We start from the raw sequence: 278,069 nt of genomic DNA, 5'->3' as shown, positions 1-278,069 counted from the left end.
TCATGTCCTTTAACAAGCAACTATAATATAGAAATCACTTCTAAATAGTGTGGAAATAGAAGAAGAAAAAACTGATAACTGAGGAGTCTAATTTGGCTCGTCTTCCCAAACAAGACAAAAGTATTTCTTCAAGCTCCACAGATCCCAAACTCTGCCTGTGCTGGAAGGACCAGAAGGAGAAGTGATGCAGTGATGCAGAGCGGGATGGAGCTGAGCTCACCAGGCAGCCTGCACATAAACAAAAGCCTGGACGTGACCTCCATCTACCCGGTGTGACCCAAACGCCAACACGCATTAACACACTCGCAGTGTACAGATGAAGCTGCACACCGCCTGAATCACCGAAGTCTTATCTGACCTTTACACACGCTGCAAAAAACAATCATCGGCCAGAACCCATAGCCCAAAAAAAATAAAAAATTAAAAAAAATAAAATTAAATAAAAACCATGAATTTCATGCTGCAAAAGAGACGAGGAAGATTTAATAATATCATCAGGGCTGTAGTCAGGAGCTGCTTACTGGCAGAGGCAGGTCCAAAACATGTCTATTTTTTGTCAAAATTATCAGAAACATTGTTGGGAAAGTCTTATACCATTTACACACCTGACCCTATTTTCCCCTTTCAAATCAACATTCTGCTTCTTTTCTCTTTCAGCCAAAAGCCAAAATTGCATGAAATCTAATTTCAGAAGGATCCATAATAAATCCAGTAATCTAATAATAATGATATACTTGTCTACAGTTAGCTCAAGTCAAACAGACATGGACAAATTTGATTTCATATTAATCAACATAAACATTAAATCTCATGACGGTGGGGCTTACAGTTAATATGTTCGGGACACGTGTACATCGCTCCAGATGATGACTGGTTGTTGTTCTTTTTTGTGTTATTGAAAAGAAGGAAATTTGATCGAATGTATTATTCGTTTTTCAATATCCATACACCCATCTATCTATCCATCTATCTATCTATCCGTATACATACATACCTACCTGTTTTGTGTTCGTATATATGTATGTATGTATGTATATATAATCCGAGACAGACAGACAGACAGACAGACAGACAGACAGACAGACAGACAGACAGACAGACAAAGAATGATTTTAATTAAATCCTCTGAAAATAATGTCTGAGGTTGTCGATATTTGCATATAAATAAAGTCAATTATAAGACCTTTTTATTTCATCTGCAATAGAAGTGATGGTGATCCCAGTGATGCCACTGCAAAGTCGATATGCGCTTGAACATAACGTAACACTACATTAGCAGTAAAAAGTTTGCTAGATTGTCATATATGGCGATGATGACGTCTGTTTAATCAGTGAAGTCTTTATGTAAGTCGGTCACGCCGCCTGATAACAACATATCCCGTTTATCCGGATAATCAAGTTTAACCTCTTATAAACCAGTGGACGCACCACAAAAAAGTCATTATGCTCATTTAATAAATAAAAAATAAATAAATAAATAAAAATTAAAAAAATTGTAGTAATCAGTTATATTTGTTCTGGTCTATACTAAATACATTAGCGTGCTTTTCACTGGTGCAGGCAGGAAAATCGCATGTTTCAACAGCACTATATTAGTAGCATGAAATGAAAGGCCGTGGCTCTATCGCACAAAGAAAGCTGGCAGCCCTGGAGCGTTTCTTTCAGCGTAAAGCACGTGTATTTCCAGCTCTAGAGGATCACAAAAGCAGTGAAATCCAAAAGAGCCTTGGAGCTCTGTGATTGCTGGAAAACGTGTCAGTCATCTGTGAGCGTACCCAGCTTAGCGAGGCTCTCTGTTGCCTCGCAGTGATTAAAATGCAGCGGTGCGTGCGACAACACAGGCGATCATTGTGCGACAAGCCGAAGGCCGCGCTGATCTCATCTGTATGCACGATGACACCGTGTCCTCGACATAGTTATAAATAAAAAGCTTCGGCCCGCAGAGATCTGCTCGCTTCATGTCATGGGAGACGTGTTCAAGAAATAAGAGCCATAAACGCATCTGTGATAAAGATCAAGATAAGATGGCTTTGGTCGTGATTCTCATTATTGTATTGATATTTTTAAATAATAATTTTGTTTTGGTCTTGTTTTTAACATGAATGATAATCTTGAAAGGCCAAAGACCTGTATCACAGAGTGACCAGAAGGGGGCAGTGCTGATATCTAAATTGCCTCCCAAAAGCTCTCAGATGAGCAGAAGAAACATTTACGCAGGTCTTATACAACATTGTGTATTCAGGTGGAAATAATTCGCTACATGAACAAAACTTTGCGCACACCTGAAGGAACATCCATTTTACATTACCTCCAAAATAATCTCCATTCCTCTGGGAAAATGTTCCACTACAATTTGGTGTGAGCTTGTGGACATTCGTGCTCATTAGTAAAGTCAAGTACTGGTGTAGGTGAGGAGACCTGGGTTGCAGTCAGCGTTTTAGTTGACTGCACCCAACAGAGGTTCAATAGGGTTTAGGTCAGAGCTCTATAGTAGGCCAGTCAAGATCTTCCACTTTAACCTATGTGCACCATGTCTTCATGGAGCTCGCATTGTGCACACGAGCATTGTCTTTCAGGAACAGGTCTAAATCTCCTAGAGAAAATGTAATGCTACCATATTCAAAAACATACTATATATTTATGTGCCTCCAACTTAATATCAACAGTTTGGGAAAGAACCACGCATGGCTGGAAAAGTCAGGTGTCCCAATACTTTTGTCCATATTGTACATATCAATATCAAGATAGATTTATTTTATTAGATTTATTTATTTAACACCTATGCCACAATATCATGAATATCCTTAATATTGGTTTATTTTATTCATATATTTTTTTTATTTGTTACTGTTAGGACGAAGCCGAGTTGATGTTTAATCAATTAACATCATATATTATAATATACTATACATTTTGTATTATTGTTGTTCATTTTTAGATTTTTTTATAATACTGTTATATTATACACACACACACACACACACACACACACACACACACACACACACACGTTTTAAAAAACTTTTTTTATATGTAGACATTGAATAAAGCATCAAATATATCATTTGTTTTAAATTCAGAGCCACTGTATTGGAAACTGGATCGTTAACCTACAGTGGATATGGTACTTATACTGTATTCATCAAATGTTAATTCCCACACACACCTCAGCTTTATTTAGTATATTATATGCAAGAATATAATAAGTAATTTAATATCCATTGTGACACTAAGGCTTAGTAGGTTAAAAAAAATAAATACACAGGTAAGGTAAATAGATCAACAGAGCAAGACAGGTAGTGGTAGTAAATCAAAGATTGATAGACATTAGTTAGGGATGACAGATTAATAGATCAGTCAATAGGAAAAGTAGATAGATTGATGGATTATTAATGATAAAGGAAGCTAGACAGACAGACAGACAGACAGACAGACAGACAGACAGACAGACAGACAGACAGACAGACAGACAGACAGACAGACATCTCAATAAATTAGAATGTCCTGGAAAAGTTTGTTTATTTCAGTAATTTAACTCAAATTGTGAAACTTGTGTATTAAATAAATTCAATGCACACAGACTGAAGTAGTTTAAGTCTTCTTTTAATTTTATGATTTGGACTTACATTTACCAAAAACCCACCAATTCACTCTCTTAACAAATCTCTTCACAAGACTAATAAAAATAAAAAAAATTGTGAATTGTTGGCCTTCTGGAAAGTATGTTAATATTCTGTATATGTACTCAATACTTGATAGGGGCTCCTTTTGCTTTTATTACTGCCTCAAGCTGGCGTGGCATGGAGGTGAATTCTTGAATCGATTTTGCTCGACAAGCCTCTTAAAGCATGTTTTTCTTCCACACTTTTTCCTTCCAATCAACTTTCTGTTAACATGCGTGAATACAGCACTCTGAACAGCAGCTTCTTTGGCAATGAATGTTTGTGGCTTCACCTCCTTGTCAAGGGTGTCAATGGTCGTCTTCTGGACAGCTGTCAGATCAGCAGTCTTCCCCATGATTGTGTAGCCTAGTGAACCAAACTGAGAGACCATTTTCAAGGCTCAGAAAAACTTTGCAGGTGTTTTGAGTTGAGTAGCTGATTGGCATGTCACCATATTCAAATATTTTTGAGATTTGGTGGATTTTTGTTAAATGTGAGCCAGTCATCGCAATTAAAAAACAGACATAAACTACTTCAGCCTGTGTGCATTTTATTTGAGTTTCACAATTTGAGTTGAATTACTAAAATAAATCAAATTCACCACGAAATTCTAATTTATTGAGACGCACCTGTATGACAGACAGACAGACAGACAGACAGACAGACAGACAGACAGACAGACAGACAGACAGACAATCTGACACTTTTGTGATCTTTTTGTGCACAATACTGAATTAGATTTATCACATCTTAATGCAGTGTAACAACTATAATTCAGATTGTATTTAAGTGTTGGCCAAATTAAATGCATCTGTTATACAACAAATCACTGACCACGTATGAACGGGCAAAAACAGTCCACAAAACAGGCGAGATCATATAGTTCTTAAAAATCACATTTAAAACCCTGGTTCATGTCTGAGTAAATACACTATATTGGACTTTACACCTACATCTACAAATGGTTTAGTTTCCATTTGGACATCAGCTGCTCTGGGTGTTCATTGTGAGTTAATCAAACGAGAGGCAGCCAAAATAGTCAAGGAGAAGCTGGAACACACCCTCAGCATCATTATTAATTCAATAAAGTCACCAGTTTCCGTCAGCCTTCATTACAGCTTCTCTTATTATGAAGAAGCCAAACCTCACAGCTCCACCAAGACTGGCACTTACACTCTGGCTTATATCCCAATGTCGTATTTGTGCAAGTAGAAAGAAACCTCAGTAGCATGTGAGATTATGAACATAAAACTCATACAATCAACAGCACCTTAGATCCTTGTTGGGGAACAGGACTGCAGGCTGATCAGGGCTTTGAGGTTGAAACAGCGCGCGCGCACGCACACACACACACACACACACACACACACACACACACACACACAGAGAGAGCAGCTCAGTGAAAAAGCAGAAACGCGTCATCATTACAACACACTGATGCTGTGTGCTTGGGCTGTGGCTCGTCGGCTCAGTATCAGGTTGCTCTCCTAAGTGACTTGGCAGAAACTGAACAAAACACAGAACGAATGTGTAAACGTGCACACACGCGGCCTGGCTGATCTAACAATTTCATTATTTCAAAACAAATTCGTACAGCCATGTTTTCCGGTGATGCCTACTCCAGCTTACTCGCACCGCAATTTAACGTCAGAGCAACCAGCAAGAGTCGTCGTTCATAAACATGGCAAATAAGGAAACTGAAGCTTATACAAGTGACATGTGAATCTGATATGATTTGTGCAGTTGTTCTAAACCCTTTAATGTTTACTGACACCATCTAAATAGAGTAATTGTTTGATGCATCATGATAAAAATCATGTGGTCCTTAGCAGGTCTTAATATTTTGAGAAATACAACCTCAGATGAACACCACCACATGAGAAATTACAAGTCATTATTTATTTTTACAAAAATAAAAAAAAACGTGTAGAAAACTATGTTCACTCTTAGAGTTTCCAAAGAAGTAAAAGGCTGCCTATCAATCTGGGAAGGGTTATAAGGCCATTTTTAAACTATGTAAAGCAGTGGTCCCCAACCTTTTTTGCACCACGGATCGGATTAATGTCAGACAATATTTTCACGGACCGGCCTTTAAAATGTGACAGATAAATACAACACAATGAAATGATACGACCATAAAAACTGGTATTTTGTAAATATAATAATAAATGTGAATCCACTGTGTTGTTTTTTGTTCATTTTGCTCGCTTGGGGGTTTGAATTTAGAGGTAATGTATTATGTGTTAGCGGCCGGAGCAGCCCCTTTAAGAAGGTAGCGGATGCAGGTAAGACATGTGACCGAGGCATCATGACATGCATCAAGAGTGAGTGATAGACAGATGTGGCGGAGAGAATCCGGTCATTTTCCAAAATAAAACATCGTTCAGAATCAGATAAATAAAACTGAAATAATTTAAGTTATGTATTCTTTCTGTGCGGCCAGGTATCAATTGACCCAGGGGTTGGGGAACACTGACGTAAAGCACATCATTCTACAGTGAGGAAGATTATTTACAAGTAGAACTCTACAAGCCTCAGTTAGCATGTTAAATATTAAAGTTTGTGACAGAACAATTAGGAGGAGTATAGTTTGTTTAGAAGGATGGCCATGAGAAAACTATTCTCACTAAAAAGAACATGGCAGGACAAAGTTGCATATTAATAAAAAACAAAAGACCACTGGAACAATGTATTTTAGATAAATGAGACCAAAGTTCAGATGTTTGGCAATAATGCACAGCACCATGTTTGGCAGAAACCCAACACAGCAGATCAGCAAAAACACCTCATACCCACTGTCAAGCACAATAGTGGGGAGGGGATTATTTGCGCTTGTTTTGCAGCTACAGAACCTCAGAGAAGTCAACTATGAACTCCTCTGTATACCAGTATTTTAGAGTCAAGTGTGAGGCCATCTGTATGACAGCTATGGCAGGCTGAAATTTTCCAGCTATGTGTAGTTTTTCCCCAAGCTGTTACCACAAAGATAGATGCACATTTTATAGGATGTCTTTGGATGTGGTATCTAAAGCAATAAAATATAACTTTAGTTGAACTACTAGAAAGCTGTTCCAGCATGACAAAGTTAGCTCTGTGAACATATGGTTTTCTTGGACTGTGGAAGATCTTGAGTGGCCTGCTATAGAGCTCTGACCCAAAAACACTTTTATGTTAAGTATACATTGCATTTCATGAATGACACTGCCAGCAAGCAGCTCCTGACCTCATGACTAGCAACATTATGATTTTTATTATTTTTTATTAATTTTTTTGTTCTGTATGATTAAATCATTTACGATGATTTATTTTCAAATCAGTAAATCAGCAGCAATAAAAATTAAAATTAAATTCCCATGAAAACATGTATGCATGTAATAATGAAGAAAAAAAATCTGAGGAAACCTAAATCAGCTTCACATTTATTAGCACCCTTGGTACAGGTGGGGGGAATAAACAACATAAAAAAATATGACTTTGGGAATAATTAGTTTAATCTCACATTGAAAATATGAGAGAATGTTTTTGCACAACCTATTGTATTCCTATTTAAATAAACTAAAGAGATAATTTCCCTTTCACCATCAATGTAGTGTTGTACAGTTCACACTGTGTTGTAATTCAAGCAAAATTCCAAACATGATCTCTGGAACTCAGTCAGGGTGATAATCGGTTCTTGGTCACCTTCTCCCCTGTTTGCTCAGTTTGGTTGGGTGACCAAGGTCCGGGCTCTTCCACATTTCTTCCATTTAAGAATTATGGAGGCCACTGTGCTCTAGGAAATCTAAAGTGCTGCAGCAGTTTTTTTGTAGCCTGCCCCAGATCTGTTCCTTGCATCAATCCTGTCTCTGAGCTCTGCAGACAATTCCTTTGACCTCATGGCTTGGTTTTTGCTCTAATATGCATTGTCAGATATGAGGCCATCTACAAAGAGGGGTGTGCTTTTCCAAATCATGTCCAATCAATAAACTTTCTAACAGGTGGAAAATGTAATCAAGGTATAGAAACATCTCAGCAACAAACAAGAGAAATAGGAGCTTGTTTTCAAATGCTGTTACAAAGGGTCTAAATACTAATGCACATGCAATATTTTTTTTGTTTCTTTGATTGTTTTTTAATGTACAGACATTTCTAGAATTCTGTTTTCACTTTGTCATTATGGGGTACTGAGTGTAGATTAATAAGGAAAATAAATCAATATAAACATTTGTAATATCAGGCACAATGCAACTGATCATATGTCCCATACAAAAATATCAAAACACAAACACAAATATTTTGTATACACACAGAACACACTGAAATTCATGTACAAGATTTATTTATACCCTTGGAGCAAGTTCCATTTTAATTACAATACAGTGAGAATTAAAGTCAATATAAGCATCTGTCAAGTTTATTGCTCTAATATGTGGCTCAGATTGGTATTGTATTGAGTCCAATACTCCTGTTCTGTGCTAATTCAGGAAGTGGTCCGATCTCTTCATGAGTTCAAATACCAGCACCACCAAGCCACCACTACTGGGCCCTTGAGCAGGGACTTTAACTTCAATTACTTAGTTGTACAAATAAGAGCTTCTGCAAAATGCCATGAGCGGAAAAAAATAACTTGGACACCCATGACACATGGGTGCCCATAAAACAAAAGCAGAAAGTTTCTTGAATAATTATTTAAAAAAAAAAAAATCACCCATTTCTTTTTGTTGGTGCTTTATTTCATATTATTTCCCTCATCACTGCTGACCCTTACTGTATTAATGTGACATTAAATATGATCTGTTTTCATTCCTGTCTCATTCAACAATAGTTCTAAAATTATCTATCTGACCTATTGTGCTATCCGAAAAATATTGGAACATCTAAACCAATTCTGTCTTTTTAACACACACTAAATACATTTGTGTCAAAGGAATATAATTGAACTATTTATGTTTTTAATTGGTCGAATTGACGTGTGCTTCATGTTGCCCAAGGGTGTCTGTTTAGAAGGATTTTTCAAATAATTAGTAGATATAAAGTAGAAGTTGACGATTATTCGGCACTGATAGTTGATTGCTGGAACTATCGGCAAAGATCCCTGGCAAATGGTTTTCCGGGTTCCGGTCCGCTATCACTATGAGGGCAGCCTCTAGAGGTGAATCACTGGTACCACATGCTGTTTGTTTTTACACCTGAGATAGCACAGTGCACGGAGAGCGCAATATTGTATTTATTATTTATAATTTATTAATTATATAATTATTAATCAATATATTCATATTCATTTCACTTAGCACATTTGCATGATTCAGTACAGTTTTTTTGGTTTTTTTTTTATAAAATTCAGTACTATTTTATATGGAGTGTTTGTTTTTATCCAGTATCCATTTTAAAATGCGTGAGAGTGCAGTTCGATTCAACCTAGCTATCAGTATCGGTAAAATTTAAAATTAGTATCGGTCAGTCTTTACTATGAATTTCTACTCTGGGTTTTACCTGTGAACGCTGCATTGCTTGATAAACCAACATGAAGACCAGAGAGCTGTATATAGGAGAAAAGCAAGCAATTTTAAAACTGACAAAAAAAAGGGGAATTAAGCACACGCATTGTGTTATAAGAGGAATAGCACACTTCAGAATTTGAAGTTACAGGAAAATACTTTATCTTGTGGTAGTAACTGATTAGCTTTGTGTCAGGCTGCATCATTTCACCCCGCTGTTGTTCACATATATACATAGCGGTTACATACTACAAGCTCAAAACATCAGGGGCTTCTCTGTGCAGCTTGAGAAGAATTGAGGGTCTGTGTGTGCACATTCCCACCACTAACCCACTTTCCCCAAGAGGGCACCGAGCCAGCTGCAATTTTGAGCATAATTCAATTGAATGCAGTATTTTAGGCCACAAAAGTGCATTTGTGTGCTTTTAGCTCCATCCTCTCACCAGCACTCAAATCTCAAGATGGCTCTTAACAAGCAACAGTGTTTTTTTTTTTTTTTAAATACCTCTTCATCCCTCCCTTTTATTCCTCCTCTCTGTCTGACTTCAACACCCAAGTAGCCTCTTCCTCTCCTCTGTTCAAAGCAAGGCCGTGATGTGAACGGGGCTGACAGGGTTCCGTTTCATAGAAAGAGAACGAGAGACAAAGCCGGACGGAGAAAGAGGAAGAGCTATATGCCAGACCACAGCCTAGCCCTTATTCTTCTCTCTCACACACACACACACACACACACACACACACACACACACACAAAGCCAGCTGTGAGTCTATTCAGTTCCCTAACAACAAAGCTCAGGGGAACAAACAAAGACCTTCAAAAATCCAAACGATCTTTCTGTAATATAGTTTGGAGAAAAGAAAAAAAAAAACAAAAAAAAAAAAACACTTTTTTCAAATTGAACAAACTGAAAGAGTGACTAACACAGTCTTTAAATTTAAATGGTTCAGCAGGAGTGAAGAGTGAAACATGGGATAAATAGACAAGAACAAATAAAGTGGGACTCTTTCTATGTGGGGCAATAAAATCTGAGATGTGAGGGAGATCTATGAAATGTGCTTGATTCTGCATTCTTCAAATCCAGGAAATCATACTGTCATTTACTGCGTGTTATTTGTGAAGCAGCTTTCGCACTTGTCTGCATGTCTAGTGCATTGCTACAGTAAGAAAGATGAAGGCGAAGGAAAGTGCTTTGACTGACAAGTGAGATTGTGGGCTAAATATGATAGCGGCACTGATTAGATGTACCAGTGAGAGCGTGAGATGTGCTCACCATAAACGACTGATGCACCACGCATATTTTCACACAACTGGATGACTAAGAGCGGAACAGAAACATGATGTCATCCTGCGTCTCTGGGCTAGACGACCCCTTCTGCTGCAAAAGTGAGTCACAAGCATTCTGGACAGATTCACAGAAAATCAGAGACATCAGCCAGCTGGCTACATGCTTCTCTAGAGTTTGAGATGACTGTCCAAAAGTGACAGAAGTCCTTGAGTAACTGTTGGGATTTGGCTGGTTTCGAGTTTGATGAGGTTCAAGTTTCTCACTGCATGCTTGTACTTGCTTTTCAGATAATGGGATTTTGCCCTGCATCTTCCCTACTTTAGGTGCTTTCGCAGGATATAGCACTAGAGACGTGGTTTTGCCAGACTTGAACAGGTATTGTTAAAACCGCACTACATCACACGCTGTACCTGGATAAAGTCTCTTAAAAATTTATCATCATGAAAATCATGATGATCTGAATTCCTCAATTTTTGATGTGACTGTTCTTTATTTTTTATCCTTTTCGCTTCCCTGTCAGTGATTAGGGTTGCAAGAAACGTTGGGTATTCTTCAACTGAAGATTAATTATTATGTCTTTTAAAAGTGACTCTAAAAACAAAATGATCTGGTTACATGTCAGTTTTACAAAAGTTTTTCCAGTACAAGCTAAAACTATTAAACTCTATTGTAAATGTTCTTACATGTGAATCTTCTCCTCACTGTTTTCTGCCCGTTCCTCTATTTTTTTCATTCTGCAGCGTCTCCGATGTTTACCTGTCCAGAACGCTCCAGAGTTTGGAGGGTGGTGCGTCAGAAATAATGGTCCGTGTGGAAACAATGCTCTGTGTGTGGTTAAATAGACTATATTAAACTACACCCGGACAAATAATAAAAAAAAGTAGATTAAAAAAGACAAATAATTTGCCTCATTGATTTTTTTTGAGATTTGAATTACTCGAGGAATCATTTCAGCCCTACTCATTTGTTTTACTTTCTTGCTCCAATAACTGGATGCTGGCTCCTGTCTGTCAGCCAGTGAAATGACCTCTTTTGTGGATAAAGTTATATAATATCTTTAACACTCCAATGACTGTGAAAGGCAACCATAGAATTGTCATGGTGACTCATAGCAGGTCATATTATAGAGCATTCTTTTGTCCCTTTTAATGCTCTTTAAATGCTTCTGCCACTAGAAGATGGAAACTTTCCGGTTGTTCGTCTTTCCAACTGTCCTTTCGGGCAAGATTATCGTTCGCTCGTTATCTTAAAATAAAGTGCTTGAATGTTTGTAGGATTTATATGGAAGATGAAGTGATTAGATTCTAGATTCGATGCAAGGTCACACCAAGGTCAAATGTTTTTCTTCAACTTGCTTCCTGTTTGTATTTTGAGGGAATGCAAATTGCAAACAAGAAGAACTAGACCTTGTCTCTTGTCCCTGTCATCTAAGAGTTCTACTTGTTTTCCTCATTTCCTTTAAACTGTAGCTTTAAACGACTCCATCACGGTTCGCCGAGTTTTTTCCTTTCAACTGCATTGTGTGTTGTCAGAAAAACATATATGATATGATCATTTCGCTTCGTCACACCCATACAAGCTATGAACACAAACTGGATAGCAGATAAATGATTTATTAGTGCAAATACCAAATTTTTTCACTGTATGTTTAATCTGTTTGCTGAGAGGTGATTAGAGTATCTTTGTATACACTAACACATCCATTTCACTTAGGGATGGTTTGTTTGTGAGCTTCATGTTACCTTAAAGCCACAAAAGATGATTAAATATATATAAACACATGTATAAGAATGGATATGGAGTCAGGCCCAGTTCCCAAGCAGTAGAAAAGACCCAGAATCACTGTGGCCACCACAAGCAACATCTATGGGGGGTTAATTAGGTTAATGCCAGCAACCTAGCACCACTGCCATAGTAACCATAGCCCACCTGAGCACCTGTTCTCCAGTGTGTGGCTCTGTGCATGTGCCTGTGTGTGCTTGTGTGCATCATCATTTCTTTGGCATCCTATCCACAGTAAATCACTTAAATAGTAGTTTCAGGGCAAGACATCTACAGCTGTCAAAACAATGGTGCTGAATTGTCTCATCTGCGCATTTCTCTTCTAGAAGAAAGCGGCATAGTTTAATAAAAAAAAAGACAAGAGGCAGATGCTTTAAAGTTCCCCTTTACAGATTCTAAAAATAAATATATTATTTAATACAATAACATCGATTATTTAAATAAATAAATAAATAAATAAAACATGCGCCCTGTTTGCAAGCAACAGTGATGGGTTTATTATTACACATACAACCGGCAGCTGTGTCCTGATGCGGATCCGGGCGAGTATTACAATGGACTGAACCAAGTAATTAAGGCGAGGCTTTAATTTAGTAACTCAGCATACTGGAGCAAAGCTTAATGCATGTGGGTAAATTATTTATGCAAATATAAACTGGCCCTACTAAGAAATTCTTATTGGTTTATAAACACAATGTTTTCCTCATTGAGAGGCATGAACTAAGCATTAACATGTAAGTCACTGGTCGGCCGTCTCGGCTCCTTATCTGGACTTTTAGAAGAAAGGAATTTTAAACCTTCACAAATGTTAATCAAATGCTTCTGTTGTATACAAAACAAGCTTAGGGTTGTTTTTTTAAACAAGTGTTCGGCAGGAGACTGCAAACATTCCCAAGCATAAAAAAAAAAAAAAAAAAGCAAACAGAAAAATAGTGAGGCGTATCAGATGATTAATCCAGCTGTTCTCAGTGGCTGCGCATGTTCTGTACCTTCAGCAGACATATAAGGTGCTATAGCCTACATTAATTACAGCGTTAACACGAGGAGTGGGGGGCAGGAGCCGACAGATGGTGACCCGTCACAAGGAAAGTGCCATTGATTTTTTCCCCCTCTTAAACACTGGCAGATGGGAAGAGTGCCTCCTATTGATGCAGCACATTCACTCTCGATAGCAATGCAGTCTCTCTCTCTCTCACTCTCTCACACACACACACACACACACACACACACACACACACACACACACACACACACACACACACACACACACACACACACACACACACACACACACACACACACACACACACACTATTGTGAGCTAAAGCCATACTACAAATGAACCCGAAACGTGTGGAGAGAAGCACAGTCTCGCGCCAACTCATTATATATGAAGCTTGTCGTCCAGTTTCCGGTTCTGAAATTGATCGGCGTCTATTTAATATTCATGACATGAGCAGAGCCTTTGGAGGTCACAATCTATTCTAATCACAATTGCAAAAACCAGTTGGTTTATTAGCACTTCCAGAGTAAGATTCTTTGCAGGTATCAGGCTTGCAGATCCTGTTGTAGCGCAGTTTTATTCAGAGTGGTTAATGTGGCTAAATTGAACTTCCCCATACAGCTTTTAAAGGAAATCATGACTGCATTTGACTTAATACTACATTAAGCAGGGGTTTTGATTCAGTCAAGCTGAACAAGATATGTCATAATAATGACCGTGAACTTTACAGCAGGGTTTTATGGTTGAGACATTATGGTATTGTGCAATCCGAGGCCACAAATAGATCCGCTCCGTATATCTTTTCTCCCATCGAATTTGGTTCCAAAATGTAAAACGTGTATTTCCTTTGTTTCGATCGTGAAACATGCTGAAGGGAAATTCCAGTTTAAAAAAAAAAGCAGGGGTGGGGGGCAGCTGACCAGTAGTCAGATCTGTTCCTCTAGTCTACCTCATAGGTGTGGTTGCTCAGTCAATGAGAATTCAGGCTGTGAGTAACTTTCATTTATCATTACCTCCAATCTAAAAAATAAACAATTGGGTGAGATTATCCAATAAATAAAATACAAATCCATCTTTCTGTCTGATTAGTTATGCCTCATGAGCAATATAATCTTGTTGCAGCATAATTAGATCTACTGATAGACACGTCCCTCCTCCCACCTCACAAACCCCCTTCCTGTCTGGAAACTTCCATAAACGCTTTTGACAAGCAACATATTGATCATGAGTGATGGTGCAACAGACGCATCAGAGTGTCTGCAGCCCCCCAGACAGCTCCTTACAAACCAGTAACATCTGGAACACTGCAGCTAGTGATCAATGCACAGGAAGTGACATCAGGTACCTGGGTCCTTAGGGACACTGTGGGGGATGCATCATAGCCCACAGCAGGAAGACGGCTGTACACAGGCTATTCTTGTCTCCATGCGAGTCCTGAATCAGTGCTCGGCTATTGTCTGACTCCTGTTTGTCCTGCTTACAGTATAGTAACAGGAATGCCTGCCGCAGCTGCATGCCAAAGCTGGTGCGCTACAGCGTTTCCTTAAGTTTTTTTAAACACGGCTACATTTCTCAAACCTCCACCGACCCCAGGAGGAGTCACCTTCATCCTCCTGCAATGCTGTAAATTAGTGTCACAGGGGAGGGCCGGGGCTGTAGTGGTGTCAGTCAGGAGATACTCCAGCTCTGTGAATCCTCTCCCAACAAAACACGTGAGGTAAGAGTACAGCCGTTTAACAACATCCTACCGAAAAAGGAAGCAAGCATAAAAAAGAAAGAACAACGGGCATACACGCATGTTCCTCATAATGCATCATAAACAAAACACAGTCGTATCTATCAAGAGGATTCGCTGCCGTGACACGCAGCAGGAGTCAGAAAAGCATCACGGCGAGCCAAGGGCACAACAAAGGACTGTGCTGAGAGCCATGACATCACCACATCCCCGGATCATAACTGCTATTTCCTCAGGGATTGCCAGCAGGAAAGTAAACCACAGGTCACACATCATCAAATGCTCTACATCTTAAGAAGGTATACTGACCTATAAAAAATTTAGCTCACCCATATCCAGAGTGACTAACAGAACAAAAACATACACACAAGAAAGTTTAATGGGTCAGTATCTAAGAATATGCTCAGGTGGAGAGAAAAAAAAAAAAAAAAGCAAGGGTTAGTACAGCAGAAAAAGCTAATTAAATAAATAATATTTGTATTAAATAAAATACAATAGACTTCGCTACCATTACGCAAAGCAATAACGTAGCAAATAACCAATTACATAAATTAACAAACAAATAAACTAACAACCTAGCACCGAATGGCAGAAACAGATTCACAGGCTTCGTGAACGCAACATGAACTATGGCTCTTCCCACCTGTCAAGATCCAAGCTGTATATACCCCTGGGGCTGAAAGTGACAAGTGGAATCCACCCCCAATTCTTCCCAGCATGGAGGCTTCAATAATGCCACTTGCCACCGCTCTTCAAATCAGGCACGTTTTCATGCCTTACACCTAAGAGGGGTGTTAAATAGCTGCTAGGAAGGAGGTCACACAAGCTGAGCGTTTCTCAGGTCCATCTTTAAACTCCATTTGGCTGGGGAAACACTTACAGAGCACACGGCACTGCATTGTGGCCAGATAAAAGCTCACAGTTAAAACTGTTCCGTAATCTTAAATACTGCTTAGGAATAAACAAGATCTGATGCTGAAATGAAGCCTTAAACTACCATGAAAACATATATCTAGGGTTCTAAATTCTGTAGATTATTAGCAGAGGGTTAAGCCGATCGCAAATAGCTCAAAAGAAAAGAATTTACCCTGTTAAAAAGAGCTGGATAGGCGGATATATGCTATAACCATACCTGCCTATATAAAACAGCCATGTGCCCCTGGTAGGAGATGACAAACACACTCTTTCCTGTCAATCAGAGCCATACTAACCATCAAGTGCACATATAAAAGCTCATGCATGAGGATTTTCCCTAAATTCTTCCCAAATTTGGTTTCCACCTTATTTCCTCCCACCCACCAGTTAAGTCTCCAAGCTAACAACCAGGAAGGATAAAAGGTTAACATGTGCTTCATCTGAGACAGACAACCACGCAGGGTGACGTAACAAACTCTCAGAGGTCCAAGAGTCCTAACACTTTCCTCAGAGCGCATGCATTTCTCCACTCCACTCCAGAGCCCACAGATAGTGTCTTCTTCGCATTGTGTGCTCCTTTGTGAAGTAGCATGAGCAGCAGTTTGAAAAAGTTGTACAGCTTGGCTTCACAGCTGATTCAGAAAACTAGCCAGTGAATAGAATCTTGCAGTGGATTAAATTAGAAGAAAATTGGGGGTTTTCAGATTACACGCTTCACCTGTCAATTGAGATGATCTTGAATAAAGATCAATTGAGTAAAAGAGTCCAGATAAAATACAAAATGTCTGTCTTTTCATCCCCCCCCCTCCCCCTTCACTGGGAAAGAACAAATCTCTATTCAGCTCAGCCTGAGAACTCACAGTCTCTCACCACCCACACTCAAAACATCCAGCACACACAGGGGACAAGTGATGAGGGCAGAAACAAACCCAGAGCCGTAATTTTCAGCAACCGTTCAGTCTTTCCTTTTCAATTAATCCTTAAAGAGTGCACACAACAAACCGAGCACTATATTTATATTCCTCACTTATTTACAACCTCTGTATACAAGATATATACACTATATAACCATACTCTCACCATCCACCTGCACACTTGTGCAAATATCCAATCAGACAATCACGTGAAAATTTAAATGTCAGAAGCTTAAGTTAATGTTCATTAACATTAGTATTAATTATCGAAATGGGAGGAAATGTGATCTCACAGACTTTGATCATGCTGTGATTGTTGATGACAAAACAGGCCGATTTTCATATCTCTACAATTTACACTTCTTGTTGATCAGAGGTCAGAGGTAAATCACCAAAACTGGTTTGAGCTGACAGGATGCCTACAGTAACAACTGTAGTGAGCAGAAAAGAATCTCAGAATGCACAAGTCAAACACTGAGGCAGATGGCAGACAACGGCAGAACAGGAATGCGATGCGACCATGGTCACAGGCTCACCGAAAATGGAGAAGTTACAGTCGCTGCTGAGTGTGTGTATGTTTTATATATATATATATATATATATATATATATATATATATATATATATATATATATATATATATATATATATTTATATTTACACACACACACACACACACACACACACACACACACACACACACACACACACACACACACACACACAGTACAGACCAAAAGTTTGGACACACCTTCTTATTCAAAGAGTTTTCTTTATTTTCATGACTATGAAAATTGTATTCACACTGAAGGCATCAAAACTATAAATTAACACATGTGGAATTATATATGAAATTATATACAGTGAGGAAAATAAATATTTGAACACCCTGCTATTTTGCAAGTTCTCCCACTTAGAAATCATGGAGGGGTCTGAAATTGTCATCGTAGGTGCATGTCCACTGTGAGAGAGATAATCTAAAAAAAAAAAATCCAGAAATCACAATGTATGATTTTTAAACTATTTATTTGTATGACACAGCTGCAAATAAGTATTTGAACACCTGAGAAAGTCAATGTTAATATTGGGTACAGTAGCCTTTGTTTGCAATTATGGAGGTCAAACGTTTCCTGTAGTTTTTCACCAGGTTTGCACACACTGCAGGAGGGATTTTGGCCCACTCCTCCACACAGATCTTCTCTAGATCAGTCAGGTTTCTGGCCTGTCGCTGAGAAACACGGAGTTTGAGCTCCCTCCAAAGATTCTCTATTGGGTTTAGGTCTGGAGACTGGCTAGGCCACGCCAGAACCTTGATATGCTTCTTACAGAGCCACTCCTTGGTTATCCTGGCTGTGTGCTTCGGGTCATTGTCATGTTGGAAGACCCAGCCTCGACCCATCTTCAATGCTCTAACTCAGGGAAGGAGGTTGTTCCCCAAAATCTTGCAATACATGGCCCCGTTCATCCTCTCCTTAATACAGTGCAGTCGCCCTGTCCCATGTGCAGAAAAACACCCCCAAAGCATGATTCTACCACCCCCATGCTTCACAGTAGGGATGGTGTTCTTGGGATGGTACTCATCCTTCTTCTTCCTCCAAACACGTTTAGTGGAATTATGACCCAAAAGTTCTATTTTGGTCTCATCTGACCACATGACTTTCTCCCATGACTCCTCTGGATCATCCAAATGGTCATTGGCAAACTTAAGACGTGCCTGGACATGTGCTGGTTTAAGCAGGGGAACCTTCCGTGCCATGCATGATTTCAAACCATGACGTCTTAGTGTATTACCAAAAGTAACCTTGGAAACGGTGGTCCCAGCTCTTTTCAGGTTATTGACCAGCTCCTCCCGTGTAGTTCTGGGCTGATTTCTCAACTTCCTTAGGATCATTGAGACCCCCACGAGGTGAGATCTTGCATGGAGCCCCAGTCCGAAGGAGATTGACAGTCATGTTTAGCTTCTTCCATTTTCTAATGATTGCTCCAACAGTGGATCTTTTTTCACCAAGCTGCTTGGCAATTTCCCCGTAGCCCTTTCCAGCCTTGTGGAGGTGTACAATTTTGTCTCTAGTGTCTTTGGACAGCTCTTTGGTCTTGGCCATGTTAGTAGTTGGATTCTTACTGATTGTATGGGGTGGACAGGTGTCTTTATGCAGCTAACGACCTCAAACAGGTGCATCTAATTTAGGATAATAAATGTAGTGGAGGTGGACATTTTAAAGGCAGACTAACAGGTCTTTGAGGGTCAGAATTCTAGCTGATAGACAGGTGTTTAAATACTTATTTGCAGCTGTATCATACAAATAAATAGTTTAAAAATCATATATTGTGATTTCTGGATTTTTTTTTAATAGATTATGTCTCTCACAGTGGACATGCACCTACGATGACAATTTCAGACCCCTCCATGATTTCTAAGTGGGAGAACTTGCAAAATAGCAGGGTGTTCAAATACTTATTTTCCTCACTGTACATAACAAAAAAGTGTGAAACAACTGAAAATATGTCATATTGTAGGTTCTTTAAAGTAGCCACCTTTTGCTTAGATTACTGCTTTGCACACTCTTGGCATTCTCTTAATGCCTACTTTGAAGAACCTACAATATGACATTTTCAGTTCACTTTTTTGTTATGTATATAATTCCACATGTGTTAATTCATAGTTTTGATGCCTTCAGTGTGACTCTACAATTTTCATAGTCATGAAAATAAAGAAAACTCTTTGAATGAGCAGGTGTGTCCAAACTTTTGGTCTGTACTGTATATATAATATATATAAACTTTTGGTCTGTACTGTACTGTATATTTTATATATATATATATATATATATATATATATATATATATATATATATATATATATATATATATATATATATATAAAGAATGTAGTCAACTATTTTAGATACTAAAATATATATACTATATAATTCAGCAAAAAATTTTATGTTTTCATCTTCAGTAAACGTTCCATGTAGTAAACAAATGTGCATCATGAAGTTAATTATAGTCCTTTAACAGCAACCAGTGTTTCAGTTCTCATAAGCTACAGCAATCTACAAATTACATTTTTTATATTAATAATTTCATTTTTAGCCATTAAATATAATGCAACCATTTACTATAGAAACAATGGCATAATAAAGCAAGCAACACTGTGACTCTAATCAGAATCAGGATATTATATTATATATATTACACCACTGTAATATAAACACTGACATACTGTTTAAAAAATGATAATCCTAAACTGATGATGCAAAGAACCAGTTAGTTAATCATCTAAAATATTGCTTGTTGTGTTCATACTTACCCAAAAAACGTTAAATGTTACTGTGTTAGGCTTGGTGCAGTCAATTAATTCACCTCTGACCCCAGACATGACATAGCTGGTTCACAGACATATGGGGCCCCCAGTAATAGTACCCCCTTCACACCAGTGGCCTCTGTGAACCATCCTGAGGGATTTCTAATTAAATCTAAACAGATATATGGCATCTCTGCTGCAGCCCTGCTAGTGAGCTCTGTCCTGCTGAACACAAAACCAGCACCAAAACACATAAAAACTCACCCTGCAGTTTGAACAAGGATGAACGATTAAGAGCTTAATGGTGAAAAATAACAACAAACTGAGGATTGACGAGCAGTATGCAGGCAGTAAAGGACAGGGAGGTTTGACGGTGCACATTAGCTTATCGCTATAGGGTGGGTGGGGGTACGCTCTTCTGTCCTGATGCTTGTAACGAACTACACAGAACAGTTGCTGCCTGCTGCTCATTAATGGTCCCCTCCAGGCAAGCAGGATGGGAAGGGCAGGAGTTTACACCTGAATCACCATCTGCAGGACGCCCGGGCAGATCTGGGGATCCCAGGCTCTGTTGCCATGCCAAAGTGACCCTGATGCTGTGACGTTCGGCATATAAAGGACACGAATATGAAGATCTGCTGCAAGCACTCAGGTCTCTTTTATTCCAAGTCTAATTGTCTATGGTCAATGTGAAATGGTAGTTTTGTACGTGCAGGCAGTGCAGTGGAGCAGGTGGTGCTAAAATTATCGTGCAAATATGAACCCTTTCTCTCTGGGCTCACTGAGAGATGAAGGGCAAAAAAATTTACCACGTTGGACCACGTGGTACACTCTGGGACACAGGCAGTACTGATCTACTGGTCTCTATAATTACGAACAAGCTCCAGCTAACCCAGTGAGCAGATTTATATTGCTTTGGGGACTTTGAACTCTGATCACAGGGACCCTGAATATGGAGCGAAGTCACTAAGACGATAGCTGTGCCAGATTTGCTGCAGCAGGATGCTAAGATGCTTTGCCCTTTACAAAAGCCAGGGTGGTAGTGACATGCTCACACAGATGTGCTCTGTGAGTGAGATGTATGTAAAAAAAACGACTCGTTGTGGTGAGGGTTGCCTCAGCAACACTTTGAACAAAGATGACCACAAAGAGGGAGCAATTCAGAAAAGGAACAATGCGTGCACTGCGCAATTGTCCGATCTCTCTGGGACTGGGACACACACACCCCACTAATATCAGCGTCCCAAGACCGTGGCATGGTATGCGGTTGCGTAACCACTACATGCAGCCTCTCTGATACCACAGTGCAACAATCAGACGGTTACATAATCATTCTTCTACTGTCCTATTTGCTTTCCCTCTTATTTCTAATTCAACCTCGATTTCCAGTCACAGCTTTCCCCTTTCCCTTCTGTGCTTGAAACTCTCGATTTCTTTCATCCTCCCAAAAACTAGCATACACTGAATTTTTCAACAGTCATTCTTTATCTACTTCTTGCTCTCGCTCACAGTCTGCGTTCTGCATGCACTTGCATGATTCTCTCTCCGTCCAGCTTCCGTTCCAAATCTATCCATTAGGCATCCTACAGTTCTCATATGTGAAAGATCAAGAGGCGTGTCCTGTATCAGTTTTCAGTCTGGGTCTACCATCTGTCAAGAGGCTGTACAATAAAAAGTACTGTTCAGTATTGATCTAAACTGAAATCTAAAGCAGAATGTAATAGGGGAAAAAAGCTACAATGTAAGACAAAAAAAAGTAAAAGTCAACCAAACAAAACGGCCCTTTTCCACAGAAGACCTTTGTTACTTTCACTTGAATACACTGACCAAGCAAACTGGATTTAAAATGACACACGTTCTGACTTAACCCTTTTAAGGAAAATGTCAGAAGCTAACCTAGCACAGGTCTGTTTGTATGAGGATTGTCAGACGGATTCTTCTACATGCCTTAGCAGGTTTCATTCATCCATTCCTCAACTCCTTACCCAGTCAAACTAAATCTAAAAGGTCTGACAATGTACACCTCCCCAATAAGCACTGGTGTATTGGTTGATACACATTATAAATTGTGATATTTATACATATTAGCAATTATAATATATATATTATTTAAGTGTGTTGATGCCATGAACAAAGCTGGTTAAAGACACTACACAAACCCTTTTCACACAACCCCTCCATGTCATCGTTCATAAATGTCATCTTCGCAAAGAATCAGTGTAAATGTCAAGGAACAGTGCCGTACTCATCAGCGCAGTCCATTACTGAGTACATATTTGAAACACTTCTGGGACAAACACCGAGCAATGAATCGGAAAAGTACATTGGATGGGGAGAAAAAGGTTTCTGCGGTTACTAATGATACATCCCCTTTAATCCGGATAAACATTAAAAAGCCCAATTTTTAATGTTTTTTTGTTTTTGTTTTTTTTTTTTAAACGTGCACCCACGTGGATAAAAACAAAATGCAGGTTTGCAGTTGCATGCAGAAGTATGAACTGGAAAACAGACATTCAAAACTGATAACGTGTTATGTTTTTGTTCTACGCTTTGTTTAAAAAGATTTGCCACTAGTGGAGTAAATGTATTATTGGATATATTTTTGGGAATTGCATGCATGTAAGATTATCCTCTAATCTTTCCACCTATAAAATAACCCCAAACATTATTAAAAAAATGTATAAATAAAGAGCATATACTGTACATATGCCAGGTAAATGTATGTTCCATTTGATCCTGCAGTAATGTGTTTTTTCATAAACATAAATGCTGCTTTTGCCTAAAGTTAACGTCTTTAAAAATGTAGAAGTTTTAAAAGAGTTTTTAGGTGTGGGAGCATATATACGGCCTACACACAGGTTCCGGTCATGTCATCCAAAATGCCAAAGTATTAAGCTTTCAACAAATAAACAGAAATATAAACAAGCAATTAAGCAAACAGATAAAGTAACTCAGTATATGAAAGCTTCTCTTTTTGATTCCTTGACGTGCTTTAGCCAGACTGCTTTTTATAGAAGCAAGCGTCAACTCTGTTCCAGTCAACAATGTTGAGCTTCAAACAGTTGATAAGGAGTCTGTGTAATCCAGAAACACGCTCTAATTTACGATGACCATTTCAAGCATTATAATGATTTTTGCATTATATAAAAATAGGACTATATAAGTGAATTTTCCTGTTTTAAGCTTCATCCCCAAACACATCACTGCAACACAACTACATGAGTGATTAATTCTCGCTCAATTCCTGACCAATGATCTGCTGTTAAGCCCATTAAACACTTTTTGCCATTTTTCTATCAAGGACTGTACAGAGTAGACAAGTGCGGTGAAATATTTTTGGAAGAGTTACGCATAAATTGCTATCTCTGTGAAATATTGAAAGATCCCATGCAAACTGGACAATAATCAGCCATCTTCTGTCAACATTAATTAACAAACATTTGATGTTTGCCCAGAAATCTTATACCATTCGAAGACCACTCTGTGACTGGAGACAATCTGATGATGCAATGCTCATGCACTTTATAAGCATGGCTTATATGGGATACAATGACACACCAGTTATGCAGTAAAGTACAAACAAATAAAAGTGTGTTTAAAAAAAAGGTGTGAAACTGAAGTGTACACAGCACTCATAATATGTCCTAAACAGTTCCGGGACACCAGATGTGTCCTTCAGGCTAGCATGATGCCTGAGATGCAGAAGGAAACCAGACAACCTGAGTAAGACTGAAGTGGAATGGGATTTCAGATCAGGTCAATGAGAAATCAATAGAAATGCTATTAAGAGTCTCAGCTCCAGCCAGCCTTACCTTCGATGGCAATGACATGCTCCCTGATCTGGTTCTGCAGCAGAGGCTCGTCCACCCTCTCCAACAGCTCGTAGATGGAGTAGATGTTCGGATGGACGGACTCAAATCGCTGGATCTCGGCTCTGATGGCCGCCGAGTTGGCGAGATGCTGCTGGTAGTTCATGCTGCCGATGAAACGCCGATTCAACACGACAAAACGGCTCTCTTTAGAGAATTCAGCCTGCGACTTACACCATCATCACCAGCAGCAACGTGAACCGACCACCAATACTGTCTTCGTTCGGCTTTATATGTTATATATATATATATATATATATATTACATTTACTTAAACACGCGGTGATTTAAATCACTTAATGTCCTTCTGCATAGGCTTCCTGACAAGTTCAACACCACCCAAAATCCAAAGCGACTAGCTGGCAGTAGATCCGAAATGCGGCGTTGTGATGAGAATATTTCCAAACTGCAGATCCCAGTGCAGAAGCTCGAAAGCCGGACAAAAGCTGAGAGTTCTCCCGGGGTGAAATCCTGACTGGAGACGGTCAGCTCGGCACAGCTTCCCCATATCCTCCCTCCGCCTCGGGAGTAGAGAAAGACCGAAAGGTGTGTGTGTGTGTATGTATATCTATGTATATCTATCACTCAAACAAAACTCAACCTGCATGAAATCAGTGTGTGTTCGGTTTAAAGGCTATGTAGCTAGCCAGGTTGAAGAAAGACAAGTACAAGGCCCCTAAAAAGCGGTTCGTTCTTGCAGAATAAAGTGGACAAAACCAGGCCCGTACCCTGTCATCGTTTTTAGACCGCTGTCTGCATCATTTAAACGCCAAAAAGCAAACAGTCAGCCGAAAAAACGCTCCCGGGAAGCTTGTGGAGCGAAGCGGAGTGCCGGAATGGAGTGGAGTGCTGTGTGAAGTGCTCCGCTAGCGCGCTAGCCCGCTGGAGTGGATCGGCTCTGCGCGCTCCCGCTCTTCTCCCGCTCTTGGTTTCACTTTAAAAAAGATTAAATAAAAACAGCGGCTAAACTATTTTTCTCCACGAACACGCCGAGCTTTCCGAGTTTCACGCACAAAAACTACGACTCGTCTCCCTGTATTGTTCGCCGTTTCGCCTGCAAAGACGTGAGCGCTCCCCGTCTTCCTCCTGCGCCGCTCGCCGTCCCGTCCGTATCCCCCCTTCACACGCCATTGCGCGTGCTCGCTCTTTGGGACGTTTTCCTACTGGAAAGCCGCGGTCGGAGCGTTAGTCACGATCGTGACTGCAACCATCCTGCGCAGTGTTTTGGCCCCGTTTCGTCTCTGGCTGCGCAAACCTTGTGCAGCACATGTGATAGATAGATAGATAGATAGATAGATAGATAGATAGATAGATAGATAGATAGATAGATAGATAGATAGATAGATAGATAGATAGATAGATAGATAGATAGATAGATAGATAGATAGATAGATAGATAGATAGATAGATAGATAGATAGATAGATAGATGCAAACTGACAAGTGCAGATATATATGTAAATATGTGTACAGAAAAAGCAGGGGCTATAGCGGTGAAATATTTGTTACCATCAATTTTAACCTCATAAGAATGACCCTGGGTTTTCCTACAGTTTTTTATTACAGTTTTCCTTTGGATTTGAAATTAAGGTGACCTGTAGGTTTTTGTGCAAATTATACAGAAAAGAACATGCAAAAGTATAAATGGTACATGAAAAAGCTTAACAACTGTTTTTAACTGTTTAACAAATGTATTTATTTTTTTCTGACTTTTCCTCAAGGTGTCTACATTTTCTTGAAAAGTCAGTTCTTGTAAATGTCCTTTAAAATATTCCCTCCTTGGATCTTCCCACTTCGTCCAGGCCTGCCTCTGGATAGTGTTGTCTTCGATTGTAGGCCACTCTGTGCAGCTGGGAACGGTTTCTTATCAACGCCTTGGGTGGTTCCATGAAATTCCAAAATAGGAACGGGAGCTTCGAGGATGGATTTGGACTGTCGTTAATGTCAACAGTCTGCTACACTGACTCAGGACTACAGTTTGCTTCTGATTACCATCACTGTACCCCGCAACATTGTATATCTGTAATAAATGTACATTCAATGTAACCCAGATGAGGATAGGTTCCCTCTTGAGTCTGGTTCCTCTCAAGGTTTCTTCCTTATGCCATTTTGGGAAGTTTTTCCTTACCACAGTCGCCACTGGCTTGCTCATCAGAGACAAACTTTTACATTTATACAAACATTTATAAAGAACATCTTATTTATTTTTTATCACCACATTATCTGTGTAAAGCTGTTTTGAGACAAGGTTTATTGTTAAAAGCGCTATACAAATAAAAATGAATTGAATTGAATTAAATATATCTGCAAACCAAAACAATTTCTTCTCCTTTGTCAGACATTGTGAAAAAACAGCTCATAAATCCACACGCATGTATTTGAGCTTGTGCAGTTTGCTACAGATGCTGTTTGTGAACTCTGACTAGTGCACTCTTTGACCATCCAATCAAAGGAATTAAAAATGCTGATGTGATCGGACACCTCGAAGTGGCCAAATTAAGTTAAAGTAACAGCTTCACCCTAGAGAAATGCTATAAAACAAAGAGAATAGACTATTTGAAATAATTTGGATGAACAAAAATATATTAAAATGTAAATCAGTGAATTTGATAGAGTTGTTGGCCAAGAACACTACAAAGCTGATTAAAGATTGTTAAAATTACAAAACATTTTTATCTGTTTAAATGTACCTTAAATGAATACTTTTCATGATTTTAATACTCTTATCAACATGGGCATGGACACATATGAATGCTTTATGTGCAAATGTATGTTTATTACTAGTGAAACCATACTCAACATAGAGCATGAAGACAAAATATCATTGTAAATGTTTTAAAGTAATTATGGTGTTTTAAATGACGTGAATCATCAGGACACCAAACAGAACTTTTGCTATATTTCCACACGAACGGTTTTAATTGCCGGATGTGTGCATCATGGCAGTTTTTGGATCAGTAAAACAAATGTTTAGTGATTAAAAAAAAATTACAAATTCAGTGGAGTTTATTTTTTATATCCGAGTAAATAAAGGACATCATGAGATAACGTGTCTTGCGTTGAAAGTTTTCGGCTCTGATTTATTTATTTATTTATTATTTATTTATTTATTTATTTATTTTTCGTAAAAATGGTCAAACAGAAATGCTCACTGCATTAATCGCCCGTTAATAAAATTTGTGCCATTAAAATGATTTTGCGTTAATTCTTTATTAAATAAATAATATATATTCCTTGGTCTTTTTGATGAGGTCAGTTGCAGAATGTAAACTGTTTTTTCCATAGAATATATTTAAATGTAAAAATGTCCTATGGAAGTTTTTTTTCACAGACCATGCTGTAAAATGTGCACTTTATGTCATGCAACAGTTGTGTAGTTCTGTGTCTTGTGTTACTTTTTCTTCATTTATGTTATCTTATGTACAGGAATGTCAAATGTACACCCATCATTCACTCAAGTAGAAGTACAAATACACATGTTTTGAAAGACTGGTAAAAGTAAAAGTACCGACCACTTTTTCACTCAAGTTAAAGTAAAGAGGTTTGGGCTCTGACTTGTACTTAAGTATAAAGTAGCCATTAATACTACCTGTTTAATATTAATATAATAATACAAAGGAATGTCAAATTTTGTTATCTAATGAATGTATCCAGACTGATCAACCACCACATAGAACACAACAAGAGAAAAGATAATGATGATTAGGTGATCAGGAACGTCTCTGTTCTCGGTCATATTTACATCGTTGACTCCATTTGTCTCATCTACATTTACCCCAAACTTCTTGTTGCCTTCCCCCTTGCTCGTTGTTATCTTCGTAGGCTATCCTACATCTGTGGAGCGCAATAGCTAGAAAATGATAAACAAGTGGCAGGTTGAACAAGCCACGCAATGACAAGAAATAGGTTGATGGGTTGTAAACAACACGCAGTGAGAAGAAAAAATATTGATCGTCACCAAATAGAATAAATAGTGAAGTTCTAATACTAGAAAAATGTTAGTATTTGTACTTAATTCCCATATGTGCTTATGTAGTACCTTGGTTCATGGAAATGTTGGTTTGTGGTTTGTTTCACTGTGTACTCTACCGTATATGGTTGGATTGACAATATCGAAATTGTTATGTAATTATCCATAAAATGTCTTTTAAATTATATCAGAGTGCAAAATATAACCACATAGGGTGTAACAATCTTGGTTTTAATAGTTCCTCCATTCATGGCATGGCATAAAAAATGCCTAACTCTGAACACATATGAATATGATATGTTTCATTAAACGAACTGCATAGGAGAACAAAAAAACTCTTGGACACAAGATTTGAGCTCAGAACTGGGGTGACAGGCTTATTTTAAGAGTGCCAGCTGCTATCCATGTGGTCACACCCCAACACATAAGTCACATAGCAACAAAGGGGGTGTACTTATCACTCGACCCAGTTTTTAATCTGAGCACAACATTGTGTGCAACTGCATATGCGTGCACACAGATAAGACGTAAAATGATATAGGCCATAATTAGTCGATGCCACATTAGTTTTAGTAATTTATTTCAATTTATTTTGTGCATTAAAAGGCATTCTTGCAGTAAGAATAGAAGAAAACATCTAATCTGCAACATAATTGATAAAATATATATCTCAATTCTACAAAGGTGTTTATAGAAATAGTAGATAACCAGAAAAAAACAATGCCATTTTCAATTCATTAAAATGACTTAAATCGCTGATCATATTTATTTCATTTATTGTTCTATAGTGGAGTTTTTCCCAAGTCAAACCATATAGCACACGTACTACAGGTCATTTAGTTAATCACGTTTTAAAAACAATACATTCAGAAGTGCCAGAGTACAAGGAAGTAACCGCTTGTTCCTTTGCCACCTGATCCTCAAGTACTCAAAAATGAAACAAGTCCTTCTTCGCTATCACATGACCTTTGTCCCATTCACAAGCAGAGTGTGCATTACTCCATTTCTTTTCTTCCCACTGCCAGTGGCTTTTATGCAACACTCATGTTTCCCTACTGCAAAGTGCGTCTCAGTGCCATCATCTGTAAACTCCCCCTGTGCATAAATACAAACAGAAATACACAAATTTTCGGCAAGGTCAGAGTTGCTAATGCATTAGATATAAAGCACAGCACCTATAAATATCCTTTCAAATGGATGCTTACTTGAATGTATCTCATTCTAAATGTCTGCAGCAGCATATTCTTAAAACGTGGCAAGTTTTAATTATATTGACGCATGAGCTCTTTCCATACAATGAGTCACCCAAAGCATGATTCATGATTTAGAGAAGTTCAAAACGTAACTTACCGTGGTTTCCACCTTTTGACCATTGCACCATACATCCATGGTGTCTTTCTCTAAAACGTTAGAGAAACCAGAGAAATTCAAACAACACACATTAGAAAATGGAGCACATGAGGACATGCAGGAGTATTGCAACATCTGGCAAAGGAGGATGCCTGTGACTGTAATCCTGTAATTACACATGCTACAGACATCTAGAACTCTTTGCATGCTTGTCTGAAAAAGACTGCAGAAAACTGCACATGAAGGTTTAAATAAGATTCCCTTGAAGACAATGAGCTTCTTGAAGATAATAAGTCACACAGACAATCTTTCTTACCGAGAACAATTCTACAGTCAGCACCATCAAGTTTCAGCAGCCAAGTCTTGGATATTTTGGCCCAGTTGTCTTGAAAAGTCTGGAGGCTCTTTCCATTAATTTCCAGAGTGTACTCATAAGTAAAGCCGGTAAGTGCTTCAATATTTATAGTAGCTTTTGCTCCTGTATGTCCAACAGGAAATGTTTCCTTACCAACCAGTTTGAACATCCAGTCCCGCCTGAGGGTCTCCTTCAAAAACAAAACCATTGTTGAATATACAGCATGATGACACTAAGAATAATATGCATTATTTTGCATCAGCACCAAACCAAATCATAGGATAATAAACTTTTCAGCTCACTTTTCCATTGATATAAATTACCCGCTTCCCTGTAGTGGTTCCATGCTCAAATTCAATCTGGTAAATCCCGTCACTGAGAGGTACCTCCCACATACCCACCATGTCAGCCATTTGAGTCTACTGACCTTACTGCAGGTTATGTATTTTCCCTTTATTCCACCCTAACACACAGTCCAAACCCAAACCGGAACATATTAACAATCTTCATAGTTCTAAACTGCTGATGAATTTCCTGAAGCCATTTTATTCCTGACCAGTGCTCACTCAGCAACACATGCATTAGTGTTAAGAGGATTAAATTACCAGGCCCTGTGTGTGTGTGTGTGTGTGTGTGTGTGTGTGTGTGTGTGTGTGTGTGTGTGTGTGTGTGTGTGTGTGTGTGTGTGTGTTCTAAAACTGAAGTAAATAGCAATTTAGGTTTTTTCTGCAGTCATTTATCTAAAAACTACATTAAAGAAAAATACATTGCCTTGCCAATATATCCCAGTCCAATAAAACCATTTAAATGTCATCTAATCTATTTGTGTACTGTATCCTCCCTAAGTAGTGCCACAATGGCCAAATGCAAATTACTGGCTGTATGGAGTTTCACTAGATCTCTTTGTAAATTGTCTTTTAGAAGATGACTAAATTCTGAGTAAGAGAACTACCAGTAGATGGCAACCTCTCTTATACTCATTCTTTCCCTTTTGTTCTGTTTCCCCTCCCCATTTTCTCACCCCTTCCCTCCAGACACTTACTAGTCTTTAGCCCTGTGTTTTCTGTTCTCTGACTGTTGTTGTATGTAGCAACAGGGTTCAGGAGGAACGTTGTTTAATTTCACTGTGTAATGCATCAGCTATATATGGTTAAAATGACAATAAAAGCTTCTTTACTCTTGACTTATTACCATTTACGCTTGCCTGATTTTGTGTGAAAGTCAGGGAGCAAACTTGGGGTGACTGAGATCTTAGGGACTTTTCAGTTTGCTGCCATTTTTCTTCCACTTTGGGTAAATATTTATTTGAAGCATAGAAGCCAGCTTTAGGCAGAGTGATTCCTTATTAATTAATTAAGTACAAGTAATTATAGGAAGCAGGGTGGTTGAACAAGTAATGGCACCTCACTCCAGTGGGGTCCACGGTTTGATAGTGAGCTCAGATTACTGTCTGTTTCTCATTTTTCTTTCTGTGTCCCTGTGAGGTTCTAACAGGTACTCTGGTTTCCTTCCTCCTATCCAATCATGCCTGTAGGTGTACTGCTGTCTCCCAGTGGTTAACGCGTGTGTGTGTGGGTGTGTTTGTTTGTGTGTGTGTGTGTGTGTGTGTGTGTGTGTGTGTGTGTGTGTGTGTGTGTGTGTGTGTGTGTGTGTGTGTGTTCGTGCGTGTGTGTGTGTGTTAGAGATGGCAAAAGTACACGCATCATTCACTCAAGTAGAAGTACAGATACACATGTTTTAAAAGACTCTGGTAAAAGTTGGTTGAAGTAGTGACTACACTTATTCACTCAAGTTTAAAGTAGTTAAAGAAGTTTGGGCTCTGATATGTACTTAAGTAAAATGTAGCCATTACAACTACCTGTTTTTGTGTCATGCTGGTCAGAGGTGGGAAGTAACGAAGTACAAATACTTAAGTAGATTTTTCTGGTATCAGTACTTTACTTCTTTTTACTTTCACATTTTTACACAAATATCTGTACTTTCTACTTCTTCAATTTTCCAAACAGGCTTGTTAATTTTGTTTTTATCTATTTGGTGAATATTTTTTGTTCTCTTTGCGTGCTGTTTTCAGCCCATCAAATTTTTTTACCTCTCATTTCGCGGCTTTTTTAATCCACTGGTGTATAATTTCCTGACTCTCACACACCACACCAAGCTAACAACAAGCACGGCAGAAGACCACAAGAAGTTTGGGGTTAATGTGGATGAGACAGAGGGAGTCAACGATGTAAACATGACTGAGAACAGAGACATTCCTGATCACCTGATAATCATCATCTTTTCTCTGCTTGTGTTCTATATGGTGGATGTTCAGCCTGGATACATTCATTAGGTAACAACATTAAATTTAATAAGTGTTGTATTAATATATCAATTAGGGCTGTCAAAATGCAAATTCATTTTAATGGTACTGGTTTTAATAACTCATATTAAGCATAACAAGACAACCTAATTACATTTATAGCATTCATTAAAACTTGCAATGTTTTAAACTGGGCTCAATGCTGGCAGGATTCACAGACTTATTAGAAATTTAAGCAATTAATTATGTTGTAATGCACTAACTCTATAAAACATCTAGCAGAATGACTCAGAGAATATTACTCCCCAGATGAAGGGGGAAAAAATTAAGAAAAGCTTAATTGAATTTAGGTAATATGACTTTCTTTGCACATCACAGCACATTACCCTCTAATCGTTCTCATCATTCTGAAATTCATACTTTAAAGCCTTGGTATTTGTAACTGTCAGTTTCATTAGATGTTTTTGTGCATGCTCTTGGTTCACTGGTTTACTCCCACTTTCCAAACACATCTCATTACACTATATTGCCTGAGGTGTAAATGTGTGGCAAGGAAAAACTCTCTGAGATGGTATGAAGAAGAAACCTTGAGAGGAACTAGAATCAAAAGGAAGCCCATCCTCATCTAGGTGACATTGAATGTCATTTCATCATAGGGACTTAATTGTTGAGGATATCAACTGTTCACAACATTTGTATCAGTAAACCATAGTAACAGACTATATTAATCACAGTCCAAAATCATCTTCATTATCTCGAGTCTAATCCTCCACAGTAAACTCATGGATATTTAGGCTGTTTATGCGGAACATTCTTGGATCTGCACAGTGACCTACTGTAGAAAAGGTAGGGTGTCAGTATCACTGGTTCCTACGGAGCATGTGTAGCTCAACTGGAAGCTAAAGCGGCCAGCCAAGCCACCTTCAAAAACTTCAAAATTGAAAACATAATATTGGGGTGGGGATTGCATCCAGACATCCCAGTTCACCAAAACCATGCAGTCATGATACCTCTAGAGCTGCTCCTTTACCTAAAAATTTTAAAGGCTATAAATATTAGTTCAGGATTTAGACACAAACTAGATTTAAACACTAAGATTTACTGAGTAATAGAAAAACTGTTCCATAACTGTGGGGCGATGTGAGAGAAAGCTCCGCCTCCTACTGTAGTCTACACTATTCAAGGAACCAACAAATAGCCTGTACTTTTGGGTTAAAGTAGGTATAGAGGATCGTAACAGACCAATAGTTTGCTCAGGTAGTGCTTTTTATGTCAGTAGAAGCATTCTGAATTCGATGCAAAATGCAGGATTCCTGCTGCTGCATTCTGGATTAATTGAAGCTTGTTTATGCACTTACTAAACCCTCCAGACAGTAAGGCATTACAAACATCCAACCTATAGTAAATAGATGTAAAATAAACATGAACTAGCTGCATTTTTGCATAATGTAGCATCATATTTCTTTTCTTTGCATTATTTCAGAGCTGAAAGAAGGTTATCCGAGTAATATAATATACATAATCTTCAAAGGAAAGACTGGAGTCAATAATCACAGCTATGTTTTTACTGCTGCACATAATGAGACCAAAGGACCATTCAGAGATATTATGTCATTAAAAATCCTACTTCCAGCTGCATGTGGAAATTTTGAACAAAGAGCTTCAGTTAATATATGACATTTCAGAAATTATTTTCAGGTCTTACTTAACTTTGAGTGATTGTTGGTGATAGATACACTGTTATATTGTCTAACTGGTTGTGAGTATTACATAAACTAACATTTTCACACAGTGTAAGCAAAATGGTTTAAAAAAAAACAAAAAAAAACCATCCAATGAATGTCAAATCTGTTTGCAGAAAAGCTTTGTTAAATAGAGAGTTCAGACTACTTTAAGCTGACAGGAATATTATGCTAATTCAAATAAGAAATATAAAAGAAAAAGAAAAAAAAACATCTCACATTAAATCTTGAGTCAGATAGACTAAAATTGTAGAAGACAGCATCAGAGTTAAAATCTAGATGAAATCTAAAGAAATCTAAATGAATCTAAAACTACAGCTTGGGTTATTGTCTATGTGAAGTTTTCTGTGTTTGTATTCACCGTGTTGACGTGGGTTTCCTCCAGATACACCGGTTTCCTTCTATTGTCTTAAAACATGCAGCTAGGCTAATTGTCTTTTCTATATTGTCCATAAAGTGTGTGAGCATGTAGAAGTAATGCCCTGTTATTCAGTGGCATCACATCTCGGATAAATTATCACAGCTTTCGCCCAGTGTTTGTGGGACTGGATTCACCACCCTGATAAACACTGCTTATAGCTGAACTAAAAAAAAAATAACTTAATATTTCTTAAATAACTATATAATTATGATAACATACACACACTACTGTTTTTTATTTTACACCATCTCTTTTTTAAATGATAAATATGTGCTATTAGAATACATCTTTATTACCCTTATCAAAATTACATATCCTGTTTACCTCTCTATAACATCTCTATTTTTTATCTTTTTTCTATTTAATCATATACAGACAATATTATCTATTCAGAATTCTGGTGCTCTGTTGCATATGGTGTCCTAAGCTTTGTGGTCCTCTTCCAAGTTCACCAGTGAGCAAGCTGATAAAAATTGTGCAAAGGTGGGGCAAGCTAGAAAACCATCTGAGTCAGCTATTTTCTTGCTTAAAACCAATTAATATTTTTTGAGATTTTTTGTTATGGCTGTAAGCAAGTAATTAACAACAAAGCAGTGTGATATGAAATTATGTTTCTGTTCATTAATTCACAGTGTTTTATTTCTCTTATACCACAGCAATTTGCCAACAATTTTCAGTCATTAATGAACACCATCTTTTTTAAATATTTAAAATTTTGGGAACAGCTAGAAAGCACCAACCTTCGTTTGCTAATATGTGATGTTTTATATAGCAACTTGGTCGTTGTTTTCATTTCACTGTATACTGTACTGTATATGGCTGAAATTATCAAACCAATTGACTTTGAAAAAAAAAAGCTAATATCGTTCGGCATGTTACCAAGAATCTGGGAAAAGGGTGACTTTATACTAATTGTTATAAATGTTATTGAAGACTCCTTCCATTAATATTCAGTAAAAGTCTCCTTGTAGAAAACTTCACCATCTCATTATTATATATTGGATTATACAATTCTGTAGTAATTACAATTAATAGTAGTTATATGTAAAGTAATAGTTCTTTATATTAGGTTTGGAATTAACATTTACTTTGGTAATTTAGTTCACTATAGAAACAATTATGTATTATAACAAGTGTATTGATATAATCTTAGGATACAGTATTTCTTTCAAACAAGTGTAATGAAAATTGATGAGGTTTTTTTGTCGCACTTTTTTTTTTTATTTAATTTTAGATTGCTTTCAAATGTGTTAACTGTAGTGTCTAACATATACTTCCCTTTACTATAGAAACAATAATGTATTATAACATGTGTATTGATATAATCGTAGAATACTGAAATTTGTCCAGCCAAGGGTTTTGAGAGTGGTTTGGACTATTTGAGTCAGATTTTATATATTTTTCATGTCTTTTGTTGTATTTAGATGATATGGATTCCTGAAATGCTGCTTTGGGACAGTGTCTACTGTTAATTGTGCGATAAAAAAGAAAGAATAGAACTGAGTAGGTATACATGATTCCTCGACATTAAGGATGGGCAGACCGATCCTAAAGTATTGATACTTTTTATACTGGTGTTGTATCTGCAGGATTTATTCTCTCATCAAATTTTTTAATCCTTCCTACCTTTTTTTTTTTTTATTGAGTATTTCCATTAAATACTTCCTTCTCTTTTTGTCAATTCGTCATATATCTTGGGATCAATCTAACTATTTTACAAAATGTTTTTCAATAGAAAGTTGATCAGATCAGAAAAGAGGAAACAGTGCTCAAAGGGGAAAATTCAACCTCCTCTTGTTCCTTCACACAACCCCTATGAAGGGAAAGGAGCATAAAAACATAATGTGGCAGTTTAAATATGGCTTGTTTCATTATGTCAATGCTGGTATTGTTATAGTTATCGAGATCGATGATACTAGACTTGAAAGTACTTGATATCGCCCATCCCTAATATAAAGACTGCAGGCCGGCAGGCAGGCAGTCAGGCAGTCAGGCAGGCAGGCAGGCGGTGGGCGGGGCTACGCAGCTGGGAACAGAGCAGCAGCTGCATGATCTTACTCCAGTGTACGCGATCTGTCTGCGTGGACCTTGGAGGGCGATAAGAACCGATGGAGGAGATGGTCCCGCTGCTTGCGCTCGAATAAGAAGAGCATTGTGCTGTAAGAAAAAAGCCCGATGACACCGATACTCCGTTAGTTAAGGATATGAAGGCGAACAGGACATCGGCGTTGTGATTGCTGGGTGAGTTAAGCCTTAATTTTCATGGAGATCAACTGGTGGAGAAGCGCATTTGCGGTTTTCTCACACTTTCACGCTCAAACACTACAGCGGTGACAGCACTAAATAGCAAATTGCTCTCAGTCTTTATGTTGTCAAGGATCAATTCAATAGAAACGCATTCCCCAGGTCATATGTTGGCCCAAAACCGTTATCTGGACCCCCCAATTCACATGCTTGTTTGCCTGTTTGTTTGTTTGTTTCAATCTTTTCTAGACTATTTTTCTCCCTTGTGAGTTGTTTTTTCCTCCCTAAAAAAGAGGACCATATTAACTCAGGGCGATGCTGTCCTTGCTATTGGCCAACAGACTTTCTCGCAGTGACTCCACCACAATGAGGCTCCTTGAAACACATGTGGTTTTGTGTGTTCTGGTATGGACAGCACAAGCATCAGATTTCAAGTCTTCTGTAGGCACGCATTTCACACGAGCACAGACTCGTGGAATGAAAAGACATATGGAATGGCAATCAAACACTTTTGCGGCCACCTCAGAGAACACGGCATTTCTTCAGGCAGATCAGGCTACGAATTCCTCAAGATCCCCGGTGAGGAGAGTCTTGAAAGGACGCAGACCTTTACCTCAATCGCAAAGTTCAAACACGCAGCCAGTTGAGAAACACAACGTGCCCCATGTTCTCACAGTCACTGGAGCACCTCGACAGGCCTCTCAGGGCTCCCACATTCGTACCTCCAATCGCACCGGCTCCATAAATACCCTTGCAAGTTTTGCTGGAAAGAACCGTGTGCTGGTCATTTCAGCGCCGCATGAATCAGACGGGTACTACAGGCTAATGATGAGCTTGCTCAAGCCAGATGTGTATTGCCAAATGGCAGACCGCCATATGCTGCAGATCACCATGTTCCATGAAAAGGAAGAAATGGGTGGGAAAGTAAGACGTGTGAACAATGATGGCTCAATTGTTGAGGAACAATTAGATCCAGCCTTAGTGCCCAGGCTGATGAGCTTTCTAAAACTGGAGAAGGGCAAGTTTGGCATGGTGCTGCTGAGAAAAACCTTGCAGGTGGAAGAAAGGTATCCGTATCCAGTGCAGCTTGAGGCCATGTACGAGATAATAGACCAGACGCCCATGCGCAGACTTGAGAAAGTTAGACAGAAAGGTTTTGTGGAAAGGTGCAGGGCAACTGGAATGCAGGGAATAGTAGTGCAGTCGATTGGAACAGGTTTGGCAAATCCTAAAACTGATGTGCAAAAAGGCTCTGAAGATATTGAGAAGGTAAAAGGTGCCAGACATCCTCCCAAGCCCACTCAGAGTACTACCAGACAATCTACACCCACCCCTACCACCAAAGTCACTAGGAGGAGAATACCTATACATCGAGCTACTATAAAACCTACAACTACAACAGTTACAGCCACAACCCAGCTTCCTACTACCACAACTACTACTATTGCTACAACTACTACAACAACAACTACAGCTACTACAACTACTGCAACCACTACCCTTCCCACAACTCTGCCCTCAAGTACTGTCAATCCTATGACTCTGACTACAGTGGCGCATAGACACCCACACACACCATTGCACAGACACAAACCCCAAATAAGCACCTCAAAACCCATTAACCGCAACCGCCAAAAGGAACACGGTTCAACTGACCTATCCTCTACTTCTGAAAAAAAGGCCCAACAAAAAGACAAAAACAAAGACCAGACAGATAAGATTTCGCCTGGAGCACATAAGAAAAAGCCCACCAAGGATAAACCGCACAGGGGAAAAAACGTAGAGAAGCCAGAAGCCGGAATTCCTACAGCCAGTGAACCAGTGGAGAACCTTCTGAATACCAAAACGGCGAAGGCCGGCCGCGAGAAAGCTGAAAAGAAGAGAAAGACAGAGAGAACCGAAAAGCCTGTGAAAAAGAACAACACTGAGAAAAAAGTGGCAAAACCCTCCAAGGATGCCAAGGTTAATCTTCACAACAGAAATGTGCCACAAAAAGCAGGCAGCCTTGAGGGTAAAGATGCTGTTGGCAAGCCTACTGAAAAGCCTGTTGATACCAAGAAGGCACTAGAAACGTTTCTTAGCTATTTTGAGAAAAGAAGACGTCTTCTTGTGAGTATGTTAGAATAAATAAATTACACTACGAAACACTTGTAATTTTATGTATGTGTTAAATATACATGCTATATAAATGCCATTCTTCTGGGATTTTATGTCTGTTTGGTGGAAGTATTGAGAAAAGATCTCAGTGTAAAAATCTCTATTTATAGGTTATTACAACTCCAAGTGAAGATAATAAAATGTACAGTCAGCAGAAGGATGAGTATCTGGAACAAGTGTGTGACATGGCTCTGCGCAAAATCTCTATCATCACCATTTTTGGTCCTCTAGCCAATGCCACCATGAAGATAGATCATTATCAGATGGGTGAGTTCAGCGCTGGACCTTCGGCCTATTTTACGCAGGATAATTGTTCTTTTTAGATGAACCTTTGTCTCTTGTGCTTTTGTTCTGTGGCTTACAGAGCAGGACAAGCCGGTGCGCAGCCTGCCAGTCAGTGAGCTCATCAACCAGGAACTCATCACAGCCTTCCGGAAGGAGCTTGGCATGGTTTATAATGACTTCTTCATGGCGCTGACCGACTTTGACATTAAAGTGAAGGTTTGTTTGCTTTATCGCATAAGTCGGCCTTCGGAGGAGGCACGAGAGGGAGTTTCACAATCCTTAAGCATTTCGTGATTTCATTTGTTGTGCTTGTGTTTCGCAGCAACAGTACGAAGTACCCATTATCATGAAGGCGGTGTTTGATTACATCGACACGTTCTCATCACGCCTCAAAGAGATGGAGCTTCAGAGAAAGCTCGGAATTGCTTGCAAGAAAGAAGACAAGTCCCGGACTCTAGAGAATTTCCTTTCGAGGTTTCCAGTGGATTTTTTTTATACTAATACGTATATAATATTCAGTCGTTTATAAGTCGTTTTATTATTTGTACATTACACTCAAGCGCAAACGACTGGAAAGTCAAAATCATTTTGCAGTTCTGTTATGAATATGATATGAAGATTTTTTTACAATGTTTCGACCCACACTTGTGTCTCAACTGGCTGTGGAAAGCAAAAGATTTTCTTCTAGACTGTTGTTTTGAATTTTCAGCATCTATTTCTCTTTTGAAAAAGGATTCATGTTGACTGTAGTCAGTATAGACAGTATAATGTAGACAGTATAATGTATAATAATTCAAATGAATTATCCTTTATATCTGTTATCATTCATCTCATTGTTAACCAAGGTTCCGCTGGAGACGGAGGCTGCTCGTTATCTCCACCCCTGATGATGAGGAGTGGGCTTATCAGCAGCAGCTCCATGCTCTGACCAGTCAGGCCTGCAACCTGGGTGAGATATCTTTGTCATTAGATAAAAACAAGGACGTATTCCCTACGTTCACACCGATAACATACACACGTGACACTGATGCAACTCAAATGACAGTGATGGAGTGTTGAAGTAACAGGCAAATTCTCTATGCTATTTGATTTACAGCAAATTCAGATAAACAGTTGGCTTCAGTGATTGGCTCTGCTAAGTGAACAGAATGTTATGTACCCTGCTTGGGTGGACATAAAGTGAAAGATCTAATCCAATGTGAACCTTTCTACCCTTCAACCTGGCAGAAATCAAGGCCATTTCATGCTCATATCATTAAGCTTTTTCAGTCGATATCATGGTCCAGAGACGGTGAACTTTTGCATTCTGTTGTGTGTTGAGACCATGTACAGTATTGTTTTTCAGTCCTGGTGTTAGGCGTATACATGCTTGCACATTCTGCACAAACATTTAAACTCGATTTCTCAATTTGGCAACTGGCAAGTATCTGATAAATGGAGAAAACACTACAATGTGCAGGACTGCAGTAGAAATGGGAAACACTCTTGCTAAAACATTTCATAACTCACTGGGTATCAGATGCTTTTTTTTTTTAAATACTATGAAATCTGCAAATATTCTCTAAGGGAATTTTCTCTCCGTCTGCCAATCACTGAACATGTGTACTATTGCTATTTTATTTCACAATGCTTGTCAGGGATTTTAACCAAACAGCCTTGTTAAGGAGAAACGGTCTTGGCTGCTTTTTAAGGCTTTACTGTTTTTTTGTGTGTTGTTAAGTAGCCCTAATTTGAACATTCACCCATTTGATGTCCATTAATAGGTCAGTTTCTGTTCATTTTGAGACCAAAAAAAATGAAGAACAAAACTCTATAGATGTCTTTAATTCTAATTAGCTGCCTGCCTTTGATTGAAAGAGCATCTAATGGAAAGTGTTCTTGTAATCTGTTTTTCTGTCATTTGCTAACCAGAACGGTTTGTAAGCTCTGTGTGTGTGTGTGTGTGTGTGTGTGTGTGTGTGTGTGTGTGTGTGTGTGTGTGTGTGTGTGTGTGTGTGTGTGTGTGTGAATTAACCAACGCATCTTCTCTCGTGTTCCAGGGCTGCGTCACATGTCTGTTTTAAAGCTGACCGGGAGGGTGATGGAGGACATGGGTGGAGTCTTGGAGCTCTATCCAATCAATGGTAAAATGGGTGGCTTGTAAATTTCATCCTTACAAACAAGAGTGGGTATTTATTAAGCTTCTTTTAACTTGGAAAACTTGGTCTTCAGATTGATGGTTGGTCTCCAGGTTGATGGTTGGTCACTGCTTTGATGATCTGCGCAGTTGTTAGATCTCACGCCAAAGAAGCATGTTTAGGATGAAGTGAAAAGGGCTGTCTTTCTGCATGAATAATACTAATTATTAAAGTACCTGGTGAGTGTACTTTGTAAGCGTTTCTGTCGTATCACGCCGGTCTGTTGTCTACATCGTTTCATTTCCACTCCTTTCCCTTTCGACATCGCAGGGAGCGCAACGGTGGAGCGCGAGGACCTTTCCGGCCCGCTAGTGCACGATATCAGGAACTACTTCCAGGTCAGTGCGGATTACTTCTCCATGTTGCTGGTGGGCAAAGACGGCAACGTGAAGTCATGGTACCCGTCACCAATGTGGTCCATGTCCCTCATCTACGAGCTGATCGACTCCATGCAGCTGCGCAGGCAGGAGATGGCCATCCAGATGTCCCTGGGCATGCACTGCCCCGAACAGGAATATGGTCACCATGAAGACTATCATGAAGGATATCATCGTGGTTACAGTTACTAGAGCAGTGGTTAAAAAAAGGAAAGATTTTTGTTTGATCTCATAGTTTAATGATTTGGGGGGTTTTTTCAAGCTAGTGGTCCAAAAAGCAGCTAGACATTGGCAAATTTTATAACTTGAATAATCACTAAGATAGGACCATGGTTTTATTCTGTATTCTTAGTGGTGAGATCTTTGTTTTATTGATTCCTATTATGAGTGTTATAAGTATTACCATGTAGTGTAATTTTATAAAGTGACATTATGACGCCACCTCACAGCTCCAGGATCCCCGGTTCGATCTTGAGCTCAGGTGATGGTGTGTTTGGAGTTTCATGTTGCATGTAAATATCCTTCTCATGTCTGTCTGGGTTTCCTCAAAGATTTCTGTTTTTCCCAAAAACATGCTGGGTACAGTACTCCGCACCGAGGTGTGTACTCTGTAATGAACTGATGTCCCAGTTCAGAGTGTGTTCCTGCCATGTGGTCAACAGGATTGGATCCAGATCCACCAAAGCTCAGACCACATACTAGAGATAAATCAATGAATGGTGTACTTTTTCATGTGTTCTGTTTTATACGGGTCTTTTTTTTACATCATTGGCGCAGAATTAAATAATTGTTATTTTTGGGTCTATATCAGGACAATAAATCTAAAAGTCTGAGATTCATACTACACATTAAAATGTCACTGTGGTTTATAAATGTTGTTTAAATTTTGCAGTGAAAGAAAAATGTAATCCAAGAAGATGGACAATGTATTTTGCTGCCCCCTATCAGGTGTAATGGTGAAGCACAGGGGAAAAATCTCCTGTCCTTGCTGTGTAATTTGACATTTTGTGTGCCATCCTGTGCCATCTCAATAATGGTTCAATTATTAGCTAATGAGTGTGAGAAAGGTGAAATTTGTAAGCATTACCATGGCAAGATGGGTTTAATAGGTGTGCATGGTGCCCTGCAATGAACTGGTGTCCCACCCAGGGTTTATTTCTGCCTCACGCCAAGTCTCTAGATCCATTTTGATCCAAATGATAAAGCAGTTACAGGAAAATTGTAGAGGTGTCTTAAAGGTATATTTGTTCATGTATTCCAGAAGCTGTGCTAAAGTTCTTACATTCATACAAACTGTTTGGGCAAGAGGTAGCTCTTTGTTTAAAATGTTGCTCTTCTGATTGAAAAGCTTCTAGTGTAGGGTGTCTGGAAAATGTTAAAGAAAAACTATTTTCAGGGCCCAGAGGAGCTTTGAAGGTTAAAAAAACAAACAAACAGTGATTCTGCATTTTGAAGTATTTTCTTATTTCACCCAAACACTCATTTAAAAAAAAATTATTAAATAATAATAAGTACTAATTGGTAGTTCCCAATGCTCAGCCCTCGAAGAAGACCCTTAATCCTCAAAAATCAGATGCTCGCAAGTCGTTCTGAATAAGGGTGTCTGTCAAATGTGGTGGATGTAATCAGGTTTAAACCCATGAATAAACGGACAACATTTTTTTAAAGAACACACTTTATTAATAAAAAAATAGGATTTAAGAGGAAGCTTTTAACAATTCTTTTTAAAATGAAAAAAAAAAAAAAAAACACTAACACACTTAACGTAAACAAAACTGTAGTTGTAATTGTTAAGCATACTAGTGATGAATCAGGTCTGTCTGGTGTATTGAAATCAACTTTAAAAATAAATAAATGTAACTTTCTCTTTTAACAGTGCCATTAATAACCAGAAAATATCCTAAACAAAAATAACAAAATTTGGGTTCCAAATAATAATCAAGACCATTAGAACAGTACTAAAAATTACAAAAAAATTAGTTTGTACATTCCTAAAAAAAATAAATAAATACAATAAAATTAAATACAATCACAAGGCAATATGGCTTCCTAGGGCTGCTGGTATGATGATTATCATAAAATCATATAGAGTGTGTAGGCATCCTACACTAAAATTACACCAGCTTTCTACTGGTAGCGGCAATGATTGTACACCGTTCATCGATTGTGACATGATTTACATTGTAATCACTAGTACAAAGCCACATTAGAATACGTTCCGTCAAACAAACGATTTAAACTCGTATGACGGTGCAATCGTTCCATCACGTTTTTACTATAAAGCATCTGCCTACAATGCACAGGCACATTATTAGTGCAAGTCAGACTTAGTAACCAGAGGTGGATTTACATGTGAAAGGTTTGAAGCCTGTACCACAGGATAAAACAGTTCTATAAGCTCAATGGGATTCTATTTCATTATTATTAACATTATTATATAATATACTATATATAAAATCTATACTGGGATTGTACTATAAGAGGCATGTATTCTAATCCTAGGACCATCCTGCACTGCTGAAGCTGATACATATTACATCAGTCTAAATGGAAATATTATTAAAAGGTACTATGAGAAAATAACCAGAACTTGTGTTTAATCTCAGACTGTTACTGTTGTGATTGTATAATATAATAGCGATGCTGCTATACAGCCGAGAGCAAGTATTTCTGTACTACAAATGCATCAAGTCAGTAAGAAAATATGTTGAATGATGAAAGAAAGCATTTTACAGAGTGAATAAGTGTCTGAAAAAGACATCTGTACCTACTGAAAGGAAGCAAAGACATGTTAAAGTACACAGAAGCTCATTATTTGGCAACCCGCAGCAGTAACTCTTACAGCAGATTAATGCAATCAGTACCCTGCCTGTGGTTTATTAGATCCAGGATAACTAAAATAGATGGCAAGAATAAAAATATGCTCTCTGGAATGCTCCTATAAAAACTTCAGTCATACTATAATATAATACAGGATACAAACAACAAAAAACAGGAACAAACAACAAAAAAATAAAAGCCCAGAATACGTTTTGCACACTGTGCAAAAGCCTTACACAATTTCTTTTGTAACAATTTTATACTGAGCCAAATATAAACCACTTCATATTTCCAAACATTAATTCCACAACAACAAAAAAACAGTAAACTTTTCATGTCTCAAAGAACATTTCACAAAAAGAAGCACTACGTGATGAGTCAGACATAGAAAAAAGTAGGACAAAGTCTCCAGCAGGACTGGAGCACATTCCTTTAGAGGCTCAGGAGAAGCTGAGGACACAAGTACATAAAAACACTTTGCAGAATCTGCTAAATATTTGAAAAAAGGAAAATAGGTAGAAAGAAATTCATTGTTTTTAATTTTGCACGTGGCAGAAATCTACAGTGTCCACAAAACACAATTACTCAATTTTCATTAATGAACCAGTTCAAATGCATAAATACACAGTTACAGTTGGACTGCTGAGAGTTTCTTTTAAAGAAATACTCCAGGAACGGCACATCGGGTTTTACGGCATATCCTGCATATTCAAGTCCTTTCCAATAGCAGCTACATGATTCTGAGATCTATCATTTCACACCCAGATGAGAAACTTGTAAGCTGCTAATATATTTACATTTGCGGCATTTAGCAGACGCCCTTATCCAGAGCGACGTACAAAAGTGCTTCGAGTCTCTAGCAATGAATAAATCTACACTGGTACACCAGATTACACACTTAATATAAATATAACTCTTGAATTCTACAAAGCATTACAAAAGGTGCCACATTCATTGACTCACGTGATACAACGTGATACATTAAGGAGGGTGTGAATGTTTGAACAATGTTAATTATCTAGTAATCATTTATAAACTTTGAAATAAAAAGAAACTTTTTGAAACCAAATCATAATTATATAATAATAATAATAGCAGTGAGGAAAAAAAAAAGCTATTTTTATTATTCTACTATATATATATTTATTTCTTAAGTTGCAGATTGCATATGTACAACTTATGACCTCAGTATTTAAAACGGCAAGTTAAAACCGCACAAGCGAACAGCCAAAGTATCAGTGTTTGTTTGGTCTAAGAATAGAACCAATTACATTACAGTATACTGCTCTTAATGGCAGTTTTGTACAATACCCAAGACTTTTGGACAGTCCTGTATGTCAAGATCCAGTTCCATATAATTCCTTACTTACAAGGTCAGGATAAGAAAAGTAACATGATGATATGTTTACAACAAATACTTTTTGATGCTTGATCTTTAGTTCCTTTATGACAACACAAAGGGTGATTCAGCTGTTACTGGCAACATTTTCTTGAACGGTTTTCGAGTGTTAGTGTTGTATAATCAGAAAAGCGTTCTTGCGGTGTTTCACAATACAGCTGCTGCGGCCACTTTTGACTTGCGCCACAAGACTCTGGAGACGGTTGAGCTCTAGTTGGTCTTGTTAAAAATTTCAGCACTGGTTTGTTTTTTGTTTTGTTTTTTTGGCACTTAACAGTCCGGAGAAGTAAAACAGGAAGAAAACGGAGACTGAATCTGCTCACCGGTTTTGGGGGGGGGGTTTGGGTATGTTTTTCTTCCAGTGAAAGCTGGGCTACAGTTTTGACAGGATTTTTGCAGGGCCTAGCTGTCTGGTGTGACCTTGTCTATGCAGCATTAATGGACTTGCAGTGTTACGCATAGATACAATCAGTACAACACTTTTCTTGTATTCATTTCATGTATATTCACACAGTTTTTGGTCCCATTTCCTCGCGATATTGCTCTTTCAGCTACTACTTTCGTGCAGAAACACTGCAAAAGTGTGTAACGGAATTTGCCGGGCCTGCACGCAGCAGACAATAAGTGCCTTTACAATACCTTATCACTTTAATAAATATCCTCGTTTAAATCAAAAGTGCTTAGACTCTTATCCACGTATTAAATGATGCTGCTCTCTTTGCAGATGAGAGTCTCGCCACCAGAGGAGTGGTTTTCGGTTTCAGTCTGTGCTCCGGCAGCATCAGCCTGTGCTCCGGCAGCATCAGCCTGTGCTCCGGCAGCATCAGCCTGTGCTCCGGCAGCATCAGCCTGTGCTCCGGCAGCATCAGCCTGTGCTCCGGCAGCATCAGCCTGTGCTCCGGCAGCATCAGCCTGTGCTCCGGCAGCATCAGCCCTACCTCGTGTAGCCACTTTGTATAAGCCGGCGATAAGGAAGATCACTGCGATTGCAGCGAAGTAACTACCGTAGATCAGGAACTGTAGAATGAACAAGGAACTTGTTAGCATTGTTCAAGGTTAAGTTATTACAAAATCACTTCATATGACACTAATGTAGTTATGTAGCTACTCTTTTTAGTCTGGTTTCATATAATTACAAATGCAAAATACTTCTTTCTGAAATATTTTGAGGTCATGGGCCATTCCACATAATGTGTGTAAAGGAGTTTGTGGTGGATATTGAGGTATGACGAATTCACTAGAGAAGTCAATCTTGTTTCAGCTTTGGTTCCTTGACTGACCGACTAAAATTTGCATAAAAGCCTTTACACTTGAAGAATTTACTAATATTTACTGGAATTCATTTCCCTCTTTATCTGTGCAAGGTTTCCTTCACCACTGGTTGCCACACAACTTAAAAACATAATAGATCCACCCCCATGATTACCATCTGTAAAATCAAGTTCTGTTCACCAAATAATTGACAAATATGGACAAAGAAATACATTTTACTTTACCAAACCAGAGCACACTTGCTCCTAATGCCTCTGGATTATCTTGATATTTAAAGAGCAGACGTTTACTACTTTTGACACTTCAGTACAAATCATGTTTGTGCAAGCAACCCTGCACAGTAGAACAGTGACACCACTCTTGTGTCAACTAATCCTTCCTGCTGGTCTTTACTGTCTTTCAGAGATGTTGCTTTGCCTTTCCGACTATTCTAATGACGTTATTCAGGCCACAAAAAAATAAATCGCTAAGGCATAAATTTTAGTTTATCAAACTATTTTAAGACCTATGGGTTTGTAAAGCGATGTTTAACGATCATGTGATAAGTGAATGTATGTATATACAAGACAATTTATACAAAATGTTCGATTTCATACATGGTTTTTACCTGAGGAAAAATATCAAGGCCCAAACCGGCAGAGTCGACCACAATCACAGTAAGAAGAGTTTGCAGCAGCAATGCCACAAATGTGTTCACACCAAACACTAGGGCATATCTCTTCATACTTAGATTTGCTGCAATCTGGAACCTGCAAAAAAATAAATAAATTGTAACAATCATTTGGTTTTGCAGCATAACTCAACTGACTGAAGTAAATAAAAAAAATTACCATTCGTTTAAAAGCCCACCCATTTTTAAACCTCAGTGATCTACTTCTAAAATAGAGGCTTGACTTAAGTGAATTAATTCTTACGTTGCTATGGTGATGAGCAACATGTAGGAAGCTCGGAAGATAATGTATGAAGTGTAGCACACCCAGATGTTCCTGACTTTGTCCATGACATACACAGCCACAGCAATGAGCATTGAGAATATGCAGAGTGCAAGTTCACCCCACACTGCCCAGGACACCTTAACATACCCTACACTGAAAGCAGCAAGGGCACCTGTTAAAGAAAAAATAAAAAGACTTACAAACAAAAAAATTTTAATAAAAATCTCAAAAGCTGTCAATTAGAGCAAAAGAGCTTCGGCATACCAAGCAAAGTAGATATCGTCTCCACATAACCATTGTAGATCACAAAATCTTTTGAAGACATAACCCTCTCCCACAGGGGCTGGGCATAATTGATGACTTGGAAGTAACCACAGGTAGACAGAGCCCACCACACTGACCAGGCCAGGAGAGTGCGGCACGAATAACACGTCACAAAATCTGCTCCAAGTGCCTTCAAGACTTCCACCAGGCCTCCAGTGTAACCACGTTTCTCCTTAAAAATCAGGGAAACAAATGCAATTATCTCATCGGATTCTCGATTTTAAAAAAAGTCTATTGTGGGTTTACACTATGAAACAAGTAAAAATGATTTCATGATGTACATATACAGTATCTCACAAAAGTGAGTACACCTCTCACATTTCAGCAACTCTTAGTATCTTCTCAAGGGACAATACTAAAGAAATTCAACTTGGAGATACTTTAGAGTAGTCAGTGTACAGCTTGTATAGTAGTACAGAGTTACTGTCCTCTAAAATTAACTCAACATAGACATTATTGTCTAAATAACTGGCAACAAAAATGAGTGGACAGTTTTGACATTTTGACTTAGGGTGAAGTGTCAATATTTGCATGAGCACCCTTGTTAGCATTGGTAGCACTGCCTTAATCCTCCTGGGCATGGAGTTCACCAGAGCGGCACAGGTTGTTTTGGATTGTTATTATATTAAAAAACTGCAGTTATGTTCTGCTTCAGACTGTCACAGTACATGATTGAATTTATGTTTCCCCTTAATTAACCACAGCTCCCCAGTAGCAGCACTCGTGCAACCCCAGACCATGATGCTACCACCACCATGCTTGATTGTAGGCAAGACACACTTTTCTTGGTACTTCTCACCAGGGCATCGCCACACATACTGGACACCATCTGAGTCAAACCAGTTTGTTTTAGTCTCATCAGACGACAGGACATGGTTCTAATTCATGCTCTTGGCCAGGCTGTTCTTCAGCAAACTGTTTGGGGGCTTTCTGGTGAGCCAGCTTCAGAAGAGGCTTTCTTCTGAAAATGATGCCCATTCAAACTCACTTGTTGCAGTGTGCGGCACATGGTCTGAGCACTGACCAGCGGACCATCCGCTTCTGCAACCTCTAAAGCAATGCTGGCAGCACTCATGTGTCTGTTTTTTAAAGCAGCTTCTTCACAACACGAGAACTCAACGTCTTTGATCAAACCGTGTAAGGCCTGTCCAGAGTGGAACCAGTCTGAGAAAACCTGTGTATTACCCTGGCCACAACACTGTAACTCAGTTTTAGGGTGTTACTGATCGTATAGCCTGGGCATCTTTATGGACAGCAACAATTCTAATTCTTTAAATCCTCAGAGTCTCTTTACCATGAGGTACCATGTTGAACATCCAGTGGTCAGTATGAGGGAATTGTACTTAAAGCACCAAATACAACCTGCTCTTATACAAAGATACACAAATTTGTCCTTTCAAGCAGACAAAAACATGAACATGACAAATAGGACATACCGCTTTGCATGGGTACACGACATACAGCTGGTGTCACTTAGGGTGTACTCACTTTTGTTGGCAGTTATTTGGACACTAATGGCTGTATGTTGATTTTTTTTTTTTTTTTTTAGAGGACAGTAAATCTGTACTGCTATACAAGCTGTACATTGTATAGAGCGCAGACCTCAACCCTGGACTTCAATAACGTCCTTGTGGCTGAATGAGCATAAAAGCCCAACATGCTCAAATTAAGTGGAACATCTTATTAGTTATTTCATAATTTATGATTATATAATCTCATACTTCAGTGCTCTAATCTGATTGGTCATTATTTGTATTATTATTAAATATTATTGTTAATTTTCCAAAGCAGCACTATTAATTTCATTGCTGTGGTATAAGAGAAACAACAGGGAATGCTGTTAAAAAAATTACACTTTTAAAAAGGTCATTCTTGTACATTGAATCACTCCACTGTGTTATAATTCTTGTTCTTCAACACAGTTTTATTCATTACATATTTTTTAACTTGTAGGTCCTAATAAAAAACAAAACAATACCAACGTTTGTGCCTACCTTCACATCAAGTGGCACTGTGCACTCAATGTCCTCGGACTTGTCAGCAGGGCCCTTTGCTGTTTTGTCCTGAGGCATGCTCTCTCCATGGTGAAAGAACAGGCTCTTACTGGGCATGGGCAAAAACCATGGTGCCAAGAATGCTAAGCAGGATGATGACAACGTGATAATTGAAAGGGTAAGCAATGAAACTTGTCCCACCGACACCAGGATCTGTCCAATCATTGATCCTACAGCTGAACCCAGCAGAGTGACACTACGGCAGAAACCAGTCACCTTTTGGTAATTGGCCGTCTCAACCACGCTGTAGATATAGGAATAGTAGGCGATCTCAGTGGCTGTAGCCATACCAAAGAAGAACTCCAGAAGCTGCATGGCCAGCACACCCTGGGCCTTCACCAGCATCGCGTAAGTAATTATGTAGCTGGCAGCCTGAATAAGGAGCACAGGCTTGTAACGGAGGTAATCCGTAGCCAGGAAAACAGGAAACAGTAAAACCAGGTAGGAATACGTCCATACAGGATAGATCTCGTTCACAACCTAGGAAGAAAAACGAATTATTTCTATTAAACGCCATTCTTCAAACATCCATGCCAACAAGTTGTAACTGATTTACAGTTCCTCCTCCTGTTTCCCCAAACTAGCTCCAGATTTTCCCTTACAACACATACATTTCAAAATTCTCCCAACTTGCTTCCTCATAAATCTGCCTGATCTTTCCAAACCTCATTAACGCAATAGTGACCTTTTCTTCAACAGCTTGTCACAATCCTCTGTATTTTTAGTAGACACAGAAACTGTACCTTGGCTTCTTCGAAATTCCTTTGAACTTTCCCAAAAACTGTTGGATAACTTCGTTTTTTCTACTGCATGTTCATGTGTCTGAACAAGGCAGTCAGTGGCCCTGTGAGGGGTTTAAGTGTTTAAGTCTATAATACCCTGCTTAATTAAATCCATGCTTATTCTGAAAACCAAATATGCTCTAACTGCATATTTTAATTCAATATTTTTTAATAATTTCAAAATAATATTTTTTTCTTCTTTCTTGTGTTGTTTATACTTTGATTGGACAATATCTGCTTAATCCATCATGTCTGGGTTTAAAAATTCCAGGAAAAAGGACAATAGAGTAATAAGTCCTTAAAGTTCACTTTCATTATACCTGCATTATACCCGTTTTTCCACATAGATTTTAGGGAGTGTAATTATCAATAACATCAGTCACTGATGCTGGCTGCATGAACCCACAATCTAAAAATAAAAGCAGACAACCTACATCTCAATCCTTTATACCGTTCCACTGGTGATAGTGTTGTACTTTGTTCCACACAAATCCAACATAATTCCCTTTAAGACAATTCTTACCAGCAAACAAATCTGATCCATGTGGAAAAATTACCTCGTACTGATTTATTTTTGGGGGACCTTAGCAATGCGAGCCCATTTAAGCTTCTTCTTTCGGCTTCTTCCATTAGGGGTCGCCACAGCGGATCATCCGTCTCCATACCACCCAGTCCTCTACATCTGCCTCTTTCACCTCAACCACCTCCATATCTTCTCTCACCACATCCATAAACCTGCTCTTTGGCCTTCCTCTTTTCCTCCTTCCTGGTGGCTCCATCCTCAGCATTCTACTACTGATATATCCCATGTCTCTCCTCTGCTTATGTCCAAACCATCTCAATCTCGCCTCCCTCACCTTGTCTACAAAACGTCCTACATGCGCTGTCCCTCTAATAAACCCATTTCTAATATTGTCCATCATAGTCATTCCCAACGAAAACCTCAACATCTTCAGCTCTGCTACCTCCAGCTCCATGTCCTGTCTTTTACTCAATGCCACTGTCTCTAATCCATACAACATCGCAGGTCTCACCACAGTCCTATAAACTTTCCCTTTCACTCTTCCAGATACCCTTCTATCACAAATCACTCCTGCCACTCTTCTCCACCCACTCCACCCTGCCTGCACTCTTTTCTTTACTTCTCTAACACACATATTCTTATAATTAAAATCATAGAAAACTTGACAAAGTACTTTGTTAGTGTACTCACACATCTGTACTTTTCTTTTGCCTGATAGACGCATGCATAATAAAACCCCTCCTTTCTGCAAGCCATAATTTTAAACGTTTCAAGCCATTGGGGAGACAAAGAATGAAAGCTGAAATAATGCAGTAGCTCTCATAATGCAGTATTTTGGCAGCTAGATAATTACATTTTACTTTTAGAGCTATAATGTTTGATAACATGTCAGATGTTATGTGCAACAGGGCTCCAATTTAAACTCAAACCAATAACTGAAATGAACGCAGGATTTTTATCTTGTGAATTTTTGTTCTTTAACTAAATTTAAGAGTTTACACTTTTTTTTAGTTTCATTAACAATAAGAGAAATTTAAGAGTATTTTCATTTTGGTGAAACTTTGACTTTGCTGCATTTTAATATGTACATAATCTCTTATTTTTGACTTTCAGAATTGGATGGACGGATGTTAAATGGTATTGCATAATACAGGAATACATCATCAAAATGCAGTTTCGCATCTACCAGAAGTGCAAATAGCAGCATTATGCAAAGTGAGACGTAAAGATAAATATTTAAATATGTACAACCAATAAATAGAAAGGTTATTTAGTAAGTATATAAATAAAAATATTTAATATTGTGTTACACACAAAAACACACATGCATATAATTTATAGTTAAAATAAATATAGTTCTTATAAGTCAGGGCAATTTGGATTTTTATTCAAGTACAGGAATAGAGTAGCTCATCCGCCAGTGGTTAAACGAAATAATATATTTTACTTCTTTAGGAAAAATGTCCTTTATAAAAGTAATTTAAACTGCCAATACAGGACTGGGGGTAATGACTAACTTTCCAACTTTATCAGTTCCTTTCAGCTTTAACGAGCACTGAAAGAAGACGCGAATTAAATTAAATGCAGAAATGAACGGATTAAAGGTATAAAACAGTGAAGCAATCAGACTTGAGAATCGAAAAAAAAGATCTTTGAATTTGTAGAGCTGTACATGTTTAACCCTCATGGCGGACTCACCTCTCTCTCAGTCAAGTTCTTGTCAGGTCCCATGAGAAAGGCGGTGAGAAAAGGTTCTGACGGCCTGAGACTGGAGAAAAATCCGTAAATACATAACAAGACCGTGGGATAAATCCATGTTTTAGACATTGCAACACAAACGATGTCGCGCGACCTTCCTCCACTATGCGCTGTCAAACTCACGTTACTGGTACTGTACGGGTAGAATTTATGGCGGCGCAGGAAAGTGACGTCGCCAATAAACGCAGCCAATCGGAAAGCTTGATTCCTCAACGTAAAAGCCACCGCCTTTTTTTTTTTTTTTTAACCAGTTTAAAGAGTGACTAGGTCAGGCCTAATACATTGATCACGATATACCGGTCGATCTACCGGTGTGTGTAGATCGCATAACATAAAAAAATAGATAGGTAGATCATTTTGACATGGTCATTTTATAAGCTGAAAAAGTGTTTGCAATCTGATCTATATTGTCTGGAGTAGGAGTTCTTAATGTAGAAGTATAATAATAAGGTGTATTAAAAGTCTGTCTGATGGCACAACAACCACCAAACTTGACTGTGTGAACAAAACACACCGATCAGCCAAAACAATTATAAAACCACTTGTCTAAAATTGTGAAGATCCCCAATTCAGCTGACTTTTCGAAGCATGGACTACACAAGACTCCTGAAGGTGTGCTGTGAGTTCTAGCACTCAGATGACAGCAGCAGAAGTCCTGTAAGTTGTGAGGGGTCTGCATGGATCAGATTTGTTCATCCAGCACGTCCCACAGATGCTCATTCATGTTGAGATATGGGGAACATACGGAACACTGAGCCATGAAGGGGTGTAACTTGGTCATTTCGATAGTTAAAATACTGTATATTCATTCCTCTTTTTATATTTGCATTCAGATGTGAATTTATAAAATCTTCTGCTGGACATGACATTTTCTGTCTATTCTTAATATCAAACATTTTCAACAAGCCACATGTTCAACAGAAACTTGCACCATCCGAATTTTATTGAAGATCATAGGATCCCATTTCCTCAACCACCTGCCTAATATTATGAGGATCCCTCCTATGCTTCCAATCCAGCGGACTCATCGAAGTACGGACTCCACAAAACCTCTGAAGTGCTGCTGAAACAGGCACTAAAACGATAACAGCAGATGCTTTAAATCCTGTAAGTAGTGAGGAGGTGTCTGCATGGATCAGTTTTGTTCTTTTAGCAGATCTCACAGATAATCAATCATGTCACTGTGTCATGTTCCTCAAACCATTCCTAAACTTTCTTTTGCACTGTTGGAGGGAGCATTGTCCTGCTGAAAGAGGGTACTGAGGAACGGTGAAAACTGTTGCCACGAAGGGGTGTAACTTGGTCAATTTTATAGTTCAAATATTAAATATTCATTTGAATTCAGGTGTGAATTTATCATTAATTAATATAATAAGATATAATTAATATATCTTGGACACAATTTTCTGTGAATTCTTAATTATAGGTTTTGAAATGTGTCATTTTCCAGAAATCACACATTCAACAGAAACTTGCACCAAATCTAGATTTGGGGAGGACTGTAGGAAGAAAAACCCCCAAAACCAAACAAAACAAAAGCATTCTCTAACTTTTCTCATTCATATTTTTGCAGTGTTGGATGGAGGATTATCCTGCCGAAAGAAGCCACTAGAGAACTTGGGGAACACTGTTGCCATAAAGGGGTGTATCTTGGCCTACGGCGGATGTTTAGCTAGGTGCTACAGGTCATAGTAATGCCGCATGACTGTTTAAGAGTACTCTAAAATGTTAGAACTAGTGTTCTGCATGGAAGAGTATGAGAAAATTCAATAAACTAATAGAAATTCTCCTATCTGGCTACAAATAGCATTTGCAAGCTGTCATATTGGCCACAGGGTCTAGAAACATTTGCTATATTAAACATTTTTTATTTAACATTTATATGCTTTAAGGGAAAAAAAGAGATTGCTGCAAAGGTTTTTTGTTCACCTCTCACATGAAACCTCAACAAAATATAATTTGGTGTGGGGTGCACAAAGTTTTGCATACAATTGTATGAATGTGAAGGTAGAACACAACATGAGAAAATTGTAGTTCACCATAGTGAAACATCATCCTAAAAAGTTAAAATACTGTACATGCTTAAAATTTGCATTCACATTAAATACATTTATAACATTGTATGCCAGACACACCATTTTCTGTAATGCTTTATTGTAGGTCATGAAATATACTTTTGAAAAAATATTTTCAACAGGTACTTCCTCATCTGAATTGAAAAATGTCCATTCACTCGTTTATCCCCCTTTTATTTCAGTTGATATTCTGATTCTTGAGCGGTCATTAGGACAGATACCAGTTAACCACAGTTATTAGCTAATTCTATGCTTCTATGCTCCTTTTAGAAAAACACTGAAAGCAGTGTCAACAGAAAAACATGGGGGGGAAAAAAGAGAGATGCAGTGCTAAAGAGGGTTTTTTAGAAATCTTGGGTTCTTTCTTGAAATGTTGAAAAGACGGTCACGTAATTTTGTAATAATCTTAAAATTATAATAACCACACCACATGCCTTCTTTCTGATGAGTTATTTTGACAATAATGTTTTTTTAAGGGCTTGTTTTTTTTTTTTAGAACATAATATTATGACCAAGTTGCAATATTTTGAAAACAAAGTCACAATACTATGGTAAACTGATCTTCTTCTTCTTCTTCTTTCGGCTGCTCCCATTAGGGGTCGCCACAGCGGATCATCCGTCTCCATACCACCCTGTCCTCTACATCTGCCTCTTTCACACCAACTACTTGCATGTCTTCCCTCACCACATCCATGAACCTCCTCCTTGGCCTTCCTCTTTTCCTCCTACCTGGTGGCTCCATCTTCAGCATTTTTCTACCAATATAATTCGTGTCCCTTCTCTGCACATGTCCAAACCATCTCAATCTCGCCTCCCTCACCTTGTCACCAAAACATCCTACATGTGCTGTCCCTCTAATAAACTCATTTCTAATCTTGTCCATCCTCGTCACTCCCAACGAAAACCTTAACATCTTCAGCTCTGCTACCTCCAGCTCCATCTCCTGTCTTTTACTCAATACCACTGTCTCTAATCCATACAACATCGCAGGTCTCACCACAGTCCTATAAACTTTCCCTTTTATTCTTGCAGATACCCTACTATCACAAATCACTCCTGTCACTCTTCTCCACCCACTCCACCCTGCCTGCACTCTTTTCTTTACTTCTCTAACACACTCTCCATTACTATGCACTGTTGACCCCAGGTACCTGAACTCCTCCACCTTCTCCACCTCTTCTCCCTGCAACCGCATCACTCCACTGCCCTTCCTCTCATTCACACACATGTACTCTGTCTTACTCCTACTGACTTTCATTCCCCTTCTCTCCAGCGCATATCTCCACCTCTCCAGGCTCTTCTCAACCTGCTCTCTACTCTCACCACAAATCACAATATCATCTGCAAACATCATAGTCCAGGGAGACTCCTGTCTGACCTCGTCCGTCAACCTGTCCATCACCACTGCAAACAGGAAAGGGCTCAGGGCCGATCCTTGATGCAGTCCAACCTTCACCCTGAACCAGTCTGTCGTACCTACTGCACACTTCACTGCCGTCACACTGTCCTCATACATGTCCTGCACCACCCTCACATACTTCTCTGACACACCTGACTTCCTCATACAATACCACAACTCCTCTCTCGGCACCCTGTCGTACGCTTTCTCTAACTCCACAAATACACAATGCAGCTCCTTCTGTCCTTCTCTATACTTCTCCATCAACATCCTCAAAGCAAATAAGGCATCTGTGGTGCTCTTCCTCGGCATGAAACCATACTGTTGCTCACAGATGGTCACCTCTTCTCTTAGCCTGGCTTCCACTACTCTTTCCCATAACTTCATGGTGTGACTGATCAACTTAATTCCCCTGTAGTTACTGCAGGTCTGCACATCTCCCTTATGTTTAAAGATCGGTACCAGCACACTCCTTCTCCATTCCTCAGGCATCCTCTCCCCTTCCAGAATCCTGTTAAACAATCTGGTTAAAAACTCCACTGCCATCTCTCCTAAACATCTCCACGCTTCTACCGGTATGTCATCTGGTCCAACCGACTTTCCATTCTTCATCCTCTTAATCGCTGCTCTCACTTCCTCCTTACTAATCCTATCTACATCCTGCTTCACCAACTCCACATCCTCCAACCTTCTCTCTCTCTGATTTTCCTCATTCATCAGCTGCTCAAAATACTCCCTCCATCTTCTCAACACACTCTCCTCATTAGTCAACACATTTCCCTCTCCATCTTTTATTGCTCTAACTTGCAGTACATCCTTCCCAGCTCGGTCCCTCTGCTTGGCCAATCGGTACAAATCCTTTTCTCCTTCCTTAGTGTCCAACCTCTCATACAGCTCCTCATATGCCTTTTCCTTGGCTTTCGCCACATCCCTTTTAACCTGCTGCCGCATCTCCTTGTACTCCTGCCTACTTTTCTCATCACTCTGTCGATCCCACTTCTGTTTTGCCAACCTCTTTCCCCTAAATGCTCTCCTGCACTTCCTCATTCCACCACCACGTCTCCTTGTCTTGCTTTCTATTTCCAGATGTCACACCAAGTACTTTTCTAGCTGCCTCCCTCATCGCTCCTGCAGTAGTTGCCCAATCATCCGGCACCTCTTCACCACCACCAAGCCCCTGTCTGACCTCTTCCCTGAACCTCACACTACACTCTTCCTCCTTCAGTTTCCACCATCTTATTCTTCTTTCAATCCTTACTTTCCTCCTCCTCTTCTTCGCCTCCGAAACCATCCTACAGACCACCATCCGATGCTGTCTAGCTACACTGTCCCCCGCCAACACCTTACAGTCTCCAATCTCCTTCAGGTTGCATCTCCTACACAGAACATAATCCACCTGTGTGCACCTTCCTCCACTCTTATACGTCACACTATGATCCTCCTTCTTCTTAAAATACGTGTTCACCACTGCCATTTCCATCCTTTTAGCAAAATCTACCACCATCTGCCCTTCCACATTCCTCTCCTTGAAACCATACCTACCCATCACCTCCTCATCACCTCTGTTCCCTTCACCTACATGCCCATTAAAGTCTGCCCCAATCACCAATCGTTCTTTCCTAGGTACACCATCTACCACTTCATCTAATTCACTCAGAATCTTTCCTTCTCCTCCATCTCACAGCCAACTTGTGGAGCATAGGCACTGATGACATTTATCATCATCCCTTCAACCTCCACCTTCACGATCATCACCCTATCAGAAACTCTCTTCACCTCCACTACACTCTTACTGTACTCTTCCTTCAGAATCACCCCTACACCATTTCTCTTTCCATCCACACCATGATAAAACAGTTTAAACCCACCCTCAATGTTCCTGGCCTTACTCCCTTTCCACTTGGACTCCTGAACACACAGCATATCTACCATTCTCCTCTCCATCATATCAGCTACCTCTCTCCCTTTACCAGTCATAGTACCAACATTTAAAGTACCAACCCGAACCTCTACTCTCCTACACTGCTCCTTTTCCCGCCGTCTCTGTAGACGTCTTCCTCCTCTCCTTCTCCTCCTTCGGCCAACAGTAGCCCAATTTCCACCGGTACCCTGTCGGCTAACGATACCTGTGGCGGTCGTTGTTAACCCGGGCCTCGACCGATCCGGTATGAAATTCTCATTTGTGATCCGCATATTTGATTTGGCACATGTTTTACGCTGGATGCCCTTCCTAACGCAACCCTCCCCATTTACCCGGGCTTGGGACCGGCACTAAGAGTACACTGGCTTGTGCCCCCCTAATGGCTGGGTTAATACTATGGTAAACTGATACCTGTGTAAAAATTAGCGATGAAATTGTTTATGAAAGAGAATTTGCCTTCAATGCCATCAGTGCTTACGTGTGCTGTTTCATAAGGGATGTGCAGATAAATGCCAAATGTTGAGTCTGTATGCTGCAACAGTCTCATTTACTACACTTATTCGCTGTTATGCTGCTCACGTCTTTAGATCATTTCCAGCCTAATTACTCAGTGACGTTTTACAGTTGTACCTATAAATATTCCTGTTAAATTCTTTTTCACCACCTCTACCATGCATGGAAAGAGGACAAAACCACAAAGTTAAATGTTAGACCAGTTTATTGACGAGTACATCTGAAAGAAGAAATTGATCCAAATTTTTTTTTCTACATACAAAAAAAAAAAAAGAAAAAGGGTGGTGGGGAGAGAAAAGCAGTGGCGTTGTTTCTAGTCCATTCTGGCCTTCAGGGTCCGTGTAGTTATCTTATCCTTCTCACTGTGAATCAGAAAAATATAACAAATGCAAAGCATAAATAATAAACACTCTATACACCGACATTTGACACGATAACTTTAAAAAATATTATTTTAATGAACAGACAATATAATAGATGCATTCAATCTTTCCACTGTAAATCAAATAATAAAAACTATAGTATTGCATGGGAAAGTTTATCAGTATAAAACAACTTGCATTACTTTTTATATTCTTCCCTGCATTAATGACTTAATTAATAAGAAATGATTTAACCCATCATTAGTTAAAGCAAAAAAACACTAAACCCTGCAATTTGGAGAGTCTGGAGTTTTAGCACAATGCTTAACTACAGGTACAGTCAAGACCTTTCACACTGGACAGTAAACTAGTGAAGAAAAGCTTTGACACTTGACCTTGACTCGGTTTGGATCAACTCCAAAATCTGTCCATGTGCTGTTTTTACTGTGCTCATTTCTTAGAAATGCTACATACATTCGAGCACTCAATCTTTAAATATGTGCGAATTTGAGTAGCTGCGTCCCATTTCGGCTGGTCTCCATCATCAAAACCTCTCAGGCACCGATGTGTAGATTCCTGTTGAGAATTGTGATATGGGTGCTTGTATTGTATACTTACATGACATGCACTATAACTCCCATACCAGAAACAGCATCTCTATCGACTGCATTTAGCATCGCCTGTGAAATAGTCTCAAAGAGATCTTCTGGCTCCTGCAATGATAATGAATAGCAGAGTTTATGCCAGCTCTTGCATGTTCACCAGACTTCTTGTGTGTCTAAACCTAGGGCAGGAGAACATTCAACATACAGCTTGAATACGATGAAGCACAAAGGCAATATTTTGTGAGTTTTTCCAGAATGGCTTTCGTCAGCACTGGAACTTAATATTTTAGTGTGTTTATTCTAATTTATAAAAAAAAAGACATTTCACTACATCTTTAATGATTAGCAGAACACGACCTTCTGCACACTTACCATGTCAGGCACCCACAATGACTCGCACATGCCGTACATCTGCTCTGCACAAGTGCCGCTGACCACAAAATCTTCTGTTATCATGGGGCAGCCAATCAGGTCCAAAGAACAGATGAACGGCTCAGAGGTTTTTGGGTCCAGACCAGCAATCACAGGCTCGATGTAGTACGGGCCAAACCTAGGAAAGCAGATCCAAGAGGCTTTGTGTCCAGTTCATGTTAAACACATTTGAGCACTACTAAGGTTAATTTACGGAGTGCAGACTAAATATTTCCACAGCTAAATGTCTTTGTCTGGTTTAAAGGAAAGAAAATAATTTGAATCCTTTTGTTTACTTATTTGGCAAAACCCCTCGAGTTTAGTACATAATGTTACTTTTCTAGAAATCTCCTTTCAATCTGCAAGTCCAACAGGCAACAACACAAAATACTCTACATAAAATATTGCACACTTTTTGTGCACCGTTAAAATTTTTTTATATTTTATAAATAGGTATTTTCCAAGGGAGGTTAATTTCTATAGTCTGAAGATCCCATAATGTTGATCATATTGCTTAGTAGACAAAAATAGGATTACAATTACAACATGTTTGCTATTTATTATTACTCATTATTAATCTGTTGTAATGGTCATTACCAATTAGTTGGTTAGTAAATCATGCTTTGCATTCAGGGATTTTTTTAACTGGTAAAATCTTAAAAGATTGTAGATAGAAACAGTATAATTGAATATGTTGCATTGGTCTGCAGAAGAGAGACCTGATCTGCAATCACTTGTAGAGAAAATGAAGTGATGAAACTCAATGATCACTCACCATTTGACTATTTGCAGTTATTGCTGTTTTTCCAGGCAATGAAAATAATAATAAATACCGTATTTTCCGGACTATAAGCCGCTACTTTTTCCCCACGCTTTGAACCCCACGGTTTAAACAACGAAGCGGCTAATTTATGGATTTTTCCGGGGTTTTTCCCGGTTTCACAAGTTTCAAGCTGCCAAAAAACTGATCCCCATAACATTAGACCGATGAACTTGCCGAACGGGTTCAGGTTAACCAATGAAATTCTTTATATTAAATCAGATGCGCTCCCACTGAATCGGGCCGCACCACATCATAAATATGGATGATGTTCCTCTGATGTTTGACCTGCCGCTCACTCGCACTGGCAACAGGAAATACGAATCATTCGTCACGCTGAAAACAACCGGCCATGAAAAAACACACTTAACCTGTGTTCTGAGCTGCACGGCATCGGGAGAAAAGCTTTAGATTTTAGAGTTTAAAGTTTAGATTTTTAAACGCACAACGATGCCAAAAGATTAACTCTCGAGAGAAATTGTTGTGAAAGGAAGGAGGAAGACACAATGGAGTGAACAATGACTTTCTTGGTAGGCTACTGTTTAGATACAAGCCATGTAACAGACACTGTCTTTCGTTAAAGCTTGAGTAAAGTTCATTAGTTTTAATGTAGACTGCGGCTTATAGACAGGTGCGGCTTATTTATGTTCAAAATAAAAATCTTTGTAAAATTCAGTGGGTGCGGCTTATATTTGGGTGCGCTTAATTGTCCGGAAATTACTGTAAATAACACTACCATCAGCTTTATTAAAGGACATTGAAATTAAAATCTACATTGTAAAAGTTAGATTCTTGAAGGACAACCCATCAAAGTTCTGAACTTTACTGAACTTACATTTAAGGGCCTTCCTCAAGGGCCCAACTGTAGCAGCTTGGTTTTGCTGAGATTTGAACACGTAACTTTGGGTTTAGAAGTCCAAAATTTTAACCACTTATCTACCATTTCCACTGTTTTTATTTTATATATATATAAAATATTAGTCCCTCTCAGTTAGCATTATTTGTAATACATTGTTCACTGTTCATTACTCAATGAAAAAACAACAACAAATCAGTGTTTTACAGAATTGGTGCCTCTTACTGGACTTGTTTTTCAAAACTTGTGCATTTTTCAAACATTGACAACAAATAAAAGGCTACAGATATACGTTTACAACAATTATACATATTCTGATTTGTGTTTTAGTTCAAAGAAAACCTAGGGATGTCAGGATGTGTCTTTATATTTATTTTGTTTTGCATAAAAGTGAACAAGTGCACAAACCTCCTCTCATACAGCATGTTGGAGACCATGCTCATGAAGGTCTTGGGCTTGATCTGACGCCCTTCTTTGAGCTCGTACAGGTTGAGACGGAATTTGAGCCGTTGAGATCTGGCAAGATGAATGGAAGAAAGTATTTTAATACGTCGTAAAAACTAACGATCTTATGTAATGTTAATTGATATACATCATTTTCAGTTAATTTGATATGAACACAGTGAGAAAAGTCAAAAATTACTTTTTGAAAATTACGCATAAATGCCTAATTGTAATTGATCATTAGGTTGATGTGGCTTTTCTATTACACACTACTGAAAATTCAGATTCTTCGAATCAGCTGAGACCAGTGATAATACTGTTACCTGCTATAATGGTTAAAAAAAAAAAAAAAAACTTTTGTAAAGTGGTGCACTTACACTGTCTGCACATCTGTGGCCAGTCCTGCCAAGCCAATGTAGAGTTTGTCACCCATGGGGAAGATTTTCTGAAAGTCTGTGGTGACCATCTGGGCTTGGATACCAAACCGCCGATCAGCTGCAATTGCAACACAATTCTTTCCACGCATGGCCATGACGGCCCCTCCGTTATATGACATTATAGACTGTAACAACAAGGCAAGGTTTACGGTGGATTAGAAGGAACACTAAAGACTTCATATTGTTATTTTTCCATTTCAAATAAATAAGAGAACACACTGCAACATGCCTAGGGTTTTTTTTTAAGTGCACTAAATTTTACATTTCTATTATTTTTTCTCACATACATTATATAGAAAAGGTTTTGAAACATCTGCTTTTTACAGCCATGTGTATTACACCCCAGGCCTCTTTACCTCACCTACATCAGTAGCTGACTTTAACAACACACTTGTAGCTGAAGGAGCCCAAATCTCCACAAACACACTACAACATCTAGTGGAACATCTTCCTGGAACAATGGCTATTATTATAACAGCAAATAAGGACTGCATGTAGAATTTACTTTTTAAAAAGCACAGACGAATCCTATGGTCAGGTGTGCACAAATGTTTGTCCATATTGTATATTACAAAATACGGTAATATTTCCACTTTCCAAGAATCAGCATCAGCATCATCAAATTTCAACATGCACACATTAAAGAGAAAATTCCACACTGAGTGAAGAAAAAAAAACATAAGCAAGCAAAAAACTATTGGTAAAAGCAATCCATTGCCCTCAAGAGCAATATATAATACACTTTTTTTGTTGTAAAAAACGGAGACTAAAACCCTTAAGAAATTAAAAGCAATAGAATGAAGGCCAAAAGTATTGGCACCCTTAAAGTGTTGTGGCACACATCACAATCATTTTAACCAATTCATTTTGAAAGATTTTTGCAACTTTGCTTTGCAAAAAATATATATTTTTCATATGTTTCAACAAATAATATAGTAAACTAAAAAATTACATAGGAAAGAGTGCACAGCTCTAAACTGACCTCAAGTACTGAAAATGCTTATTATAAAAAAACTAAACTGAATTCTAACGGCATTGTCGTGATATACAGCTGTTTTTTATTTATTATATTTGGGGGGATTTATTTCCATAACAAATGTCTAAAAATAATTGCTGAGAAACAAGTAGCTAGCTATTCTATACTTTTATTTTCTCTTTAGTTAGCTAGCTCTTGTGTTGGCTTAGCGGCATGAATAACAGATAGTTCTATAAATACAAAATGAGTTATATAAATCTACATTAACAAAATAATAGCACATTAAGCCACGGAAATACATTTTCCAAAACTATATGGACAGAAACATTCTGAAGTGTCTCCAGGTTCAGGTAGAAAATGTGAGCATGAGACGGCGAGCTTAGCCTCATGTTAGCTTTGAGCATTTTTAAAGCCTGGCGAGGCAAAATATTAATGTTTAATATAAAATAATATGTTTTACAGAGCGTCTTACCATGATGCCGGTAATGAAGAAAGCAACCCAAATGAGAGATAATATTATTTATTAAAAAGCTTGGTTTGGGACCGGTCACACACAGTGACTATACAGTTTCGCTCAGCAGCCACTTCCGCTTCAGACTTCTTCTTCTACTGCATTATTTTCTTTAACCCGCCACGTGATGCAGCTGGCGCCACCACCTGGGCTGGAGTATGAAGCACAGCGGCATCATTCCAACCTGAACGCTTACACACTAAATTTTACCTGGACCCCATTTTTGCTTTTATTAGGGCATATATTCATCGTGGCGTCGTTTCGATAAACTTGTGCAATCTCACAAAATTTATTTCCGTCCAGAGTTGCATTCATTTCTCGTCAAGCTCTGTGTAGTCTTCTACAGCACATCCCAATGATTCTGAATAGGGTTAAACCCTGAAATGATCAAGCCATGTGATCCAAATGATCTCTCATGATCCATTAAACACTCTTTTACAATCTATAACTCAATTAATCAATGTTTTTTATTTTGGAATATGCCTGTGATATAAGAGAAGAAAAAATAGAATTTACAGCAAAAAATGGCACAATATTCTGTAGTCAGATGACCATTTTTTGGGCACATAATGTTGCACAAACTCATCAGATGACAGCTGGGTGGTTTTCTTTACTCAGATCCTAAGTCCCTTTTTTATTTACAGCAGTCTCTTAAGTTGTTTTCTTCCCATGACGCAGGCCAATCATTTTATTTTCCTGAGTAAAATATTTTCACAGCCACAGGATCAGTCTTCTGACATGGGTGTTTAAGAAATGAGAAGCTACTCACTGCATTAAATGGGTTTTATTGCTATGATACAATAGGCTACTTAATACTACCTTTAATGCTAATAACTTACAAGAATAAACTAGTGCTGGTTGTGCTTGGTCTACTAACTAATGGACAATTGGTATACCTTGTATATTAACACCTTCAGTGTCTCTTCAATCCACTGGTGCTGCTGGTGACCTAAATATTATTACTGTCTCATCACTACAGAATGTTGTATTTTATTGCTGCCTGGTCTCATGGTTAGTATTCTTACTGACACCCCTTGTCATTACCATTCTCCTTTCTTCTTGTCATTAAAATTACCATGAGCAATATTTTGTTTATTCTGATGTGAACAAATATTTAATCTCTTCCACCACTTTATCTCTTCTATTTTTTTTACATTATTGTCTCTTTTTCCCATCTTATTTAAAAAAGGATTACATTTATTATTTTCCTCTCCAAACAATACCCCAAAAATGACAAAGAGGTTAGTTTGAAATCTTTGCAAATGTATTAAAAATAGAAAACGAAAAAAAAAAACATGTAAAAAGATCACAAGTACAACAAGTATTGAATACTCGAAACAGGATGTTATACTAATTCTGCACACTTTCACATTTTTAAGACTATACACTATGTTCCCTATGCAGGTAGTTGCTCTTTAGCTGACAGAAAAGCCCTTCAGAGGATTATCAACAAAACATTATCGGCTGCATATCCACGCTTCAGATCCATCACATCACGCACAAACAGACTCAGGAACATTTTTTTTTTTTTTACCCCAGAGCCATTAGAGAGCTAAACACCAAGAAACACCATCAGTGACTCTGTTTGCACTACAATCACTTGCATGTATACACTTCACAGACTTCTAAATCCCAACCACAATCTGTATAAAGATTTTTAATGTGCAATACCTAAATATTTAAATGTGCAATACCTAAATATTTAAATGTGCAATACCTAAATATTTAAATGTGCAATACCTTACTTTTTTAACTGATCACTAATGTTCAAATTTGCAATACTTTATTTCATTTTATTTTTTATTTTTATGCACCTTAAGGACTAAAAGTTAATTTTGTGGTACCCTGTGCAATACCAATAAAGAATTCAGAAAGAGACATCCACAGGTGAGCTGTTAGGAATAGGGCATAATAATCATATGTTACCTTGACTGTCCACACTTGATGCATGACCACACCCACACCCACACCCACACCCACACCCACACCCACGACAGAATTCCAGTATTGGATTTTTCACCACTTAATAAAAAAAAATTAGACTTTTGTTTATTTTTTAACATTCTGGGAATTCAAACAATAATAACATATTGAATAGTATATGCAAAGAAAGAAAATAATAATAAAATAAATTGTTTGCCATTATAGTACTTAAATGCTACACTTATCACCTATAACATGAAACTACCTGCGTAATATTGTGTAGCTCACCATTGTGCCACCAAAAAAGCAGTGAAGCATTTGTGAAGTGAGGTCTCCATGGACCAGACTTGCTTCCCAGCACATCAGTTAAATTGGATTGAGATCTTTGGAATTTTTAGAATTTGGAAGCCAAGCCAGGATAGAAGTGATACACACACCCAGCTGTCCACATGATGTAAAAGAAAACCATCAGACCAGACCACCTTCTTCTGTTGCTCCAGATTTAGTTCTGATGCTCACTTACTAGAAGGCTGCTAATGGATGCCTCTCGTAAAAAAAAAAAAAAAAAAAAGCTTTATTTAAACTATCATTTCACATTTCATTAATTTTTTTTATTGGAAAATAACAACTGAGGTACTGTCTCATCAAGTCAAGGTGACAGAGGACAAGCTAAGAGAGGTACGATTGAGACGGTTTGGACATGTGCGGAGGAGGGACATGAGGGATATCGGAGGAAGAATGCTGTGGATGGAAGCGAAAGGCAGAACAAAAAGAGGAAATCCAAAGAAGGGGTTTATGGATGTGGTGAGGAAAGACATGCAGGTGGGTGGTATAAAGAGGCAGATGTAGAGGACAGAGTAGAAACCTCACGCGTAGTAAATACCAGAGCACACCAAGGCAACATTTCTATTTTTTATTTATTAATTTTTTTTATGGAACATATTGAACAGAATATACATACACAATGGCACTAATAATTGCAGATAAAGATGCACATATATACATAATAATATCTCATTATTGACTTAGTATCTCATAATTATGACTTAATAACTCGTAAATATGACTTACTAACTCGTAATTATGACTTACTAACTCATAATTATGACTTACTAACTCATAATTATGTTTTAGTATCTCATAATTATGACTAAGTATCTCATAATTGACTTAGTATCTCAATTATGACTTATTAACTCATGATTATGACTTACTAACTCTTAATTATGACTTACTAACTCATAATTATGACTTAGTATCTCATAATTGACTTAGTATCTCATATTTATCACTAAGTATCTCATAATTATAACTTACTAACTCGTAATTATGACTTAGTATCTCATAATTATGACTTAGTATCTCATAATTCTGACTTAGTATCTCATAATTGACTGACTAACTCATGATTATGACTTACTAACTGTTAATTATGACTTACTAACATAATTCTGACTTAGTATCTCATAACTGACTTAATATCTCATAATTATGACTAATTATCTCATAATTATAACTTACTAACTCGTAATTATGACTTAGTATCTCATAATTGACTTAGTATTTTATAATTATGAGATCAGGATCTAATTATGCGATATTAGGTAATAATTATGAGATATTACGTAATAGTTACGAGATATTTTCTGTGATTTTTTTTTCTTTGTGAATGCAATGCGCTTCCGTACAAAAGGGAAGTAAGAAACTAAAAAACAAAAGCAAAATAAAAGAAGCAGTCAGCGTCTGCAGTCAAAATAAAACTACTTTAATGTAATGGCTGATCCGTGTGGCGTCTTTTACACTACACCGCATTTCCTGAAGGGGGCAGCAGTGCACCCGGACTTCCTTCTGAGTAAAGAGGGAACGCGAAGAAAACGGCAACAAAACAACAATAAAATGGAGAATGGAGTAGGCCTAACGTTAGAGGTCGGATCTATTACAACCTTTAAATGTAAGTTTGTTCTCCTCATATTAAAGTGTAGACCAGGAATGTAAGGATTTGGTGTCTGCTGCAGTTCTGATAATCTCTAATTGTTTTACTGAAATCATTTACTGGGTAAAGAAATACCGAACTGCGCCATGTTTGCACGCCAGGTTTTACGGTTCGATATCACTGATGCAGATCCAGTGCACGACGAAGAGTTCATGCTTTAATGTAGGACGATGTGGGGGTCAGTAAAAGTGTGTGTTATATGTGTGCGGTGTGTTTTCAGGGACTGATGCGAACACAGCAGAGCTGATCGTGTGGCGCGTCAGTAATAACAGCTTGTTCACGGGGAAGAAGAACACCGCCCTGAGAGCTTTCGAGTAAGTGACACACTCACTACACTCTTTCTACACTCTTAATGCACTGTTTCTGCACCCTTAATGCTTCATGGGTGCTGCTGTAACATTTTTCATGAGACATCTGTTCCCCCGCAGACTCTTTGTGAAGGAGAAGCGGCTGGAAGGGAAAGTGACACCAGCATGGGTGAAGAAGAAGTGGGAGAACTTAAGACAGAAATATAAGGTAATAACTAATATAAGGTAATAACAACATGGCTCCTAAATACCATGCTGTTGGCATTAAACATGATTTTTTATTATTTGAGGATATCTAAATGCATCCTCAGACCTGCCAACCTGTTCTGATGTGGCTTTCACATGCTATAAGTCCTAAAGATTTCAGGCTCCATTCACCCAACATGGTTCCCTTCAGGGTTTTCTGTGTATCAAGCTCTGTTTTTTCTTGAGGTTTTTCCGTGGTGGATGGTCAAATATTTTGGAGGGGAAAAAAACTTGCATTGACAACTATGATTTAAACTCCTGGCTGTCACAACTCCCCCAACTCAATCCACTTCTTCAGGCTGTTTTGTCTTATTAAGCATTACTTTTGCTTTTTTGATTGAGATTCCTTTTTGTGTTCTCATAGATGAAGACCTAAACTCTCCAAAACGTCTATAGACTTTGCACTGACTGATTCCAAATCTAACAGTTGAATCTCACACACAAGGCGCCCTTTCTCTCCTGCTCTATTGGTAACTTTACCTGTAACACAGAAGTGCCCACATTTTCTTCTTTCCTATTAATGGCCAAAAATGTAACTTGGCCATAGGCTGATAAAGAAAAAAACACACACACATATATATATATATATATATATATATATATATATATATATTATAAAAATGAAAGTTGCCATGAAAGGTAAATACATGCTACAGAATGAAAAATGGAGGAACAGGAAGAAAAAAACGAGGTACGAGGAGACAGTTTATATGGAATCCTGATTCCGCCAAATAAAAAAAAGTTTACGACTTTATTTCTTACAATTCGTTTTTTTGTTTTTTTGCCAATCAGGCAGCATCACCCCTCTGTAGTAGCAGACCGCTTTACACATTGAAAATTGTAACGTCAGAATTACGAGAAATAAACTCGGAATCGCAAGAAAAAAAAAAATCTAAATTAGGCAACTTAGGAGTAATCTGAAATGTATTTTTATTTGATTTATTTATATATTTGTATTTTCATTTTGATGTAATATGGGAATTAAATGCACTAAATGGGTTTTTTCACAGATATTTTTGTATGAAATTTCAGCAATAAAGATTTTAAATTCCTCCAAAAAGGAAACCAATTACTTGTTCATTTTGAGAGCCATTTTCTTATGAGAGAATTTTATATTACACTTTGATAAAGAAACATTTGATTCTTACAATACAACCAATAACGATAACATAATGATATTGTTAAAGAAGTGTTTAAATCTTTGCAAATGTATTAAAAATTAAAAAAGAAAAAAAAAAAAAATCAGAAGTATTCATAGCCTTTGCCATGACATTTAAAATTGAGCTTAGGTGCTTCCTGTTTCCACTGATCATCCTTGAGATGTTTGTACAACTTGATAGAAGTCCACCTGTGGTAAAATCTGTTAATTGGACATGATTTGGAAAGGCACACAACTATCTATAGAAGGTCCCATAGTTAACAGTGCATGCCAGAACACAAACCAAGCCATGAAGTCCAAGGAACTGTCTGTAGACCTCTGAGACAGGATTGTATCAAGGCACAGATCTGGAGAAGGGTACAGAAAAGTGTCTGTAGCATTGAAGGTCCCAATGAGCACAGTGGCCTCCATCATCTTTAAATGGAAGAAGATTGGAACCACTAGGACTCCTAGAGCGTAGCCGCCTGGTCAAACTAAGTGATTGGGGGAGAAGGGCCTTAGTCAGGAAGGTAACTTGGTCACTCTGAAAGAGCTTCAGCATTTACAGAAGAACAACCATCTCTGCAGCACTCTACCAACCAGGCATTTATGGTAGGGTGGCCAGATAGAAGCCACTCCTCAGTAAAAGGCACTTGACAGCCCACCTGGAGTTTGCCTCTCCAACCATGAGAAACAAAGATTGAACTCTTTGGCCTGAATGCCAAGTGTCATGTCTGGAGAAAACCATGCACAGCTCATCACCTGCTCAATACCATGTTTTTTTCAGCGGCAGGAACTGGGAGACTAGTCAGGATCGAGGGAAAGATTAATGAAGCAATGTAGAGACATCCTTGATTTAAAAAACCTGCTTCAGAGAGCTCTTGACCTGGGGCGACTGTTCATCGACGACAGCCAAGATAACAAACGAGTGGCTACGGGACGACTTTGTGAACGTGTTGAGTGGCTCAGCTCAGCACTGATGCTCTCCATTTAAGCTGATTGAGCTTGAGAGGCTTTGCAAAGTAGAAAAGGAAAAACTACCCAAAAATGGCAAACTTGTAGCATGAGCAAAGGCTGTGAATACTTATGTACATAATGATTTTTGTTTCCCCCAAAAAAATTTGCAAAGATTTCAAACACACTTCTTTTGTAATAATAATAATCGATCGAATCCATTTTGGAAAATGTGGGAAAAAAAGTGAGGCGCTGTGAATACTTTCCGGATGCATTTTATAGGAAAACCTTTCAATTTCAACTATGGACTGAAAGGATACATTTAAAATGAAGGCTATGCTTCTGTACTTAAGCATATACCCTTAATTCCATGCTTGCTGTTCTGCAGGATATCAAGAGCCTCAGTATGATGGGAGGTGACCCGCTAGTGGCTCCGTGGAAGTGGTACGTCGTGATGGATCAGGCTCTGAGTGGAGAGCTTACCATGGCTCACTCGCTTCTGTCTAATCTCTCCAACTTGTCCAATTTGTCCAACCTGTCCAACCTATCCAAATTATCCAGCACATCCAGCCCTTTCCCTGTCCCTGTGTCCTCATCTGGCCTAGATCCTCCCCCTGCCAAGAAGAGGAAGGAGCAGTACTGGCTAGCTGCCCTACAGGAGCTCGAGAGGAGGCAGGAGGAGCGTGAGAGGCGTGCCGCGGAGAGGGAAGAGGAGAGGGAGAGGCGGGCTGCCGACAGAGAAGAAGAGAGGGAGAGGCGGGCAGCCGAGCGAGAGGAAGAGAGAGAGAGGCAGGCTCTGGAGCGAGAGAAGAGGAGGGAGCAGGATCTGCTTTCTAGACAGGAGCGTTGGGAGAGGGAGCTGCAAGCCAGAGAGGAGAAGCGAGAGAAGGAGTACAGAGAAAGAGAGGACCGAAGGGACCAAGAAGCTGCGGCGCGGGAAGACCGACTGTTCAAGCTCCTCGAGGCGTTCATGTCGAAACAGTACAGCACGCAATGAGCCATGTTGGTGTCTCGGAAATGCCTGCTTTCTACTAATAAATCGTATCCGGTTTTGAATCTCTCATTGTTGTTTGCGTCACTTAGCTGGAGTATTCGGTATGGAAAAATAATTCGGTGAGTAGCTAACAATTCAACCAGTCCACAGGCCCCTTGATGTGTCTTAACATCTGTAATAAGCTCCCTGGCTGAAAAGTTCCAGCCACCAATATTCCTGTATATTGTTAGTTACCAGTGTAACAGGACATGTGTAAATTTAATATTGAGTAACTTGCTTGTGACTCTCATTTCCAATCAGAGCACACACTGGAAATTGTGGTTGTGGAGCATAATCAGGCAGGACAGGCCTGAAAAAGAAGAAAGAAATTCTTGGAAAAAGAAATGTAACTTAGAAATAACCGATTACAATTTTTTGTTAAATGTCCAGCGAATAATCAGTGATCAATTTTTTTATTTAATTAAAATTTTTCTTTTTGCCAATTTACACTATATAGAAAGTTTTTGGACACCTGAGCATAAGATTTGTATTTTTTTGGACATCTTTTTCCACATTTAGTTCCCATTTGCTCTTCTATTAACCTTTTTTTTTTTCTTTTTCTAAAAAGATGTTTCACTAGATTTTAGTGTTAGATTTGTGCTCATTCAGCCACAAGGATGGTAAAAAAAAAGTCAGGTAATGATGTAGTGCTGTAAGTTCATACCAAAGGTGTTCAGAGCTCTATAGCAGGCCACGCAAGATCTTCCACTTCAACCCACTAAACTGTATGTTCCTGCAGCTGGCTTTGTGCACAGGGGTATTGATAAGCTGGAACATGTTCAAATCTCCTAGTTCAAGGAAAGGGAAAATTGAATGCTTCCTCACCCTAAGACATTCTGTGTGTTTCCAACTTTGTGGTATTAGTTTGGGGAAGAACCACATATGGCTGGAAAAGTCAGTTGTCCTAATACTTTTGTCCATATAGGGTATATGTTAATATAGGTCCAAGACCTGCTGATGCCTTGCTGGTGCCTCAGATGGTGGATTGGTGTGGCAGTGTAACTTATTTTGTCTGGGGAACTTATTTTCTTATTTACTACCGTTAAAGATTCTGGCGTCTCCGTTTCTGAAAGAAAAGCTGTAGTTTCGCTTTAAAGGTAGGATTTGTATATTTTTATTATTATTGCACAAGCTCAACATTTAGCAGCAGTTTTACTGACAGGAAAAATAAAAACAAAAACAGTAGACACAAAACACTGTGTATATGCACTCGCAGACATTTTGACAAATGGTGACAATCTCTTTTCTCACAGGCACCTTGTTAGCTCAAGCTTCTGCAGTTTTTTTTTATTGATTCTAGAACTGATTATATAACTGTGTATCTACATCACAATTGATTATTTTTTCCCTTTTCCCCTTGGGCTTGTACACAACCTGCTGGTAGGATAAGACCAGATTCTGTCAGAAAACAAAATGTGAAATAAACTTCCATGTGATTTAATAGAAAGACTGATATACCTGTTGATTGTGGAGTAACATGAATTCTTCTGCTTAACCTGGGATAGACGTGGTCTTGCGTTGAAGTTTTCTTCTTTTTTTTTAATAGGATGTAATGTGTGTGTGAGGTCTGGAAAACCTACCTGATTAGTTTATTGCAAATATCTTTGATTAACAATCAAATAATTTAGAATGCTAATCTACATCACATACATAGTACTGTGCACATGGAAATAAAATAATTTTGGATACAAATTATAATGAATAATTATGTGTGAGCTACATGTTTATAGATATATATCTGTATATATATTTTTTTGTGGTAATCTCAAATGTTGACTCACAGTGCTGTATTAATATTTCAACTCCTTTACATCTACATTTGACATGTGGCACACTCCTTTTACAAAACCTATCCAAATTACAGTTATCTCATTTATATATCTGAGCAGTTAAGGGCCTTGGGTGAGGGCCCAGGAGTGGGAGCTGATTGGGGCTGGGATTTAAACTCATGACGTTCTGAGCAGAAGGCCAATATCTTTAGCACCAATTCCCTGCTACAGCAACTTTGTCATGTGAAGAAAAATGGGGTTTATGTACAGGATGTGTTCCGTTAGATCTATGACGTTCATATATGACCATGGGAGCACTGCAGAACCTCATTTCACTTCTCTGTAGGTCCTCTTAAATACAAAGCAGATTCCAAAACGCCAGTACAAAATGAAACATCTGTTTTGTGTCATTAATGCGTCTGCATAAAATGGTAACTGCTTTCATTTACTCATTAGCTGCTCATCAAAACCTTTTTTACTTTCCCTAGTATATAATTTTTTAAATCGATCACAGTTTAAATTTCCCCAGAGCAACTAACCTTTACAGAAACCTTTGTGACAAGCAAACAAAAGGTCAAAATGCACAGTTGTAAAGTGGTTAAAGGTTGGTTATGCACTAACTAATATGCACAATGAAAGGACCATGTCAATCTGGCAACCTGGTTTCATCTCAATCTTCATCTGAGGTTTTCTCTCCTAATCTTTGGTCACTACAATACAGCTACCACTGAATTAAGGTGTATTCTAATGTCCAGATGCTGAATTTTGCACACCGACACGTGCCCTGACTGTTCAAAGCTTTAGAGCCGTTCAGACATGAGACTCGTCCAAATCCAGATCTACAGGAGACAGGGGCAGATGGGACAGAGAATGAGGTATGAGCAGAGAGGTAAGGAGAGGGTTCTCGGTGCCTTGCTCCTCAGTCAGGTGGAGCGTGGTGTCTGTGTTTTCCAAAAGCCCAGACGTCTCCTCATCTTCCGGACTCTCACGGATCTGAGCCGGGTTCAGCCGAACAGGGGTGCTCAGCGTGGGGAAAGAGGAAGGGAGGGGGGAGCATGACCTGGAGGCAGGAGTGGAGGATGGTGTAGGAGAGAGACTACTTCTTGTACTGCTCTTGTCTTGCTTTTCTTTCTCAGCAACAGGTGAGGCCTAGAACAGAAGAGTGGATGGTTAAGGACGGGTGGCCAACTGGTGGACTCCGGTCCAAATCCGGGCTGCAAGATGCGTCCAGCCGGACAGCGAAGCCTTTTCACATAATGAAATAAACATATGCAAAATGCAATTTTCTAATAGAATCAGATTTATATCAGGCACATCAAGGTCTGCTCAGTAGAGCCGTTTGGTTGCTACTAGGGTTACTACAGTTACAATGCTCACTGTTGCTACAATCAGACGTGCAGTTTTAAAGGCAGCAGATGCACAAACAGATAAAACTATCGGTGAGTGAAAAACAATGGCATTATCAAAATTAAGGAAAGTTGATGCTGAAAACCCAAGTTTTTCGAGATGCTTTCATCTTTAATGACAATAAGTGCAAAGTTAAAACGTGATATGAGATTTCCGTGTAAGACTAAACTTGTGGGCCGGCACTTAATGTAATGTATCTGTAAGTGAACTCAGATTTTAACAATGTTCCTCACGTAAAAAGGATCGCATTTGGTACACATGTGCACTGAACCAAAATCCCTGTACCGAAAATCTTCGCTACAAATATGTGTACCTTTACACCCCTAACCATTGATGCTAACTATATAATATACATTTATATATAGCTTTAATGCTAGCTACAGTAAAAAAAAAAAAAAAAAAAAACACACAAGGTTTTACAAACTCAAAACCTTCTCAATTAACTTTGACAGCAAATAAGGACACTTTTGAAATGAACACATCGGCCCAAATGTTATCAATGTGGGAAAGGGGGCAAAGACAGGAGGGTAACACCTACACATCTGTCACTTGTTCGATTCCTATGTTGATTGGCCTCTTTCGAAAGAGATTTTCTAAAGGTCCTTCCCAAAATTTAGGTGTTCATATGAACTGTGTAGCTACTGCTGAATACCTTCAATGATCTTATATCAGTTCCTTGGAAAAAAAAAAACTCCTTCAGCAAATTAAAAAATCTTTGTATTTGTGGCACACTTTCAATCATTGTTAAATAGAAAAAAATGAAAGTCCACCTGTGGGTGTGCTGGGAGGTGCTGCTCAGCTCTGATGGAGGGTGATGGAGTCTCAGAGGCAAGAGAAGGTGTAGGTGAGTGGCTGGGTCTTCTGGCTCCAGTTGCTCCCAGTAGAGCAGAGCTGGCTGTGGGTGTAGTAGAAGGAGACTTTCCAGAAGCTTCTTGGGATTCTGTGAAGGTGACTGACCTCTTCTGGTCATTATGTGCTGAAGGAGGAAATATCAGAGCAGCATAAGCATTTGATTAGACATTAGGTTGCCCAGATTGGTTTTGTGTTTGTGGCTCACAGCTAATAGCTAATCAGTGAAGTATCTCTGTTAAACTCTTTAGCAAAATTAAACCTCCTCCAAGCTTCCCATCTGTGTTAGGATTTTCCAAACAACCTGCCGTCTTCAGCTTGCTCAAACTAACGTTTAAAATAGATGGGCTTCTTGCAAAAGAAATACAGCTGAATGTCTAATTAGTTTTTAATAGTAATTAAGAGTGAGTGAGTGAGTAAGTGAGTGAGACACCTGACTTTTCCAGCCATATGTGATATTTCCTCAAACTGTTACAAAGCTGGAGACCCAAACCTGTTCCAGCATGACAATGCCCCTGTGCACAAAACCAGCTCCATGAAGATATGGTGTACATGGGTCAGTGTGAAAGATAACTTTGGGGTGATTTGGGACTCTGACTGCACCCTAGGCCTCCTCAACCTACACCAGCACCCAACTTTACTAACACCATTGTTCCTGAATACGCACAAATCTCCACACACTCCAAAACCTAGTAGAATATCTTCCAAGAAGAATGGAGATTATAACCGCAAATGGTGACTAAATTTGAAATAGGATTCTCAAAAAGCACATATGAATCCTATGGCCAGGTGTCCACAAACTTTTGTACATACTCACCTCTATCTGCTGCTTTGTTTTTAGGCTGAATGCTTCTGCGAGTGGTTGAGAGTCTGGCTCCCTGCCGCCCACGACATTCATCTTGCATCCGTGGGATGGTCAGTAAAGGTCGACGAAGCTTTAAAAACAAAAACAAAAACCTCCCCCCCATCAAATCCACTCTCTCGTTTAGTCTTGGAGAAAGTGCAACAACGATATGCCTGTCCAGCTGAGCTAAAAAAAAAAGCTATTCAGTATTTCTTTATGTTGTTTCAATTTACTTATTTGGGACCTTTTCATTCCTGGCAACATTAATAAACATTGGGACTATAAAGCTGCCAGATTGCATTAAATTGCTAGGATCCTTTTACCTGCCTCAGACCTCTTTTTCGACCAAGTGGTGGTTGAAGTAAGAGATTGTGATGGCCCGGCTCACTCTGGACACTCGCAACCCTGTAGAAAAATCCGTAGTGCAATGTGTGAGCGAAAGGGGTTAAAAAGGGCTGAACACGATCCCTATCAAATCCTCCATAAACACCGGAGAATTAAGAGGAATTGTGTCCATTCTACAAACACAAACACACACACACACACACACACACACACACACACACACACACACACACACACACACACACACACACACACACACAGTCCAGGGTCCATCGTTAATCAAACACGGTGACAAAGACAAAATCGTGACACATGAATTGCAGATTAGAAACCTGCAATGTCATTCACAACACCATTAGGGGATTTAGAGGAGCTGGTGTTGGCATCGTTTCGAGGATTTAAATTTTTGTAAACATTTTGTAAATCTCTCTCACACTCTCTAAATGTTTATTTTTATATATATATATATATATATATATATATATATATATATATATATATATATATATATATATATATATATATATATATATATATAAAATTCTTTATATATGATAATATTTTCTACTAAACTATAATATACCAGCAAATTGTATTATTTTTTGATTTGCACATGCCAGACCAGACTCTTCAGCCCCAGAGATTGGCACTCCAGAAAGGAACTCCAATTTGAGCAGTGGAAAGAAGCCTGAAACATGAATGGACACCATGGCACCATGAGGCTCACTGGAAATGACATGAGTACCACAGAGTGACAATAAAGTAGTGACATTTAGTATTAGTGTCCATACCAGAGAGAAAGAACAAAACCAATTAGAGGACAGTGAGACAAAGGGAAAAAAATACAAAAGGAGAGGGAAAGCTGTCCAATAGAGTCAGTGAATGTAATGAGTAGGGAGAGGCAGGCCCAGCCCCGGCACACACACAGTGAGACACTGCACAGACAGGGCTGTGACACTGTACCGTGACAGGGTACCCTCCTCCAGCAGCCCCCCGGACTCATCTAGCACATTGGGTTCACTGCAGAATGGGAAGGAAACAAGGTTAGGGGAAAGACTGGAGACGCATTCAAGTCACAGCTGATGTTCAGCCTTCTCTTTAAAAGGAAAGATATGGTTAAATCATGTACATCATTTAAAGGTAAAATGTGGTGACCTCCAGCAAAAAGTGGGGCATCTATGAAGGAAATAGTTTTTTTTTTTTTTTTTTTGCTACACAGTTTGTGTTATTGTTGGCAGCAGAAATCAGTAGGGAAGTTTACCTGTGACTGGGCAGCATAGTGCTTAGTCCTGGCTCTGGCTGTCCAGAGGCGGAGCCTGTGGCATGGCTGGAGAAACGGCGTTGTGTAATTAAGCTGGGTAAGAAAGCTTCATGCTCACTTACCACACTGGGAATGCTTATGGAGTCATCTGGAAAGAAACAGGAGGAGGAAGCAAAATGCATAACCAGATACACAAACTCCACAAGTGCCCTACAAGTTTAATTGCTAAATAAGCACATAAATTAAATTCAACTCAAACGAAACATGTGTTTCTTCATTAATATTGTATTGCATCTCAAAGCAGCTCCTTTGGTTATAAAAAATTATCAGGAAGAAAAAAAAAATTGTGGGATTTTGTATTAGTGAGCAGTTTAAAAAATGTTCAATGATCAAATATTACTTCTCTGTAAAATGTAAACTGGAGATGGAAGAGGGTTGGCTTTACTTTCCTCCTCGTCCTCGTCAGTGCGACTGAGTGTGTCCTGTGAGGGCTGGCGAGACGGCTGGCTGTCCTGTTCCCACACTGTCCCTGTGCCTGTGTTTGAGCGGGACATGGTGGCCAGGCTCAGCCGGTAGGCCGATGTGGAGGTGCCAACTGTGCTGATGGACGTCTTTCCTTGGTATGCTGAAACAAGGATAAAGCAATGTGTAATTACTTTTTTTGCATTTTCTATTCTCTGAAAATGATGATTTTGATGAATCAGCAGATTTTCTGTTGCAGCACGGCTCAGTCAGCGATTCTCACTGCAATTAGAATCACAAGATTATACTGTATTATATTATATATTATATATATTATTTATTGGCAAACTGCTGTGGTATAATGGGAGAAACAACAATTCATTACATACAGTTATTGGTTACAGTTAATAAAATAATAATAATGTGGTATTTCTGGTAATTCTGATATTTCCGTGTAATTTACAACAAATTCCTACTGCTGAACTCTTTCTAGAACAGTATTTAATATATTTATATTAATATTTATATAATTATAAGTTAATATCTAGGTAAATACTAAGGACATAATAACATCCAGTTAGCCTGCAAATCTAATGCTTCTCTGGTTACTACAGTTTTTTCTCAAGTGCAATTATTTGACTTCAACTTGAATGAGAGCGCTAACAGCAAAGGCATGCTCACCCGAGCCACTGTGCACGGCCTCCTTCAGGATCTTGAGCTCGTTGTTGAACTCGGCGAACAGCGAGCTCTTGCAGAGTGAGCGTGGGATGAAGCGCCTCTCCAGCTGGTCGGCGATGTGATGCCGGGCTGTAATCTCCTCCTGAGACTCTGCCGGCTGAGTTAGCAGCTGATGAACATGAGAGGAAAATCGAACTTCAGCATTACGACACTCACAATGTTTCCTTGGGGTCAGAAACTGGATTTTCTCACAATGGCTATAATGAGCAACTACACATGTTGTGAACATGACTAAGCATGGTTACATTACTACCCCTTTTATCTTCCTGGACTTCTTTTTTCTTAATAAGATGAGGATTACATTGGCAGCTGTGTATTTTGGAAGAAGTAATAAAGAAGTCAGTTTTTAGATTTCGATTACCTTGCACTGAATAAAGGGCCGCAGGAGCACGAAGATGGGGATTCGAGTGCGTACTATGAAGTCGATGAAATCCCAGAAAGCAAGACCGCCCACTTTGCGCAGAGCCATCTCCTTCACCTGCAGACTCAGTCTGTACCACTGATTACCCAGCTGCCTCTCGAAGCACACCAGCACCACCTTCAGAGCTGTGTGTAGAGCATGTCCAACATCCAGTTACATTTATTTTCTATATAACTGGTGTGTGTGTATATGACAGTGTGTACGTGTGTAAATGTTCATGCCTTGTGTGAGTGTGCATACATGTATGCATTTATCTATAAAAAAAATGTTTCAGTATATTTAAGTATTTACAAATAGTATTAGGGATTTGAATGTGTACCTAGATAAGCGGCTTGGCTGGTAGACTCGGCCAGTCCCTCACGGCGGAGGTCCTTGCCTGCGTCTCCGGGGGTGGAGCAGTGTGCCGGAGATGCGTCTAAAACAAAGTTTTTACTGCGAGATGTGCTGATGATGCGCGGAGGCAGCAGGATGTTGATGACCGTCTGCAGGAGCAGGAAAACCTCCGCCTGCTCAATCTGAGGACTGTCTGTAGCACAAACACACAAAAATGTAACCCTCAGTAAGCCTTAGACAGATCTTTTTTTTCAAAAGGATAATACATTATTTGCTTAATTGTCTTTATTTATAGTCATTCAGACGCAGAATTTGAACAAATGTAAGGTGGATTTCTAAGAAGCATTCTCATTAACAGAAACAAAAATATATCCATATAGAAAACTATTAAAAAGTTAATGTCCACCTAAAACACATAAAAAATAAATAGAATTTTGAAGAATAAAACGTCGATTTTAAATGGTTATTTCTGTTAAACTGGTTATATTGCAAAAGTGTTTTTTTTTAATTGTTAAATTTAATATAGTGTATATAAATACAATTTAATAGTATTTTGAGCTGACAGATATTGCAAAAACACACTTTTTAGGCAACACTGAGTGATTTTTGTACCATGAGATTTGAGATTATCTTGTCTACCGACCTTTATTTTACTTTGTTAATATTAATGTTTAAAACATATACAGTGGAACCCGGTTATCTCGCCCTCGGTTACCTCGACAACCCTATTAAGTTGACGTTTTTTAAGTGGAACCGCCAAATTCTCGCTTTTTCTAAGCATTTTTTATCGGTTATGTCGACTTTTTTTATGTCGCCGAACCCTGATATTTTGAGCACAAGGGGGGAAAAATTTGCCATTTAACGTCGGTTATCTCGGTGCAGCCGCAGAAGAACTCGCGGAAGTGGCGGAAAAATCAAACCTTACAGCTGCTACAGGTGTTGTATTGTATACTGGTGAATCTCTGCTGTTAGTTAGTGCACATATGCATTGTGTTGTTAAATGTTATGCGATGAACGGGAGGCGAAAGTAGAAGCGCGGAGCTGAACAGCACACAGGAGACCGTGGGATGAGCAGCAAAAGCAGAGAATGAACACCGGTTCAAAGTGCGCTTTGGGAAGAAAAGAGCAGCCGGTGAGAGAGTGCCGGTGGGAAGACACGTACCGGGATACGCATGAGCGATAACAACGACTGCCGTGAACCAACATATACCACCAATAACGGACAGTGAGAGTGTGGAAGTTTAAATAGGAGCTGGTGATGATGATAAACGAGCACCATATGTGCGCGATTGAAGCCGGGAGCTTCAGAGAAAGCGGCCGAGAAAGCACCTGACACGCTGAAGGGGGCCGAAGGGGGCGTGGCAGGTGGATTCCTGACAGTTAACGAACATGTACTGTATGTATTTTTATAACATGACTTCATCAAACAAATCGCAGCAACGCTGTTGTGTAAAAACCCCTCCAAAAACACATGCATGCACATTCTCATTTATTAACGCACATCATGTACATAAAGAAATTTCAAGCACGTTAATATACTGTCGCCATTTTGATTTTCGTTTATCTCGATCATCGGTTATCTCGATGCTTTTTGGCGACCCCCTAAGACATCGACATAACCGGGTTCCACTGTTGTAGATGTTATAAACTTAATGATTCTAAAAATGAAAACTAAAAGTAGGATTAAATCTAAACTGTTTTTGCACTGTTAAAACTGACTGGGGAAAAAAAAAAAACAATTTGAAAATTTAAAGAATTATAATAATTTCAAAATAAAATAAAAATGCAAAAAAGAAAAAAACATAATAAGCCTGATCTACTGTAATTGTTACTTTTCCCACAATCTTGGATATTTGCAATTCATTATATGTTTACATGAATTGTCATGAGATCCTAATAATGTGATTAAAATATGTAATGGCAAGGTGAGAGAAAAATCACTTCATATCAGCTAAAAAAAAAAAGGAAGGAAATTAATACTGTAAAAAAAAGGCTTTAAAATATCCTTAAATTTTTTTATTTATTTACAGATATTATATTTGGGAAATGATAGTTACAAATAATAAAAGAGTATCCCTGTGTATAAGAAGTGATTTTGATGTATATATTTCAATGGTTAATTAAGATTAACACATTATTTTAAAAAAATATAGAACCGCTATTTTGTTAGAGATGGTCTATTTTCAACACTGACCTTTGCTTCCTGAGCCAACAGTCAGCACAAATGGAATTAGAAGATTAAGCAGCATGCCCTCTCGTCTCTCCTGATTGGTAAAGGGTGAGATCACCTGACTGAGTGGGAAGTCATCTTTCAAAGCCTGTGAATAAGAGAAAAAAAACAACTGAAATTGAATACAGGCTCTTCTCTAAATGATTTGTGTGCAGAGCTAAAAGCACATAAAATCCATTACTTGTATCTGCATGGCCACTAAGCGAACCACGGCTGTGCTGAATGGTAGAGGAGGCGAGAGGTAAGGGCTTAGGTGCAACAATGGCAGTCCATCTGCTACACTTGAAGGTCCAACCACACCCATCACCTAAACACATAAACACAAAACTTAAAGTATTCAGGGGTCATCATGCATTTAGTTTTTCCTAAGCACACTCACTGAATGTGAGAAGCCAAAGGTTTATCCAGTTTAACCTAATAATACATCTGATATATATTTATTTTGTACTTCACACCATTACCAGGTGTCCAGTCTTCCAAAATACAGTGTGTCCAAGCTCAGTGATGCTTACCAGGTTGACGCAGACGTTAATGAGAGAGCGCAGGTGGGGGAGAAATGAAATTATCGGCTGGCGATGAAGAGTCAGACAAATCCCTTCGATCAGACTGCTGGCTGCTTCCCATTCCACCTGTCGTCTAGGAAAAACCCCACAAACAACAGTGTTTCAGTAGAACACATATGAAAGACAAATATTAGACCACAAAATCTATAATAATCAGATTTTACTCTGACAGTTCATGTACCTTTGGTTCTTGTTTGGTAATTGACTGCATAATGTTATTGTCGAAAAAATTTTCTGTATACTTAATCATTTATTAAATGACTCATTAAACAAAAAAGTTTTATTTTTAGTTCAGCTGTGAAAATTGACATGTCCGTGTACTTTTGCATTCATTCAATTAAAATTATTTTTTATTTTTTTACATCTGAAGTCACATTTATGGAAAAGTTTTTTTTTTAACCATAAAAACAAAGTATGTGATATGATTTTATCATTTTAAATGACAGGTTATTTATGATAGCATGTTTACTGAAGCACACAAGACTGTGAGGATTTTATTTTGTGAGATTATTAAGAAAAACATTACATTATAAGAAAAAATGGTTTTTTAAAACATCTAAAAACAGTAGCATACTAACATTATATTATTGTGACCAGTGGCACAATGTCATTTATAAGTATTATGGCAATTCTGCAGTAATATATTTTAAATCACTAAAGTGGCCACAATGGTTTACAGATTTCTGAGTCGGCTTCTCAGGAAAAGGATTCTATCTTGACAAATATAGTGCTAGATAACTACACTATATTGTAGTATTGGGTCACCTGCTCATAAGTACGGTATTTGATTTTTGAGCAATGCATTCAACATTTAGTCCCAATTTGCTCTTATAAATCCCTTTACTCTTCTGGAAAGTTTTTCCACTGGATTTTGGAGTGTGTTTATGGATTTTTAGGTTAATCAGCCGCAAGGGTATTATGCAGGTGGTGATGTAGGTGAGGAGACCTGGGGTGCAGTCAGTGTTCCAATTCATTCCAAAGGTGTTGAGGTATAAGATCAGAGCTCTATAGCAGATCACTCATGGCCACTTTCTCTAAAGCATGTAAACCAAATCTTCAAGGAGCTCACTTTATGCCATGCTGGAACAGGTTTGGGTTTCCAAGTTCAAGTGAATGCAAAATTTTATTAAAGTGCATCTAAAGACGTCCTGTACAATTGAGTGCCTCCAGCTTTGTGGTAACAGTTTGGAAAAGAACCACGTATAGCAAGAAAGGTCAAGAGAAACAATACTTTTGGCAATATAGTGTATGTTTCTGAACCTAAAATGAAAACTTTTAAAAAACATAGTCAAACACAATAACCCGTGTGCAGGATCGAAGCTTGGGAGCTCAGAACTATAAAACAGCAGGTATTTTCAGGTAAACCACTGTCTGAATTCAGTAATAAGAATGCCCTTATCTACAATAAACATTCATTGTTCATTAGTTAAACATCATGACAAAAAGTGATCTTGATCTTGTATCTTTCTTGTGATAATTAACTTATCTTCAGAGAAACCAGAATATGGTTCAAGGGAAAATATGTTTTTGCAAAAACTAAAATCTCCACATGTTTACAGGCCTAAATTACTGACATGTATCTTCATTTAAAATGAGTATAATCAATATTTTTTATTATTTTAATATATTGCGATATTTTGGATAATTTTATGATTTCAGCACATTCATTTAACAAACATAGACAAAAGACATACTATTAAATTTCCATATTACATATTTTGAAAAAGGAACAATTAACATAGTGATTACATATTTGTTTTTATTATATATATATATATATATATATATATATATATATATATATATATATATATATATATATATATATATTATATTTTTTTACAAATAATAAAAGCACATATTTAACTATTTGGCTTAAAAATGGAATAATAAAAAAATGCAAAAGTACACAGACCTTGACCACATGGCAAAAGGTAATAGGATAGAAAAAAGGAATGTGTTTTTGTAGAAGACCTAAAAGAAAGAAAGTGATAGCTTGTTCTTCAGAAGCTCTTTTGATGTTGCCATGAATCAGTAGGTCTGCTATGACTTTTTTTCTATATTTTTTGGATATTAAATTAGCAAAAATCAGTCACGCTGACTTACCTCATACACACCTATGCACAAAGTACACACACTCAAACACACCAAGACCTTACAGAGAAAGCTGTGGGCACAGACGAAGCGCACAGCACCAAAACACGATGACAACGCTGAGCGTCACATCTCAAAGAGATGCGATGGAGGAAGGGAGGGAGGCAGAAACAGACAGAAACGGCGACTAAGGAGAAGTGGACAGACCTGGAGTACAGAGCCTGTGGGCGGGCGCACCTGAGCGTGGGCATCTTGTGGATCTTGTTGAACATGCGGTCCAGGCGCTTGAGAATGAGGATCAGAGCCGGCCGCACTGCTTCTGATGACCAGTCGGTGATGGGCAGCATTTCCGTGACGTATCGGCGCAAGCCGCGACTTTCCATGGTCAGAGTGTCATATGGGGCCAGCTTCAGGAGCGAATGGGCAATCTCTGCCAGCCTAAATATCAGATCATAACCTATCACATTAACTTGATTCTAATTGGGCATTTGTATTTCTAATTCTGCTCTCGAGGGCTGGAAAAAAGCACATTACATGCATTCTAATTACAGTAGTTGTAGCTGAGAACACAGTTCTCTGTAACATCTCTTTTTTTTTTTAGTTTTCTTTTTAACATTGACATTTAACAATTTCTTGTGTTTCTCTTTTTTGAAATAAACTTCAATACAGACTTTAAGTCAATTATGAGACAAGTGTATGCAAATGTATCTAAACTTATCTGTTGTCTTGTGTATTTATTAATTTTTTTTCGCTCCTCACACTGTCACTTGTAACCACTTTACACTGTACTGTTGTGTTGCCCCATGGTCCTGAGGGAACGACATTTCAATCAAATGTATATAAGCTGCTGTGTGTGTGTGTGTGTGTGTGTGTGTGTGTGTGTGTGTGTGTGTGTGTGTGTGTGTGTGTTAAAATATATATATATATATATGTGTGTGTATTGTATTGACTTATTTATTTAATTTTTTCTTAAATTTATGTGGCAAACGCTGAGTCAGCAGCACCAATACCTGAAACAGATGTGCTGGCTAATTATATTTTCAGCTTTAAATGATTCAGCATCGCATGCAAACAGCATGACAAAGCTCCGAAAAGTAACATGAGTCAAAACCCATGACTATAAAGGCATTTCATAGCATGTTATCCAACCTGCAGAAGAGAGATAAGCCACTAGCTATCTGAGTGAGCTACTGTAGTTAGTTAGACCTTTGCAATTTTACAATATGAAATCTCCACTTAAACAATGTTTGGTAAAAAAACCAAAAAATTTAGCAATCAAATATATCTAAGTACACAAGATGGACTAAATCTATATAGCAAAATGTTATAAAAGCTTGTTTAAATCAGGAACAAAAAGGTTTTTAAATGTATAGAACATGGAGAAGACACTTTCATTCTTGCTCTCTTGCTGTAATTCTTCACTCTTGCTCATACCTCATATGAGACTTTATATCCAGAAGCTCTAGAGCAGTGACTCTCGGTTCTCCAGCCACATTCTGCAGGATCTTCAGTCGTGGGCCACAGTGTTTGTAGAACTCAGTGCAAATGTTGAGTAGCGACTCACGAGGCCGGCGGAACTCCTCGCGGGCTATACGCTCATCCAGCTCCTCCCGGGGCATGCCCTGTCCTTCCTCCAGCAGGTGAAGGTTATCTCTGTGTGTAGGTTGTTCATATTTTTTTTTTACAACTTCAACCTATTAACCTAAACTTTATTTGGTTAAGTAGGTATAATGTATCAAAGTGTGTAATAATACAGTCGGCCCTCCACATTCGCCCATTTAACATCGCCTCCCTTATAAACATTATGAAACATCCTGTTGCTGTACAGTGTATTGCTTTCCTTTTTTGTGTATTGATTATGGGGCCCTGAGATACTTGTGACTTTTTCACATCCACAGTGGCTATAACGCTCACAATCATGGAGGGCTGACCGTACTGCACTCTGAGAACAGCCCTCACCTGGTATTTGCTCCTCCAGACATTGTGTGGTTGGCAGTAGTTCCTCCTTTATGGCCCTGATCGCAGCGACTCATCTGAGGTGCAGTCATAGGTCTGGGAAACCATCAAAATGAATACCACTGCTACAATCACTACTCAAGCCATTAAACAACAAATAAAGCATTGCAAAAAGTATTTTTTTTAAATACAATGGCATCTACAATTGATGGAGGTTTTTATGATGTCTCTCATATGCTTTTTTAAAATATAATGATTATAGATAATGATAATGCATAAAAAAAATTAGGCAAGCTAAGGTCAAAACTGGAAACAAATATCAACATGACTAAGATGTAGAAAAAAATAGGTCAGGCTGAAAAAAAACCAGGGTCTTAGTTTTCTCCAGTTTCTCCGGACACAGAAACTATGATTAGAAACTTTCAAAGGATCACAAAGAGGACAGACACACACAAGTTAACAGGACATCATGAAGCCATGACTGTGAAGTGCAGAGGAAGGATGTGTCATGTGTGAAGCTGTGTAGAAAAAGGGAAAGAGGAACAAACCGTGTCAGCGTTTCTACACTATAGAGCAACGCCTGCAGAGATGTAGCCAGAGCGGCTATGGCTGCAATCTCATCTCTGGCTACAGATGCTGACTCCAGGGCCTGACTGTTACTTTTCAGCTTCTGTAAATAACAAGGAACCAGTGCCTCTAAAACCATCAGCATCTGTAGACTGAAAGTAGAGGCATGATGTTATCATACAGACATTGTATGTGGTACAATTAGAAAATATGGATGGTTGTATTTGTTTTTATGTTGCGTACCTTCGGAATGATTCAGGAGCATAGGCCACCACGGTTACACACAGCTTAATGGATTCACTGATGGAGAAGGCGAGGTCCTCATTGCCATAGCAAAAATCTGAATCAAAGGAAATGTATAAGAGGTAGGTTTTAAAGTGTTTCAGTGAAGAGGTGGTCTAACATGACCCCTTACCCAGAGAGCGTAATGGTTTTTCAGCTTTGACCAGCTCCAAAGCGTCCAGGCTGTCCGCTGTTTCTCCTTCCAGAGACACCAAAAGGTCAAACAGGCACTGCGCAGACACACCTTTAGACAGTCCAGTACTGGTGCATGTCTGAGGAAAGAAATCAACCAGTGCTAGAATGTGCAACCATGGTGATACCTAAAGCTGCTCTTGAAAACTTGTAAAATGTAGCAAGGACTCGAGAATGATGGTTAATGCTCTTACAGTGAACTCCAGCAGTGGGGCCACACTGGCAAACAGCTGCAGGATGAAAGGTTTGCGATGGAGGATGTAAAACTGCCTGCAGCAAAACTCGATGCCTCGACGCAGCAATGGATTGCTTTCATAATCAGCGTATGTCTGGTGTGAAGAAGAATGCATTTAATAATAACAACACAGAATAATCGGTAAATCAATGTACACAGCTCCTACTTCAACATGCACCCATGTTCATCCAACAATTCATTTTCTGTTTGGACAATGTGATTAAACAATTAGGAAAGCATAAAAAGAAAAAAAGTGGAATAATTAAATGCATTTTTTGCATTTTTGTTTTCAGAACAAATCTATGAATAAAAAAATTGTTTTCCAATTTCTTCATGGATGCACAGAAAAGAAAATCAAAGGGAAACTAAAACAGAAAAATTTTAGATTTTTTGTCTAATTGCAGATGCAGAAGCAATACGTCACAGTGGTTTCAGATAAAAAGGGGGTGAACCTTATACAGTCTATATAGCAGCGTTCAGCACAAAATCTTACATTTCTTTCTGAAAACCTCACTATTTCCCTATATTAACAAACCAAGTACTCTGATTTTGAATAAGAAGACATCACTCATCACTCCACTTTTTTTCATTTTCCTATGGGATCAATGAAGCATTCTGATTCTAACATCATATGAAGGTGGAGTTCCATTCTGACCAACCTGTTTGATCTTCCAGCTACAGTATCTAGCCCCTCATTTTGGAGCGTTCCCATGGCTGCATAAAAAGTCAACTTCCTGTGTCATAAATTAAAATCTTAATTTTTCTGTTTTAGTTTCCTTTCGATTTTCCTTTTCGTGCATCCATGAAGAAACAGGAAAATTACTTGTTTGTTCATATTTCGGTTAGAGAGTATTAAATTTTTTTTTAATATTTACTGTTTAAAATGCTGTTTTTAAATTTACTGACCAGAGGAACATGGACCTACCAATAATATGGTTTGGTAACTATTTCCTACAAGTACACCAGCAAAAAAGGCACAACCCCTCCCAAAAAACAACAAATTATTGATCAGAAAATGAGCAAGAATGGTTGCAACACTGGGAGCAAATTATTTCAATCAACACACTTTAGATGCTCAAGTAACAAAAGATGTGTCTGTGTTCCACACCTGAAGCATTGTGGGAAGAATCCACTGGTAGCCGCTCAGGGAGAACAGATGGTTGAAGTGCACAGCGGTGTTGATGGCTGTGGCGGTATACTGCCTGAGGAGGGAAGTGTCTTCCGGGTGGAGTAAAAGGGCTCCGTTGAACACATTCAGAAAGAGCATGATTTCATCACCCCACGGGTACTCGCTAGGCATGCCCAGAAACATCTCTTCCAACAGCTTGATCCACAAAACCTTGTGCAAAGTGTCCATGCCAAATAGTTCTTTACCTGAAATTTTACAACAATAAAAAAAACAATCATACAAGCAGCAGTTACATCAAAAGTTAATACATTTTGGCCAAAGGTGTATTTATATATTCATATACCAGCTATATGGTCAAACCAATATAAAGATATGAAGGTGGTCTATATGGCCAAGGGTTTGTTGATACCTGACTCATATGTGCTTTTTGAATATGCTATTTCAGATGCATGGTATATTAACATCCATGCTTCTGGGAGTGTTTTCTATTAGATATTGGCCAATTGACTACATGAGCATTAGTAAAGTCAAGCACTATATATATATATATATATATATAATATGAAAGAATTTCAGAGCTACCCAGAGGCTCATTGAAGAGAGTGAACTCTGCATCTATGGCCGTGCGAGGAAAAGAGGGCAGACGCAGCAGGTCTTCCTGAAGCAAAGAGACGTGGGACTGTTTGTGCATTGCTGGCATGCGCTGGGTAAGAGAAATGAGGAAGAGAACACGGCCCACTTCCTCCAGCTTCCTAGAGAACACCTGGCAAAGGGAAAAGTTGCTTATTTAAGTAAAATATTTACTCTACCCTGTTACTTAATCAAGCAATTTATTTCCTGCAAACTTTCTTATATATATATATATATATATATATATATATATATATATATATATATATATATATATATATATATAAAATGTAAAAAAAGAATAAACTAGTGCTTAAGTTATTATGGAGTCAACATCTCAAAAAGATGATGCACCTGTTTCTGAATGAGCTCCTGGCCCTTATCTGGTTCCATGTAGACCAAGTTGAGCTGAGGAGACACTGATCTCCTGAAAGGGTAGATGTCTCTTACATATGTCTGCAAAATAACAAATAATACAGTAAAACTGTAATGCCATACTAGAAAAGCTAAGAAATTTATTCTCATATGAAAAAGCACACCTTGGCATAGTGGATTAGATTCCAGCGCTTGTCCATAAGGAAATAGTTGGCTGAACGGGCCTCTGGTATATTAAAGAACTCAAGACACTCCTGATAAAAATAGTTGGAGGTTGAGGCGAAATGGTAATGCAAAAAAAAAAAAAAAAAAAAAAAAGCAAATGATAAATGGAGGATATTATCTGGTAACTCTTTGCAACAATTGTGCCAGTTGTGTAAACTATATGTCACATCAGTGTTTTTGGCCACAAAATCTCTGAAATTAACTACAGTTTGTATCAGCTGCACAATTCATTTGGCAATCCTCAGCAAAACTTTTATATGTACTGTAAAATGAAATGCATATATTGTACATAGACACCATAATAAATCTTGCTCCTCTATCTGAGCTTAAATGCAGTGCATAACCAAACCCATAACCAAGCGATTTTGCAATTTGTCCATTTGTCCATGTTTTCCCTTCAAAACAAGTAATCAATACAAATTATTTCTGACTGATCGAATAAATTATAAAAACCAATGTTACTTTGTTCCCTGAAGATAAAGATTCTGATTAGTTTCTGATTGATAATTCTGTTGCTGAATTGTTCTGCACATTTATTTATATTGTTTTTGTACCTGACACTTGCATGTTTATTAAATATGATTCAGACTCTTGATTTGGATTTGTCTGCATTGTTATTAAAGTCTAGTTAAGTGCACTTGTATCCACCTGTTCCTGTATTACATGACCATTTAAAGGTGATCTAAAACTCCAACAGTTACCTTGAGCAAGGCTTCAAACTGTGTATCCTCATGTACTGGTAACTGTGTAGGAATATCACACTCATTCTGCCCGTGAACCACCAGAGTCTTTGTTCCTATGAACACACAAAAAACACATCATATTCACCTAATTAAAATAAATGGGATAAAAAAAAAGGTTAGTTATTACAGATACTAAAAAATTATACCTGGCATAGAAGCAGTGACCAGCAGTTTCACCTCACATTGCTCTTTTTTCATGGTCTGTTTCAGGTCTTTAAAAAAAAGACCCTCTACATAGCCTACCACCTCCCACAGGAAGGTAAGTGTAGCCGAGATAGCATCCATTCCCCACTCGCACGGCGTCCGGACAAAATACATGATTAAACCCACCTGTGTGAAAAGCACAAAAAGGGTTCACATATCTAAAACATCATGCGTCTGTGATCATGATTAACCTATCTACAGTGGTTAAAAACAAACCAGGTAGTTGAAGAGGATATGTGAAGTTTGTGCAGGGAGATCCCCGATATTGAGAAGCAGCTTCCTTAGCATATACATCAACTCATCCTGAAAAGAGATCATGAACCTTTTACACACTGTAACAGAAACACCATCAGCATGATGTTGCTGTATGTGCAGCTGTAGGATTAATGTAGGATTTATATTCATGTCTTACCTGTCTGTTGCTAACCGTCAGTTTCTCTAGAAAGTGCCGAAGAACAAGAGCTGGGTCTTCAATCAGACAATTCCACAGCACCTGCTGAGCCACGGCACTTACTACGTACACAGAAATGAAAATAATGATGTAAGCATTAGAAAATAAAGATTTTTTTTTTACAATTATTAGTAGCTTTATTTTTGAGAGACGCATGTATATAAGCAATTTATAGAATATAATGAATGATATAATTAACAATATAGACAACTGAATGATATAATGAACGATATAAAGTCAGGTAGTAATTACTAAAATAGGGTTAGGAGGCAGTCAGTGTTCCAATTCATCCCAAAAAAGTTCAGTAGGTTTGAGATTAGAGCTCTACGGCAGGACACTCATGATCTTCCACCCCAATCCTTGTAAACCATATCTTCATTGAGCTCGCTTTGTGAGCCAGCAGCAGTTTTCATTTTCACCAGTTATGCAAGAACTCAAATGGAAGTCAATTCTTAAGCTCATGAGACAGAGGAAGGCCATAATGATAAATATGGGAGAATATTGCATTTTTAAAAATTTGTTCTTCCCCAATATATTCGTTACTCTGGTTACATTTAGTTTAAGCTGTAAATTTGTAATAAACATGACTAAATACATTTATTTTAAATTAAGGTATGTGGCATAAATATCTGTGGGATTGGTCACAGTATTTTCACAGGATTAAAAAAAAAAAATCTTCAATCTGGGCAAAATCAGATTTTCGGCACTATACCTGCAACACCGTCCTCACGAATGTCCCCATCCTCCATTAGGTGTACTATGGGCAACACTGCAGCACAGATGCAGGCTGGGAACACAGCCTGAGGCGGCTGCAACATGTGATGTGTGGGCGTGTGTTCTGTAGTGTTTTCGTCATCTGAAAGAACAAATGTATTAAAATAAAATAATGCAAATTACGTTCTCAACATCACAAAAGTAAATGCATCACCCCATGTTTATTAAAAATAGAGGCTCTGCACTACTCTTTCTATACACCTTATTCCATCATATATATATATTTATTTATTTTCTTCATTGTATATTGACAATAAATCACTAACCTTCAGCACTGACTGCTGAGCGCACTGACCACATCGAGCCGCGGCGGAATGAGTAATTCCTGTGCGAGTTGCTGGAGGCACAAGAGGGGCTCACAGAGAGACGACGAGACGCTAGATTCAACACGTCTTCTGTTGGCACAGCAGACATCATTACAGATTTCAAAGGACAGATAAAAGATTGGGGTCCTGAAGACTCACCACATTTTTTATTCGATAAGTAATATTTATTGTAAAATATTGCAATAGATTTCTCCTGTAATTGTAAAGCCCTTTTAAGACACTGTATGTTTATTTATTTTATACCTTATTTAGAAAAAAATAAATATTATATTAATAATAGCCAAATTGTATTTATTACTATTTTAAACACGACATATGGAAAAAATACACAAAACCCCCCTCTGCTAATGGTAGATCTTAATACAAACTTGAGAAAGGTCATGTGACAAGACTATTAGTTATAATTAGAAAAAGGTAAAAAAAAAAAAAATCCAGGACAATTTTAGCCCATTATTAACATGTCATTCACGAGTAATGAAAAAAAAAAAAATAACCCTCTTCCTCTTGTTCAGGTGGAGGGCTGCAGGTGGGCTCGTAGCAGGCCTCCTGAGCAATTGGGATGGCTGTGATGATGCTGGCCTCGCGGCCCAGTCTCCTCTTTTCGTCCTCCTGCTGCATGTTCTTCAGGATGTGCTCAGCACGCTGGTGAGAGCGCGACACAGCACGAGCTGAGAATGATTTCTGGAAGTGAACCACAGAGGCATATTAAAGCAATCAACCATGACGACATACGTGGCAGTGATTTTATCACAGATACGTGCATTCTGAAAACCCCAAAACCAACGATAAAATCAGTATACCACAGCCTCTCTCACGGCTTATTGATTTTATAAAATAGCAACAAAGATAATGTGACAAAATTCAGCATTCAATAAATAACACAATTTCCGAAGAATATTTCAGCAATACTTTTACCATACAATGTAGTCTATTTACAGTAACTGTGTCAGTAACAAAGCAATATAATGGTCAAAGATTAAGGCATTCTATAGACTCAACTAAGGTTGTCATGTAATACTTTAATTTAAAACCGGCTGCATTCATGAATAAAACAATTATATGGGCTCACAGATGTGTGTGTGTGTATTAAGTCAGACAGATTTAACTGAAACGGAACTTTTTTTTTTTCATTTTATTTCTTTTTTGGAAATGACGCATTTTTTTGGCATAATTGAAGTACCAACATAGTGAACTTACAGACTGATCTTCGCTGATTGCATCTGTAACAGTTCCAGTGTTCACAGGCACCCATGGCGGATCAAACATGGGCACACAAGGCATCCCCAGAATAGGGGACGGCAGAGTGAAATTAATGCTGGGGGGAGGAATCTTTAAAAAAAAAACAAGGAAAGAAAGAAAGTTTGAAGAGGACACAATTGTAAAACAAATCTTTTGAAAGGACATGAAAGGAAAAATAAAAGGAAAAATGTACCAGGACATATTAGACCAGAACCTAATCTCATCAGTAAAGAAACTAAATCTGGAGAGAAGATGGACGTTTCAACAAGACAATAACCCCAAACATTCAGCCAATGTAATTTAGGAAGTCCATACTTCCAAGCCAAGGTCCAATCATGAATCTGATTTGAAGTCCAATCATGAATCCCAATGACTATTTATTAAGAAATTTGAAATTGCGAGCTCATTGGTCGTAGCTTGTAACATTGGGAAATTGAAGACGATTCGCCAAGGAAACTAAATTTTTTACCACATTCTCCTCAATGCTGTGATTACCAACAACAGCTGTGTAAAGAAGAGTATTAATGATCCAAAAACTTTTTTCTTTTTTTACACATCTCTGTTTATTCTTATGAGAGTTGTAACAAAAGTTTCAGATGTTTTATCACTCACTGTAAATGAGACTTATATACGTACTATCGCTCAGTACCTTAAAGATCTGTTGTGCTCCCTCCTCCATGCGAGGCCACACCTGGTAGCGAAACCTCCAGACAGTATAGAACTTGAGCACTGAGTTAATCCTCTGACTTGCTTCCTGATGGTGAAACTCAGCCATCATCATTTCAGTGACAGCATCAGGAACCTTTACTGCACACAGTAGAAACATTGCCGCTGCAAGGGAGTGCATGAGAAGGACAGAGAAAGAGAGTGTGAGAGAGAGAGAGAGAGAGAGAGAGAGAGAGAGAGAGAGAGAGAGAGAGAGAGAGAGAGAGAGAGAGAGAGAGAGGATTACAGTTTAAGTAAGGATTACATATTAAATTCCTAATTCCTAAATTCTCAAAAGTGCAAAACAACTTTCAAATATTAATTTCACAGTACATTGAAGCACACGATTAGTTTTCTGTGTGTGGGAGAGCCCTCTGAGTTGCTTAGACAATATTCGAGATTAAATGAAAAACATTTTTACCATTGGACCAATATGGCTTAGTATTTACCTTCTAACTTAATTACACATGAATTGTAGCTTTCATACTTGACATGTTTCATGCTTGACCAGGAGACTCATAGCCCTGATATACTGTCCCAAACATTATATATCCCTATTAACGTAAATTCATGGACAAAATATTATTATTTACATAATCAGGACATACACTTTATGGAAAAAATGTTTTTTCAGCCAAATGTACCACAAAGTTTAAGGCAAACAACCCTATAGCACATCTTTGGATGTGGCAGCAATCAATTTTCCCTTCACTTGAACTAGAAGACCCAAAACTACTCCTGCATGAGAAAAAACACCTGTGCACAAAACAAGCTACATTAAGGTATGACTTAGATGAGTTGGAGTGAAAGATCTTGAGTGACCTGCTATAAATCTCTGACCTCAAACCTATTAAACACCCTTGCGTTGTCTATAAACTTTTTTCCATATAGTGTATAAATCAAAGAAATAATATTGCCATTAAACTAGTTTGCTGAGAAACCACACATTTGTAAGTAGAATAATTAATTAATTAATTAATATTCAATAACATACTCTTCTTAATCCAGATTGACTGTATGGGCATATATTTTAAACTCAACTACTGTGAATAATTGTGAAAAAAATGTGAAAAGAATTTGTTTTTGTATATATTTTTATAAAGAATATGTATAGACATTTATATTCATGCCTGAGCATTTTTTTTATTTTAATCCTTGTACTAAAACTAGTTGGTTAAAGCTGTTATTAATGTTAGTGTTTGTAGTTGTAATATTGTACAATAATCAGAAACAGACCCGCAGCAGCAGCCATGTGCTCATCAACACTGAGCAGCAGCTCCCACGCTGCTGGCTGAATGTCTCCATACATATCCTCTGTTAAGATAGGAGCTGCTTTTATAAGCAGGGAAAGAGGTGCTGGAGAGAGACTCATTACCTGCAAATGCAAAACATGAGACATTTTTGTGCACATGTAAAATAATCTGTTGCTCTATGAATAATCTAAGATAATGGATCTTCTAGAGTATTCACATAAATTGTGAATCTGAATTGTAAATAAATCTAAACAGTGACGTATGTTTTATAAATTTCTGTTTGCCACTATTGAGTCACTGATACACATGAGTGTTAATGTGGAATTTCAATGCCAGATAAAGAGAGAGGACTGTTAACTCAAAAACACGATCGAAGCCTTAAGGCAGCACCTGCGTGCGAATGTACTTCAGCATCCCTGTGTCTTTCTTCCCCTCCGCGTTACTGTCAGTAGGACGTCTCTTCATAGACGGAGTCCGCAGACATGACTTATCCGAACACTGAAAGAGAGTTGTTAAATTTAGGCTATTTTTGCTCATGAAGACAACTTTTAATTTATAAGCTGGTAAACAACAAATGTGGGTAAAACTCTAATTGTTGGATAAAAAACATTTGCATTGATTGTATAATAATAAACAGGGGTTTGGGGATTTTTGGGGGCTTAGTATTGTGGTTTTACTGCTGTCCTGTGACTATTATTAATGGGGTTCAAAGTGAATACGGCAACAAGCTGTAGACATGTATTCAGTTGTGTTCACTTTACTCAACCAGCCCATTTAGATTATACATTTTGTCTGTGTTTAGACAATAAAATATAGCTATAAGCTCAGTTTGTTTCTATGGTTCTGGTAAATAGTGGTACAAATTCACATCAGTGTGTGTAGTACTAAATACAATTTATACCTCTTTGCTCTTCTTGGCACGATTGCTAAAGGTAGTGCTGGAGCTGTTCTCTTTTAGACTATCGACAGTCTCTCCATAAAGAAGTTTGATGGCACGGACAAGGCGAGTGCAGGAGCGGCTGTGGCGTTGGTAGCAGCGAGGGTGACAAAAGTCCACATGGGTGCAGATAAAACTCTGCTGGTTGCACAGTAGGATCATGATCTGGAAAGCAAGAACATGTTTATAACCACTCGGACACACTCAAATACACGTGTATTAGGGTGTGTGAACTTACATGTAGCCATGACATGTTGCGGTGGTAATCGTCCACGCCACTAGTGCTTCCAGGACCTTCGGGTTCAATGCTGGGTTCACTAGCACTCCAGGGGCTCCCTGAAAATACAGATACAGGTTTATGACTGCTGCAAATCAAGATATGTAATGCTTGTTAAAGTGTTTTTACCTCATTAATCAAACAAACAAATTAATACATCTCAAGGAGTCTTTTGCCTTCATAATTAGAAATCAAAGAATCTTCACTAAAGACTACAAAACAAGCCCAAACAACAGTTGAATTGAAAAGCATGACAAATATACTTATTCAAAATTTCTAATTTCAGCTAATATCTTTCAAACTTTTTTTAAGTGTTGAAGTAAAATCACAATAGAGAAGTAATAAACATTTCAAGGGAATTTAAAATGCACAGAACTGTAAAGACTAACATGCTGAATAGGGGCTCTATACTAATGGGTGAGCTGACATTGTTAGCTGATATAACACCCTCTAGATCATATTTCTTTACACATTTATTTTACATTTGAAATTATCTGAAGCATAAATGATTCTAAAAAATTTGTATTAAGTATTAACTGAAAACATGACAATGGCAACTATGCGATTCCGTATCTAGACAGACATATCAAGGAACATTTCTCACCAATATCAGTGACCGTGTCTCTGCTCTGAGACAACAAACGATCAGACTCAGCGTCGTTCTCGGACTCCGAATCCTGCCTAGACATCTTGGTGCTCTTCAAACTGCCAGCTCTACGAATGGAAGACAGAGAGCCACCTTTCTTCACCTTAAAACTCCGCGCCCCTTTTATTTGCAGTAGCCGAGAACCTCCAATGCGGATCTTCCTGATAGGAGCTGATGAGTACAGCTGAGAATCAAATGTATGCCAATGAACAAGCATGTCAGAGTCATCTACAGAAAAACAAATCATACCCAGTGGTTCCTGAAATGATTTCTTCTCATCGCATGTGGTGTCTGACTTCAGAGTGTGGCTACTGCTGTTCAGGGAATCATGCCCGTCCTCATCGTCTAATATTCCGGCAAAGCTGATCTTCCTTTCGTAGCGATGGCGGCCCAATTCTGGGTCCAGACGCATTCGGCAACTATCTAAATCCTGTAATATTAGGACAGTTTGTGAACATTTGTGAACATATGATGCTACCCTATGGTCTATAGCTGAAAGTATGTGGACGGCTGACCAATCACTTCTATATTTGCAGTATATAAACCTACTTCGATATTATAAAAACCTCCACTCTTCTGTGAAGGGTTTCCACTATTTTTTGGCTGTATGGATTTTCCCATTTCACCACAAGAGCATAAATGTGGTCAGGTACTGATTATGGTAAAGAATACCTTGATGATGTTGCAATCATACCAATTCATCCCAAAGGTGTTCATTGGGGTTGAGTTTAGAGCTCTGGGCCAGTCACTCAAGTTCTTCCACTTCTTTTACTGTTTTCTTAGACCTTTTCATAATGTGGGCCTCTTAGTTCCACTGAAGAGAAATCCCAATGCTAGAGCATTTAAAGAAAATTGTGCATATTCTAGCCAATTTTGTACTTTAGAGAAGGCCCACATATGGGTATGATGGTCAGATTTCCACAAACCTTTTGCTAATATACGGTTTTTCAACAAAGACTCACAAGTCCAACCCCATTCTGAGGTAGGTGAAAATACCAGCAAACTCTATAGTTACAGTATATCTTTATATCAGTATATCAGTTACAACTAAAGAAAAATGCAGATTCTGACCACTAGGGGCTCTGTGCGTGGACGTGGAAGGCAGGGAAAAGTCTCTCTCAGGAAGGTCGTGATCTCTAAAAGCAGCTGACAAGCAGACATCTTAAGGGCAAAGGGACAACTGCATTTCGTAGGGTTTACAGTACCTGTGAAAATTAGAAATACACAATTCAGTCTCTATTAAACCGAGAGAAATACCAGACAAGATCGGTAACGTGATCATTCTATGGAATGAGCTAGAGCTTTATTTCTATTGTCTCTCCTACTGTCATCCAGGAAATCTTCCTCTTCATCTTCTTTCCTTGCCCTTCTTTTGCTCTCCTCATCATAAATAAAGCCCAGGATGTTAGCAGGACTTTCGCTATCCGAGTGACACAGCTCGCTCAGACGGGTGCCAATTGCCTTTTGGAGTAAACAGGACATAAGAAACATTAAATATTCAAAAATAATCTGATCTACTAACATATTTTATGTCATTAACTTTTTTTTACTGCCCTTATACAGGTTTTGGTAATTATTGTTTGGTCAATTATTTAAAAGTACACTGCAAACACGCGTAAATGAATATAATATAAAAAACAATTATATTAAAGAGGTCAAAATAAAATCTTAAATGCAACACACACGTATACACCACATCGTTTCTTAAATCAAATATAAAAAAGAAAACTTTTAAACACTAATCATTTGTTTTAATGATACGCGAAGTCTCAAATCAAGCACCAAAATCCGCCATAATGCACACATTCAGCAATTAAAAACGTCCGTGTGGAAACAAAAGACTGCAAAGATAAAGAAGTAATGGGAACCTGTGGATTTTCTATGTTCTTTTTTCCATGTGTTTAATAGACACAAACGAGTTCTTTGAAAAACATGTCTACCGACTTTGAAACGTCTATGTTCTTTATGCTTTAGAGTGGTTTCAGTAATAATAAATGTACGGTAGATTTTCAGAAGAATTGAGCTCCCCTGCCGTGTGAAAATGTAAACAGCTTGTGTAAGTAAAAAGCTTAGTGCAAAGATAGAGAAGTAATGGGAACCTGGTATTTTTTTTTTAATATATAAAAAAAAATATGAAGTCCTTCTAAACATTTATGAACTTTTAACATATCTAGTCTTAATAAATAATTCCCCATGAGTTACAATGTACACAGACTCACATCACCCCACTGGTAAAAATACTTTGCTGCGTTCCACTGCAGCTTGTTGTTTCTCTTATTCCCAGCGATAGGTGAGCGTCCTCGTGAAAGCCCTCGCTTGGTGATGTTGACGTGGTGACCTTTCATCCATTCTGGCCAGTTGCCACGATTACAGCGGTGCACAAAGCGAGCACACTCCAAAAACAAGGAGGCCCTCGCCACCACTGGAGCTTCCTAATGGGAACAAAGGAACAAAATAAATAAACAGATTGCTTCTGCCATGCTGAAACCAGACAAATTCAATTAAACAGTAATTTAATAATTTAGGAAGATAACTTAGTTACAGTATGTTTGAGAACACAGATGCTCCAGATCAAATAATTGATTATGGAAGAACTGTTTATGAAAAAAGGAAATGGCAGTATGCAGTACTGTGCAAAAGTTTAAGGCACTTGTGAAAATGCTTTAAAAATAGAAGTTTATTTTGATCAAGTAACAAAATGGAAATAAACTTAAATCAAGTTTACAATGGTTTAGTTGTTGGGTTATTACTAGCACAACCTGGGTTCTATTCCTATCCAGATTAAACATTTTTTTTTTAAATTTTTTAAAGGGGATTTTATAATCAATAAATGAATATACAGATTATAGAACTTATATTTTGTTGCTAAGATGTATTAAATTTTAATTAATAACATTAGTTGATACATCAAAAAGTAACATTAACGTTAAAAATTAACATTATAGTGATCTTGCATGGTAATGATTAAAGATGATCTGGAAGAATTATTGGAACAGACCAGGTCCAGGGCAGCAGCCAGGATAGAAGCATCTGGTATGGTGCCTGGCTCACAGCAATTCAGGAGGAACTGGAACCTCTTCATGCCCTGTCTGATGGCGCCAAGATTCACTATGTTTTTATTCTTCATTGCCTCCTGGTTTGAAGCCAAACGTTCTGGGAATCCATGGCATCCTGGTGGTGATAAATCCACAACTCAGGTACTATAACAATATGTACCATATACAAAATTAGTCTGTTGGTAATTTGTGTTTATTTTCTATATTTTATGTTATTATTATAATTCATTTCAATTAAAAAAGATTAATTTAAACAATGTGATGTTATCATGTCCACATCCAGTACTTCACATTGAGGCACCTCTTAGGGAGAGCTGGTAGTTCTGGGAGTCAATATTAGGCCATGGAGAGCCAGGACAAAAAAGACAAGACTCACTGTCTTTGGGTAACCAAACAGCTTCCCACCGAGATGCACAAACAAAAACAAACACGCACACAGAGTTGACATGGAAGATGGTAGAGAACAGTGAGTGCACCAGAAGCACATGACAGGACACAGACTGGCACAAACACAGAGAGAGTGGTGGACGTATAAAGGGGCGTGAGGGGGGAAAACCCCAGGGTTCTACCATCTTTCTCCTCTGTGTGGTGAAGCTTGGATGGGTTCCGTCGACCAGACCGCCATTTACCGAGCCTCTTGAAGAAGTTTTCCTCCTCCTCCCGGCCATACTCTGTAGCACTTCCTTCTGACAGCTTGACGGCGCTGGTGAATTTCACCTGGCAAGACAATGTGGTAAGGCTCAAGGTTAATGTTTTGTTTTCAGAGAATACGACCTCTTATTGTAATAGCATATACAGAGAATCAGAAACTGATGGACAACATACTAAATATTCTGCCAAACAGAAAAAGGAGAAGTACAGAAATAAAATGCTAATTACAAATCAAATAATATTATTATACCCTTTGATGCACACCATATAGTGATCTTTGACCTCATGTGCCCATAGCACAGCAATCGTGTGGATTGTGAGATATATAATTTACTGTACCTGGGAAAGTGATGGCACCAGGATGCCCAATGAGAAGGAAGCAAACTGGTGGATGCACTGTGATGCTTTAAACATTGTTTACCTTGAGTCCTGCCATTCATGTGGATATTACTTTTGACTTGTTAATTAAGTAGCACCTAGCAGGATAATTCTCCCATTGGAAAAAAGCTGTTCAGGAATGACCATATGTACCAAGATTTGCCTTGGCCTTCCAAGTTTCCCAGGTGTCAATCCAATCAACTATCTGTGTGAGGACTAAAGGATCTCCTGCTAACATCCTGGTACCAGATACCACAGAACTAAAATATTTGAGGCTTTCATGCCATGGCAAGTCAGCGCTCTTGTGCTGGCACAAGTTTCTGGTTAAGCAGCTGAAAAAAGTACTTAGATTTCCTCTAGCAAAAATGTTTTTTTTTTTTTTTTTTAGAGGAATACGAAACGCAGTCCAATGTGAAAATATTCAACAAGGCCAATCCTTTTGTTTTCCTAAACAATGAAGACTTGTTTGTCACATTAATTGTGTCAGTAAATGAAATATATTAAATACAGTGACCTAATGCTGTTATTCTCTCTAAGGAAGGTTTGCTTTAAAAAAAAGAAAAATATATATTAAATGCACATAACAGCTCATCAAAATGTCTGACCTTGGAGCTCTGCCTGATGAAGGAAAGTCTATCCACAGAGCTGATGTCCAGGAGGTCCTCTACACCATCAGCTAGGCCAGACAAGGACGAACGCTTCAGCCAGTTTCCTGCACACATGGTCACATGTTGTGAACAACAGAAAACAATGGCTGTCCTAACTAAAACAGACCACCTGACTTCTTAAACATAGTTATTGTAAACATTTTATCATAATCTATCTTCTATATGTTTGCTAAAGTACTACCTATGAAAGCAGTCTGGGCAGTGTTTTGGGTAGAAGATAATTACTTCAGTGGAAGCAAAAGCACTTTCATACCTGAGTAATGAGCAAATGAGCAATATGGAAATGGCAACTGGGTTGATGTGCAGGAAGGATACCACAGAAACACACGTACACAAATGGCGTTGACAAAAAAAACTATAAAGCATGTTTTACACACATAAAGCTTAATGCATACACAGGGCTTACAAACATTCAAAGTACATCACAAAGATTGGATATAATCTTTATTTATAGGTCTGTAAAGATCACCAAATATACACACACATACACACATACGTAGGACGGAGAGAGTGAATGGAAGGCGTACTGTCCTACGGCATGCTGGCGACAAAGAAGAACACAAAAAAGACAGATGAGGATGGTTTTGAACCTCCAGTAAACCAAAGGAGCATAAGACATGTGCTTATAATTCATTATTATTTTAGAATAACATTTTAAACAAGCAAGAAAAAGTTAAAAAGAGGTTACAAGCCTGGATTGCCATATGTAGTCTCAAAAATGTGCACATGGCTTAATTTAGATTATGTAATGAAACATGATATGGCACCATCACATCACACAGATATAAACAATACCATTAAAATGTTCACCTAGAAGGCTAGAAGGCAAAATGTCATGAGGGAATTATGATGTCGGCTTGACAGAGCCCACAAAACACACTGAATGGATTAGCAGTGTTTTGTTTGTCATCGGTTTAAAAAATGGGAACAAAATTTGAATGTGTAAAGGTTCAAAGGCTAATATATAAAATGTAAAATTATTTAAATACATCCAAAATATTTTTACGATAACCAGTTGAATGCTAGGACATGGGTATGTGGTTGCTAACCTAGGTGATTGCTAGGATGTTACTTGGTGGTTGCTAGCATATTCAAGAATAGTGTTGCTGGTTTGTAGCCATGCTACCCAGTTGGTTTCTAAGGTGCTGCTTAGGGGTTACTATTCTGTGCAAAATAGTTGGTATTTTTTTTTTCTATTTTTCCTGTTGGTTGTTGCTTGTTTATTGTTAAACTGAACATTTTTGCTAGGGGTTTGCCATGATGTGGGGTGTGGCTGTCTCAGAAGTTTGCTATATTTACATTTACATTTAAATGCGGATTTAGCAGACTAGTCACTGCAGTGGCTTTTATGGAGTTCATACGGTTGCTATAGTGTTTCTAGGATATAATGTGATCTGCCATTTGGTTGGGTTGTAGCTCATTGGTTGGTTAGGAAACTCAGCTGATTGCGACACCTAATTTTTACCTAATATTATGTTCATAAGAGTTTTTTTTTAAATCCCTCACTGTTGCTAGGTTCTTTCTTTCTAAGGTTCTTTCTTTCTCCATCTCTTGCGGTTTGGTTTACATGCCATCGCAAATAAAAAGAAAAATCGTCTATGATAAGGTGGCAACTGTAATTCTCATATATTTCCCAAAAACAAAAGAGCCCCATTCCCATATGAGATCTATACCGCTGTCAAATTTCATGGTCCTTCATCAAAAATGGTACACATTTTCCAACAGAAGAAAAAGAAAAGGAAGATGAAGATAAATAGAATGCTGGATCTTTCAAGCCAACATAATTATAGATAAGCAAGACCCAACCCAAGTCCAGAAAATGTACAATGAAATATCATTGTATATTACACACAAGTCACAGACAGTCAGTGAGTTCTAAGGTCATTAATGAGGGGAACTGAATGTCACACACACACACACACACACACACACACACACACACACACACACACACACCTATGGGAAGTTTAAGCTTCTTGCGCAGCGAGATGCGTCGGGAGCGAGAGCGTGAGCGGCGGTCTGTAGTGGTGCCTGAGTGGGCAGTCGTGCACTCCGATGTGTCCTGTTCTGACTGGCTGCTGGTGTCACTGGCAGCACTCTGAGACTTGAACATTTTCCTCCAGAAGTCCTTCCTTCCTAACAGAGCTCCAGGAATCTGCTCCTCACTGACAAACATGCACATTACAACAGATGTTAGTCAGGTTAAGCAAAATGGCTCTTTAAGGGTACTTGGGTAGAGACGAATAATAAAATAAAAACAATTAATAAGCAAAATAGTAACTATTTTTCCTTATTTAAAAAAACCCCAGAAAAACAAAGTACAGACAAAATCTTCAAGCAAAGAAATGGTTGTCAAGCACATTTGTGTTACAACAATTGTAAAAGGTGCTGTGCTACATGTTAAAAAAAAATTTATGCCTATTCCTCTCTTACTTTTTGTAATTTGTCTGAACCTGATGTTATATTGCTGTGTGTTAAATGACTTTCAGTGTCTCTTTTGCTACATTTGTGTAATGTAGTAACCTTTTTTGTACAGTTGCCCTGGTCTCCTCTTTGTCCTCGGTTTTCTTCGTAGCATTGAGTTTTTCTGCACTGTCCAATAGGGCGCTTAGTGCCACGCGACGGAAAACGTTGCCATGCGATTCTTTAATAAACTGAACCAGCTGTCGAATGTCACAGTACAGACCCTGTTGTTTTGTTTTTTTGTTAGTTGTGTACATGAGAAAGTGAGATAGGGAAAAAAGACTCATAAACATACATGATAGTGTACAGAGCATTTACACAATATATACTACTTAAGAATTTATCATCTAAAATTCATAATTGTTCACCAGATTTTCTGGACTGTGCAGCTCGTGGGTAGTGGATGCACATCTGGTTATGAGGGATTTGAACATGCAGCCCACGACCACGGCCTCCATGTTCTGAGCGAGAGATTTATCCCCTCCAGTAGCAAAATTGTTTCCAAAGCCAGCCTTGTCTGAAAGCATACAGAAGTGATTTTAGATGCTGCACACAATGCTGAAAGACAAGATGGAGCAACTGAATTGAGGCTCAGGCATGAGGGTGAGAACAAGGGCAAGCAAGAAGCCATCAGCACATACAAGATGTAGAAAAAAATTATAAAGCACATATGCAAGGCAAAGGGACCGAAGGATTCTACACATGCAAATGTCTGTGGCCTGATAACAGTCTTTGACCTAACAATCAGGTTATGCTCCCATAATCAGAGCATTACCTTTTTTTTTGTTGTTTGTTCTGATTCCGTAAAAAAAAGTTATTCAAGACATGAGAAAGATCTCATTTATTTAGTGGTTGCTACTCTGATGTATTCACTATCTGGATGGCAAGAATGTCACCTTAGACACAGGGAGGGGTGCAGGAATGGGAGTAATGCCTAGTTTGTTTAGGTTTTTTTGGCAGCAAATTTACATATTGTGTATCTACCGAAGTTTCGCTTATTCGCCCTCCTGGACCTCTCACCTGCACTGCCGTATTCTGCAAGAGAAGAGATGTGGGGCAACATTGGTGTCAGGCCAGCACAGACATGTAGTTTTCAGGAAAAAACTAACCCACCCAAAAGATGGGATTCAATCGCTCGCTCGCTCTCTCTCTCTCTCCCTCTCTCTCTCTCTCTCTCTCTCTCTCTCTCTCTCTCTCTCTCTCTCCCTCTCTCACACACACACACACACACACACACACACACACACACACACACACACACCCAAACCTCATACTCCTAGGGACCTTTAGGGTTTCATTATCATTTCACTCATATGTTCACTAACTTGCCAACTTTTTCATAGTACTGTAATTTAATTAGAATTTAGTTCACATAATTAAATAAAAATGCACCATCTATCATTTAATAATCGAATATTGGCAAGTCTGCTGAAAGGATGAGTGACTGAGTAATGGAGGAAAAAATATTTACACATACTGGGGTTTTATGGGAAGAGGGTACATCTGAGGGCAGAAAAGGAGAACACAATTCACACTACAACCTAAACTGCCCTTAGAGTCCCTACCATTCCCTAAAACACAGTTTGAAGGGAGGCGAAAGACAGAGGAGAGATGGAAATGTGGAGAAAAATGAATGGAAAAAGACAAACAGACATGATCAATTAATTCTAAAGCAATATTATTGCTCCCTACATAGTATTTTTGAAAAATGGAACATTTATTTCGAATTCATTTTGCACATGTCCGTGTATAGGCAATGTACGAAAATATCTTTACAAAAAGTCGACCACTTTTATATATATATATATATATATATATATATATATATATATATATATATATATATATATATATATATATATATACAGTGAGGAAAATAAGTATTTGAACACCCTGCTATTTTGCAAGTTCTCCCACTTAGAAATCATGGAGGGGTCTGAAATTGTCATCGTAGGTGCATGTCCACTGTGAGAGACATAATCTAAAAAAGAAAATCCAGAAATCACAATGTATGATTTTTTAACTATTTATTTGTATGATACAGCTGCAAATAAGTATTTGAACACCTGTCTATCAGCTAAAATTCTGACCCTCAAAGACCTGTTAGTCTGCCTTTAAAATGTCCACCTCCACTACATTTATTATCCTAAATTAAATGGACCTGTTTGAGGTCGTTAGCTGCATAAAGACACCTGTCCACCCCATACAATCAGTAAGAATACAACTACTAACATGGCCAAGACCAAAGAGCTGTCCAAAGACACTAGAGACAAAATTGTACACCTCCACAAGGCTGGAAAGGGCTACGGGGAAATTGCCAAGCAGCTTGGTGAAAAAAGGTCCACTGTTGGAGCAATCATTAGAAAATGGAAGAAGCTAAACATGACTGTCAATCTCCCTCGGACTGGGGCTCCATGCAATGATCCTAAGGAAGGTGAGAAATTAGCCCAGAACTACACGGGAGGAGCTGGTCAATGACCTGAAAAGAGCTTGGACCACCGTTTTCAAGGTTACTGTTGGTAATACACTAAGACGTCATGGTTTGAAATCATGCATGGCACGGAAGGTTCCCCTGCTTAAACCAGCACATGTCCAGGCACGTCTTAAGTTTGCCAATGACCATTTGGATGATCCAGAGGAGTCATGGGAGAAAGTCATGTGGTCAGATGAGACCAAAATAGAACTTTTGGGTCATAATTCCACTAAACGTGTTTGGAGGAAGAAGAATGATGAGTACCATCCCAAGAACACCATCCCTACTGTGAAGCATGGGGGTGGTAGCATCATGCTTTGGGGGTGTTTTTCTGCACATGGGACAGGGCGACTGCACTGTATTAAGGAGAGGATGACCGGGGCCATGTATTGCGAGATTTTGGGGAACAACCTCCTTCCCTCAGTTAGAGCATTGAAGATGGGTCGAGGCTGGGTCTTCCAACATGACAATGACCCGAAGCACACAGCCAGGATAACCAAGGAGTGGCTCTGTAAGAAGCATATCAAGGTTCAGGCGTGGCCTAGCCAGTCTCCAGACCTAAACCCAATAGAGAATCTTTGGAGGGAGCTCAAACTCCGTGTTTCTCAGCGACAGGCCAGAAACCTGACTGATCTAGAGAAGATCTGTGTGGAGGACTGGGCCAAAATCCTTCCTGCAGTGTGTGCAAACCTGGTGAAAAACTACAGGAAACGTTTGACCTCTGTAATTGCAAACAAAGGCTACTGTACCAAATATTAACATTGACTTTCTCAGGGGTTCAAATACTTATTTGCAGCTGTATCATACAAATAAATAGTTAAAAAATCATACATTGTGTTTTCTGGATTTTTTTTTTTTAGATTATGTCTCTCACAGTGGACATGCACTTCCGATGACAATTTCAGACCCCTCCATGATTTCTAAGTGGGAGAACTTGCAAAATAGCAGGGTGTTGAAATACTTATTTTCCTCAGTATATATATATATATATATATATATATATATATATATATATATATATATATATATATATATATATATAAAAGTGGTCGACTTTTTGTAAAGATATTTTCAAAAATGTTATAAATATATATTAATATATGAGTTTTTGAATATCCTAAATTGCCCAACATCACAGATTGTGATTTACTATTTGGTTTGATTTGGATTTGGATTTTTGTACACCCTTTCTTTACTCTAATTGTGTAAACTGTGTGTCACAATACAGTGCCTTGCAAAAATGTGGGAAAGGGTTTCGTGGTTAGACAAGCAATAAACTTTTTTTTGTTGTGCTTTTTTGCACAACATTCAGAACAGTACATGTGGCACAAACCTAACACTATCCATTCATCAAACAGTGAAATATGGTGTTTGCAGCATCATGTGTGTGTTGTGGGGGATGCTTTTGTTAAAATTAAAGGATGTAGGAGGGATACTGCAAGTGAACCTGCTTCACTTTACCAAGAAACTGAAGCTTTGGAGAAATCTCACCTTTCAGCAAGGAAAAAAAATCCCAAGCATGAGTGGCTAGAGAAACAAAAAGCTGACTGCTCTACAGTAACCAGATCACAAAGCCCAGGTTTCAATCAAGTTAAGAACCTGTGGCACTGTTTGAAAATTGAGGTTAATAACTGTCATAAAACAAACCTGAAAAACCTTGAGCAAATCTGCCACAAAGAATAGAAGATCACTCCCAAACAACATGCAAAGCTAGTTAAAGCGTACCCCGACAGACTCAAAGCTGCTATTCAGCAAAAAGTGGTTCTTACAAGTAATAGTCTGAGGGGGTTACTGCTGACTAATAAAAATTATTTAACATTTGCTTTAAGAGCATACAGTGTTGTCAAAAGTTTAAAAACACCTAATTTTCTTTTTAGCATTTTTGAGAACTTGCATGTTCAAACTACGTAAAAGGCAAAAACACACAAAGATTGGACAGTGAATGACTGGAAAAGAATTCTGTGGACAGTCCAAATTTGACATTTTTGGCCCTAAGAGAAGAACTTTTCGAAGACGAAGAACAGGAGAGAAGATTTTATTAGACTTTCTCACACCCACAGTCAAACATGGTGGAGGAAGCGCAATGGTTTGGGGTTGTTTTAAAGAAGGGAATGTTGGTGACTTATTCTAGGTGAAAAGAATAGTGAATCAACGTTGCTTTCATTCCATAAATGCGATTCTGCCTGGACTGTGGCTAATTCGGATAAACTTCACCATACAACAAGACAATGACCTGAAACATATGTCCAACCTCTGTCGTATCATGGACTGGCCTGAACAATAATATCCAAATAATTTTTAAGGAGGGTTGAATACTTTTGGAAGGCACTGTGTTTGTGAAAAAAAAAAAGGTCTAGCATAAATGTACAGTCAACCCCAGATAATTTGCGGTTCGAAACTCGCGGCTCGAAAAATTTGCAGGTTCTCATTTGGAACTTCATTTGTTGTGGATTATCTGAATAAATTCCCAGAAATTCGCAGCGGGACTGAATATTCAGGAACGTTACAAATTTCATCATTTTTCTAAACACATTATTGTATTAAAGTGACTAGATAATGTCTAGATGAATTCACTAAGGTACCATTGGGGCAAAATTCACGGATTTTCGGAACTCGCGGGGGGTCTTAACCGTACAGGAACACTTTATTATAACTGAAGAGGGCATACTATTAAAGAGAGGACATTGTAATGTGTGTATTAGATTATAAGCACATACATTAAAAGTGTATTACAGTTTCAGATTGTAACACTACAGATTGGGGAAATGAGAGGATATTTATCCAGAGTGCTGTATACTTCCTAAACCCTTAGACTAATAATATTAATTTCTATCTTTTTCTTTTTTTTTTTTTTTAAGCTACAATGTTTAGAGATCATGTCAAACTACAAAACATTGTATGCTGAATAAACAGACCGAAACACACTAGCAAAAACACAGAAAGCCTGGAGAGACACAGAAATGCAGTAAAGTAGGGACAGATTCCATGTGTCATGATCATGCCTGATCATATGTGGCATTATGGTGGTGTCTTTATTTGGGAAATATATCTGAGTATATCATATGCCACATAAATATTGAAATGCTTATAGAATGGAGGATATTATGATTTTCTCTAACTGGGTCTAAAAGCTACAGTAATAATTAATATTAACATACATTTTTTTTCAATATCAGCTTTTTATATGTTACTGAGTAAAAACTTACAGCTGGTTATGAGCTAGTGTGAAATACATTGACTGTAGACATTTCCTCTTACTGTCAGTGATGGGCTCCATACAGAAGCCAAGAAGGGCATGCAGAAAGTCCACTATGTTGTTGAGAGAATCCTTGTTGACGTACTCTTTCATGGTCTGCCGGAACTGCACTTTATCTAGTTTGTACAGACTGGTCATGCAGTTCTGAGCCTACACAGGGGAAGTCAGACAGTGTGAACAATCATCTTACTACTACACATGATCTTAAGGTTCTAGATACTAAAGTAAAATATCACAAGTTCTGGATACACCAGTCGTTTTTTATTCATGCTTCATGGCTGTAAGTAAAAACATCCTGTCAAATTGTGTGTTCCTCTGTATGTGTATTCCGACACTTCTATAAATACAAAAGGTACAAAAAGCATATCGTATAGATCAAATGCTAAACCTATATAAATTTCATTTTATTTACATCCTGATAAGTGGTTTTATTTTTATTTGCCAATTCCCAGCCACCTCTACCTTTTACAGATCACGTGACAAATACCTACTGAGGAGACTCTGAGGAAAGCACTAAGCACCCTATTCCAAATACAATGAGATCAGAGGTGGCCAGGATTGATGAGTGTCTATGTGATTGACAAGGAAGAAAGAAATTTCATACATCCCACACAAAGAGCACTTCCAAATGCTATCTTGGACTCCCTGCCATGGCTGGCTGTGGCATTGCAAGGGTTTTAACTGTAGGTGTTCATGTATATATAATTTTAGCAGTCTTTTAGAATAAATAGATTTGTATAAATGCTGTTTGTTGTGCAAAGCTAGACATTTAAACCTAAAATACAATACGCAATGGGTTCAACAATCATTTATAAAATGTTTAAGTCTATAATTTATTAATTATTTGAACTGCTGAAGATTTTTTGGCAATGTTTCCAATAATATGTTGAGAGTAAACAGAAGTACTACAGTTGACTGAAATTTATGCTGCTTGAAATTTGCAAAGTGTACAGTTTTTTTTTAAAACTAGCCTCTACAAGACCATGGATTATAATTACAAAGACACTGACCTGCATACGCAGACGATCTCCAGAAAGCCCGCGATGGCCTTCACCACAACCATAGGCACACCCAAGAGACTTCACAATTTTAATAAGCATAGTCAAAGCTAATTTGTGGGTGCTAATGGAGTCCTCGTCCTGAAAATATGATATGATATACAGTATGATGGTACGGTACATGTTCTATACTATCACATTATACAGTCCTAGTTCATTTTTATTTAACTTCAGCAGAGAAATGCTATGAAATTGCTTTGTAAATGTACAGAATAATTTAATGGGCATAATAATCATACCTAAACATAAAATCATAAAAAAAACAAAAATACTACAAAAAAATACATTTCAGCCACATACCTTATTGCCTTTGTTGATTTTAATATCATTTTTACTTCCACTTCCACTCTCTCCTCCTCCACCTTCTCCTCCTCCTCCTCCACCATCACCTCCTCCATCACCATCTCCACTCCCTCCACTGGGAACAGCCCCTGTGCCTCCAGCCACACCCCCATGAGCACCACCTACACTTTGACTGGCTCCTTCCTTAGAAAGATCTGCCTCCTTTACCTTGTCCTCTTGTTTGGCAACTTTCTTGGACATACTCGGCACAACACCCAGTTGAAGAAGGCACTCGATAATGTTGAGGGCCACATCGCATATCCGTGAGCTAATGTCATGAGTGAGAACTGCATACACAGCCCTGAGCACAGCCTAAAAGTTATAATAAGATTAAAAAAAGGAAACAATGGTTATAAACTTCTGAAACATTGCATATACATACTTACATTTGTCCAATTTTGGCTAAAGCTTACAGTCATGGGGAAAGAAATTAAACGTCCGTCATGTATATGTTTTGAATGATCAGGGCCTAAATAACAATTATGTGATACTAACCGACTTCTATAAAAGAACAAAATTGCAGGTGTGTCAAATAATTCCACAATCATAATTATCAAGCAGGTCCTACTAATAAAATGCACAGGATTGGTAAATCATCAAGAAGTTTGACTACCTCTATGAAAACAGAACCTTTGGCATTTGGGTGTTCTAGTGCCGTCAGGTGAGTATCCACATTACGCCAAAAAGAAATGAAATCAGCCAAACCCCAGAAAAGCAATTGCTGCTGATTATCAATCTGAAGAGGGTTATAAGGCCATCTCCAAACAATATAAAATTCACTATTCTACAGTGAAGGGTGTTTTTTTGTTTTACAAATAGATTGCAGTTTCTAGTAGAGTGTGTCCCAGCATATTCAGTTCAAGGTCACACTGATTAAAGCTCAGAGATATAAAGAGAACTACATCATGTGATTTACAGGTCTCAGTAAACACACTATTTTTTAGACTGAATAGGCCAAGGTTGAAATGTGTAGATGTTTGGTTATCGTATACATTGTGTCACAGTGCAAACCAGTTAAAGCATATCACTATAAACACCTTATACCACTGTCAAGCCTGGTGGTAGAGGGGTGATGATTTGGGTTTATTTTGCAGCCAGAAGGCCTGGAAAACTTTAAGACTTGAGACATTGACAAAGACCACATTATATCAGAATATTATTAGACAAATGTGAAGTCACCTATCCAGGTTATATTAAATTAAAACATAAAAAAAGGCAATATTGTAAAGAAGAGTGTATCTAAATTTCTCCTAAAAATTATAAACATTATGAGTGATAAACTTCTTTCAAAATACTGTAGATTTACAGAAAATGACTAAGGAGTTAATGAGGACCAGATCTTAGATAAGTATTTTCTTTTCCCATGATTGTTCATCCAAATCAACATCCAATATATATATATATATATATATATATATATATATATATATATATATATATATATATATATATATATATATATATATAAATATATATAATTATTTTTTTTTTTTAACAATTGAAAAAATAGAAACCGAGCTTATGAATCTTGCTCAAGGATTCAAAAGTGGCAGCTTGGTGGTGCTGGGGTTTGAACTCACAACCTTGCCCAATGCCATTACACCACTGTGCCAACAATATACATTTTCAACTAAAATAATATGTTCTTTTATATGTAATTTAAAAATATGTAATTTTTTCCCTTACAGAAAGATCCAGCATGCCATTCTTCAGGATAAAATTGTTGGTTCCCTCAATGCTGTCTCGTTCTTCCAGACATGAGTAGTTGATACAAGAGTCAGTGAGGCTGCGTGGAAGGTTGGAGCAAGCCAATGGCTCACAGGGTATCTCGGGGATCGGGTTGGGATTACAGAGCTTCTTAATGTGCTCCGTGAAGAAATCGGTGTAGCCCACATTAAACGAGGCGACTGTCGTGTTAAAAGTAGCCATGGTGATAGTAGAGATCTGAGAACGAACTGGGAGATGAGAGAGGCAGAACAGTAAGGATTCAAAGGGTGAGTTTTATAACGGTGCATGCTGTTATAGGAAATACTTATTGACGAAGTGGTACCATGGTCTTACACCCCCATAAAGTTGAGTATTTTTCAAATAACAGAACATTACACTGTGTTTTATTCTTTTTAATAAAATAAAATAAAAACATGTTTTTTTTAGCTGTTTATAGTTTTGATGTTGTAGAATGTCCATAAAACAAGGCAATTCCTGTTACTACAGCTGCTATAAACTGTTTCCTTAATCAGGGCTCTTTTTTTTCTCTCGATTGTAGTTAATGTTCCAAAATATTACATTCACGTTGTCATGTCAATGCAGAGACATTCCAAGTTACAACTTTACCACCAATTGAGATTAATTTAAAAATGCTAAATAATTTATACGTTGGTATAAAATAACAAAAATGCAAAACTCCATATAAACTGCTGTATGTCAAGTATTGCCTACATGTTATGGCTCTCAGTTCTTCAGCATTTTCTTCCATGTTGTCAAGTGTTTGTTTGCATCTCCATGTGCATTTTGCTTCGGTTCATATCGCGTCATCAGTTTGCTCCCCATTGTGTCATGATTACTTTTACCTGTTTTCAGTTTGCCCCTTGATTAGTCTTTTTTATTTAAGCTCTCATGTTTCTTTCTTTGCTCTGCGTCACATATCTGTCAATACCAAGCCTTATGTTTTCTATTTATTACATTTATAGTTCTACTACGCTTATGGATCCTGGTTTATGTCTTGTCTATTGCCCAAGCAACTCTGTTTGCAATCTTCTGGCTTCTGAACTTCTCCTAATTCTGATTTTGATGCAAGTTATGGATATACTTTCTTGTGTCTTGGATCTTAACCTGCAACATTCTCCGTCTCTGCCACCTGACACTGTGTAATGGGAGGATAGATGCCTTACCACCCTCTTTGATGGTGTTTTCACTGTGGCTGTTGGAATGGTCAGGCAGGTTGTGGTGGGAATGAGAGTGTTTTACTCCGAGACTGTCCACGTCCCCTGTCATATCGGTGCTGCCACGACGAGTCAGCTTTCCTGCCAGATGACAAATCAGTGTACACATTTACCATAGTCCATTGTGTAATATTATATAATAGTAGATTATATTACAGGTCATTATTATAATTAAGAGTAGAAATATCACAGAATGGCACTGGGGCTTACTTTTATGGCTGTAAAGCCAAAGCAAGAATAATAAAAGTAGGTTTTTAATCTTCATTTCTGTTGAAACAATGGACACCCTATATGCTGGCATGTTCATGGTCTTAAAAAAAGTCAGGCATTAGAACTGGATTACCATTTGCCGCAAACTACCAGCATTGACCAAAAAGAAAATGTATAATCCTTGATTTTATAATTCAGACAGTATTAACAATAATTTGTGCATTACATCAGTAACTCAAATGACAGCAACGTAATGTTAAATTCTTTAGAAATTTATATTAATAGTTTATTAATTTTCAATTGTCTAAGTGGGTCAAAAGATATCCCAATATATCAGTAGAATACGTAAAATATGATATGCACTATATTGCCAAAAGTATTGGGTCACCTGATCATAAGTAGAGTATATTATTTTTGAGCATTGCATTCCACATTTAGTCTTAATTTGCTCTTATTTTAGTTTTACCCATGATACTGGTGGGCCAGCCACCTCGCTCCAAGGGGCGCCGCTCATCACCCAATCCAGAGAAGCTCCCGAATGAGAAGGTGCTACGTGTAGGTGACACGTCCAGGTGGTCCTCGTGCATGAGGAAAGGCACCCCCATACGTCGTTGTCTCTTCTTTCCTGTATGATGGAATGGAATAGAGCCCTTTCTCTCCCTGTCCTCCCTGCGGTTTTTAAACTAAAAATAAAAAAAGCCTTTACATGCTGGTAAGGTACAATGGCTTCTTCAGCATTTGCGGTCTCAACTTATAAATGTCTAATAAGGTCCAGAAAGCAACCAACCTTTTTGAAAATGTTCATGCTTATGTCTGTAGAAAGGTCCGGGATGGCTGGTCTTCTGAGGTTGGTAATAGATATTTTGGAGAAGGTCTCTGAGCTCAGTGACCTCCCCTCCTCATTACACTTCAAGGTCATGTCCTTAAAGCAGAGAGAGTAGAACCATAACATGTATCAATTTCTACATTAGCTAATTGTTGCAAGAAAACATCTGTGGTGCTTTTGTTAAAAGAGCAAATTCATTTCTTTCCTAAAATGAGGCCTGGTTTTCATTCAAGTTCAACTAAGAGATGAAACAAATAACACAGAATTTATTTTACACATCGATAAAGCATTTAAAGTGCCGACTACAATCACAATGGACACCATTTATCAAATAATTTCTGCTGATAAGACACAACAGAGAGAAGGATTTTCACCATTTCCACCTTAAAACTATTTAATTTCATCAGATCTTTCAAATTTTTTTTGCTAATAAACATCCAGCTTCAGGTTGTATGAAATTCATTAAGGTGTGGACTAGTTTGGACTCTCTATCTATGTGAAAAGATATGTGCAGTGCTAAAATACCTGCTGGAAGTCAGAGAAGACTATTTGTAATATTTTAAAGGTTGTTATTTTTTTTTTATATATATATAAATAATTAATGCTTTGAAAATTTGTTATATTTCATAGCATGCATGCAAATGTATAGTTTATATTTAATGGCTTACATGTAAAATATATGTAAGATATAAGACTTACCTGTGTTTTATGTGTGTTGACCAGTGAAGGAGTTGCAGCCACCATGGAGCTGCTCCGTGGTCGAGGCAGGGGTGCTGTGGGGGGTTCTGGTGGACGCTCAGGCTTCTCTTGCAAAATCTGTCTGAGACGCTGTAGATAGAAGATAAGTGCCCAGTGCATGCCCTCCTCTGTCCAGTGAGGCTGAAGCAAGCAACGTAGCACAGCCACATCAAAGTAGGTAGCATAGCGTGCTCGCTGGCACACAGAGATAGCATCGGGTGCTGACAACCTATTAGGAAAAGCATTTATCGAAGGTCATATATAGTCATTAGTCTGTGAAAAGTTTTTTTTCCCCCAAGTATACTGATTTCCTGATCCCCATGGAGTCGCTCTAGCGAGATCCTATGAGAACTTTGTATGAACAAATGCTCTAAAACAGTACAGTTTGGTCAGTACTGTACTTCTGTATAATAACAGTAAACTGGCTAGCAGAAGTTAGGAGAAAGAGCATCACAGCTTGAGCCAGCTAGCCAAATACATTGTGAATGAAATTGTGCTAGCATACATTTAGCATATTTGATTTACTGGCTGGTTATCTACTGTATAAACACCTTTTGGTATTTGCTAGTTAAACTTTAATAACATAGATAAATATACAGTATATTAACCCAAGTAATATTAAAATCGAAATTGTAAGAAATGATCTGTGTTATGTTATTGAGGAATATAAGTGTGCTGTGTGCATTTGACTGATGAATGTGCAGGGTAGAAACAGAACTCATCTGGTTAGTTTCACCAAGATTTATCCTGCAGGGTTTTTTTTTTCAACCACATTCCCATTAATTCCCATGGGAAGTGTCCAGTCTTGAAATTTCCCTAAATTCTCCAACCTTACTTCTGACTCAATCTGTATGTTTCTATCTACACACGTAAAAAATCTCACTTCTTCTGGGTGATGCCTCGATCACACTGCTGCTGTGAGGTGCCTCCTTTCTCCACCGAGTTGCCACGGCGACAGCTCTGGGCCTTCACAGAAGTGGAGGAGGAGTCAGATTGTGCAGATTCACCCACCACCTGGAGAGCAGTGGAAATCAGATCACATGACTCAGGCAGTAAGAAATCACATTACTGCAGGAAAAAAGCTCTCTGGGGATAGTAAGGCCTAGAGGGATATACGAACACTCAATAAACACAACTATCAGATCAATCATTTTTCAACGATATCTACTTCCTCCTTACTTGAATGAATATGTGCTTCTTACTATTTAAAGAAAGTGATTATCCATGTATGAAAAGTAACTGTTTCCTCATTTGCTCATATATAAATAAAATATATATTACAGCTTTTTATTGCATGTTGAGATGCTTACCGTGGGGTAAGGATTGCCCGGAGCACAGAGATTGCACTGGTTATTTACAGTAGAGTTTCTCTTTGCTGTGAAGAAAACGAAAAAAAAAAAAAAAGAAAATTGCACCAGTTTTTATATAATATTCACCAGCAGGTGCCATGCTTGAAATTTAATTTCAAGGCAAATATGATTGGTAAAATACAGAAATAAGTGCATTCAAAAAACTGGTATGTTTTGCATCGCTTAACAATATTTCGGTGTAAATATCAGGAAATAAAAATTCATATTCATCTTTTCGTCACTATTCCAAATGTCCAAACAAAAATATGTTTATCTTTGCAACAATAAATTATTTCGTAAAACCCAAATCTTACCAGTAACAATGTTGCGTGTGGCCTTAATGAGAGAAGAAAAGGCAGGGACATCAGGCTGACGATGCTCCCACATTGGCTGCCAAATAACAAGGCCACTAGCCAGTCGAAATGTAAGATCAGACTCCTGCCCAATACATAGTTTTAGGTGTGTTGCTTTTTGGGATATTTTTACTTAAATACATATATACAGTATACAGACATACACAGTTTTAGAGGGGTACACCTCTCACATTTCAGCTACCATTTTAGTAGATCTTCTCAAGGGACAATACTATAGAAATTAAAATTGGATATATTTTAGAGTACTCAATGTGCAGCTTGTAGTAGTACAGATTTCCTGTCCTGTGGAAATAACTCAACATACAGCCATTATTGTCAAAATAACTGCCAACAGCAGTGAGTACCCACTAAGAGAACATGCCAAAACTGTGTCCAACGTGTCAATATATTGCGTGAGCACCATTGTTATCTTGCGCCGCCTTAATCCCCCTGGGCATGGAATTAACCAGATCTGCATGGAGCTTCTCCTTTTTCCGCTTGTGGATGCCCCACAGGTGTTTAAAAAGGTTCATGTGAGGAGACATACTTGGCAACTCCATCACCTTCAGTTTCCTCAGCAAGGCAGTTGACATCTTGGCAGTGTGTTTGGGGTCATTATTATGTTGGAAAACTGCCGTTCTGCCCAGTTTCTTAAGGGGGGGCATCATGTTCGGCTTCAGAGTGTTACAGTACATGTTGGAATAAATTTTTCCCTCAATGAACCGCAGTTCCACATTACCAGCAGCACTCATGCAGCCCCAGCCCATGATCGACCCTTGTGAGGCCTGTTCCGAGTGGAACCCATCTTGGAAACCCTCTGTATGATCCTGGCCACTGTACTGTAACTCAGTTAGGGTGTTACTGATCTTCTTATAGCCTTGGCCATCTTTGTGGAGAGCAACAAATCTAATCATAAAATCTTTAAAGACTCTTTGCCATGAGGTACCATGTTCAACATCTAGTGGTCAGTATGAGAGAATTGTATTCAAAGCAATTTTACAAGATGCTAATACAAGATACAAATTTGTATGGTCCTGTGAAGCAGACAAAAACATGAACATGATGAATAGGACATGTAGCTTTACACTTAGGGTGTACTCACTTTTGTGCCAGCTATTCAGACAATAATGGCTGTATGTTATTTTCAAAGAACAGTAAATCTGTACTTCTACACAAGCTGCACACTGACTACTCTAAAATATATTAAGTTTTATTGCTATAGTATTGTCCTTTAAAAAGATCTATCTATCTATCTATCTATCTATCTATCTATCTATCTATCTATCTATCTATCTATCTATCTATCTATCTATCTATCTATCTATCTATCTATCTATCTATCTATCTATCTATTTTAATGAATGCTATGTAAAAGCAAGATTTTAATGAAGACTTTCATAGTCTACTGAATTAATACGCACTCTGTATTAATATAAGAAATGACACAGCAAAACAGAACAGACCTTAATGCGGTTGACAAGAGGAGCAAAAAGAAAAACAAACAGCTCTACAGTGGCCATGTTCTTGTGGTAAAGTTTGGCTCGAGCGTACTCGTTCTCCTCTGGAGTACTGCCATTGCGTTCCAGGTGGATTTGATTACTTAAAGGCTGAAAGAACGCACTGCTGCTGCCACTGCTGCCTCCCCCTGACCATCCATGTCCTAGGTCTTGGTGGCACTCCTGAGCTGCCTCCAGCAGCATCCAATGAAGAGTGTGGAGAAGCTTGGTCTCGGCTACACCGAGTTTATCCTGGTGCCCTGGTTGATACAGTGCTAAAGGTTCAAATGCAGTTTAAAGCAATGGCCTGCAATCATTGGAGTAATAAAAATATTATGGAAGCCCAAACTAAAGCATTGTACAAATAGTATCTAGGTTTAACACTGAAGCTTTTAAACCATGAATACCCAAAATAATGTAACACAATACATGGCCCTTTTCCCTTTTTAAGACACAATCGCAGTATTGGATATAATAATAATAAGAAAAAACATTTCCAGAAACTGTTGCCGACTGATCGAGTGGAATTCAAGAAATCTATGCATTTTAAGCTTTTGATAAATGACAACCGTAATAAAACTGATTTAAAAAGAACTGGACTAAACGTGTATAAGGCGGTAGATAAAAATACAGTAGAAAAATATATATATATATATATATATATATATATATATATATATATATATATATATATATTGTCAAGCTTAAAATTCTACGTTAAACACATCAGCATCAGGTGTGTGTGTCATAGTTTTTGGTTTTGGTTTCTTACCTAGCTTGTTGCGATTGGAAAGGAGAATTGCAGTGCAGTGGAGGACATGAGGCAGTGCTGCCTGAACCAGCTCCCAACGCATGATGCTCTGGATGGCCTCGGTGAGAGCTGGTGAAAGCCCATGGAGCTTATTCTCCACCAGCACTCGCTCAAAAGACTACAGTAGAAACACACATATCAAGCTCACATATAATGTTCCGTTACAAATTGGCAATATATCTCCCTGTGACACACGGCATGAGAATTGATTGTACTTATCTTAGTGCATCCTGTGTGCTTGTTGAGCTGGACAGGGTCAGGTTTTATTGTCCACTACTGTCCACTAGTTATTATTATTATTATTGATTAAAATGACCATTTATTTCTTACAACTAAAGCACATTATGTGTGTTTGCTGATGTCACTTTGTTGACTCTCACTGCAAAGTACACATTCTGGCCTAGAAATGCAAAGGCTAAAAAATCCATCATAAGATTAGTGCAGCCTTGCCTTCCTTTTTGGGTCCATCTCTGACTACTGCCACACTTGATGCACAATGTTGTTAGACAGCATCGACATCATAGCGTGACCCAGACAGAGTGGACAGCTGGGTAGCTCTAAATATTTTTTTTTGCCATAAAATCTGCAGAGCTTCCTTTGAAAGAGAATAGAAGAAAACTTCCTAGCATGATATAATATGAGCACAAATCCAAGTCAACAGGATAGGACCAGTTTCATATGAAGCAAATCAACGTTCTGCTATGTCTATGTAAGAGTCTATATCATGAAACAGACTGTGCACAATAGATGCAAATGATAATGAAATGATTGATAGAGCTGGAGCATTTTTATTGTGAGGGAGAGTGAAATAAAAACTATCAAATCAAGATATGCTAAAATGGTCAAATCTGGTAGACATTGGTGCTGAATACAAGCAAAAGAGGCTTTAAAGAGATATTATTTAAGAGGTTAGAACACTTAAACTACCATTTTCTTTTTCCTTACTCTTCAAAGTTTTTAATTTGCATCTTATATGAATTCTATTGATTGCTCTTGTACATTTAATGTGAAAAAAGATCAGACATAATTTCTCTTGGTTACATTTTTCTTTACTGTAACATAACCATAATCATAACAGGGGTTGTGTACACTCCTGATATCCAATGTATATGGTGAACCCACTATTTCTAGATACATCCTGTTCAGTATATAAAGGGTCCGTTGTATTTATAGCCACTGGAAACTGTTAAACATTTTTTTTAAAGAAAAGGCCTGTTTAAGAAGTAGCTCATTGAACAATACCTCAACTTTTACTATATGTCAACTATCCATGTGAATTTGAATTGAGAACTCCCAAATCCCAAATCCCAAATTCCAATCTAACTAGACACAACATTCAGCTGAGGTGCAAAATGGATCTAAAAAACTGAAACCAGAATGCCAAAAAAAGGGATAATTTAGTAGGTCAGTATTGAAAACTTTAAGCATTACTTTACAAGGAGCAAGTTAAAAAAGCAAAAGCAAAGCAAAGCAAAAGCAAAAGCAAAAGCAAAAGGCGAAAACAAAAGGAAAAGCAAAAGCAAAAAGCAAAAGCAAAACCCAGAGAATTAGTATATAGTATGTGGTGATGGCTTTTCAGCATCTCTACTTCCTGAGAAGGCTGAGGAAAGCTTATCTCCCTCTCCCCATCCTGACCATGTTCTACAGGGGGACCATCGAGAGCATCCTGAGCAGCTGCATCACTGCCTAGTTTGGGAACTGCATGATCTCGGATTGCAAGACCCTACAGAGGATAGTGAGGACAGCTAAAAAAAAATCATCAGAGTCTCTCTCTCCTCTATCATGAACATTTACACCACACGCCCCATCCGCAAAGCTAACAGCATTGTGGACGACCCCACACACCCATCACACACACACTCTTCACCATCCTGCCATCAGGGAAGTGGTTCTGAAGCATTCCGGCCATCACATTCAGACTGTGTAACAGTTTCTTCCCTCAAGCTATCAGGCTTCTCAACACTGAACTAAACTGAACTGAACTTACACACACAACTGTGTAACTGATCTGTACAAACCAGACTCAACACACACTCTTACTCAATTCACACATCCATCTCTTCAGTACCACTCACATTACATCACTTCATTACCCTAAACTGTTTACATGCTGTTTTTGCACATCTTTTCTGGATTGCTGCTATTAATCTTTTGCACAACATTTTGTTTACATTTGTTACTGTTCACTTTACGTCTCTTACACACCACAGTGTCCAATGTACAACAGGTTTACTGGCGGCGCTATTTTGTATTTTGTGTTTTGTGTATTTGTCTTACACTGTTGTGTTGTCTTGCATTGTCCTGTATTGTCTTGCGCTGTCTTGTGTTGTCTTTGCACTGTTTGCACCAGGTTGCACACGATGTACTTATGTGGCGAAGACACTTACTAATCCTTAGCCCTGTGTTTTCTGTTTTCTGTAATTGTTGTTTTATGTAGCACCAGGGTTCAGGAGGAACGTTGTTTCATTTCACTGTGTAATGCGTCAGCTATATGTGGTTGAAATGAAAATAAAAGCTTCTTGACTTGACTTATAGGTGTGTGGTTAGTAATAAGGGGATTGTAAACATGACAGAATATGTTGCTGGAGAGTGTAGTCTCTGGGGATAAAATATGTGTGCTGTGGTCTGTTATGCTACACAGAGTTCTCTCTTTTTTTAATCAATCTCTCCGTCCGTCCGACTCGGAAATGCTTTTCGGAGTTTAGGTGGCAGACAGTTCAACATGCATTATTTAGAGGAGACTGTGTGACTCAGGCCTTCATGGTCAAATTCAAATTACTTTGAAGGAACAACAAGCAGAAAAATCTTGGGTTGGCCAAGAAACAAGGAAAGGAATGGACATTAGATCAGTGAAAAACTGTCCTTTAGTCTGATGAGTCCAAGTTTAAGATTTTTAGTTCTAACAGCTCCTGAACATGTGGTTCCTTTAAAATTTCATATATGTCATAATTTCAGTGTCCATTATTAATGTAAAATGTTAAGTTATGGTGTCAATTTTTTTTTATTAGAGTGCATATATCTGTGTGTATATGTGTATGTTTGTGTATATACATACTGTATATGTATGAACATATATGTACAGTATCTCGCAAACATGGGTACACTCCTTATTTCAGCAAACATTTTAGTAGATCTCCTCAAGGGACAATACTAGAGAGATAAAACTTGTATAGCTTGTATAGCAGTACAGATTTACTGTCCTTTAAAAATAACTAAATAATACAGCCATTATTGTCTAAATAACTGGTCCCAAAAGTGAATAACCCCTAAGTAATAAGAGCTATGTGTTGCTTAAAAATGCAAATCCACATGTCCTATTAAATGTTCATGTTTTCATCTGCTTGACAGGACCATACACATTTGTGAATCTTGTATTAGAGAAGTTCAAATTTGGTGGTTTGAGTAAAATTCTCACATCCACTGGATGTTCAACATGGTACCTCATGGCAAAGAAGTTTGAGGATTTTCAGGTAGAATTGTCGCTTTCCACAAAGATGACCCAGGCTATAAGAAGATCAGTAACAGCCTTAAACTGAGTTACAGTACAGTGGCCAGGTCCCTACAGAGGTTTTCCAAGACGGGTTTCATTCGGAACAGGCCTCACAAGGGTCGATCAAAGAAGTTGAGTCCTCGTGCTGTGTGTCAGGTGCAGAAGCTGCTTCAAAAACAGACGCATGAGTGCTGCCAGCATTGCTTTAGAGGCTGCAGAAACTGGTGGTCCGCTTGTCAGTGTTTAGACCATACGCTACACATTGCAAAAAGGCAGTTTGCAAAGCCGTCGTTCCAGAAGGAAGCCTCTTCTGAAGCTGGCTCACAAAAAAGCCTGCAAACAGTTTGCTGAAGAACAACCTGTCCAAGAGCATGAATTACTGGAACCATGAGACTAAGATGAACTTGTTTGGCTCAGATGTTGTCCAGCATGTGTGGCGATGCCCTGGTAAAGAGTACCAAGAAAATTGTGTCTTGCCTACAGTAAAGCATGGTGGTTTCGCATCATAGTCTGGGGCTACTCGAGTGCTGCAGGTTCTGTGGAGCTACGGTTCATTGAAGGAAACATGGATTCCAACATGTATTGTGACATTCTGAAGCAGAACACGAGGGCCATCGAGTGGCCAAGTATGCCTCCAGACCTGAACCTTATTGAGCACCTGTTGTGCATCCTCAAGCGAAATGAGGAAGTACAGTAAGAAGTGTCTAATGACCAGCAGGTCTGTGATGTCATGGAGGAGTGGAAGAGGGTCCCAGCAACAACCTGTGCAGCTCTGGTGAACTCCATGCCCAGGAGGATTAAGGCAGTGCTACATAACAGTGGTGCTCACACAAAAAATAGACAATTTGGATACAGTTTTGACATGTTCACTTAGGGTGTACTCACTTTTTTTGCCAGTTATTTTGACAATTATGGCTGTATGTTGAGTTATTTTTTAGTAAATCTATCTGCCCTCTGTGAAAATCATGTGTACACAAATCCCAGTCTGCTGCTCATATAATAAGGCACCGTGACCAGTCACGTGACAGCGGCAGGCACCTCAGGTGTAATAGTGATTGAAGAGGATGGGTGAGGGGGAGGCAACATCCCAGGAAAACACTAAGTACTCACCACACAAGATGCTTCATACTGCTTCCCTAACTTCGGTCTCAAAAACGCGCTGAAAAAAATGAAATGCAAATAATGAAATTAGTCTCGTCAGATTACGAGGAACTGGTTTTAGTTAATATAATGTGTTCATTGTAAGCGCGCGAGCTGTTTGACGCAAAACAACGCGACAGCCAATGAGCATGACGTGTGTATGTGCGTGTGTGCATGTATATATATATATATATATATATATATATATATATATATATATATATATATATATATATATATATATATATATATACATACACACACACAAATATATATATATATATATATATATATATATATATATATATATATATATATATATATATATATATATACACACACACATTCCAATTTATTATAATAAATCTATTATTACATATGCATGTATATGATAATAGATTTATTATAATAAATTAGAAACATATAGATGACCTGCATAAGAACAGCAGTCAAATAACTAGGAGAAAGAACTGGAAAAATCTCGGCAGTAATAAACCGCAGCAAAAAATAGTTTATCCTTTAATCGAATCCGAAAATTCTATGATTTCTTGTCAAAAATCACGGACCTGGTTTGTCTCCACAGGAAGGTCTGGATGGGAAATGGTATTCCGCCGCAACTCTCCTGGTCGCCGTCATCCAGGCTTTTCCTCTTCACCATTTTCACCGACACTATCGGACACAGACCTTTAGCTCACACGTATTCTGCACAGGGACATGAAGATGATGATGATGATGATGGCCGTGTATCGAAAAAATGGTCGGAGTTAGAGATGTCTATTGAGTTGTGAACACCGGACAGCGACATCCAGGCAGAAACCGAGCTGCTGCTTAAAGACGCAGCACCACATAATCAACGGAAAGCAGCAGCCCACATCCGGCCTACAGAAACCTACCGGTGTAAAGCAACTTGAGCTGACCACATCACATGGATTTACTTGGTCTATAATGGAGAAAAAAAAAAATCAATTACAAGATTCTCCGTATAATGAACTGACAGATAAATCAAATACCATTGATGATCTTATTACAATAGCACTTGTCAAGAGGTGGGATATATTGGGCAGCAAGTCAGTTCACGAAGTTGACATGTTGAAAGCAGGAAAAATGGGCAAGTTGGCTAGATGACAGGGTTCAAATCATCCCTAAAACAGCAGATCTTATGCAATGGTTATTGCCTACCAAAACTGGTCCAAGAAAGGACAGGGGCACCCAAAACTCATACGTGTGGGACCATGCAACAAAATATTACTCTATTCAGAGGTAATATTGTTAATATAGACTTCCCCAAACCAAACCCCTAGTGAGGCGATATTATCCAGTGTTCTAGGGTAGTTTTAAGAATAGCAAGTATTATGGTTTCACCTCAGATGCGAAAATACTATGAAGGGGTGATAAAGATTTTCAAGAACAGCAAACACCTGTACGGTACCAGAATATATGCAAATATATGCTAACGTATAGTAATGCAGTTATCCAATCAGCCATCATGTGGCAGATTTGACACAAAGCTTTTTATTACAAATCTGATCAGCAACAACTTCAGGGAAAAGAAAAACGTTTCTACTAATCAATACACAAGGTTTATGAAATGGGTCAAAACTAACCCATACATAGCATATAGGCATATGTACAATACAATTCAATTCAATTCTTTTTTAGTTGTATAGCGCTTTTAACAATGAACATTGTCTTAAAGCAGCTTTACACAGAAAATTAAAAGTGAATATGTTCTTTATAAGGAAGTTTGTCCCTGATGAGTGAGCCGGTGGCGACCGTGGCAAGGAAAAACTCTGCAAGATGGCATAAGGAAGAAACCTTGAGAGGAACCAGACTCAAGAGGGAACCCATCCTCATCTTTGTTGCACCGAATGTTCATTTATAGCAGATATACAATGTTGCGGGGTACCGTGATGATGATCAGAAGCGAAAAGAAGTCCTGAGTCAGTGTAGCAGACTGTTGACATTAGCTACAGTCCAATCCATCCTCAAAGCGCCCGTTCTTACTCTGGAATTTCATGAAACCACCCAAGACATTGATGAGAAACCATCCAATACATCCTATCCCAGATTTTTCCCATTACTGTTATAATTACCTTCACGTCTGTAGTCAGGCTTTCTACAAGATTTTAGAACATAGATGTTGGGATATCCATTCAGCCACTAGAGCATTATCATTGGTGAAGAAAGTCTGAGGGTGCTGAGGATCTTTCACATAGTCGTCTGTATTAACCAGGTTAACCTCTTATTCAGGTCATGATGTAATGAATGTGTTTTTGTTTTGTTGCCAAAAGTCAAATGAAGCATTTTATTTTCAGTGTCAAAGCCACATTCCACACAACAGTTACACAACAGCCAGTTTTTTTGTTTTCTGTTATTTTATAGCTGCAAATTCTCATGATATGGGCTGTAATCTGAAGCCTCACAATACCTTCAATACATTACAGAAAAGTCAAGTTGAAGCATGTGATGGATATCTGAAAGATATTTGTTTTTCACACATTTTGCTTCACACCAAATGAAACACTCAAAAATCTGTCATTTAATGCATGTTTTTTGTCATGGAAAAAAAAAAAAAGTGATCAATACTCAAATTTTAAAAACCAATGATCAGAATGTAAAAAAAAAAAAAAAAAAAAGGGAAAAAATGTAGACAATCTAATTCTATGAATTTATCATGTTAATAAATAATCCATTCATACAATCTTTATCATCATAATTATTACTTATTAATTTGCAGTCTTCTGCCTTGATATGTTGTTAGTATCTACAACATAGAAACACACAGGTATCATTTCATAGCCACCATTCACAGAAGGCCCATATACACAAAAATTCTCTGCACCTCAGTCACATATACCAGGAATCAGACAGTCAGGAATGCACATCAAATGTCCCTCAATATTTTGATAAGGACACTAAAGAGGCAGTCCATGCATAAAGAAAAATAAAAGATGAATGTTAAAGGTCCGAGTCCTGTTGGCCTTCACAGGGCTGCTGCTGTTTTGTTTCATAGACATCAGAGATATTAAAATTGTAATATGCTTTGGCCAAAAATAATGAGTGGTGGGCATGGCCTTGGTGTCTCATGTACGCCGTTGCTTGGGTCGTTTGGATGGGCGCTTGGCATCCTCCAGAGCCTGTCCTTCATTGCTGGTCTGTGACAGGTTTCGGACGCCCTGAACGCGGCTGAGCAGCTGCAGGAAGATCGGAATCGCCTGCAGATCACAAGGTGTGCATTATTACACCATCAAACATGATTTGGACATTTTTATTTAAATAACTGTTGCAGCAATAAAAAAAAAGTTTTCTCTGCTTCATGTTTCACTTCATATAAGACAACAGGATTGTTAGTGTAGCTTGTTATAACCCAACAGCCAAACATTACAAAAAACTGTTAAGCAGTAGCTTTGCTATAGTCCTCAATGCTACAGCTGATGGTTTCATAAATTCTGTTATAAAAAGGTTGATAAAATAACCTCAAAAGAAATTCGCGAATAAAGAAAAAAACGTTGCTGATTTCATAGATCTTAAATAAATATTATATTTATTATATATTAATATTATTATAAATATTAACTACATTAGTGACTGACGTTTCCCCCCCCTGTTTAATAGGCTCAAATGAACTTCAGATCTAGGGGTGTGTCACCTATTGAAATCACCTGACACAACTGCCACTGATAAATCTACATACATTTGCATAGATCCATTACATGGGCTCAGTAATTAGCCAAAACCTTACTCCATTTGAATTTGTCCGTTTTCTCCCACAATCGGTGGTGCTGTTGCTCTCAGTTTTCCAAAACAAGCAAATTAGTCCTCTGTATAACATAGTTGTCTGCAAAAATCTGCATTGTGGGTGCCAAAACCCTATACCGCTTACTGATTCTTTAATCTCTGCACAACAGGGTATGGCTTGTTCCTGCTAGCTCTGTGATACGAGCAGCCACAGGTCAATTATCAGCTCAGACTTGGTTGAGAAATGATTTTGAGGAAATGTACCCCTTGCGAAAACGCTGAAGAAAAAAAAAAAAACCACAAAATGTGCACGGGGTTGTTATTGCTACATTTTGTTGGGCTCTTAAAATGTGAGGCAAGCTGCTAGCAGAATTGAACCACTCATCACACTCAGCAAAGAGGTCACTGTGGTCCTTAAAAACACGGTACATAAAGACAATGCAATTGAATCTAATTTAATGTGATTCAATGTGACCCAGTATGAGGATATTTGCAGTTCACTTCTGCTGCATGACTGCAATGTTTAATGGCCAGGTAGTGGGGAGTTAAATATTATAATATATAAATATTATGCTACATTTGTATAACGAGGACTGCATGTTTTCTACTCACAGATTTTATCAGCTTTTGCATGTACAACTGAACACACCAATCCATTACATCTAATTAAATTAGTATACTAGTAACTTAGTATAACACATATTTTGACAAAATCTACTACAACTATTTTTCACTAAAATTTGGGCACAAAAAGTAATTTTCTATATTCTACAAGAACAAAAAAAAAAAAAAAAAAAAGAATATTTACCCTTTCATGATTATAAACCACCAGTAGGAGCAGCAAAGTAAGAGGCAGTGCTATGTATGATCCCTGAGCGACCTCCTGATCCGGAAGCTTTCGCTGTGGAGTAAACAGAACCATTATTTACAAATCTGCCCAAGTCTAGCTTTCTATTCAAAGACCATTCTGTTTGTGTGTACATACAGTAGGGTTGAACGTGAGCGTCACATGTTTATGGTATCCAGAGGCTTTAAAGGAGACCTGGGGAAGCTTAAAGTCATACTGCGAGCGAGGAAGAGTGGTGTCCAACATTAAAACATAACTCTGCAATGAGAGAATAAATTTGATTGATATGAAATAATGACTGTTAAGCATAAAAGATTAAGTCACAAATCTGGGGGAAAAAAATACCTCTTCATTACATGGGAGAGGGGAAAAGTGGAAGAAAAGCGATTGGCCCAGTGGCACGCTCTGGAAAGGACTGTCGAGGTTGTCACTCTTGTAGAGCTTCACCTGGAAATGAAAAGAAGTGCTTTATTAAATTATTTTCCAAAACAGGCATAAGGATTTCTATAGTCATACTAGGAATATTCTTACCAAGAGAGTTGGAAGATGCTCTGACAAAGTTATAATATTGCCACTCAGGTCAAACTGATTAATTTGTCTGAAGGCGATGATGTTGATGCCGTCTATGTCACTGCTACCCACCTATAACATAAATAAAACCATTTATATATGTAAGAAATGTAAAAGTATAAATATATAAATAATAGTTACGTATGTTTTTACCTCTATAGTTTTGTACTGAGGAAGTGCTCTCTCGATGTGGTCGTTGCCTTCTTTTTTAAGCCGAATAACATAAGCGCACCCAGGCTGTGGTGGGGGAAACAAATAGGAAAAACAATACAAAATTAATTTATATTTTTTAGAATTACTTCTAGTGCTTATAGAAGATGCTGGCATGCTGGTAAATAGATCTTATCCAATCTTATCCAATTTTATCTAAAAATCTTATCCAAATGAATAATAAGAGGATAAGTAGAATCTCTGAATTACATATATTTAGACTATTCTTATATTAGAATATGTAACTTGGAAGTGCCACCAGGACCAAATACAGGTACAGGTACATGTGGGTGTGATAGTCAGGTAGACAAATCTTTGGCTGTACAGTGCACATTTATAACTTAACAATATTTTTTATTCTTTTTAACAATGTTTTTTTTTTTTTTGTGTTGTTGCAGTGCAAAAACAAAAACGATAAGCATGTGAATACCACAACATTTGCAATTGGAACAATGTTCTAAATTAAGGTTTGCATTTACTGACAGAATTGCAAGGGTGCTGATATTTTTGGCCATGACATGTCCAACCCAATAAGTACTCAGCAAATACTAAGCAAATCCATATGTTTTTTTGAAAAGAAAGTAATATGGTTAACAGTTATAAATGCACACTGTACAATCAAAGATTTGTGTCTACCTGACCATCACACCCACATGTACATCCAATTCCAAATGTTTCCCTTTTATAATGACCTCCACTCTTCTTGCAAGGCTTTCTACTAGATTTCAAAATGTGCCTTTGTGAATTTGTGAGGATCCTGCTAGAAGGCCTGGAGCCCAATCGACATTTTAAGGTGTTCTGTCTGTGTGCAGACCACTCAAGTTCTTCCACACAAAGACTTTATAAACCTTATATTATTACCTCGCATCATTATGCTAAAACAGGTTTAAACTCTTTCAGATTCAGTAAAGGAAATTATACATTATATATTACAGCACACATACACCCAAAGCACAGTGGACACACACACACACACAATCTGAGAAACAAAGAATAACCATCTAAATGACAACACTATTGTTAGGTTCGAGCAAAAATGCTTAACAACATGTTGTTCAGTGGAGCCTCATCATTCCTAATAAACCGGGATTAGCAGCAGTGGATGCGTGTGTGGCATTCGTTATTACAATAAATATGTAAGTAGTCAATTTTTTGTATATATGTTGTCGTTGTGTACTGCTTACACACATTCAGCAAATACATTCGTTATACGTTTTCCATTGAAAAGCAGTGATCTGAAATCGCTGTTTGAGGCTTAGACCTTTAGAATGATGTATAGTTATTCATGTTTACTTTTCTCCCTTTTTATTCAAGCTATTGCTAAAGAGTAGCACCTGAGAACAATGGGATATCAGTCGCGCTGGTGCGGCACTGACGACTAAGAGGTTAAACTCTTTCAATTTTCGTAAAGGAAATTATAATATTACATTTTGGGGAATATGGTCACATTAATGGCATTATAAACAGATATAAATTATAATAGTCATATATTGTTTAAGCAACAATCAGAACAAGAAGCAGCTGCACTTTACACTGATGCATGTTGGAAGTACAGAGGCACTATAACAGGCAGAAAAAAGAGTTATATCATGAGGGTTCATTTGCACCATTTTTTTTTTTGTTGCAACTACAGTCTCCTCCCATTAGACAGCTAAGAACGTGGCACCTTTGTTGGCAGAGCCCCCAATTTTCAGTTAAGCACAAGTACTGGAACGGATAATCATAAACCCAAATGTCTTTAAAATATAGCAAAATCATAAGAATTAGTTTTGCCTTTTCAATACTTCTGGAGGTATATACAGTATACTTAATCTATCTTTTCTGTGTGCATAGTTTCATTTAAAATAATTTATACACACATTTCCATCAAGAGAATGAGATTAAATATGTGCTTTTACCTATAACTATTCCTGACTATGCACATGCAGAAACCCCTCCTGGATAAAAAGGTGTAACTGAGGGTATGCTGTTCTCAGGCCAAGTTCATTAGAAGCTCATGTCCCACTTAATGTCAATCACATTAGCATAACTGACAAAGTCTTACCAGCAGTCCTCGAAGTCTGAATCGGCCTGCTTCATCAGTCACTGTGTCCTCGGTGTATATGTTGCACTCACCCTGACCGACTGCCTCTACAGCAACCCCCTGCTCAGCATCACCACCCAGAGATTGCACTGTGCCGTAGCAGCTAAACATCACAATATAAACAATAACAATATACAATATCAAAAGTGGTGCCATGGTCAATTTTTCTCTCTATAATTCTCCAAAATGAAATTATTTACAAATTTAAAAAGCACACCTTTCACTATTCTATAAAAACTATAATTATTTGTAGTTTAGTGAGTTATAGAATGTCTAAATGTCAAGTGAAAATGCTTCAATTTTAAATTCTTTTTGAAATATAACTGTGATACAAATGATATACTATACAGACAAAAGTGCAACATGATGTCAGACTTATGGACCCCACTGTACACCTCCACACTCTCACAATGTACCTGTATGCAGTTTTGAAGCCAGTGATAGGGATACGGAGGCTCTGGCCTTCTTCAACAGTAATCATTTGAGCAGAGGGCTCAAAGCGAAACTCCTTCATCATGGGTTTGAAGTAGTACTGACCAGGACTCTGGTGGGAGGTTTTAAAAAGAATATCAGAAAATAACAGTTTGATTCGATTAGCAAGATTTATTGATTAATAATGAATAACAGTAACTACGAACTTGTTCTTTATACCTTTACAATGATAAGATTATGAACAGAATATCAGCACTGCAGTTCAGACATTATGATAAAGTTCAGTTGAGCTGTACATAATACTAAACAATCGAGTATAATGGGCCTACAAAACATGGATTTTCTCATATCTCCAGCTGAACCGCCGATATGGGTTGGCTCTGTATTGCGATTTATTTTTATTTTTTATGTTGGTGATTGTTTACCAGGTTGTTGAAGGTCAGGAGTCCTGTGTCTTGTGTGAGCAGATTGGAACGGAAGTTCCCACCACTGAGAGAGAGAAGCACGCCAGAGAGAGGTAGGCCATCCTCTGCCTTAATCTGTTAAGAGAGAACAGACTAATGTAGAGTAACAACAAACATTCTAAATGAATGCTTTGATTAATGTGGTAGCGATATCCTGCTAAAAGTGCCCTTTGCTTTAATTTCTTTAGTGGTTACACACACATTGCACCAAAAAAGGTTTATTTATATTTTTATAGTTGCCAAATTTCTGACCAATAAATGAGTTTTATGTCTACATGTTCATTCCTACATGCGCCTCAGCTAATGTGTTTTTTTTTTTTTTTTTATTAAACGTGTAGTATCTTTTCAATCAAGGTTCTCCTTAAGAATATAAATGTTTATATGTACGTATGCTTATTTACATCGGTCAATCCATGTGAAATCACATAGGTGCCTCAGACAATTCCTTGCTTTAGTTTCTAGAAATAATGCCACAATTCCCAATAAATCATGTGCAAAAGTTCTCATTTGTATCTGCATTCATTTTGAGAGACATTGATGCATTAAAAACAGGCATGGACCTAATATTTCAGTGCTGCAGAACATCTTAAAAAAGTCATACATACATTCTACAGATTCAATGCATGTAATATTGGAAGTAGAGGTTGATGTCTAACATTGCTGATAGCTACACTATAACACTAGACCTGTTACATTCTTATTTGAAGGCTTCGTTAAGGCTTTATGACTGCATGGTTTTGTCCCAAAAATAAAACACTATTACAATGCAAAGTAATTGAATAAAATTAATGTAAATGTATTTCTTTATTCTTTGAATCTTAACACTACACAATCAAACAAACTTAGATTAAGAAGTTAAACATGAAAAGTTCACATGCAAACCTGAAAAGGTCAGCTGAAAACATTTGTAAAAATCTGGTGATATTTAGTTTAGACATTTATTCACATGCAACATTACCTCAAATGTGACTCCTGCCAGGGCAAAGGCTTTAAAGTCTTCTGATTTTCCCTCCACTGGAGTCAATACAAAGCCCTCTTTACTCGCACTAATGTTATATTTTAAGCCACTGTCCAGAGGTCCGACCCTGGGGGAAAAAAATAGCATTAAAAGTAAATTCCATGTTTTAGTTAAAGTTGGGTAACAGAAATGTTTAATATTAGTCCTGAAAAAGGGGCGATTTGTGTTAAGTACTAATAATTTATAGTAGCTAAAGTACTTATAAAGGCCTATTTATACCTGTATCATTTATTAAAGCAACAGGGATACTCATTCATCAATAATATAGTCTGTGTGTAAACGTAAAAAAAAACTAAACATTACAGCTGGAAGGTTTGAAAAATGCAGATTTTCTTTGCATCATCCGGAAGTTACCAGGTGCATCTACTGTACAGTTGATTTCATTTAGTGTGGCCCACAAAACACCATAAACATTTGGTTGCTCTTAGTGCAGAAAGTGCAAAATGACCACTAAACCCAAACAAAAAAAAATTCTCAGACAAAATGACTTATGATTCATCAACAAAATATAAAATATATTATTAAGCCAAACTAGGCTATTTATTAGGAATGTGCTCTGGTGTACTGCAGGAAGATAACTTGCAGTACACTATGAGCGTACCCTCCCAGTGTAACTTGAGATTTAGAAATTCAAACAGACAGAAAAATTAATAAGCACACAAATAGCACAGGCCCTTATATTTTGGGCAAATTAATGCCCAAAATATAAATTAATGCCCTCCTAAATTAATGCCCTCCTCTCCACCTCTACCAGGTGGAGAGGAGAGGAACATTACACCAGTTTCAGCAAGCAGCAGGCCAACTCTTTCTATTAGATAATATAACCAATAACGTAATGATCCAGCTACCATAAACCCCAAATCCGTCATTTGATACTCGAATGGTATAATCCCTCTTTAATTGAGACTAAACTTATTCATAAAATGGATTTGGGTTGTTTGCCTTTTTATATTTTCATCTTTTTTTTATTTTTATCCATTTATATGAATCAACAGGTTTCCTATTAGTGTGTGCATGTAGGCTAATTAAATATAAATGATTTTACAGTATAATCCATATATTAAAATGAAATAACAATTATCATTAATTTTCATAAATACTAGATTTCTGGGTCCAAATAATTCAAAAAGGAAAAAAAAAACCCCCTAAAAATAAGGTTTAGTGTGTGGGTTTAGGTTTTATGTCATAAAAGCTTCTTTAAGGAACATGCAAGCAACATGAATGAATTCACACCAAAACAGAATTTAAATACCACTTCAGATGAAGTGTGCAAATCTGAGTTGCGAGTATGAACCATGTCAAAAACAAAGCAGACGTTACTACATTTTCAACAGTACCTGTAGCTCCCACTTCTGTCAGTGAAAACAGTAATTAGAAGTTCCGTATCATTAGAGTCCTTGATGGTAATCTCCACTCCCTCCAGCTCGGGAGTCACCTGTCCCTGCAAGAAGAGACCTGCTCGCCCACTGATCTCAACCATCTGACCTGGACAGCTCTCTGGCATCAAAAACAAAATCAAAGGAGCCTTCAATATTTACAAGCAATTATGGCTTTTGGCAGACACCCTTTTCCAGAGCAACCTTCATTTATCTCATTTATTCAACTAAATAGTTAAGGGTTAAGGGCCTTGCTAAAAGAAACCAGCAAGGACCTTAGAATTTGACCTCACAACCTTCTGATATGATCTAACTGAGCCAATGCAAAATGCAATACAGCGTTTCATTACAACTGCAATGTTTTTTTTTTTTTTGTTTGTTTTTTTTTTAAATACATAAACCTTTTCAATTATTTGTGATATAATGGATACAGTCAACACAGTAATTATTGAACTCTTACTACTGGGAATACAAATCTAAAATTAGTTTTAGATTTAACAGGCAATATTCTACTGAAACCTTCTGATAATTGTAATTTACTTTATCATTTCCAGTTCACAATCACCCGTAATAAATCAAGCTGATCTGTAAATACCAAATCAGGCAAGTTCATTTCAGTCCAACTGTAAAAGCAAATCATGATAAACCTAGTGCTTGGACACAAACCTCCTGTGATTGTAGCTTCCACTTCAGGTGGGTAGAAAAGCAGTTCTTTGGATGATGGTGTAACTGTGATCTTTTCTCCAGCACTATAAATAAATAAATAAATAAATAAATACATTTACATAATACACAAATATGCAAATCTCTCACTTTTTGCAACAGTATAAATTACACTTGACTGTATATGTACAGTATAAGCTTTAGATTCATTCAACATACAAATACATTTACAAAAGCATACAAATAGCATTCTTCCACAGCTTCCTCCATTCTTCCACATCTTCTGTGTGAAAGTGACATACATCGAACTGATGAACCGAAGCACTTGAACAAGTTAAATGAAGCGTTGTATTTTCAACAAATGGCACTTTTCAAATCTGTTCCAATTCCACATCTCTGATGTGATTTATAGACCTGTTTATTTGTATTTATTTTTTAATGTCTGCATTAATCATTGAAGCACTGCCTGTCTGGTTGAATTTATGGTTTGAGTGTGCAGTGGAAGGCTGGTGTTTATGTAGAAAGCTGCTTTTCTGTTGTATTTGCTAATCAGCTTATATTTTGTCTCAAACATTCTCTCAAATAACACTAGTATTCTTATTTATCTCAACTTTATTTTATTCTTCTCTATTCTATATGAATACATTTTGTACTTTGCTTTCAATCATTATAGATAGCCTTAGCATTATACACACCAGGCCCTGGTTCCACAATCATACCCCCCACTATGAATAAAGATCTCACCGTGCCCAGTAGGAGAACTCATAATGGAATGCCTCATTTGGTTTATCTGGTTTCTCCTTCACAGGTGGTTCCATGTCCTCTCCTTCTCGCTCTTCCTGCACTTTCTTGCGAGCTGCGATCTCCAGTAGCTGCTGCTCATGCCGTTGTTCCTCTGTAGAGCGCAGAGGTCCCAGCACCAGAGCAGGCTCACTCTCGATGGATGACCTAAAATTGAGATATTTTTAGTCCTAAAGTACTTCTATACCTTTTAAATGAGACACCACTTCCCCCTTTACTCACTTTATAGTCACTGTGACATCCAGCATTTTGTCTGTGGTGATAAGACCAGCCATGTGATGCCTGACAGCAGTCAGTGTTAACATACTGGGGGCTGATCTGGGGAAAAAAAATTTTCAGAGACAGATTCAAACTGATGATAGATAATTTATTGCACACAAATTGTGGGTCCAAAACTTTTTAATAGAAGTAAACATTCTCCTCCCTACTTAGCCCTAGGTTGCTTCCAATACACACATTACACGTGCCTGCTGCCATTTACTATTTATTTTAATTATGTTACATATTCATTAGTAATTTTACTGCAATCTGAAGCACAACTATTAGTAAATGATGTCTTCTCTTTTTACTGTTCCCTACAACTGTATGTAATGTATGTTCATGGAATGAAGTAGGGCTTAGTTTGTGACATCCCTAAATACAAGCCGGTAATGTTTACTAGGTGTTGCCATTTTGTCAAATCAAATTGGTCAGAATGATGCTATAGCTTCCCCTTAGCCAAAAATCCAGCATAATATATTACATCAGTAGTTTTTCCACATTTACCTATTCATCCAGTGTGAAATGGCTACATTTCATTTCATTACATACATGCGCTGTCCCTCTAAAAAACTCATTTTTAATCCTGTCCATCGTTGTCACTCCCAATGAAAATCTCAACATCTTCAGCTCTGCTACCTCCAGCTTCACCTTCTGTCTTTTACTCAACACCACTGTCTCTAAACCATACAACATCACAGGTCTCACCACAGTCCTATAAACTTTCCCTTTCACTCTTGCAGATACCCTACTATCACAAATTACTCCTGCCACCATTTCATTGAGTACGAGTCCAGAGGGAAATTACATTTAGCTAGCAAACCCTGGCATGTCTAAAGACTGAGACGATACCATGGCTGCTGGTCTTGTGTAAAGGTCTTTGGCTGCCATGTTGTTTTACCAAACATCAACCACTTTCATGTTCATTGTAAATGTTCTGCTCAATGCATATATTTAGCTGGTGCCATAATGGCAGACTCATGAAAAATGAATCACGTCAAGCTGACAAATTTACTTTTCCCTGCTGTTACAGAACACTAAGTAAGTTGAATATCGAATTTTCCGGACTATAAGCCGCTACTTTTTTCCCACACTTTGAACCCCGCGGCTTAAACAATGAAGCGGCTAATTTATGGATTTTTCCTTTGTTTTTCCCGGAAACAGAGCCCCATAACATTAGACCAATGAAATTGCCGAAAGGGTTCAGGTGAACCAATAAAACTCTTTATATTAAATCAGATGCGCTCCCACTGAATCGGGCCGCACCACATCATAAATATGGATGAGGTTCCTCTGAAGTTTGACCTGCCGCTCACTCGCACTGTGAACAGGAAAGGCCAATCATCATGCTGAAAACAACCGGCCATGAAAAAACGCACTTCACCTGTGTTCTGAGCTGCACGGCATCGGGAGAAAATCTTCACCGATGGTGATTTTTAAACGCACGACAATGCCAAAAGAAAAAGAAAGAAATTGTTGTGAAAGGAAGGAGGAAGACACAATGGAGTGAACAATGACTTTCTTGGTAGGCTACTGTTTAGATACAAGCCATGTAACAGACACTGTTTTTTGTTAAAGCCTGTGTAAGTTCATTAGTTTCAATGTAGACACCTGCGGCGTATTTATTTATTTTATCAAAATAAAAATCTTTGTAAAATTCAGTGAGTGGGCTTAATAGTCCGGTATTCGTTTCATAGATTCTTATGATTCTACACAGCATGGAGTTGTCCAGATCATGTTGTGCAGGTCATTTCACATGTAAAGTGGTAAATTAAGCAGCACACAAGTCACTTCCAGATCAGTCTTACAGAACAGTAGTAAAAAAAATAAAAATAAATACAAATAATAAAAAGATTAATAGAAAAGGATTAGAACATTTTATCTGTAGAATTGTAATACGACCAGATGTGCTATATACATACGTGCTGTAGGTGTAATAATCCTGTTCAAACTGATGGCAGGAACGTGGAGTCACTTTGTACACACCTGCAAAGAGCAATATATGAATAGCAGCAGTTATCTAAAACCACAAGGCCATTTTTACACAGCGGAATAAAAAAAATAAATCATCACAGAAACCTGGTTTAGACAGGCAGAAACGATTGAGTCCTTCCGAGAGATTGTAGACACCAACGTTCTCAGGGGTGCTGCCATCTTGGAAGAATTCCTTGAGGCATAAACAAGGGCACAGATAACATACATACAGTACCTTTTGCATTAGGAAGGTAAATGAATGCTAACACACTGTCATCATTAGCAACTTTTAATAATGGTTTCTCACCAGTGTGATGGCATGGGACAGGGAGCAGCGCAGCATGTAGCCAGTCTGTCTGAACTCTACCCCCTCCATGTCGGAGTCCAGCACCTCCACTTCCACGGACTTGTGTTTCCAGCACCACTCATCATGGGCAATAGACACTGATAGACACACCATTTTAAATATTAAACCTGCACCAGCATTTACACTAAGAGTTTTTCCTGCTTCTGGAAAAGGGAGTGAGAGAAGACACTGCACATAGACATGGGTGAGCTATCTAGCTAGAGCATGAGTAACAAATAACCGGGGGTAATGCAGGAGGAAGCCACTAATTATTGCTGAATCACAAATAATTTTTTGGAAAAAATTTTTTTTTTATAAAATAAAATAAATAAAAATTAGACATGGGTGAAAACATCAAAGTTCTATTAAACTGAAGTTCATGTAAATGTATAATAGTCCACCTGATATCAAAAGGAAAACGTATGGAACTGCAAATCTATTTAAAAAAAAGACGACTGTAAAGAACTTCATAAATTGTGATTTTAATTGCAAAATGTAAAAGTTTTGTTTGTTATGATGCATAAATCTTTTTCAAAAATGTAAAAATAAAGGAAAATACAGACAATGACTCATGTACAACAATAATAGTTCTAATTGTCTTCTTGTTGTCTATGACACTTCTAGTTTCAGGGGTCCTGCCCCATGTCTCTATCACCTATGGGGTCCTTGACCTGAAAAATGTTGACGTGGAATAACGTTCTTATTGAGCACGTGCATTTTACAACCCAGTATTCGTCTGTTTAGGTAAGAACATGCGGATTCTACTGATTTCTGGTTTTAAATGTCCGTAACGAACCCGATTTAATTTGTTACTAAACTATTGTTGCGAAACAATATTACTGCTACGTTTGTAATATTTCCGACAAGTTTAAGAGTTTGTTTAAGAGTTCTAAGAAAATATCCAGCAAACAGATTACATTTCATTTAAAGGGTTCAGTACATCTAGATGGCGGTTTGCCATCAACCAGTCATAGTATACAAACATATACGCCACTTTTTGTGCATATAAATATTCTTTAAAGAAATATTCTATATAATTATGTTTGGCTTTACAAACTCCTGCATGCGATGCATTCCCTGTTAATGTTTACACCAAAACATTAGAGCAGCAGAAACAATAAATAAATAAATAAAAAAAAAAAAATTAAATAAAAAAAAACAGTAATTCTGCTAACACATTTTAATTGCTGACAATAATGATCATTAAAATTTTCTGTGGCCTTCATCTTACCTTTGTATTTTCCAGGCAGGACTTTGGTGAAGGAAAAGCCGAGTACTTCGCTGTTGCTGGTGAGCTGAAGGTTCTGCCTCTCACCCAGTCTGCTTATGGGCTGAAGCGTTACTACAAGATCTCCACATGCAGCTGAGGCAGGCATCCATCCATCCATCCAAAAAATAATAACAATTTATTAAATTTGCACATTGCGCTAATTTTGAATGACCATGATCACTGCTCCTACTCTGCACACTTACTTCAGCTAATTTTACACTTTATTAAACATCATTGGCGATCTGCTCTAATTTGATTGCAATTATTTCTTACATACAGTCATTTCATTTGCATTTTTCCTTACTATCTGTATAGATGCATCCATAAAATAAATGAAAAACAATATTTTGTAACACTATTATAATTATTTACTCTAAAGTCATGTTTACCATTTATTGAATATTCTATTTGCAAAAATGTTTTGTATATATTATTATGTGCCCAAATAGATGCAAACCTTCCTTTTAAAACTTTTATAGTCATAGTTCTAGATCCAAAATTAAAAGAAGAGTCAATTCATACCACTATTTGGCTGCAAATCGATGTAACAATAAAAATAAGCAAAAAAGTAATAATAATTAACAAAAAAGAAATAAATCAGGACTTACCCAGACATGAGACAGTGCCAGACACAGTTGCTATGAACTGGGTGAAAAGCAGGTCATTGATTGGGCGGTCAATTAGGGAAATACTAAGAGACTGAGGCTGCAATGCGAGTCCAGCCTTGACTTCCGTCTCTGGTAAAGTCACCTACAAAGGAAACAGAAAGAAATAAAGAAGAGTATAATTAAATCTGAAATTCAATTTTAGCCCCATGTTCGGACACAGAAGTGTTGAAAGGCTTATAGAGATGCTTTCAGGTGAAAGCTGGAATACCTGTACACTGTAGTCTCCAGGTTTGGCTTGGAAGCAGAACACTCCCAGGTGGTTGCTCTCGATCGCTCGGATCACAGCCTGGTCACGTCCTTGGCCTGAAAGCATGACTTTATAGCGCCCTAGGTGTTTAATACCTTCTGGTAGATGGGCAATGGAGATTTGACCACACATGCTGAATCTGAAAATTATAAAGAAGTAGAACATTTATTCTACCACCCCCCCTATATTATTATCCAAATGGTTAAAATCAGCTATAGCATTATGCACTTTTTTTTTTTTGGCTAGAACTTGAGATCTTCTGAATATTTTATTTCTATTTCATTTATTCAAGTTAAACATGTATACATTTCTGCTTCTGTCCCCTGCTGTTTGTTATAATAATTTCACAAACGTAGGACTGCTCAATATAAACCTGTACTGCATGTGTCTGGGAGTTGATACCTTTGATACCCCAAACCCCTTTTAATGCATATTCCATGAAAATCAACCCATCCTGTTCTCACCCTGCTGTGATGATGTCGGGCAGCTGAGGAGTGCTGGGTGCAATCTTCACTGTGATCGGCTCAAAAAACATGAGCTCCTTATGCGTGCTGATGGTGTAGGTGCCAGTGGTCATGTTCTCTAACCGGAACGAACCATCCTCTTTAGTTTGAACTGTGGACAACGACAAGGAGTGAGGATTTTGTTTTCAAAGAACATATAATAATGCCAAGACAAGCAAGATTCATGAATTGGTCACAGTCATTTTGTATAATCACATGTTCAACTTTGACTTGCAGTTCAGAATGCATTTCTATCTATTACCATCTACCAACTGTTGTTTCTTTGGCTAAATATTTAAAGTTTGTTACTTTAGTATTTCCCGCCATTACAGGTATGCTTTCAACTCTGCATGCAGTCACTAAAAATATGTTAGTGTTTCAGAAGGGTCAAATTATTTGTCTTCATCAAGCAAAGCAAACAACTAAGGATATTCTAAGACTACTAAATTTGCGTTAGGAACTGTCCAGTGCATATTAAAATCTTGAAGGATAGTGGTGAACCATCATCCAGGAAGATGAAATTGGTTGGAAGAAAATGTTTAATGATCGTGATCAGAGATCACTTACATTCACTTAGTAAGAGAAATCACTTAGTTTGGTGAAATCAATTTTGAGTGCGTATGTAAAAATGTATGTATGTGTGTGTATATATATATATATATATATATATATATATATATATATATATATATATATATATATATATACATATACACACACACACACACACACACACACACACACACACACACACACACTTTGATTTCCCCAAACTATATATTTTATATAAATAAACTGTGAAGCCAATAAGGTATAGAGACCAACATTGATAAAGACTAAACAGATTAAAAGCTTTAAAAAAACAATTTATTAAATAATAAAGATTTCAGTTTGATAAGGAGGATAATGATTGGCATCTGGAACAAAGGAAAAAGATATACCCGGTTCCAGACATATGGGAACATCAGGCTAAGAAAGGCAAATGAGGTAATGCAGCCATCGTGCCTTATTTCTACCGGACATGCCTGAGGGGGGCAGTTTGACGATCTGGGGTCGCTTTACTTGTTCAGGCCTAGGTTCAGCAAAGCTATATGTGCCCAAACATTTGGTCAGCTAAGTACCTGAATATACTGAATGACCAGATTTTTCCAGCAATGGATTTTTTCTTTCCTGATGGCATGCCCATAAAGCAAGATGAGAATGATTGAATGCTTGGATTTATTGGGCTTTAAATTGTAAGATTGGTTAAAAGATCAGAAAACATCTATTAAATCACATCGCTTGGCCTCCACAGGATCCAGACCTTAACCCTATTGAAAATCTTTGGAATGTCCTGGAAAATACTTTACTCCAAACATAAATAAATGTTGTGATATTGCACAAGGTGATCGAAACAATGCCATGGCAAATGCATGCTATAATCAAAGCTAAATAGAAACTTTTTTTGGCCAGGCAGCATATGAATAAGCTAAAACATTAGCCAAAGTACATATAAGGGAAAAAACATGAAAGATTTAAATGACAACTAGAATTACCTTTAATCTGGTTGTTGAGGGTGACAACCGCAGCTGCCACTCCCTCACCATTTGGGCTGTTCAAAACTCTTCCCATTACTGAGAAGCCCATGACTCGGAAAATTGGCTACAAAAGCAAAAAAAAAATAAATAAAAAAATGGGAGGAAAATGAAAAGAAAAGCAATACGAATGATCAACAGCATTCCCAACAAAAAGTAACATTCACTGACAGATTCACTTGTCGCTAATGAAATTGCCGAATGCTGCTTTGACCTTTTATCATACACATTTCATATACATTCTGTTGATGCTATTGATAGGCCCAGGGTTATTCTGAGTGCTATGCTTCCTAAAAAGTACAACCTTAATTGATTAATTGATAGACTTAATTGATAGACTTTAATAAAAGATTATATGAGAGCTGTTCTTAAAAGAAGTAATCATTCGCCGTACCTCTAACTTCAAGGAGTTGTGCTCGACCTTGAAATCCAGGCGGGACGGAGCAACGTCAAAAGTTATCCGTTCACCTCTGTAATATGGCACCTGGGAGTTTAGACAGATTCTGTTATGCCATTAGGCAATTCGGACAGTTATTTTCTGACTTTGGCAAAAATTCAAGGAAAATGGATGATCGTACCACTGTGTATTTCCCACTAGGCAAGGAGGGAAAGGAGAAGGTGCCGTCCTCGCGTGACTGTGCGCTACACAGGTACGCAAGTGATGAATCATCGGAGAAGGCACCATCTATGGGGGTAGAGCTACAGCCACTGATCTGCAGAAAACACATGTTTTGATCATAATGGAGCTGGCTGAAGAAAAAAAACCTTTAACATGCACATTTTAATAAAATTTATTTTGGTATTCATTTTTCTTGATAGGTTGTGCGTGTGTCCTTCTATCTATCCTTCCTATTTACCCATGATTCTCTTTTACTGCAGTATCTTTATTAAAAAAAAAAAATTTAAATTAAAATAAAAATAAAAATTGAAAGTTTGCATGATTTATGAGAAATGAACCACTACCAGGGTTGAGTATTTAATGGTATTGTGGTTCACGCCTTACATCCAAAACACATGCAAAGCAGAACTGGAAAACAAAAGTTTGATAAAGTGTCATGACCAGTGAGAACACTCACCCCTTGCACCATAGTGGCAGAGTAGAGAAGAAATGTAACCTCCTTCATGGGTTCACCATCACTTTGCACCTCACCAGAGACATCATAGCCTTTAACAACCAGTGGATCTGCAGCCTGGGCATTGGTGTTTGATACAACTACAGATGTTGAAGTCTGTAGGAGCAAATAAAACCAAGGAGTTCCCTGTTAGACTGATATTTGTGAGAGATCTGGAACCCTCTAGATTATATATGAAACAGGATTATATATGTTTTTAGCATGTGGCCTGTAAACAGACAGTTCGACTCAAAACGAACCCAGGTTCATCACTTAACAAAAAAACATAAAGCTACATCTACATTTATAAAGTAAGCTCCCACAATATCTGGCTTTGATGCATGCTAAGCAGCACATTTTATTAGGCAAGATATGCGAATACATTACTGAAAAGGGACATTTACCCGTTCCAGGGTCCATGAGGCATGAGATGCTGTAATTTCATAAATTCCAGGAAGAACTTTCGAAAAAGTGTAGCTGCAGAACAAAATATAAATCAGTGAATTGTGTCATGTGACTTGCATGTTAAATCATGGAGATGATATTGTTAAGTACACTAATCTACTGAGTATAAGTTACTTTTAGAATATTTCAAATAATCTAAATTTCCCTATAAATACAAATGGGAAATACATACACATTATAAACACAATAGTATTGGAACACCTGACTTTTCTAGCCATATGCAGTTCTTGCCAAACAGTTTTTTACAAAGTTGGAAAGGCATTATTGTATATGATGTTAATCAATGCAGTAGTATTACATTTTCAAACCTTTTCCAGCATGACAATTGACCTATGCACAAAGCTAGCTCCATGCTTTTTTTTTTTTAAGGTTTACATGGGTTCGAGTAAACAATCTGGAGTGGCCTGCTATAAGGCTCTGACCTCAACCCAGTTGAATACCTTTGGGCTGAATCATATGGTGACTGCAAGCCAGGTCTCCTCACCTACATCAGTACATGACATAACTAAAATCCTTGTGGCTGACTGAGCACAAATCTCCACAAGCACACTCCCAAATTTCATTGAACATCTTTCTGGCTATGCACATTACAAAAAGACCATCAACTCACTCTCCTTCAGCCTGAGTATAAACCATCTGAAGTACTTCATCCTTTCCAGCATTCTTCAGGTTGACCTCCACTCCTGCTGGGCCTTGCAGATGACCTTTACTCAAAACCTGGAGAAAATGCAAAACTATTAATTTAAATGAAAGAAAACTTATCAAAAAAGAAAAAAGTTGCAGGGACAAATGTTTTGTCTTACTTTTCCTAAAACAGAGAAACCGGTAAAGAAGAAATTAATGTCTTGCTCCTTGGTGCATCTGTCGGTGAGACCATCCACATGGAGTTCAACAGTGGTCGGCTCTGAAATCAAACACAAAGAAACGCGTCAACAAATTGTAATTCCAAAAAATGTTAAAACGTCAGAAAGTGAGTCTGTGTGTGTGTGTGTGTGTGTGTGTGTGCGTGCGTGGGGAGGGGGTTGGGGGGGGGGGGGGGTCCTGGGCGACGGACTCTTACCAAAGCTCCATCCCAGAGGTGGTTCAATTTTGAGGTGAAAATCACCCTGTAAGAGGAAACAGCCATTATTAGAACATTATCCATTATATTTATTGTGCAGATATTACCTACTCATCTGTAATATTTTATTTACATTTCCTAACCCTTATAGTAGTTATTATAATACATCACAGACCAGAATTCAGGACTGATTCAGTATAGTAATTACAGTTGTATGGTATACATTGTACAGGCAAACGTTTGTAGACATCTGACCGTCCCACACATGATCATCCTATTCCAGATTTCATCTTTTCTTTACTGTTATAATAACCTCCTTTAGGAAGGCTTTCTATAGATTTTAAAACATGGCTGTTGGGATTAATGCTCATTAAACCACAATAGAATTAGTGTTGGTTGACACAGATGTCAGGTTGAAAGACTTCGGCGTACTGTCAGCAATCCAGTTTATCCAAAACATGCGCAGTGGAGTCGTAATTTCTCTGGCAATCTTAATTACAGATGACCCCGATGCGTTTTCTATGTGCACAGGCACATTGTCATGTTGGAACACATTTGGGTCCATTAGTTCCAATGAATGGATGCGGTAATGCTACAACGTTTGAAATGTCCTATACAAGTTTGTCTAGGACGGTCAGATGTACGTATGTGTACATCACATTTTATAATTCTGTGCTAAATAATCCTATCTGGTAAAACAGACCAGCAATCATTTTACATACAAGTTAGTTACTTGCTCAGGATACACTTTACACTATACACAGTCTACAAAATTAGGTGTTAGTAAAGCCATACCTTGTCATAAAGGGGGATCATAAAATAGCCATTGATGGGTGCGCAGTCCGTCTGATATTTTAGGGAGCCTTGCTTAGTGTACAGCCTTATCTGGGGGAAATAAAGCACAATTATTATACTTTTGATTAATGTGGAGGGTTAAGCTCAAGAACCATGCCTATAATTGATATAAACAGTTTGCTACAATGGCTTAGGGCTGCCAGCATTGCTTTAGCGGCTGTGGTGGAAGTGGAAGGTCCGCTTGTCGGTGCTCAGACCATACAAGCACACTCCAACAAATAGGTTTGCATAGTCGTCTTCTCAGAAGGAAGCCTCTTCTGAAGCTGGCTCACAAGAAAGCCCGCAAACACTTTGCTGAAGAATAACCAGTCCAAGAGCATGAATTAGAACCATGTCCTGTTGTCTGATGAGACGAAGATAAACCTGTTTGGCTCAGTACCAAGATAAGTACCAAGAAGATTGTGTCTTGCCTACTGTCAAGCATGGTGGTGGAAGCATCATGGTCTGGTGAGTTCTGCTGCTACTACATGGGTTCCAACATGTATTGTGATATTTTGAAGCTGAACATCATGCCCTCCCTTTATAAATTGGGCTAAACGGCAGTTTTCCACATACTGCCAAAATAAAAAATGCCTTGCTGAGGAAGATGAAGGTGTTGTTGATTGTGTGGCCAAGTATGTCTCCAGACCTAAACCCTATTGAGGAACCCGTGGTGCATCCTCAAACAAAAGGTGGAGAAGCGCCATGTGTCTAACATCCAGCAGCTGCGTGATGTCATTATGGAGGAGTGGAAGAGGATCCCAGCAACAACCTGTGCAGCTCCGGTGAATTCCAGTGCCAGGAGGATTAAGGCAGTGAAACATAATGGTGCTTACGCAAAATATTCACACTTTAGATAGTTTTAACATGTTCACTTAGGGTTTACTCACTTTTGTTGTCAGTTTTGTAGACAATAATGGCTGTTTGCTGAGTTAATTTCAGAGGACAGTAAATCTGTACTGCTGTACACTGACTCAAATATCTCCAAGTTTTATTTCTATGGTATTGTCCCTTGAGGAAATATGCTAAAAAGTTTGCTGAAATGTGAGGAGTGTACATATATACACAAATATAAATGTATTTATTCAAATAAATATCAAAATATCTCTTTGTTCAGCCTTGGTCTTCCGTATGCACCAGTACATAAGAACAGATTATTAGGCGTTAATACACTATTAATCCCAGATGATTGCGTAACTCTGACACGGTTTTGTGTTGTGCTAAAATATAAATAAGTAGTTGTTTGAAAACATGCATTTAAAACAAACAAATGCAACTAACTAAAGCCCGTGATATCCGATCGCCTACACACATGTCAAAGGCCAGAAGAGCCCGAGCAGAAATCCGATCACCCGAGCACCTGTGTCCGGAAGTGAATTTGGCTGGAGAGAAGCGCTAACCGGGATGCTAATCTACTCTGCGTATCGCTCTATAAATAAAGATAAAAGAAAAACAGTCTCACCTCGACCAGGGAATAATCGATTTCCACATCAGACTTGACAAACCCTCCACAGCCGACTAAAATATCTTCGGCGGAATTCACAGGCGCTACATACAGCGAGTAAATGACAAATACTAAAACCTTTAACACCCGCAGCGCCGCCATCCTTGTGTCCCTGTGTGGAGTAGAGACAGCGGGGGCACATGGCGCATGGAAATCGAACCAATCAGAACCCGAACACCTCGATTTTCCACCAATTATATTCCAGATCCGAACAGCGGGTCCGCTCTCATTCGTTTCATTGGCTAATACAGAAGCGGAAACGGAAAACTATCAGTGAAAAGGGGCGGGATTTGGATGGTAAAGTACACCCAGTACACTCACTGTGAGCTCATGACCGCCCCTAGCGTTCAAGATGTATAACATCAAATCGGCCATGTTCATAAAATTCCATTCGAAATCTTCTTCTGCTTTTTCTTCTTCTTCTTTCGGCTTCTCCCATTAGAGTTCACCACAGTGGATCATCCGTCTCCATAACCCCCTGTCCTCTACATCTGCCTCTTTCAAACCAACTATCTGCTTCCCTTACCACATCCATAAACCTCCTCCTTGGCCTTCCTCAGCATTCACCCACCGATATACCCTATGTCCCTCCTCTGCACATATCATAGAATAGAAAATTGCACCCAGAGTTACTGAGATGTGCTGTCGATCTACTAATGCTGAAACCGATGAACTCTTTATTTAAAAAAAAAATATTTTTACATGCTCTGTCCATCTCAGAAAAGTGTATATATTTCTTTGCTGTCACTGTTGCAAGAGGAACCATCTCACTCAAATAAAAGACATTTTAAAGACAAGAATAAAACCAAACTAGCTGAAGCATTGTTTTAATAAACCCCATGCACGACAGGTCTGTTTGCTCTTTTTTAATCTCTTTAAATTTGATTTGTACTGATTTTCTGTATTATTAGTTTTCCATTTCAAATTATAATGAAAACCCAAAAGTGCATGTGCTCAACCACATATGGCATTATTTAATTTAAACAGGAGGTGATGGGAACTGGGATATAAAGAGAAGCACTGAATAATAGAGAATATTTTAAAACATCTATTAAAGGATTGAGAAGATTGAGTTTAGTCAGAAAGATGACCTTGTATATAGTCGATAATTCTTGCTCAAAATTTCAGTGTAATGTTCATAACAAATTATAGTATTGACGGTAACATTGGTGCAAAGTAAAATCTTTAACAAATTTACATACATTTCTTATTTACATATGACACCATTTTCCAGAGCAAATTACATTTATCATATTCATGCAGCTGAGCAGCTATAGGGTTGAGGGCCTTGCTCAGGGGCCAAGGTGGTAGCTTGGTGTGGTTGGGATTTGAACTCACAACATTAGGATACAAAGGCCAATACCTTAACCACTAATTCCCTAAGATACCACCTCTGATATACTTTTCTAGTATTAGTTGTGTGTGTGTGTGTGTGTGTGTGTGTGTATAAACCTCCTCCTTGGCCTTTCTCTTTTCCTCCTTTCTGGTGGCCCCATCCTCAGCATTCTTCTACCGATATACCCCATGTCCCTCCTCTGCACATGTCCAAACCGTCTCAATCTTGCCTCCCTCACTTTGTCTCCAAAACGTCCTACATGCGCTGTCCCTCTAATAAACTCATTTCTAATCCTGTCCATCCTCGTCACTCCCAACGAGAACCTCAACATCTTTAGTCACCTCCATCTCAATAAATATGACATATAATTTAATATATAATAAACAAATAATAAAATATGATAAAATAAATAAAAGTTCACAATAACACCAAAACATGTCTACATATTTTAGGCAGTAAGTACATTCATTACTATCCACATTAAATCTCGTTCTGAGAAACTCATGACATGGATAAATGTCACTGATTGTTTTGTAATGCTAACTGTAGATAAGAGTTTTTTTTCCCCCATCTTTAACTGTTTACACTCCGCTGCATTAAGCGGCAGAAATGCACTATTTAATAAAAGCCACGAATCAGTTAAAGAAGAAGAAGCAGTCACGTGAATAGGTCACGTGATTCTTCGTTTCGGACGCACGTGCGCACACGCTTAATACAGGAACGTTACTAACGAATTTCGGTTCTGGTCTAAAGGGTTGTACGCACGTGTGGTTTTAACATTTTTTTAAATAATATATATTTTTTGTCGCTTTATCAGTTAAATCTGGATACAATTTTATTTTTATTTAATTGTCGACATGGTCACTAGTACTTTTCAGACGAACTGAGAGCTCTTGTAGACAATTTGGACGTGTGCAACCTTAAGATTAATTGGGCTCAACAAATGACAAGTCAGGAGATTGGGGTAAGTCTCACACACACACACACACACACACACACACACACACACACACACACACACACACACACACACACACACACACACACACACATCGATCGATCTATAGCTGAATTTTGTTTTATATCCCATTAATGTTTCCTGAATGCAGTGTTAGTTGGCATGTTGATTAGAATGACAACTAAAGCCTTCTTGAATTTTTTTATCTTTTATTGCATTCATTAACAGAAAGCAATAAAAGATAAAACGTCAAGAAGGCTTTTGTTGTCATTCTAATCATATAGGTTAGGGTTAGGGTTCCCCTTAAGACCAAGGTGCAACATAAGATATCACAAAACACAGAACTACACAAATCTAACCGGGACACAATATAAGGTACGACACTTTGTGCAAAAAAACAGAACAACAACTTTAAAACAGTAAGATAGTGTGACAGTAACACCGAACAGTACACCTGATGTGTTCTTGCAAATGAATTTGAACAAAACTGTGAAAATTAACACTTAAATCCCTCAAAAGACTCAAAGCTTTGGGGGAATTGGTGGGGGTTTGTTTTACAGAATTAGACTGCGCTATAATTTCAGAAATGCAACAAAAACAAGCCAGATCAGCATTCATTTAAGTCTACCGTATACTTAAAAGCATCTGTTTAGATGATCTTAAGGCTCTAAAGATAGACTGAGCACATGGAGATCTAGATACTGTGTAGTTCTTAGTATAAGTCAGTGTAGGGATATACAAACAAACATAATCCTGTTGTTGTTGTTTTAAATTGGCTCGGCATTGCAAAAGGTTAAGAAACCCAAATTCTTCCCTAATTAGCAGATAGCTTTTTAGTTTGTGTGTGTGTGTATTATATATACATACACACACACACACACACACACACACAATCATACACACAAACATACAGTATACAGGGAGTCTTAAGTAACCTTAAACACTTGAAATGAAACATGACATACAAAACATCCCTTACATTATTGCTGTTTCTTCGTAAACCCATGCAAAGCCGACTCTCCTTCTCATGATGAACTCGTGTTACATGTCAATTGCAACCTTGCGACAGCTTCCTGGTCCAGGCATTAAAACAATTTTAGTTCATCCTTTTTTTCCGCTGACATTTGCAAAAGTTATCTGAAAAATATTCTTATAAAATCAAAAGTTGGAAAATGGTTGGGGAAAAAAGTGTTTCCCTTATTGTATAAAGACTTTGTGTGACACTGTATTTTTATGAAGCTGCCTTTGGATAATCAGTAAATATTACAAAGCAATGACTTTAGATTTCTGTTCTCTCGTTATGTTAAGTTAATTTATGGTTACGTTCTGAAAAACTGCTTTGTGTTTTATTATGTTTTGCAGAAACACGGAAACCTGGGAGCCTTTATCAAACCTTGTATAACTTGGAGACTGGACAAAGGTTAACTCAACAGTCACTTATTTGCCCATGGAATGATCGCGTGCTCCTCAGTTCCTCTTGACATTATAAGTAGAATCTTACTGGGGAAAAAGTGGCATTGATTCTAATGTATGACTGACCTGCTTTTGAGCCATGTCTGTGCAGGAGAAATTGGTTAAGAAGAATGATTGTTCCTTTATCAGAGACTTTTGATTTTAGTACTTGAAATCCTTTAGATCGACTCAGATTAAGATAAAACAACTGCCTAAACTCACAGCATGATTAGTTTATTATAAAATATGGCCAATTCTGCTGTGAACGTAAATGGAAACAGGCAATGTGAGGAGGAATTGATGGCGAACGGTATTGAAACTAAAAAAGAGCCACATGAGAATGAGCCCAACACCAAGATTGAGCTAAATTCTGAGCTGCCAACACCTCAGACATGGAAATGGTCAGTTCTGTTCCTTTGTTTTTATGGCTTCGTGGTTCAGCTGAAGCCTGGCGAGTCTTTCATTACTCCTAACTTGCTTAGCAGAGAGAAGAACTTCACCAGAGAGCAGGTTGGTCTCAGACTTCACTAAGATATAAGTTCTCCTGTTATATACATCTGCCTCTGAAATGATCGGAACAGTAAGGCCAATTGTTTTTTTTTTTTTTTTTTTTATTTATATGCATAAAAGCATAAAAGGCATTGGTTCGAGATCAAATAATGAAATGACCGCACACAATTTCAGCGTTTATTCTCTGATATTTACATCTAGAGGTGTTAAATGAATTTGTGCACCCATTAACAAAAGTATAGCAGCAGATAGTCTGTAATTATTTGTTATCAAAAATATTTGGTTTGAGATATCTATTGTTTGCAATAACTGTTTTCAGCCAATCAACCTATTTCTTGACATTGCTCGGCTTTTTCAATCCATTGGTGTCTCATTTCCTTAATTTTAACGTCATTAATTTTATTAATGTGCGCATTTCTGTTTGCTTATATTTATATAACCCCCCCCCCAACCTTTAATTATTAATTTAATTAAATTAAAACCTCCAGCGTGACACGCGTTTATTTAAAACATCCTTTCTTTATTCAGATATACAAAAATTAACAAATAAACCACAGAAAATTTTAGTAAACATTTGTTTTACTGATGCACCAACTCTCAAATCTCAGCACCAAAATTCGACATGATGCAAACATTTAAGCCTCTGGGGTCGACAAACGCGCCGGTGCGTTTGTGGAATTTTTTCCCCATAACACTGGAACGAACATAAATGACTCTTTTTTTTTTTTTTTTTTTAATCATACAGATAAAAGCAAAACATCATTAGAATCTGTTAAGGGTCTACTTTTATTTCTATACACTCATAATAACAAAACTCTTTTGTGAAATAAAGAAAACAGACAGGGTGCGCTTTCTGGCATCTCTCTTCACAGACATAAATCCCTAATCTCAGTAAATCCTTGCCTTACAGACATAAATATATTCATAGAAAGCAAATCATCTCTGATTATGTAATCCATATAAAAGTTAGTCTGGTACCAACTCATTAACCATCCGTGTGGAAACATAGCAAAGGTTCCATTTGGTGTCCTGGTGATTTACATAATTTAAAACACCATAAATACTTAAAAAAATATTCTGGTAAAAGTTTTAATGTTCTATATTGAGTATGGTCTAACTAATAATAAACATACATTTGCATAAAGCATTCATGTTTGTCCATGCCCATGTTGATTAGAGTATTAAAAACATAAGTATTAATTTAAGGTACATTTAGAACAGATAAATGTTTGATTAAGTTGTGTTTAATGTTGAGTTAACTCATAACAACCACATCGATTGACAGCCTTAATAATAATGACATGACGTCCAGTTAGGGTCCAGACACTAAAACAGGTAGTAGTAATGGCTACATTTTACTTAATTATGTCAATGCCCAAACAGCTTTACTTTAACTTGCGTAAAAAAGTATAGTCAGTACTTTAACTTTTACCAGAGTCTTTTAAAACATAAGTATCTGTACTTCTATTTAAGTTAAGGGTGTGTGTACTTTTGCCTCCTCTGATTCTGACAGATAAGGTACAGTACTCTCAATCCAATCTTTCCTATTTTTATGATCGTAGATGTCCATCTAGGATTTGGTTACTGAAAAGACCATATAATTTTTCATCATAATCTGTACACTCAGTTCATTACAGCAGTTCATTAACTGTTTATTAATTGCCATTGTGCTGTGGTCATTCTGGAATAAAGATTCCCACTAAGATATAACTCTTTTTAAAACTGGATTAATGTAAACAGTTAGAAGCAAGAATACTTAAACCATGCTGACAAAAATGCATAACAGACACTTTTCAATAATCTATTAAATGATAAATAAATAATTTATATTTTTAATAATCTCATAGCATAACAGAGACACTTTATATATATATATATATATATATATATATATATATATATATATATATATATATATATATATATATATATATAATTTTTATTTATTTTTTTTGTCACCAATGTATGTACACTTATGTAATGTGTAAAGTAAGTGAGGATTGAATTGTAACATATGAGCTAATATTTATTTATCAGTTATTAAAGAAATATTTTATCAAAGGTTGAGTGTTAGCCAAATTGCTGAATGATCAGCTACTAATAGTTATTTTAAATATATCGAATTTTTTAATGTCTTTGTTACTCGCTTTCATATTTTCGATCTAATTCTGTTTCTGTGTTGTTTTTTTGTTCCTGTGCTGTGGCCTATTTTTTGGATTAGTTGTCCCCATCATCGCAGTGCCTCTTGCAGCTGAAACAGTATAAACACGTACTTGCGACGGACTCGGTCAAAGTTTACATTCCTGCTAAGTGGGTCACTTGCTGTCAACTGCCAAATCCTGTAGGGCTTGAAGCCTTATGCATGCTGATCTTGTTTTGTGTTAATTAGGTTGTACTGAATTTGTCCTATAACAATGCATACTTAATCCTTCAGTTTGTGATTTATGGCAAATTAGAATTACAGTTGAATATAATCAGTAACATGGGTCAGTGATATTTATTTATTAATTTTTACTAATTGTCTTATGCGGGTTTGGGTCGCATTGGAGCTTGAGCCTAGTCTGAAAACACTGGGTATGAGGTGAGAAAGCACCCTGAATGAAACACAAGTTAATTACACAAGTTCATTGCAGTTCACGCCTAGGGTAGAAATTTATTGCAGCCAGCCCACCTACTGGTAAGACTTTGGGAAGTGGGAGGAAACCGGAAGAAACCCAAAAGAACAAAGGGAGAATATGCATGGAAACCCAGTATCCTGAGCTAAGAAGTGAACCGTAGCCCATGGAGCAACCGAGGCAGACTAATAAATAATCTCTTTGGAGCAGTTGTTTCTACAATTTGTTGGCTGTTCAAAACCTGTTGCCGAAGCAAAACTTTCAAAATGTTCTTACTTGCTCTCTATTTTTATTTTGTCTGCAGGTCACAAATGAGATTAACCCAGTGCTGTCGTATTCGTACATGGCTGTACTTGTGCCTGTATTTCTGCTAACTGACTATCTCCGGTATAAGCCTGTTTTGGTCCTGCAGAGCATGAGCCATGTTTCCATTTGGCTCATAATACTTCTGGGTACCTCCTTGTTGGAGATGCAGTTCATGGAGTTTTTTTACGGCATCACCATGGCAGCACGTGTAGCTTACTCCTCATACATCTTCTCACTAGTGCCAGCGGATGTGTATCAGCGTGTGGCCAGTTACTCTCGCTCCTCTGTTCTGCTGGGTGTGTTTTTCAGTTCAGTGACTGGCCAGTTATTTATATCTCTGGCTGGCATCACATACTACACACTTAGTGCCATCTCACTGGGCTTTGTTTCTTTTGGCCTGCTGCTCTCCACCTGCTTGCCCTGGCCAAAACGAAGTCTGTTTTTTAACCAGAGCAGCAAGCGTGAGGAGAGAACTGCTACTCTGTCAGAACTGGACAAAATGAAACCAGATGAAGTGACTACACAAGGTGAAAAAGCCTCAGCAGGTGGCTGTTGCAGTAAGAAAAGCTTCTTCAGCACGAACTCTCTGTTCATTGAGATGTTAAAGGAGATGCGCAATGTTGTGAAAATCCCTAGACTGAGACTGTGGAGCCTGTGGTGGGTGTTCAATTCCACTGGCTATTACCTGGTGCTGTTTTACGTACATATCCTGTGGAACATGCTGTATCCAGCCACGGATCAGAGAAATGTCTATAATGGAGGGGTGGAAGCTGCCTCAACTTTGCTTGGTGAGTTACACAAAATGTACACCCATTAAGAGGGAAAGACTGCAAGGCTTGGGTCAGTGATTGATATACACCGATCAGGCATAACATTATGACCACCTGCCTATTATTTTGTTAGTCTCTTTTTGCTGCCAAAACAGTCCTGAATTCTCGAGCATCAACAGCATGAACCTCTTTAGTAATTTGAGCTACAGTTGCTCGTCTGTTGGATCAGACCACATGGACCAGCCTTCGCTCCCAATGTGAATCAGTGAGCCTTGGCCACCCATAACCCTGTCTCCAGTTCACCACTGTTCCTTCCTTGGACTACTTTTGATAGATACTGACCACTGCATACTGGGAACAGAACACAATTGCTGCAGTTTTGGAGATGCTCTGACCCACTCGTCTAGCCATCACAATTTAGCCCTTGTCAAACTCGCTCAAATCCTTACGCTCGCCCATTTTTCCTGCTTCTAACACGTCAACTTTGAGGACAAATCATGATTAAGAAATAATCAGTGTTATTCACTTCACTGCTCATAATGTTATAATGTCATAATTTTATGCCTGATCTGTGTATGTTGAAACTACTATTGTATTGTGCCTCCGTATGGGATGTGGTATATCGCATATGAACTTCAGTGTTAACATTCCACCTACATTCGCCGCACAGCATAAACAACTGCACGTTATTGTGCAGTTTACATTATACACTACATGGACAAAAGTACTGGGGCACCTGGCTTTTTCATTCTTCACACATGTGGTTCTTTTTCAAGCTGTTCCCATAAAGTGGGAGGCACAAAATTGTATAGAATGTATTTGGATGTCTTGAACTAGAGGACCCAAACCTGTTCCAGCATGACAATTCCCCTGTGCACAAAGCCAGCTCTATGAAGATATGGCTTACATGGGTTGGAGTGGAAGATATCGATTGATCTGCTAAAGAGCTTTGACCTCAACCCTACCAAAAACCTTTGAGATGAATTGTAACGCTGACTGCACCTCAGGCCTTCTTACCCTACATCAGTACCTAATTTTATTTATGCCCTTGTGGCTGAATGAGCACAAATCTCCAAAAGCACACTCCAAAATCTAAGGTGTCCACAAACCTTTGTCCATATGATGTAGCTGTAATAGCGGCAAATTGTCTGCTGATTAACATTTTTTGTGTTTATTTGCCTTTAACACTGTAGTAATAGTTAAAATAATATTAGTTCTGAAGGCAGTGAATCTAAGTGCCATTTGTCCCAGGTGCAATCACGTCATTTGCGGCAGGATTTGTGAAGATCAGATGGAATGTCTGGTCGGAGCTGGTAATTGGGGTGATCACTGCAGCCCAGGCTGGTTTGCTGCTCCTCATGGGAACTACCAGCAACATCTGGGTGTGTTACATGACCTATATCCTCTTCAGAGGCTTCTACCAATTCCTGGTTCCTATTGCGACGTGAGTACTGCAGGCTCTGCAGGAGCAATCCCATTATCCTCACTATTAAAAGCATTCAGTGAGAACGTTGTCCAAAATTCTGGCATGAGCTTTTGTTATTGAGTCATAGTGTAGACTAATCCTGTGATATAACTGTTATGTAAAATGGTAAGTTACAGAGCTAATGCATCAACCAGCTAATATATCCATGTAAAATCATTTTTTTTATTTATGCCAATGGGTATCAATTGTTTAATACAAAGCATATAATTGGATATGATTGGTTTTATATATGTAGAGATACATAGATAAAATGTCCCAGACAAAAAGCTGCACACAAAAGCTTTAAATGAACTCCAGGTACTTTCTTTGTCTTTGCAGAAGTTCTGACCACTTTAGAATAGAATAACCTTTATTTGTCAACTTATGCATTAGAGCGCGGGGAAATTTGTTCTTTGCATATCCCAGCTTGCTCGGAAACTGGGGTCAGAGCGCAGGGTCGGCCATGAAACGCGCCCCTGGAGCACAGAGGGTTAAGGGTCTTGCTCAAGGGCCCAAGAGTGGCAGCTTGGTGATACCGGGACTTAAACCCCTAAACTTCCGATCAGTAACCCAGCACCTTAACCACTGAGCTGCCACTTTACTGCCATTTATTTTGCTTGGCTTAATATAATGTGCACACTTATAAAAATGGAAAAAAATCCTGGTTAGACATTTGATGGTTTGAGGAGAACATGCGCAAACAGAAAAAAAAATTTTTCTCTTCTCTCTCTCATTTTTAAGTTTTCAGATTGCCTCTTCTCTCACTAAGGAGCTGTGTGCTCTGGTCTTTGGCATGAACACTTTCCTGGGAACAATCCTGAAGACTATTATTACTCTCATTGTGGCAGATAAGAGAGGCCTGGCTTTGGAAATACATTCCCAGGTAAGCAACATTTTTTTCCTTCGGCACAAGCAATATGACATTTATTTTCTTTAGTTTATTCGAGGTCACCTAGCTGATGAGCACCACTTGCGTATACATTGATCATTTTCGTGTATTTATTCCATGATTGTGAGGCAGTTTATAGAATCGAGGCATGATTTTAGGCACCTCAGCCTTTAGACATTTAGACACAGCTATCACTCAAAACTGTGTCAAACAGTCATTTTTCCTCTCCGGTCGAAACTGCAGATGAATTAATTATTTTGAGCTATCGGATATTAACTGACAACCATTAGGACTCTGCTAACATAAGTAGACACCTGTTAACTGTCTTTCAGTTTAATCGCATGACATTTCATGTGGAAATGGAAGGCTTTAGACTGCGATGTAATTTGGTTTACTTCAAAACTGAATGTTGTTATACTTTTTGTTATATCAAATTTTTTTTATATATATATCCATGTGTGAAAATTCTAAAATGAAATCTGAAATTCTGATCCATCATTTTGTTCATCGTTTGATCTCAAACCCAAAGTTTTCAGAGGTGACTGTGCTCCAGTCATCAAGTCAAGTTCTCTTTGAAAGGACTATTTTGAAAATATAGTGCATATACATTTGGAATGAATGAATACATTATATAAATGGATATGAATATAAGCAGAATCCTGCATTTGATTTGCAGTTCCCAGGTTGAAATTGTCATTTTCAAAAGTTTAAAGTAAAATTTTATTTTTACTATAACTTTTTTTTTTTACTATTGACCTTTTTTTTTTGGGGGGGGGGGGCTTTCCTGGTTGGAGTTTCAAGCCAAGCAAAGCATTACTAAAGCAGACTAGTGTTTTTTTTTTTTTTTTTTTTACCTTATCATCACCTGAGGGATGATAAATGATTATCCGCTTTCTAAAGGACTTTATTGAAAACTGACTGATTCAAGAAACACAAAAAAACCCAGAGTAACACTGCTGGTCTCTGCAGTTTCAATCCTTCACATGCTACATTTGATAATACCCGAAGGCTCTCGATAAGGAAAATAGAACCAGTATGAACAGTGATGGAATTTACTGCAGAAAATTAACTACTACTTTTTATGTGCAATGTTTTTCTTTCAGTTTTATGTTTACTGCTCTTACTTCACCCTGCTGACCCTGGTTTATTTGGGCTCTGCCGCCTGGGTTATAACACATCATTACCGCAACCAGAGGCAAGAGCAGACTCCCACAGAGGCAACGGCACCAATTGAGCTTAGCCCTGTAGAAAATGATGCCTCTGAGAAGAGTCTCCTCTCCAATGGACTAACAGCCAGGACCTGAAAATGAAGTGAATTCTGCAGTTCAGGTTGAGGCTCTCTAATATAAGGCTGCTTTTTCCTTGCGTGCGACTGTCGCACGAATAACAGAGAGTTACACTTTAGTTTAGCGACACTGATGGTTTGCGAGTTTATTATAAGAAGGGCCTTTCTGTGAGTGGGTGTGAGAGAATGTTAAGGATTATAATATCTGTACTTGATATTGCAAAACAAAATGCTGAATTTCACTTGCTATGCAGAGTCCGAGAGTGGAAGTAAGAGTTTTAGCAGGTTTTTTTTTTTTTATGTTCTGTCCCTTTGGTAAATAAATATAGGACTTTAAAGTACCTTCAAAGAAAGCATCACTTTTATGACTAACCTTGCTAGCCATGTGAAATATTCCATATGAGACCGGGAACCAAGTGTCTGTATATTTAAACACATTATATATCCACTTTATCTACTCCCACATATGCTGCTTAATAATTAACTTTGTGAGTTTCTTTTGAGACAGGGAACATCCATCAATGGGATACAGAGGTCTGTTATATGAGTTGTTACATGAGTAACTTGTTTGAAGTTTGTTGCGACTGGTAAACGCAAAGACTTACCCATTATCTAATCATTCTTTCCCATTATACTGTTTCATACTGTATTTATGTTGCGATAGGAACACGGGTGTAAATAATTATTTGTGATCTTGCTAAACCTTTTAGTTTAATTATAAACTGTATTCTGTTCAAGAATTTTGATTTACACAAAATGACCTGTAGGATGGAGTTTTTGAAAAGCCGTATAGTGGTTATAGGACTGTTTTTATCCTGTAAATGGATGCAGAGAAATTTGCTGGAGATTAATTTGTATGTTCTTAATAAAAAAAAAAAAAAAAAGGAATGATATGTTTTACAAGTTCATAAGCTTGTAAATCAAGCCAGTTTATGATGTTACCTTTTGTGAACCATTTTCTAATGTAATGATGTTTGTTGTGTAGCTGCTATTATTGAATATAGCACTGATCTAAAGCTGTGAACAGTTCACCAGCCTCCAACTTCTCCCTCCATCACAGTGAACAGGGGCACTGTAGAGCTCCTGACCATTATAGCGTTGACCCTAGCACGATAGTCAAAGTAAAGTGAAAAGTGAAAGTAAAAGTGTATCAGGTGCAGCAGCATATCCTGCTAGGGTTTGTAAACACTTAGTATTCTGCAGTGTTTACAGAGGTGCTGTGATCAGGAAACAGAAATGCCTCCCTCTGAGAATGAAATGAGTTCTCATGGTGAGATGTTTCTTTTATTTGAGCTTTACTTGAACTACAGTGTCCTTCTCTTGTGAGATTTCTAAGAACAGTTCCATGCTGAAGCAATTAACACAGCATGTACTTTTTTGGGTAACAGATGGTGAGTTTACTACAAGTAGAACATTGCATTGTATATGCTGGAGCTGGAGATTCAAAAATTGCTACAGCATGTGTTAGCAAATGGCAAAGGCTTTTGTGTTGTAAGATGCCTTGCAATTTCTGAATAAGATTTTATTTTTTTTTACTTTTTCCTTTCTTTCTAACATGAACAATTAAACAAGTCTTGAGAGTATTGAATTTTTATTGAATTTTATTTTTGTTAGGTTTTTTAGGTGGTTTTCCACATTTCTACTGTGCGCTCTGTTTTATTTGAGTACAGATCTTAGTTTTTTATTAAGTTTAACAAATTAAGGATTAAACCACAATTAATACACAATGTTCATGGAAACTTGAGTACACCAACCGGTATGGCTGAGTGATATCACGAACATAACAATGTGATACATATCTTGTATCATAGAAATGTGCATCATATTTTACACTCACTGCCCACTTTATTTCAGGCCTTTGGGCAAAGCTTTGGGTAAGGTTAGAACGTTTAAACCAAAAATCTTTAACTGTGGAATGGTGGTTGATTCCAGAAAGCCTGGTTCATATATTTTAGCATATTTCTTATACTTCTGATCTCCAGGGATTTTCACACACAATAGTATCTGGATTTTAATTCAATTCAGTTCAATTCATTTTTATTTGTGTAGCGCTTTTAAAACTGAACATTGTCTCAAAGCATATTTACACAGATAATGTGGTGATATAAAGAAAATCTTATTAATTTTTAAGTGTAAGTTTGTCCTTGATGAGCAAGCTGGTGGTGACTGTGGCAAGGAAAAACTCCCAGATGCAAAAGGAAGAAACCTTGAGAGGAACCAGACTCAAGAGGGAACCCATCCTCATCTGGGTTTCACCGAATGTCTATTTATTGCAGATAAACGATGTTGCGGGGTACAGTGATGGTGAGCAGAAGCAAACTGTAGTCCTGAGTCAATGTAGCAGACATTAACTACAGTCCAAAATTATCTTTGAAGCTCCCGTTCTTACTCCGGAATTTTATGGAACCAGCCAGAATTAGAAAATTGGAAAAGATTGGTATTAGATTGATCATTTCCATTGTAAGTATCTTTTCTGATCACTCATAAAGAATGCTTATTTTATTTACTATGAACTTCCTGTAAGGTTCAGACAAGTGTGGTCATTCTCCTCTGATCTCTAATAACAAAGTGTGGAAACTCTCTAATAACAGGATGTTTTTCCCTGAATCTGTTGTTCGAAATTCCCAGGAGACATGAATAGAAACCATGTTATGGTTCATCTCCCAGGGATCACATTGTTCTTCATTCTGATGTTATTTGAACATTAACTAAAGCACGGAAGCTGCACCTGTATCTGCATGATTTTATGCTTTGTGCTGCTGCCAGATGATTGGTTGATTACAGAACCATAACCATAACATAAATGTTCAGGAGTGCAGGTGTTTCTAATAAAGCAGCCAGAAAAAACAGTTGGTAACAGTTAGGATTAATTTGAAACTGAATTAAATGCTCTTTTGCTCTAGAGTGGATTCTGTAATTATTTTTTCCAAAAATCACAATATTGCAGAAGTGGTGTTTTTTCATTGTACTGTCACATTGCCCTCACCTTATTGACTTGGAGAAGTTTTTTTTTTTTTTTTCTTTTTCTTTATGATCGCACACTATATATATATATATATATATAGAGTGAGGAAAATAAGTATTTGAACACCCTGCTATTTTGCAAGTTCTCCCACTCAGAAATCATGGAGGGGTCTGAAATTGTCATCGTAGGTGCATGTCCACTGTGAGAGACATAATCTAAAAAAAAAAAATCCAGAAATCACAATATATGATTTTTAAACTATTTATTTGTATGATACAGCTGCAAATAAGTATTTGAACACCTGTCTATCAGCTAGAATTCTGACCCTCAAAGACCTGTTAGTCTGCCTTTAAAATGTCCACCTCCACTACATTTATTATCCTAAATTAGATGCACCTGTTTGAGGTCGTTAGCTGCATAAAGACACCTGTCCACCCCATACAATCAGTAAGAATCCAACTACTAACATGGCCAAGACCAAAGAGCTGTCCAAAGACACTAGAGACAAAATTGTACACCTCCACAAGGCTGGAAAGGGCTACGGGGAAATTGCCAAGCAGCTTGGTGAAAAAAGATCCACTGTTGGAGCAATCATTAGAAAATGGAAGAAGCTAAACATGACTGTCAATCTCCCTCAGACTGGGGCTCCATGCAAGATCTCACCTTGTGGGGTCTCAATGATCCTAAGGAAGGTGAGAAATCAGCCCAGAACTACACGGGAGGAGCTGGTCAATGACCTGAAAAGAGCTGGGACCACCGTTTCCAAGGTTACTGTTGGTAATACACTAAGACGTCATGGTTTGAAATTATGCATGGCACGGAAGGTTCCCCTGCTTAAACCAGCACATGTCCAGGCACATATTAAGTTTGCCAATGACCATTTGGATGATCCAGAGGAGTCATGGGAGAAAGTCATGTGGTCAGATGAGACCAAAATAGAACTTTTGGGTCATAATTCCACTAAACGTGTTTGGAGGAAGAAAAATGCTGAGTACCATCCCAAGAACACCATCCCTACTGTGAAGCATGGGGGTGGTAGCATCATGCTTTGGGGGTGTTTTTCGGCACATGGGACAGGGCGACTGCACTGTATTAAGGAGAGGATGACCGGGGCCATGTATTGCGAGATTTTGGGGAACAACCTCCTTCCCTCAGTTAGAGCATTGAAGATGGGTCGAGGCTGGGTCTTCCAACATGACAATGACCCGAAGCACACAGCCAGGATAGCCAAGGAGTGGCTCTGTAAGAAGCATATCAAGGTTCTGGCGTGGCCTAGCCAGTCTCCAGACCTAAACCCAATAAAGAATCTTTGCAGGGAGCTCAAACTCCTTGTTTCTCAGCGACAGGCCAGAAACCTGACTGATCTAGAGAAGATCTGTGTGGAGGAGTGGGCCAAAATCCCTCCTGCAGTGTGTGCAAAGCTGGTGAAAAACTACAGGAAACGTTTGACATCTGTAACTGCAAACAAAGGCTACTGTACCAAATATTAACATTGACTTTCTCAGGTGTTCAAATACTTATTTGCAGCTGTGTCATACAAATAAATAGTTTAAAAATCATACATTGTGATTTCTGGATTTTTTTTTTTTAGATTATGTCTCTCACAGTGGACATGCACCTATGATGACAATTTCAGACCCCTCCATGATTTCTAAGTGGGAGAACTTGCAAAATAGCAGGGTGTTGAAATACTTATTTTCCTCACTGTATATAAAAACCTTTGACTAATGAACATTTGCTGTAAATTAAAATTTCTAACCATTTTTATTTATTTATTTTATTAAAATTCTGTGACTTTATTCATGTTCCTTTTATTAACATGATTGCAATAAATGAACACAATATTTAAACATTTCCACCAGCATGTGAGAGCACCAGCACTCGTAGGTTAATAAATAGCTGTTACTGCAAAAAGTAGCTAGCTAATGTTACAATTCTGCAGTCTCCTTCAATCTCATGCAGTCTGGTATGTCTAGCTATCTGATTATTTGACCCCCAAAAATTCATTTGAGATAATTGTTAATGCACAAGTGGCTGTAAAAGTGCCAACCCCAACAAAGAAAATGTATAATATTGTAACTGATGCCATGGGAAAAATCCAAGCAGCAATACCAATACAATGGCAAATGCAATACAAGAATTGCATTTGCCACATAACTCATTTGTTTGGCTGATTTTCCCGGTCTCTCGCGGATAGCACGATAGACCAAAAAACGTATAGGGAATTGTTTTTTATTTGAGTTGAGTTTTATTGAGTTTTATGTTGAAATAATTACATTTATTAATTAAAATATAATTTTATTAATTAAAATATTCATTATAAAATTAAGTGAAATGTTAATACAGTACAGTACTGTATACATAAAATAGCATTTTTGGGGAAGCATCCATTACTGTACCGCAAAGAAAAAAAAGCTGACCTCTACCAAAGTCCAATTCTCAAACAACTAAAGCACAAGCATCTGAACAACCAAATGCAACAACAACTATTTTGGTTCAAAAGGTGAAAAACAGCAAATGAAGTGGTGCAAAGATTTGAGGCATCTGGTTACAAACATGCAAATTCAATTAAATTTAATTTGATTTGAATAGCTCTTTTAAACAAATGACATTGTCACAGAACTGCTTCACAAAAGTAAATAGTAAATAATAAACGCCCCAGGTGAACCCATGTAAACCTAATTCACATCAGATGTTTATATTGTTTTATTCCTCCTTTAGACAATCTTTTTGAATGTAGATTTAAAAATTTTATGGTAAAGGGTATTTTTACTTCACATATACATTAGAACACAGTGAAAATCTTTCTTCGAATAGCCCCTCTTTCTTCACTTCCCCTAGTCTTTTCTCTACTGTTTAGATGGTCTATGGTTACAGGATGTGGCCAACAGTGATTTACTCCGTGTTAAAGCAAGGCCTATTGAGGTTTACATTTACATTTGCAGCATTTAGCAGATGCCCCTGTCCAGCGCGACCTACAAAAGTGCTTTGACACTCTGTGTCTCTACCAATGAATTAATCTACACTTAAGATAACAAACTTCAGACTTTAATTCTTGATTTCTACAAAACAACTTGGAAAGTGCTAATTTAAGTGTTTCAGGAAGGTGGTACTAGTCGAGCAGTGCTGGAGGATATCAGACAGCGTGCTGCAGTGCTAGTTGTAATGGGGTCTCTGAGGTAAGATGGTGCTGGTCCATTTTTGGCCTTGTAGGCAAGCATCAGTGTTTAAATCTGAAACGTGCAGCTACTGGAAGCCAGTGAAGGGAGCGCAGCAGTGGGGTGGGGTGGGAGAATTTGGGCAGATGGAACACAAGTCGTGAAGCGGATTGGATCATTTGCAGTGGACCAATAGCGTTCTGAGGAAGACCTGCCAGCAGAGAGTTGCACTAATCCCGTCTCGAAATGACAAGAGACTGAACACGAACCTGGGCAGCCTGTGTGGACAGAAATAAAAGTACTGATAGTGTTGACCTGATAGGGCTGACTAATCATCTGAGGTGGTACTTTGGTCTGAATATAAAAAAAAAAGTAATGTGAGCTTTGTACATTCTACTTCATTTAAATCGTGTTAAACAGTTTTCCCTGACGAAAGACTGCTAAGACAGCTGGTTAGCTTTAGAGTTTTAAAGGTTTAAGAGGTTCAGCTAATCAGTAACAGAATTGCAAGTGGACTTTAATATACTGCCACATATGGCAAGCAACAGGAATTAGATTACATCATGTGCCATGAGTCAGTATTAGTTAAATGTTGATGGGTCATAGCAAATGGTAAATGAGATCCTGCAGTCATTAGATAAGCAACCGACATCCACCACACCCAATGTTTCGCATCGGAAATCCTATTAATTGCCGTCATTCAACAGGAGTGAATGTTATGTAAATCCTGCTTGATGCAAAAAAAAAATCCTATTTAACATATGCTAATAAATAAGTAGAAATTGTGGTAATAATTGTTAATTTCACAAATAAAAAAAAAGTAGCTCGAGCTGTGTCCGTAACCGATATTCGTTATAGTGCATTATATTGTGTGTCGACTATTTTGTAATGGTGTCAGAATTCCCTACATTCATTCATTCATTTATACCCACAATTCACGCTGTTTTCCATTTTACAACTGATGTACATTCACCAGCAGAGCATTTCCCATACTGCAGGAATAGAAAATTAAACAGAAAAACCCCCTCGAGAATGCTCTGCACATAATGTGTGTTTATATATGGTTTTAATTCTAGTTGTACTTCTAGTTGTACAAACACACACACGAGGTCCAAGGTCATAGTCCTCATCATCTGGCACTCCTATCAAGTTCAACATAAATACAATTAGACATCAATGTTTAAAACTATTTAGTTAATTTGGGAGCACAGGCACAATTTTAAGACCCAGGTTACTCACGTTAAGATAAAAATATAATAATGTTCACAGTGCAGTTATATGCTCATAAAAAGCAGTCGCATTTGACAACTAATGAATCAGTGTGCTTGCAATCAAGCATTATAGTTTGAGTCTTACAGGACAGCTGTGGTTAACAGGAGCGAAGTCAAACTGCTCAGCTGTTGTGCAACATTAAATCGCAATGACCTTTGACTTCAACTACAAGTGTTTGTGTGCATGCACAAAGCAATAATCAGACTGTTTTCAATTTGTGTGTCTGATTATTTGCCTGATCAATATGACACTTGAATGCAATAAATAGGATTTGTGGGGAAATTTACAACTTTCCACTCATTGGTGGATGCTTATTTTCTTTTCTTTGTCTATTATTGAGTAGGGCCTCTGTGTGTGTGTGTGTGTGTGTGTGTGTGTGTGTGTGTGTGTGTGTGTGTGGAACTGAACAAACCTAGAATAAACTGAGCTGATGGTAATTATCTCTTTTTTTCTGTTTGTTCTAGTTTCTGTAGTTCATCTTTTTTCTCAGGTAAAGACACAGACCAAAAAAAAAAACATTCCCAAATCTTCTCACCATGAGTCTGCTGTGTCCATCTGCTCTGTGAAAACACCGCTGTGCTTTCTGTATTTGGTTATAAAAGCCAGAATCAAAGTGTTGCCAACAAAAATGATTATTTGTCTAAAGACTTTGATACAGATCACTGTTTATTATTCAAGAGTTAATAGTCTAATCATTTTGTCAAGATGTTGCATTTTTCCTCCTATAGATGGCAGTCAAAGACCACTAAAGGTGAAAATCAGGTTCATCCATCCAAATTGATGAAAATAGCACGAATTCACAAATCTCTCTCTTATATACTAATATATATATATATATATATATATATATATATATATATATATATATATATATATATATATATATATATATATAGGGGTAGCATTCCCATTTGGTTTAATTATGCAAATATAAAGTATATATTTTTCTGCAATAACCATATCTTAAATCAAATCTCAATTTCATAAATGTTCTAATATTAAAGGGGCAAACATGTACACACAATAATATCATTAATCCAAACCCCTATGGAAGAGCAGCCTGGAGGAAGTCACATCTGAGGAAAAAACATGCTAGAAATATTTGAGTGATTCTGATTGACATTAAGTTGAGCCATTTTGGTCTCAAGCCAAAGTATTATGACAGACAGGCTAGGAATTAGGTTACAGCCTCACTGTGATAAAACACAGTAAAAGTATATTATGTACTAGCTGCCATTACAAGTATATGTGTGTTTTGAAAAGGGCCAATCCAAAGCTCAGGACCCATTGATGATGCTTTCTCCACACTGCTGTGAATATTTGGATTAGTCTGTCCTTGATGATTGTGAATGAAATTTTTTTTTTTTTTGTCTTTTTAAATGCTTTAAAAATGCTTTAAAAAAAAAAACTCTTTACATCATTGTTATTATGGTGTATTGTTTGTAGAATTATGAGGGAAATAATTAATTTTAATCCATTTTGGAATAAGGCTATAACATAAAATGTGGAAAAAGTGAAGTGCTGTTAATACTTCCTGGATGCACTGTACCAACAGAAATTTACAATTAAAATTGGTATCAGAAATCAGGGGAAACACAATTATTTGACTAAAAGCACCCAAAATGCTTGACAGATTTAATTACATAATTAAGATATAAAAATAAAAAAAAAAGACACTGTAAGAGGACTGAGTTTATAGTAATTATGCTCGATTGCCATAAAAAAGCAATCTCAGTATAAAATCCAAGAGATGAGAGTAACTTCAGTGTATGCATCAATGTAACAATAAAAATTTGGACAGAATAAAGTACAGTACTATAATGAAGACACCTTTAGAACAGACACCTTTTTTAAATACTGATCTTTTCCTTTATTAAAGTATATATGGCAAAAATTCTTGACCATCACACACCCCTCTGTTGTTATAAAGTTTGAAACACAAACGTGTGCAGGATCTTTCTCAATGCTGAAGCACTACATTTTCCCAACATGTCAACACCCCTGTGTTCTGAAGACATGTCCACAAATTGTTTAGCATAATAGTGTGTATAAAAAATAAGACATTAAAAATGCTACTGTATTCTTCACATTGTATCAACAAATATAAATATAAAACATCATTCTGTGCATTAAAAAATTACAATTTTCCATCATTTAACATCCACAAGGAAATTTTTCAGTGACTGCTGGCCAGTGGCTTTTGTTCTCTTCATACCATTTAACTGAAAGGAAAGCAAACATTAACAATACTTCAGCCATCTATAAAAACAGTAATTTATTTTGAAAAAAAAATCAAAAATGCTTTGAGGGAACACAAAGTTTAAGCAATAGTTGTCCTTACTTGTCATTCTGATGCCTTCTTCCCATTGGATTTTTGGCTTCCATCCAAGTTTGTGAATCTTGTCTGAGATCATGGGGTACCTCAGGTCACTGACAGGTCTAAAATGTAATAAAAATCAAAACCTCTAGTAATGTTTTATCCATCTATCCATCCATCCATCTTTTAAAGTTCAATTTTATTTGTATAGAACTTAAAACATTGATCATATAGGTCTAAATCTATGTCCCTTAAGATGTAGATTTAGAGCACAATTTTGCAAGCAATGGTCGAAATGAACAAAAAAAAAAAAGCCTTCCTGTGACAATATGAGGAACAAACCCAGACTTGCCATTTGGGTAATACTGGGATATTATATTATTACCCTTCTACTGTTATATACTATTATGTCAAAAGAATTGTATTGGAATCACGTTGAGTGTGGGCACCAGTCTTGTTGTTTGCAGAAAGAGCTCTTAAGAACAAGTTTACAGTATCCATGTGATATTACCCACTGGTGATAGCATGAGAACTTGGACATCGTTTTTAGATGTTTTGAGTAGAAATGTCTACACTATATGGCCAAATAATTATTAGACATACACACTATATTGGCAAAAGTATTGGGTCACCTGGTCATAAGTATGGTATGTGATTTTTGAGCATTGCATTCCACATTTAGTCCCAGTTTGCTCTTATAATTCCCTTCACGCTTTTGAAAAGATGTTCCACTAGATTTTGGTGTGTGTTTATGGATATTTGTGGTCATCAGCCACAAGGGTGTTACGAAAGGCAATTGCTGATGTAGGTGAGGAGACCTGGGGTGCAGTCAGCGTTACAATTCATCCCAAAGGTGTTGAGGTATGAGATCAGAGCTCTATAGCAGACCACTGAAGATCGTCCTTTCCAAAACATGTAAACCAGATCTTCAAGGAGCTCACTTTGTGCACAGGGGCATTGTCATGCTGGAACAGGTTTGGGTTTCCAAGTTCAAGTGAATGCAAATTTATTATAGCGCATCTAAAGACGTCCTGTACAAATAATGCCTCCAGCTTTGCGGTAACAGTTTGGAAAAGAACCACGTATAGCGGGAAAGGTCAGGTGACCCAATACTTTTGGCAATATAGTGTATATTGACCATTACAGCTTATAATAATGGTTAATAATTATTATTATACAGCTACTAGATTTTGCAACATGGCTGTGGGGATTTGCCCATTGAGCCATGCAGGTGAAGAAGTGTGAGGCACAGTTTGTAGTCCTGGTCTTCAAGTCGTTCCGATTATTAAGTCTACTCAATGAGCTAAATGTAGCAAAATAAAATATTAAAATCTAATCTTGATTGTTTATTCCATATATGCAATTCAAAGGAGATAATTTTGAAAAGTCCAGGTTTAGATGAATTAGTCTTCCTAATGCACAAAATTACTAAGGAGAAGAATACCTTTCCATGCATAACAAACAAATCAATAACAAACTTGTTAATTGAGGCCAATTTAGTTTGTTTTAATAGTTATTAATTATAAGCAGCTACATAACTAGCTGCATATATACTCAGCACTGTAAACTGGTTCAAAAGAACCTAAGTAACTCAAAAAAGTCTTATGAATAATATCAACTGTAATCCAGTGACAAGTTGTATTTTGTATGTGATTATGAAATGAGCTAAGGTATTTTGGAATTCGAGGCATTTAGATAATACGCCTAATTTTAGATGTATTCGTATTCTCAAATAATATATGCTCACATTCTCATTATTATTGTTATTATTAACAACAGTTAAGAGAGTCCCTGACTGCAAAATAAATAAATAAATAAAAATACCTTCTTACTGTATTAATAGCTGTATAAATATCCTATAAAGATTTATTGTATAATATTATATATATATATATATATATATATATATTACACATACACACACACATATATATACACACACACACACACACACACACACACACACACACACACACACACACACACACACACACACACACACACACACACACAGGAACCCGGTTATCTCGCCCTCGGTTACCTCGACAACCCTATTAAGTCGACGTTTTTGAAGTGGAACCGCCAAATTCTCGCTTTTTCTAAGCATTTTTTATCGGTTATGTCGACTTTTTTTATGTCGCCGAACCCTAATATCTCGAGCACAAGGGGGGGGGGGGGAATTTGACGTTTTACGACGTTTTAAAAACCATTTAACGTCAGTTTTCTCGATCAGGGCTGTGCAGCCGCAGAAGAACTCGCGAAAGTGGCGGAAAAATCAAGTCTTACAGCTGCTACAGGTGTTGTATTGTATACTGGTAAATCTCTGCTGTTAGTTAGTGCACATATGCCTTTTGTTGTTAAATGTTATGCGATGAACAGGAGCCGAAAGCCGCGCTGGGTAGAAGTGCCGGTGGGAAGACACGTACCGGGACACGCATGAGCGATAACAACGACCGCCGTGAACCAACATATACCACCAATAACGGACGGTGAGAGTGTGGAAGTTTAAATAGCAGCTGGTGATGATGATAAACGAGCACCATATGTGCGCGATTGAAGCCGGGAGCTTCAGAGAAAGCGGCCGAGAAAACACCTGACACGCTGAAGGGGGCCGAAGGGGGCGTGGCAGGTGGATTCCTGACAGATAAACATGTACTGTATGTATTTTTATAGCATGACTTCATCAAACAAATCGCAGCATCGCTGTTGTGTAAAAAACCCTTCAAAAACACATGCATGCACATTCTCATTTATTAACGCACATCATGTACATAAAGAAATTTCAAGCACATTAATATACTGTCGCCATTTTGATTTTCGTTTATCTCGATGCTTTTTGGCGACCCCCTAGGACATCGACATAACTGGGTTCCACTGTATTTATACACAACAAAGTACAAAGACTTGTTTCATACACACCTGTCATCAACATATAGCAGCCAATCATCCAACTTGGCTTTGGGAGGATTTTTCACCTAGAAAACAGTGACATTATTATAATAATATATTAATGTTAAATGATATGTAAAACATTTCAATTATTTTACATGCTTACACATTTACATCTAATTGTGTCAGTACACCTTAAAAAAGCTAGACATATTGTTACATCCCTATTAATTACAGTTATTAAAAGAATGAACAGACAATAAAATATAATAGATGAAGAGAAGCCTGATCCATGAAAAAGGAATGCTATTAAAATGTAAAGCAGATGGTGAGGGCAGACTAGTATTTCCTTAGTACAGCTATACCAGTAATAATATTTGCATTTATAGCCCCAAACATCACCAGGAACCCTGTTTACCCATGAATGGAATAACATTTCTAATACATACACATATATTGGTGCTATTTAGATAATAAATGCCGAAAGGAACTCAGCCATGTAAAAGAGAAAGAAATTACCATCTTCACCAGCTCTCTCGCCAGCTGTACAATTGCAATTTCGAAGTTGGCAGCAATGTTGTAAATCTCTCCCATTATGCCTCTCTTCATGAGTATCAGCAGTGCCTCAGTCACATCATCGACATGGAGAAAGTGGCGAGACTGGAGACCCGTCCCCTGAATAGTACTATATAGGAGAGAACAGAACTCTATTTGCTAAGGTACAGAGTTCTTGTCATTTTAATGTAAATAAATATAAAATGTTTATGTACAAACAGTCTTACCATTTTTGGTCCTGTTGTAGGAGAAATAAAAATCTCGGAATAACCTTAAAAAAAAAAAAAGAATTCGAAACAAAAATATCTGTTTGAGGAAATTTTTAAAGCAGCAGAAAGCACAAAATAAAATGCAGGACTTTACATACCTTTTCATGATATTGTCGTGGTCCATATACATTACTGCTCCTTGCAATAACTACAGGGAGCTGAAATATATACAGTGTAACGAAACACTGAGAACTTCGGAATAAATCAGCAATAGGATAATAAACATAATAATGAAAATATTAAAAACAGTAGGGACACTATATTCACCAGTGCCGTTTTAATACCTGGTGATTGTTCCAGTAGGACAGCACAATGTTTTCAGCAGCAGCTTTTGACGTAGCGTACGGATTCGTAGGCCGTTTGGGGCTCGACTCATCAAAATACTACCAACAGAAAACAACCAGGATTAAATAGGGAACATTTCATAACCAAGCAAAAGCGCTTAGAACGGTGTTGACTCATCAATGAAAGTGTCTTGGAGAAAACTGACAGCTTCATGTTCCCCATTCACATATCTCAAAATCTCATTCACATCACCCTCACCAAGAAAATCCACTATTGCTTTCACTTCCTCAGAAGTCTGGGGTAAGTTTTTAAGGCAAAATTAAACTTTCTGAAGTAGTCCGGCTTTCTTCTTGTGTATGAAAAAAATAGTTTCATTAAATGACACTTTCAACCCAGATGCATTCCAGAGAAGTCCGTTTGGCAAAAGTGTAGATCCTAGTGGATGTTCCGTAGTTTTGAAGCGTAAATCTGTATATATAATTAATCAATCAAATGCACCCCTTGAACTGTTTTTTCTTTTGTTTATAGTATTAGGTAAAACCAAGCTCTTACAAAATGTTAATCATTTCTAAAAACTAGACAAGCTTACATTTTTATAGAGTTCGAAATGTCTCAAAGTTCAAAATACCCTTGCTTTGATTGCTAATCCTATAATTAAAATAAAGCATCCTGAATCACTAATTACTATAACTAACTCAGCTCTTCGAATGACAAACCATGTGCTAGGGAAGAAGCTTCTTTTAAATACATTTCCAAAGAAGTTACATGTTCGTGTTGAAACAAAAGTTTTTATGCCACTAGTCATGTGTTTCAAGTTAAACTATCTATATATGTGTGTAAGGCTTGTATGCATTGCCAAAATTCCTCCTAATATTGACCTTAACACGATTTAATCGATGAGAACGCTGTTTCTAAACGAGTTAGCTAGCTGCGAACAAACATAGAAACTTTGGAAGCAAGCCAAAATGTCAATATGTTGACAAAGTACACTTAGCATAGGCATGAACTAAACTTCTGTGGGTTCTGCAAATCGAGGAATGTTTGCATTAAACTTTAAGGTTGTTAAACCAGACTACTTCTTACAGTGTGACGAGACAATAGCACAAGCATTAAGCACTCCGCAACCCAAAACATTTAACTAGCATATATTTGACTCTAAAGACACAAATTTAAGCTCATAGAGCAACTAAAATTTATGTTCACCCTAGTGTGACTGACCTTGTCCAAACTGTCTCCATACACCTCATCGGTGCTCATATAGATGAACTTTTCAACTCCAGATTCAAATGCTGCTTTGAGTAGTACATTCGTACCAGCTGCATTCACATGCATGAACTGGGATGGATACAGGAAGGACTTCTCTAAGGGATAATAGAAAAACACTGTGCATAGACAGAACCTATAATACATTGTATTATGTAAGAATTTTTTAATCTTTACTCACCAACATGTGACTGAGCAGCACAGTGAAAGACAATGTCTATATTTTCAGTAGAAAAGAGATGATCGATGAAGTACTGGTCACATACATCTCCCTGTTGAGAGAGAATGTAATTAAAAGTTAGAGAACAGGATTTTTAACATGTTACAGCTTGTTATATGTTGAATCACGTGCCATTTTGAGAATAATGCAATGCAAAAATTTTTGCCCTGACAGATCTTTAGCTCCTTTACTAAAGGGGAAAAACAAAGACATTTCTATACAGTAAGTTATTTCAGCAAAATTTGGAAACCTTGTGTATCTGATATCACTGCAGTTCACAAATCTGATTATTAATCATCAGTGAATGTATACAGCTCAGAAAGGTCAGTCAGCCTATTGAGACCTGGCACTGATCTACTAGCAAAATCACAGACTCTGCTATTGTGTAATGAAATGGGGAAAACTGTAAACTTTGAATTTGTAAAAAAAAAAATCGTAAGGTGAATGAGAACGGTTCAACTAGTTCTAAACAACACTCTACACATGGATCCAAAGCACCCACTGTAGTCTGGCCTTTGCAGAATAAAGAATCTTTGTGGGAATTCCCAGTGAGAAAGCCAAGGCACACAGTAAGTCAGTATTATGCAATATCTCACTGAGTGTGCTCTATACCTGTGTTCTGACCCCAGCTTCCTGACAAGCTGGGATATGAAAAGTGGGGCATTGGTCAGGGTTTCAGTTGTTAAGGCCCTGGGTTACTGATCATAAGGTCGAGGGGGTTTGGATCAAGCCTCAGCATTGCCACTGTTGGGCAGGTGAGCAAGACACTTAACTCCATCAGATCAATAGGGTGCCGTGCCATTGCTGACCCTGTGCTCTGACCCCAGCTTCCTGACCCCGGGAATATAAGGAAATTACAATTTACCTTTGGGTTTAATAAAGTACTCAGTTTGTGAAGTACATGAGTTTGAACACAGCTCCTATGTGTAAATAATTACCTGAATAAATTTGTAAGTACTTGTGCTCTCCAGATAAAGGAGATTCTTCAAGCTTGCGCAATACTCCAGCTACAATAAATGAGACATTGTTTTATTATTATAGTGTTTTAAATATAAAAAGTGGCTGAGATAAATGCTTAACTGGTCAGAATATAAACTGAATGAGAAGACTTACTGAATCTACATTGATGACTCGCCACAGAGGATATCTTGCAGCCAAAAGTAAAATCAGATGTGATCCACTAATTGGGAAGAGTAAATGAGTATCGCAGGCCAATAGACAAAGTAAACAGCATCATTTATATCAATAATAATAATAATAATAATAATAATTGAAAACGATTAAAAGAGCACTTACATGAAGCCAGCTCCCCCAGTAACAAGAACAGTCTTACAAGTCAGCTGTGGGTTATGGCTGACAGTCTCAATATCCCCCTTTTCTGACATTTTTGTACAAAGGTCTTAATTTATATACATTTTATCAGATTTTTACATGGTTCAGAGCAAACTATATCTTGCTCAATAAAGTTGTAGTTCGCAGGAAACTCTTTCTAAAGCTCTGGTGCACCATTTCATCCGATTCCAGTAGCTCAGGTCTAAATCATATACACATCAGTGTAAGATCCAGCTAACTCTGTGTACAAGCTAGCTACGCAGATAACTATTTAATTCCCCCATTATGACGACACGAACATTTCCTTACTATAATTCAACCTTCGCGTCAGTTAATAAAGTTAAAAACGTCCAACCACGATACGCCTTCCAACTTTGGGATCTAGGAAAAATGATTGCAAGCAGTCTTTCCGACGGGAGTGAACGCTTTCCGGCAGCTCTGACACGTCTCATATTTGTCGCCAGCGTTGCCCTAGAGCTGTCTCCCCTCCTCCCCGGCATTTCCATTGGCTCGCCTGGTGCGCGCGCTCGCCCTACTGCTCACACGATTGGTCCGCGATTCTGTCAATCAATGAACCCAGGTGAAAGGAAGTCAGAGCTTCATTCATTGCGGAAAATAAATCGGTTTTTATAGGAGAGGGATGACATAATGTACGCGATTACAACGATCCTGATCGCTTTGGTGCTCAGTTTCTGTTCTGCCGATGGGAAATCTGTCTTGGGAGTGTTTCAGAGCCATACAGCGTGGGAAAATAACGGGCAATACATCACAAGGTTTCTCTACCATGGTGAGTGATTGGATTCATTAATATCAACAATTTCAGTACTGTTATTCTGTATGCTGTATTTTTCTGTTTTGATTTAAATGTCAGGCACTTTCTATAAATAGAAGAGGGCAAATCAATTGTGTGCAGGACATGCTGTTGTGATTGCAGTTGATTGCTGTGATCTCCCTGCCTTCTTGGTAGGCTTATACCTAGAGAGCATGATAATATAGGTTAATATGGACACCTCTGTCCCTCTCTGGTGTGTTTAGGGGAAAGTGGACTGCTATCTTACCGTCTGGAGAACGTGGCCTTGGCAGTGCACAAAGAGGCCAGACTTCTGCTGTTTCAGGGCATCGAGAGCTTTGAAAATCTGAGCTGTCTGGACAGAGTATCAAAAGCCCAGTTTAGAAGTAAGTCCTTTTTTTTTTTACGTTATGTAGTGGTGCAAGAAATAATCTCCAGCTATTTGATATGGCCTTCTCCATAGAATCTATCGATCACAATATTTTGGAATTCGCTTGTATTCACTTATTATTCTGGATTACCACTAAAAGACAGGGTGTGAAATTTTACTAACACATTCAAATGCCCCATGCATACCTAATATATCCTTATGGTGTGTCAGTATAAGAGTTGGTTAATGACGACAACATCAAGGAAGTCATCGTAAGGCTGAAAGACAAGACAAGATGCTGCTCGACCAGTTGCCATTACCTTCTTTTGTCTGCTGAAGATCATTCTTTTCTAGTTAAATATGTTTATTACAGGTAACTCTATAAGTAAGAACATGACCTAGTTCTCAGGCATTAGTATCGTTTATTTTATAACCTGGTTACTTTGTCATTTATGTGTGATCAAGAAAATCAAGACTCTGTATACAGAGGTACTGATACCGAACATTAGTATTAAAACAAATATCCGTCCTGAAACATTGGAACTGTATTTAAGTCAATATTTATTTTGATCAGATCCACTGACTCTGACATCAGTATCGGTTTAGTACTGATACCAGTGCTATACTGAAACTGTAAAGAAAAAAAGTAGGTTCACTGCATTTCTATGAATTTCACCAAACCTGCAAACAAGTCAGCAGAGAAATGGGTACAGGAACGGTTTTGCAGCGATCATTCTGGTGAATTCCAACTCTATTAAAAACAAGTGGTTAAGGTTGAATAGGGCACTCTACATAAACAAATATTAGAAATATTTTCAAGATGAAAGAGTGATCTACGATTCATTTCAAATTATCTTCTTACTTTTAAACTTTTTTGTTCATTTCCCCAAATACAATGTTTATGAGAACATTTCACTGTAAGCATGTTATACAATATTATCAAATTCAATTTTGGATACCCAAAAATTATTTCTTTAAATTTTTTTAGATGTTGAAGTTGTCCATAAATAAGGAGCTGTAATTAAGATAATGGATATTATTTTAATTAATTATGCAATCTATATAAATTGTATTATTAATTTGTAATTAATAATTCTATAATTTTATGTTTAATTCGTTACAATTTTTAAATTCATTATATAATTTTTTTTTTCTATTTTCTGTAAAATATGTATTCTAATATTTATTTAAATATTCAATATATTACATATTTTATTCATTATTATTAAGTGTGACCTTGTGATTATGATATGAGTATTACATCATGTGTTAATTTGTCATATTTCTGATACTTGTTAAGTACCCCTGAGCACAGAAGAACACAATCAGACTATACCACAACAGGCCAGACCCCAGACCTGGCATGTGATGTATGCAGATCGTTACACCTGCCAGGAAGAGGAGCTTGACGGTGTGCTGGAGGATGTAGGGTTTCAGCTCATCATGCTAAACCCAGACTCAGCAGGGAACCCAACGGACCACTTCAGTGCTGAGGAGGCTGGTAAGGAAGCTCTATCTTATAAAGACCATTGACACGTGTACATGAAAATATATAGTATATAATTAGAGTTACAAATGATCAGACATCTAATAGATTGTAAAATAATTTTGTAAATTGCTATGTATAATTATTAAATATATTATTGTATCAAATTATAATGGGATATGATTTAAATATTATTTAAAGGAAATACAATATACATTGTTTTTGCTATAAATATAACATTTACAGAAAATATTTATTTATGATCAGTATATACAGTGGTGGAAATTAATTAATTGATCCGCTGCTGATTTTGTAATTTTACCCCATTACAAACAAATTAACAGTTTTTTATGGTAGGTTTATTTTAACAGGAAAAAACAAATCCAGGAAAAAATTATAAATATATATATATATATATATATATTACAGTGGAACCCGGTTATCTCGCCCTCGGTTACCTCGACAACCCTATTAAGTCGACGTTTTTGAAGTGGAACCGCCAAATTCTCGCTTTTTCTAAGCATTTTTTATGTCGCTGAACCCTGATATCTCGAGCACAAGGGGGGAAAATTTGCCATTTAACGTCAGTTTTCTCGATCAGGGCTGTGCAGCCGCAGAAGAACTCGCGAAAGTGGCGGAAAAATCAAGTCTTACAGCTGCTACAGGTGTTGTATTGTATACTGGTGAATCTCTGCTGTTAGTTAGTGCACATATGCCTTTTGTTGTTAAATGTTATGTGATGAACAGGAGCCGAAAGCCGCGCTGGGTAGAAGTGCCGGTGGGAAGACACGTACCGGGACACGCATGAGCGATAACAACGACCGCCGTGAACCAACATATACCACCAATAACGGACAGTGAGAGTGTGGAAGTTTAAATAGGAGCTGGTGATGATGATAAACGAGCACCATATGTGCGCGATTGAAGCCGGGAGCTTCAGAGAAAGCGGCCGAGAAAGCACCTGACACGCTGAAGGGGGCCGAAGGGGGCGTGGCAGGTGGATTCCTGACGCTTTTTGGCGACCCCTAAGACATCGACATAACCAGGTTCCACTGTGTGTGTGTGTATATATATATATATATATATATATATATATATATATATATATATATATATATATATATATATATATATATAAATTATAATTTTGTATTTGATTGAGTAAAAAAAGTATTTGCCATTTACAAAAGTACTCTTAATATCAACTCATCAAATTGGTGAGAAAGTTGTGTGTGTATATATATATATATATATATATATATATATATATATATATATATATATATATATATATATATATATATATATATATATATATATATAACCCAGCCATTAGGGGGGCACAAGCCAGTGTACTCTTAGTGCCGGTCCCAAGCCCGGGTAAATGGGGAGGGTTGCGTTAGGAAGGGCATCCAGCGTAAAACATGTGCCAAATCAAATATGCGGATCACAAATGAGAATTTCATACCGGATCGGTCAAGGCCCGGGTTAACAACGACCGCCACAGGTATCGTTAGCCGACTTTAAATGTTGGTACTATGACGGGTAAAGGGAGAGAGATAGCTGATATGATGGAGAGGAGAAAGGTAGATGTGTTGTGTGTTCAGGAGACCAAGTGGAAAGGGAGTAAGGCCAGGAACATTGGAGGTGGGTTTAAACTGTTTTATCATGGTGTGGATGGAAAGAGAAATGGTGTAGGGGTGATTCTGAAGGAAGAGTACAGTAAGAGTGTAGTGGAGGTGAAGAGAGTTTCTGATAGGGTGATGATCGTGAAGGTGGAAGTTGAAGGGATGATGATAAATGTCATCAGTGCCTATGCTCCACAAGTTGGCTGTGAGATGGAGGAGAAGGAAAGATTCTGGAGTGAATTAGATGAAGTGGTAGATGGTGTACCTAGGAAAGAACGATTGGTGATTGGGGCAGACTTTAATGGGCATGTAGGTGAAGGGAACAGAGGTGATGAGGAGGTGATGGGTAGGTATGGTTTTAAGGAGAGGAATGTGGAAGGGCAGATGGTGGTAGATTTTGCTAAAAGGATGGAAATGGCAGTGGTGAACACGTATTTTAAGAAGAAGGAGGATCATAGGGTGACGTATAAGAGTGGAGGAAGGTGCACACAGGTGGATTATCTTCTGTGTAGGAGATGCAACCTGAAGGAGATTGGAGACTGAAAGGTGTTGGCGGGGGACAGTGTAGCTAGACAGCATCGGATGGTGGTCTGTAGGATGGTTTTGGAGGTGAAGAAGAAGAGGAGGAAAGTAAGGATTGAAAGAAGAATAAGATGGTGGAAACTGAAGGAGGAAGAGTGTAGTGTGAGGTTCAGGGAAGAGGTCAGACAGGGGCTTGGTGGTGGTGAAGAGGTGCCGGATGATTGGGCAACTACTGCAGGAGTGATGAGGCAGGCAGCTAGAAAAGTACTTGGTGTGACATCTGGAAAAAGAAAGCAAGACAAGGAGACGTGGTGGTGGAATGAGGAAGTGCAGGAGAGCATTTAGGGGAAAGAGGTTGGCAAAACAGAAGTGGGATCGACAGAGTGATGAGAAAAGTAGGCAGGAGTACAAGGAGATGCGGCAGCAGGTTAAAAGGGATGTGGCGAAAGCCAAGGAAAAGGCATATGAGGAGCTGTATAAGAGGTTGGACACTAAGGAAGGAGAAAAGGATTTATACCGATTGGCCAAGCAGAGGGACCGAGCTGGGAAGGATGTACTGCAAGTTAGAGCAATAAAGGATGGAGAGGGAAATGTGTTGACTAGTGAGGAGAGTGTGTTGAGAAGATGGAGGGAGTATTTTGAGCAGCTGATGAATGAGGAAAATCAGAGAGAGAGAAGGTTGGAGGATGTGGAGTTGGTGAAGCAGGATGTAGATAGGATTAGTAAGGAGGAAGTGAGAGCAGCGATTAAGAGGATGAAGAATGCAAAGTCGGTTGGACCAGATGACATACCGGTAGAAGCGTGGAGATGTTTAGAAAAGATGGCAGTGGAGTTTTTAACCAGATTGTTTAACAAGATTCTGGAAGGGGAGAGGATGCCTGAGGAATGGAGAAGGAGTGTGCTGGTACCGATCTTTAAGCATAAGGGAGATGTGCAGACCTGCAGTAACTACAGGGGAATTAAGTTGATCAGTCACACCATGAAGTTATGGGAAAGAGTAGTGGAAGCCAGGCTGAGAGAAGAGGTGACCATCTGTGAGCAACAGTATGGTTTCATGCCGAGGAAGAGCACCACAGATGCCTTATTTGCTTTGAGGATGTTGATGGAGAAGTATAGAGAAGGACAGAAGGAGCTGCATTGTGTATTTGTGGATTTAGAGAAAGCGTACGACAGGGTGCCGAGAGAGGAGTTGTGGTATTGTATGAGGAAGTCAGGTGTGTCAGAGAAGTATGTGAGGGTGGTGCAGGACATGTATGAGGACAGTGTGACGGCAGTAAAGTGTGCAGTAGGTACGACAGACTGGTTCAGGGTGAAGGTTGGACTGCATCAAGGATCGGCCCTGAGCCCTTTCCTGTTTGCAGTGGTAATGGACAGGTTGACGGACGAGGTCAGACAGGAGTCTCCCTGGACTATGATGTTTGCAGATGATATTGTGATTTGTGGTGAGAGTAGAGAGCAGGTTGAGAAGAGCCTGGAGAGGTGGAGATATGCGCTGGAGAGAAGGGGAATGAAAGTCAGTGTACATGTGTGTGAATGAGAGGGAGGGCAGTGGAGTGATGGAGACGGATGATCCGCTGTGGCGACCCCTAATGGGAGCAGCCGAAAGAAGAAGAAGAAGATATACAGTGAGGAAAATAAGTATTTGAACACCCTGCTATTTTTCAAGTTCTCCCACTTAGAAATAATGGAGCGGTCTGAAATTGTCATCGTAGGTGCATGTCCACTGTGAGAGACATAATTAAAAAAAAAAAATCCAGAAATTACAATGTATGATTTTTTAACTATTTATTTGTATGATACAGCTGCAAATAAGTATTTGAACACCTAAGAAAGTCAATGTTAATATTTGGTACAGGAGCCTTTGTTTGCAATTACAGAGGTCAAACGTTTCCTGTAGTTTTTCACCAGGTTTGCACACACTGCAGGAGGGATTTTGGCCCACTCCTCCACACAGATCTTCTCTAGATCAGTCAGGTTTCTGGCCTGTCGCTGAGAAACACGGAGTTTGAGCTCCCTCCAAAGATTCTCTATTGGGTTTAGGTCTGGAGACTATCTAGGCCACGCCAGAACCTTGATATGCTTCTTACAGAGCCACTCCTTGGTTATCCTGGCTGTGTGCTTCGGGTCATTGTCATGTTGGAAGACCCAGCCTCGACCCATCTTCAATGCTCTAACTGAGGGAAGGAGGTTGTTCCCCAAAATCTCGGAGTACATGGCTCCGGTCATCTTCTCTTTAATACAGTGCAGTCGCCCTGTCCCATGTGCAGAAAAACACCCCCAAAGCATGATTCTACCACCCACATGCTTCACAGTAGGGATGGTGTTCTTGGGATGGTACTCATCATTCTTCTTCCTCCAAACACGTTTAGTGAAATTATGACCCAAAAGTTCTATTTTGGTCTCATCTGACCACATGACTTTCTCCCATGACTCCTCTGGATCATTCAAATGGTCATTGGCAAACTTAAGACGTGCCTGGACATGTGCTGGTTTAAGCAGGGGAACCTTCCGTGCCATGCATGATTTCAAACCATGACGTCTTAGTGTATTACCAACAGTAACCTTGGAAACGGTGGTCCCAGCTCTTTTCAGGTCATTGACCAGCTCCTCCCGTGTAGTTCTGGGCTGATTTCTCACCTTCCTTAGGATCATTGAGACCCCACGAGGTGAGATCTTGCATGGAGCCCCAGTCTGAGGGAGATTGACAGTCATGTTTAGCTTCTTCCATTTTCTAATGATTGCTCCAACAGTGGACCTTTTTTCACCAAGCTGCTTGGCAATTTCCCCGTAGCCCTTTCCAGCCTTGTGGAGGTGTACAATTTTGTCTCTAGTGTCTTTGGACAGCTCTTTGGTCTTGGCCATGTTAGTAGTTGGATTCTTACTGATTGTATGGGGTGGACAGGTGTCTTTATGCAGCTAACGACCTCGAGCAGGTGCATCTAATTTAGAATAATAAATGTAGTGGAGGTGGACATTTTAAAGGCAGACTAACAGGTCTTTGAGGGTCAGAATTCTAGCTGATAGACAGGTGTTCAAATACTTATTTGCAGCTGTATCATACAAATAAATAGTTTAAAAATCATATATTGTGATTTCTGGATTTTTTTTTTTTAGATTATGTCTCTCACAGTGGACATGCACCTACGATGACAATTTCAGACCCCTCCATGATTTCTGAGTGGGAGAACTTGCAAAATAGCAGGGTGTTCAAATACTTATTTTCCTCACTGTGTATATATATATATATATATATATATATATATATATATATATATATATATATATATATATATATATATATATATATAATTTTGTATTTGATTGAGAAAAAAAAGTATTTGATCCCATAGTCCTTGCCATTTAGAAAAGTACTTTAATATCAACTCATCAAATTGGTTAGAAAGTTGTTTGGTGCAATAATTCGAAAATGGAAGAAATACAAAGTGAGTTTATCGTCCTCGCTCTGCAGCTCCATGCTAAATTTCACCTAATGGGGTACGGATGATTCTGAGAAAGGTGAGGGATCAGCCCAGAATTAGACGTGAGGAGCTTGTTCATGATCTCAAGGAAGCTGGGACCACAGTCACCAAGAAAACCATTGGTAACACACCAAGGTCCCTCTGCTCAAAAATGCATATGAACAGGTTCGTCTAAAGTTTGCCAATGAACACCTGAATGATTCAGGGAAGGCTTGGGAGAATGTGATGTGGTCAGATGAGAACAGAATTGAGCGCATCAACTGGACTGTGTTTGGAGGCAAAGAACACCATCTCCACTGTCAAACAGGGAGGAGGAAACATTCTGCTTTAGGACTGTTTCTCTGCTTAGGGTACAGGAAGAATTCACCACATGAAGAATCTTGGATGAGAACCTTCAGGCTTCAGCTAGAACACTGAAGTGTAATGGATGGGTCTTCCAGCATGACAATGACCAAAAATATACAGCCAAGGCGACAATCTGATGGTCTTGTAGCCCATTCCAGCCTTGTGCAGGTCTACAATCTTGTCCCTGACGTCATTTGACAGCTCTTTTGTCTTTCCCATGGAAAACTTCTCTGTTCAAATAAACCTACCATAAAAATTCTTGACTGTTCATTTCTTTTTTAGGGGTTAAACTAAACAAAGTAAACAAAATCAGCAGTAAATAAAAATAATTATTTTCCCCACTGTAACCAGTTTGTGTATTTTTATATATACACTATATTGCCAAAGGTATTGGGTCACCTGACTTTTCCTGCTATATGTGGTTATTTTCCAAACTGTTACAACAAAGCTGGAGGCACTCAATTGTACAGGACGTCTTTAGATGCGCTACAATACAATTTTGCATTCACTTGAACTTGGAAACCCAAACCTGTTCCAGCATGACAATGCCCCTGTGCACAAAGTGAGCTCCTTGAAGATCTGGTTTACATGTTTTGGAAAGGATGATCTTCAGTGGTCTGCTATAGAGCTCTGATCTCATACCTCAACACCTTTGGGATGAATTGTAACATTGACTGCACTCCAGGTCTCCTCACCTACATCAGCACCTGTCTTTCATAATATCCTTGTGGCTGATGAACACAAATATCCATAAACACAAAATCTAGTGGAACAGCTTTCCAGAAGAGTGAAAGGAATTATAAGAGCAAATTGGGACAAAATGTGGAATGCAATGTTTATGTTTAGAAATCACATACTGTACTTATGACCAGATGACCCAATACCTTTGGCAATATAGTGTACTTGTGTATGTATGTGTGTGTGTGTGTGTGTGTGTGTGTGTGTGTGTGTGTGTACAGTGGTGTGAATTCTTGATTTCTTATTTTTTTGCATGTTTGTCACACTTTAATGTTTCAGATCATCAAACTAATTTAAATATTAGTAAAAGTCAAGGGTAACACAACATGCAGTTTTTAAATGAAGGTTTTTATTTTTTAAGGGGAAAACAAAAATTCCAAAACTACATGGCCCTGTGTAAAAAGTGTTTGCCCCCTAAACCTAATAACTGGTTGGGCTATCCATCTATGCAGAGTTGTTGTAATTCAGCCACATTGGAGGGTTTTCAAGCATGAACCACCTTTTTAAGGTCATGCCACAGCATCTCAATAGGATTTAGGTCAGGACTTTGACTAGGCCACTCCAAAGTCTTCATTTTGTTTTTTTTCAGCCATTCAGAGGTGACCTTGCTGTGTGTGTTTTAGTTTATTGTCCTGCTGCAGAACCAAGAATTCATGGTTCCAATTATCACAGCAAGTCTTCCAGGTCCTGAAGCAGCAAAACAGCCCCAGAACATCACACTACCATCACCATATTTTACTGTTGGTATGATGTTCTTTTTCTGAAATGCGGTGTTACTTTTACGCCAGAAGTAATGGGACACACACCATCCAAAAGTTCAACGTTTGTCTCGTCAGTCCACAGAGTATTTTCCCAAAAGTCTTTGGGATCATCAAGATGTTTTCTGGCAAAACTGAAATAAGCCTTTACGTTCTTTTTGCTCAGCAACGGTTTTTGTCTTAACTCCCAGTTGCCCAGTGTCTTTCTTATAGTGGAGTTATGAACACAGTAATCAGGCCTGGGTGTGGCTAGAGAAAGTGAACTCAGGTGGGATAAACCAGTTTTAACAGGGGGGGCAAACACTCTTTTTCACACAGGGCCATGTAGTTTTGGATTTTGTTTTCCCTCAATAAGAAAAACCTTCATTTAAAACTGCATGTTGTGTTCACTTGTGTTATTTTTTTACTAATATATAAATTAGTTTGATGATCTGAAACATTAAAATGTGAAACAATGCAAATCAGACAAACACAAACACTTTTTCACACCACTGTGTGTAAATATAGAAAATGTCTCTCCTCTATTCCATTGGCTTCAAATTGTGACATTCATATAACTCAATAAAATCAGCCTATAACACATGATAATGGATAGGATGGTAATAGACTAGAAGCTGCTGCTAAAAAAAACAAGCTGCTGCTAAAACATTACAGATAAGCTTTAACTGATGCAAAACAGAAAACAGGTATTCTGTGCAAAACATGAAACAGTCGTAAAACAAGCTGTTTTGGGAAATTTGAATGTGACTACATAATACTTTTATGTAATTTCCTGACAAAAGCCTTTGCCCAATGTCTGTGATTCTGCCAGTGCGACTATTTACTGGAATTGAGAGGCCTCTTCAAGTAACTGGATATTCATAAGATATTGTGCTGTTTTGCCTCTTTTATTTTAAAATGTGTCTCATAATAAAGTTATTTTAGAGAACAGTGTGTGACCAAGCTGGTCCTCTTGCTGTCCTCAGGTTTGCACAGCTTTTTCTTCATGCTGATTCTGGCCTATTTTGTGGCCTCCTGTATCTACATGCAGCCTCTGTGGCAGGCTTTGTACAAGGGAGGTCCCATGCACACAGTCCTGAAGGTCCTGTCCACAGCTTTGTTCCTGCAAGCTCTGTCTGTGCTCTTGAACTACATTCACATGGCCAGGTGAGACTATGACAATAGCTGTGCTTTCTGTCAAAAAATGTGCTGTAATTCCTCATACTGTTTATTCACGTTTATTCTGCAGGTATGCTAGAGATGGAGTGGGAACACCTCTAATGGGCAACCTTGCAGAATGTAAGACATCCTCTTTGTTATATGTCTCCACATCATTAACTGTTAACAATAAATAGTGTCAGCATTTATAAAATTCATCAGCATGAGAGAACCAAGTATTTTTGTAAATAACATTTGGACCACTCTTCAAGTGCTACTTGCTCTGGTTGGATGTATTTTTGTGTAGTCTGTGACATGGTGGCTCAAGTTCAGATGATGTACATGCTGCTGAGTCTGTGTATGGGCTGGACGCTGAGCCGAGGCAGGAAATCCCAGAGTAAGCCACTACAGTGGGACTCCTCTCCCGCATCCACTGCTCTTGCTCTCGGAGGAGTTATCACACAGGTCAGACTACAGCCAGTTGGCAGCCTGTAAAGAAATGCTTTGACCAAAATTGCTCTTGTTGTTCATTGTTTAAATTAGATTTCATTAACTTTTTTGCACTTTTCAAAGAATGTAGGTTTGAATGCGAAAGGTTAAAAATGTAAAATATGATGCAAGTTATCATTGCTTTAGTCCTCAGCACGCATTATGACTTCATTTCAGTATTGCGACTCTTAAATTTCACCTGTTCTTATTTAAGAATCCTACATTTGACATGTATCGGTGCTATCATCCTAATGGAGATTTTTGCAAAATTGCCTGCACACTGTATAGTATTTGGGTTATTGATACCTTCAGCAATAAGTTCATGGAAAAATAACTTTTCACAGCAGAAAGCTCAAAGAATGTATGCATTTGTATATCATGAGGAATTTTATGCAGGAGTGAAGGTAGACTGTTGATGTTTTAATTCTCTTTAGCTTTTCTTTGAATTTATGTTAATTATTAGCAAAGTACAGTGAAATTCATTTTATAATTCTATAATTCTATATGTGTGTGTGTGTGTGTGTGTGTGTGTATGTGTGTGTGTGTGTGTGTATGTATATATATATATATATATATATATATATATATATATATATATATATATATATATATATAATTTCTCAGACTTGTCCATCCTCCACACATTATATCTAAAAAGCATTATTGCCTTTTTTCTACAACACCGTTTTAAAATAATATACAGTAAAATCATCATTTAAGAAAAGCTGCAATTTGTGGCAGTTTATACACATATTTACACCTGTTAATGACCAATTATCTGGAAATTTAGTGTGTGTGTGGGTGGGTGTGGGTGTATGTATGTAATACCATAATATGTGGTACTTAAAGATGCCTATAACAATCTAGGTAAACAATATATTTTTGCTTACTATTGCGCTTCATCATATGATTATCAGATACTGTGGGTACGTATAGTATAGTTTGACTATAACCCATAGATACTACCTGAATTTATTAATGCAGTTTGTAGTGTGTACATAAATGTTACCGACTACACTGTGGTTATTAACAAACTCAACTCAGTTTAGTTTCTTTGTACTTGTGATCCTGTAGGGAGCACTGCTGATCTGGGAACAGTTTGAGGACATGGAGCATCACAGTTATCATGGTTATAACGGTTTACCTGGGTTACTGCTGATGATACTGCGTGTCTCTCTCACACTGATATTTGCGTCAGTATTGTACCAGATTATCTCTGCAGAGCGGAGCACGCTCAAAAGGGACTTCTATCTCAACTTTGCCAAGGTAAATAAATTCTGGTTTATTTCTTAATAAGTTGAGATTCTGATTCACAGAAGTCTGGGTGAAAATATTATGATCATGACATGGTCGAGAAGGTTCCCAGTAACTGTGTAATGGGATTTCTGAATAAGAAAGTGCTAACATTAACATCCGAATCAGCATCTTCGGTTCCCATATGTACTTGTTGAACATCTCATAGTTTAATAACTTCATATGCATTCTTCTCGGATGACTTTCATATGGATTTTAGTGGTTGTGCCCATGGGACCCCATGGAAGAGGAGAGACACTGATTTTTGGTAAGAAGGTTTGCTATGCAGGGTGCATTCTAATGTACCCCAAAAGTGTTCAGTAGGGGTTACTTTGGCAAAATGGACAGACTCATGTCATGCTGAAACAGGTTTGGATCCCTCAGTTCAAGTGAAAGGAAATAAGGTTACAGCATCCAAACACAATATAGACAATTGTGTGCTTCTAAATTCATTGCTATAGTTTGAAGAACCATGTGATGTGGTGATCAGGGGTCCCAAAATCTTTTGGACATATAGTTTATTAAATCAGTCAGATTGCCATGACCCACCTGAACATGGATTTAGTGGGGCAGGAGAACATAAATGACAATATGGCTTCAAAAAAAATTAATGCATGAAAACAGAAATTGTAATGGTACCAAAAATGGTGTAGGCTACTATTTTTACAGTGGATTTTTGAGTAAGCAGTTGAATGTACAGTGAGTGTAAAACATTTAGAAACACCTAGTCCTTTCATTGGTTTTAGGATATCACTTTTTATGATACATTCATTAGTTTTTTTTTGGTTTATATGCAATTAGCGAGAAAAAGCGCAGGAACAGACAAAAATTGGACATTGAATGTCTAGAAGAAGGTTCTGTGGAGTTCAGGCACAGTACATCAGTGAGACATTGCACTCTATACTCTAAATTTGAGTTGTATTTCACATTGCATTCCAATTATTTGCTGTAAATCGAGATCTTCTGTTAACATGTAAAGTTCATATTGTGTCGCCTCCGCTTGTGCCATCAAAACACCCTGATTCATCAAAAAATGGTGACTTCTAAAAGGTGTGCTCTGGTATCTGGCACCAAGGCATTAGCAGCAGATCCTTTAGGTCAGTGGTGTAAAACTGTCATAAAGAGGGCCAAAATTAAATGATGGGTCTGAGTCGATGGCCAAACACGGTCTACATTTAATGAACAAAAAGACAGAAGATACAGAATTAGGAGCGCAAATAAAAGCAGTACATTCTGCTCTTACATACAGTTGCATGAGCGAGATGCTTGGCATCTTTTTCTTGGCTGTCGTTTCATTAATGTTAATAGTTCTATGCTGGGGAAACTCTCAGGATAGAGCGGTGTGCATCAGTGAGACGACTCCTGGGTGTGCTTATGTTCTTTATAGCAGACAAAAGATGCTCACACAGATATGTATGAGAATTTGAGCAGCATAGATCGACCATCATTTCTAGGATGAAGCATATAAACTGCGCAGCCCCCCAGAGTCAAACTTTGCCAGATATAATAGCAATATGATATTACCTCATTGGCTGGATTTGATGGATCCATGGGCCAAAATTCGACCAGGGGTTTGGCATGTCTGCTTTAGGTCTGACAGGTTGAGAAGGGGTCCATTCGTTAGACTTGTTTGTCCAGCACATCCAATGCCTCCAGCTTTATCCCAGACATCAGCATTAAGTCTTTCAGCTGTTTGTGCTACAGAAGCTTCTCTGTAGAACAGTCTAAAACCTATGAATTGTGAATTTTGTCATGTTCTTAACTAAAAAATGTGTTGTCTTAGGGTTGTTTCCTGTGGTTTCTGTGTCATCCAGTCCTGGTTCTCCTGTCCATCTTATTCAGTGAGCATCAAAAAGAAAAGGTAGGAGAGCTACCTGCACATAGATTTTAGGAAATGTAAGAAAATAAAGTAGAATTAAAAAAAAAAACGAGCCTCATGTATATGTTTTTGCTTGTTGTGTTTTAGGTCATCACTGTTGGTGTGATTCTGTGCCAGTCCATCTCAGTGGTTATCTTGTATAGGCTATTCCTCTCTCGTAGTCTTTACTGGGAAGTGTCATCCCTGTCTTCTGTGACACTCCCCCTTACCATGTCCAGAAGTCAGCGGGGACGATTTTGAAGAGCAGTGCTGAAGCTACACTATTGACACCTGTTTATAAGGAGCACAGGGGCACTCCATGCCGCAATGGTGGCGTGTAGGGAGGCAAAATCACGTGCATTACCATATGCACATGGTACTTTGAACATATGCATAATATTATATGCAGCGTTGCAGGGTGGATATAAGAAACAACTGTGGAGCCCTTCTGAAAAATAAGCACCTGTATGATGTATTCAGATGGACATGCAAGACTGAGTTTTTCTTTTATGTTGCAGACACACACATTTTTCATTATTTAAAAATAAATGTAAGGAAATAGATGATTGCTGTTATTTGCAAAGGTCATTTTCTTTAAATTTGCACAACTTTATCGATCTCATTTAGATTCATTTTTCAGTGGTTTACCTATGAAAGGTTTACATTTATTTAAATGAAATATCAGCAGCTCTGTTACGAGAGATATTTTACTGCAGGGGTTTGGTTTCACTTGTTGCAGTAAAAGAGTCTCAAAATAATACAAAATAATAATAAAAAATATTCAAGTTATAATACATTTCTCTATCCAACTAGGAATCATTTCTATGTTCATTGATACGAGTGGTCTGTTCTAGGAAGACAATATGCTCCAGACACAGGACACAAAGGCTCCTGAATGAATTGACGAGAATGAAAATAATGCAAATCTAATGCTCTTTACAGCCACACCATCTCAACCCCAATGAAAGAAACTGTGGAGATTTTAGTGATTTTGTTATTGTTACTATTATGAAAACATTATTGAAAGAATAATTTCTTCCTGCACTACAACTTGAGTCTTCTAAGCATCTATAACTATAAAATCTATAGCATTGACCACTGAAGCTGTTTTCTGCTTTTGTTTTGGCACAACATTTCTACAGACACTTTGTTTTTTTCCCCTGCTTTTATTTGTTACTTTTATCTCTTTAGACAGCACCGAGACATATAGTTGAAATAGTTTTACGTTTTACAGTGTGGCTCCTGGGTGTGATTTAATGTGTGAACTATTTTCTGCAATGGGCAGGCAACGTATCGAAAGTTTATTCTAACCCAGGCTCTGATTAAACTGTGACCCTTAATAAAGGTTACTAGTTTACAAATATTATGGAATCCCACTAAAAGATTTGTCATTAGTTAAAGCAAAGATTGACAACAAATCTCTGGTCTCTTATTGAAAAGAAAAATACATGAATAGATTTTTTGACTGTATCGAGCAATGTGGTACATATGCATTAGCATACAGAACTAATAGGTACAAGCATGTTTCTTTTTGTTTTTTTTTCAAATAAACTAAAATGAAGATGCCAATGTTCGTTGCCTACATGTCAATAATGAATGCGGTTTGATGTTCATTTTCACAAGTGCCTGAAATGACAATCACTTTGCCGATGGAAAAATGTTTTTGTTCTGTTTATGATGAATAAAAACAATACATATTGATCTGTTGAACTGGGTACACTTCATAAGCAAAGACTATTATAAGACTATTATAAGTAGACATAAATTTTATTTCTAAAAGGGCTTCTGAAACCTGGCTTCTCCACAGGAGTGCGCTATGTAGCTGTTGTACAAACATTCAAGCATGTCAGCTGGCCAGCTTATTGGATGTTAAACAATCCATGAACTTGGCTTTTATAACTGCAGATGACTAAAAATGTTTGTATGCTTTTTTTTTTTTTTTTGTCACTATATCTAAAATCTCTAAATGCTCAAAATACAAAAAGGTACATGTTCGACAAGCCAGATAGTGCATATAAAAAGAATAACAAAACGTTGGGAGCATCATATTAGTTAGCATCATATCTCTGAACAATCTTCACTGATGCAAATATATTGATGATTTGTTTAAATATAAACCGAGTTTATTTATATTGGTTTAAAATCAACTGTGCAAGAAATGTGCGCATGAAAGGAAGTTAACATAGCACTTGAATGGGTCTACTCCACTTCTCTAAATAATTTATTGGACATGTCTTTAGGATCATTAATGTGGAACGGAGGATTTCAGGATTATGTTGTATATTAGTTTCTGATGTTCTATAATGTATTGTAATAGATAGTTTTCTTAAATGTTTATTTCGTTGATTCTGATAGTAATCAGTTAAGAAAGCATTGTCAAGTTATTGTATTTCATAGTAACTAAAAACAAAATAGAAGTTGATTCTGAAGGAAAAACCATTAAACCAGTTTCTATTATGTGCTTGAATTATTAAAGATATTTTCCCCCCTAATTCACAGGTTCCCTGATTTAAATGTTTTCACCCCAGGGCTTCACTTTACTAGTTGGTACATGGACTCAGGGGGATTGATAACCTGTGTTCTAAAAGATATCCCCCGAGGTGGGTAAGAATGAAATTATACTCGTATGTCATGGCATGTCAAGCCTATCTTTAATGCCAAAAACAGAACCAGATCCCGCTGTTACATTTCCAACATAACATTGTGTACAAGACTTTACTGGGGCATAACCCTGCATTGTGAAAAGAACTGATGGACTATATAAGACTTTGTATTTATTACATTCTTTATGTACATTACAGTAATGAAATCAAGTTGCAAATGCAGACCTCTATATTATTGAGTTCAAATGGGAAAACCAGATGTGAATAATAATAATAATAATAATAATAATAATAATAATAATACAATTTATGCATCTTAAAAGTCAAACCAATCAGCCAAAATCTTGGTTGCATCTTTAATTATAACACATCTACCAAAATTCCTTAATCCTACTGGCTTTCTTTAAATTACTAAGATTTACTGCTTATTATTTATGCAGTTGCTTTTAGGAAATGTGCAACTTTTGCATATGACAAATAAAATCCAGTGTCTCGTTGGATGCACTGAAGTCTGTAGATTAATAGAATTTTCAACCACCGTAGCTGATGGAAAATAGAAAAATAATAATTGATAAAAAATAAATTCATATTGTCAAACTTTAGGCTCTTTAGGGCTCATTAGAGGTTGTTTCTTTGGTAAAAGGGTCTACATTTCACTATAAATATTGAGTACATTTGTTTTAATGCTTCATAAGAAGTAAAAGAATTGAGGATAACACAGACAGTTTGAATATTATTATTATTATTATTATTATTATTATTATTATTATTATTATTATTATTATTGTAAAACATAAACGTACACCCTAAAGCTTGGGAGATGCATGACGAATGCATGATCCAGGTAAAAGCGTTGTTTCCAGGCACACTGAGGGAAAGTGTAAGAGTTTCAATGCGGCTTGTGGCCCCTACAAGGCCGCTGTAAAAGCAGAATAAGGTTCGTGCAGAGTTTTGCGCATCCCCGGTAAGAGCACATAGGCTAAAGGGGGAGGATGAGGAGCTGAAGGTGTCCACGCCGGGTAGTTACAGGGCATCATGTATGTAGGATTGCCCGGAGAAGTGTGCGTGTGCGTGGCACCAAGAAGTCCCATTCTAGGAAACGCAACAACACGTCCGGAATAGTCGAGCGACGCGTGTGTGAACGGGTCTGACATTTTGGAGTGTATGTCCAGGTAAGGGTAAGGGCTGGCGGGTACTGAGTGACCGAGGAGCGCCCTGGCCGCAGCTACCGCGGCAGCAGCAGTCTTTTCAGGGTGGCTTAGTACACCTTTTAGGGCGTCCTGCTCCCCAAAGTTATACGCCACGTTACACTGATATCTGTCCTTCTTCACTGAGGACTTTGGCTTGCGCCGCGGTCTGTACTTGTAGTCCGGGTGCTCCTTCATATGAACCGCGCGGAGACGTTTGGCCTCGTCGATGAAAGGTCTTTTCTCCGAGTCGGACAGAAGTTTCCACTCGCCCCCGAGCCGCTTGCTGATCTCGGAGTTGTGCATCTTCGGGTTGTCAAGGGCCATCTTCCGTCTCTGGGCCCGCGACCAAACCATAAAGGCGTTCATTGGTCGTTTGACATGGTCCGTTTGTTTGGACATGTTTTTTTTCTCCCCTCCCCAACTCTATAAATACGATTCAAACGCTGTTATTCCTGATGTAGAAGTGAGAAACACACATCAGCACATCAGAGCAGATTAAAAAAAACACGCTTTTATGTGGTGGTATAAATTAATGTCCCGTGGAAATCGCAGTGACTTTCCCCAAATCCATTGAGTAGCACTCCGAGAAGTAAGGCAGCTGTTAGAGCACATAACCAACAAACAATCACTTGGGTGTGGAGCTGCTCTTCAACAGGTGCTCAGGGATCAGTAGGAGCTCTGTGGAGAACTGATCCGTTAAGTAAAGGGAGACTTCAGAACCTCCTACTGAGACGCGCCCGCCGGTGACGTCACACGCGCCTTGTTCTCACCTTCAGGCCAAAAAACGTCGCACAAAAAGTTATCAACCCAAATAAACACCAATGGGACTGTGTGTGTGTGTGTGTGTGTGTGTGTGTGTGTGTGTGTGTGTGTGTGTGTGTGTGTGTGTGTGTGTGTGTGTGTGTGTGTGTGTGTGTAAGGACTGCATTCACCACTGTCTATTCATTATAATCCCAAATAAACACCAGTGGGACAGTGTGTGTGTGTGTGTGTGTGTGTGTGTGTGTGTGCAGACTGCACTAACTAACTAACTATATATACTACAACTAACAATGTTATACTATATTATATTAGTTAGTTAGAGACCGCCCCATTGGTGTTTATTCATTATCATTACTACTAACTAATGTTATCTCTAGATAATAGATAGATAGATAGATAGATAGATAGATAGATAGATAGATAGATAGATAGATGGATGGATGGATGGATGGATGGATGGATGGATGGATGGATGGATGGATGGATGGATAGATAGATAGATAGATAGATAGATAGATAGATAGATAGATAGATAGATAGATAGACATAAACTGAAGATATAACATTAGTTAGTGGTGATGGTAGTAAATTAATAGTCATAGGCAATCTTCACACAGACGTCCTATTCTTGTTTAATTACATAAAATCACCTCCAGCACCAGTGGGAGCCAATAGGAAGAGATACGTTTTTATTGCATTTACAACATAATGTTCATTTGTGTTCATCTCATAATTACAGTACTGATGTCAGGATGTAAACGCAGCATGAGAAGAGCACTTTTTGATTAAAAGATGATGATGATGATGATGATGATGGTGATGATGATGATGATGATTGTATGCCAAATAATTCATCATCAGTCATTATATTCCGGTTGAATGCGCCTTCTTTTTTAAAACCATAATTGGAAGTTACATTTGAATCTTTGAAATTATTAGTAAAATCCAGATTTTGTAACTCCATTAAAAGAAGTATTGGGTAATGCAGTATATGTTCTTATGTAAAGTTTTTTAATGAAACAGAACTCCTGATCCAGTGAAATCATCTTGTATGGACTATAAAACTACAAAGTCAGAGGTTTTGTTTTGATTTGTTTTTCTTTTGACAGATCTATGTTCATAGTTGGCTGTCCAGAAATGCAGGTCTTATACATAAAAAAAAAAAAAAAAACAGGATGCTTTTGGGATTTGTGATTTTGTCGATCTTAAAGTAAAAAAGAATGTGCTAAAAAAATTCAAATTGTTTTATTTGTCTAGCTTTGATTTTACAACATTGGTATCACTGCCGATTTGTATAAATTCATGTTGATGATGATGGTTGTTAATCTAATACGGTGTTCATTGTTTTTACATTGATTCTGTTTTAATTTCACACATTTGTAAATGATAGATTATATTACAAAAAGGAAAGTTAAGATAAACTGCCTTTAAATTCTTACCTTACATGGCATTTTCTTTTGATTAGCAACGGAAACATAGTGACCCCAATCCTGATAAAGCCGATATTGAAAGTGAATGAGTGTGTATCATCCCCAAGGCTGCTGTTTCAAGGCAGCAGATCTGTGAGGTAAATCTTTTGTTAGATCTGTTTCTATTGTTACATTACATTAAAATAAAGAGACTGAACACTAATGAAAATATATTTGCAGGTAAGGAACATTTTCACTGTACAGAGGAGCAGACTTTGAAAATATATATATATTTTTTTTATTTGCAGGATGTGACATAAGAGCTTTTTGGCCTTATGTATGGCAAGGAACCACCGAGTCTTGAGCCAAGTGTGGATAACACCAGAACGATACAATAAAAGGTAATCAAAGAGTCAAATGACTCTAAAGTCCACTTTGCTCCACCCTTTCCTTTTCTCACTCTCTGTGGATCTTAAAGCTGGGGTTGCATGGGTGATCTGAATTCTCTCTCAAGGATAAGCTCATTTAGTGTTTAAAGAAAGTCCTTTTGAGGAAAGGGAAGGAGCATTGTATTCTAAAAAAGGCTTTCATTGCTCATCATTGAAGAGGGCCCCTTCTCTTCGGACAGCTGTGCATTCCCTTTAACTATTCACAGTGATGTAACCATGGTGCCACAGCTTACGGTATTCCATGCACTTGCATTTAGACGAACAGTGCACACAAGTAAACATTCAGGGAACGGGACTGATTTAAACGGAATTGTCCTACATGTTAGCCTTGACAGGAACACACGATAAAACGATTTGTACCATACTCCCAGTCTGCATCTTGCTCATGCACTTGCCATTTGATATGCAATTATATGTGATTAATAAGTAAATCATACAAAGCATTTTGTAGTAAGACACTGCCGGCTTTGCTCGACGTGTCAGCTCTGATGTGCTTCCTCCCACTCCGGGTTGTCTCCCTCAGTGTCCTCCTCCTCAAGCTAGAATCCATCTGATATCACAAGCTGTTTTGTTGGATGTTTTTTGTGCTCTTCAATGAATCTAATGATTGTGAAAGGAGGGATGAGGACAACTTGAATGAGAGACAAAGACGGTCACACTGTGTGGCTAATGCCCTGAAATTTGTGCTGCTGGTGAATGAGGACAATAGGATTGAATGGCAAGACAATGACCAGTGCTCTTTGTCCACTCAATTTGTCTTTGGTCTTTTGACCTATTCACATTCATCGGGAGCTTTTTGAAACTTCGCTTTGGGAGAAAAAAAGCTGCTGAGGGCTGTTCTACTCCCAAGTCGCAGTTTTTCAGTGAAGAAAAAAAGGGCAGGGTGCAGAGGGATCCTCATTTATCAGCAAGGCAGCAGGATTTAAAGAGCTCAGGGCTCAGGGGCCTTAGGAAATAGAAATTGAAAAAGGAAGAATGGAATTGAAAGGCATGTTGTGTAGGCTTCTAATGTTTTCTTTAGGGTTGTTGGAACACAAACTGCTTATTTAAATATTATTTTTCCATCCACGCATTAAAAAAAAAATTGAAAACAAAATATTACATTTATTTTAAAAGAAAATGCATTCTGTAACCCATTTAATGTACGCAAGTGTAATTTTCAGGGACATTAAAAATATACATATGACTAAGGCCTGGTTTATACTTAATACACTTATAAAGAAACCTTACATGGACAAAAGTTTGTGAACATCTAAGCATAGGATTTGCATGTGTTTTCTGAACAACCCAGTCCACATTTACTCCCCAGTTGCTCTTATGATATCCTCCACTGTTCTGGAAAAATGTTCCACTAGATGTTGGAGTGTGCTCATGGACATTTGTGCTCATTCAACCACATGGGTGTCAGTAAAACCAGGAACTGATGTAGGGGCAGGAGGCCTGGGGTGCAGTCAACTTTCCAATTCATCCCAATGGTGTTTAACAGGTTTGAGGTCAGAGCTCTATAGCAGGCCACTTAAGATCTTCCCCTCCAACCCATTTAAAGCATATCTTCATGTAGCTGGCTTTGTGCACAGGGGGATTGTCATTCTGGAAAAGGTTTGGGTCTCCTAGTGCAAGTGAAAAGAAAATGTAATGCTTTCCGAAGACATCCTACACAACTGTTTCTTCAACTGTGGTACTTTTGTCAATATAGTGTATTAGCAGTGTGACACAGAGGAGTATATTAGCAAGTGTTTCATGCAGAGACAATATTCTGTACTTTTGAACAGTCCCACACAAGCAAACTGCACATTTTGCATATCTGCCATGTTGTGCATCTACCAGCCATTTCTTTGGTGGATGGAGATATGATAGGAGCTGGTGTTGATTCTTTAGTATGTTTATTGAAGGGATTCAGAATTCTATCAAATACAAAATACTTTTTGTCAATTTATGATTTTTAAACTGACATATAAAACCCACCTTTTTTTTTTTTTTTGTTTAAGCAACATGCTCTCACTTCATTCAGGTATGAAGATTTCACCCTGCCCATTGCTGTGACATTTTATGATAAGAATAAATCAATCACAAGAAGTCATGGATTACGCATAAAAACATCGTCTCTGCATCATAAGGAAAATGTGTTAATGAAGAATTATAAACCAGGCCTGATTTTATATATCAGAATGATCAAAACCATTAACAAAGCATTTGTATAGTCTTGCATTTACACCTTTTTGAGAAAATGGAAATTGTCTTAAATACAAGCTTGTTATTTCCTAGTAGGGACGATTTCACTTTTTTATATCACACTGTGATTGGCTGTGAAAAAAACGACTTTCGGAACCCTTTCTTACTCGCTGATATTTTGGTCAAATTTAATAACTACATCAATAATAAAAAAAGAGTGTTAAGTCTTCCAAATAATGCAGATGTTCTATTGAACCATCAGAATGCAGAAAAATGGTCATTTTGACTATGGAATGATTGAATAGTTTTTAATTCTTGATCTCCTGGGATTTTCACACTAAACAGTCTATAGAGTTGGCACAGAATGGTGCAATAAAGAAAAAGCATTCAGTGTTTAGCACATGGAAACACATTGCCAATTAGAAAGGCCAGTGCAGAATGATCAGATTGGTTCAAGATGATAGAAAGGCTGCTGTAGCTCGGATATCCACTCTGTGGTCAGCAGAAAAGCATCTCAGAAAGCACAACTACTTTAACCTTGAGGTGAATGAACTAACAGCCGAAGAGAACATCAGGTCCCACTTCTGTTAGCCAAGAACAGAAATCTGAGGCTGCAGTGAGCACAGGATAAAAAAAAAAACCTGTACAGTTTAAGACTGAAAAAAAACATAGCTGGTCTAATGAATATTGGTTTCTACCAGGGCTCACAGATGCTAGGGTCAGAATTTCACACCGACAAAATTAATCCATTATCCAAACTTGCTTTAAACTGGTGGAGGTGGTCTAATTGTGCGAGTAATGTTTTCTTGGCACAATTCAGGACTAATACCTCAATCATTGCTTGACTCCAACAGCTTATTAGAGTGTTTTTCCTGATAATGTGCATCCCTAAATGTCCACAATTTACACATTTTCGTATAGCTGCTTTAAATATGATAATAAACCATGTCTCAAAACAAAACTAACCTCAAACTGGTGAAAGTGCACCTGGTAAAACTGCAGGAATTGCATAATGCAATCATGTCAACATGGACCAGAATCTCAAAGAATCGATTCCAACATCTTCAGCAATCCTTGACACGAAGCAGGATAACCAGAAGGACCTAAATATTAGTATATAATTCCAGTTATAGTAGTATTAGAATAGTGTTCAATGAGTGTAAAAAGTGATGTAATATTAATAAAACATTATATATCTTGGCACTGAGATATACATTTGTTAATCTTATGCATACATTTACAAGAATATCCTAAATACCAGATTTACTGTGCACTCACTTACATGAACAATTTCCAAATGAATCTATTCATTTCCAGGATGAATAAGGCGGCTTATTGTAATTAATGGGTTCAGTAGGGTAGTAAAATGTGAATAGAGTTTGCCTATCATAGGTGCGCACATTAATTTTGTCCTGGGTTTCTTTACTCGACACTTTAATGCAGTGTAGCTTAATTTGGTATAAGATTACGGCTTGAGGGTGGCATACCAGATATCTTCAATAATAATAGATTTGCTTATCCATTTCATATTTGCCCCCAACCTTTTGCATTAAAAGTCCCTTTGTAAAAGTGTCAAAGCCACACATTCCTTTACAGGCATTCACTTCTTTGAACTAGACACAATGGGACCCTCCCCTGCAAACATCTCGCACTTTTGTTTATGCATCGAAGAAGAGAAAGGACCAAGGTATCGTTTACGCTCTAAAGATGTTATGGAAGCAAGTGGAGAGGGCAAGAGGATGAGATTTGATACCTGTTTGGTCCAATAATACTCTTGCTCACAGTTAATCCACCATTCCACCTGGGTCAAAGACTTTTCTTACATAGTTATAATAGACAAGCCGTATACGTACAACAGTGTAAACTGTGAACAATGTTTCGGGGTGAAGCGTAAAGATAAGAGTTTATCTGTGCGTTTTGAAAGGGGGGAATTAATGAAATCCAAATTTAATAATAAAAGAACAAAGTATGAATTGTGAATGAATAAATGTTTTTCTTTTCTTTCAGTCACATTCGAAAAGGATTTAGATTTAAACACTGGTTCATAAAAACTTCAATGACAATTAATGAACACGTTTAATGAACAAACAAGACATTTCATCATTTTAAAAATACATTTCTTAAATTTCTTATTTTATTTATTTATTTCTGAGCAGTATTGCAGCACATGTGCAAAAAATTGCACAATACAAACACAAAGTATACAGATAAACACAAAGTATACTGAATTCCCACACACTGGGAGTTTTTTTGCTCCATGTAGCCTAGCTAAAGGAGGAACGATTAAGATATGCAGCATGTGTAGTGCAGATTAAACAAACATATATTCAGTCAACATGTGCTGAAAATTAAACTCCCTCCAATTTATTATTTGGCCACTACACTGGTTTTAAGGCACTGATAATCTCACTTCAGCATAGTCAATCAGACTGCACCTGTGCAGTGAAGTGAAGATTATAGAGAGATGGCTTTCCATGGTTGGTTCGTAGGAACTTAACTGAGAGCCATGTCCTCAACCCCATTGAGCATCTTAGGTATAAACTGAAACACTGACAGAATGCCAGGTCTTCACCCTAGAAATCCATGCCAACCTTAGTAATGCTTCTATCTCTGAATTTGCTCTAAACCCCACAGATATGCTCCACTATTGCAGTGGAAGTTTCTACAGTAGTCAAAAAATGCAGGGATGCCTATGGCTTTTGAATTGTGATATTCCACAACACTTAGTGATGTGTTAATTTCAGGGACAGTTTTGACAGCAGGATTGATCAGAGTTTCCATTTTCATTTTGAGACCTTAGTGATATTAATTGTGCAAGCATACCAGTATAGCCTATTGAACATATTTATGATGTTCTCCTCAAAATGAAATACTAGTCTAAATCTATTTCTGGAGGGTGACTTAAAAATTTGTTGAAGAAAATATCATTCATAATGATATTTTCATAATCATAATTCAATTTGATGTTGCAAAACAGCAAAAAAACAACAACAAAAAAAGTAAACTTAAATACAACAATTGAAATATGTACAGATGTAGTCTGAGCCTTTTTTAGATGCAAGTGGTCGGCTTGCTGAGGGACGCCTCCGAACATAATTGCACTAGGCTCTCACAGTGCAGTCTCAAAGATAACCAGGTTAGCTTCTTTGCTGGAGGTCAGGCCATTGGCCAACTTTGGCTGATGGGAGTTCATATGTGCCTGCAGGTGGTGGAGAGAGTGAAGAGGTAAGCATATGCACAAGGGCCTTTTAGTAGAGTTGAAAGGAGATGAAATGTAGCTTTCATTTTCCTTTTAACCAGCAAAGCACTTCTAAACATGAGGCATGTGCACAATAGACAAGTGACCAGTTGCAAAAATTCCCCCTACTTTAATTTCATTATTTGCACGACTCAAAACCTTTTACATTGTAACTTTGAACACTGATTGGACGTGAATGAAGTTTACTGGAAAAGAAAAAGTCCAGACAACACAAAGAGCGAGCAAAAACAGTTGGCTACAGTATCAGGTGCACTCCCAGTTGTGCTTGCATTCATAAGACACAAAGGAAGAGTGGTGCAGTATCAGATGATGTGTGTTTGAAAAGCTCAGCAGTAATCTCCAGAGGGCTAGCTCTGTGAATTAACTCTGCAGTGTGGGAGGCAAAGGGGAACCTGATCCACAGAAAAACTGGGGGGTGTCAGGGGCAGGGGGTTTTTGGGGTGGAGTTGGGCAAAAGGTTCCTACAATACTTCACCATCAACCTGCCAAAGGAGAGGGATAACCGATACAGTGTAATGGCACAATGGCCAGAGTTTTTTCAAACAGTTTTGTGTTCTTCTGTCACAGGTACAGTGACACAAAGATAGAGAACATGATGGGAGAATAGAGAACATGTTGTTGTTCTTGCAGTAATAGAAGGTTCATGGCAACGTGTGTGTACAGAACCAATGAAAATTTTGGACCCATCTGAATAAATGATGTTTTCCAGTCTAAATTTTAAAGCCCAGCTGTTCAATTGGTTCTGTATCATATGTTCAGATGAAGTGAAATATATGAGATCAAGTAACAAAGAACTCTTCATCTCTTTGGAAGTATATCTTCATGTGTGAAACAATAAACTTTGGAACTTCTCTCTGAAAGCTGACTCGTGTGTTTCATTGAGACTTCCCTGTATACGTAGGAGAGCAGAGATCGAGAGGAAAGGCTGAATTAAGGGGTATCCTGTCCAGGGGACAGAAGGCAATCCTGCCCAAGCGGCATAGGATAAAATATTTCTTAGTGTATGTATGTATGTATGTATGTATGTAAGAAATGGTAAGATTTACAGATTCGCATTGGTAAAAAACAAACAATAACAAAAATAACAATTTATCTATAATTATTATAATTTTTTATAATTTAGAAAGTGACCAATAATTTGTGACCGATATTTTATATTAAATTAATTTCTCGTCTGTAAACTGTTTCTCAAGCGCGTTCTCTCAGCACCACTGCTACCGAAAAGTGTCCTGAGAGTCACATTGAATATATATTACATGGCAGAGGTAGAGCTGCACCTTTCTGAAGCCAGAACAGGAAAAGAAAATCAGGTTTTATTTATTTTCATACTACAAAGTCCTGTTTGTGAAAGGGTCATGCATTAGAATTCAGAAGGTACTTAAGTAAAATTATAATTTGCTGTCTAAACAAAAAATATATATAAAAAAAAAAAATTTAACTATCTGTACCATATTGGATTGCATAGCATCATATTTTGTCCATTGCACCGTATTGCACTGATGCACATCGTGCTGAATCTGAACGAAATCGGATCGCACTGCATCGCAATAGAAGTGAATCTTAATGCATCGCATCAGTAGCTGCTACTTATGTATCTTCAATGTATTGTACTGTTGGCTATACGAATTGCATTGGCCTCAGTTATGGAGATGAACATCCCTAATGTATGACTGTATAAGAATGCATGTGTGACGATTATTTTCTGTACCTGTTCGGCTAGCTGTATCAGTGAAGCAGCCTCTGCTTTTCCTGTCTGTTGAACCATCTTGTAAAATATTCCATCCTTGTTCTGGAGCAGCAAATGGGGTTCATCGTATTCATGTATGCGGCCCCCATCGAGAACCTGCAAGCAAGCGACTTTGTGTCAGAGGATTAACGCAAGAACCTCTAAACAATATTTAAAGCACGGTCTAATCATACATAGACAGGGATTAATATTTGCATCCACTGTCAGCTTTTCAGACCTTGATCAGCAGTAATGACAGCAGTGAGTAAGCCAGAAAGCTGTAATAACATCAGTAAGAGCAGGCGTTAGTGTGAGGTAAACAGTAATTATGTGAAGGATGAAATGTGAAGATAGTCATACTCTGTGTGTGTGTGTGTGTGTGTGTGTGTGTGTGTGTGTGTGTGTGTGTGTGTGTGTGTGTGTGTGTGTGTAAGTGAATTGAACACATGGTAGAGATTGAAAGTAGTACGTGTCAGCATGATTAACCAGGGCTGTGTGTTTGTAGGTGAGAAACAACAGAGATAATGCAAAGTGTTCACACAAAATTCAAGCCTAAATGGTTTATATAAGCTGCGTTCAGAAGTTGAAAACTACCCCCAATTTAAGAGAATGATTTACAGTACAGTAATAAAAGCACTGTAATAAAACCACTATAACTAAATGCTTCAGACAAGTAGACATAAGTCTTTGATGTCATCGTGGATTAATGCTGGTCCACTCCTGTCTGTAGGATGGCTTTAATTCAGCCATACAGAAAGGCTTCTAAGCATGAACTTCCTGTTTAAGGTTCTGCCAACGGATCTCAGTGGGGTTCATTTCAGCACTTTGACTAGCTCACTCAGTCAGAAGTGGATTTGTTCTTGCACCTGGGATCTTTGTCTTAAAGACCCAGTTGTGCTTGTACTTTAAATCAGGGACTAATCACTGGATAGTCAATGAGATTTTCTTGGTAGGGAGCATCTTTCTGTCTATAATTCTGTCAATTATATCAAGTCCAGACACTAAAACAGCAAAGCATCCCCATAACCTCACATTACCACCACCATGCTTAAATATTGGTATGATTCAGTAATAACAGTATTACTCTTATTGTTAAATGCTGTGTCAGCTTTAATTTCGATTTAACAGGACTGATGTCTTCCGGAAAGTTCCAGTTCTATTAGCCCTTTAAATATTATTACAGAAAGCATGGAAGGTTTTAGGCAAATAATAAATTTGTAAGAAGCAGGAAAGGAACAACAGTTTTTAGAGCATCATCTTGAGTCTTTGTGACTTCTTAGCTAATAGGCTAGCAAATTCACCAATGTTCCAGGTTTTCTCCATATGGAGATAATTACTCTGTCTTATGCTGGAATCCCTTAGTAACCCTTTCTAAAATAATATATTTCAATATCATAGCATACTAAGGCACTTAAGCTGAGATCACATTGCTAGAATGGTTCTTTTTACAGGGTTGGCAGTAATAAAACTGGGGAGAGTCTAAACTAATTGAATTTAATGATCAATTAAATTGTAGTTACTTGAGCAACTTAGATAACAGTTACTTTTTCCACATAGTACACAGGTAGTATGGGTTAGCTTTTATTTGGTCAACAAATGAAATTTGTTTAAACACTGTATTTTACTGGCTTTTTTCTTAGTATTTTTCTTGTACTACAAGAAATTACAAACATAAAAAAAAAAAAATGAAGAAGGGGCAAATAATGTCACTGAATGTAAGTGTCCATGCTGCACAGTAAGTGTGAATGTTTTATATTCCCAAAACAGAACCAGATCCCCTTTTCTGGCAGCTATAAAACCATGTGCATAATCCCTGCTGCTTAGATGCAAAGGTAACCTGATAATAAAACTAGCACACAACAGGAACTGTTATATACTGAAATGAAAAATTGCTACACGGTGAACATATAACTCATACATTAAAAGATTTTCGATAACTGCAATTACATTTCCAAACCCATGACACAGCAGATGTGACTAAAATGTACATTAGTTTCATTCTCTGCTTTCTCTTTGTAATAAGCTAATTCATTTACTTGTTCATTCATTAGTTGCCAAGTCAAACAGTACAGAGAATAAAGATGGCATTTCAAAAAAGGCATTTCATGCTATATAAATGCTATAAAGGTTCAAGTTGTTGTATCACGATATGGAAAAAGTGACATTCAAAACTATAATTAGTTAATTCAGGTATTTTATTACCTCCGAAGGATATGTAACCTATACTTGCCCCTGGTGGAATTACCGAAATTATCAGATAACAATGAGTTTAAAAGTCCTGAAAATATACAGGAAATTCTGACATGTTTATTGCAATAACCTACAATTTTACACAAACAACTTGTTGTTCATTTACACGGATCATTACGGCTTCACCAGCTCTTTGACAATGTGCACAGGGCACATAATGACACATGCAACATGTTATAAATTCACCCTGATACCAATGGGCTGTGGCAGTAGGCATTGTTCAACCACAAAAAAAGCCCAGTAATAGCAAGGTCGAAGATAATTCAGCACATCAGCGAGGTTAAGTTTAAGTTTCCACACATTCCCTCACTATATAACCATTATAAGGTAGTCTGGTTCACAATAAGCACTTCACCTCAATGCCTTGTAATCTTTTCTAAGTTGATATTTTATTTGTCAGTATTTGTTAATTGAGTAAATCTAATCTGCATATATTTCAGCATATACAGTATACACCCACTGCAGAACAATCATGCTATAGTCCTTCTCCTGAATCTATGCTTCTTTGGTATGGGCACCAGTTAAAGCCTTTGAGTAAAATAACACAGGAAGTGAAACTGTTCTGTACCACTTACCAGTATTCGGTCACTGTCTATGATTGTGTTGAGTCTATGGGCAATAGTTAAGACAGTGCATTCACGGAACTTCTCCCTAATGGTCTTCTGAATGAGGTCATCTGTTCTGTAAAATGCACACATGCAAAACATTACGTATTCAGCACAAAGTATCCTGCAGCTTCCCAGAAGGTCATGTGTTTACTTCTACAGGTCAGGAACATTATCATGAAGCATTATAAAAAAATGTATTTGGCAAATATTTTTGGCTTAAATGGCAATTAATTATATATGTTTGCCTGCTGTCCACTTGGTAGGTTATGGTTAATAGATCAATCTAATCAAATGGAGTGGAGCACTTAGGACAATCACCAAGGCCATCATTGTAGGAGTGTCCTCCTGCATTCGCACAAGCCTGTGTTGGATGAGTTGTGGGAGACAACAGGTTTCAGAGTAGTCACATTCTCAGACAGTACAGGAGTTACCCATGTTGCTGTAGTTACGACAAACTGATCCGCCGAATGAGCCGATAAAATGTGTGCGTTATCTTTACAAACAGTAAACTTTATAATCTCTAATAATTGGTCACCAGTTGCACCAGAATGAAAGTTTGAGCCAAACAAAAGTCTTTAAATATACTTTCTAAAAATCCATGAATTACTTACAAATAGGTAAAACTCAAATAAAGTTTTTTGAAGACCGCATATATGTTTGCTCACAAGCTGCCAGCAATATAATGTTGCATTTAAAACTGTTAGAAACAGTACATTTATTTTGTTTATGATAAACAAATGAACACCTGGGGTCTACGTTAGCTGTAGCTTCATCAATAATAAGTATTCGGTTCTTCCTCAAGATGGCCCTGGCAAGACACACAAGCTGCCGCTGACCAACACTGAAGTTAGAACCAGATTCAGCCAAAATGGTCTCTAGTTTACCAGGCAACTCCTCCACCACAGATTTCAGCTGTACCTGAAAGTGTATACATGAGAACACATATGTTACACAAATGGGGGTGGGGTAGGGGCACAAATGTATTGACTGCTTTATTCTAACTGAGCATGTGTTTAATTTATTTCCATTAATATTGAAACAATGAAATTCTCATTATTTTAGTAGTCTACCACAGTATATGAAAGGTACTATCAGGCATAACATAATGACATTATAACATTATGACTGGTTAAGTGAATAACACTGATTATCTCTTCATTATGGCACCTGTTAATGGGTGGGATTTATTAGGCAGCAAGTAAACATTTTGTTCTCAAAGTTGACGTGTTAGAAGCAGAAAAAATGGGCAAGCGTAAGGGCGAGTTTGACAAGGGCCAAACTTTGATGGGTAGACGACTGGGTCAGAGCATCTCCAAAACTGCAGCTCTTGTGGGCTGTTCCTGGTCTGCGGTGGTCAGTATCTAACAAAATCGGTCCGAGGAAGGAACAGTGGTGAACCGGTGAAGGGGTCATGGGTGGCCAAGGCTAATTGATGACCGTGGGGGGCGAAGGCTGGTCCGTGTGTTCCAATCCAACGGACGACCCACTGGAGCTCAAATTGCTGAAGAAAGTTATGCTGTTAATGCTCAATGAGTCACAACTGTTTTTGCAGAAAAAGGGGAACCAACACAATATTAGGCAGGTGGTCTTAATGTTATGCATAATGTAATGCCTGATCAGTGGCCATAAGGTTTTTTGGTGTATACTGCAGTAGACAGCTGTACAACAATCATTTTTTCAATGTCCAATTATTTTTGGAGTTGTATGTAATAATGTGTGCACCTCTTCTAAAGCATTCCATAGGTCCTTGTCTGAGTGCTCCTGAAAGGGGTCCAGGTTTTTTCTCATGGTGCCAGTGAATAGCACTGGATCTTGTGGAATAATGGATATCTTCTGGCGAAGGTCATGGAGGCCAAGATCAGCAATTGACACACCATCTATGTAGATCTTTCCTTGTGGCTCTGCCAGGCGGAACAGTGCAGAGATCAGAGAACTCTTTCCTGCACCTGTCCTACCCACGATGCCAACCTTACCAATGTGACAATTCAGAAAGTTCATGTTATATATCAAGGAAATTGAGCATCCAAAAGACTTCAAGCATTTAAAACCAAGTTTCATGCTAACAAATTGAAAATACAAAAAAAAAAAAAAAAAACATGATGGATGCATAATAACTGGAATATATAATGTGACTTACCTTCTCTTTGGGTCTAAACATGGCTTTTAAGTTTTTCAGCACCAGTGGTCCATTGGAACTGTAGGAGAAATTGACCTGGTCAAAAGTGATCAATCCCTGGCTTGGCCACTTTGGAGGAGGCTTATGTGCTTCCCATGCTGCTTCATTCTCCAGCTCTGTGTATTCCACCACTCTTTCTACCGAGGTCATCTACATGTACATGTACAAACATCACACAGGTGATGCATCAGCCAAAATTGCTCTTACTTCTTAAGATCATGCTAATGTGGTTAAAAGAAAGGTCTTACCAGATTCTCAACTTCAGCGCTCTGTCTGACCCCCCACTGGAACATTCCAATGAGTGTTACTGCATAGGACAAGGCTAAGCCAACAGCACCTGCATCCAAACCTGTGAAAAAAAAAAGTGTAGCAATAGCCATATCATCATTATTATAATAGCCATTTTTCTATCCAACATCTCAGCACTGACCTCTACTTTCACCGAAGCAATATACATTACACTTTTTGCAGAAGACTAAATTTAAATAAATGACAGATTTGGTTATTACATTCTACACAGCTGTCTGAATATTTGAAAGTTTTAAAAAAATATATAAGGCTTTTAAATAATCTTTTTTACTGCAGTGGGCAACTGTGCATAGAACAGACCCCATATATGGAGATTTGATTAAGGGATAAAACTTCCGCTTTGAATCAAGCGATTTAACAAATTTTGCATTAAGAAATTACAGCCATTTTTACATAGTGCCTTTTTTTATTCGCTTGAACCGTAATATTATATACAGTAGATAAAATGTATTTACTCAACAGATATCACAGAATGTTGAAAAATTGGTAAAAACACATTTGGAATCCACCTTTTATTGCCATAATTTATCATACAACAAGGTGGAAACAGGAAACCCCTGACAATTAAACTGCTTATAAGTCAGTGACTTTTAGAACTAAAAAATTTGCTTTTGAAAGTAAAAATAACTAATTCCATGCAACACTTTTTTTTTTGTTAAACCTATTGAATTAAAGCGGAAAGCCTTTACTTTCAATAACATCTTTATTGCTCTATGGGAAATTGATTTTGGTTGTTTGCAGAAAAAAATACACACATTGTTATATTATAGGTACTAAAGGTGATTTCTTACTGTTTCTCAGTACAAGGCACCCGAAGGCTGTAATGGTGACAAACACTGAACACATCCCATCCAGACGCACAGCAAACCAGCGTGACGTTGTCAGAAATAGAAAACAGGCCTCTGCATACAAACAATGAGTATTAAACTGTGTGATTGACTGTAGGTCATATGACAGGGTGTTCAGTCTTGCGGCCAGGGCTGCAGGTTTTTCTTACAACTAAATAGAACCACATCCGATTCCATATGTTTATTCGTTTGATCCTGCGATTCAATCAGTGTGATTGTTTTGGAAAAAAAACTGCAGCCCTTTCACACCTGCTATATAATAAAGCACTGTGTTACTGCAGTTATTGCAGTACCTGAGTGCAGGTCTTGATGAGAATCAAAGGTTTGCTGGAATCTTTCCTCAGCTTTAAAGGCACGAATGGTACTTAGGCCTTGCAGTGAAGATGACAAGTGAGAAAATACAGGGCTTCGAGCTATAGGGAAAAAAGAAAAAGAAAAAAATACACCTTCACTTTTGAATGGTTTAATTTTTCTTTCATTTCGAAAACATTTTTTGCATAGAAATCTCAATAATTCAGACATGTAAACAAGACCCCCAAAACCAATTATTTAAACTCACTAGTAGCTTCAAGACGTTTGATGTCACGTGAGGTCTGGAGGAAGTAGCGCCGAAGAAAGAGGAAGACTATTAGGAGAGGCAGCACAGGGATCAAAATCCATGGGATGACAGAAGTAGCCACAGCGATGACACCTACGATTTGCAAAAACACCTAGAAAGACACACACTGTATTACCTCTTTGTCATGGTGGTTAACTGTTGAGTCTTTAAAAATATGTTGAAAACTCCTTAGTGTTAAAGCTTCAGGGCTACCTACACATCTCCACAGTCTATTTTGCCATGACTTGACAGTTTCGGATGGTTTCCATATAATAAAGGCATATCCCATGGTTTATCTCAAGTCTCCCTTAGATCCTTTAACATATAATCAGCATATAGGACATGCTAGCCAATTCTAGCATAATATAACTGAAGGGACTGACCATTTAATTTACCCACTTACGCTCATGCGCCGATGAGCATAGCCAGGTTTTTCTCTATGAGTTTCTATTTTAAGCGCAGGCCTGGTTATAAAACAATTGCATTGTTGGCCACCCTGCTAGGTATGAGGCAAAGTAAAACACACGATCTGGGTGGCACAGATATATGTGTCAAAGCTTTCTTAGCAAGGTCCACTGAGCCAAGACAAGGGTCATTCTCTTGACAAAATGTGTGACCAATAAGGAGAAAGAGTGAATCTACATGGTTTAATGGGGGACCCAGGCATTCAAAAGGACTGTGTCTTTGCACAGGCTGGGAAAAAAAAAATCTAAGCCTTCCACATACAAGGGTAGGTAGAAGGCTTCGGTCATTGTCTACAGGCTCCCTTGTCCTTTTTGGAAATGTGGGGAAGAATAGTGAGAAGCAGACAGTAAGAAAGGCCCCTAAAATAATGGGTGACAATGGTCAATATGGTAAAGTCCTTTCAGTCTGCCAACACAACAGAAAAGGAAGGCTGACCCTTTCTGACAGAATGAAAAGTGCTTTAAATGAAAGACTATTATGCTGTTTTAATTTGGTCTGTCAAGCATTAATACAATGGCACTTTGTGGACATGAAGCAGGTACACACAGAGAAAGAGAGAGAGAGAGAGAGAGAGAGAGAGAGAGAGAGAGAGAGAGAGAGAGAGAGAGAGAGAGAGAGCGCTTACTTGGATAAAGTCCACAAATGTCCAGGGCAACATAGAGTCTATGTGACCAATGTCCTTTGCGAACCGATTAAGAATTCTTCCTAAAGAAGTGTGAAAAAAAGAACGTATGCATATGAGTGCTACAATGTTCGTGAATCATTGCTTGACATGCTCCTCATCGATTTCGGATGTCACCTAAATGTAGTAAATTTATACAATTCTTTAATTAGATGTGGAGAAAAGAATGACGTTGCATGCAAAAACGCACATAAAACAAAACAAACAAAAAAAAACCCTCATCTGACCAGCACTGGAAAATTGTTCTCAGCACATTTGCTACCATAAGAGCAGCTCTTCTTTTGTTTCATTTTTAATCGGTTTAATCAATCTGCTCATCATGAAATAACACATTGTACATGAACATATATGCATCTCTAGAGGCCAGGGAATAAAACACAATCAGCAATTACACTGCTTCTGATAGAACATCAACAGCTATTCATCTTAGACAATAAAAATAATTATAACAGTGATGGCTTAAGGAGAAGAATAAAAATCTGTGCACAGTGATCTTCTACCTGACTGCTCACAAACATAGATAAAAATCAACAAAAGGAAACCAGCTCACAGGTCAGCTGAAGCTAACATGACCAACACTGAACTGATTGGTAAACAGAGGTGCAATATAGTTAATAGTAGCCTTTACTGATTAACCAAGCAGACTAATGGGCTCAGGCTGTGTCCTGAACAACCATATAATGGTGATGCTATTGAGATGTTGCTCACACTATCAAAGGAACACCCTGATAAGCAGGCTAAACAACGCGTAATGCACAACTTATTGCACCAATTGCTTTTAAAAAAGACAAAATGGCTTTACTGAGCAGCTTTTTTTTTGTAGTACCTTAAATCATTAGCCTTTAACGAGTCCCTGTCATATAAAAAATGTGGCCTTGTAAACAAAATTACGGTTCTCCATTACTGAAGAGTATTTGGAATACATATTTATTTTCCCAGATATGGGCTGAAACTCATTACACATACATTTTAAACATATACGCTAGTCTGTCATAATAATAAAACACTATCAGGTGAAAGGAATAACTCTGATTATGTCAATGGCACCAGTCGAGTGGTGGGATATATTAGGCAGCAGATTTCCATCCAGATAAAAGCTTTCAACATGAGAACCAGGGAGCTGTCTATGGAAGAAAGGCAAGTCATTTTGAAGCTTAGAAAAGAAGACAAAAATCAGTCAGAGCCATTGTACAAGCATTAGGTACAGCTTATACCTCAGTTTGGAATGTCCTTGAAAAAAAACCACAGAAAACCGACAGTGAACATGTTGGTTAAGAAAACAATGGAAGTTAATGACAAACATTGTAAGTGCTGTAAAAAAAACACTAAAATCAACAATTATTTATATGACAATCTCCACAGAGCACAATAAACTGCTTGAGATTATATAGAGTCCATAGCACAAGAAGCAAATCACATAAGTAGTAAGATTCAAAACAACAGATAATAAATAAAAGACAAAGATGAGGCACAGAAGATCTGTAACGAAAATTACTAATAATTGTAATGATGGCAGCAAACCTTTAGTTCAGAAGTCTATAAAAACATTCTGTCTGCCAGGTTACAGACAAAAGCACACTGCATTTCAGCTCCTGAAGAGAAGACTAAAAGGAAAAACCCAACAAAAAAAACAACAAAAACTGAAAGGAGCTACAAAACTAGGAACAGCAACACGAATGCAAAAGTTGGTGATGTCAGTGGCTTGTCGATTTTTGCAGTTATTGCAAGTACAGGATATGCAGCTAAATATTTAAGATTATTTAATTTAATATACCAGCATCAGAGCTGCCAAGTTGTTTAACACATCTAAATGTAATCAGAATCAGAAAGAGCTTGATTGCCATGAATGTTTGCACTTACAAGGAATTTGACTTGGTGATAAAAGATAATTAAAAAAGAATGAAAAGTAATTACACATGATAAAACGCGCATAAAGACGTAAAGCTAAAATTTTGATTGTCTCAGTCATCTTTCGAGATTAAACCCAAATGGCTTTAGTGTACTGTAAAAAAAATTTTTGATTTGATTTGATTTGATTTGGTCCAGTTATTCCAATATTGACTCAAAACTATACAATTAGACTTAGTAAGATTATCATCCTTTAAACAATATTTTGATAATTCATTACAAAGGAATAATAATATCCAGAGGTTTTGATTCAAAAACAGTGTCAGAGTTCCAATTTTGGCTAAAATGGCCAATTTCTTTGGATTTTTAAGAGCTGTTTTTAACTGTTATGTCATGGTTGTGTATCTTTATAATGTAAAATCTTTGATGGAAATATCATACCAACATTTGTGAAGGAAGGAATTAGGCTACTGGGTGCAGCTCTGGCAGGCTGTCGATGCAAGTATATGGTCACATGATGTGAGCTTTATTAATTTTTACTCTGTGGGTTGCGCAGATTGTGACCTCTAGTGTTCTAACAGTGCAACAGCATTAGAGTTTCTAATTGTTAAGCTGGAAGTTGAAGGGGTGGTAATAAATGTCATCAATGCTTATGCTTTGAGCATTGGGTGCTGATAGAGGAGTTGTGGTGTTGTATTAGGAAGTTAGATGTGTCAGACAAATATGTGAGGGTGGTGCAGGACATGTAAGTGTGCTGGTGCTATGATAATATACAAAACTATACAAACAAGTCAAATAAAATAATAATAAAGTAATAAATAGAGGATATTAACTAATTAATTAGTGCATGGTATGTAAGTGAGGGAGGTGCAGGACATGTATGAGGACAGTGTGACAGCAGTGAAGTGTGCAGTAGAAACGACAGAGTGGTTCAAGGAGAAGTTTGGACTGCATCAGGGATCGGCTCTGAGCCCTTTCCTGTTTGTAGTGGTGATGGACAGGTGGACAAACAAATTCAGACAGGAGTCTCCATGGACTATAATGTTTGCGGATGATATTGTGATTTGTGGTGAGAATAGGGAGCAGCTTGAGAAAAGCCTGGAGAGCTGGAGGTACGTGCTGGAGAGAAGGGGAATGAAAGTCAGTGGGAGTAAGACGTGTGTGAATGAAAGGGAGGGCAGTGGAAGGGTGCAGTTGCAGGGAGAAGAGGTAAAGAATGTGGAGGAGTTTAGGTACCTGGGGTCAAAAGTGCAAAGTAAAGGAGAGTGTGTTATAGAAGTGAGAAAAAGAGTGCAAGCAGGGTGGAGTGGGTGAAGAAGTGTGGCAGGAGTGATTTGTGATAGAAGGGTATCTGCAAAAGTGAAAGGGAAAATTTATAGGACTGTGGTGAGACCTGCGATGTTGTATGGTTTAGAGACAGTGGTGTTGAGTAAAAGACAGGTGGTGGAGCTGGAGGTAGCAGAGCTGAAGATGTTGAGGATTTCGTTGGAAGTGACGACGATGGACAGGATTAGAAACAAGTTCATTAGAGGAACCGATCATGTAGGAAATTTTTGTGACAAAGTGCGAGAGGCTCAATTGAGGTGGTTTGGACCTGTGCAGAGGAGCAGCATGGGGTATATCGGTAGGAGAATGCTGAAGATGGAGCCACCACGAAGGAGGAAAAGACATGCAGGTAGTTGATTTGAAAGAGGCAGATGTAGAAGACTGAGTAGTATGGAGACGGATGATCTGCTGAGCGCCCATAACTCGCATCAACGAACTAATAATCTTCCAATAATTAAACCTCAGTTTGTAATTATGTAATAGGACATTTTTTCTTCTTTATAAATGTGAGGATCTAAAATCACAAAATGTTACTTTGTAGTTACTGAAGTAAAAAGTTGTTAGAATTGCTCTACAACACTGAGTGTTACTATGTAGACATGCTGCCCCTGTAAGAGATGTCACACTGCTCCCTACTGGATAACCAGTCAAAGTCTTACTCATATTTTGCAACCTAATAAAAGGCTTTAATAAAAGACATTTTAGGAGGCTCTGATATGAGAAAGAAATTACATCATAAGAAAGCAAAAGAGAAAAGCACCCAGACTCACCGATAGGGTTAATGTCAAAGAAGCGCACAGGGGCCCTGAGGATACAGTTGAACATGCGATTGTGGAGCTTCTGGGCAGAGCGCACTAAAGCATTAAACATAATCAGACTGCGCGTAAAGCCAAAGAGAATCGTGGTCACTGTTAAACCTAAAGAGAAAAAAAAAATACTGTAATTGTTCATAACACCATGCTAAATCAATACTTAGTAATGCAACAAAGAAAAAAATATTGCATTATATGTCCAAAATATACATTCATTTAAATACTTTGTAAGTCAGTCTGTTATACCAGTGCTTGACTGTACCTGAATAAATGCCCAGGTAGAAATCAATAGAGAGTTCTAGAGTGGTATTCTGATTAAGGCTACTGTTGATGAAGGTATGGTTTTGGTTTAGCACATTTAGCTTCTCCTGTGCTGTAGCCCTGTTGATTTTAAAGCAAGAGTAAGCAAAAAAAATTTTAGCACATATAACTAGTTAGGACCTGATAAAACAAAAAGGAAAAAAGTCCAAGAATCCTTCTACAAAAAGTCAATAAAACCTCTATGGATTATGAAATATTTTAAAACTCCACTTACCAGTAAGCAAGCCACCAGTCTTGAAGAATATAGGATGTCTGTTAATTGAAAGCGATCACAAGCTTAACAAACTACAAAAGACATAATGGATAAAAATCTGCTAACCCTGTATAGGTGCATCTCAATAAATTAGAATATGATTAAAAAGTTGATTTACTTTAGTAATTCAATACAAACATGAAACTCGTATATTATATAGATTCATCACACACAGACTGATATACATCAATATATATATTCTTTTATATATTCTTTTAATTTTGATGATTATGGCTTACAGCCAATGAAAACCCAAAATTCAGTATTTTAGAATATTAGACTATTGTGGAAAGTTCAATATTGGAGACTCGTGGTGTCACACTCTAATCAGCTAATTAAATCCTAACACCTGTAAAGATTTCCTGAGCCTTTAAATGGTGTCTCAGTCTGGTTCAGGGTACACAAACATGGGGAAGACTGCTGACTTGACAGTTGTCCAGAAGACGATCATTGACACCCTGCACATGGAGGGTAAGACACAAAAGGTCATCGCTAAAGAAGCTGTTCTTCAGAGTGCTGTATCCAAGCACATTAATGGAAAGTTGAATGAAAGGTAAAAATTCAATAGTGTGACGAATCAATATAATAAACAAGTTTCACTTTTTGTATAAAATTACTAAAAGAAATAAACTTTTTATTGATATTCTAATTTATTGAGATGCACCTGTATTATATCATGCTGTACCTGTGCAAGCAGGTTAAGCAGAACAAGGATGAGCAGCACGAAGGCACTGACTCCAGCATTGAGGTATTTCATGTACATGCGGAACCCTATGTTCCCCTCAGAGCGACTCTCATCTGACATGGTCTGAACATGTTCTTCCTGGAATCATCACCACCACCGAACACACATGGGAATAAAATGAAATATACTCATATTTGCATGTGAGATAAAAAAAAGTAATAATTTAACCAGACAGTACCAGAGTTGTATTTAATTATACAGTACATTTTACACAAAGAAGTACAATTCCCCAATAAATAATTAATATGCATACAGGCAGCTGATCTGCGTCATCTTTACTGGACACAACTGATGAGGTCCCCGAGCGAACAGAGTTCTGTGAAAGGGTTCGGTTGCGAGAAGACTCTATGGGCCCAGTCCCACCTTTCTGCTCTTCTTCCTCATCCTTTTTTAACAGAGATGTAAAGTCCACACCTGAATTCAGAAGCTCTGTGTATGTGCCCTGCACCACTAATTGACCCTGCAATGGGAAAAATGGTGAAAATGGTGAAAAAAGAAATGTCTGTCATCTTTGGAATAATATTAAAATAAAAACAGCATATCATTTCATCACACACTTTCAAGTCAACCGACTTTGGACATTTGGAGTCAACAGGCTTTAAAAGTCAAATAAATGTGCTTTTTTAAATACACTATATGACAGGACTGTGGGACAGCTTTAACAATGGACAACTGTGGCTTTTAGATGGTTTTTTTTCTTTTTTCTAGCATTATCTATTATATGAGTCAAACACATTTACATGGTTTGGCTTTTTTATGCCTTGATTAATAATTACATTTATAAAAGTGATTTGGACATATACGTACATTTAATAGATATTTAAATTAAATGCTGAATTTGCTATTCTGCATTTAACTGAAAAAAATAAGAAGGTGGCCTTAGTTTAGAATGGATGATTTTTTTTTTTTTTTTTTTAGTTTTCAGAAATATTTTTTCAAATGTAGACTACAGACAGTAGCTGGCCGTGGCAGCGTTGGTGTCACGATGATTATTATTAAATTAAATGAATTAAAATTCATTTTCACTTTCCGTTTAATTTGGAACTTGACATGAAACATCTCAGATGAATGATCCCTCATAAAACAAACAGCTACACAGAGTAGAACCAATTTCATAAAGCTAATCTTACACACAGAGATTAAGTGCTTAATACTGACTGACAGCAGCACTAACCAAATTGTCTGCATCCACTCCTTAACTGTGCTTTTAAATACAAGCCTCAAATAAAGCTTGCAGCAAGTATTCACCGTGCCCTAGCATGATCGAAATGTAGTACAGCTGGCTCTTGAACACACCTCTTTCAAAACCAGGATATGATCAGCTGCTTTCAGAAACTGGAGCTGGTGAGTCACCAGGATCCTTGGTTTCTTCTTCAGAATGCCACAGATACAGCTGTAGAGTAAAAACACCATGTCTGAAGACTTTGATTTTTTTTTTATCTTTGCTTAATGATTTATTACTTATTATTTCCACAATATGTTTACACACTTGGCACCCTGGCGAATATGCTTGTACAATAAAGATTTTTATCATCCCTACATGATTGTTCCAAGTTCGCAAATGTGGAAAACACAAAAGAATAAATAAGAATGATAAAAAAAAAAGAATGAAAACTTTGACCTTACAGTGCATCTGGAAAGTATTCACAGCGCTTTACTTTTTCCACACTTTATGTTACAGCCTTATTCCAAAATGAATTAAATTAATTATTTTCCTCAGAATTTCACAAAAAAATTCCCCATAATGACAATGTGTTGAAGTGTGTTTGAAAGCTTTGCAAATTTAGTTAAAATAACCCCCCACTAAAAAAAAAATCACATGTACAGAAGTTTTCTCAGCCTTTGCCATGATATTCAAAATTGAGCTTAGGTACATCCTGTTTCCACTGATCATCTTGAGATGTTTTTACAACTTGTAGTCCACCTGTGGTAAATTCAGAACCCCGGTCAAACTGAGCAATTGGGGGGATAGACAGGAAGGTGACCAAGAACCCAATGTTCACTCAAAGAGCTCCATCATTTCTCTGTGGAGAGAGGAAAACCTTCCAGAACAACAAGCATCTCTGCAGCACTCCACCAATCAGGCCTGTATGGTAGAGTGGCCAGATGGCCTGCCTGGAGTTTGAGAAAAAAAACCTGAATGACTCTCCGACCATGAGAAACAAAGATTTAACTCTTTGGCCTGAATGACAAGCGCCATGTTTGGAGGAAACCAGGCACCACTTATTACCTGCCCAATACCATCCCTACAGTAAGGCATGGTGGTGGTAGCATCATGCTGTGGGGATGTTTTTTTAGCATGAACTTGGAGACTAGTCAGGATTAAGGGGAAAATGTATGCAGCAATGTACAGAGACATCCTTGGGTTCTCTGGACCTCAGACTGGGGTGACGGTTTATCTTCCAACAGGACAACAACCCTACGCACACAGCCAAGATAACAAAGGAGTGGCTACGGGATGACTCTGTGAATGTCCTTGAGTGGCCCAGCCAGGGCCCAGACTTGAACACGATTAAACATCTCTGGAGAGATCTGAAAATAGATGTGCACCGACGCTCCCCATACAACCTGATGGAGCTTGAGAGGTTCTGCAAAGAAGAATGGAAGAAACTGCCCAAAAACAGGTCTGTCAAGCTTGTAGCATCGTACTCAAAATGACTTAAGGCTGTAATTAGTGCCAAAGGTGTTTCAAAAAGTATTGAGCAAAAGCTGTGAATACTTACGTACATACACTTTTTTTAAAAATATGCAAAGATTTTAAACAAACTTCTTTTACGTTGACATTATGGGCTATTGTTTGTAGAATTTTTGAGAAAAAATAATGAATTTTATTTATTTTGGAATAAGGCTGTAACATAAAATGTGGTACGAGTGAAGCACTGAATACTTTCTGGATGCACTGCAAAAATGAAATAGGCCTACAAAAATCTTAGCGATAAATATAATTAGAAATTAATTATAAAATGATTAAATACAGTATTTATGTTTTGTACTACAGATGCATTAAAACACTCTGAGCAGTAAAACAGAGAAAACTTGGACGAGACATTCAATTCAATTTAACACATTCAAAAAAACAACAAACCCCCCCCCCCAAAAAAAAAAACTACTATTATTGCAAAAAAACCTTGAAAAAAAACTTACCGATCGAACAGATGTCGTCCCACTTCTGCATCGACTGCACTTAGTGGATCATCCAATAGGTAAATATCAGCATCTTGATACACAGCCCTAAAAAAAAAGACATGTCAGTTTTTCAATGACCTTAGCTTTCACTTGTTGGTACATGTGGTTTTGTTAACCTTGGCTGCTATGAACACACAAAAAGGTAATTAATTTGAATTTGCAAACAGAGCACAAGGTAGAACATGGAGAAGATATGGGTAAAACGGGAAATATACTGTAACAAAAACCTTCACAAAGGAAAAGAAATCCCAAAAAAAATAAAATGCACCGAAGAATTAACACAAACTGCTTAATTTAAAGCAGAGACACTTTAGTAATTGACACACAATCTTTCTCTCGTTCATATTTACCAAAATTCATCCAAATATATGTAATTTTATTGTTCTACTTTATCTCTGAATGATTTAGTGTGCAGAGTCCTAAATATAGGTAAATCAAACCTGAGATGAACAGCAACACATGACATAATACACCGTGTTATTATTTATTTTATGAATATAATTTTTTTAATTTTATTTGTTATTTATCAAATATCCCTGATGAATTTATTATCATCATTACCGGTAAGTGTGGCAAGTCTGCCTTCTATAAAAGCCGAAGTTTTAGCGGTTTGCTGGTCTGAAGCATTCATGTGCATGTTAACACAATGCAAAGGAGGAAGGACATCAGCAATGATCTTAGACAAGCTAATTGTTCCTACCCGTCAGTCTGGGAAGGGCAATTTCCAAATAATTTGAAGTCCATCATTCACCATTGTGCATAAACAAATGTCTGCAAACCTGTAAAATGAACTAAAGCAACAATGTAAAGAGTGGAACAAATTTTTTCCACGATGATGTGAGACTGATAAGGTCATACAGAAGTTATTGCTGCTAAAGGTTTTTCTACAAGTTATTGTATCATAAGGTGTTCTTTGTTTTTCACACATGGTTTCTCTATTTTGGCTTTATACTGTAATGACACTGTGTAATTAAGTCAAGTCAAGTCAAGAAGCTTTTATTGCCATTTCAACTATATATAGCTGGCGCAGTACACCACACAAGTTCTCCAAAACCCTGGCGCTACATTAAACAACTTGAAACTACATAAGAGAACACAGAGCTACATAAAAGAACATGGAGCTACATAAAAGAACACGGAGCTAAGGAGTAAAATAAGTTGTCTTAGCCACATAAAGTGCATTGTGTGCAACCTGGTGCAAACAGTGCAAGACAGATGACCACCAGACAATACAAAACAGTGTGGAACAGATACACAAAACATATAAATATTATATATAGATATACAGTACAATGTGCAAAAGAGGACTATAGACAAGAGTATACTCGAAAACATAAACACAATGTTTTGCAAAACAGCAAGAGCAGCATTTAATAGGTGTGAAAAACAGCATGTAAACAGTATAAGATTATAATATAATATGGGTGGTGCTGAAGACATGGGTGTCTATGAATTCAAATGATTATTGAGTGTGTGTTTAAGTTCGGGTTGTATCTGTCAGGAAAGCAGGGGACAAGGGACTGGGTGCACGGGAAGATTGTTCTGTCAGGAAAGGGTGACTAGGTGAGTGGATGGGAGAACCCAAATGCAGGATGCGACGGGGAGTAAGGAAAATAAAGGTTATAATAAAAAGTAAGCAAAGCAATGGGGCAAAGGCAAAAACAAAGTCCAAAAACAGTGCAGAGTTAAAAACAGAGGCAAACAAGGCGATGCAGGGAAGAACCAAAACCAAAATCCAAAATTCCAACAAAGAAACATAGGCAGAGCAAAAACAAAAACCAATAAACAGTCCAGAGTTCAAACCAGGTAATTAGGAAGGCATAGCAGAACAGGGGTCAGGAGCAGGAGCAGGAGCAGGAGCAGGAACAGGAACCAGAGCAGGCAGGGTGGCAAGAGTTATCTCAGGGGCCAAGGAGCTGGTAAGATAATCTGGCCTCGAGCTAAAGTCTTGTGTGCCCTTAAATACCGGGAGGCGTGGGAAAAATTACAAGATGGCCGCCAACCCGGAAGTGCGCGCCGCAGAAGATCCTGACAGTAACAGTTTAGTAACACATAGTTGAGTGAGTGAGTGTGTGTGTGTGTGTGTGTGTGTGTGTGTGTGTGTGTGTGTGTGTGTGTGTGAGTTTGGTACAGTTCTGTGTGTTGAGGAGCCTGATGGCTTGAGGGAAAAAGAGGTCATGTGTTGTTCATCTAAGGAAGCACTTGCCCTTAAGTCCTGATAAGGGTCACATGCTATATATTATGTCCTGTTACATAAAATTATAAATTGTCAAACCTCGAGACTATGTCGCTAGATTTGTTAACATGTTAAAACCCTTTCAGGAACTTCAGTTAAAAATTAGGGATAAATCTGGTGACTTTTTGAACATGGGTATAGTGACTATCTTTTGTGACATCTCTCCAGATCACATCACAGCTGCTGATTTCACGAGCTACTGATATAATACTGATATACGAGAGCAGGTTTACTCATCAGTGTGTAATGTGCTGCGCTTGCAAACACTGACAGATCATCACTGTTAATGACTAACTGCTGATCAGTAGCTCTTTGTCCCAGCCTCTGATGGTACAGTGTGATAGTTGGAAATGTTGAAAAATTTTGGGACATTGTGACTTAATTAAACTATGGTTGTTTACTTTTTTTTAATTACTGACCATGTAAAAAGTTATTGTGAGTGTGAGATTTTTGGTTCTGGCTAAAATGAAACAGAACCGGTCGGATTAAAAGCGAGGGTTCGGTTTTCACTTGGAAATCTGTGGGGACCTCTACAATTCACATTACAGTTTATACATCAGAAAACTGAAGAACTGCTGCCCTTTTATATCCAGTATACCTTCTTTATTACTTAACTACTGCAAGTGTATATTAAAGGTTTGATATCACTATGGACAATTAGTCATCAAAAAGAGGAAAACATCAAACAACACACACACACACACACACACACACACACACACACACACACACACACACACACACACACACACACACACACACACACACACACACACACACAATGGACAGGATGATATTTTTTTTCAGGCCCATTGTCTTCACTGTGTATACAGATTACTTAACAGTGTAAAAACTATTAATCATACCTGGCCAGGTTAACTCGAGCCTTCTGACCTCCACTGAGTGTAGCACCTCGGTCCCCAATCACAGTCAGATCTCCCTCAGGGAGTATCTCCATATCCTACCACGGATACAGAAATATGAACCCATACAACACTATATGCTTCATGTTAGTACATTATATTTTACATTGTAGTTTTATATTTTACACCAGCAACTAAGTTACAGCAACTTTAATCCACTCTAGTTCTATGTATATTTTTCCTTTCCGATGTGAATGGAATAGAATTCTTTACGTGTGTTCTACGAACTCACAGTATTAGAATTAGAGTAAAGTGTCAGAGTGCGACCATACCTTCTTAAGAGCACATGCCTTTAAAACTTTCTCATATCTTTGTGGCTGGAGCTCCTTTCCAAACAGGATGTTGCTGCGGATAGTACCTGGATACACCCAGGGCTGCTGGGACGCATAGGTCAAATTCCCAGTGACTTTCACTATCCCTTTGTCATGTGGCAGCTCGCCCAGAATGGTGCTGAGCAGGGAAGACTAACAGAGAAAAACACAAAGAAAATGTTTTTTAAAAAAGGGAGGAAAGGCTTTTCTTCTGAGTAGAAAGCAAATAAAAAAATATATAGTCACAGACCTTTCCAGAGCCAACAGAGCCAATAACAGTAATGAGCTGACCCATCTTCACTCTGAAGGATATGTTTTGCAGTGTTGGAACATCCAGACTCTGTGTGTAAGCGGTGAAGCATTAGTCACTGGCCTGGTAAGAGGTGTGTGTGGATATACAATAGAATGTGATTCACCTTCTCCCAGTAGCATATGAGATCCTTTATCTCCACAGACGCCTCAATCTTTTCCTCTTGAGAAACGGCAGCGTCGGGTTTAGCCAACTCATCCAGCAAAAGGAACTTCTAAAACCCAGATTACCAACAGGGTGAGCAAGCAAGCAAGTAGTATTATTATTGCCACCCACTTTAAGTGTACAAGTGTATAAGCACTTACACAAAATCCATTGAACTGTTAACTGGCTATTACACCTGTATACATTAAGGGTGTGTTCAGTGTAAATCAGTCGCCTAATAGAACTGCAAACAATTTGCAGATGATAAAAAATAATTTCTTTCGGCCTCTCCCATTAGGGGTCGCCACAGTGGATCATCCGCATGTTTGATTTGGCACATGTTTTTTATGCTGGATGCCCTTCCTAACGCAACCCTCCCCATTTATCCGGGCTTGGGACCGGCACTAAGAGTGCACTGGCTTGTGCAACCCTAATGGCTGGGGTTGGTTCCCTGACCGGGGATCGAACCCGGGCCGCAGCAGTGAGAGCGCGCCGCATTCTATCCACTAGGGAACCTTGCAGATGATAAAGATTTGTCATATTACTTTTATAAAGTGTACTTTTATTTATATCTATACAACTTTGATGTATAAGAACAATAATGTATATCTTGAACTAATAATGAATAAAATGAGTCAATACCACATCATGCTGCCGCACTGAATATCAGGCTGTAGGCAACCAAAGCCATGATTATGTTCAGTACAAGTAAGAGAGTACATTACAAATATACAAGGCCGTTTTATGAACAAAAATGTATATTTACTGACTAACATTTCCGGAACATTATGGCAAATAGATTATAGATGGAAATATAGTTAGAAAAATAGTTCCTAAAGAAACCATAGTTGAAAGAGATGTACAGTATGTTGTCATACAAGGTACAGACTCACAACTAGTCAGCTAACAGGCTAGCTTGCTGCTCATTGGGCCTGCAATGATTTGTTATTTTAAAGAGATATAGCTAGGCCATAAGATTTTAAGGCGAAAAAATACAAAGTAAAAAGAAATAAATAAACTATGGCTAGTGTATGATAAAGGTTTCACAATCCTTGAACATTCTAAGTAGAATTTAAACCAGGCGATTTGCTCCTACATGTAACAGTGGTTAATAAAATGTTGCCCCCGACAGTCATCCTTCGGGGCTGCAGCTGAGCGCTTGTGCAGTGGACATAATTTTAATCATGTATTTCTTCAGGGAGGTGACTGAACACAGTATTATTAGGCTTATCAGACATAGCATTTCTCTAGATTACCTCGATCCTTTCCAGTGTTTCATTTAGAATTGCATGTGTGGGTTTCTTGGCGCTTCGTAGTTGAATATATTATTAAAACATTTTACGTTTTTCATCCTGCAAAAAAAGACTGGTTTGCAGGTGTTCTGTTGCCCTCCTTGACCAGAATGTAACTTGATACCAGCCCTTATTTAATAAACCAGTTGTGTTGCCGGGGACTAGTGCAGCAAGGTGTCCAAGTTTGTTAGGGTCTTTACATAAAATAGAAATAGCGTCTTATATCTTTATCAACCTGTCAGATTAGAATTATAAAACAGGTGATGCTGCGTAGCTCTCTCAATCACTGAATCCATACAATTCCTTATCTTAGGTCTGACTTTACTTAATAGTTTATAGATTATTCGCAATAGTGAGCAAAGGACACGGGTTTACGCATCCCATACTGTTTGACTTTCAGTGTTTTTCCTTCAAAAATGCTAAATCTGTGCTATATGCACACAAATTTCCTTCTTCCTATTAATCTTCATTATATGACACTATTTATATCAAAAGTTTGGTATAAAAATATTTAGATCAAAAGTTACAGTATTGATGAAACTTAACAGGTCCAGTGTAATGAACTATTGCTAGAACTGAACTTTTTGTAAAAAAAAAAAAAAAAAAATCATGCATGTGTAATCTAATTTAAACCTAACTTTCTTTTCTATAAAGGAAATAAATTAATTAGAATTGAGGACCGGTTCATTATAACAGGAACAACCTGTACCAGCAGCGTGTTTGCTGTTGAGAACCGATCTATTATTAACCCAGTAATATTAAACCATTTGCATTATAATGCCAAATATGCATTGAGCAAGAGCTCAACAACTATAAATAAGCACGAGGTTACAACTTTAAACAGGTAAAAAGAAAAACATATTCAGCAAAATATATAAAAATATTACCAAAATATCAAATAATTTCAGTGACAAATGATTTGTGATTAAATATCACTTACCAAGAAGCATTCACACTAGGCCAAATGCTGATTAGTTCAGCCTGCCCAATTTATCATGGGTTGAATCAGATATTTACTTGTCGCTATATTAGTACAGTGGTACCTCAGAATACGAATTTAATTCATTCTGGAACACAATTCGCACTCTGAAATATTCGTATACTGATGTCACCTAAGGAATAATGTAAAGTGGGATAATTCGTTCCGAATGACCCCAAATATTAATATAAAAATACAACAAATATGCACTAAAATGATTTAGAATTTAGCATTTCATAATGGTGCCTTAACATCTAAAAGAGAAAAACATTATCTTTACTGGGTTCTTTACATTTGAGAAGAGTGAATGCTGGATGATGGTGATGAAATTGAGAGGAGAAGAAGGGAGAATTATTGTTGTGCTCTCCCTATGAATTGAAAATGCTAAATGAGGGTTGAGAGGCGTGGGAGAGCATGTGAGGAGGTACGGAAGAACCATCGTCTCTTCGAATTTTAGCCCGCAAGATTCGGAGGATTAGTATTCTGAATTTTTATGGATAAACCAACACTTTTACGAATTTCTATTCGTATTGTGAATTATACAAATTCAGAAGCATTTGTATTCAGAGGTTCATTTCAGCATATGGAATATAATAAATATCTGTAGAAGAGATTAAAATTTTATGTCTAACTACTAACGTATTTATATTGCATTACCTAAATGAATCAGGAACTGTACCTTGATCCTACGGATGCTGATGCTGGCCTCAGACACTTTCTCTACCGCAGCAGGGAAAAAGAGCGTGACGGTGAGGCGGACTGCACTGTACAGCGACACAGCCATAAACACGCGGCTGGCTGTGATTTTGTTTCCCACCAAGACGTACACAGTGAATGTCGCAAATTCAATTATCTTGCTTGCAGAGAAGAAGGAGGCCATGTTCATGCCACGCAGATAGGAGCTGCTCATGATTTTAGAAATTTCTTTCCTGTAAGAAGGAGAGAGCATTATAAGCTCAATGAAGCACACACAGACACACGTCAGCTACTTTTAGACTCATTATATTACAAGTAAAATTGGCTTGAAGTGTACTCATTGTGTGTTCTCTATTCTCAGAGCCAACATCTCAAATCCAGACTTGAAAAAGAAAATGTTTTTCTTTCCCAATAAACACTGAGAACTAAAGCCTTCAGGCTCAGAGATCATAATGCAGCCACTTCACAGCGTGCCAGAAGCGTGTAAAGGTTCATAAGGCAGATCCTGGTTGAGGATTCTCAAAATATTACTAGCCAAGAATCTTGTACAGGATGGAGAGATATTGCTGGCTTCTAATAGCATGCCTTTGGATATGACAGTATAGTGAGACACAGAGAGAAAAGAATATAAACACTCAAAAATTTTGCTATTTAAAAACTATTTAATAAAAGTTTAATTAAAAATTAAAAAACTATTTAATAAAAGTATTCTACCGCTTGTAAATTTGCATTAAAGGCATGGACCACATCGCATATGTACTTATACCAGCATTAACCAGCTGAAAGATTCCACTGCCATTAAAAAAAATGGCAGCATGCCTACTGTAGGTGCTTTTGGAAGTGGACAGGGGTCAGCATGGGGACCATGACCGGTCTGTGTCTACATAATCCCATATGTTGCTATTATAGCTATTATTAACTTTTTTAGCAATTGGTCCCGAACACCCCACAATTCTTGCTATATGTGACAAAGGGAGAATTTGACTTTGAAATCCTTCATGTAGACAGACTGCGTTTGACATGAGATACTTTCTTACTTAGATACTTACTTTCTGAGGTCGTTGATCAATGCTGCAAACGGCTTTTCCCATGCATACATCTTAATAATTCGTATCCCAGACACTACCTCATTCATTGTGCGTATTCTGCTGTCAGTAAGGACTGCTGTTTTACTCCTGGAAGAAAAAGAGACATAGACAAGTGGGGGAAGAAGTATGATACCGGTTTCAATTTAGAGCCTGAAACTTTAGCCAGTAATGACAATTCCTGTGATTTCCTGTTGTCCAACTGCAAATTAAGTTATATAACTATTAAATATTTATTCAAATCAGGATTTAAGTTTGAAAAGTTTCACTTCTTTACATCTCAGTTGATTCATATTGACCTTAATTGGAGAAATAAAAGCCTAATAGGGCAAGTTTAAAGGAATAAATGCCAAAAGAAAAAGCGAGAGAGAAAAGAAAAAGACTAGGACCACTGTAGGAGAGGAGACTCTAATAGTCTGTGTGTAATTCAGGTCCACTATCATGAGACATCTTTGAACATTATGCAACACTTTATTATGCCCAGGACATGGCAGAGAATATGACTGATAGTATGTTTTAGACCCTCTAATGTGCTGTGTGTCAAAGTCCGGGAATTGTGCAGAATGTCTCACAAATGTCAAATATTAAACCATCTTTATTGTCTTTTTTTCCCTCAACACTGGATTGAGGAGGGTGCATTTGCTTGCAAGAATTGTCTAAGGGGAAAAAGTTGCTAAGGTGCTTGGATCGATAGTGCCCACATTCACCTCCAAATCCTTTATTATTATTATTTTTTACTAAAATAAAGGAGTTATATAACTGCCACCGGCTGCTTGCTCAGCATTTTACTCTGAAAACTTAGCTTTTTCTGGAGTTTTGTAAAAATGCAATTACATTTAGAGTTTATTTATTCAATTTCAAATTACATTTTATTACCTCTAAAATAACTAATTATACTTAGTAATACTTATTATAAATTAGTTGGTATCCTAAGTCTGCAAGCTGGTTAACCAGTGTAATGAATTCATTGACACTCCCTGTAAGAGGAATGGAAACTGCATCCCCAAGTGGTGCATTTTTTGAATACGTTTTGAATAAAAGTAAATGTAATTTATGGGTGATTGGAATTCAATAAACACATTCGAGTAAGGGAAACAAAAACTTTCACAAATCCAGCTAAGATTTAGTAGCTTGGTTTAGCATTACACACAGTTTTGCTAAAAGATTGATAATTGAAAAAGCTTCATCCATTTTAACCATTATAAAAACACAGAGCAAAAACAACAAAGAAGTTTGTAGTTCTTTCCTAAAGATATATTGTTGTCTTAATAAATATTTGGACATTTGCTAAGCCTTTGTAATTGTTGTATGTAGTAACTGTCAAACACTGTACATTAAAGTTGAAATTACATAATGTGAAAAAGTGCAGATGTTTAGCTGTAATATGAGAGAAAATATAGACAAATAGGAAAAATAAATAAACAATCATAAATTACACTGTAACACGCAATACAAGCAGTGTTTCCTGACATAAATCTGAAACCAATAGATATCACTAGGTGATATCCAGTGCAAAGAAGCAGCAAGTGAAAGAAATCCTTGACTGTATTCAGGTAAGGTGACTGACTTGGCCATGCGGAATAATCCACACCTTTGCCTCACAAAACCTTCTTGTCACTGTCCATCTGTGATGTCCAATGCATTTCGCAACATCTGGCAATATGACAAAATCTGAAAAGACCATTTCCCCTAGATGTATTCACATATGCACACATACACATTCAGTGTATTTTCATTCAGCAACAGGCCAGACAGAGCTGATCTCACATATGGAAGCTGAAGACTTCAAAAAATTACCAAAGTAGCTATTTGCACAGATGTTCCAACCAAGGGCAGAAAACAGAGCTATAATCAATCATAAAGCTGGTCAGAATATTTGAACTGGCCATACATAGGACTTTTTACATCTACCATCTAGCAACCCCAGTTCTAAAACTAATTTTAGTGTTAACTGATTCTGTTTACCATATCAAGTAAAGGTATTTCATTAAAGAATTACAGTACTGTGAATGCACGTCAACAAAGTGCGAACAAATCAAACCCAAGTGATGACATTGAAATTACAAACGGGGTTTGTTAAAAATTTAAAAACATTTAAAATGAGACTCTAAATATGAAGACAAATTGTTACTATTTAATTTAAGATTGTACACGCTTTCAGCAATAAATGTTGGCAAATGTTCCCTGTCCATCCACCTCTGCTGAACAAACTAGCATGATGCCTCAAATATGAATATAAAAAATACGTATTAACAATTCTGTACACATGTATACATTTTAGTCATAAAATCCTATTGAAAACCTATTAAAAGATCTAATTCATGTACCAGACTTCTTGATTGTTTAGATCAGTAAATGGATTTTGAGCAGAGGTCAGACTTTTAGATCTAGGAAACAGCTCATTACAACAACCACAATACTGGCGGACAGTGTTATTCAAAAACAGAGCTTCTCAGTGTAGAAACTAATGAATATTTTAAATAAAGCCGGTAATCCTGACAAATATATTGGTATACTGTATTCTGGCTCTGTAGTGAATGTCATCATGTGAAAGAGAGTGAACAAACCTCCAAACAAAATGATCAACTTGTGTGCCAAATCCCTTACCTACCATACCCATGTTTCAGATAATACAAGAAGCAATTAAACCCTTCAACTCTACTTTTAGCACCAGCTGTCTACCTATATTTTTGAAACTAGCAGTCATAAAACTCTTAATGAAAAAAATCTGACCTCAATCCTTGTCAGCTGTCCAACTTTTTCCACACCTCCCATTTCTATGCAAGGTCCTAGAAAAGGTTGCAGCACAGTAGTTATGCTCATACCTACTTAGTAATAACATAGATTCATTTAGGATTTATACTAGCACAGAGACAGTGTGGTAAATTACATACTGCTGGCCTTATATGATTATATTATTGTCTCCTGTCTTGTGTTGCTTGAAATTAGTGCTGCTTTTTCTCCTTGACAGACAAAAAAATATTAGAGTAAGGAACCTGTTATCTTCTGGATCAGGTCTTATTAGCTGCTAACTATCAATTTGTTGATGTAAATAACTATTTCTCTTTGCATACTACAGTAAATGTTTGGTGTTCTGCAACGTTCTATTGTAGGCCCACTGCAATTCCTTTATATGCCAACTTTATATGCTAACTCTAAAACAAAGGTATTCACTTTCACTGTTATGCTGATCAATGCAGCTAGAAGTAAGCTTTGTGATTACAAAGCAACTCTGGAAGGGTGTTCTGTTTCATCATGTGCAGCAATAAAAGACCTTGGTGTGCTTAGCTTCAGTCTTTTCATCCGAAGCTCATATAGATGATAAGAGAATGGCCTTCTTTCATCTCGGAAACAAGTTAAGATAAGGAACATAATGACCCTATAACCAGGGCAATTTCTGGCCATTTTAGCACCTTATCCTTGGCACACCCCCTACGATCATCCACCTGTGAAATTTCACCACACAAACTTTCTGCACCTTACAATGTGGAAAGAATTATATTTTGGAAAAAACATTTTATTCTATCGCTAAAACATTTAAAATAATAATTACAAATAACTACACTACAATACTACAGTTACTATAGTAGTATATTAATAAAAAAAGCATGCCTAAATGCATTGCTTGTTATATTTTAGCAGATAAACATGCATGCATTTTATTTATTTTTAATACGCAACAAACTAGGTAAAAGACCAAAACAAAACAAAACCAAACACACAAGGACTGGACAGTAAAATACTGAAAGAAAGTTCTGTGGTCAGATGAGTCTAAATGTGACAACTCAGGCTCTAACAGAAGAACGATGGGTTACAACATGTAATTTCGTGTTCTTTGATAACAGAGTGAGGTGTTTCACAATAGGAATCACTTTGGCTGTGACCAACAACGGAAGCTCCAATGACACCATGTCTGTCTTCACACATAGTTTGACCAGTGACCAGGCTCCGCCTTACCTTTATTACTTAGGTTGACCCCTTCCAACCTCACTGTAGCGAGATTTCTTCTCGTCCCTGTGCAAGGAGGGTAAAGATGTTGGTGAAATACCTCACTCTGTTATCAAAGCTAAACTAGGGACTACGTTAAGTAACCCATCGTTCCTTTTCTAACTTCGCTTGGTATTTCACAATGGGAGATAAAGACCACACACGGATTGCACATGTTCCTGCTTTGCACAATTACATGGGCTCTGACCTTCTTGTGTCGACTTGCATCAACTGATGCAACTGAAGGGAGCGTATGCCTCCCTGCCGATTAATGTAAGCGACCACTCTGGAATTGTCGATTTTTACTCTGAAGTCTCGCCTTGACACATGAAGCCCTTAGTTGGATTGATGCCACTAATTTCCCTACCATAATTATTCAATATTCGATAGGTTAAAGAGAATAGCTCACCTTGACGCGGACACTATTCTGAATTTCGCGATGTCACTCAACACGAACCTGTACGTAATACAGCCCGCTTGTTGACCAGTTTAGCAAAAACCAGCAGAAACTGGATGTGCTGGAAAAGCTTGACAAAAAAATTCTCATCCACATACCCACATCACAATGCCTGTCTGTCTATAACTGCAATTAGTTATACTAATTTATGGCATAAGAATTTAGAATATTTATCAGCATAAGGCCCTGCAATAACGCAATGCAGAAAAACTAGTTCATGCATTTGTTACCTCAAGATTAACATAATGCCATAAAGTCTGAATGTTCCAACAAGTGCATAAACAAGCTCCAGTTAATCTAGAAAACAGCAGCCAGAATTCCTACTAAAGCACTGAATGGACTTGTGCAGCAATACCTCAGCCACTTTTTAGTAATTTATGATCAGTTATGCCTTACTGAATCAGAATTTGTTGGTTATTGGTACCTTGAAAAGTGAGGGTTACAACAAAGTGTACAGCTTCTCTGACAAAGACCCACAGTTATTGAACAGCCTTACATTTGTTTTCAGGACTCAACCACAGATAACACTGTTTATGTCTAGGTGAAAAAATATATTTGCTTTTTTAAATGTTTTTCTTTCCTTCGGTAAAAGAGCAGACCTAGAGGTTTTCTGGGAGAAGTGTGTTTTGGTAAACTGGGATCTTTGCATGCTGTCACGCCAGTATTATACATCATGGGTTCACTCAGGTTTGTCGACAATAAAGCACAATGTACCATAGCACGCTCAATTCCCTCTTGCTTTCTGGATCTCTCATTTAGTAATGCTTTCATAGGTAGGCTTGCTGGAGATTCCATTTCCTGACATTTACATCCTGACCTGTAGTTGTTACAACTTACAACCAGGTACCTTTTGTTTGAACCAGTCATTTTTTTTTTTGACTGCATTTGTTGTTGAGTATAAACCAATATGAAGACTACAGTGCAGTCTATAGGAGATAAGCAAACAATTTTCTGAAGTTATAAAAAGAGTCAGTGCACAAGATTTGGCCATAGGGCAGCCAAGTGAAACAATAGCAGTTGAGAAACATCATTTGTTTAACAACATCTCACCTTTTAAGTGCAGAAAGCCAGGAAAAATTCATACCACTTGATGTACACCACTCATCAGCAGTATTAATCAGAATATGGGTTTGAAATTCACAATAAAATACAGTGATGTGCTGCAGCTTTTTTTTAATGGACTAATTCAACTCAAACCTTTACCAAAGTAATATAAAGAACAATGTGTTGGTTGAATCTACTTGTAAGCCAAAACACGCATGCTCACTGGTCAAACTTTTATTCATCCATAAAACCACAATTAAATACATAATGATACAGTCTTGTATCTAATCTCTATTTGGTGGTTATGCCTTGCTATCTCAGATCAACATTTCTCTTTACTTACTATGTAGAAAAGTGTGCTTGTGTTTACGAACCTGAATTTAGAGAAAAGTTTTCCAAACATGGACTGCAGTGGCAGCAGAAAAAGGAGCACTGCCATACCCGCTAGGCATGAAGGTCCAATCTCCTGCCACAAAAGTCCAACAACAGCTGCAGCTTGAAGTGGCCCCACCCATAGAAAGTGCAAAAAAATTGTCACCTGAAAAAGAAGTGTACATTAATTAGACTTAGTAGACAAGATAGTAGACAGCCATGAGGCATATTAAGTATGGCAGCACAATTAAAGAAAGAAAAAGTTTTATGTAAGCATGATTAGGAAGAAGTGTCTACAAACAGAATATTGCAGGACAAGTTTGATTTTTTTAAAGATACATCCAAACAACCTACTAAACTTCCTGAGCAATATCCTTTGGACTAATGAGACCAATGTTGTTGTTTGGTCTTCATGCATAGCACCATTTCTGGCAAAATTTGTACGCACTGAATCAGTACAAAAACTTTAAATCCACTGTGAATCATGTTGGTTCAGGGTGATGATTTGGGCTTGTTTTGCATCCACAAGACCTATGGAAATTGTAGTCTTCCAAACCACATTGAAGTCCACTTTACACCAGAATATTCTTGAGATAAGTGTAAGACCATCTGTCCAGCAGCTTCAGCTGTTCTAGAATTAAGTCGTGCAACAGGACCTTGAATCCAGCCATACTAGCAAATCAACCTTCTGAATGGTTGAAGACAACGTTGGTATGGTCAAGTCAAAGCCCAGATTCAGTAGTGGAACCTTGTTATAGCTGTGCATAAACAAACATCCTCAAATATTGCTTCAGTTCATAAAGAGAGAGCCACATTTATTGTTGCTAAAGGTGGTTCTATGTTTGACATATTCCTTCCTACCAGGTAAAAAAAAAAACACATATGGCAACCTGCATAAGGGAAAAAAATTTTTATCATCTGAGTAAATTTGTTTGTTAGCTTTAACCCCCCACCAAATGATTGTGATTGCCACAATCTTACAGGCATCTAAACCAAATTCAGATTTTATTAGCTTGTCATGGGGACGTCTGTAATAACTTTTCATGTGTATCCTAAGCAATAAAACTCGCATCTGAACATCAACAGAATTACCACAGAAGAAGCAGGTTTGTGGTCGTTGTATTTATTCAGGGTTTTTTTTTAATATCTATTTGAACACATTTAAATCATTTGCTCATATGATCTTAAAGGTAAAGGCAATAAAAAATAGCTTTCCAAGGTAGCATGTAAAACTGAGATTTTTATCACACAGGCCTATGTGAAATGCTTCTAAAGCATTTCATATACATGTACAAATTAATTGCATGTCAGTCTAAGATTATGGATAAAAGATGTCAAAGTGAAAGTGACTGTGAACTGAACTGAATATCTGAGCAAAGTTATTAAATATTGTGAAAAGCCTGTGGAGAGCTACACTTAGTGGTGTATTCAAATTGAAGCAAAGGGGGAAAAAAAAGGTAATGCCACCTGATTCAAACAAATTATATTTAAACTTTTGACCCATCTAGAGTCTGACATAGAGTGGCAGCTTGGTGATACCGGTGCTTGAACCCCTGACATTCCAATCAGTAACCCTGTCTGGGTGCTCCATGAATGTAGAATGCAGAGTCCTTTCTAGAAGTTGTGACCCTATCTTATTCACGCTGCACTGACTCAAGAGTTTCAAAATTAGATCTGATCGATTCCAGGTACACAGAATACTTACACAAACCACTATATTCTAAAAGCTGAAATAATCAAAGGTGTTATGAGGAAAAACCTTAAAAAACAAGCACAAGCCCATAAGACAAACCAGATTATTACTGCACCAAGCACACATTAAAACGCCAAAAACAGCAACATTGTCATGGATTATTTTGGTTCTGTTGAACCAGCACAAGGAATTTCCACAAAAAGTATCAGCGGCTGACAGTAAAGCACTTGCTCATGCTTTCAAATGTAGCCATTCATGACTCACAGCCTTAATTGCACAATTCTGATATTTTTGAGATTAGATATTTTTTTGCTCACGTTTGTTTGTATGGTAATGTGCACATCAAAAATCAGAATGAAGAAATAGTATAATTTCTGCAGCTTTAACTGTGGCATGGATTTTGTTACCAGATGGGCTTTTTTTTGTTTTTTTTATTAATAGAATTTTAGAATCTGCTGCTTCCCCATATTTTTTTTTTTATATATTATTTTTCACACATACCAGTCTTCAGAGTAGTTTGCATACAATGGAAAACAAAAAAATAACTGAGTGAGTGACCATTGAAGATAGAAATGGCTCTTCAGATCTGAGATTCTCAATCTTGTTTGTCTGACTTTCCAAATCTGTATCAATTCTATATCTCCGATTCGTTGCAACGAGCTCAGTCCCCAATGAAGTGTCTGCCTGTTGATCTTGTTTTTCTCTTAAATATCTACATGACATTATTGATGAGAAATTTTTTATTAAAAAAATGCAATAATGATTCAAATTAACTGAACTAAATGTGAAAAATGCTCAGAACTAGTATGAGTTCAAATTATAATTGTAAAAAGAGTTTTAATCCCAGCACCACCAAACTACCTCGAGCAAGACCCTAAAGCCTTGAATCCTCAGTGAAAAGTATTATTAAATATTCAGATAAATATAATTGTGGCTTTTTAAAATTAGGCTTCTGGGCTTCTGCCAAATGCCATACATGTACAGTAAATGTAAAATGTAAATAAGTAAGCAAGGTATTTTTTTTTTTTTAACTGTAAGCAAAACTAAATAAAATTTTCCTCAGACAACAATTAGGATTAGCATTTAAACATAAAAATGGACTTTAAAATTCTGAAGTTTAAATAGAAGAACTAGAAATACATAAACTGTACACTGTACCAATAAGATTACACATGTATGATGCCTTGATTACTGAAATGTGTACTGAGATGTAATATTGCACATCGAATAAAACCCACTGGAGATTGTATATTGCAGTCTCTAATGGTAATAATAGCTTAGTGTAAAATGTTCCTTAGAAGCTATAAATGGCCTGTGGAATTACTGATTTGAACGGGGGGGGGACGACGACTCATTGGCCTTTCCAGATGGTAAGGGGACAAACATTCTGTGCCCTGGATGAATGGATTCTGATGATGTTGCATGCCTTTGTTTGCAGTCAGTTAGCATATACAGAGTCAGTGCTATGATGCGATGTGCTGATTTAACTACCGGTACCTAAAAACAAGTGCTTGAAGATCTCCCCAGTGCAGATAGCATATTACATACAGTATGCAAGTATTCTCTTTATAAAGCCTGTGGTAGAAATTTACAAAAAGTTGTGTAGGCATTCTGGCCATTTAAGTTATGTTCCATCTCTGTAGACCTGAATAGCACAGCAGTCAGACTGTTCACAAAGCTCATTATTTTTTGATGATTAAAAAAGTTCATTGTAGTCTTTCATGCTAATTTCAAGTCTGTAACAGTGACAGATTGTCTGCATGATCAGTTTAGAAGAAGAAAAAGATGAGGACAAATTAAAACAACAATATTCCAAGAAATTGGAATCCAACTACTGTATAATTACCAGTTAGCCCAGTTTAGATCAATTTAGACCAATTTAGATTGAAAGAGTGCTTCAAGAGTGGAAAGGGGAAGAATGTTAGCATTAAATAGCAAATTAAAATAATTAAGAGATGCCAGTTCGCAAAGTCACATACCTCTTCAAATTTTTGGACATCATTTGATAACAGGTTGACAGTCTGCCCTGTGGTGGTCTTTCCCATAGCGACACTATTAAGGCACAATGACTGGGAGAAAACATTTTTAACATTATGTTTAAATAATACATTTAAATATGAGGACTAATCATTAAAAAAAGAGGACTGAATTTTTATTTATTTTCTTTTTGTGGTGAATGTGTAACTCAGTACAAAAACAGACCTTCTTGTAAATCATGTGGCACATGGCAATGCGAAATCTCATGCCAGCTCTTTGGACATGGAAGAAATAAAGGTGGTGCATTAAAGCAAGGCCCAGTGTGGAGATAGACACCCCAGCAGCATAGCCATAGGCCTCATACAGTGCATCCATGTTACTGGGATCATAGCTCTCAAAGTATCGAATAAGCTTGCCCAGAAACACTGGTTGCACCAACTTAATACATTCCTGAAAAGAAGGAGACAGAACAGCTAAATACATCAATAACTTTTGAACCCATTACTCATGATTTGTAATACCTGATAACGCTTTACCAAATAAAAAATGTCAATGTCGAGGCTTAAAATGACAGAGCATACACTCGGGTCTGTAAACATTTGTCCACTGGTCCATATAACCTTTTTATATTGTCTACCACAGTGCATTGGAGTTGAAATTATAGATAAATAATTCTTATTCACATCCAAATCAGGTAAACGGTGCAGAAACTACAGCACTATACACATATAGACAGCCAGCCACACCCCAAACCTCTTTTAAGCAATTAAATAGTTGATTATGTAGCTATTTGGTGTGATATTTCATGATAATTTCACTTGGATAAAAAGTCTGAAATCTCCTTTAAAATTGCAGGATTCTTTTGATATACAATACACTGCCGAATGTTTTTGGACACCTGACCAATCACACCTATATTGTGGTTGTTGAACATGCTATTACGGATTTAGAATTCCATTTGTTGATTAATTGATAGATACATACATAGCTAGGCTAGACATTATATATACACTATATTGCCAAAAGTATTGGTTTGTCTGCCCTCATATGCAAATGAACATGATCTGATTCTTCATCCATAGGATTTAATATGATGTTGGCCCTTTGCAGCTATAACAGCTTCAACTCTTCTGGAAAGGCTTTCCACAAGATTTAGGAGAGTGTTTATGGGAACCAGTCTTCCAGAAGTGCATTTGTGACACTGATGTTGGACGAGAAGGCCTGGATCGCAGTCACCGCTCTAATTCATCCCAAAGGTGTTCTATCGGTTTGAGGTCAGGACTCTGTGCAGGCCAGTCAAATTCTTCCACACCAAACTCACCAATTCATGTCTTAATGGACCTTTCTTTGTCATGTCATGTTGGAACAGGAACGGGCCGTCCCCAAACTGTTCCCACAAAGTTGGAACCATGAAATTGTCCAAAATGTCTTGGTATGCTGAAGCATTAAGAGTTCTTTCACTGGAACTAAGGGGCCGAACCCAACTCCTAAAAAACAACCCCAACATCATAATCAACCACAATGTAGTCAGACAAGTGTCAATCTCCAGGACACCGCTAAACCCAAACTCGTCCATCGGATTGCCAGACAGTAAAGCGTGATTCGTCACTCCAGAGAACACGTGTCCACTGCTCTAAAGTCCAATGGTGGCGTGCTTCACACCACTGCATCCGATGCTTTGCGATGCGCTTCGTGATGTAAGGCTTGGATGTAGCTGCTCCACCATGGAAACCCATTCCATGAAGCTTTCTATGCACTGTTCTTGAGCTGATCTGAAGGCCACATGAAGTTTGGAGGTCTGTAGCTTTTGACTCTGCAGAAAGTTAGCGACCTCTTTGCACTATGTGTTTCAGCATTCGCTCACCTGCTCTGTGAATATTTAGTATTAAGGAAATTAATACTAAAGAATTAAAGCATGATTGTATAAGCATTAACTTATCTAGTAACCATTGTATGCAAGCATTAACTCTGGTAAAACACCATCTGCTTGTAAAACAGCACATTTACCAACCAAAATTGATTTGTTAATTTTAATCCACATTTCCTTGCAAATCTTCCAAAATTGAATAGATCTTGGATCAAAATGTTGATCATATTTTGAAGCCATTGTTGACTTTGAAAGTAAAGATTTTGTCATCTTCAATTGGGTATTAGATGCCTGCCTTTGTGTCAAAAGAAATGAGTATATTATATTACATGATGAGATTAGTATTGCAAAGTTTAGGTAGGCATTGACTGCGAAAAATTTGAAATGATAGCATAACATAGTATAATAAAATAATATGGAAAACATAAAATATAATGTAATTTCAACACTGTTTAACTGATTTGGATGCAATCATCCTCAAACTAAAGCTTCAGACTTTATTAACCTTATATAGCTCCCCTCCACCATTTGAGTTCCTTTTAATTATAGAATTTCCACTTCAATATGTCTAATAAGCAGCTAAAATAACAATAATGACATTTGTCAATGCACAAATATTTACAGACCCGAATGCTTGTTGAAAAACTGTATTAGAGCAAATGAATGGCTCATACACTGAAGTCAACCTTGGCCAAAACTTGTGCTTCCTTACGCTTTGAAAGAAATCTCTGTGTACCTCAATAAAGGTGAATATACCCAAGAGGGTATATGGCTTCCAATAACACTTGATAATGGCTTTGGTAAGTTTAGGAGTTCTGAGATCTTTAGCTGCCGTCTCCACTTCATGGTCCCAATAGCTGAGAAAAAAAAAATCATATTATTCTTATGCCTTATGTTTAAACAGTATGTCTTTTAGACCTATGTATTTGCCTGTATTTCAAAAATCAATGTAATAAAAAAAAAAAAAAAACTTTTAAAGATTTGTGCATTACATTAGGTTGTGAACTTGACAGTGAATTTAACTTCCCTTTTTAGTGAATGTAACTGTAAAACATCTATTTTTTTTTTATTTGCTTTTCCTCATTTAATAAAAACAAAAAGTCTGAAATTTTTTTACTGCATACAGTACTGTCCTATTACCCTTTATCTTCATATACAGTATACAGTACGACACAGTCACATTACATTATAGAAAGTCTACTTGTTTATGAAAGAAAAAAAAGAGATTCAGCAGAAATAAAACATCCTAAACAGCTACTGCAGGCAAATCACTCCTTCTATAAAGCACCCCTGGTTCTATGCCAATATCATAAGCACATCAAGGCAGAAATTTGAGTTAAACCAAAGGCAAGTTAAAGTCTGGAGGTGAAGGTGAAACGATCATTTTAAACCCTTGTGGGTTCAACTGAATATCCACACAATCCTTAAAGTAAAACTTTTTCTTTTTCACACCCCCACTTACAAGTGATACAGGACTAAGACTAAAACCTAAAAAATGGAAAGTGAACTAGCAGTTTAGTTTTGTCTTGAGCAACAGAAACTAAGAAAAGGAAGTTAATAGTGGTCTGTTCTTATTCACAAGGTCAATATTCAGTGTCAGACACAGGCCTCAACTCTTAAGCAACTATGCTGTAAAGCACTAAATGCAACTAGGAACTTGACTTTCAACCATAGGATTTGGGAAGCTTTGGGAATTTACTCTATTTGGTAAAATATTGCTCTTGCAAGTTGTAATATTACATAACACTGGCTGAATTTTTTCTATTATACAAAAATACTATGCATGTCTTTATAAGTCACAGTATTGCTAAACTGTAATGACACTTTTGGTGAACTGGCATGCTGATTTAGTACCAACACGTCTAACACGGTCACAGTCATTTCCATTGAGTTACATATTGACTATAAAAAATAAAACTTTATTGTAAAGGTAACATGACTGTCACAGGCCCAGAGTACAATGTAAAATAGTAAAAAAAAATCTCTGTAAAATCAAAAAGATTATGCTTTTAACAAGCTAAGTTAATTTAGTGCTTTACAGCATAGTTGCTTAAGAGTTGAGGCCTGTGTCTGACACTGAATATTGACCTTGTGAATAAGAACAGACCACTATTAACTTCCTTTTCTTAGTTTCTTTGGCCCACGTGGTGCCCTAGTTTGCATCCCGTGCTGTGCATGCCCAGATCGACAGAAAGCTGTAAAATAAAAACTAAACAGTCGAAATGAAACACAGAAACCAGCCCTTCTGATACTAACATGCATGCCATGATCAAGGCCACAGAGATCACACTTTTCCTTCATTCTGAAGAAACAGAAGCTCTTTACGCATGTGCATAATTCATGATTTTGTAGGGTAAATGTCAGATCAATTAAATAACATTGTTTATGTAGGCAGAATATCCTTAGCATTAGCTATTGTATATGATCAGCAGTGACTGAATTACATTGCCTGGCCAAAAAGTGTTATATAATATTTTGATGCATCGCCATCACGGCACACAGTTGTTCTGACATTGTTTTAGCAAATTATGTTAATTTCCAACCAGTTTTGTATTGAGAATGGGAGCAGCAAACTACTCCACAAATAGTTTCTATGGGCTGCAAGTCTGGACTCTGTGGTGGACATTTTATTTATTCATGAAAATGATTCCAATCTCTGTACACTGCCTCCAAAACACTCTACCTTGCCAATGCTTCCTGCGCTTCTTGTCCTACCCTGACATACCCGTTGCTTTGGAACAGGGTCAACTTGGACTCATCAGACCACATGTTCTATTGCACTGCATGTGTGTATATACTGTAAGGCAGCAACAACTAATTGATAAAATCAATTATAATCAATATCGATTAGTTGGGCTGCTAAACTTTCGGTCTAGCGTGAGGGTTAGATAACACAGCCATTAACTTACAGTACACACTACAACACTTATCTGTTTTCAAACGTGATTTACTGTGGCCTTATTCCGTTTCCATATGTTTGTATATTTAATCTATGCATATAACATTTAATTATTGCACAAAATGTATTTAATTATATATTCTAAATGCTTATATCTTCACAAATGAACAAAATGTGTACAAAAATGTTTACTATATTTTATATAGATTTTTTTAAGCATGGTTGTCAACTGATCAGCAAAATACAGTACAAATTTTGATTTACACAAATTGCTTCACCATGCATACTCAAATGCTGTTTGCATGAATGAATTTGTTCAAAGGAGAAATCCCCCATGCCCTCCCTAACAAGCTGCTACTATAAGCTTTGAAATGTCAACATTAAAAACTCAATATGTGGCTTTTGCATTTTTAAGTACACTTTTATACATACATATGCTGAACCCTGAATTGGGGTTTAATATAGTTATAATTAGCAAAACATCCAATTAAAAATATATCTTTTATCTGATTAATCGAAAAACATAATTAAAATAATAATAATCGTCCGAATTAAAAAATTATCAAAATTAACGTTAGTTGCAGCCCAATTATACGGTGACTTTCACTATTGAACATAAGGTTTATATAATGGGTTAAAATGGCAGGTTTTTGTGAATCATGTCTGATCCTTTTCCACCTTTATTGTAAAATCGCAACCTAAATATAAGAATAAGAATTATATATAATATAAGAAAAATTTTTAGAGGGTAAATATACATAAATATATTTTAACTAGATTGTTTAAAAGATTTTGGAAGATGAGAGGATGCCTGAGGAATGGAGAAGGAGTTTGCTGGTACCGGTTTTTGATAAGGGGAGTGCAGACCTGCAGTAACTACAGGGGAATAAAAATGATCAGTCACACCATGAAGTTAAAAAGATGAGGGAAGAGGTGAGTCACTCGGTTTGGCACATTTTTGACTTTTTATTTTTGCAACTCTTCCTGGCAAAAGCATCCTATTTCTATCAGATTGGCTGGGCTTCTCTTAAGCACATCGCACTCAGGTCAATCCACAGATTTTCAAATGGATTTATATCTGAACCTTGATTGTGTTTTGTTGTAGACAGATTTTGGAAGATGTGCCTTGAGTCGTCATCAGTCTGAAAGGTGAAATTCCTATTCATTGTAAAAGTGTTTTAGCAGAAAGGTTTTGTGCCAAAATTGACTGCTATTTGGAGCTATGAATAAAGCAGTTCTAGCTAAGAATGGGAAAGAGAAAGCACCAAACATATCATTTGGAATTATGGCAAAAATGTTCAGACTATAGCACATTATTCCCTGTTTTTGAAAGATGTTGTATTTTAGCAAGGCTTGGATGATTTTTTGCTTAATAAAAAAAAGTCCATAGCCTAGACATCTAAAGAATTCAGACGATTGTTGTCAGATGTAGAGACCAACCAGTACTTGGCAGAAATTGCTGCAAATCTTTCAAAGTTGCTGTAGGCCTCTTAGCAGCCTCCCTGGTCAGTTTGTTCCTGGTCTTCTTATACATTTTGAGGGGGCCTCCTATTTTATTGATAACTATTGTGGCAGATTTTCTCTTCTTGGTTACTGTCTTTACAAGGTTCCATGGTATATTGAATGTTTTGGACAATGTTTGTAAGCCTCTCCTAAATTATATTATTAACAATAAGATCTAATACCTGATTTGGTATTCAAACTAAGTTTAATGTTATTAGTTGATTCTGAACACTACTACATTCTTGATTCTAAGAGGGTGTGAACAAAAGGGTGAACGTAATTTTTTTTGTTTTCACTAAAATGAATATTGTTTTTTTATTTTAATATTTAGGTTGCAATTTTATAATAATGGTGGGGAAAATTCTGTCATAATATATTTAATTTACGTCTATTACAACAACCTGCCATTTTAACAGGGCTGTGTAGACTTGTGTAGAGTTGTGTAGACTGTGTAGAGTTCTACTGTCAAATTTTTATATTATGACTTCAACAAGAAATGCAATGTTTCAAGATTTTCCTGTCCACATTTTTTTCCATACTCAAGTTCATCATTATCCTAAAAAGTTTTATTAATGTGTTGGAAAGTTCTTATCCCAGCTCCAGTGGTAATTCAGCAATACCTTTAGATGTTTTCTTTGCATGAGGTAGGCTAATAATCTTCCTTTTCTGAAACACAGTAACTTCTTTTATATGACCTCCCAACATTGTTGGTAAAGAAATAAAAAAGCTATACACACTACAACAATTAGAGTTAGAGTTATTAGAGTATTTGCACATTTACATACAGAGATTATATGTATTTTGTATTATTCCTGTATCAGTCCTGGGGATTCCCCTGGACACTGCACAGGAGGTGGGAGAAAGGAGGATGGTTGCTAATCATCATTGCTGAAGAAAGACTCTCACCCCCTGTATGAAACATCCTAAGATACAGAAGGTCTTTTCTCCCTGCTGCTAATCGACTATACAATCAGAGTGTTCCCACTGTGGGTCGAATAAATATATATCTTATCCTTTTATTTTTAGGAGACTTTTTTATTAGCAATATGATTTTTCCCATTATTTGCATACAACACTTTCTAGGATACACTGAAGAGTCAGGTGTATATTGAGAAGAGCAAAGTACACATCCACCCTTTATCATTTATAAAATTGCTGATGCCGTATTAATGCTTTCCTTACAGTTCATAAAAAGAAAAAGTTCAGGTTTGTTCTTTGTTTAAAATGGATGAAAATGTAACTTCAATTCAAGACTGTATCCATTGGATAGGTCTTATAATTATTTCAATAGACAATATATACTGTACACATCTTTTATTTCCTTTTTTTATTTGTATTTTCTTAAGACATCTTGAACTTTTCCTTTTCTTTTCATCATTCTTTCCAAAAGTTTTTATTTTCTGCCACTTACATTAGGGTTATGCATTAAAAACAGTCACCTATGTGACCACCTACATACATCAAGGGAAAAAGTGAGTCTACCCTCCTTTAATTTCAGGTATTTATCTGGGCCTTAATAAAAATTGTATAACTCCAACCAACTTCTATAACCAAACAAAACGTTTTACTAGAGATATTAAATCTGGAATATTCAAATCTGGTGTGCGTATGTGCGTTCTGTTATTGTTATATCACAGCAAAAACGATGAACACATCCGATTTGAAAATGGATCAGCTACTGCTGCTCATCATAAAGGGTAGGGTTAAATGGGCCATATTATCTCCAAACAATATTAAATTTACAAATTGACAAGTTGCATGTATTAAGTGAGTTAGCAATAAAGAAACACCCAAGATCTACAATATATGAGAAACATGTGGAAGAGTTATTAGGGAAAAGCATCTCACAAAGTGGAATATAGCAGCACAACTTAGGTATGCAAAACTGCATCTGAGCAAACCACAAATGTTCTGGAACAATATCCTTTGAGCAGATGCAACCCAGGTAGAGATATTTGTTTATCATGAACAGCACCAAATTTGAAGCAAATACAGCGTATCACTACAATCACATCAAAACAACTGTCAGACATGGGACACGTACTTTATTAATAGACATATGTTAAATTATTTGTCCAGCAGCTTCAGTGGGGCTTACATTTGGGACATGCAACAGGACAATAATCCACAAACACCAGCAAATCAAGATTTGAGTGGCTAAACAAGAAATAACAAAGGTCTTGACCTCAAACCCATTAAGAATCTTTGACGAGTATGTAAAAATGTGAGAGACGTATATTTCCTTACAGAAATTTATATTTCAGGTTATTATTGCTAAAAGTGGTTTTACATGTTTCTGAATTACATTTTGTACTTATTTTTCTTACCTTGTTACACAATTTGGCATACTTTTGTAGTAAAATACAGTACCACATAGAGAGGTTGCTTTGTTTATAAAAAAAAGACATTAAGATAAACAACTATATACACTAATATATATACAGTGGTGTGAAAAGTGTTTGCTGATTTCTTTTTTTTTTGTTGCATGTTTTTTACACTTTAATGTTTCAGATCATCAAACTAATTAAAATATTAGTAAAATATAACACGTGAACACAACATGCAGTATTTAAATTAAGGTTTTTATTATTGAGGGAAAACAAAATCCAAAACTACATGGCCCTGTGTGAAAAAGTGTTTGCCCCCCTGTTAAAACTGTGGTTTATTACACCCGAGTTAAATTTCTCTAGCCACACCCAGGCCTGATTTCTGCCACACCTGTTCACAATCAAGAAATCTCTTAAATAGGACCTGCCTGACAAAGTGAAGAAAAAGAACATTATACCAACAGTAAAATATGGTGGTGGTAGTGTGATGGTCTGGGTCTGTTTTGCTGCTCCAGGGCCTGGAAGACTTGCTGTGATAAATGTAACCATGAATTCCACTGTTTACCAAAAAATCCTGAAGGAGAATGTCCAGCCATCTGATCGTGACCACAAGCTGTAGCGAACGTGGGTTCTGATCAAATACACATCACCAAGTCCATCTCTGAATGGCTGAAGAAAAACTAAATAAAGACTTTGGAGTGGCCTAGTCAAAGTCCTGACCTGAATCCTATTGAGATGCTGTGGCATGACCTTAAAAAGACGGTTCATGCTCGAAAACCTTTCAATGTGGCTGAATTACAACAATTCTGCATAGATGAGTGGAACAAAACTCCTCCACAGCGCTGTAACAGACCCATCGCAGGTTATCGCAAACACTTTTTCACACAGGGTCATGTAGTTTTGAATTTTGTTTTCCCTCAATAATAAAAACCTTCATTTAAAAACTGCATGTTGTGTTCACTTGTGTTATCTTTCACTAATATATAAATTAGTTTGATGATCTGAAACATTAGTGTCACAAACATGCAAAAAATACGAAAACACTTTCACACCACCGTACATACATTGAGAAGTAAACACTAAAATATCATGTGAGAATAGAAAAAGAGAAAATGAGCATAAGGATAAGAAGATATATTTCATTGGCAAGCTGACAGCACAAGTTGCATGGCTTTAGGAACTGCTGCTGCAGATAAACATGTAGGAGCATGCGGCATGAATATACGAGTTGATACTTAACCTGAAAAGACAATCTCATAACGGTGGCCTGTTCAGTAAACAAGAAACGCCTGTCACACATGGATCAACTCGTCAAGGGTTGAATCTTGAATGACCTGTACTTGATGTTTGCATGGTACACAGAGTTAGGTTTCTGACATACCCCTGAAGTTCTTCCCCGAGTCTCTTGGAGCCATCTGAAGGGAGCAACTTGTACATGTCATCTTCCTCGAGTCTTCGTCTGTATCCGATGCGAAACAGGGGATTTAACCAACTGAGCAAAAGGACAAAAGACAGGAAAGTACATTATGCGCCAAATATTTTTAACCTTGGACTTGGACAAACAAGTGTAAATGTAAGAAAACACATTCAACAAAACCTGGGAGCAATTAAAGAGCCACAAACCGAACAGGAAATTAACTCAGACCTTGGCTCTATTCAAAAGCTTCTGTATACCCGGGATTCCTTTGATACCAAAGACTGAAAGGAAACGGGTGTGTTTCGGTTAGGTCTTAATATTCCTGGCCAAAGAAAATATGTGGACAATAGTTAACAGTTCCGATTCCCGACTTTGGGAGCTCACCGCATGTGACAAGTCATAGGTCAAATCACCTAGAAATAGGAAACTGCACATGGGTCCTTCTGACTCACAATGCAGTGAAACTGTGGGTTAGCGCGTGTTTAAAGCGCAAAAGTTCAGATATCAAAATAAAAATAAGCTCTTTCTCATAAAGTCTTGCTGGGACATAGATGTTATTACACCTCCGAGTTTCTCATTTAAATCAATATCACCAGCAGTGAACTGAAACGAAAAGCCCGGAGCGCTTCCCCTCCATCTGTCTAAACCCAGAAGCACAACCTGCTACTTCCATCGCCTCTAAACTAATCCGGCTAGTTCGCCGGCTAGCTACAGTATTTAGGCTGCTAACTAGACCTCCACCAGGCAGAGGCGAGTTACACGAGTCAAGTGTTAGCGGTGTATTACTGTACTTACCAGAAAAGTATCTTAGAAAATATATTCGCCGAAGCAGCCGGATTCGTCCTCGCATCTTTACCTATCGGCTCCATAAACGGCTTGAAATTACTTTTTTTTTGTATTCGGCTTTGATCGAGACTTGTAGCTAAGTACCACACCGCTTAGTCAGGGAAATAAAACAACAGCAACCTCAGCTCTTGTGTAACTTCTGTAACAAGCACATGAGAGCAGCCAGATGACCGCCAAAGAGACTCCGGTAAGCTCCAGTAAACGCCCAGTTTAGCCATGACGGCGGCGCAGCCATTGGTTACGAGAGTTCCCTAAACGGAGGAGCATCCCGGGGTTAGGTACAGAAGTACAGCAGGGGAACAACATACAGCAGAGGAACACGTGTAATGATCTCTCTCTCTCTCTCTCTCTCTCTCTCTCTCTCTCTCTCTCTCTCATATATATATATATATATATATATATATATATATATATATATATGAGAGAGAGAGAGAGAGAGAGAGAGAGAGAGAGAGAGAGAGAGAGATCATTACACGTGTTCCTCTGCTGTATGTTGTTCCCCTGCTGTACTTCTGTACCTAACCCCGGGATGCTCCTCCGTTTAGGGAACTCTCGTAACCAATGGCTATATATATATATATATATATATATATATATATGAGAGAGAGAGAGAGAGAGAGAGAGAGAGAGAGAGAGAGAGAGAGAATATATACTGACCAGGCATAACGTTATGACCACCTGCCTAATATTGTGTAGCTCAGAAAAGCTTAACACTTTCATATATACATATTTCATCTCAAAGCAGCTTTACACAGATAATGTGGTGATAAAGAATCAATAAGATTGTTCTTTATAAGTGTGAGTTTGTCCCTAATGAGTAAACAGGTGGCAAATGTGGCAAAGAGAAACTCCCTGAGGTGGCATATTGAAGAATCCTTGAGATGAACCAGAATCAAAAAGAAATCCATGCTCATCTGGGTGGCACCGAATGTCCATTTATTGCAGATAAACGTTTTTGAGGTGTGCAGTGATGGTGATCGAATGCAAACTGTAGTCCTGAGTCAGTGTAGCAGACTGTTGACATTAAGTACAGTCCAAATTCATCCTCAAAGCTCCTGTGTTACTCTGTAATTTCATGGATTCCCAGGCCAGTGATGTGAAACCATCCCCAGCTGGTGACCTACAATTGAAGAGAACATCATCCAGAGGCAGGCCAGGACGAAGCAGGCAGATATGAGGAGAGGAGAGGGGCAGAAACAGTGGTCACTGGTACCTCAAGAGAATGTTTAACTCAACCGAGAGAGAGAGAGAGAGAGAGAGAGAGAGAGAGAGAGAGAGAAGAGGGTTGACCAGGAGAAAAATATATGGCTTATTAAGTATCCTTATTGTTGTATAAAAGTAAAGAACACTGCAGTTAGTGACTCAGGCAAGACTCGCTATGGCAGCATAACTAAAAGGAAGACCCAGAAGGTAACACAGAAATGAGGGATCTCTGGGATAAAAGACGGCCCACCACACCACCATCAACAAACCACGAATGACAGCATACAAATATCCCAGTACATTGAATACTCAATATCCATGATCCCTTCAGATCTGCTTCTTTACCTAAGAAAAATCTACTGATAAAAAGTTTTAACTAAATAAATACGTTTTTAGCAGCGACTTGAACACTGACACTGTGTCTGAGTCCCGAACACTAATTGGAAGGCTATTCCATTACTCTGGGGCTTTGTTGGAAAAAGCTCTGCCCCCTGCTGTAGTCTTCATTATTTAAGGTACCAAGATATGATATTACATGCATGTGTGTACATATATATACCAAATATACCATAGATCCCACGACCTTCTGCTTAGAAGTCTAACATTTTAACCACATAGTTACAATTGCCCTGAAGTTTAATGGAAATCATTAATCATATTAATTTAGTAACTGGAAGTTAATGACCTGTTTATGAGTTTAAGTTTTGGATACACAAACACCTTTATCTAGGTTAAACAGTAATGTACGTGTACAGAAAGAAACTGCTGGATTGCCTGAATGTAAGCTTATAAAGGAAATACCTATATGATATACTGTTTATAAAACACAAATACTCTTATCCATAGCAGCCAACAATTTAGTCAGTAGTGCTGGGATTTGAACTCATGACCTTCTGTTTATATGTCCAACATTTTAACCACAGAGTTACCATTTCCCCTTAGTTAAAAGAAAATAATTTTTGTCTAGTAACTAAAGTTTATCTGTCTGTGAATAAGTCTGGGCACCCAAACACAACCCTTTATCCAGGTAAAGCAGGAGCAATATGTAAATGCCTGATTGCCAGCTAATAAAGGAAATGGCTATTTATATTTACTTGTTCTGCATTGTAGACAGAGTTTAACAGATTATACATAAAGTACAAACAGCTTAATTCAAGATAGGTCAGACATAAAAGATGTATTAAATTATTACTGTTATATAATAAATTGCAGACAGGCTGTTTTTTAGGTATTAATTGTCCATTGTTAAAATATCTGTAATCATTAGTCAGCTTTTATTAAATCAGATTGTGGTCCATTATTTCCTGATATAAGGCTTTATACATATTGACTTACAATAGTTTATAAATCATCCGTTTGGCATTTTGCTTTAAATTTCTTTTAGGAAAAAGCCGTCCTTAGACAAGCCAGTGGTGGGCACTAACTAGCTGTCTTAATCTAGTAAAGTATATTAATTAAATGAAGAACTATTATAATTAATGTAATGCCATCTTTTAGAGAGAAACTCTATTTTTATTAGATTTATGATATGTATTGCTGATTACTGTGAAAGAGACTTCTTCAAAATTGTGACTAAATGTTCAATTAAAATCTCTCTCAGTCATTTGCTAATGTTCAAAGTGTGCAGAAAAAAGCAGGGTCATGGCCACGGAAAGCAGAGTGGCAAAAATTAGCTTTGCCACCCCAGAGCTGTCTTATAAGTCATAGCTCGCATACTGATTTATTGTACAAACTGTTATCAGTTTTGGTCACTTTTAGTAAACATTCCCATCGGCTGATATTGAAAGACTGTCTTACTTTCAAAAAAATAATTTCGAATAAAGTAAATAAAGAGGGTTTTTATTTATTATCCACTCAAATCCCTACAAAAAGTTTTTGCACATAAATTTTTATTCTGCACACAAGCAAACCAGGAGTACACTGACCAGACATAACATAATGATAATATAACATTATGACCGTTAAAGTAAATAACACTGATTATCTCTTCATCATGGCATTTTTTGTGGGGTGGGAAATATTAGGTAGCAAGTGAATATTTTGTCTGTGTGGTCGGATTCAACAGACGAGCTACTATAGCTCAAAATGCTGATGAAGTTAATGCTCTTAATGCTCGACAGGTCAAGACTGTTTTAGCAGCAAAAGGGTACCAACACAATATTAGGCAGGTGGTCATAATTGTATGCCTGATCAATGGCAATAAGGTTATGCCTGATCGGTGTATATCGCATGTACTTTTGATTATATCATGTGTATAACGCATGTTGACTTTCATTATTGGCTTTTAAGATCGTTAGACCTACATAGTTTTCGGAGAAAGCTGTGTAAATGTACCTAAAAGGAGCCAGAATGAATCTATTCTGGACACCCTTATTTATCTTAATCCTCACTCTTACACTTCCAGTTTGCTAAGTAGGCCTATTACTACCCATTAGGCCTATGATTAGTACTACAATGGATATAAAACATCTACACATAAGTCCTTTTCAAATTGCAGGTTTTTAAAATAAAGACAGAAATAACAATATAAATGTTAGACTTGTTACATCTTTAATATGATCTTCCAACAAACAAAAATCCAGAGAATAAAAAAAAAATAATAATAATTGGGAAAATTTTGAACAAAAGAAATCTACCACAGCTTGATTGCATAAGTCTGCACACTCCACCCAACTATTCAATTCAATTCAATTCATTTTTATTTGTATAGCGCTTTTAACAATGAACATTGTCTCAAAGCAGCTTTACACAGATAATGCGGTGATTAAAAATGAATATGTTCTTTATGAGTAAGTTTGTCCCTGATGAGCAAGCCGGTGGCGACTGGCGACTGTGGCAAGGAAAAACTCCCCGAGATGGCATAAGGAAGAAACCTTGAGAGGAACCAGACTCAAGAGGGAACCCATCCTCATCTGGGTTACACCGAATGTCCATTTGTGGCGGGTATACAATGTTGCGGGGTGCAGTGATGATGATCAAAAGCGAAGTGTATTTCTGAGTCAGTGTAGGAGACTGTTGACATCAGTGTAGGAGACTGTTGACATCCAATCCAGGCAGGCCTGGATGAAGTGGGAAGATCCACGGGGGGGAGAGGGGCAGGAACAGTGGTCACTGGAGCCTCAGGAGCATGTTTAACTCGTCCGAGAGAGAGAGAGAGAGAGAGAGAGAGAGAGAGAGAGAGAGAGAGAGAGAGAGAGAGAGAAGAGGGTGACAGGAAGAGAAGGATATGGATTATTAAGTGTACCTATTGTTGCATGAGAGTTAAAGTCACTGTGCAGTTTGGACTCCGGCAAGACTCGCTATAGCAGCATAACTAAAAGGGAGAACCAGAAGGCAACACAGACATGAGGGATCTCTGGGATAAGAGACGGCCCACCACACCACCCTCAACAAACCTGAGTGAACACGTGAATGTGAGGGGACGACAGCGTACAAATATCCCAGTTCACCAAACACTCTATATCAATGTTCCCTCCAGATCTGAGCCTTTACCTGAGAAAAAATCTACTGATTAAAGGCTTGACTGAATAAATATGTTTTCAACCTCGACTTGACTAATAACTAACTAATACTTTGTGGAAGCACCTTTTGCCTTTATTATGACATCAAGTCTTTGTAAATAAGTCACTATAAACACCAAATTGTTCTTTACTTTGAAATTGTATCCCATTCTTCAAATGATAGTATCCATGTGTACAAGTGTACATGTTTTTAGATTGTTCCATAGGTTTTCAATACGGCCATTGAGCTGGGCCATTCCAGGACTTTGGGTATAATTATCTAAAGCCATGTCTTTGTTAATTTTTTATGTGCTTTGAGTAATTGTCATGTTGAAATTCCTCTTCATCTTTTGCTTTTTGACAGAGTACAGAAGGTGTTTGTGCCAAAATATCTTGGTATTTGAAGCTATTAATTTTCCCATCTATCTTGAAGATGCCCATGGCCCAGCTGAAGAGAAGCAGCCCCAAATCATAATGCTACCCCCACCATGCATCACTGTAAGAGTGGTTTCCATAGATGATGCTATGTGTATTGGTTTGTGCAAAAATACCTCATAGAATTATGCAATTCAGTTAATTTTTATTTGTATAGCGCTTTTAACAGGCATTGTCTCAAAACTGCTTTGCGCAGATTATATGGTAATAAAGAATGAATACGATTGTTTTTTATAAGTGTAAGTGTGTCCTTAAAGAGCGAGGTGACAGTGGCAAGGAAAACCTCTCAGAGATGGCATATAAAAGAAACACTGAAAAGAACCAGAATGTCCATTTATTACAGATAAATAATATTGAGGTGTGCAGTGATGGTGATCAAATGCAAACTGTAGTCCTGACTCAGACTGTTGACATTAAGTACAGTCCAAATCTATCCTCAAAGCTCCTGTGTTGCTCCGTAATTTTAAGGATCCTCAGGCTGTTGATGAGAAACATCCCCAGCTGCACAGAGTGGCCTCCAATCGAAAAGAGCACCATCCAGAGGCAGGCCGTGACAAAGCGGACAAATCCGAGGAGAGGAGAGGGGCAGGAACACTGGTCACTAGTACCTCAAGAGCATGTGCAACTTGAAATTTGAATTTGATGGCTGCAACAGGAATTAAAAATGTTGGGGCTGGGCATTAAAAGGCTGGACATATGTCTCCATCCAGATGACATCTTTTTCAGGGAAAGTATTGCATATTTCAGCAAAACAAAGCTAAACCGCATACTGCATCTAATACAACAGCAGTGTAGCAATCGATCGTAATTTAATGTCATAATGGATAAGTGACAACCTGAACTGAACTGGCCTGCCTGCCTGCACTCCAGACTCCAATTAAAAACATTTGGTACATGATTAAAGAAAAAAAATACGACAAAGAGGCCCAGGATTGTTAGGCAGCTAGAATCCTATGTTGGACACAAATAGGCCTCTTTCAAAACTCCAGCACCTGGTCTCCTCAGTTTCCAAATGTATACGGACTTCTTTTGTTAAAAGAAGTGAAGGGATGCTACACAGAGATAAACATGACCTTGTTCTGACCTTTTTTGAGACATGTTGCAGCCATCAACTTTATAAAGATCTTACATTTCCACAGTTTAAACATGTTCTTTCTATGTTTATATGTTCTATGTAGTGAATAAAATATGGGTTTGGGAGATTATTTGTGCATTTTGTGGTACACACTATAAAGTGCTTTGAGTGTGAGAGAAGAGCTCTGTTTTTCTCTCTTTCTTTCTCTCTAATGATTATGTAGTTTTTGTATTTTGTCCTAGTAACTAAGTGATGCAGGTCATTGCTAGATTCATTTAAGTCTGTGACCTAATGATAGTATAAGGATTTATTTATTGATAAAGGCATTAAACCTCTTTGTAAGTTGGTTTAGATAAGGATGTCTACCAAATGGCATACATTTAAATGTAATGTAATTGAAGCATCTTTTTTTCCATAGCCATCAGATAGGCTGTAGTATAGAATCCTGTGCTGGTAAGATTTATACTGACTAAAATGCTGCAGGTAGGTACTTTGTGAAGTCCCTTGCTGTCTGACAGCTTTTGGCTGTTCTGCATTTGTCAGCAACACAGATTTTATATCTTTAAATCATTGTTGATATAGTGTTTGAAACCGTCCCAAAGACATGAAACATTCTGTATAACTTAAGCTTCACTTAACCTATGTAGTTTATTTTTGACACCCCTCATTCTACTCTTCCATCTCACCCCCCCAGCCATCTGATATATACAATTTTCGACATGCCCCTGCAAGAGAGGAATCCAAAACACTGGATTAAAGAACTCAGTTATTTTCACATGGTAACACATGATATGAATGGTATAAATCAGGGCCACAAGCACCATACAAACATCCATCTCCCCAATAAGAACTTAAGGACTCCCACTGTTGGGCCCATGAGCAAGACCCTTAGCCCTCTTTCCTCCAGGGGGCATTGTAACATTGGTGACCCTAGATTCCAAACAAGCTGGGATATGGGATAAACGTCCTTTAATGTAAATGAGACAAATGAATGTCTCTCTCTCTCTACTACTTAAAATAAATCAATCAATCAAATAAATATCACATTTTGACAGAACTCAGCTTTGGCAGTCCAGCAGCACTCGTCTTTCAGTAAAGGCACTTGTATAAGAAAACAATAAATATATTTCACTGCAATGTCAGTATCATCTTTATCTTCATAAACCATGGTGAAATCTGTGGATTTGACTTGTGTGTCTTTAGTTAAGTATTTTGTGTATATAAAGTAAATCAAGAGACAGGCAGATCCCGTCCTCTGTTTACAGCAGAAGGAGGAGGGTAGATAGTGAGTCATTTTTTAAATATAATATAATTTATACACACTCCTATATAGTGCAAAATCTATATGATTTTTTGCCATCGAAGGAACCGACACAATGCAGATCATTTTAATTCAATTCCAAATTTTTTAAAACAAAGTAACAAGATGCCAAATAATATGAGACAGAACCCTAAGCATGAGCAAAAACAACATCAACCACCATTTGAGCAAAACAGGGGACGATGAGTGTTGTGAAAACTTTGTTGTGTCTACAAGTCCTACCAGCTTGAATTGGAATCAGGTGCAAGTGATTAGTGACATGCAGGGGCTTGTGGGAAACACTCCGGCTCACTTTTCCACTTCTACTTGTCCCCAATCCTGCCCTTTTTATATTCAGTTAGAACTTAAGAGACTCAGTCACCATGTGCTGTCACTGCATTTCCCCCATTTGAAAAGAAAAAAAAGAAATTTAAACTGAATACTCTCATTTTGTGATAAAAAAAAAAAGAAAAGAATGTTAAACAAAGGAAAATCATCTTAGGAGATTATTTAAAAACCACTATTTAAAACTATGAATAAGCACTTCTCATGCCTATTGCCATCTTGTGATTGATCGCATGTTTTATTCCTTAATTGGACAATGAACAGTTGAATAGAGTGAAGGGGTTTTAAGGTCTTTCGAATATAGGATGATTTTAGATTTAGTCAGAGGGCCATGTAAGGTCACAGCATCATGAACTAGATAACTTCCTGTTACCCAGTATGCACAAGTGTGTATTGCTTTAAAGAGACATGTCGCAATAAAAGTATTTAGCTACACAAACATACTGTAAATATAAACATGACAAATCACGCCCAAGATGAACACATTCTGGTCAATTCTTAAAACCAGCCATGGGTAGAAGGACATTCTTTTCCTGGCAACAAAATGATGTCAGAGGTCACTAGAATTTCTTTATATTACCACTAGATGATTTCTCAACCTCTATTTTGTAGACAAGACAATAGACTACTCATTCCCAGGTAACTGATCACCTCCAGTTGCAGTTTCCAATGCTGACATACTCTTTTTGACAGTTGCTCATTTGGAGTGCATGGGGTTTTTTTCTACCCTTGCACGGGCATCTGATATGTCGGTGCAACTAGAAGATTGGAAATTGCTCTTAAAAAGGATTCCCAGTGAAAGATGCTTTAAAAGTACCGGTTCAGAATCTCCCAGTTCACTTGTGCATTTTAGATGGAGAAGGTTTATAATAGAAGATCAAGTCCTTTTTTGGTATTTATTGTATTAGAAATGGTGTGGGGATAAATGGAATCATTAACAGTTCCAGAGTCCTTATATTTCTCTTATTGTTTGTCTGTGATCTGTTGACAGGTTAGTGGATGACCTCTTTTCATTTTCTTTAGTTTCTTGTCCAGGCCCACAAGTCAAAGACTTTACATTAACATTTTGATGTAGAGTCTTTATTATGGACAATATAAACAGTGCTCTTGTTTCCTGGCTGTTGCTGTGTTTGCATGGATTAATAGTCTCTCGTTTCCATTTGCTTTAAAAATCCAGGATGTCTGCATTTTCTGCTGTTTTCCAATCCTGATGGGTCTCTTTCAGTGGGGGTATTGTTTCCTTATGTCCCAAAATACATTCCTGTGCAGAATAAAAGGTTCGACATTGATTTATATGAATAACCGTTGACAGACTGGCTTACATGAAAATTTTATTTCAGGCATTCCTTTTCTTGCTACATACATTCATATGAATTTGATGTCTCACAGGGTCAGGCACTACCCTGCTGTTTGTGCCCTTAACATTGTCATAGAATCCATGTTTTCTGTTTTGTCTTCAAACTTTTATTTTCCACCGCTTCATTACGATTTGTTGCTTGGTTTAACCTGTATAACTTGAAGAGAAATAAACTTTCTTTTCGGCTTCTCCCGTTAGGGGTCGCCACAGCGGATCCTCCGCATGTTTGATTTGGCACATGTTTTACACTGGATGCCCTTCCTAACGCAACCCTCCCCAATTTATCCGGGCTTGGGACCGGCACTAAGAGTGGCTGGGGATGGTTCACTGACCGGGAATCGAACCCGGGTCGCAGCGGTGAGAGCGCTGCATCTTAACCACTAGACCACCAGGGGACATAACTTGAAGAGAAATAATCTTCCTTAATGTCTCTGCTGCCATCATGTGGTTGCTTTTGGACATCGCATGCTACTACATTAGTTAACGATATCGTTTCTCTCCAGCTGCCAGGTTTTACGTTTGGTGCTTACTCACTTTTGGATTTCACTTCACCTTGGCCTGCCCTTCATCCTGAGCAGTGACTTGGGATAGTCACTGTCACATATCTTATTCTGCCTTTAAATATCAGTTTATTTCCCTTTTTTTCTTTTTTTTTTTTTACTTTTATCAGTGGAAAGGTGGTGATTTGCAAGTAGTTTCTGTCACTGCAGCTGGTCAATTTTTTTTGTTCAATTTTTACCTTCTGCGATGCATGAGTGGTCAGAAATGCTATTTTTGTATAACTTGAAAATGTCTTTTCTTACATAGTAATATTTTTCTTCTAATGGAAGGCAATCACAAACGTTTTCCAACGTGGTTTTAGTGTTTCCCTAAACCTAACCACTTTGTGTATACTTCTTACCAAAATTAGTTTATAGAAAATGTCTTGTACAATATCTGTTTCTTCTGCAGCCTGTCTAGAAGGTAACCTTTCATTATTATATTGGGAAAGCGATTGGGGTTGGATATTGTAAGCTAGCGTCCTTGTTTGCGTTAGTATAGTGTACTACTACTTGGTTTAAGCTGACTCCCTGTCAAATCAAACCTGCCTGGTCATTCTTCTCAGTTTTCGCTCATCAAACCTGCCTGGTTATTCTTCTCAGTTTTCGCTCATCAAACCTGCCTGGTTATTCTTCTCAGACTTCGCTCATCAACAAAAGACAGTGTAATTTTTTCAAATCAGTCTATCTGGTATGAACAACCATGCCTCAGGTATATTCACAAAGTTCACACCTTTTCCCCATGCTGCTTCATTACCTGAAGCTCTAATCTTTACCTATGATTTCACTGTGCTGCTGCTGTCACATGACTGGCCAATTGCCTACTTAACAAGTTATCAAGTATACAAAATATACATTTTAGTTGTTCTTCTCATTTAGTTGTTTTTATTTCGATGTTTATTAAACTATGTAGTAAATGTCATTAAAGATAATAAACTATTAATTAAGTCCATTCTTTCAAATAAAATAGCACGAGGTCCCCTGGTGGTCCTCGGTTAAGTGGTTAAGATGCAGCGCTCTCACCGCTGCGACCCGGGTTCGATCCCCGGTCAGGGAACCATCCCCAGCCACTCTCAGTGCCGGTCCCAAGCCCGGATAAATTGGGGAGGGTTGCGTTAGGAAGGGCATCCAGCGTAAAACATGTGCCAAATCAAACGTGCGGAGGATCCGCTGTGGCGACCCCTAATGGGAGAAGCCAAAAGAAGTTTTTTTAAATAAAATAGCATGACCAGCACTGGAACTGGGGTCATGATGAATTTGTCACACCACCACACAGCCCTGTACATAGGCATGGGCTTTATTATACATGGTCAGTCTATACATGCTGACTTTGTAATAAAGTACAATGGCACCTGTCAAGACTTTGGATATATATATATATATATATATATATATATATATATATATATATATATATATATATATATATATATATATATATATATATATATATAAATATATATGTGAGAGAGAGAGAGAGAGAGAGAGAGAGAGAGAGAGAGAGAGAGAGAGAGAGAGAGAGAGAGAGAGAGATCGATCACATTTACTCTGTGGTGGTTGGTTGCATTACAAACCTTCATCCACATCACATGACCACCGAACCTGTCAACAGGACCATTAATTAAAAAACCATTGGTTTATGGTCCATAAGTTCATATGCCTTGGGGGCCTGCTTACTGTAATGGTAGTGTTGCAAACAGGGAATGAAAGATTTACATTTACATTTGCGGCATTTAGCAGACGCCCTTATCCAGAGCGACGTACAAAAGTGCTTTGAGTCTCTAACAATAAATAAATCTACACTGCCAGATTACAAACTTAATATAAATATTACTTTTTAATTCTTCAAAGCAAACTTGGAAAGTGCTAATTAATTGTTTCAGGAAGAGGTAGATCTTCAATCGTCACTTGAAGATAACCAGGGACTCCGCTGTACGGACATCTAGGGGAAGTTCATTCCAATACCTCGGCCAGAGCAGAGAAAATCCTTGAAGTATAGTATATTGAAAATATTTTGAAAGAGCCACTCCTTTGGAGTCAATAATTTTGACCATATATTTCATTGTCTTCTAGATAACTATGCTATTGTGGTAAAAGTCAAATGTTCCTAAATTCTGATTTTATCAGTGCTTGTGGTGCTCACAATGTTCTATAAATAACCTAAGATGGAAAAAAAAAATGCATATTTCAATATGTGGATAGTTGTTTTAAATTGATTTTCATAATGATTACACAGCTAGATGTTACAAATGAAATACACAAGATACATTTATCAAGAAGTGTGGCTACCTCGATCAGCAGAGGACCTCCAGCAGTTTAGTGTTCCAGAGCACAAAGATGTCTACAGAATGGCAGAAAGAAAGGACACCAGCCAGTGGGTTTCTTAGCAAATTCTGTCTCTCAGACCATTTAATGCTCAGGGAAAACAACTGACTACAACTGATGCATTCCTTGTGTCAAGTCATTCCTGAACCAGATACATCGGAGGTGTCTTATCTGGGCAAAGGACAAAAAGGACTAGAGTGTTGCTCAGTGGGCCAAAGTTGTCTTTTCAGATATAAGGAAAAAAAATTTTGGTCGCAGAGTCTGGAAGAAGAGAGGAGAGGCACAGAATCCAAGTCGCTTGAGGTCCAGTGTAAGGATTGCACAGTCAGTGGTGGTTTGGCGAGTCATGTGATCTGCTGGTGTTGCTCCACTGTTTTATATCCGGTCCAAGGTCAGCACAGCCGTCTACCAGGAAGAGCACTTCATGCTTCTCTCTGCTGACCAGTTTTATGGAGATGCTGATTTAATTTTCCAGCAGGGTTTGGCACCTGACCACACTGCCAAAAGCACCAAAAGTTGGTTAAATGACCATGGTGTTGGTGTGCTTGACTGGCCAGCAAACTCACCAGACCTGAACCCCATAGAGAATCTGTGGGTTATCGTCAAGAGGAAAATCAGAAACAAGAGACCAAAAAATGCAAAATGAGCTGAAGGCCACTGTAGAGAAACCCGGGTTTCCATACCACCTCAGCAGTGCCACAGACTGATCACCTCCATGCCATGCTGAATTCAGGCAGTAATTAAAGCAAAAGGAGCCTCTACCAAGTATTGAGTACATATACAATAAATGAACATTTCCAGAAGGCCAACAATTCACTAAAAATGTTTTTTTTTATTCTCATTTTTTTACATAATGAACTGGTGGGATTTTATTAAATGTGAGCCCAAATCATCACAATTAAAAGACAGAAACACTTGAAATATATCAGTATGTGTGTGATGAATCTATATAATATATGAGGTTCACTTTTTGTATTTAATTACTAAAATAAATCAACTTTTTAATGATATTCTAATTTATTGAGATGCACCTGTATGCTAATGGAGCACACATGCATTGACATGCTGGAACAGGTTTGGGTCTCTTAGTTCAAGTGGAAATTTTTCATGTCACTCAGCACAACTGCCTCAGTCAGGCTCCGTCTCCATAGCAACGGAGGCACAGGATCATGGGTAATGTTGACAGAAATGCAAAGTGTAATCTTTTTTCCAGCTTTTCTTTTTTTATGAGAGAATAAGGCAAAGAATATATGGTAAGGGTAAGAGATATAGTGTAATAAATGTGTGTCTCTAATTAACGCCTTATTTAACCAGTAGAATATATTTACTGTATTTTGACTGGAAGGAACCACTGACAATGGTTTATAATGACGTGTAGCTTACCGAATATGAAGCAGTAAAAACAAGGATGAAATCTCCTGTTTAAATCTTGAGTAATAGTGTTTGAAGATGAAAAAAATCTACAACAAACAAAAAAATCTATATAAAAATAAAGATAAAAATACAGCATCTGTGGTATCCATTGACAGAAAGAGAAATTTTGGCAGAGGCACCAAAAAATATTTTGTATTGAAAGGCATTACATCCTCATTACATCCGGTGACACAGTATATTTCGTGACTACAGTATATTACGAAGTGCCGTGAGTCTGAGCTGGACAGTGACTATTTACACAATCTATGTACACAATCCACTCAAAAAGTGTTATGACTTATTTTGATTTTCTACACAATGATATTTTGATCTTTTAGAACATGAGCCATTAGATCAGTTTCTTTTGCCCAGGTGTGCCCTATTACACTTTACTAATAGATGTTATGCTCAGAAATGTGTATGCATTTACTAGGGGTGGACAAAGTACAAAACTTAAGTAACATAAGAACCAAAAAGAGTTAAATGTGAGGCCATGCAAAAGGACAACAATCTAATGAACACCAGCATGTCTACAACGGAATGGCTAAAAGGACCAGAACAAGATGTTGCAATGGCCCAGTCAAGCTCAGGACCTCAATCCGACTGAAATGCTGTTGTAGAACCATAAGAGAGCTGTGTGAACACAAATGCCCACAAACCACAATTAACTGAAGCAACCTTAGAAATTCCTCCAGAATTCCTCCACAACAATGTGCAAGACTGTTAAAATCATACAAAACAATTACTTCAAGTAAAAAAAATGATAAAGAAAAGACACATGGTCTCAAAATGAAATGAAATAAAAATGAAATACAACCTCAGAGAACCACGTGACATTATGTCAGGTGTCATTTCTCTGAGGTTGTATTTCAGTTTAAGACCTAAAAGGGACCAGATGATTATTATTCTTTCCTGATATGTAAAACTACAGATTTCAAATGTGGTGTACTCTTATTTCCACACAACATTGATGCTAGTTGATCCTGGCATTAAACAGAGGCAAACTTTGGAAAAATATAGCATAGGATTTGCAAATTGACAAAACCTACTACAACATGCGGACTTCATCCTATTTTGGACTGAAATAAAAATTTTTATTTTTATAAGTCGTCGCTTGCTATAGCAGATTTATACTGAGGTACATGGAGGCATGTTCATACTCAACTTTACACATCAGTTTTTTTTTCTACATTGCTGAACCTGACTGGATGATAAGCTGTTCCCAATGAATTGGCATTTAGACAGGTTTTGGCAGGATAAAAGAAAAAGAATCTTGAAAATTGTTGCTTGTACTTTATTGATACAATGTGAAGTGTAAAAAGTATGTTTATTTTCTTTTAATTTTACTTAAGTATTTATTATTCTTAGTATAAATAAGCAAACCAAAATAATATGTTTAGTAATTAAAAATAATTTGTTTGTGAAAGATAGCAGTAGGTCATTATCTACAGACAGGCTTCCTATAGGAGAACGCTGCAAGATTGATATTGTTAATTTACATTTATGGCACTTAGCAGACACGCTTATAAAGAGTGACTTACAATTGTCTAATATATACAACTGAACAGTTCAGGGGTAGGGCCTTGCACAACGGCACAGGAGTGCCAACTTTGATGTTCCAATCCATAGTCCAACATCTTAAATACTGAGGTATCAAGTTGATTACTGAAAATATTGACTGAAGGGAAAAATACTTTTCATGCTCTCTTACATTAAGCATCTGAACCAAAATGTGTGTACCTCGCAAAGGTTAATTTGACAAGACTCTCTCTTTCACATTTCTTTTTTACATGGAAGTTTTTTTTTTATTTAAACAATAATTTAATATAGATCACCAAAACTTTATGGAAATATGTCCCCATTTCTTTTCATAAACTGAAATTCCAAAACAGATATTCTGACCGAGTTGAATAATCAATATTTCAATAGAATACCAACCTGGTTACTAGGGCATTTATAGGGTATGCACCATGGCATTGATTCCAGACTGATACTGATGCTATACCGACAATGCTCTTGCAAGTTAAAATGACTTGTTTTAATATTGTAAGAAGAGACAATGAATAACAAATTTTGCATGAATTCAAAGGCAGTTTACTTTTTCCCCAACACATGAAAGGAAATCTATTTACAAAAGCCATACTGAGGAGTAACTTATTTTTTAGAGAAATTTACACAAGGGAGATATGAAATGAAAAGTCTGTCACACTGAATTCATTTATGTCTATGCACACAACAATTCTTCCATTTCAGAAGAACGCATGTACCAGTGAAACAGGTAGACACAATAAAATCCCCTCGGTCTCAATCTTTCTGGGAGAAACATAAAACAATAATACTCTTAAGACACCACATTTCTGGAATGGCAGATCCAGGAAATTCTTATCACCCCCCACCCACCCAACCCACAAGACAAATAAAATTCAGACAAAATTTACAAACACATCACTTGACAGGCCATGAAAAAGGTTGTCCACTCAGAGGGTTAACCAGTGTTCCAGAGTTACAAGGATGTGCATAGGTGTCCGTTTCCCCCAACATCTTTTTTTTTTTTTTTTTTTACGTACTTTTTTGTTTTTCTTTTTTAGAAGATGAGAGTATGATACTGTAACACCAAACACACTGCACTCTTGAACCATTTGGAATTTTTCACTTGGAGAAATAAAAACAAGGAGAAATTGAGAGAGAGAGAGAGAGAGAGAGAGAGAGAGAGAGAGAGAGAGAGAGAGAGAGAGAGAGAGAGAGAGAGAGAGAGAGAGAGAGAGCACCCATCCCCTCTATTGTCCATTGTGCAAATTAAGAGTGCTAAACAAACAGAGAAAGTAACAGGAAAGGGTAAGAGACCAGCACAGGCTAAAGTTACCAAACTTCCAACATGTTCAGTCAAGTACCCTTTGAAAAATAAATTATATAGAATTTTGGCGCACTCAAGCCAACTGTGCTTATCAACTGCCCATGGACAAGCCACTGTGAACATGTCCAGGAAATGTGACATTGAACTGAGTTAGACCGGTGGGGTGAGACAAGGAACAAGGTTTCTCTTCTGCCCGATCAGGCTGTGCCCAATTACAGTATTTAATCTGTGTATGGACTCATCCTCTCAAACCCTCCTGTCATTCAACAACCCACACCCAATCACTGACTGATTACTGTGCTCGTCATTGCTCTAAGATGCCGTCTCTTTCATTCCGAAAAACAAAGTACAAAATGTCCAACCCCTAGCTATAAGTACAGGACCATATTTATTCTTTTTATATTAATATTTATATATTTATATGTTTCGATATGTACAGCACTATGCTTTTGCAGTCCCACAGGAGGGTCTTGATGATATCAACACATGGACTAGTGGTTTGTGAGTCTGTTCGAAATGAATGTGTGTGGTTCTTTTTTCTTTTGAGGAAGAGGAATAGCCTGGGCCACACTGGTGTAAAACTGTGGCCTATAGGAGATGCTAGTAGACCCAAGATACAGGCACCCACTGAGCGGTGGTAGAAACTACATCAATGGCCTCCTCTAGTAGCCGGATGGTTTCATCGATCTCGTTGTTGATGATGGTCATGTCGAAGTAGTGAGCATAGGATTTCTGCAGGGCCTCTGACTCTTTCTGCAGCCTTTGCAGAGACTCGTCCTGATTCAGGAAAGGAGGGGAAGAAGAACCAGAATGAGCTAAGAGTATACAGAGTTACATGCAGAAAGCTTGCTTGTGTTTTGTGATGAAGTTTGACCTAGGCCTGTGTTACATAAGTCAGGATATGGATATGATATAATCGTTAATAATAATGAGCCAAACTGTCCATTGCTACAAGCAAAGTACTTTAGTAACAGTGAAATAATGTAGTTTTAAACAAGTTAAATAAAATTCAATGATTATTGCATTGCTATAATTCAGATTTCAAACATTTATTAAAATCTAATCATCATTAATGATGATGAGCCAAGGTTTGAAATGCCATAACTTGTTTTACTGCTTGGACGACCTGAATGGACGAAAGCAAAATGCTAGAAATCGCCAGTGACAAACTCTGTAAGAAATTCTATCTTATGAATATTATTCTGTAATGCTTAGTGATAAAATAAAAAAATTAAAACACCTGATTATAGTTTATTTTGGTAGCTCTGGATTAACCTTATTCTGAAAATCATTTCCGGGAAATCCTAGACGTTACTTCTGCACAGGTTAAACTTTTTTTTCTATTGATTGCAGGGGCACAGATAAAACAGACTACATTACAATTGTGGACAAAAGTTTGCCAATAGTTTTTGAAATTTTACTTTACAACAACAAAAAAATCCCTAATTTCCCCCTAAACCAGTCAGCTTTTCCCATCATGCAACAGCTGCCAACCAGGGAGGGTGAAGGCTAGCAATTTCTTCATCCAAGACCATTGAAGCCAGTTAACCACACATTTTTAAATTGCTGTTAATTTTGCATTACAGGGCAGAAGAACCCACTCAAAGGACTTACTCAAAGTAGGACATCCCTGCTCCTCAGAGAGCATGGCCAATTTTGCTCTGCTGAACTCCCAGATACAGCTGATTCTGGGATTTAATGCATTGTTGAGTTTTATTGCTCTTTCTTTGCACAAAAGGGGAAAATTAAACATCTATAGGGCAAATTGAAGCGGGCAAACTTTTGAACTAAATTGTAAATGGTACAAACACGAGCCATGACCTATGCATATTGGTGGCAAATCAGGGGTCATCATTCTTATCCTCAAAAGGCTGGCGTGGTTGCAGGCTTTCATTCCAATCAAGTTAAAGCCATACTTGTTTCTGCTCATTTAATCAGTTTATCTTAGCCATCAGTGCCTCCCCTCTGGCTGGAATAAAAGCCTGGTGCCACAATGGATCTTTGTGCATAAGCATGAATACATTTGATTTAGAGAGGCTTAGTTGTAATCACTGGCATAGACCCTACAACAGGTCATGTACTTACAGGCAGTTTTCTGCACCACCTTGGAAGCTGAGTGCAGTGACGAGAAATGGCAAGGAAAAGAGTCATATAGAAACAACATGCAAAATGACTGACAAATGCAGCATGCAATGAGCCACAAGGAAGTACAGAACTTTGAGGTTAGAAAGAATAAATTGTAGTAGAAATCATGAAAAAAATAATGAAAGATTAAATGCAGCTAAAAGCAGACATGAAACATACCTGAAATTAAAGAAAAGAAGGTAAACAAGCTTAAACTTGAGAAATGTGAGCTAACTGGGAATTGTAAAAAAAAAAAATTAAAGGATATATGTATTATTTATGTGAGTTATTAGAGGAAAATCATGCCCACCTCATTCATACCAGGGGTGACCGTTGGCGCAGCGATAAAAACGACATAGGGAGCAAATTCAGCTGTCCGCAGCACTTTCAGTGCCTGTCAAAAAGAACAGAATCATCAGTAACACAGCCAAAGCAACATAATGAACAGTACAATCAGATACGGATTTGTCTAGGACCTGTGGCTCTACATCCAGAATGGAGATCATGCCCTGCTCGTGAATCTTTCGGATGGTTTCCAGACGTGTACCATACATCGCATCCTCATGGCTCCCATACTCCAGGTACTCGTTGTTTGAGATGTCCTGCATCATCTGGTCATGTGACACAAAGTAGTAATTCTTGCCATTTTCCTCATCCTTTTTAGGGGGTCTGGTTGTGTCTAAGAAAGTGTAGAGGAACAGCACTCAAGAGTACATCAAACCTAATGATTTATATAGCTGCAGCCACAAATTTATAAGCATCAGCAATTGCACTGGTTTTGACAACATATAGTGCCCAAGGGGGTACTGTCCAAAACATGAATTAGTAGAAAATACATAAAAATGATTAAATCTTTTGTTTCACCGAGAATGGGCAGAATCACCAGGGTACTTACCCTACTCGTGCTGTTTACACTCTACTGTGTTATATAAAATATTAGCCATTATGTGATATACTGTATATTAGCTATTGTCTACTATTAATTCAGGATACATAATATGATCTATCTTTTTTTTTTAACTCAGTTAAATACCTTTCATTTTGTAATCTGTCCTTATGAGCATGAAAGCTGACAAATGCTGCTGCGCATCACTATACAATCCTTAACTATACAAAAAGCACTATATTTCTTTCCTTGCTACTGATAGCGATGTCATCCAGCAAATATTTGGTAGGTATTATCTATAGTATGTGACTCACGTGGGATGGGATAAGCAAATCTGTTTGGGTGCTTTGCGATAAGTGTATTCTTTATATGTCGTCTGCCAACACCATGGGCTCCTGCAGAAAGAAACAGGTTATAGAAGGAGAACAGAGAATCCAGAAATGCCTACAGAAAATAGTATACAGCCACATACCTAATAAGACCAGTGTTTTTCTCTTGAAAGCAGGCAACTTAACAACTTCTTCATACGTGACAAGATCTAGTTGGTCGAACACTAGAGGAGAACGGAGAGGTGAGAAGACGTAGGACTGTGTGAAACAATGTTGAAGCAGTTAGGCAATAAGCCTGGATGTCAACTAAATGAAAAATCCTTTTTTGTGTGGATTCAAAGTGTCTGGCTCAAAAGAGAACAATAAAAAAAAAAAAAAAAAAAAGAAAAAAAAAAAAGAAAAACATACCAGTACTGGGGTTTGTATTAGATTGCAAAATAGACTGTAATAGTATGATTAATAGATTGTGCTCTATTTTCCGCTACACTCCACTAATGTATTTTAGGCCGAGAATGTCATATAATTTAAATTGATTTAGAAAATGTTACATTTTCAATATTCATTTATCCTGCTAAATTCAACTCATTAACCGTATCAAATAACGGAAACGTGATGTGGTAGGCAGTAAATATGCATTATTTCTGAAAATATAGGATCTGTCCAAAAGAGCCTAACTCTAGAGCTTTGTATTTTAAGACTTATTACTTCTAGAGCACATCTATACCTTTTTTTTTTTTTTAAAGAAAATATATGAGGTCTGGAGATGGGTATCTTAAAATGTCATCATAAACTTGCATTCTACATGAGTGTTTATACATGAGAGCTAAACAAAGTAATATGTATGTATTTTCTATATATAATAGATGCTGAATGAGGGAAAAAAAAACATGCATTCCTGTAAGAAAATGTGGTTACTGCTTTCAGCATCCTTTTGATTGCTATGATAAAATAAAACATTACAACACAGACAACAGAGGAAAAAAAAGGGTGGGGAATAATAAACACACTGCATTGTTGTCTTACCTGTGACATGCACAAGTTCTTACCAGGGGTGGACAAATCACTTTCAGGGAAATTAGCTTTATATTTAGGGGATGAGTAGGTCTAACAATTACATTTAATGCACTCCAGAGTGGTGCAACCATAATACTATTATCACTAATCGGAACACTGTAGCTTTTTTGGTCTAGATAATAGTTATGATGTGTCCACACCTGCTTTCCCTTTAGATTACTGAACAATTATGTTAAAATTACAAATAAAAAACAAAACAAAAATGGAGGCATTAGTCTGTTGTACTTACATGCAAGAGGGCCATTAAGGAGAGAAAGCATGAAAAATGGACAAGGTAAAAGGAGTGGGGCATCAAAATTGGTTAAACAGACACCATAACTGAGCTGCCATAGCAACATTGCCTGCTGCTGTATTTGCAGGCGCAAAGAAAACAGACAATAGCACACTGCTGGAAAGGACAGCACAAAGCCATGCACACTCAGTCGAATCAAACAGTTAACAAGAAAACAAGGTCTGTTCTTTTGTCTGTGCTATACACTGACAACCCACAATTGGGTTTCAGAACAAAAGATGAATATGAATTGATAAATCAGAAATCCAGAATTAATTTTCTGTCTGCATCTACATGTGCTAAATAACTTAAGAACATAGCACCATTGGTGGCAGATCACCCAATTTTTATGTGAGCAAAAGCACTGGACAAAAACTACACAAAGTAAATAGCGCTCAAACTTTGGTTGTTTTTTCTTAACATCTTCAAATATTAGTAGATAATGCTTCTGTAGACTCTTTAATTAATTCTACTGCTACCACTACCAATTTCAACACACTTTCACGTCACTATAACTTGGGTATAAGCTATCAAAAACTAAGATTAACTTTTACTTTCTGTATTTCTGTGTGATCTCTAATCTGGCCTTCAGATTCTTACTGCTGATTAGAGGTTGACCGATTTGACTGATACTGATAGTTGGATCATACTTGCCTATAACAGATTGATCAACCAATAGATGTTTTTAAATGGTTACTGGATAAAAAAAACACCCCATGTAAAATAGTACTGAACTTTATTACAAAAATAAAAAAATATAAAAAAACACTACTGAATCATAATGTGTTAAAATAAATAAATATATTAATGAATAAGTATAATTATTAAATAAATAAATAAACAATAATAAATATAATATAGTGCTTTCTCCAGGCCATGTACGATCTTTGTGCCGCGCACAGTCTCGGGTGTAAAAATAAACAGCACGTGGCATCAGTGATTTGCCTCTAGAGGCCACTCTCATAATAACAGCGGACTGGAAGCCGGAAAAACTATCAGTATGTATTTTTGCAGAAAGCCGATAATTCCAGCAATCGACTATTGGTGCTGACCTCTACTGTTAACAGTTTGGCTATTGTGGCATAACCTCTATATTTCTTAAAGTCTTCTTTGAATTTGTGATATCATTTTTCCTGCCCAGGAAGACTGTTGGAGAGATTTCTAATATTTCTGATTAATTGAAAAATGGGTGGGTAAAAACTAAATGTGCCATGTTTCAAATTGTTTAACACATTAAGATGTAAATATCAGAAAATAAAATTCTAGCTATTGTATCATATTTATCTTTTGATTCAAACTCGTTGAAAACCATACACACAGAGTATGTGCCCACACACACACACACACACACAGACACACACACACACACACACACACACACACACACACACACACACACACACACACACACACACACACACACACACACACACACACACACACACACACACACACACACACACACACACACACACACACACACCATTTAAACCACTGAAGGGCAAAGTTAAAAAAATTAATCATCTTATTACAGTAGAACCTGTCAGGGAGTGGGATATACAGTATAGGGCAGCAAGTAAATAGTCAGCTACCAAAGTTGTTGTGAATATGGATCTGACCAACTTGGAAATTGGTCATAATGTGATGGCTAGACAACTGCATCAGAAATTAGCAAGGTAGCAGATTTTTTAGATGCCCTCTGTATTTTGTGGTCAGCGCCTACCAAAAGTGTCCCACGGACAACCAGCGAACTAGCAAAAGGCTCATGGAAACCCAAGGCCCACTGATGTGTGAGGTGCCAGAGGTTAGAGCATCTATTCTGAGCCAACAGGTGGTTTTAATGTTATAGCTGATCAGAGTATTTTTACACAGTGGGATACAAAAGCCTCAACTAGTGAAATTTTCTTATATATTTTACATAATTTTTTTAATCTACTACAACAATTGACAAATTATATTTTTGACAACTTGAGTGAAACATTTAAATATTCACATGAATTTAAGAGTTTCATAGTATTGTTCAGGAATTGTTTGAGGAACATTACAAATAATTCAAGATGTTCACGTGCTTTTCATAATCCTTGAATCTCAATCCGATTACGCATCAGCAGGATGTACTCGAAGGTCAGATGCATGGTGGCCTCATTTTATAACTTTACAGGACATACAGGATATGCTGCTCATGTACCAGCCTCAAAGGGTCAGAGCTGTTTTGGTAACAAAAAGGGAATCCCCACAATATTAAATTAATGTTATGGTTAATTAGTGGAGAGTGAGGTTGGATTAGGCCTGTGCTGTGTGTCTGGCTACTGACAGCAACGTGTGGCAAGAAAGTATAACGTTGCTCTACAAGCAAAAGTCATCAAGATGTTAGAACAATTTATTCAAACTATATTGTTCTCGGTGTGTATTGTAGTCATTGATGCTAATTTCAACAAACATTACAAAATAAATATCATTAACATGTTCAAAACAGTTTTATTTTTTTATAAGGGTATTTAATGAGGTGATCAATGTAACCCCGAACCCCAAAATATTTTTCCCTCCTGCAAAAGAAGTTAGGTTCCATTCATTTTTTAGGCACGAACAGGAATTAGGAGTTAAATCTTCGCTAACACGTCGCAAATGCCTTTTGAGAGTATTGTTGAGAGCAGAGTAATATATGCTTTTTGTCACAAAGGAGAGTTATCTCAATCTGGTTTCATCAACATAATGAGTTCAGTGTAGGTCCTGTGGTTTCATGAGTCAGCAAACCTGAATCTAATAGGGGTTTCATTGAGCCATACAGAAGTTTCACAGCATGAATGTGCAGCTAACATATAAATGCAGAATTTGTTTCAACATGAAACAATATCAAATGAATGTTTCATGGCTTTTTCTTTGATCTTGCATTTAATTAAGTGAATTTTTACACACACCTTTGTATCTTTCTCAATCTTCTCCAATAAGTTAATAAAATTTGCCAGAGCTGGACTCCAATCAAGCTCCAGAAACATCACAAAAAAAGCAAACAGAATGCACCTGAGCTCAATTGATGTGTGTTAGCAAAGAGTCTGAACACTTAGGTGGAATACTTAAAGATTTAATTGTTTTCATCATCGTATTGCTATTCTGTGTTTACCCATTATAGATTGATAGCAAAATTTTAAAAAGTAAAAGCCAGTCCCTTTTTTTTTTTTTTTTTTAAGTGAAATCTATATCAAAAAGTGTGCAAAACTGAAGGGGTCTGAATACTTTTTAAACCTGCTGCATTAAAAAAAGTATATTTGTTGAATAAATTACCCAGCAAGTTTACCAGTTTCCATATCTATATGGAAACTGGTAAACTTAGAGTCTCTATAGTTACGTACCACACAGCATATTAGAATATTCTAAGAAAGAAAATATTTCTGTCGAACATTATTTTATAGTATAATTTTGTTCTATGCATATTTTAGCTTGTAAGCAGGGGTCATGCATTGCCCCTGTAAAAAAAAACAGAATTAAGGATAATGATAATGGCAGTATGGTGATGGGCCTTGAAGCCCTGCTATAATTACCAAATTTTTCTAATAGCTACTAAATGATTGATTGGGTAAAAATTTTAAAGATTCTAAACGATTTTTATTTTGGAAGCCACACTTTTGCATCTTAATTACAATAGCAACCGTAGCAGATGAAATCACACTGATGTTCGATTTAGAAGTATAAAAGATGGATACAAACCTACTTCATATAAAAACCATGATTTGGATCATTTTCAGTATTCCCATGTGTAAGAATAGTGCATGAATGTTCCAGCTACTAAAATAACCATTTATTTTGAACCCATTAGCCCAATTAAGTTAATCTTGACCTACCTGCATTATGCTTAGCTAGGTATTTGTCTTTGTACTGTTTCTTCTTCTTGCCAAACCAGGTACAACTGGCCTGCTGCTCCTGCTTGGTTTTCTCCATCGCTAAGCAGGCCACACGCCTAAGACATAATACAACTGCAGTTACCTTATACACCGTGGGTAACTTCATGCAAGAAGAGACAATATGCATATTTTTCATATGTTGTGCGTTATAAAACTAGCGAAATAATAGTGCAACATTAAAGTTCTTTCAAAAAATTAAAAATAAATAGTTCTTAAACAACCTTTGGGGGGGGAGACACGACGACTCAAAATAAACTAATATAAAATAGTCTCATTCTTTTGTGAATTTATTTCTTCACAAGCATCATTAGCTAACAATAAATGGTTCAAAATATATAAAATGTCTACACACCCCTGTTAAAAAAGAAAAAGATAAATCATGTCAGAACTTTTTCCACCTTCAATGTTAGGACAAATGAAATCTAAGGGGGAAAATAATCTGTTTTGAAAATATTTAAAAGAAAAAAAAACCTGCAATAACCTTGTAGAATAAGCATGAACAGCTCTAAACTAACACTTTGTTAAAGAACATTTTTATTTTAGTACACCATCCTGTCCATGGACTATGATGTTTGCAGAGAATATTGTGATTTGTGGTGAGAGTAGGGAGCAGGTTGAGAAGAGCTTGGAGAGGTGGAGGTACGCGCTGGAGAGAAGGGGAATGAAAGTCAGTAGGAGTAAGACAGAGTACATGTGTGTGAATGAGAGGGAGGGCAGCGGAGTGGTGCGGTTGCAGGGAGAAGAGGTGGAGAAGGTGGAGGAGTTCAGGTACCTGGGGTCAACAGTGCAAAGTAATGGAGAGTGTGTTAGAGAAGTAAAGAAAAGAGTACAGGCAGGGTGGAGTGGGTGGAGAAGAGTGATAGCATGAGTGATTTTTGATAGTAGAGTATCTGCGAGAGTGAAAGGGAAAGTTTATAGGACTGTGGTGAGACCTGCGATGTTGTATGGATTAGAGACAGTGGCATTGAGTAAAAGACAGGAGGTGAAGCTGGAGGTAGCAGAGCTGAAGATGTTGAGGTTTTTGTTGGGAGTGACGACTATGGACAAGATTAGAAACAAATTTATTAGAGGGACAGCGCATTTAGGACGTTTTGGAGACAAGGTAAGGGAGGCGAGATTGAGATGGTTTGGACATGTGCAGAGTAGGGACAGGGGGTACATCAGTAGAAGAATGCTGAGGATGGAGCCACCAGGAAGTAGTGGTGGTTTATGGATGGGGTGAGAGAAGATATGCAGGTAGTTGGGTTGAAAGAGGCAGATGTAGAGGACAGAGGGTTATAGAGACGGATGATCTGCTGTGGCGACCACTAATAAGAGAAGTTAAAAGAAGAAGACCATAACACATTTGCAACCTGGTTTTGGGGGGTGATGATTTATTTAAATTTTTTTTTTTGAAAGAGGATCCAACAAAACAGCTTCTCTTTATTTAGGATTAATCAAAATAATGCTGTCTTATAAATACTCTTAAACATGG

At 37.7% G+C, this 278,069-nt stretch overlaps 14 protein-coding genes across 43 annotated transcripts in view; 4 read left to right on the top strand and 10 right to left on the bottom strand.

Annotated features, from left to right (window-relative positions):
* The window catches only part of agap1 (ArfGAP with GTPase domain, ankyrin repeat and PH domain 1), a 143,742-nt gene extending 118,532 nt beyond the window's left edge, over window positions 1–25,210 (bottom strand). For 2 of the 4 annotated variants that reach the window (XM_083531805.1, XM_083531806.1), the window contains exon 1: window positions 23,894–25,210. In XM_083531805.1, coding sequence (XP_083387931.1) covers window positions 23,894–24,056 — 163 coding nt within the window. In that variant the 5' untranslated portion in view covers window positions 24,057–25,210. The remainder of the gene's footprint in view (window positions 1–23,893) is intronic. The other 2 variants (XM_083531804.1, XM_083531807.1) reach the window with 2 other exon arrangements.
* A 3,425-nt stretch (window positions 25,211–28,635) lies between these two features.
* Window positions 28,636–30,190, bottom strand: faimb (Fas apoptotic inhibitory molecule b). Its single transcript, XM_083562245.1, has 4 exons — window positions 29,927–30,190; window positions 29,586–29,814; window positions 29,270–29,319; window positions 28,636–29,014 (listed from the first exon to the last, which is right to left on the bottom strand). The coding sequence occupies exons 1-4, from the start codon at window positions 30,035–30,037 to the stop codon at window positions 28,877–28,879; spliced, it is 528 nt and encodes a 175-aa protein (XP_083418371.1). The 5' UTR covers window positions 30,038–30,190; the 3' UTR covers window positions 28,636–28,876.
* A 5,906-nt stretch (window positions 30,191–36,096) lies between these two features.
* ccdc80l1 (coiled-coil domain containing 80 like 1) lies at window positions 36,097–42,484 on the top strand. 6 transcript variants are annotated; one of them, XR_014531919.1, is made up of 9 exons: window positions 36,097–38,442; window positions 38,601–38,757; window positions 38,855–38,991; window positions 39,098–39,249; window positions 39,621–39,724; window positions 40,815–40,898; window positions 40,987–41,005; window positions 41,049–41,131; window positions 41,223–41,362. XR_014531919.1 is itself a non-coding variant. In XM_083532370.1 (8 exons), exons 2-8 carry the CDS (start codon window positions 36,700–36,702, stop codon window positions 41,519–41,521), a joined length of 2,676 nt encoding a protein of 891 aa, XP_083388496.1. In that variant the 5' UTR covers window positions 36,112–36,330; window positions 36,675–36,699; the 3' UTR covers window positions 41,522–42,484. The 6 variants fall into 6 exon arrangements, 4 of the variants coding, with proteins under 4 accessions (XP_083388493.1, XP_083388496.1, XP_083388495.1 ...); XR_014531918.1 differs by having other exon boundaries at window positions 40,987–41,131; window positions 41,223–42,484; XM_083532370.1 differs by lacking the exons at window positions 40,987–41,005; window positions 41,049–41,131 and having other exon boundaries at window positions 36,112–36,330; window positions 36,675–38,442; window positions 41,223–42,484.
* A 3,306-nt stretch (window positions 42,485–45,790) lies between these two features.
* On the bottom strand, window positions 45,791–53,377 carry slc19a2 (solute carrier family 19 member 2). 5 transcript variants are annotated; one of them, XM_083533527.1, is made up of 7 exons: window positions 53,137–53,377; window positions 50,062–50,613; window positions 48,020–48,251; window positions 47,735–47,927; window positions 47,428–47,569; window positions 46,482–46,565; window positions 45,791–46,376 (listed from the first exon to the last, which is right to left on the bottom strand). In XM_083533527.1, exons 1-7 carry the CDS (start codon window positions 53,263–53,265, stop codon window positions 46,248–46,250), a joined length of 1,461 nt encoding a protein of 486 aa, XP_083389653.1. In that variant the 5' UTR covers window positions 53,266–53,377; the 3' UTR covers window positions 45,791–46,247. The 5 variants fall into 5 exon arrangements, with proteins under 5 accessions (XP_083389653.1, XP_083389655.1, XP_083389656.1 ...); XM_083533529.1 differs by having other exon boundaries at window positions 45,791–46,355; XM_083533530.1 differs by having other exon boundaries at window positions 45,791–46,360; window positions 46,487–46,565.
* A 5,914-nt stretch (window positions 53,378–59,291) lies between these two features.
* psmb3 (proteasome 20S subunit beta 3) lies at window positions 59,292–64,644 on the bottom strand. The gene is made up of 6 exons (XM_083534598.1): window positions 64,488–64,644; window positions 62,980–63,164; window positions 62,567–62,674; window positions 60,444–60,621; window positions 60,085–60,179; window positions 59,292–59,466 (listed from the first exon to the last, which is right to left on the bottom strand). Exons 1-6 carry the CDS (start codon window positions 64,488–64,490, stop codon window positions 59,418–59,420), a joined length of 618 nt encoding a protein of 205 aa, XP_083390724.1. The 5' UTR covers window positions 64,491–64,644; the 3' UTR covers window positions 59,292–59,417.
* Window positions 64,645–68,219: 3,575 nt separating this feature from the next.
* Window positions 68,220–72,149, top strand: LOC310721974 (uncharacterized protein). The gene is made up of 4 exons (XM_083534253.1): window positions 68,220–68,400; window positions 68,663–68,756; window positions 68,871–68,958; window positions 71,477–72,149. Exons 1-4 carry the CDS (start codon window positions 68,223–68,225, stop codon window positions 72,083–72,085), a joined length of 969 nt encoding a protein of 322 aa, XP_083390379.1. The 5' UTR covers window positions 68,220–68,222; the 3' UTR covers window positions 72,086–72,149.
* Window positions 72,150–73,211: 1,062 nt separating this feature from the next.
* On the bottom strand, window positions 73,212–127,161 carry unc80 (unc-80 homolog (C. elegans)). 13 transcript variants are annotated; one of them, XM_083531144.1, is made up of 66 exons: window positions 126,850–127,161; window positions 126,254–126,302; window positions 121,615–121,771; window positions 120,810–121,102; window positions 119,308–119,431; window positions 118,955–119,019; window positions 118,528–118,658; window positions 117,606–117,873; window positions 116,868–117,002; window positions 116,547–116,763; window positions 115,820–115,951; window positions 114,615–114,883; window positions 112,887–113,240; window positions 112,539–112,667; window positions 111,531–111,678; window positions 106,784–106,834; window positions 106,168–106,316; window positions 105,860–106,023; window positions 105,293–105,501; window positions 103,825–103,877; window positions 103,590–103,626; window positions 103,274–103,380; window positions 102,209–102,356; window positions 101,582–101,754; window positions 100,803–101,015; window positions 99,909–100,044; window positions 99,655–99,788; window positions 98,833–99,013; window positions 98,542–98,754; window positions 97,899–97,996; window positions 97,625–97,825; window positions 97,114–97,221; window positions 96,707–96,845; window positions 95,415–95,596; window positions 94,724–94,855; window positions 94,021–94,207; window positions 93,467–93,595; window positions 93,139–93,282; window positions 92,388–92,488; window positions 92,192–92,278; window positions 91,918–92,101; window positions 91,730–91,824; window positions 90,968–91,057; window positions 90,783–90,884; window positions 90,381–90,561; window positions 89,778–90,043; window positions 88,629–88,763; window positions 88,376–88,514; window positions 88,204–88,300; window positions 87,942–88,112; window positions 87,397–87,489; window positions 86,872–87,090; window positions 85,645–85,875; window positions 83,293–83,416; window positions 82,962–83,087; window positions 82,745–82,868; window positions 80,537–80,743; window positions 80,158–80,342; window positions 79,740–79,905; window positions 79,042–79,221; window positions 78,597–78,744; window positions 78,299–78,355; window positions 77,314–77,395; window positions 76,964–77,081; window positions 76,068–76,273; window positions 73,212–75,039 (listed from the first exon to the last, which is right to left on the bottom strand). In XM_083531144.1, exons 1-66 carry the CDS (start codon window positions 126,939–126,941, stop codon window positions 74,701–74,703), a joined length of 10,104 nt encoding a protein of 3,367 aa, XP_083387270.1. In that variant the 5' UTR covers window positions 126,942–127,161; the 3' UTR covers window positions 73,212–74,700. The 13 variants fall into 13 exon arrangements, with proteins under 13 accessions (XP_083387270.1, XP_083387272.1, XP_083387274.1 ...); XM_083531146.1 differs by lacking the exons at window positions 103,590–103,626; window positions 103,825–103,877 and having other exon boundaries at window positions 78,997–79,221; XM_083531148.1 differs by lacking the exons at window positions 103,590–103,626; window positions 103,825–103,877.
* Window positions 127,162–128,574: 1,413 nt separating this feature from the next.
* On the bottom strand, window positions 128,575–150,503 carry nomo (nodal modulator). Its single transcript, XM_083531928.1, has 31 exons — window positions 150,259–150,503; window positions 148,758–148,847; window positions 147,963–148,008; window positions 147,706–147,806; window positions 147,513–147,619; window positions 146,842–146,914; window positions 146,402–146,554; window positions 145,904–146,038; window positions 145,720–145,809; window positions 145,287–145,392; window positions 143,713–143,863; window positions 143,210–143,387; window positions 142,942–143,083; window positions 142,295–142,426; window positions 141,025–141,161; window positions 140,823–140,910; window positions 140,666–140,729; window positions 138,708–138,803; window positions 138,429–138,632; window positions 137,688–137,770; window positions 136,983–137,142; window positions 135,586–135,712; window positions 134,589–134,702; window positions 134,148–134,275; window positions 133,693–133,834; window positions 131,592–131,675; window positions 131,400–131,510; window positions 131,214–131,315; window positions 131,007–131,126; window positions 130,830–130,922; window positions 128,575–129,498 (listed from the first exon to the last, which is right to left on the bottom strand). Exons 1-31 carry the CDS (start codon window positions 150,400–150,402, stop codon window positions 129,367–129,369), a joined length of 3,633 nt encoding a protein of 1,210 aa, XP_083388054.1. The 5' UTR covers window positions 150,403–150,503; the 3' UTR covers window positions 128,575–129,366.
* Window positions 150,504–152,308: 1,805 nt separating this feature from the next.
* Window positions 152,309–163,469, top strand: slc19a1 (solute carrier family 19 member 1). The gene is made up of 6 exons (XM_083533341.1): window positions 152,309–152,600; window positions 153,957–154,556; window positions 157,476–158,265; window positions 159,499–159,691; window positions 160,454–160,595; window positions 161,705–163,469. Exons 2-6 carry the CDS (start codon window positions 154,293–154,295, stop codon window positions 161,903–161,905), a joined length of 1,590 nt encoding a protein of 529 aa, XP_083389467.1. The 5' UTR covers window positions 152,309–152,600; window positions 153,957–154,292; the 3' UTR covers window positions 161,906–163,469.
* Window positions 163,470–171,127: 7,658 nt separating this feature from the next.
* tgds (TDP-glucose 4,6-dehydratase) lies at window positions 171,128–178,879 on the bottom strand. The gene is made up of 12 exons (XM_083534134.1): window positions 178,376–178,879; window positions 178,193–178,259; window positions 178,018–178,086; window positions 177,041–177,131; window positions 176,815–176,957; window positions 175,596–175,694; window positions 175,410–175,469; window positions 175,270–175,313; window positions 175,007–175,172; window positions 174,518–174,573; window positions 171,623–171,720; window positions 171,128–171,503 (listed from the first exon to the last, which is right to left on the bottom strand). Exons 1-12 carry the CDS (start codon window positions 178,462–178,464, stop codon window positions 171,436–171,438), a joined length of 1,050 nt encoding a protein of 349 aa, XP_083390260.1. The 5' UTR covers window positions 178,465–178,879; the 3' UTR covers window positions 171,128–171,435.
* Window positions 178,880–178,912: 33 nt separating this feature from the next.
* gpr180 (G protein-coupled receptor 180) lies at window positions 178,913–195,793 on the top strand. Its single transcript, XM_083533740.1, has 9 exons — window positions 178,913–179,198; window positions 179,447–179,587; window positions 180,872–181,072; window positions 189,493–189,673; window positions 189,756–189,805; window positions 189,972–190,129; window positions 191,228–191,419; window positions 193,230–193,307; window positions 193,413–195,793. The coding sequence occupies exons 1-9, from the start codon at window positions 179,060–179,062 to the stop codon at window positions 193,563–193,565; spliced, it is 1,293 nt and encodes a 430-aa protein (XP_083389866.1). The 5' UTR covers window positions 178,913–179,059; the 3' UTR covers window positions 193,566–195,793.
* Window positions 193,856–197,802, bottom strand: sox21a (SRY-box transcription factor 21a). The gene has a single exon (XM_083534563.1). The coding sequence runs from the start codon at window positions 197,494–197,496 to the stop codon at window positions 196,816–196,818; it is 681 nt and encodes a 226-aa protein (XP_083390689.1). The 5' UTR covers window positions 197,497–197,802; the 3' UTR covers window positions 193,856–196,815.
* A 6,139-nt stretch (window positions 197,803–203,941) lies between these two features.
* On the bottom strand, window positions 203,942–251,943 carry abcc4 (ATP binding cassette subfamily C member 4 (PEL blood group)). Of its 2 annotated transcripts, XM_083531440.1 has the most exons (30): window positions 251,616–251,943; window positions 250,785–250,895; window positions 243,411–243,531; window positions 241,033–241,257; window positions 240,810–240,899; window positions 237,140–237,303; window positions 231,242–231,367; window positions 230,176–230,425; window positions 227,188–227,295; window positions 227,022–227,111; window positions 226,733–226,924; window positions 226,404–226,498; window positions 223,260–223,346; window positions 221,412–221,508; window positions 220,369–220,575; window positions 220,056–220,193; window positions 219,332–219,369; window positions 219,059–219,177; window positions 218,755–218,901; window positions 214,754–214,833; window positions 213,625–213,775; window positions 213,359–213,478; window positions 213,009–213,119; window positions 212,157–212,257; window positions 211,870–212,058; window positions 211,455–211,700; window positions 210,478–210,650; window positions 209,700–209,805; window positions 206,857–206,991; window positions 203,942–205,088 (listed from the first exon to the last, which is right to left on the bottom strand). In XM_083531440.1, exons 1-30 carry the CDS (start codon window positions 251,687–251,689, stop codon window positions 204,999–205,001), a joined length of 3,981 nt encoding a protein of 1,326 aa, XP_083387566.1. In that variant the 5' UTR covers window positions 251,690–251,943; the 3' UTR covers window positions 203,942–204,998. The 2 variants fall into 2 exon arrangements, with proteins under 2 accessions (XP_083387566.1, XP_083387567.1); XM_083531441.1 differs by lacking the exons at window positions 240,810–240,899; window positions 241,033–241,257; window positions 243,411–243,531 and having other exon boundaries at window positions 251,616–251,942.
* A 15,226-nt stretch (window positions 251,944–267,169) lies between these two features.
* Window positions 267,170–278,069, bottom strand: part of caskb (calcium/calmodulin-dependent serine protein kinase b) — a 58,829-nt gene continuing 47,929 nt past the window's right edge. For 3 of the 5 annotated variants that reach the window (XM_083532240.1, XM_083532242.1, XM_083532244.1), the window contains 6 exons: window positions 276,536–276,651; window positions 271,495–271,575; window positions 271,337–271,417; window positions 270,613–270,815; window positions 270,447–270,530; window positions 267,170–268,789 (listed from right to left, as the gene is read on the bottom strand). In XM_083532240.1, the coding sequence (XP_083388366.1) occupies window positions 268,613–268,789; window positions 270,447–270,530; window positions 270,613–270,815; window positions 271,337–271,417; window positions 271,495–271,575; window positions 276,536–276,651 (742 nt within the window). In that variant the 3' untranslated portion in view covers window positions 267,170–268,612. The remainder of the gene's footprint in view (window positions 268,790–270,446; window positions 270,531–270,612; window positions 270,816–271,336; window positions 271,418–271,494; window positions 271,576–276,535; window positions 276,652–278,069) is intronic. The other 2 variants (XM_083532241.1, XM_083532243.1) reach the window with 1 other exon arrangement.

Source organism: Silurus aristotelis (genome assembly GCF_946808225.1).
Source record: "Silurus aristotelis genome assembly, chromosome: 2".
NCBI lineage: Eukaryota > Metazoa > Chordata > Actinopteri > Siluriformes > Siluridae > Silurus > Silurus aristotelis.
The sequence above is the reverse complement of the archived record's forward strand: the minus strand, read 5'-3'. Positions and strand labels throughout refer to the sequence as shown.

Excerpts from the sequence above, each read along its gene's own strand:
- faimb (XM_083562245.1), bottom strand. The coding sequence starts at position 30,037 with ATGGCTGACATGGTGGGTATGTGGGAGGTACCTCTCAGTGACGGGATT. Across the intron at positions 29,320-29,585 it reads TGACTGTAGAATTGTTCTCG|AGAAAGACACCATGGATGTA; the intron begins GTAAGAAAGATT and ends CTAACGTTTTAG. Across the intron at positions 29,015-29,269 it reads GTCAAAAGGTGGAAACCACG|GGGGAGTTTACAGATGATGG; the intron begins GTAAGTTACGTT and ends ATTTATGCACAG.
- ccdc80l1 (XM_083532367.1), top strand. The coding sequence starts at position 36,649 with ATGCTGTCCTTGCTATTGGCCAACAGACTTTCTCGCAGTGACTCCACC. Across the intron at positions 38,443-38,600 it reads AGAAAAGAAGACGTCTTCTT|GTTATTACAACTCCAAGTGA; the intron begins GTGAGTATGTTA and ends CTCTATTTATAG. Across the intron at positions 38,758-38,854 it reads GATAGATCATTATCAGATGG|AGCAGGACAAGCCGGTGCGC; the intron begins GTGAGTTCAGCG and ends TGTGGCTTACAG.
- slc19a2 (XM_083533527.1), bottom strand. The coding sequence starts at position 53,265 with ATGTCTAAAACATGGATTTATCCCACGGTCTTGTTATGTATTTACGGA. Across the intron at positions 48,252-50,061 it reads ATGTGAAGGTAGGCACAAAC|GAGAAACGTGGTTACACTGG; the intron begins GTTGGTATTGTT and ends CTGATTTTTAAG. Across the intron at positions 46,566-47,427 it reads GCCTTGATATTTTTCCTCAG|TTCCTGATCTACGGTAGTTA; the intron begins GTAAAAACCATG and ends TTCATTCTACAG.
- psmb3 (XM_083534598.1), bottom strand. Across the intron at positions 60,180-60,443 it reads CATTGTGGGTGCCTGACATG|GAGCCAGAAGATCTCTTTGA; the intron begins GTAAGTGTGCAG and ends TTATCATTGCAG. Across the intron at positions 59,467-60,084 it reads GGAGTTATAGTGCATGTCAT|TGAGAAGGATAAGATAACTA; the intron begins GTAAGTATACAA and ends TCTGATTCACAG.
- LOC310721974 (XM_083534253.1), top strand. The coding sequence starts at position 68,223 with ATGGCTGATCCGTGTGGCGTCTTTTACACTACACCGCATTTCCTGAAG. Across the intron at positions 68,401-68,662 it reads ATCTATTACAACCTTTAAAT|GGACTGATGCGAACACAGCA; the intron begins GTAAGTTTGTTC and ends GTGTGTTTTCAG. Across the intron at positions 68,959-71,476 it reads ACTTAAGACAGAAATATAAG|GATATCAAGAGCCTCAGTAT; the intron begins GTAATAACTAAT and ends GCTGTTCTGCAG.
- unc80 (XM_083531139.1), bottom strand. The coding sequence starts at position 126,941 with ATGGTGAAGAGGAAAAGCCTGGATGACGGCGACCAGGAGAGTTGCGGC. Across the intron at positions 115,952-116,546 it reads CTGGCCCACCAGTATCATGG|GAAAGCTGACTCGTCGTGGC; the intron begins GTAAAACTAAAA and ends GTCATCTGGCAG. Across the intron at positions 93,596-94,020 it reads ACCTGAACAAGAGGAAGAGG|AAGACGTGTTGAATCTAGCG; the intron begins GTTATTTTTTTT and ends CTGTGCCAACAG.
- nomo (XM_083531928.1), bottom strand. The coding sequence starts at position 150,402 with ATGGCGGCGCTGCGGGTGTTAAAGGTTTTAGTATTTGTCATTTACTCG. Across the intron at positions 138,633-138,707 it reads GATGTCACAGTGACTATAAA|GTCATCCATCGAGAGTGAGC; the intron begins GTGAGTAAAGGG and ends TCTCAATTTTAG. Across the intron at positions 137,143-137,687 it reads GGAAGCTACAATCACAGGAG|AGAGCTGTCCAGGTCAGATG; the intron begins GTTTGTGTCCAA and ends TTTTGATGCCAG.
- slc19a1 (XM_083533341.1), top strand. The coding sequence starts at position 154,293 with ATGGCCAATTCTGCTGTGAACGTAAATGGAAACAGGCAATGTGAGGAG. Across the intron at positions 154,557-157,475 it reads AGAACTTCACCAGAGAGCAG|GTCACAAATGAGATTAACCC; the intron begins GTTGGTCTCAGA and ends TTTTGTCTGCAG. Across the intron at positions 160,596-161,704 it reads CTTTGGAAATACATTCCCAG|TTTTATGTTTACTGCTCTTA; the intron begins GTAAGCAACATT and ends TTTTTCTTTCAG.
- tgds (XM_083534134.1), bottom strand. The coding sequence starts at position 178,464 with ATGTCAGAAAAGGGGGATATTGAGACTGTCAGCCATAACCCACAGCTG. Across the intron at positions 178,087-178,192 it reads GAGTCATCAATGTAGATTCA|CTGGAGTATTGCGCAAGCTT; the intron begins GTAAGTCTTCTC and ends CATTTATTGTAG. Across the intron at positions 174,574-175,006 it reads CGAGAGAGCTGGTGAAGATG|GTGAAAAATCCTCCCAAAGC; the intron begins GTAATTTCTTTC and ends ACTGTTTTCTAG.
- gpr180 (XM_083533740.1), top strand. The coding sequence starts at position 179,060 with ATGTACGCGATTACAACGATCCTGATCGCTTTGGTGCTCAGTTTCTGT. Across the intron at positions 179,588-180,871 it reads ATCAAAAGCCCAGTTTAGAA|TACCCCTGAGCACAGAAGAA; the intron begins GTAAGTCCTTTT and ends ATACTTGTTAAG. Across the intron at positions 191,420-193,229 it reads TCTATCTCAACTTTGCCAAG|GGTTGTTTCCTGTGGTTTCT; the intron begins GTAAATAAATTC and ends GTGTTGTCTTAG.
- sox21a (XM_083534563.1), bottom strand. The coding sequence starts at position 197,496 with ATGTCCAAACAAACGGACCATGTCAAACGACCAATGAACGCCTTTATG.
- abcc4 (XM_083531440.1), bottom strand. The coding sequence starts at position 251,689 with ATGGAGCCGATAGGTAAAGATGCGAGGACGAATCCGGCTGCTTCGGCG. Across the intron at positions 240,900-241,032 it reads GCCACATGATTTACAAGAAG|TCATTGTGCCTTAATAGTGT; the intron begins GTCTGTTTTTGT and ends GTTTTCTCCCAG. Across the intron at positions 214,834-218,754 it reads CTTTGACATTAACCCTATCG|GAAGAATTCTTAATCGGTTC; the intron begins GTGAGTCTGGGT and ends ACACTTCTTTAG.